Consider the following 288,358-nt stretch of genomic DNA (forward strand, 5'->3'; position numbering starts at 1 on the left):
AGGTTATGGACTTTTTTTCACTTTCAAAATAACTTCCTCAGGACACATTTTGACAAAAGAAGATTGACGACTATAAAACGTCAAAGGAAATATTCAGGTTTCTAAATGGGATTCGAGCAGAGGAAAGAGCCAATGGGTAGTTTATGCCACAGGCACCTCTGGCCCAGGACTTATAGCAACATTTTCCCAATAAGCTAGCCCAAGACCCTGTCACAGAGCCAGGAGCCCATCGATGATTTGTTCCTATCAACAACAAAAAAAATCCTGAGACCCATGCTATGGTTGCCAAACAGCAGCAGAGTTAAAAGATGGAAATGCAGAAGCACAGGGCAGAAGCTGTAATGATAAAAAAAAAAAAAAAAAAATCCCATTACCTGCACCTACAGGCACATATGCCTCATGGTTATTTTGCATCAGATGCAAACTATCCTGAAAAAGCCAAAAATGATGTTTAGAGCCTCAAAGATCATGGAAAATTTTAAATCCACAAATAACTATTAAGGGAAAAATGATTTCAATTGATATATTTATTCTAATCTCAGTAGAATGGCATGCAAGGAGTCATGGGCTTTCATTTTTTTCCCCAAATGTCCAAAGTCAGAGTATCGGTGGAAAGAAAAGGTCTTTTTAAATGACCCAGATTTAGAATGGCAGACAAAAGACCAGGAAGGTCTGTCTGTGAGCAGCAGGCAAGCACACCCTGGGATGGGGGTAGGGGGGTGCAGGGAGGAGGGCCCTATGGGCGAGGTCTGCCCTTCCTTCCCCTCCCCTCCTCCTCTTGTGATGCTTCTGTTCTTCCTCTCTGCCCTTCCCTTCTGACTTCCACTTTCTTTCTTCGCACTTACCCTCCACTGTATCAGCTACATTTATCATTTCTTCCACACTCATTCGTAGAATAACCTTCCATTCCTGTACCCAAATCCCTCTTCTGTCCACCCTTCAGACCTCTTGGGGAGCTCACTGAAGATGTGTAATGTGCCTCCATTAATGCTGGTTCAAAACTCCAAAGCACGGAGCACGTTACTGCAAGGACATTGGTAGACACGGTACAGATATGAACAAGACTGGGTCCTCCTGGCTTCCGACAACTTCCAGTCCAGAGAAGGAAGCAGACAAAAGCCCATAGAACTGAAATCCAGGCTGAGTGGGCTAAGGCCTAAAAGTGCTTCCTGGAGGAGGCAGTAACTGAGCAGAAGGGCAGGGGCCTGGCTTTCTTATCTCTGAAGTCTCCTGTGAGAATGCTCTATAGAGATGTCTTCATGGAGGAGGGAGAAAGGGTTGACTGACAGTCTCAGCACCCACTTGTTTGACTGCAGGAGCCCGAGCTCTGCACACGACCACACTCTCGACTCCATTCCAGCTCACACAGCCAGCCCTCGGCTCCTCAGGATTCTGTCCAGAGGTGCAGGGTTCTGAGGGAGATTACCAGAAGGGCATGGAGAAACGATCTTAAAGATCTTCCCCTCCTCGACCTGGAATGAAGAATCAGACGCACCCGAGGACCTCAGCTTCATGCTAACCCACCCCCCGGGGGCCCATCTGAGGAGAGATTCCAGCCTGCCCATCCTGCAGTTCTGACTCAGGACAACAGGGGAGCTGAAGAAGTGGAGGGGAAGGAGGAAAGCAGATGATTCTTTCAAGAATCTGCTCTTGAGCAAACCACTTCCCCCTCTCTGGGCCTCAGTTTCCTCATCTGTAAAATGAGAAGGCTGGGCCTTGCCAGCCCAGTCGTGACAGCTGTGTTGTTTCCTTCCTGCTGTCCTTGAGCATATCTTTCTCTTGCAGTAAGATAGGGCTGCTTCCCACTTCCGGAAGGCCATCTGCCCGTCACTCTCCGTAACAAAAGAGCTCTTTCTCCCTCTCCTCCCCCCACCCTGCTTGGGCTCTTTTTCTGCATCCCCTTCATTCATTCTTTCTCAAAACTGTGGCTTTTCTTTTCCCTGCCTGGGCTTTACTGGGGGAAGCAGTCCATGCTGCTGTTACTCTGGGGCCGGCTCTTCTCAGTTCCCCTTCCTTCCTTTTTTTTTTTTTTTTTTTTGTTTCTGTTTTAAGATTTTACTTATTTATTCATGAGAGACACACAGAGAGAGGCAGAGACACAGGCAGAGGGAGAAATAGGCTCCCTGCAGGGAGCCCAGTGCGGGACTCATTCCCAGGACCCAGGATCACAACCTGACCCAAAGGCAGATGCTCAACCACTGAGCCACCCAGGTGCCCCTCCTTCTTTCCTTCTGCCCACAGCTTTCAGTGGGGACCCCACCCCACCCCGCACCACACACACAGAGACACAGGAAGTAGGGATTTCAAACTGTGTGCTCAGGACTTGCAGGAGAGCCCTCAGATTTCTCAGTGGCTGCAAGAAAGAGCCATCAAGCCCAGTCTCACTCACAAAAGGGAATTTAGAATCTCTGAAAGGCCAGCAGAGCCAGATTGAGGAAACTGCCTTCTTCTAAAAAAGAAATAATAATAATCATGGTTTAGACTTCAAGAAAGAGAGAGTTAAGCATGCTTGTTGCAAGACAGAAGCAAGCAACCTCCAGACGGCAGCAAGTGACAGAGTCTGACACTGGTACACTATCAGCGCTGTGGATAAATGGGAGAATGAATGATCCTGCACAGGATACTCCCCCCTTTTAGCACCTTGTCAGAGAGATGGGCTTTCTAGGTACACTCCATACAGAAAGATAGGATAGCAGCCTTATGCAGGTAAGATACATCCCCCTTTGGATCTTTCTGCTGGAAACTTGCTCCTGCCTTCATTCTGCTGAAGGAGCTCCTGAAAGAACCCTGACGGAACACACTTGTTGGAAGGGCTTATAAAGCTGAGCAGGCTGCTAAGGTGACCCAGGCATGCAGCCGGCATAACCCTCCTCCATGTGGTCATTCGTCCATTCACTCCCACAATCCCACCTTTGTGTCCTCACCACCTCTCTGTCTCCCTGAGAATCCTGAATTGCAAGGCCGGCAGAACTTCCATCCCCACCCCAAAAGGCACGTCCCTCTATGCAAGGGGTGAGTCTTTATTTTATTTCAATTTTTATTTATTTAGTCACACACAGAGAGAGAGAGAGGCAGAGACATAGGCAGAGGAAGAAGCAGGCTCCATGCACTGGGAGCCTGACGTGGAATTCGATCCCAGTCTCCAGGATCGCGCCCTGGGCCAAAGGCAGGCGCCAAACCGCTGCACCACCCAGGGATCCCTGGGGTGAGTCTTTAAATGAATGTCATAAATGTATCCATTCTTATCACTTATCATGGTCTTGACCTTCCTTACATGAAACTCCTTAAGCATTTACGTTCTGTAGCACAAGCCCAGCATCCAATAGACTCTGCCCTTCATCACTTTAATCCCTTTTGAAGTACGTGCCCAGTCTCCCCAACCAAACTGCAAGTTGCTCTGAAACGTGGACTGCACCTTGTTCACCTCTGTAACTCTACTCTCTATTAATGTGTCCCATTCATAGTCGATGTGTCTTGTTTATTTTTTATTTTGGTTTATTACCCAAATAAAACATGCTCACCATAGAATTACATGTTTATTGGCAGAGTAAATCACCAGTGAATAAAGTGCACTGCCTCCAAAGCAATTAAAGAAATGCAAATTTTAAAAAATGGAAGATATTCTTATACGTGTATTAAATTAAGACAAATCAATAAAAATGAAAAAATGCTATGCAGGAGTGATTATGGAAAAGAGTGTCTTTACACGGCATTGGAGAGGGGCTTGTCATTTGGTTCAAGACTCTTGAACACTCCCTGCTGACATCTCAGAGGAAGTATGAAGAGCCCCATGCCTTTTAATCGAGGACGTGAGTGTCAGACCTGGCATCGGGGCATCCTAACACTTCTCCATTCTCCATTCTCCTTTCCTTGCTGCTTTTCTCTCTGTGTCTCTCTGTCTCTCTGTCTCCCCTTAAACTCTCTCATCTTCTCTCTGTGCATCTCCCCTGGCTGCAGACTTCCTTCTGCCACTCTGTCCTCAACTCCGTTACCAAGAGCCCATCCTCACTTTGCTCCAAAGTAGAAGGAGATTGCTCCCTGAGCTAGACTTTAACCATCTGCCCTCCAGGTGGCTTCTCCAGTATCAGGTAAATCCTGACACTTTGTTCATGTTCCCCCTATCAGAAACTTCACCAAGCCCTCCAGGGTGAAACCAGTCATTCCCTGGGAGGCATCACCAAACACCAGCACTCCGTGTGAGAACCAGGTAGCCATCCTCTCCTCCCTGGCAGGGAGCATGTGCAGCGAAACCCAAGAGCAGAGACTCAGAGGCTGTCCGTGGGGGACCCCCAGGCCAAGGCCAGCAGCGAGTGTGTGGATGACATCCCCCACACTGCTTCCTCCCCAGCTTGCTCCCAGGATCAGAGGGAAAGGGAGATGGGGGGGATGAGGGTGGGAAGGAAATCCTTGTGTTGTTTTCTTACTTGGCTGGTACTGTTTGCTACTCTCTCTGCTGTCCAGTGCCCGCTGTCACAGCATCACGCATCATCCAAATGCCACCTACTTTTCATGAGTCAGTTTTGGAGGTTCCACTGTGATCCCTCCATTGGGAACTTCCCACAAACACATGGCCTTGGTTCAAATATTGTAGCAGATGCTGGAGGTGCCACGGCTGGAGGCCAGAAGCCCACTGAACTCTTCTGGGTGGGATGGCAAGTTCATTCATTTCTTTTCTTTTTTAGTTGGAGCTTAGTTGACATACAATGTTATATTAGTTTCAGGTGTTCAATGTAGTGAATTGACAATTCCGTACAATACGTAATGCTCACCACCATGAATGTAGTTACTATCTGTCAACGTTATTACAATATTATTGACTAATTCTTTTCATCCCTGTGACTTATTGATTTGATAAGTGGAGTGTGTATCTCTTAATCCCCTTCATTTATTTCACTCCTCTCTCCTACCTCTCCCCTCTGGCCGCAAGTTCTTTCTTGTAGAGAGAATCTGGGGTACCTGCAAGGCTGCAGCAATCATCTACTTCTAGGGATCCAGGAATGGAGATTTCTTTGAGGAGCAATGTTAGCCTAAAGTTCTAACACATTTTCCCTTCTTCTCCTTCCCTGAGACAGGAACTGGGTGCTTTCCTCCCCAAATCAAGTGAGAAGTGAAAGGAGATTTAAGGAAGCAGTTAGAAGAAAGTGGGAAGCCTCCTCACACGCAGAAGGACCTGTGCCCGGTGCTGCAAGAGCCTGATTTGTGTCTCTTGAGTTTGGGAGGCACAGACCCTGGTGCCAGGAACATGGGATGAGGGCAATAGTCGGAGCAGCCTGGATTCCTGAAATTTGTGGACAGAAGATGCACAGGTCTCCTATTGCACAACAATGTGAGTATAGTTAACTCTACTGATCTGGACATTTAAAAGTTGTTAAGATGGTGAAGTTAAGATGCCTGCCATCAAGAAACCTAAGGAGACAGGCTAGAACTGTCCTGGTTCTGGGGACAGGGACCAAGCCAAGCGATGGAAGGTCACCTGGAGAAAGATCACCCACTTGGAGGGGTAGACATGCACAGACTTGCCAGCAGAGGGGTCACTGTGGAACACTAGGGCCTGCCTATTTTGCCCCATGTGGTACACCTCTAGTGGTTGGTTGCTGGTCCAGAGGTCCCCGCTGGATTGGCCAGCACTATCTCAGATTTCCATCATCGTCTGCGGTTTCTCTCTGTCCAACCCGGTTTCCTCCATCATATTTTACAGCTATTGGTCCCCAATAAACCCCTTGCACTCATAACTCCAGCTCTGTGTCTGCTCCCAAGAGGAACCAAACTCACAATTTGAGAATTTCGGAACTGGTTTCCTAAATAGTGGTAAATGACAGAAGGTTGAGCTAGCATTTCTCCCAGAATGTGTGAGCAATTTTCACCCTTTTCCCTCTGCTCTGGAACACCAACACCTAATATCCTATTACAGATTGTATAAATGAATAGATAACAGTGTAGTAACAAAACTTAAAACTAGATAACAGTGTAGTAACAAAACTTAAAATCTCTGTGGCTTACAACAGCAGTTTATTTATATTTTTTAAAGACTTTATTTCTAAGTAACCTCTACATATAGTACAGGGCTTGAACTCACAACCCCAAGATCAAGAGTCACATGCTCTGCTGACTGAGCCAGCTGGGCACCCCAATGAAGGTTTGTTTCTAACTCAGTATATATGTTACCAGTCTCCTCTAGATGTCCTCTCATAACAGAATCCAGGCTAAAGGAAGCCTCTATCCTGGTTGTATCTTTCTAAAGGCAAAGGGGAGAGAGTAAAAATGCTGGGGGAAACATGCAATGTGCTTCAGGCTTCTCCCACTCACATTTTACTAGCCAAAGCAAGGCCAATGGCCAAACCTGACAATGAGGCAGGGAACTATATCCCTGCCACAGTCCCAAGGCATCAAGCAGAATATATAATCCTCCTTTGGAAGAGCAAATATTTGAAAATATACAAAAATGCCAGGCCTGCGGTCTCTGCGAGTTCTTGGCCTTTCCTATGTTGTGCCAAGATGGCAGCTGCAGCTCCAGGAAACACAACCCTAATTCCACACAGGAAGGAAAAGAAAGGGGGAAAGGGGGGGAAAGATAAACAGGATGAATTGCTGGCTGAGTCTGTCTCCTTTTTTTTTTTTTTTTCCAAGATTTTTATTTTTAAGTGATCTCCACACCCAGCATGGGGCTCAAACTCACAACCCCAAGATCAAGAGTCTCATGCTCTACTGACTAAGCCAGCCAGGTACCACAAGTGTATCTCCTTAAAAAATTGTGTTGTTCTTTTCTTTTCTTTCCTTTTTTGGGGGACGGGCAGTCTCTCTTAATGATTTCCACTTACTTTTCATTGGCCACTTCTCTCTGCAAGGAAAGCTGGGGTATGTTATTCAGCCACCACTCCCAAGAATAGAGAGGTTTTGTTAGTAAGGAAGGTAATATGAGTATCAGGTGCTCAGCTAGCAGTTTCTGCCACTCCAACAAAAGAGAAACAGCTATAGGTTTTTGGAAGCTGCAAGACAGAATGAAGCAAGTTGACTGATGAAACTCAAAGAGAAACCACAATCTAGAATCTTCTGTGGTTGTTGCAGAGATGCTGGAAACTGATCTACCTAATAGAACACCCTGACATGTTTCTGGGCTCAGAGTCAGCAGCTGGGTTAGAGGGTGGAAGCAAGAAGTGAGCTAAAAAGAGAGAACACATGAACATATTATATGAACTACCCTTAACCCTATCTTACCCATCACCGCCCAGAGAGTCAGCCATCAGCATTTACTCCCATGCGAAACAAAACAAAACCTAAAGATACTGAACAAAATATTTAAGCCCTATTGTGGCCTTTATTTGGAGGCCCCTGCAGCCTGACAGCTGACTTCTTGCCCACCTTACCAGAGCTCTGAATCCAAATGCTATGCAGTAGAAATCTTTGCCTGAAAATAGACACCAGCTCTGGAAACCCACATCAGCTACACAGTCTCTCTGCCTTATATGTGCAAACTGTTTGGCTTACCAGGCAAATGAGGGGCTCCACTGCAGGATCGGGCACAATTGCAGATGATGTTCTTGCAGATGATGCCACACCCAGAGCTGAGCATTAAGTGAAAATCCTACAGGCTGAACCATAGGCCTCCTAAACTGTTGTAGCCATGCAACAAGAACAGGTTGCTATGAAAATGGAACATTCAGAGAACCACAAAAGAGTGTTTACACATTCAAAAATTCTGCCTGCCACAAATATAAATATTAATACTGGGAAGAGGGTGGTAGACTGGGACAGTGCACAGTAAAATCTTCATATTCAAGAGTTAAAAATATAATGTCAACGTCTTCTAAATAGGCAGAGGCTAAATAATAGAAGTAACAACATATATCTAGAGTTGTGAAGATAGCCACAAGAAAAACTTAGTAAAGAAACTGTTTTGTAGGAAAGAAGGAAGGAAAAGAAAGGGAAAGAAAACATTTCCCCTGAGTTGTGGATTCAAAGAGGGGAGGAAACTAGAAGACCATGACTTTCCACTGTAACCTGCTCTGTATTATTTGATCTGTTGCCATGCACATGGACTAAGCATACCTATGCTTTCTGCAACATTATATTTTTACACATTTTTACAACATTATGATTTATACACATCAGTAAATAAAGGACCAATCCATTATTGAAACTGCTATATAGTATTGCAGTATCTAAATATACTGAGTTTATTTATCTACCTTCCTTTAAGATGAGCATCTGAGTCATTTAAAATGTTTCAATGTTAGGAACAATATTGGATCAAAGAGTCCTGTATATGTCCTTGTATACCTATCTCTGGGAAGGAAACTGCACTGGAAGAAATGAGTCTCTTTAACACCAGGAAACTGCTGCACCAATTCTATCCATAATAGATGAAAGTTCTAGGGCTCCACATCCTCACCAACTGACTTTGTCAAGTTTCTTAAATTTTGCCAATCTAATGGGTGTGAAATGACATCTCATTATGATTCTGGTTCCCAGATTATTAGAAAACTTGAGCACCTTCTCATGAGCTTATTGGCAATATGGATTTTCTCTTCATTGATGGCCTGTTTTTCTGGTTTTTGTCTTCCACTAATTGGTAGGCATTTTTTATGAAATCGGATACTAAGGCTTTGTTGGATACATGTGTCGAAAATTCTTCTCTCAATGCCTTGGTGGCTCCGTGGTTGAGCATCTGTCTTTGCCTTGGGTCGTGATCCTGGGGTCCTGGGATCGAGTTCTGCATCAGGGTCTCTGCCTCTCTCGCTCTGTGTCTCTCATGAATAAACAAAAACAAAATCTTAAAAAAAAGAAAATTCTTCTGTCAGTCTATGATTCACTTATTAAATTTACTTTTTGCTTATTTATTCAATATAAGTTTTACCACATTTTAAATTTAATCAAATACATCAACCCTTTCATTTACATTTATACTTATTTTGTGTTTACAAAATTCCCTCTTACTATGTTATTGTTCTGTCTTCCTCGGGGCACAAAGTAATGCCTCAGTTAATATATAAATAAATATATGAATAAATAAAATTCTTTCCAGGTTATTGGTCTCCAGGACATTACACAAATCCAATTTTCATTTTGTACAAGCACCTTGCTCATATAGGCAAATTTGTATTGCAAAATCGGACTTAAAGACAAATGTTACCGGGGTTGCTGCCATTTATCATAATGAAACCAAGCTGAAGGATGCCTTGCTTTACACATATGAAAGTGTATAATCGGCAGAAATAACTAATTATTCTTCTTCACAAAAGATACACTTGAGAAAGGGAGTTTTAATATATAGCAATATTTAGATTAGAAATCAGAAAGACAATCTTGTTAGTAAGGGCTATAGCAATAGAACAGAGCATGGAGCCTGTTCCTCCAGGAACAGCCCATGGAGTCAAAAATTTTATTAAGCCTCAATGATGGCAGGCCTGTAAGGAGAGTTGTGGAACTTCTTTCTTAGTGACTTAAATGTTCATCAAACAAAAACAAAAACCAATAATGTAAGCAATCATTAGATGTGATGACACAATAAAATTCTCAATGCCAGAGTTATTGCCATGGGTAGCACCAAGTCAATAGCTCCAACACACGTGTTTATCAACGACATCCTATTGCTTCTCTTCTTAAGCCTTTGTCTTTCATCTCCTCTCCATTCCCCATGGCCCCATCCTAATGAGGCCTCTTGTCTTCACATCTGGTTTAGTTGAAACGGTCACCTAACTGTTCTTCCAGCCGCTCTCCCATCCTCCTGTGCTAGAGGAAGCTTCCCCCAAATTTGGCTGCTATCAAGTCTCCCTTCTCAAAATTTTCAGTGCATCTTCACTGCACATTATATAAATATGCCATAGAAATGTAGACATAGGGACACCTGGGTGGCTCAGTGGTTGAACATCTGCCTTTGGCTTGGGTCATGACCCCAGCGTCCTGGGATTGAGTTCTGCATCAAGCTCCCTGCAGGGAGCCTGCTTCCCCCTCTGCCTGTCTCTGCCTCTCAATCTGTGTCTCATGAATAGATGAATAAAATCTTTAAAAAAAAAAAAAAAAAAGAAAAGAAAAAGAAAAAGAAATGTAGACATGGTCCCTTTGATGAACATTTAAGTCACTAAAAATTGTCCAAATTGTGGACAGTACCGTTCATAATGTGAATTGTCTAGCCAGGTACTTGGTCACCCATTAGCTTATGTCCCATCATATCCTATGTAAATCCTCTGCTTCCTCTGGGCTGATGATCTGCCCTCTGCCTCTGTTCCTTGTCCTCCTCAACTAAAGGATCCTTCCAAGGACAGCCCAAGACTCACATCCTCCATAGGTTCTTTACTGACTGCTTAGTGATTATTCCCACCTGAAACACTTACCATCTGAGCCATGCAGTTAGCACTTACTGCCTCAAGATGTTTTTATAGATCTCCTGGTTCCCAAAGTAGATGAAAGTGATCTGTGGGCAGGGATGACGTGTCAGAGAGTCTTGGGCAGAAGGGTGGTCCCTGAGGCATCTAGCCCAGTTCCCAACGTATCTGCAGACTGCCATTTAGCCCACAATATATTAACTATCTCCTAGTATATTTATCAATGTCACAAAAAACTCTTAATATTCTCCTGTAGGTTGGGTTATATTTCCCAAATGAAAACAACTCATCATAAAGGAGTAAATAAAATTAATGCAAAGTGGTGTTTTTAGACATTCAGAAGAAATATAAGTCACCTAAAATCTCAGTCCCTCCCGTTCTTTTTTTTTTTTTAAAGATTTTACTTATTCATGAGAGACAAAGATTTTATTTATTCATGAGAGACACAGAGAGAGAGAGAGAGAGAGAGGCAGAGACACAGGCAGAGGGAGAAGCAGGCTCCACGTGGGACTCCACCCTGGGTCTCCAGGATCAGGCCTTGGGCTCAAGGCAGCGCTAAACCGCTGAGTCACCCGGGCTGTCTCCTTCCTGTTCTTTTTAAGTGAAAGCATATTCATCCCTGAAGAATCACACGTTGTAAAACTTCCCTACAGAAGTGATTTACCTGTTCCTCAGACACCCTTTCCTCAAGAGGATGAAGACTTGGAGAAGGGAGGCCAACGTAACAGTAACACGGTGCTTGGCAGAGACTCCTAAGTATGCAGACTGGACTGTCAGAGTCACCTGCTCACACTGCTCGGGTCCTAGCCCCAGAAGGTGGGGCTGAGAATAACTTTGCCCACCACCCTCTATCTATAATTTAGGGAAACTACCACTTGCCACCTTTCATCCACTGGCTCCTTAAAAGTACTGCTTGCTGTAAATGCTTAAGAAAAGAGTGAAAAGGGGTAAAGAAGAAAAGAAAACTCACCACCCAGGGATGACCACTAACACTGTTGTGGAGAACTTGCCGGATACTACGCACACACGGACGCGGGCACACCACCCTGCAGTGGGCGGCTGTGTGGGTCAAGGTTAGCAGCGTGGCCGCAAGGAGCCTGAGTCCAGGTCTGAAACCCAGCCCCACCACTCACTGGCTCGGCTCTGTAACCTGAACAAATTGCTCCCTGCACACATTCTCTCACCTGTAAAGTGAGAATCATAGTATCCATCTCACAGGGTGCCCATGGGCTTAAGTGAGGTGATAGTCATGCGGTGCTTCCACCAGCAAGACGAGTAGAAAGCTTCTTGGAAAATATTGTTTTTACAATTATATGTTTCTCTAGCCTACTTTTTACTTAACATTTTATCATGCTTGTATGTTTTTAATATTCTTTTAAAAATTATTTCTGATGTCTTTTATAACTAATACTCTTTTCTAAATATACTACAATCTACCATTTTCTCCTGTTGTGGGACATCCAGGTTATTTCCTATTTATCTCTATTATATATATAATATTGTGACAATATTCTTAAAACTTCAGTCACACAATCTCTGCTTTCTTACGGATGGAATTCTAACATAGAATTTCTAGAACGATAGGGTATAAACGTTGTTTAATGTTTACATTATCAAACTGCTATCCAAAAAAGACATTCCAAGTTTACTCCTGCCAGTCCTGTGTGTGTGGCCTCTATGTCTGTGATAGTGTTTTAGTGTTACCTCTTTTTTTCCTTTTTTTGCTATTCAGGAAAAAGAATATTTTTATTTAATTTAATCTTGATTCTCATTACTAATGTAGCCAAACTTCAATGATTATTATTGGACATGTGTATTTCTTCTTTTGGGAATATTCTATTCATGTCCCAATTTTCTGGTGTTATGTTTGGGTGTTTTTTTTTTTTTTTTTTTTTGGCTGAATTATAGAGGGTTTTTTCATATTAATTTTAAAGTGCTCTTTATATATTAAGAATTTAATTTTTCTGTCACATTTTATTTTTTTCCAGTTTACTTTATGGCTTATGGTTTTCATTTTCTCATTAACTCAGCACATGGTTACTGAGAGCCTGCTATGTGCCAGGCACTGTTGTCGGTGCTAGGGTTTCAGCAGGGAGCAAAGTCGACCAAAATCTCTGTCCTTGGAGAGCTTACATGTTAGTGGGGGCTTCTAGTTGAGAGTGTAATTGCAGTCAACAGAACCATCTAATTCCTGGAATGCCTGTCTTACAGTTTTATAAGTACCTATTTCTTAGACATAATTAGCCTATTAATGTCGCCTTCCTTTCAGAAAACCATTATACCCACATGAATACAGAGGAAGAGAGGACCCCCCGGCGCTTAGCCTGATAGAGAAAATTAGATAGTATTTTCAAACAAGTATGACTGAAATGGCACCCATGGACTTTCAAATGGGACTTGGGGCATCAACAGCACACCTGGTGGTTCTTTCTTTTTTTTTTCCTTTCGCACAGGTACCTCACTTGTACATTGCATAGTTGGGGGCAAGAGAAGCAGAGGAGCGTGAGTGAGGGGGATGAGAAGAGAGTAGTCTGGGGTCCTGAGATGGCTCAGGCTGTCATAACAAAAGTACCACAGACTGGGTAGCTTATACACAGTAATGACTTATTTCTCACAGTTCCAGAGGCTGGAGGTCTCAGATCAGGGTGCTAATATGATCAGGTTTGGGTGAGAGCCTTCTTCTGAATTGTAGACCACTGACCTCTTATATCTTCAGATGGTGGGAAAAGACTGAGCCAGCTCTCTGGCCTCTTCTTAAAAGGGCACTAATCTTATTATTCATAAGGGCTCATCCAAATGCCTCCCAAAGGCCTCCCCTCCAAACACCATCACACTGGAGATTAGATTTGAAACTGTGAATCTGTAGGGAACATGAACAAGTTCCATATGTAGAGGGCACTGTGCCAGGAATGCCTTTATAGATGTGCCACCACCGTTCAGAGATCCTCATCCCTTAACGGATGCACAGGAGAGCTATGGGACCTGCAATGGGAGCAAAATTGCCTCGTCAGCAATCTCTGTGCCCAGGTGACTCAAGGACCAGATGAATGACCACCCTCTGAAGTGTTAGCCCTTGGAAACACCTCCAGGAAAGCAGACAGACAAGACAGAGAGAATCCTGAATTAACTGAGATTATGGTTTTGGCAGCAGCAGAATAGGAATGAAAATAAGAACTGACTGGAATTATAGAAAGTTCTATTTCTTATACATCTTAAAGATCTCACTCTGTTTTTAAGAGGAATCACAAAAGAAGAGATCATTATTTAAACACTTAAATAAGAATTCCCACAGAAGAGATCATTATTTAAACACTTAAATAAGAATTCCCACAGTTCTTAAACTGAAAATGCAAATGGAAAATTCTGCTAAAGGACCATAATTTTAGTTTAATTTTTACAAATGCAGTTCCGGAAAAAAAAAAGAAAAAAGAAAAAAAAACGTTCCAAGATGTACAAGGTGAAGGTCATCAATTTCTTCCTCACTATTGGCCACGCACAAGGAACACATACATAAGTAGTCCTACAGAGTCAGGATAAACGTCATGGACGCGGAAAGTTGCCCAGCATAGGTGAATCTCCTGACAACAGCATCTCCAGATGGTCCTCCTCAGAAGATTCCTCCCTCACCTCACCTCCTTGCTCAGGCTCAGCCGCGGGCTCCCATTTGCCCCTTTTGGTGATGATACTCAGCTGTCCTCCTCCATGAAGCAGAGCTAGCTCTCGCTCGGAGGAAATAAGTAAAACATTGGTCATGGAACCCAGATTCGAAAGAAGGGTTCAGAAAAGATGTTCAATCATTCGGGAACTGCAAATCAAAACCACAAGGAGATACCACTTCACACCCCATGAGAATATTAAAAAACAAAAAAAGGAAGGAAGGTTGGTGAGGATGTGGAGAAATAGAAACCCTTGCTAGTGTGAGTGTAAAATGGGGCGGTTGTTGTGGAAAAAGGTATGGTGGCTCCTCAGAAAATTTTAAAACAGGATTATCTTAGTTATACTTCTGGGGATACACTCAAAAGAACCGAGGGTAAGGTCTCAAAGAGATATTTGCACATCCGTGATCACTGCGGCATTATTTACAACAACTGAAATGTGGAAGCCACCCAAGTGTCCACTGACACATGAATGGGTAAAGAAAATGTGGGGTAGTCGTACAATGGAATACGATTCAGCCTTAGAAAAGAATGCGATTCTGGGCAGCCCGGGTGGCCCAGCGGTTTAGCGCCACCTTCGGTCCAGGGCGTGACCCTGGAGACCGAGGATCGAGTCCCACGTCGGGCTCACTGTGTGGAGCCTGCTTCTCCCTCTGCTTGTGTCTCTGACTCTCTGCGTCTCAATAAATAAATAACAATCTTTGAGAAAAGAATGAGATTCTGACACGTGCTACAACACGGATGAGCTCCAAAGACATCATGCTGAGTGAAATAAGCCAGTCACAAAAGGACAAACGCCAAACGCCCGCCATCTGATTCCACTCCCATGAGATACCTGGAACAGTCCAATTCACAGAGCCAGGAAGCAGAAGGGTCTGGGGGAAGAGGGGACCATGGGCTTAGTGTTTGGTGGGTACAGAGCCTCCTTGTGGAAGACGACCGGGTTCTGCAGATGGAGGGTGGAGATGGCTGCACAGCAATTTAGAGGTCCTTAATGACAGGGAACTGCGCGCTTTTAAATAGGGGGTAAGAGGAAGAACTAGGAGGAGGGCTGGGTCCGGGGTCACATCCGACGACACACGGAACACAAGGCCGGGGTCTCCCACGTGGACAGCTAGAGCGAGTGTCCCATTCTCAGGGCGAGGAGGAGCGCGGCGACGGGGCTGTCCAGGAGAACACGTGAGGCCGGGACGTGTTTTCCCGGCCCCGTCTCCCCGGTGGGGTGACCCGGGGTGGCCCGGGGGTGTGGCAGCCGCTGCGGCCCCTGCCGCCTCCTGCTGGAGTACTGCGGCCACCGCACCCCGGACTCCAGGGGCTCAATTCACAAGTCGGGGCGGGGGGCCGCCTTCGGGGGCCAGATCGAACTCAAAGGCACGAAGCCCCTTCTGAGGCCCCCTAAACCCCGCGTTACCAACCGAGGCCACGTTCCCTCAGGGCGGGCGGAAGCTGGTTTCTTCGGAGGGGGCAGAATCTCACCTTTTTCTTTCAGGGCCAGGCACAAGTGCACGTTCGGCAATTCCGAGACACGGTAGGTCTGTGGAATTAAAATCTGGCAGTGAGGGGTTGAGGGCGGGGGACCCACACGAGCGTGGAGAAACAACCCCACCGTTTGGGCCCCGACGCGCGCTCCGAGCCCCACCCCCAAGCCGCCCGGCCCTCGGCTCGTGCTCCCAGGCCTGACCCGACCGCCTCCGGGGAGCCGGGCTGCCCGCCGGGGTCCGACGCGCGGCGGTGCCCCCACGCGGCCCGCGCACGCGCGCACGGTGCGCCCCCTCGGCGCCCCAAGGCCCGGCGCGGGAAGGCGACCGGCTCGCGCCCCAGCGTCCCCGCGACACGGCCCCGGCGCCCCGCGCGGCCGCGGACTCGGCCTGACCCCCGCGGGCCACGTCAAGGCGCTGGGCCCCTCCCGCCGCCGCGGCTGCCGCCGCCGCCCCCGCGCGCGCCCCCGCGCGCTCCTCCGCAGAGCCGGCGCGCGGCGCCCTGGGCGGCCGCGGAAATCTGTATACACCGCGCGGCAGGGCGAGCAGCCGGGTCTCTGTGGCGCAATCGGTTAGCGCGTTCGGCTGTTAACCGAAAGGTTGGTGGTTCGAGCCCACCCAGGGACGGCGGCCTCATTTTCCTGAGACGGATTCGTTTTAGAACAGCAACCGTGAGATTTTCCATGGGACTGCAACGCCGCTGTCCTTCTGGGACGGAGGCGACCGCGTCCTCTCGGTAGTTGTTGCTCAGCGGGAGTGGGGCGAAGAGCGACTCCGCTTCCGGGCCGGCCCGGGGGGGGGGGGGGGGGGGCCCTGGGGGGGGCCCTGGGACCTCGGCCCCACCGTGTGCCCCGGGAGTGCGCGCACCGTGGGGAGACAGGCCTGCCCAAAGCTCCTGCTTCAACAGCGCTAATTGTAATGGAAGGGGAAGAAACTGCCCCTTGACAAGTGAGTGACTAAGTGCCCCTGGTTTCTTCCCGGAGAATCTGACGCCGTCAGAAAGCCAGTGTCCCTCGATGTTGCCTCACCTACTACCCAAAGGAGCGGAGGAGCTGTTCCATGAGAATATGGAAGGGGAGTCACCTAAAAGCATGTGGAGGCAAAATCAGCCTGGGCAGCTGTCCGCTGAATGAAGCTCTGTTACGGCTCCTGGACAATGGACTTGAACCCAGACGAAGGTGTTCATGTTTGCTTTAGCCTCGCTGACAGAATTTTCCCTGAAATTAAACTCGGTTAGAAATTGTGTGGGTTCCTGTTAAAGGGGTTTTTGAATGTAGTTTCAACTCTAGTCTCACAGAAGACACAGATATTTTTCAAGCAGATGGTTCACATGAGACTTTCTATAAAGATAGAGAATCACGTGATATAACACGATAACGTGATGATAGAATTCCTTTCTGCCAAGATTGAGGTTAGGGGGTGCGTGCTTTGTCTCTGGGATGTACTTTTCATGGGTGGAATTTAGAGACCTGGAGGAGGGAATAGTGAAACTGCCTCACTCTGCTGTCCTTTAGGGAATGCCTTGGCAAATGCTGGCTGGTAAATATTCATCAAATAATTGTTGATAATAAAATGTCCTCTGTTGCCTAGTTAGGAGCCCTAAAAAAAAAAAAAAAAAAAAAGGAGAGAGAGACACAGTGTTGCAGTTGTAGAATTTTATTTTATTTTATTTTATTTTATTTATTTATTTATTTTTTTGCAGTTGTAGAATTTTAGACAGAGTAAAGGGTAGCCCAGGAAAATATCTTAGGTAGGGGCCTCTCTGATGCTGAAAATTCTAAACTTTCCACTCCTACTTAAGGATAGCTTACAGTGGAAACATGAAAATGAGAGAAAATTAGGTCACAAGATCATTTATAAACTGCTCAAATCTAGTCTAACATTTCAAGATGAAGAAGGCATAATATCTCTAGTACTTAAATTATGGGGACTTAGGAAGCACAACCCTCCACTTTAAGCTGAGCGTATTTATACTAGGTTGTAAGCTCCTTGAGGGAAGAGACCATTTTCTGTTATTAATGACCACTTTAGGTTCCAAACTATTTCCTTAAGATGCAGTTCAATTTTTCTTAAGCTTAGCACACAAGGCCTTTCCCCTACCATGTTCCTGCTTGAAACCTTCTAGTAAGTTATATACATTTACCAGGAGCTTTAATGGCCCATGCTGCCTTGTACCCCCAGATGTCTTTACCTTTGCCCACCTCCTCTGTACTTACCTGGTAACATCTGCTGAGGAGTTAACTTCTCAGGGAAGCCTCCCCTGACGCTGCCTCTGATGTAGGTGCCCCTTCTCTATGTATCCATTACAAGACCCTGAAACCAGGGAGTTACTTGTCACCTACACTTACTAGCTTACAAACCCCTGGAGTGTAGTGACTACGTCTTAATTACATTGTTTGCTCATATAGCACAGGCCTGTAACATAGCACATGCTCAGGACAGAAACATTCTCTGTCTTCTCGGAGTCTGTGATTAACAGATGGACAGTCAGATAAAGATGCATATGATGAAGTGTCAGTACAAGGGCCACACAATGTTTCCAGGTAGTAAAGGAAGAAGTCAACATAGGCTGGATTGTCTCTTCACGGAGGATCTGAAAGAACCTGGAAAGATCTGGATAGGCCAGAAGGCAGGGGAGGGCTATTTAAAGCTGGCAAAATTTGGAGGCAAAATGGGGGTGGGTAGATGAGCATAACCAGAATATAGAACAAATGTACTTAAATAGAGTGCACTGAAAATGTTCTTAGCTTGTGGAAGGGCCCTGAAGACCAAGGGATGAGGATAGACTTTACCCTATATAGCAAGGGAGTAATCGTTCAAGGTTTCTGTTTTAGGACATAAAGAAATTTATTTTAGATGGTTGGTCTGGCAACAGAATAGGAGAAATAAGAGATCAGAGAACAGATAAGAGGCAGTTATATTTCAAAGGAAATATCATCCTCCTAGAAAAGAAGGACATAATTCCATGGAAGATTGGGTAAGTTTTAGGGACTGAAACAGGAAGGAAGTAGGAAGGGTGATGCCTACATTTAGAGCCTGGGTACCCCCAGGAAATGGGGATAGTGGTGTTGCTTGATACTGCGAATTTGGAGGGGTCTTAAAGAAGTCTTGAAATTAGAGAAATTATCAATTGCCCATACTTTTAGCTTACCTTACTTGTGGCTGATTCTTCACCTTGGAGTTCATCTAAAATATAGTCCTAGACTCAACCTTCTTTTTTTTTTTTAAGTTTCATTTCATTTTAAGTTAAAGTTCATTTACTTAAGGTAAACTTCCTAAGAGACTACTTTAGGGGTCCACAGAGCCCTGTGGAAATCTGAATGGGAAACTAAGGATCCTCTCCCCCAGAATATTCGCAGAAGAAAGTTTATTTACAGTGTCCAAGAGTGTCACAGCATCTGAAAGAGATTTCTAGCCGCTCGATTTTGAAGGCCCGGCTTTGTATTGTATTTATTCGATTTGTATTCTAGTTACTGGTCAAGGTACTTTACCAGTACTTTACCAGTTACTGGCAAAGTATGTCAAATCCAGAGTGTTTGGTATGGAAAATTACTAACCTGAAGATTTTAAGGTAATACAAAGAACTAGAATAGTCTAATACTATTGACAAGCCACAAAAAAACCAAATTTTTTCTTTTTCTGAACAGTTAAGTAGATAGATATGTAAAATTAATAATAAACGACTTGAGACAACAAAAGCTGCTTTGGAATTTTAACACTTAATATCTCATTGTTATAATCTGGAATGACAGGATGCAAAGGGCTTTACTATATTGATCCATTCAGGGTCACTTCTGTAGGGATTTACAGCGGCAACAGTTTCTAATTTGTATTTCTTTCCTTGCAACTTACTTAATGACAACCAGAAAACTGCCATATTTCATTACCCCGTTCTAGGAATTGAGCCACTTTTCACTTTTTTTTTTTTTTTTTTTTTTTTTAGTAAAAACAGAAATTATTGTCTGTCATAGAGGACTCAAACTAGTTATTCCCAAAGATAAAGTGACAAAGTAAATCAAATACACACTTTAAGGAGATCTTCAACTACCTTAGTAATAAACTGAGAAGTAGACTCTTCTAGATAACCATATGGATGTGTGAGCATAATGGTAGTTTATTTAACAGAGCAACATATTCACGTGTACAAGATTATAGGGTAGTCTGATCATTGGAATTCACTCCTAATAAATACTACATAGGTGAAAATCTACACTGGATAGGACTCAACAAAGAACTGAAGTTTGAAATATAGAATTTCTCCACTAATTACCAAGCACGGAGATTCTTTGCATAGCCAGGGACATCAGTTTACAACTGCAAATGTTTTGACACCCTGCTGAATTGACCTGGTTTACATTGCCTTAGGCCTGGGAGAGCATGAAATATCTAGTGTATTGTAGAGACACTTGAACCTCCTCAGCATATTTAGATCATCTCTGTCCCCAAGCCCAAGAGAAAGGCTATCATAAAGACAAGACTGGCAAGAAGGGTGCTTTACCAAGCTATTACGTACCTGCAATAACCAAATAGAAAATGAATTTTCATTTTGAGATCTGAAGTATTTCATAGGAGCTCCTTTTCTCTTGATGACCTCTTGCTTCTGTGGTTGTAAACTCCTGATTACTGTATTTTAAACTTCTCCAGTACTAGATGTATTGTCACTTTAGCACTTGTGCTATGTTGCAGACATTGATAAGCCCCTTTTCATGGATCTGCTCTAAATAGAAGCATCCTCATGTGCCATTCAGCCCCCCTTGCCTCTTCTGTAGCTTCCTGAGGGAACACTGGTTGGGGGAAAAGGGGTACAGAGCTCCTGGTGCTCAAAAGCAGGAGAGTCAGGAAGATAGTCACAGAATAAGCTCGGTGAGGAGGCCTGTTTCAAAGCCAATCAACTATACTATGAGTGGTTCTTTACAGGTACCCACAGGAGGAATTGCCTCTGCAAACTGCTCAGAATGAAGTCACTAGTTTAACGTGACTTCTTTGGGATGCTTTCTCTAATCCACCAGATGGATCCCATCCTTCCTCCTCTTCCTCTTCTGCCATAACACATACTGATTTATGTTTTCTGGCCCCCAGCCTCTATTTTTAGAGAAGTCAGTTCATTTTGTGTTGCTTGCATTTGTGGTGCTCAGCAAAACTCTAAGTTAACTGAACTTGTTGCAGCTTTGCAGAGTGGCAGTATCGTAGCCAATGAGGTTCATCCAAGGCGTGATTATTGCTAACTGAAACTGAATTTGTTGCAGTAATCATTTCACCATATAAGTCAAACCATTATGCTGTCTGTATGCAGTGATGTATGTCAGTTATATATCCCAGTACAACTGGAAGCAAACAAAAATAGAACCAAACTCCTTTAAATCATATCTTCTACTTTTCATACAGTGTTTCTGATTTGTGGATTGTTATTGCGATAATGTTAACTCAAAGGAAAAACAGCTAAAATTTAGGAGACTTTCCTCCCAGTCTATTTTCTTCTGGAAATCTGGGATTTATACTCTTTAATTGGCATTCTGTAACTAAGCACCAATTTTTTTTTCCCACATAACCTCAACTTACTACAGGAATTAAACATTTGTTAAATTTAATAGGAAAGGTGAATGGTTTATTTTGTATGGTTAAAGAACAGTAAGGTTGATTCAGTAAATGGTGTTCAAACAAATTTACTGTCAGGGGAGAAAAAGAAACCTCAGTGTAACACACCACAATACATTCGAAAAGAATGAAAGATTCATGACCAAAAAAAGAAAAGAAACCTAGTTTCATCAGAAGATTATATGTATAGGGGGAATCCCTGGGTGGCTCAGCAGTTTGGTGTCTGCCTTTGGCCCCGGGCGTGATCCTGGAGTCCCGGGATCGAGTCCCGTGTCGGGCTCCCTGCATGGAGCCTGCTTCTCCCTCCTCCTGTGTCTCTGCCTCTCTCTTTCTCTATCTATCATGAATAAATAAATAAATAAATCTTAAAAAAGGAAGATAGATGTATATATTTATATATTTTGGGGGTGGAAATGACCTTCCTAAAACATGACACCAAAAGCAAAGGATTATAAAATAATGTAAAATTTGTTAAACCATTAAAAATGGTCAACTAGAAACCAAAATTGCCACACAGCAGAGAAAAGTTTAAACCCTTTAAAGAACAGATATGAATTATTAAGACTCCAATTCAACCACCAAAGGTTGGAAGGGAGGCCCACAGAGCTCTTCATACTCCTTCGCATACCTTTCTCCCAGTCTCCCTCTTCAAAAAACCCCCCTCTCAAGAGGGATGCTGCAATTAGAACTCATGGTCCTCCCAATCTCCCCTCCCAGAGAGATCTTATCATAACCTACACTCTGTTTATCTGTCACCCTGTGAACTCTAAGCCTCCCGGGACATTAAAGCTTTAGATCTCATCTCTCCCAACCTTCCACTCCTATCCAGCACTTTACCCACCCCCAGTGTCCTCTGGGATGCATGGTCTGTCACTGATAGGCCTTCCTGTGTCAACTTCCTAAATGCTTTTCTTCTCTGCCCTATGCTAATGAACTCTGAACATCTGCTGAAGAAACAGCTCCCCCAACAGCCCTGTCAAGTGGTGGCTGTCCTGTGTTCCTGGCTCCTCATGGCTTTTTCAACCACTGTTCCCCTATCTTCATTATAACCCTTCAGTGCCTTTGAAGCACAAACCATTTGACTAAACCACCCACACTGCTCCTTTTGCTATCATTGCCCATTTTCATGCCATTCTGTCTTTTCTTGAGGATTTTAGCTCCTGGCTTACTGCATATTTCTTTCTACCAGGACTCCTGCTGTCATTTAAATGAATTTGCCTTCCATAAAGACTATCTATAAACCACCCTGGCCTCTTGATTCTTTTATCTACTCACTTTTCATGGACTTCTCACCCAACCTTGGCCATCCACTTCCCTTGTTTATTTCAGGACTTGCATCACCAATAACTGCACTGTTCCCCAAAACTCAGTTTCAAGCACACTACTTTCTCACCAGCTTACTTGCTCCACTAATCTCACCCTGGCATTCTTTGAATCCACCTCCAATCCAGGGATCCGCCACCACTTTTTAAATGATCATCTGTCCTATGTCCTACATCCTTCCTTACCCATCACTATAATTATTTTCCTTTCGTAAAACCTTAATTCCTTTTCTCCTCTGTCCCATTTGCCTGGCAATACCTCTAACCTTGGATGAATCCAACTTCCCACCTACTCTAATTGGAGAAAAAAATAAACCATCTTGGCCCATCTCAGTTAAATTTATGGTCATAAACCTCTGGTGGGTTCTCAACACTGTCTAGCAAGCCTACTGCTATGTCCCTGTTCAATTAGCCCTCAAGACTAAAAATTCTAACCTCTTCTCCTCAATTTTCAACTTCTCCCCTCATACTCTCAGCTGGTAATTTTACTATGTCCCTGAGAAAATAAAAATGTGACCTTTCTCATCTCTAATCATCACATCTCCTAATATCTGTATCCATATACTTTGTCTTCCGTAGTATTAAAATGGATAAACTCTTCTAGTTCCTAGGAGATCACACCTCCTCTGACATCCTGGAGCTCAGCCCTGGGGAAATTTACTCCTGCAACTGTCCCTCCTCTCATCTACAACATCTATGGACGCTTTGGGTCCACACACACACATATTATGACATCCCCCACCTTAGAAACATTAACAAAAACCTAGATCCCACATTCTCTCACCAAGCACCAGGTGAATGTTTCAAAATGGTAGGTCTCTACCTGCACTTTCTTACCACCCCTTCTCTCTTGGGACCACTTACATTTCTTGTCCCAGCTTCACTGAACTGTCCTCGCCAAGTTACCAAGGACTTCCCAACTACCAAAGCCAATGATTAATTGGACACCACACTTATCTGGTCTTCCTCCCATGGCCCCTCTTGTTCCCCAGAGCTATTTTAAGTCCTTAAGTGACCCCATCCTTTATTGTGACATTAAATACGACTCATGCATTCACAGTTCCTGAGAATCTCTAGTGTCCACTTCTCCTGAGTCAGAGTTGCAGATCCATCTTCCTATTAAAATGTCTCCATGTGCAAGTCTAATATCCAAGATTGAATGCTTTCCTTTTTTTCCTGCCCAGTCTGTCCTGTCTCAGTAAACGGCATGACCCACCTGCTCAAGCAACAAAATCTAAGGTTCCTCTTTCTGCCCCATATCCAACCCATCAACACATCCTGTTGGTTCTACTTTTGAAATGCAACAGTAATCCAGCTGCTTTTAAACACCTCCACAGCTATCACCCTAAACTCTGGGGAGGCTGTTAACAGACTACTGCTTCAATTCCTACTGGTTGTAGTCATTGTCCACACTTCAGTGATCCTTTCAGAACTGATACTAGATCTCGTTATGCCCTTATTGAAACCTCTCAATGGCTTCCATTATTCTCATGCATAGACAAGGTCTTCACTATGGCCCACAAAACCATACAAAAGCTGGCTTCTGTCATCAGCCTTAATCTCATTTTTTCCCTTTCTTACTCTGCTCAACCATAATGGCCTTTTCCCTCTCCTCAATCATGCTAAGGACCCTCACTCCTCAGGACTTTTGTTATTCCTGGAATTCCCTCCCCCTACAGTCACATGTCCAACTCCCCAACTTCGTTAAAGTCCCTGCTCAAATGACACCCATCTCCAAGAAACTTTCCAAGTGCACTCAGTCTAAGGACTCTCTCATGCTCTCATTCGCCATTTTCCTCCATAGTATTTAGTACTGGTGTTATCTAGTCAAACCTCATTACTCAGATTCTGTATTTGATTTTGCCTACTTGCTAAGATTTATAACCTTAAAAATCAACACAGGGGCACCTGGGTGGCACAGTAGGTTGGACTTCTGACTCTGGGTTTTGGCCGAGGTCCTGACCTCAGGGTTGTGAGAGGAGGCCCTATGCTGGGCTTTATGCAAAGCATGGAGTCTGCTTGAGACTCACTCTGCCCCTCACCACCCCTGCTCTCTAACAATCTTTACAAAAAACAAAACAAAAACCAACACACAATGCTTTTGTGGTCATTATGGATACCCACAGTCGCCAACATGTGTGACCCCAGTTGAGGTCTAAAATCTTAACACCCTACCTTTTTGACTCCACTCTCATACTGCAAATACATGTTATTTTAATGTATATCTAGCACATCTTTTGCCTTTTATTTGCCTTTTATTTGCCTTTTGTTGGTGATTTCACTGTTTAAATGGCCCCCAACTGTAAAGTGCTGTCTGGTATTCCTAAACACAAGATAGGTGTGGCATGCCTTACAGAAGAAATTCATGTGTTAGATAAGCTTCATTCAGGCATGACTTATAGTGCCTGTATTGGTTTTGTATTCAATGGGAATAAACCAATTAACGTATACTACACAAGGTCTTTAAACAGAAGCACACAAAATACAAAGATATGTGTTGATCACCTGACAATAATGTTGTGACCAGAAGCTCACAGGAACCTTTTATTTCCCCCTAGGAATAATGGGTTCATCTTTCATGTTCATGGAATGCTCATGGAAACTTTATAGAACAGAACCACCACAAGTAAGAATCAACTGTATCTCCTATGACCACTTAACATTATATATTTATTTCCTTGTTTAGAAAGAAGGCAAGTTCCTCTACTAGGCAGGAATACATATTTTTTTGACTGCTTGATCTCTGAAGTTTACAATACTGCTTGGCATTTAGCAGAAATCTAGAAATAATTAATAACAAGGATGAACAAGCAATTCTTCAGAGAAACTCAACTGGCCAATAAAGCTATAGAAAAAGTTACTTCACCAGTAATCACGGAAATGTAAATAAAAGCAGCTAAGATTTTTTTCACCCTCAATGCTACTACTTGGTGGTCAAGGTTCAGGAAAGTCAGTCATGCAATCACTAATACTTTAAAATGCATATCCATTGACCCAGGGATTCCACTCCTAAAAAATAAGACCTGGGTCTGCACAAAAAGTTAACAAGAGTAACTGCTGTGGCACAATTAATAGCAAAATGGTACAAATCACCTCAAAATCTAAGGACTGGTGAAACAATAATTCATACAACATAATAATTCATACAACATTCATAGCTATCCAAAAGCTGTCAAAACCATAAGATGGAAAAGTGCTCATTAAACATTAAAAAGATCTTACAAATAGGTACGATATAATTTCTTTAAAGTCTATAAGCATAAAAATATGAAAATGCTTGTAAGTAGTTACCACTTAAATTAAAGTAGTGGTAAAGTAGCTAAAGTAGCTACCATTAAGATGGATGATCCAAAATCTCCATACTTCTATTTGCCCAGTTTCTCCTGACAATAAACATGCAGTACTTTTGTAATCAGAAAACAGGGAATGGAAGGGAGAACTGAGAATAAATTGGACAAATCAATCATGAAGTACGGAGTCCCTAACAGAGTAGTCTATTCCAAGACTGCTACCCTTAAAACTTTAGTAACGACTCCTACTAACTCAAATCACTATAGCAGGGTGTGAAGTACCCGAACTTTAAATGAAAACTGACCAGTGGAACACGTACTTCTAACCGCTATAGTAATCACACTCCTCAATCCCAGCTCTACAATCTACTAAGCTTTGTTCTGTTTATGTTAAATGCGATAAAAGTATCTCACTCAGAGAAATGTTGAGGTTTAAATGAATTAGTGTTTCATATAAAACAGAACCCAACTTATATAGCAAGTCTCATAATCATCTGATTACCTCCCTGAACTCTTGCTTGCAGAAATACATGTGCTGCGAGAAACATATTTATGATGTCAACTCTTTGCATATCAAAGAAAATCAGGAAAATAGGTTATTTTCCTGTTAGAGATCATTTACTGACCATGTAACATTACTTAAAAATTCTAGTAACAAGGTTTCCTGCCATCTTTTATAGGTAGAGAAGGAAAGTTGTATGGGGGGTAAGTTTACATTCCAAAGTACTCAACTGGTATAAGAAAACAGGTTTAGGGTCTTATATGATCACAGAATCATTACCAGTCACACATTCTGTATGCCATATACAAGGACTTAAGTTTGTACAAACTAGTGTTTTTCCTGAACCAGTGTAACCAAAATTTTTTTTTTTTAATTTTTATTTATTTATGATAGTCACAGAGAGAGAGAGAGAGAGAGGCAGAGACACAGGCAGAGGGAGAAGCAGGCTCCATGCACCGGGAGCCTGATGTGGGATTCGATCCCGGGTCTCCAGGATCGCGCCCTGGGCCAAAGGTAGGCGCCAAACCGCTGCGCCACCCAGGGATCCCCAGTGTAACCAAAATTAAAATGTAGAAATTTTATGTACCAGGTTGTCAGAAACTAGATACTACTTTTCATTTGTAACATTCTGAAATCCTCATTCTACCACAAGACAAAAATGAGGCAAACAAGGAAAACAAATTCTCGATCATTTTAATTTATAAAATAGATGACATGCTTTGTGAGTAGAACCAAAGGTAAAATCTTCAGTAGCTTATATTTTGTTCATGACAAGGCCAGTGTGTAAACACTACTTAATAACATAGTAAGTTTTCCCAAGAGCAGTAATAAATATTAAACTAAAAAGAGGTAACATGCACTCAACAACTCTCAAACAGATATTCATCAAAATGAGGTAAGTCTGTGTCATTTGCTAAAGAATTTAATGCTGAAGTGGAAAAAAACTCATCAAAAATATCAGTCTTCATGGAACTTTCCAAGTTCAATGCCCTAATGCAGACATTAGTTGTCAGTGAGTCTGGCTGAACTTCACACTGATTTTTCTTGGTGGGGCTACAGTAATTATGGTCCTGTTTCAGATGTGTGTTTTGGGGAATATTGTTTAATTCAGTAGACACTGGTGCTGGGACGTTGTCATCTCCCATTTCTAAGTATCTAAAGTCTGCCTCCCCATTTTCTGAGTGCTCTGTTGAGACAACAGTTGCAGGAGACAATAATTCTGCTAAAATTTCTTCATGACTTTGACTACTGTATGGAAATCTGGTGCACCCGGATTTATTGTCAGCAGTATCAATTTGATACTGTAGTTCTTTTAACAAGTCTTCTATTGATTCACAATTGTTTCGAGACCCACAATGGGACACATGTTCTAATTTTTCACTTGGAAGTGTTCCTTTTTTGGGGGAAGACATAAGAGCAGCTAATTTCTTCTTTTTTGCCTTAAGTTTTTTAAGAAGTTTTAGACGAAGTTTATGAATCTGACCCTCAACAGAGTCTTCATGGTTTGCTGAAGAAATACCATTTTCTTTTATATAAGAATCGTGACTGCGGTGAGCTCCGTATGAGGCATTTTCACATTTCTTCAAAACATCCGAATCAGCAATAACATTAGCAGTACATACATGAGAAGTCATGCTACCAGATGATGGACGGCTTGATAGAGAATTACTAACTGTAGGAGGTTTACTTGCACACCTATTAACTTTCCTAGAAGCCCGGTTAGCCTTTTGGTTTACGCCTTTTGTTTTAAAACCACCAAAATTACTTGCCCCCTTAACTGAAGGCTGCAAATCAGTTACAGTGTTTCTATTATGAGCTGAAACACAAGGTGGCATAAAAGAAGCACCCTTGCTTAATAAGCCTTTAACCCAACTTCCTACAAATGGTTTCTTCTGAGTTTCTTTCAGAGTTGGATTCTGTACTGGCTTCATTATCATGCTTTGAGAAAATGTTGCAGTTTCATTTTTCATCAAATTAGATACCTGAGTTGTAACAGGTTGTTCTGGTTTTAATTTCTCAGTTTTGGGTGAAAGAAATTGTTTTAATGGAGTGTCCTCTAGGGCAACCGTACCCTCAACTTCTATTGGCTTTATTCCATGTATAGGAGGATCAGTAGCATGAGTACTATTCACAGGTTTAGTAATTACGTCTTTTGTATTCATCTGTGCCAACTGCATGTTTGCATCTACAATTTGAGATGGAAAGCTTAAATCCATGACTTGGTCTTGAGTAAGCTTTTCAACACATGGAGCTGATAATAAAGAAGCCACTCGTGACTCTTGTGATTGCGAAGTATTTGTTTTGCAGACTCCTGCATTTTCTGCAACATGTTCATTTAGGAAATGTTCAGAGTTAATCTGTATTTCTTCAAGTGTCAAAGACAAAATATCACTGTCAACCAAATCTTCTGGACCTGAAAATAAATGATGTCCACAAGCTACAGCTTCACCCTGCGAGAGACTGCTAGGAGCAATTGCCACATCAGTGGGGAGAGTTCTTGAGGACGGCCCAGCAGTGGCAGTATCACCCACAGAACACGATGTTGGAGAGGCTGGTTTCTCATCACTGAAAGCAGGCTCATCATTACTCTTTTTAAGTGGAAGGCAGGCAGATGCTTTATCTGTCATTTGGGATGTTTTTCTTTCCCAAATAACAATATGTATCTCTGAACCAAGAACTTCAAATTTCTCACGTCTTTCAGAACGTAGGCCTTTTAGGTCATCACATTCAAGCCAACTTCCTAGGGGATGAGGAAGTAATAAGGTTAGACATTCAAAACTCACCAGCTTAGGTTCACTTTCTTCTGGCTTAGGTTCACTTTTCAGCTATATCCCTGAATATCCAGCAAAGGAGAACATTAGAGAACATGGTCTTATCCTTACGTCACCATTTTTCTCTGCCAAAGGCTAAAGTCTTATTTGGCTAATAAAAGTTACAGACTGGGACACCTGGGTGGCTCAACAGTTGAGTGTCTGCCTTTGGCTCAGGGAGGGATCGAGTCCCACATCTGGCTCCCTGCATGGAGCCTGCTTCTCCCTCTGCCTGTGTCTCTGCCTTTCTCTCTGTCTCTCTCATGAATAAATAAGGTCTTTAAAAAAAAAAATCACAGTATTATCACCCAATTTACCCAACAATATCAGAAAACTGATTAAGTTTTTCCTTTTACACGAATTTTCAAGATAAATGAAGCCTGTAACCTCAAGTACCAATATTTGCTTCAATTGTTAATTTAGTTCAATTCTTCTTTTCCTTTTTTTGGTTAGGAAAAAAACTAGAGGTTTTTACGTGTTTGCTTATATTATTTCTGAGCTTCTATTTTCTCATTTGTCAAGTGAAAAATGAAGTGATGGATGACAAGAGAAGAGGGGACCCTCCTTTACACACAAAAATCCCTCCAAGAAAACCATTCACTAAATTTTACGGATATATCACATGAACCTACTATTTTTAATTCTATACCCATTAAAGCTTTGAGACTTTTGTTTGCTTCCATCAGTGGTTTTCTACCACACATGCACATTAGAATTACTTGATTCATATTCAGGCTTAATCCCCAGAGATTGATCCAATGACACATAGGAGAGTCAGGACATTTTTAAAACGTAATCATGATTTTTACATGTTCTCACGGATGGAAACCATATAACCATCTAACCTACCTGAAGAGGATCTCAGATTCCCTAGAATGCAGCAAAAAACTAAAGTTGTTTTTTTTAGTTTTATTTACATTATTGAGAATTATTTCCCCCCTAATTCTGAAGTAGGGGAAAACTTTAGGTGACAGTATTTCTAAAGTGAGTTTTACTTTGCTAAGTGCCTTTATAACCCATTATTGTGTCATTCACCCAAAACATCCCTAAGAGGAAAACACAAAATATGAAAAGTGTCTAAACAATAGAAAAGAGAAAAAAAATATCAGAGACCCCTTACCAACAGCCTGATATAACACTTTATGGGGCTAGTGATCTTGTTTAAGACAAAATGAACACTTTGAGAAAAATAAACTCAATATTAAACCATATTAGATAAGTGGAAAGAAAAACTTAGCTGTACTTACGAGCTGTACTTTTAACTTTCTATTGAAAAATTTATTTAAATAAAGGCTTTATCGTGACTATAGCAAATTATGGATTTCAGATATTCTATTTTAGTGAGAGAAGACTACATAGTTTGTAATGTCTAATAGTCTTAGATATAGATGTTTACTTCACTTTAAAAAATTTTTTCTTTTTAAGTAGGCTCCATGCCCAATGTGGCACTGAGATCAAAAGTCACATGTTCTACGTAGTGAGCCAGCCAGGCACCCAATAGATGTTGATTTTTACTTATATTACTAACAACTGCAAACTAAGCAAAATTTGTTTTTGTTCTTTCTCAGTTAAAAACCTTCAGTATGATGTACTTTCTTTCTAAAAGAAGTACATGGTTACATATCTAAACAAATCAAAATTGCCACCATTCACTTTTCTATACTGAACATATATTACTCATGGAGTAAAAGCAAACATACTAAGTGGAAAAAAGTAAACTGTAAACCAACACTAGTCTGTGATCTTCTCCTCTGTCTAGAAAAGAAATATGCATATGCATGTTTATACCCATACATCTACAAAGCAAAGATAGGAGTGTTTCTAAACCAGTGACAGAGGAGACGGGGGGGGGGGGGGGGGGGGGGGGGGGGGGGAGGGCAGAAGAAAAGGCAAGGGCAAGAAGTGAGACGGGAAAAGTGTCAAGGCAAAGTTTGCCTTAAAAAAAAATCTGGAGTTTAGATTTCATGTATTATACAAGAAAGGAGGTGTTTTTTTTTTTTTTTTTTTTTTTTTTAGGATTTTATTTATTCATGAGACACAGAGAGAGAGAGGGGCAGAGACATAGGCAGAGGGAGAAGCACGCTCCCTGCGGGGAACCTGATGTGGGACTTGATCCCAGGACCCCAGGATCATGACCTGAGCCAAAAGCAGACACTAAACCACCGAGCCACCCAGGTGCCCCAAGAAAAAGGTTTAAATAAACACTTACCATCAGGATCTAAAACCCACGTTATAAAATGATTATTTGCTTGGTACTGAATTACAGAAGTTATTTGATAAAGACAGCCTTCAAAATGAAATGAATAGTGCTGCAAGTCATTACGTGGCAAGCCTTCCACAAAGTGCAACATGAATACAGGAGATACTCTGTGGGAGAGAAAGGCAAATGAAGTCAAACAAATGTAATGTCCTGTGCCTGTTATACAAAAGATGATCTGAAGCAAGGAAGTCACACATAATACTCCCAAGGCTAACTGCACTAATTTTTCTTGAGAACCTCCAGATGTGTGCCTTAATTAGAAATGGAGAACTCACTCTACAAAGTATGTAACAGTAAACCCTTCTCAGAATGGTATCAGTGACAGTTGGAAGCCATCATGCAATAAGGTTCTAACACAGACCATTAAACAAAAATTGCTCTGTAAGCTGCAATGCTGCTTTGGCTTAAAGAAGATCTCTCTGTAACATAACTACTCTATAAAATCACAGGGAAAAATCCAGACTTTTTAGACTTTTCTTGGACATCTAGTGCCCAAATGAATTACTTTTATTAGATAGATAATAGGTAATATGTGAAGCAAAGTAACAAACCTAAGACATTAAACATTTTAAAAACCTCAACATGCTAATAATTTGGCCTATTTCACTGTTATCTCAGGAAGCAGACAGGTCCATCAAAGTACAACTTTTACTTAGGAATTTTAATTTGTACCTAAATAGAGAAGAAAATACAACATACTAGTTGATTTACTAGAAACTTTAAGACATCCATCATTTCAAAAATACACTTTATGATTACAGTAACATGACAAACCAGAACATATAACCCAAAGATGTCCCTCAAATAACCAAATTTAACAAAGCTTTCAGGATTTAAGAAAGATGTCGAAAATATCTCTTTTCCTAATATTTAAACAACTATCAAACTTACTTAGCTTATCAAAGTTTATTCAGCTGAAATGAACTTCAATGTCCAAAATGCAGATTATTCAGTGACAAGGAATGAGTAAGTTATCTCTTGTCAATCATTCTGTTAGAGGAATAATCAAGTCTTCAAAATTTAAGTACCTATAAATAAAAAGTCCTGTAAAACTGTCTATAATGCTAACCCGTTTTTTTGTCATACCTATTTAATTGATCTAAGATACCACCAATTATAACATATACCACTAGCGAAGAAAACTGCCAACTAAACTCTATCATGCCATCAATTCTTAGATGTACTCCCATTTCAAATATGTTAACATGTAAAGAGTGTGCTTTTGAATCAATGACCCACAGTGAAATTAGAGATAGGTTCTCACAACTGGACATGCAGGCTTAGGCACCTGCCTGACTCTATAAGTACTAATACTTAGTTCTCTTGGTCTCATATGATACCTTTTCAAGATATCTTCTGAGGCCAGTTACTAAAACATTCTTTTGTTGATTCCTAGACTATGCAAACTCATAAATTTCCTGCCTTCTTTGTGTAAGTTAAACATGGAAAGTGTTAAATAGGCAACATTTCTTTCTTAATGGCATATTTTTAAAAAATGGAACTTATAAACGATGGCATCTTGGATTCAATAAAATAAAGCATATGCCCCCTCCTCATCTAGTTCATTTTTTTTCAGGGTCCCCTAGACTCTATCTAGTGTCCCTTAAAAGTCACAGGTTCCTCCTACCCATAATTCCAGCTGATCTCATTTCCAGCCACTCAGCTGAGAGTAGAACTTACTCCTACCTTAGCAATAGATATTGTTCTCAGGCTGCTGCTTACCCATAATGCCAGTCATGTCAAAGATGATGCTCAGAGCTGAGAGGATCAAGTTAGGTACTGACTCAACCATAAAAAAATTGGATGGGACAGGTTAACAGAACTGGAAAGAGAGTCACAAGAGATTTCAAGCTAAGATCCATTTGTATTCACCTCCCTACTTGAGATTAAACTCCTCTTATAAGGATCTACTCTCAGGAAAAGAGAAAACAGAAAATAGGGAAAGCAGCACACAGGAACTGTGCTAACTGCCCTGCTACCCACAGACAGCAGGGAAACACCAAGTCCCTGTCCCACAAAGAACAGCCACAGTCTCATGTGAATAGCCAAGAGGACTAGTGTTTTATTTTTATCCTAACAAATGCAATGTAGTAATTCATATTTTAGAAAATGCAATTTTAACGATGTGAATATATGTATTTCTGAACCATAAAAATATAGGCTTTAGGTAAAAAAAAATCTGCAAATGTAATTTTGAAATCTCCTTAAATTTTAGATCTAATTACATCACTGAATGATTTCATATTTCATACTGACAGAAAAATGAAAAATATGAGTAAAATCAGACATAATTAATTAGAATTGGTTCATATTAATTGTAAACAAAATACTTCTTCAGAAGTATTCAACTCTTCAACAAAGGTTTACAACTGTATTCTTTAGAAGTAAGTTCAAGGATCTCAGAAATAATATAGCATTTTTCTTGCCACACAATAAAGACAATAAAGACTTAAATTAAGAAACATAATTTTAATTATTTTATGTATAAGTACTCCATCCAAACTTTCATGACACTTTAATACGGTCTATAAACACAGAAAAGAAACATCTAATTTCTCTTCCTACCCTCTCCTACCCTTTACAGTCGTTAAAAAAATAAATAAAAATCACTGTTAAAAACGAAGTTTACATAAATAAGCTTTTCAAATGACAATCCAGCATAGTGTATGACAAGACTCCTAGAAGTGGTCATGGCAGTAGTGAGGTTCATTTTAAGAGTTTGTGAAGTAAAATTAAATCAGGTTCTAAGTTGGTGCTCCACAACACCATACTCTGAATATAATTCCTAAATAATTTACTTAAAGTAGAAGATGTGAACTTGTTAGATCTCATTCACCTGATTTATCAATGGACTCTTTCTAATGGGAACATATTAGAAGTGCAGATTACCTGAGACAAAGTGTTCAGGGAACTTATACTACTATTAATTTTTAGAATGCTATAAGGTTAAATTATGCATAATATCATGATGGACCTAATTACTTTTAAGTTATCCTTAAAAACGATATTAAATTTGTTTCTAAATTCTATTAGATATCAACAAATCAAGAATATGAATTTCAAAGTAAAAAACTACAGAGGACTTTATAAAGACCTTGTCATTTAATATTTAAATGAATTTTACATACTAGCTCAATTACTTTTGAATATAGTAAAAGTCCAAACTATAAATTCTGCTTATAAATTAGAACTCTAAACACATTTCACATCGAAACACTTACACCTAACAGATACATTGCCAGATCAGAGCATGAATCTTTAATGTTAAATAAAGCAACATATCTGTATAATGAAAAATTTTATCTTGCAATGCGATCAATTAACAGATAAAACAAAATAGTAGTATAATTTTATCTTCAATGCTGGGGCTTGAGAAAGAGCAGATATAGCTGTTAGATGAAATCACATACACCAGGAAGCTCCAAACAACCCAACGGTCCAGTATAGGATGGCAGATACCCACATCTTGTTGCCCTTTTACTACCTTTTCATCAAGGACAAGGCTTAAACAAAAAAAGGCTCCTGTAACACTTCAATCTAAAAGTTTGAAACCCCAGACAGCCACGAAAGACTATGGACCTCAGGTTAAAGGTTCTCCTTTTCTTTTCCACTCAAATGCTATCAAATGATAGTGAATGACCAAAAAAAGGAGGGTAATAAACCAAAAGAAGGAAAAGGAGACATAAGCAAACAAGGAAACAAGTATTCTGAAGGCAAACAGCAAGCAGGAAAGCGGTCACTTAGCAGACTGGATGAAGTGATGACATGAGTGCTATGGAGTGGGCACAATGATGAAAAGAGCATATGTATACCCCACAGATCCCTTGAAAGACTCAATACTGATAGGTGACAAATGAAGAATGTGGGGTTAAGGCCCGGATATAAAAACTGGGATTGTGACAGAATGAGTGTGTAAAGAGCACTCCCATGCACTAGGCACGGAGAAGAATCAGTATAACCTTGAACACTGAAGCAGCAGCATAAAAAGTGGCAGAAGAACGGTTTCTAGAAAAAAAGAGGTGGGTGGGTGGGGAAGAGGATTCAAAAACTGTGAAACGCTTAATTGTTTGGAAAATTTATTGATGGGTGTGTGAAGAATTTGGAAAAAATTCACAATGCATAAACAATGCAAATGAAAACACAAAGAAATTAGTAATTCCAGGAAAAATTAAAAGTTACAAAAGAAATGAAACATAACCATGTATACTGCTTGGATAGAGATGGAATATATGTATATTTATAATAATAAACAGTACTGATTTAACAAAAAATGTAATCCTATAGGAAAGAGGACAGGGAGGGGCTACAGAGATGGGGCCCAGGTGTTAGGTGTAAGGCCCCAGTCCTCCACTACTATAAAAGAAGACTATATAAAGGTGGAAGAAGACTGTATAAATGTGGAATGAGCACACTGTTCTGAATTGCCCAAGTAAATACTACCTTAAAGGTGTCAAGTGGATGCTTAAAGGAGAGGAGGTAGGAGACGCACTGCTCTTTTTTCCTTGAGTCTGGGCACTGTTTTAGTACAGACTGAAGGATTTCCTGTCACATCCTCCAAGAGCATCAGAAAAGGTAAGAAAAGGTTAATGTGCCTGGTTTTTCAGGACACCAAATTATACCTCCAAACATTTCTTTACTGCAGAGTCAGAGGTGAGGTGACTAAACATGAAGGTTACAAAGGATGTCTAAGTGTGTGTGAGTATATTAACAAAGAGAGACAGACAAACTGCCTATAATGGAACTGACCTCTGAGTTTAAAATATGGGGCTTCTGGTGGTAGTTTTGGAGCAAGTAATTCCAACCAGTGGTCCCACCAAGGACAAAAAGAAAAGCTGGCAAAATATAATAAAAACACATCTGCTCAAAGGCAGCAGAAAGCTTATAAGAAGATGAAGAATTAGCTTGGGTTCTGGGAGAAGATAGGAATTCAGACAGATGAGCCTGTGGTTCATCTTTGAGTCATCTTAGTTCTTGAAATTAGATTAAGGGAATCACAGAATTCTAGTGACTCCAGGCACTTGGCAGAGGAGAGAAAAACTGGAAGATTAATATCCTTAAAGGGAGAAAAAAGGTAAAGGAAAGAAAGGCACCAGTAGAACAGGGTCATACAATCACCCCAAGACAGGTCTTCATTGGTATTTTGTCTGGGACAGTTTGCTTAGTGGCCAGAATAACTATGTTATTTAACTCAAACTTCTGAAAAGTAGGTTATAGTCATTACTTTCAATTCTACACACTAAATCCACCTTCATTTTTGTTCTAAAAAGAGTAAGGCAATTTTAACTCACTTTTCCAATATCATTTTTCTTATCTGTGACTTATTGCTGCAATTGTTACATGGACCAAAATGGGCAGCATTAAGTGGGTGCCACTCAGGGATGACATTTGTAAAAGTGACCAGATTCTTCATATATCTGCCAAAAAAAGAGACAAACTTAAATTCATTTAAATTCATTTACATTAATTTAAATCAATGCCTAAATCTTGGTTTATAATATAATAAATATAATAAATTCATATGCCAATGTTCCTTCCAAACCATAGTAAAGCTCTCTGTGAAGACTCTTCACAATAATTATCTCTATTTTTTCAGCTGTAAGATAAAGAAAATGTTCAAAGCAGGGTTTCTCAAGAGCAATACCAATGACATTTTACACTGGGTAATTCTTTGCTGTGAGGCACTGGTCCTGTGCAGAGGATGTTTAGCATCATCCCTGGCCTCTACCTAGTAGATGCCATTAACTGCCTCCACCTAGTAGATGCCATTAACTGCCTCCAATTGTGGCGGTTAATGGCATTAGCTCCAAACACTACCAAATGTCTCCTGAGATACAAAATAGTCCCTAGTTGAGAGCTACTGTTTCCAAAATTATTAAGAGCTCATTCCTTCCTTTTAAGATTCACAATCTGGCTATCCATATTGACAACTAAAAAGGCATTTACAAATATATAATCAGGAATACATACAACTTAATTTTCTTAATCTTTAAAAAATTAGAATACCAGTTGTAATTGTTTCACTGGTTACAGAAGTTTTAAAATTGCATTTTAGCCTAAATACTTGACAGCAACAGGCACCTAGAAAGATGGTATTTAAAGACGTACACTACATCTCAACTGGATTCCCTTTAATAAAAATACCTTTAAAAGAGCAATTAATTACCAAAAAGACACTAGCTTTTTTTCTATATAATAACAAACACTGATCAATCATAAGTGACATAACCACAGACTGCTACAAATATACCAGTTCTCAGGGAAGCTAACATTTTAAAAGCAAAGGGGCATAATGTTATCACTAAAATGGAATGACTAATTTATACCAAATTCTTGGTTCTCAGAGACGATGACTGAGTAAAGGCTCCTATTTTTTGATCTATAAACAGGAATTTGTCTCAGCAAATAAATGTTAATTGCACCACATGACAGCGAACATTTTTGAGCACTTACTACGTGCAAAGCAGGGTACTGTGCTGTGCTAAGCACTCATCTCCCAAACAACCCTAAGTGGCAGGTACTATTCTCTCCATTTTATAGACAAGCAAAGTGAAATATAGAGCGTATATCATTTGATGACAAATGATAGACCTGAGATTTGAATATAGGGAATCTGACTCCAAACACGTTTTTAACTGCCTCCAAAATATACTTTGTAAATAAAGTAAAATCTTAAACTGGGCCTAAAAACAGCAGCATAAAACCATGAGTTTGCTGGATATTCTCCCATCAGATTTAGTGGAAACAGATTTAAACTATGATATACTAAGATGTATTTAATGAAATGCCACTTCATTTTAGCTTTTCCTCTTTAACTGTTTTTAGAATAGAAGAATTAACAAACAGCAGCAAACCCAATTGGCCAGTAGTTTCCTTCCCTTGAGCCCTCAGAGTTTTTTTTTATACACCTCCAAAATGCACTTAACATTTTGCATCTAAAAGATCAAAAATAATTACTAAGTCACTGACCTTCAATTACGTGTTTATCTGTTATCTCACTAACTTTGGCCAGGATACAGATTATTTTTCTGTTGAGTTCCTAGCACACAAAATATACTCAATGAAAAGCTGTCAAACAACTCAGATGTGGATTTTGAAAAAGCTGTAATTAAGCTGCTTTTAATCAACAAATTTGTTTATATTATTTAAAATCCAGGTGGTGATTAAGGAATATACAACAGTCAGCAGGAAAGTCTGAGGCCAGGAAACCTAAGCCTGAATTTTGTCACTTAGTAGTGTGTCACTTTGGGCCTTAGGTATATATTTAACCCCTTTTCAAGGTTCACATTTGTCTTTCCACATTTATCAGATGAGGAAAAGATCAATGATATGATATGAATCAGTGACACAAGACCAGGAAATACTCGTTCTTATACTCATAAAAAATTATTTAAGTCCTAGGTATGAGTGAAATGCTTATTCTTACTCTCTTCTAGTGATTTTGAGCTAAGTGGTAAAAAGTTTTCTGGTTCTGTTACCTGCATACCAAAAATAATCTCAATTTAGATAATATCTAAGCAATAGTTTCCACTTACATTTTTATGTAATAATTTTAAGAAGTTCTAAATTTTCTAATTTGCTAGTAGGTAAGAAAAGAGGAAAGGACTGAAATAATTATCTCTATTATAGTAATTTGAATAAATGACCAATAGAATCAGTTTGGTAATCTTTTTAACTGCCAGCCAGCAACTTTCTCTGTGCAATGAAAACTTTCTCTGACTCCTCTTCCAAAACATACTCTCCTTATTATATGGTCAGTGTATGGAAACAAAAGAAATCCACTGCCGCTTTCTTCTCACACGGTTCTTCCCAAGTCCCAATCTCAGAGCATTAATGACTGTGTGTCAATCACGATCCCTCTAATCCTCACCTAAAGGCATGAGAGAAGGAGAAAGTAGGCTGAGACAGCTCACATGCAAGAGGATTCTGCTGGTGGCTGGTCTCATGGAGGACTAGGAGAGCCAAAGTAACCTCTCAGGACTATTGCCAGATTCTGGAAGCCTAAAATCAGTTTCTACCATGATAAAAATGTAACCAAACAAAAACCCTAGTTGCTAACACAGAAATAAACAAAACCTATCATTTCAAAGAATTCTAAGAAGTATTCTAACTCAGCAGGGAATCTAGAGGGGGAGCTCTGAGAGGAATGTACTACTCTTCCCATTTGTCCCCCCTTCCACTGCAAAACTTAAGAAAAAACTCTTACTAATTAGTAATCTAGGCAAACCATGGTTTTTTTATTCTTCCAGTTTAAAGAAGCAAGTAAACTGTAGTTTCTGGGCATCAAATTTTTCCTTTTAATCTTAATGGTGAGGAGACTTCAAGATATGGAAGGAATTTTACGGAGCGCAGAAGGAACCACGGTGAGAGCAGTGCTATGAATGGAAGTGAGTTTTATTCAAATTTTATTACTTGGAACCATTTTTAATAAAATATGTCCATTTAAAAAAAGAGAGACTAACCTATTTTGATACTTGTGTCCACATTGTGAACAATCAAAATTCCATGAGAAAGAATACATGAAGAGCTTTTCAATGAGGGGTTCCATTTTTAAGAGCAGGGGAAGTGCAAACACGGGACTTTCCATATCACCTTTAAAAAGAAAGGGAAAATTATTGCTCATAATTAACTCAAAGAAGTAAAACAAAATTATTAACTTATCTTTTCTCACTATATTCACAGTACAAATATATGCAAAAATATATGACAGAGTAAGTTATGCACAGTTGGGCAAGGGGGAGTTTTTAAGAAAAAAAAGTTTTTTAAGAGAGAGCACAGGCACATGGAGGAGAAGGGCAGAGGGAAGAGAGAGAGAGAATCTCAAGTAGACTCCCACTGAGCATGGAGCCTGACGCAGGACTCAATCTCATGACCCTGAGGATGACATGAGCTGAAATCAAGAATCATACACTTAACTGACTGAGCCACTCAAGACAGAAAAGACCTAAAAAAATCTCCTCAGATCTATTTTAAAGTTTTTCTCCAGGAAAAAAAAAAAAAAAAAAAATCCTCACAGCTTGAACAGCCCTAGAGTATAAGACAAAATTGTAATATAGGATTATAAAAACAAAATAAAAATATACAAACAGTTCACCACAAATACTAAAAACAATATATCTATCCAGTTTAACACTGCAGAATAGTGTCAGAGTGGACAAAACCATTAAAAAACCATTTCTAGGGACGCCTGGGTAGCTCAGCAGTTGAACGTCTTTCAGCTCAGGGCGTGATCCTGGAGTTCCAGGATCGAATCCACATCGGGTTCCCTGCATGGAGCCTGCTTCTCCCTCTGCCTGTGTCTCTGCCCCCCTCTCTGTCTCTCATGAATAAATAAATAAAATCTTAAAAAAAAAAAAGCCATTTCTAGTCCAACTCTCTTGTTCTGCATGTGGAGAGAACATGATACACAGGGTTAAAGGGCCTGCTTCAAATCACCCCACTGCTCATCTACCACTCTTCCTAAAATCTTTTAGGCTCATCTTTTAATAATTGAAATTAGGGGCATCTGGTTGGTTCAGCTGGTTGAGCATCAGCTCTTGATTTTGACTGTTGTGATCTCAGGCTATGAGACAGAGCCTCATGTAGGGCACTCTGAGTCTGCTTGAGAGTCTCTTTCTCTGCCCCTCTCCCTGCTCTCTAATAAATAACTTTCTCTCTCTAAAAAAAAATAAATAAAGTTCAATGACTTTAAGACTAGAGAAGATCTGAATTCTGGTGTCATTAAAACAAAAACTGAACCGTGAATCAATCCAGTCTTCCAGTTTTGAGATCAACAGACATTTTTTTATTTTTTTAAAGATTTTATTTTTATTTATTCATGACAGACACGGGGGTAGGGGTGGTTGCAGACACAGGCAGAGGGAGAAGCAGGCTCCATGCAGGGAGCCCGACGTGGGACTCGATCTCGGATCTCCAGGATCACGCCCTGGGCCAAAGGCAGGTGCTCAACCGCTGAGCCACCCAGGGATCCCTCAACAGGCATTTTAAATAGGATTTACATTCTACTCTTGTTTTCCAATTTATTTCTCACCTTCCTGTCCCCAGGGGAGCTTAGCTGCCACTCTACTGATTCAACCCTAGAAAGAATCAGAGTCCTTCCCTCCGCTGCCTCCCCTGGGACACTATCACTTCCATGGTCCAGCTCTCCCCCTAGCCTGGAGTGACAGTAGCCTGGAACATGGCCAGGAGGAGTCACCTTGGCAGGACTCAACAACAGAGCAGGAGGTGTTACTGCCTAAGCATGCTCTATAAATACCAATAGTTATTTTAACAATCACCTTTGTAGCGACTCTTCCACCACTACTTTTGTACAAAAATAAAAATCAAAATATTTTTTATAAATAGAAATAAATACAAATCAGTCTCCTAAACAGGAACACACACAGTAACAGCACACGCAAACTATTAAAACAGCACTTAATATAGCAGGAGTTTGTAATAGTTACTAGCATTTAAATCTTACCCTAAATATGAATTGAAAAGTAAATAATCTACTTCATAATGACAACATAGAATCTTCAGGTCTAAAAATACATATAATTCTCAGTGAATCAAAATATGAAAGAAAAAATATAATAAAAGAGCTCAGAACAGTGTTAAGTTATATGCCTACAGATTTTAAGGAATTTATCTAGCTCCTAAATGGATCCTAATTATTTTTCCTTTGTTTACAAATTTTATGGGTATTAAGCATAAAGCATCCACTAGAGAACATATAATACCAATTAATTCCAATTTTTATAACCTCCTGCTGCAATTAGTTAAGTGGTTTCTTTGCCTACAGTATCTTCATCCCAATGCCTACCCAACTACTAGTTTGCATATTTCCCTAAAATACCATCATTTGCCATGATACAAATCTTTCAGTGACTCTCTGCTGTCAAGTTTTCCCTTCTGGTAATTGCTCACTAACGTTTTCTGGCCAATTTTCTATCAATTTTCTTTTTTTAAAGCAATGCACAGAATTCTTTACAAGATAGCCAGGATTTATCTCCTTGTTCTATCTTTACCCAAAGGTTTCAAACTTCAATGTGATCATATCTACCGCTATTTTATGTAACTTATTTAAGAAACGCTTCTCCACTAAGTGGTATAATATTCACCCATATTTTTTCCCTAAGTTCTATAATTCTGCTTTTCCATGTTTATGCCTTTAAATAGGCTGAAGTTTCTTCTGATTACAGTGTCAAGTAGGGATCTAATTTCCCCCTTGTCAGGAACCAACTGTCCCAGCACCATTTACTAGACAGCTTTTCCTTTCCCCACTTACCTGCATCACCACCTCTGTCACATGATATGAGGTAATAAGCAAAAGGAGAGGGTTTACATCTGTACTCTATTCTGTTCTACAGTCTGTATATCCCTACACTGGCATACATATCTCAAAAACTAAATTACTCTTTAAAATTACATAAATAAGCACAAATCACAACAGTATATTTTTCCTTTAAAAAAATTAGACATTAGAAAGAAAAAACTAAATTGAAGAGAGCAGTTGCCTTTGTGGGGAGGTAAGGAAGAACTGAATGGGAAAAAGTACAAAAGGGGCTTCACATGTATTTGTAATATTTTATTTCTTAAACTACAGGTAGGGGGAACAGAAAAGATGGTTTATAATATACTTTTTAAAAACAATAATCAAAATGATACAATGACAGATCTTAAAAATTTAACCAACACTCAATCAGTAGACTCCATTCCTCTTTGTTTAGAACTTGAAAGTACATGTTAACATTCAGAATGAGAACACATACAATATAGGTTTTTAAAATGTACTCCAAAGCAAAGATTACATTTCATTAGTAAGATCTTCTGCTCTAACACAGCACCTATTAACTACTGAATGAGTAGTATGAACACAAACAAGAGAGGAATTCTATTGTATTAGAAGAGCTGTATGCTTGCCCAATTGCTATGATTGGAAAAATAATAATTTAAAAATTCCTTCTCTGTTACATAGAAAACCAGGCCCAAAGCCGCAGTGGAGCAAGATGCAACCATGTCCCAAATAAAATTATAAGGGCTAAGAAGAGTGCTGATTCAGACCTGGGGAGAAATCACTGTTTAATTCAAATGGGAACTGGAGTAGGGTCCCTGAATAAAACATATCAGGTCACTCCAGGAGGGAAAGGATACCTGCAAAAGGCACCACGGGAGCCCTGGTCTATACTCTGGTAATCTTAGGGAAAAGACTCATTTTAAATGAATATACACCCAACAGATCAGTGGTTAGGGGTAAGAACAGAGGCTGAAGGAGCCTGAAGAAAACTTTTTTGGTAACAGAACTGTTCTCTATATTCTCTATTATTATTATTCATTTGAGAGAGAGAGACCAAGAGAGCACTATCAGAGGGAGAGGGAGAAGCAGAAACCCTGCTGAGCAGGGAGCCTGACATGGGGCTTGATCCCAGGACCTGGAGATCATGATTTATACTGAAGACAGACGCATAACCAGCTGAGCCACCCAAGAAACCACACAGATGCTCTCTCCCAATAATCTAATTACCCAAAGTAATAAAACAGTATTATATTTTCTTATAACGTAAGTACTTCTTTATGGTAGATGAGTAATACAGTAATAAATTTTACAAATTACTTACCTAAGGTGCATCTAAGCTGAGGCTGAAGCCTAATGAAAATTTCATCTCTGACTTCATTTAGACAGGCTTCTATCTTTGCAAATATTTCTGAAGTAAGTTTTTCACAATCTCCATCTAAAAATGAAGTACATATTATTAACTTATCAATCTATATCTTTCCACAGAAAATTAAAACATTACCAAGAATGTAAGTTCATCACAGTCAATAAATTTTGCAGAGACAAAATGGAAAACACAAAATTTCCTTAATTCTCATTCCTCTCTCTGCGCTATACCATATATTGCCTTAATATTCCCTCAGCCCAGTATCATTAGTACCAAATGCATGAGCCAGAATCAGGGCTTGAGTAAATCTCAGTGAAAGCCTTTCTCATCCAAATAGCCACAGGCCTAGTAAAAGAGCTACATATTCAGATATTCTGCCTATCCCTGAAATAAATGAAGCTATGTCTTTACATGTGATTATTACTCATTTTAGAGACAACATCTACCCATTTATTTCTTTGTATAACTTTTATTACCTCACATGAATTTGCGTCATTAAAAACTTTGTGGGTTAGTTATTACACTCCCAACTAAACCACAGTTTTTATTAACCCTTATCCTACTACTAGACATTTAGGTTGTTTCTTTTCTCACTATTATAAATATTACCATGATAAACATTTTCTAGGCACATATTTATCCATGTTTTTGTTCATTTCTTTAGGATTAAAGTCCTCAAAACAGAATTAATTGTTCCAGAAAACCAGCCCCCATATAAATCTGACTCTAATTATTCTTTTTTTTAAAAAGATACTATTTATTCATAAGAGAGACAGAGACAGAGAGGCAGAGACACAGGCAGAGGGAGAAGCAGGCCCCATGCAGGGAGCCCAATGTGGGACTCCTTCCCAGGTCTCCAGGACCACACCCCGGGCTGAAGGCGGTGCTAAACATCTGAGCCACCCAGGCTGCCCTAACTCTAATTATTCTTAAGCTACAAAAGATTTCACCAAAATCTATTACAAATAATTCATATAGCCTGATCATACTCTGTTGATCTGTTTTACTATGAAACTATCTGTATTCTCCTATAACAAGAAGTAAGCATTAACCAGAATTTTTATTTGACCATGTCAAAAAAGGAGAAAACTATAAGCTTCAAAAACAACTTAAACAAATGCAATTACAACCAAGTTACAAAACTACAATTATTCTGCAAAAAATTAATATAACTGAACATACAACATGGTGAAATAAAGAAAATTAAGAGCATACTCACTAGGGTAAAGAACTGCTGAATCATTTCATTGTCTTGGGTTTACCAAGACTAATACAACACTGTATGTTAATTATGGTTCAATAAAAAAAGAAACAAAAAATAAAGTGGCTATGCTTTATAAAAAAATATAATTAAAATTAATTCAATATTCAAGTCAAAATTTGAACAAGAAATATGCTCTTCTGTAATCATCGACTGAACTGTTACCTAATTCAGTAGAGGTTCCTGTAATTATAGAGAACAGGAATACACAGAAGAAAAGGCAAAAGCAAAAATTCTTGTGAAAAACTGAATTTTAAAACTTAAATTAAAAAATTTAATCTCAAACTCAAACAGAGCATTTCTTATCCAACAAAATTATAACTTTAAAAAGGTCTATATTCAAAGGTGATCTGAGTGCTCTGGGATGTTTTCTTCTACATATGAAAATGGAATTATATGTTGATACAACCCTTCTGGAAAGCCATTCAGAAAGACTTTTTATATTTAAATTTTATTATCTCTTGTAGGATATAACCAGCAATGGATCCAAAGGATATGAATTATTTGTCACAGTCTTTATTCATAATTGCAAAAATAATAAGTACCCAGAATGGTCAATAATGGGAAAACAACATACAGGATTTATATATAAATGCACAACCCAAATCATGTTGAATAAAGGTAAGGATTCTTGCCCTACTAGATAGCAAGACCTAAAAAGCCACAATTAAAATAGTGTGGCATCAGTGCAGGGACAGAAAAATGGTCAACAATGGGGAACCAATGTACAAGATTTACATAAAACACTGCACAACCAAAAACAAATTGAATAAAGGTGAGGATTCTTCTACTATCAGACAGCAAGACATCAATAACCCTGGTAATTAAAATAGTGTGGTACTGACACTAGGATAGATAAAGTAACCAAGAAAACACATGTTTAGAGTTAATGAACAGCTACACACATATATGGAAGGCTATGTAACAAATGTGGCTTGGCAGATCAGTTGAGGAAAAAAGTGGAGATGGAAAGACTGGCTAGGCAATGGGGGGGGAGTGGAAGGGATCATTATCACATACAAAAATTAACTTTAGGTGAATTAAAATTCAAGGTCAGCAACAAAACTTTATGACTTTCCAGTGCAAATAGAGCTGAATGGCTTTCTAATTTTGGAAAAGACTCCTTTTAAATGTCAGAAGTAGGGATCCCTGGGTGGCGCAGTGGTTTAGCGCCTGCCTTTGGCCCAGGGCGCGATCCAGGAGACCCGGGATCGGATCCCACGTCGGGCTCCCAGTGCATGGAGCCTGCTTCTCTCTCTGCCTGTATCTCTCTCTCTGTCTCTCTCTGTGTGACTATCATAAATAAATAAAAATTAAAAAAATAAATAAATGTCAGAAGTATTACTAGCTACAAAAAATTAACAATTTCTGTACATCAAAAGATATCTTTATAAAAATAAAAATGTAAGATACAAATTGGGAGATTTAGCAACACATATCTGACACAAAGATAGCAACAAAGACATAGAAGCTCAAGTACATGACAATGAAACAAGTCAGGATAAGACACAAACAGGCATTGCACAAGAGAGGAAACATTATCAATTCTACACTTGAAGAGCTATCCAACCTCTTTAAAATTTAAGCAAGGCGAGAGTTGGGGTGGGGGGTAAAGAGGTGAGGGAACTAAAGAGTACACCTGTGATGAGTACCAGGTGATGTATGAACTGCTGAAGCACTGCACTGTATACACCTGAAACTAATATAACATTATGTTAACTGGAATTAAAATAAACATGTAAATAAAATAAAATAAAATTTGGGAAAGGCAAATCAAGACCACAAACCATTCTGCATCATTCAAATAGCAAAATTCTCCAAGTGTGAAAATAACCAAGGGAGAATATATGGATCAGGAAGATCTCTTACACATTGCTAATGGGAGTATTGATTGGTACAACCAGTTTGGACAAAATTTGCCATTATCTTGTAAATCTGAACTTAAAGCCAATGATTTAAGATTTTATTTATTTATCTAAGAGAGAGCACACATGCACACACTAACATAAGCTGGGGGGAGAGGGAGAGAGAGAAAATCTAAAGCATATTCTGCTTGAGACCTCTGTCCAGGTCCATGGGGCTCAATTCCACAACCCTGAGACCAAAACCTGAGTTGAAATCAAGTCAGATGCTTAACTGAATGAGCCACCCAGATGCCCCAGAGCCTATGCTTTGATTCTATTACTGTGGTATACCCAAGAATAGTTCTGGAAGCACTATTTATAATGGCAAACAACTCAATGACAAGTGAATGAATAAATATACTGATTTATTACAAAATGGTTATCTATAGCAATGAAAAATAAGGAACTACCAATTCAAGCAGTTTCATAAATAAATATTTATAAAAAGGAAAAAAAGGGGGCACCTAAGTGGCTCAGTTGGTTAAGCATCTGCCTTCAGCTCAGGTCATGATCCTGGGGTCCTGGCATCAAGGCCTGCATTGGCTTGCTGAGCAGGGAGACTCCTTCTTCCTTCTCCCTCTGTTGTCCCTGTTTGTATACTCTCTCTCTCTGTCAAATAAATAAATAAATCTTAAAAGAAAAAAAAAAAGGTCCCAGGGACACCTATGTGGCTCAGTGGTTGAGCCTCTGGCTCAGGTCATGACTCCGGGGTCCTGGGATGGAGTCCTGCTGCCTTCTCCCTCTGCCTTTGTCTCTACCTCTCTCCCTTGTGTCTCTCATTAATAAATAAATACAATCTCAAAAAAAGAAAAAGGTCCCAGAAAACATACTGTACAACATTCTTATAAAATTAAAAACAAAGTAAAGCAGGCAATATGTTGTTTAGCAATACATATGGTAAAACAAAATATTTCAAAAAAGAAGAAATTATATAACACATTTCTGGTTAATAATTATCTTTGGAGGGGAGATGAGAATGGGATGGAGAAGACCACACAGGTAGATTAAGTTACTGGAAATATTTTAATTCTTTTGGGTTGGGAGGTGGGTTCATGGGAATCCTATTGAAAAAAATTATATATATCCTTTATTGTGAATAGAGATTCTTGGAGTTGTGGAATAGGGAGCGATTTGTAGCTGTATGTTCTCCAATTGTTATGAGACAAAACTGAACATTAACTTCTTTAAATATAAAAGATAAATTATTATTACTAACCTTTAATTCCATCCAATTGATTGGTGTGCAGAAGCTTATTAGCTTGATTATACTTCGTAAACAACTGCCAGAACACAGAGTCCTCATTAGGGCACAGGGCAGTCGCAGTGTTTTTTAACCCTTCCAAGTGTACCAAGGCTGACAGAATACAATCTAACCAACAGAGAGCATTAGCATTTTTCCATTGGACACATAAAGACTGGCAAAGTGATGTACATTTGCTCTCCAATGGCATTTCCAGTTCAGACATGCATCCTTCATTTTGAGGAGAAATCCCTCCAGTTCCAGAAACATCAACTGTAGAAGGATATCCTTCAGCAGCCAAATCAATAGTATCAGCCTCCAAAATCTCAGTCTGTTCCAAGGAATCAGCTGTCCTAACTGGATTCTGTGGACCAGTCTGTGGTAAATCAGGTAAGTGAGACGAGGTTTTATCATATGCTTCTCCATTATCTTTGCTGTTCAAAACTTGTTCACCAACAGTAACAATATGATTTTTAGTCTTTTTGGCATTTGCTAAAAGAGATGCATCTTTACACTTGGTTTCCAAGAACTTTCTTTTTTGAGGCTTATTTGGAGTGTGACAATCTTCCAAATCAGGAGAAATTAAGTTATTAAGTGATTTAGAGCCCAAAGGATAGATGCACTAGAAAGAAAAAATAAAATGATAAAAACTATAAATTCAAATAAGCTTACGTTTTATATTAGTATCTATGTCATAAAAAATAGAAAATTTTAGCATCAATACAATTTTACCAATCTAAAATTAAATGAACCAGGGAATAAACAAAATTTAATCAAAATTTTGGCTCCCTAAAGCATACTTTGCCCTAGTTAATTTGAACAATCAAGGGTTTAATCTGATCTACACTAAAGCAGCTAACAAAGAAAACATACGTACCTCTGGTTTAGTAAAAAACCTAACGTTGAGTGAACTTACAAATCTCAACAATTTAAGGAAACATTCTGTGATGGGTGCTATTCTTTTTGGGAAAGGTACACTGCATAACATTAAAAACTGGAAAAATATTTTCATTTTAGGGGGAAAATATTTCAAATAAAGAAATGTGCATTTGTAATTTCCATGTTTCTTAATTTAAAAATTGAATATTAATCTGAGAGCACATCTACATAACAATTTTTATATCTTTACTGGACTTAGAGGCAAACTGGCTGAATTTTAACAACTTCATCAAATCTCATTATCAACACGATTTCAGCCAAATATCAAAAGTATAGACAAATCACCAAAATAACCAATTTTCCCCAAATTGGAAACTAGGAAAATATTTTAAAAGACAAATTCAAGAAATCTACGTACTATGTGTCTTCATTTAAAATAATGCCTTCTTCTATACAAGCATGGTAATGGCAACTGCTACCCTGGTGGCCTCTAATGAACTGTAGAACTAACCCTCCTGCTATCCATGCCCTGGTAGAGTTAAGCCCCAACTGCATCACTTGGGGCTTAGCCATGTGACCAGCTCTGATGTGATGTTAGCAAGCATGATGCACATGGAAGCCTGATAAGCATGGACTCACTGGGCTTGTCCTTTTGGAGCCTTCCTTCGGGAACACTCCTTAAAGAAACTTATCCATCATACGGTGAGGAGCCCAATTAGCCTCATGGAGAGACTGTCATGGAAAAGAACTGAGATCCTGGCTGACTGCTAGGGCTGTGTTCCAAGTTGGTAGCTATGTGGACATTTTAGGTTTCCCAGCCAACAACAGGTGAAGTGTTAAGAACTACCTGGGCAACCCACAGAATAATGAAGAATAGTAAGTCAAGCCATTAAGTTTTTTTAGTTAGTATGTTTTGAGCAACCGATACTGAAATGTGCTAAATCCTTTTTTTTTTTTCCTAAATCCTTTCTTAAAGTAAAGCTTCTTCTATACAAGTGAACACTATATTCATAATATTGTACTTAGGAAATTCTTTAGTTTCACAGGATAAGTTCTGGATTCTTCTCACTGTTACCAACTAGTAGTACACTCACCATCAACTAACAACTTGACCCTCAACTTTATACCTTGAGATTATTTCCTAAATCCTACCATGTCAGAAAATAGAGAACATTTTAAAACAGCAATAATTTTGTACTCATAGTCACAGACAGGTATATATCCAAAACAAAAAACAAAAACAAACAAACAAAAAAACAAAACGAAAGCAGGACCTCAAAAAGGTATTTGCACACCCATACCCATTGCAGCATTATTCACAATAGCCTATAGGTAGAAGCTACCCAAATATCCATGAATGGACAAATGAATAAAAAAATGTGTATATACATACAACAAAATATAAGTCAGTCTTAAAAAGTAAGGAAATCTGGTCATAGGCTACAAAATGTATAAATATTGAGGACCTTATGCTAAGTAAAATAAGTCAGTCATAAAAAGACAGATATGGTATAATTCCACTTATATGAAGTACCTAGAGTAGTCAAATTCATAAAGACCAAATGCAGAATGGTAGTTTTCAAAGAATAGAAAAGGAAAGCTGTTATTCAATGGGTACAGAATTTGAGTTTTTCAAGACGAGAAAGTTCAAGAGATCTGCTGTATAATAACGTGAATACATCTAACACTCCTGAATTATACACTTTAAAAAATGATTAAGATGGCAAATTTCAGTTTCTTTTACAATTAAAATTTTTCTAAAAAACAAAAACAAAAAAAAAATCTTTATCTCAAGCAGAGTCAAGATCATAGTGTGCACATCTTATCAGTACCCCGAATTAAAAACAATAAACAATAAAAGGGCCGTTGGGGCTGCAAAATTTAGTGGCCTAGATGGTTTCCCCCTATATTATTTGAAAATGTCTTAACAGACTTTTCTATCTATAATTTGTGCTCCAGTCATAGGGACAATTTAAAATACAATTTGTCCTTGCCTTGATTTTCCCTTTTATAAATTAATGCTTTCAGATTTTTCTCTTTATACCTTGACTTTAGCTACTACTTTGTATTTATAATGAACATATGCCATTTTGGTAACTAGAAGTTGTTAGCCTGTCTTCGAAAAAAGTAAAGTCATAAAACGATAATTCATATAGCATTAATTTTTCCATCTAGCCCAACCATGCAAGAGCATTTAAAATCTAAGGCTGAAAAAATCTAATGCTGTCTCTTTCATGGTTTTTGAGCAGCTTAAATACATTCCCGTTTTTATTCCTATAAAACAGAAAAAGGAAAACATTGCACATTACCTTATATTTGGAAAATCAGCTATAAGGTATGACTAAAAACAAAGTATAAAAATATTTACAAAAAAATTAACTTACATTTATTTTACAAATGAAAACCAAGAAAATGAATGTTTTCTTTGATGACTTAACACTAACAACTTCAGAGCCTTATAAATTTCATGTTTTAAAAAAACTAAATATTCCAATAAAAGACTAAATAATGTAATAATAAAAAATGAGATAAAACTCCCTAGAGTTTTAAAAAACTTGAGTTTCGGGATCCCTGGGTGGCGCAGCGGTTTAGTGCTGCCTTTGGCCCAGGGCACGATCCTGGAGACCTGGGATCGAATCCCACGTCGGGCTCCCGGTGCATGGAGCCTGCTTCTCCCTCTGCCTGAGTCTCTGCCTCTCTCTCTCTCTGTGTGTGTGACTATCATAAATAAATTTTAAAAAATTAAAAAAAAAAAATTAAATAAATAAATAAATAAATAAAAAATAAAAAACTTGAGTTTCAATTTATTAATTTGGAAGCAGAATCTCAATCTTAGTGCTTTTTTCAAATCAAGAAACTTCTGATGAAGAGGAGTTTCCATTGTGGTTCTTTGCAATTTGGTAAGTGAAAGAATGTTCAATGAGCTTCAAATTTTATAACAAAACTCAAAAGAAATGAACAAATTGAGTCAAAGGTCTCATAGACCAAAGATCAGTAAACTCTACCTGTAAAAGACCAGATAAATATTTCGGGCTTTGTGAGCTAGTCAAGGTCTCCAGCATTACTACTTAAGTCTGCCATTATAATACAAAAGCATCCACAGACAATGCAAAAATGATTCCATATGGCTTTATTCCAAGAAAATATTTTTATGGACACTGAAATATGAAATTCATATAACCTTCATGTATTATAAAATAGTATTTTCATTCTTGCCTAATTATTTAAAAACATATTGTTTTTAGCTTGTGGGTATCATATAGAGTTTGCTGACTCCTGGTCTAAACCAACTACTTCATAAAATATACACAGGGCTCTTACTGATTAGAACACTTTCTAAAAATTAGAGCAATAATTACTTTAAATTTTTTTTTTTTTTTACATCTGTAAAGTATAAACTTAAAATCCTTGGTTATATTATTATTTTCCTCATCACTTAAAAAAAAAATATGCTCCAAAACTAAAAATGCAAGTAATACCTCTAACTTTAACAGCCAAAATCTATGGCCCAAGGACAGGGACTTCTTTATTACAGCAGTCCATAATTAAAGAACTCTACTGAAATATTATACATTGGAAGAGGGGAAAAAAGTAGTTTTCTTCTAGAAAGATTTCTCTCTTTCCCATATTTACCATTCTACAACTTTGTTCTGAGCTAGTTAATGAGTAAATTATGTAGTCTATTTGGATAAGCTGTCAAACCCCCTAAAATCAAGCCCTCTCGTTGTTCAACAGAGCCCACTGTCTGCTTCAGAGATAGCTCTCCAGAAATTCCGTGACACTTTCTATTTTTCCCTCTCCACTGGATACAACCAACAAACGTGTTATTTTTCCCAACTTAAAAATTTCCTCCTCCAGGTACCACCTCACATCTGTATTTCTCAGTTTCTCCTCTCCGGTTTTCTATCACTAACTCCAACCAAGTTTTTACCTAATACTTTACTGAAACTATTCTCCTCAAGGTTCTCAGTGATGCCCACAACACTCCAGCCAATGGTGAGTTGAATCGTCATTCTCCTTGAGTTGAAGGTAAATAATTTCCTCCTTAAATATTTTTTTCATTTTACTTCCAGGACAAAATACTCTCCTCTTTCTGGGTTTACTTCTACCTCACTGTCCACTTCTTCTCTCACTCCTTTCCTAGTTTCACTTCATCTCTTCAATTTCTTAATGTGGGAGTGTAACAGGGCTTAATCCCTGGATCACTATCAATATTTCTAGGTAAGCTCATCCACTCTCATGGTTCAATTATTTACATGCTGATGACTCCCAAACTCTCTAACCTCATTCTCAACCTAATACCAGACACATAGATCCGACCACTTCTTTCTTTCTTTTAAAAAAAAAAAAGATTTTATTTATTTATTCATGAGAGACAGAGAGAGAGAGAGAGAGAGAGAGAGAGAGAGAGAGAGAGAGGGAGAGAGAGGCAGAGATACAGGCAGAGGGAGAAGCAGGCTCCACACAGGGAGCCCGATGTGGGACTCGATTCTGGTCTCCAGGATCACACCCCCAGCTGAAAGCTACACTAAACCGCTGAGCCACCGGGCTGCCCCGACCACTTATTTCATATACCTTTGAGTATTAGATACCTATCTCAAGCTTGACTGGTCCTAGCCTGACCATCCCCCCACCAAAATCTTTCTCTTTCCAAAGTCTTTCTCATTTTAGTAACTGGCAACTCCACTCTTCCAATTATTCAAGCCAAAAATCTGGTCATCATCCTTGACTCCTCTCTCTTCTACAATGTATCCCAGTCTTTCAAGAAATCCTTTTTGCCTCTACTTTCAAAATAGATAGATAATCCAACCATGTCCCATCACTTAAGCCACTATTTGCTCCTCATGGAATACTCTAATTGCCTTCCAACTAGCCCCCCTAACATCAGGTTTTGCCCATTACATATACTTTCAACACAGGAGCCACAGTGATCCTTTTAACATGCAAATCAGATTATGTCACTCCCTCTCCATTTCAGTCATAGCAAAAGCCAGACTATTTTACAATGATCTCTAGGACTCTACTTGGTCCAGCCCCCTCCTCATTATTTTCCTGACCCATCTTCATTACTGTATCACTTACTCAGATCCAGCTCTGCTAATTTCCTTGCAGTATAACAAACACACACAGGCAACCTTTACTCTCTCAGGGCCTTGTACCTGCTACTCTCCCTGCATGGAATGCTCATCCATCCCACATCCACATGACTTGTTCTCTTAGGTTTTGCTCAAACGTCACTTTCTCAATGGAGAGTTCCCTCTACCTCTCTATCTAAAATTGCTAACTACCCACTCCCTAACACTCCAGTCCCCGGGCTTGACTTTTCCCCATAGTACTTTTCATCACTTCACACACAAAAAATATATTTTATTTATTGATTTTTTTTCCCATCTAGAATAGAACCACCTTCTTGAGGGTATATTTTTTTGCTTTATACATTGTATCCTATCCACTGAGTGCCAAAGTGGTGACACTCAAAAAAAAAAAAAAAAAAAGGTATTGAATAAATACAAAAAGAAATTTATTTCTATTTGTAAGAACGTCTGGGATTTTCTTCAAGTTATACCCAGCAAAAATATCTATCACAAACAGTATGATTTAGTTTAGAATTTTGCAAACTGATCGTTAGACTCATCTCTGCAAGTTAAAAACCTCTGTAATTCTGGGTCAACTCTACTAAATTTGGCATCTGGGGGTAAGACCCAGAAATTTTTAAAAAGTACTCTAGGTGATTCTGATAAACTGCTAGTTTACTTATAATAAAACATCTGAAATTAGAAGACTATACTCCAATTACAGTTCAGCCACCTTATGTTCCTAACCCTCTGTATCTGATTTCTTATTCATAAGATGGAAATATCTACCTTTCAAAGTTCCAAGAATTAAACATGTATATAAGAGTTTCATAGTGGCACCCGGGTGGCTCAGGGGTTGAGCATCTCTACTTTTGCCTTAGGTTGTGATCCTGGGGTCCTAGGACTGAGTCCTTCATCAGGCTCCCCGAAGGGAGCCTGCTTCTCCCTCTGCCTATGTCTCTGCCTCTCCCTTATGAATAAATACAATCTTAAAAAAAAAAAAGTTTCACAAATTGTCAACTATGATAAAATATAGATTATGCAATTTGATGAACTCCTCTAATAAAATTTGTACCACTAGGGGCACCTGGGTGGCTCAGCCAATTAAGTACCTGATTTCAGCTCAGGTCATGATCTTGGGGTCCTGGGATCTGAGTCTTGCATGGGGCTCCCCACTCAGCAGGGAGTCTGCTTATCCTTTTCTTTCTGCCTCCACCCCCACTTATACTCTCTCTCAAATAAAATCTTCAAATAAAAAAATTATATCATTGGATACAAATTCTATAGTTAATTCTAAAAGACATTTAAATCTTTAAGTATATAATATTTAGAGATTAATAACTTTTCTAATTAAGTTCCAAAGTTTATAAACCAGAGAGATTAAAGGATAACCCTATATACCAACAACTAACAAAGACTCCCACAAGGTTAAAAAAAAAAATCCATCTTGAAATTTTCTCCTCTCACAAGTCTAATGATAATAAAAACAAGTATCTTCATGCAGTAACTGAGGAAAAGTAACAGGAAATATTTAAAACTGTATACTAGACAGATGTAGAAACTCTGATTATCTATGTATTAAAAATATACAGTCTAAAATATACAAAACAAGTACAAATTTAAACACTGAAGGAATAAGAAAAAAGCTAAAACCTTAATACTATCTAAGATTAATACTTTACCTGCAGATCCTCACACAAAAAGATAGATTCTTGAAAACTAATTCGGTAAGTCTTTAAGGCTTTTAACTTTCCTTTCTCTCTACAAGCAGGGCAATACCCATCTGACGGGGCTTTAGCTGAATCATAATTCTAAAAAAGAAATAAAGTAAATTAAAATATAGACATTCCTAGATTGTAACAAATTACAAAAAGTTAAATGGAAAAGTAACCAAGAAAAAAAAATACAATTTTCACCTGAAAGTGTCCTGGCTACATATTTTAAACATGACAAATAAAAGAAATGCATACAGGCTTTAAATACAGCTTTTATTCCAAAAAGAATGTATCATAGTTTTAAATCTTAAATTTTAAGTGTTAAAAATAGCATCAGTTTTATTTGCAAGAAAAAAAAAAGTAATGTCAATTGTGAGGGAAAATATATGTACCATATTTTCAGAGAATAATAAACCACAAGGTCTATGTTTTATTTCTACTTTCACATATGAATAAAACACAGAGAGGTAAATACATTAATCTTTCGCCATTGCTGTAAGATTTCCGTGGAAGATACAACTTTTTAGAAGTTAATTGGTAAAATTAAAACCGAGTTTAAGTCTCAAAAAGAGGAGGGAAAAAACCAACTTTGCACTGAGGCAAAAAATAAGTTCACTAACTTTTCCCAAATACCCCACCATGTGGAGTGAAGAAATCCCTATATCAGTCCCTGGTCCAATCACTGGCAAACCATTTCCAATCTTCGGGAAATCCATCATTCCGAGTCATTGGCTAATTTATGTCACTTGAAACATGTCAATATCACTAAGGATTTTTTCAATGAACCCTGGAAAAAAAAAAGTCAATAGACAATTAAATAAAAATCCTATTTACTTTAAAAAAGAGCTATGCTATCTTATAAGATGTATATATACTAAATAAATTTGAAACTATACACCCCAAGATAAACATATTCTAAAATTGTAATCTTCAACTGAAAACCAATTACCTATATTTACTTATAAACCTAGTAAATTTGTTAGAAGATAGCAGACTAGCAATAAAGACAAAGTTTCAGACTCATTTCTATGCAAATTTATTAAAACTTATAATAAAGGCAAACTATTATTTAAATTAAAAATTATACTGATCAGAGTAAAAAAACCCAAGTTTTTAGAGTCTCTGCATAATCTAAAACAATTATGTCAGCATTATACTAAGAATGTATTTTAAAGACCCCATGTCTATTGTGCCATCGCTTGAAAGAGACAAAAGAACCCCTACTGCTTTCAACCACCAAAGTCACCAAGAAAATGCTATTTTTTTAAGTTTCCAACAATACACTAATTCATAATAAATGAACTGTACCAGACAAAAATATAGACATGTCAATAGTACAAATTATATGTTACAAGCTTGCTTTGAGTAATTTCATGGAATAGAATCACATTCAGTAAAGTCAAAATTATAAGACTGGAGCTCAGGATAAGGAAAAATTAATTATTAAGAGTAGTTTAGATACTGATTTAAAATACTGGGAAATCAGACACAAAAGACTTTAAAGCAGAGTGAATTGCCACTTAGTAGGTATGTTGTAAAATAATTTCAAGCAAGTCTTTCCCAAATCTAAGAATTTCTTTGACAACCACCTCCTGGGAAAATGTGGCTTTCGGATACACTTTAAAAACCAGTTACTCTATTCTGTTTCAGAAGTATAAATTTTACACATATTTCAAGCCAAGGAATAATTTCAAAAATAAAAATGCTTCTAAGAAAAGTGGAAGTGAATCTCAATTTCCCATTCCTGAAGAAATATTGCTAAAGGCAGGATTTCTCAACCACAGCACTGTAGACATTTTAGACAAGATAATTCTTTGCTGTGAGGGCTGTCTTGTACACCGTAGGATGTTTAGCAACATCACTGACTTCTACCTACTAGATAGTTAAGTGCCATTGGCACTCCTCAGTTGTGACAACCAAGAAAGTCTCCAGACGCTGCCAAATGACCCCTGGGAAGCAAAGCTGTCCCTCTGAGAACTCCTGCCAAAAACATAAAAATAAGTTTGGTACTAACTTCTACTTCTTCAGTTCCTCACAGACAACACCAACTTATTATTTTTGGTTGGCTCTATCTTTAATGTACTTTAAAAAGGGAACTATAAAGGAAAAGAGTCAAACTGCTTATGGTTCCAGAGTGGCTCAAAGCATGGGCTTTATAACTGTACATCTGGGTTCAGAAATTTGTAAAACTGCTTCGTACTAACAATTTAATACAACAAAATATGTAAAATGCTTAGTACCTGAACAGACAGTATATTTTAACTCTTTATTCTGTGCTAATTTTATATTTCAATGTATGTAGCAAACATGCTGTTATCTTATAATTCTGCAGGATTCTCAAAAGAAAAATCAGTACTTTATGTATTCTGAGTAAAATGTTTCTGATGAAAATCTCTATCTGCCTGAAGGAACTAGAGAACTTTTTTGGCCTGTTTTATCTCTCAATTATAAAAGTAAAACGTAAGCCTTCAGATCGGCTCTGATCCTGATCTCAGCAGCCAACATTTCAACGGGAAAAGCAGACAGGTAGTTGAAATTCTGAATATGCAAAACCCCACAAAAGAAAATTCATTTAAGAAAATATCAAGAGGTAAGCTGTCCAGGTCTTCCAAAAACAATTTCGTTTGTCTTTTTACAAAAACCCTGGAGTGGTTCTTACAGGTTAACTTGCCCTCAGTGATGGTCTTCATTGTTCTCCCTACCAAAGTAACCTGATCCTTTTTCTTGTATCCCACCTAGATTTTGCTATCTTCCTCTCCGTAAACACACAGACTAGAAAATAGAAAATTTGAGTGGTTGTCTAAACTTTCACTCCCCACTTGTTCATGCAGTAAGTCACCAAATTCTGTGGACAGTTCTTTGGAAGCCTCAAATCCCCCCTCTCCAAGCCATCCTCACTCTATCACTGCCAAAGTGACGCTTGTAATAAGTCCGAGGTCTGCCAACGGCTCGGCTTAAATTCATCTATTTACTCCAACATCCAATGGCTCGGCTTAAAGTCATCTATTTACTCCAACCTGATTATGGAAAATTCCAAACAGCTCAGTATGAACCTGAGGATCATACTATGCATATTGCCTACTACGCTCATTGCACTCGCGACCAACCTCGCTCTCCAATCTCACCATGCTCTACTCCACTTTACCCTCAGCACCTTTCTCCAGACGCCCTTTTTTCATTACTCCCGTAAGCCACGGATACTCCCGGACGCCGACAGTGCACTACTTAGCCTCATATGAACTCAGTTACAGCACAATGAAATGTGTAAAGCTGGCCCTGGGAATGACGAAAGCCATGCAATTAAGCTTGTTTCCCAGTCCCGTGCGCACAATGGGGAGACCCAGAGAACCAGCTGCTCCGAGAAGAGCCTTAAGCCCATTTGAGTTTGCACACACCCCTCCGTCTCCCCGCCAGCAGGCGGGCTCAGCACAGGAATTGGCTAAAAGGTAAAGCCACAGCAGACCCGAAGCCGAGGAAGGGGGTCGAGGGTCGGCTTTGGGCGCCCGGCCCGGCACCGAAACCCAGCCGTCCGGAATCCTAGACGCACAGGGCCAAGGCACGTTGGTTTCAAAACCCAACCTTAGAAACCCGAGGAGGCGCAGGGTTCGTTGACCCTCCCCACCTCCGCGCTCTTTGGGAGAGCGAAAAACAACACAACTCTGGTTTCTCTTCAGCATTTACCTCTCGGAGCCAAAACGAACCAGTAACTCTGTAACTGCATTAGCAGCCCTTCCCCGCGAGCCGCGTCCCAGCCCCTTCCCCCCCCCCCACCCCCGCCTAGCCCACCTTTTTGGCGCGCCGACTGCCCCACAGGCGGCCCTTCTTCCCCCGCTCCGTCCGCCTTCCCGACTTCGGGACCCGGCGGAAACTACTTCCTCTCCTCCCTCACCTGCCGCGCGCACTCCCCTTCTTGGCACCAGGTCGGTCCGCACTCCCGTTCCAGCCTGGGTCCACGACACCCTCCGCAACGTTCAACCCACGTTCCCCTCGGCCCGCTCCTCCCCCACCGGCCTCTCCGCTACAAAAGCGGCTTCCGGTCTGAGTCCGCCGCAAAAGAGTTCCCCTTCCTGCTGGGCGCGGGGCCCGAAAGGACGTCAGCGAGGCGGGGAAGACGAGAGCGGGAGCGCTTCCGGGCGGCCTCTGCAGAGGCGTGGCTGTCCGCCTAGCTGTCGCAGTCGCAGGTTTCCGCTGCGGCGACGGCTAGGGGCGGGGCCGGTGGCTGCCGAGCCCGGCATCTGTGAGTGGCTGGGTTTGGGGAGGCGACGGTTCTGGAAGCTGCTGGAAAGCGCTCGAGTGGCGGAGGTGACGCCAGCGGCCAGGGGGTGGGGCGTGATTAAAACTAGTGCGCGTCCGGCAGCGGAGGGATTACGCTGAGGAGAGAGTCCGGCGCGCGCCGCGTCGCGCCCTGGCCCGGGCGAGCCCGGGTTGGAAGCGGCCGCGGCGGAGAGTGACCTGGGTGGGTGGGCGGGCGAGGGACGGGCTCCCTGGCCTGCAGAGGTGGCGCGTGCCTGCCGCGCCGCGGCCTCGCCGGACGGGCGTGGGTCGCGCGCGGCCCCCGTACTCCGCTCTGCTAAAGCCTCGGTGCGAGCCGAGCAGCCACAGAGCGTGTGTTCACACAGGGTCACCACACACGGAGCTGCCCCTCCCTGTCTCCCCAAACCCCAGCCTCGAGGCCAGGGGCTTTTCTGCCAGGATTCTGGGGTGTTTCTCCTCCTTTCCTCCCTCCCAGATCTTCTAACGGTAAGGGGAGTAGCCAGAGCGCAGGGACGTTGCTCTCCACGACCCGTCCCGAGTGGTCAGCAGCCCGCCTGTCCCTGCTGCGCTCGTCTCAACTGCCCTGCCTTGTTCTCAGGAAGGGAGAATTCTCATTTAGTGGATAAGTGTGAGACTCTGCTTTCGCAGGAAGGTCATGTGGCTTAGGGGACATGGTGCCCGCGTGGGCTATTTCTGACCTGCGTTCTGCATCTTGGAGCAGCGTATTCGAGAAGTCCTTTTGGGCGATTGCTTTTGTGTCCTAGAGTGATACGTAGTTTCTGACCGTTTCTTCTTACAGAGTGACCACCGTTGGCATTTGGGACTGGGGGGGTATTTCTAGTGGTCTCAAAACTAAACTATATTCTGGAATAATGCTGGTAATTTTGATAGGACGGTATAGAGGACACAAGTCCTGTAACTAAGGAATTCCTCAGTAAAAAGGATTTTAGTTTTCGGTACTTAAACGACTGCATGTGGCCAAGAAATCCAATAGAGAGTTTGTTTTTCTCCAGACTGAAAAGCAGGCTGGTTAGGTTTTGTTTACCTTCTATCGTTGTACTTGATTATTAATATACTGGTATGTTTGTTGTAAGATATAGCTAGTTTTCTTTTTCAAATGAATTATGAAAATACGAGAATGTAGTATTTCCTTCTTGAAGTGATAGCCAAACTCAGAGTTTTTCCTGTTCACCGTTGCTGTTTCCATTTTTAGGATGGGAAACACTTTTTTTTTTTTTTTTTTTGTAATAAATGCTTGCTGAAGTGTTTGTCAGTTGAACAAAGATAATTCATTCGGTTAAAAATTGTAACTTAAATTTTAATATTGAGAAATCAACATCGCCAAACTGAATTTTGATATAACTTATAATTAAATTTGATATAATATAATGAAACGTTTGTAAAGTTGATTTATGTCTTTTAGTGCAAATTTGATTTTTTTTTTTTTCTTGCCAGGAAAAAGTATGTAATAGTAACAGAAACAAAATGGATGTGGGGTTTGGGATGTGGAAAGAAAACAGGATTTTAGCATATGCTGAGTTTTGACGCCAGAGCTTTTCCCCTCTTGTAAAAGATTTAAAAAGTTCTGAAAGACTTGATAAGGTAAAAAGAATGATGGCATCATAGGACAATCCGTTAGAAGACCTTGCCTAGAAAGGCTCCTTTCATTTAAAGTAGCAGGCCCAGGTTGAGAAAAATAAATACATTTATGTTTTTTCTTTACTAGTGTATTTGAATGCCCCTTCCTATGTACACTAGTCCCAGAAAAAGAATTAAAGCAATCTCCTTGTCAGCAGTGTGGGACAGAAGTTTTATTTACCTGTTTCCAATTAAAAACTAACAATCTAATTAAAGAGAGATTTTATTAAATTAATGAACAGCTACAATAGGAATATAATGTACAATTAAGGTTTTCTTTCCTTCTTTTTTTTTTTTTTTTTTTTTAATAAACTTCTCATAATGTCAGGTTTTGTCCCATCTGCTAGGTTGGATTCCTTAATCACAAGCCAAGTCTTCAGCCCAAACCTGAGATATAAAAGCAGCCTGCTGTGATTGGTTATTCTGATCTCCTCAAAAAGATGAGAGCTAAAGTGACTAACCATGGTTTTTAGCAGCACCTTTATGAGTACAGTCTATTTAATCTCTTATTTCATTCCAACATTCAGGAGGCTTTACAAACCAAGAACTTTTTAAACTTGGAGACAAAATTCATTTGGTAATAAAATATGACCTGAGTAAATGAGAAGTTTTTTATAGTTTTTATCCCATATGTTTTGCTGAAGAAATATTTTTATGTTTGCTTATGGGGTGCTACCCTTGGCCACTGGTATGGGAGGTGTAAGTTACATAATGATTTGTGTACCTTGTAACATTTTTATATTTCAAGGAATTATTATTTTTAAAACACATCCAGACTCTGGGTTTTGGTTAAGGAATGTGAACCCATATTCGTATTTTTGGCAGTACACATGTGTTGGTATTTGCATATTTAGAAAATTAAAACACTTTAGTTCTTGCCCTAAACTGAATTCAGTTGAGAGAGGATAGAAAAAAGTATACATGTCATACTGTAATATGCGCAGCCATGGAGATATGCACAGCCTATTTGTAAGTGTAGCCACATCAAGGTCACATGAGAAATTCATAGTCTGAGGATTTGAGGTTATTTCACACTTTAGACAAAACATGACAACCCATTATGTAGCCTAAACTTGTTTGCATTTTGTATGGACAAAATATTGAGAAAACAGTACGATTCTCAAGAGTCACAGAGTAGATACTGAAATATCTGATTTCTAATCCTCTTTTGCTGTGTGACCTTACATGAGTCACATAATTTTCGAGGCCTTGGTTTACAGATCTGTAAGTGAGAAGTTTAGAATAGATGGTCATTTATAGTTCCAATATTCTATCTGTAGATATTTATCCTTAGCACTATGCCTACTTTTTGTAAATGTTTTCCATTAAAAGCATGATCCTATTTTGTCTCAAACTGCGTTAGATGATCTAAATTTTGTATTTTTGGGGGGTTAGGTAATATTTCTCACTGTTCAAAATTCAAAATGAATATGCAGTGAAAACTTTTCCTTTCTGCTCCTGCCCCTAAGCCACCTAGTTCCTTGCCAACAAAGTAACCAATGTGAAGAGTATCTTGTGTATTTTTCCGAAAAAACGTGCATGTATATATAAGCAAATACTACATATTTTTTTGCATTTTTTATGTAAATGGTATTATACACAGTTTATGTACTTTATATTTTTTCGTTTATCTTGAAGTTCTGTGTCATATGAGGTGGCTTCTTACTCATTTTTATGGCAGCATAATATTCCATTGTATGATGTATCGCTTCATCAGTCCTCTCCTTTTGGGCATTTACATTTTTTTGCTTGGTTTTTATTAAAAGCATTATGTGGTGAATAACTTTGTACATTCATCATTTTCAATATATGTGAATGTCTTTTCCCTAAACAGTGGCACAGCTCTATTGGGATAGTGACATAGTTGATAAAATATGTTATTTAGTTACCAATAACAAAAAATTGATGGCTCAGGGTCTCAACAGTAATTACCAGGGTTCCATCAACTTTGACTTATGTTGCTGTCTCTGCCATTATAGTATAGTGGCATAGCTAGAGTAAACATATCAATAAATCACATCATCTGAATGGCTGTTTATTTGAGCCTTAGATGAAGCAAGTAGATTATATGTAGGGACCTTGTCCTAAACAATCAAATAAGAATATATGTAAGTATATGTAAATGTTTATGTAAATGTTTAAACACTAAAATCATGCAGCAGAGCAAGATTTTCAATGAGAGGCTTATAAGAATGAAGACTAATTGATGTAACAACATATTTCTGCTTTCCAGCTCATGTTTATTCCTGGGTGTATACTCATTGAGTACTATTTAAATTTATATTTTTCTTTTAAACTACTTTACCAAGCACATACATTTGACTTTATGTAAGATACAACTTTTATAGTATTCCCACTTTACCAATAAAAAAAACTAAACCTAGAAGTAAACAAATGACCCGGATTTGCATAGCAAAGTGGCAGGCAGACCTGGGACTCGAACCTGCATCCTCTAATTTCTAACAGAGGGCTTTTCCCAGTATATCACATGCTCTTATCATTTCACGTGTAGCTATAGCAGTAGATCTGAAAATGCCCAGTGGTTAGAGACTGCTTTAGGTACATCTCCTCTGCCTAAGCTCCAGAGCAACCTAGAGTACAGAAAGCAGCAGGGTGTTTTTCTGAAGACAAAAGAACATTTTATAAGTAATTATTGAAGTAATTACACAACATGTTGATTAGCAATCAGGAGGACTCCAAATCAAAAAATTAAAGCTGATCTAGAGAAACACTCTTCTTTCCTAATTGGGACACAGTCATCACTTGGAGATGAATTTATCAGTCATAAGGACTGGAGAGAAATTAGGATTATTTGGAAACAGTCTGACATTCATGCCAGAATTCATGCCATTTTTAAATTTAGCCAGGAAAATCTGAACCATCAGAAAAGGAGAATTGGTGAGTGAAAGAACTGCAAGAGACTTGGTAAATAGAAGGATGGAGAATGTGCTGTAGTAACTACATTCCCCTGAAGTTGGAATTGTAACATATGACCACCACCCCTGCTTTAGGGCCTTAATTCTGGCTGTTCCCCTTTTCCCTGCAAATTTGACTCTTACCCTTCAAGTGTCAGCCTCAGTTTCACTTGTCAAGCTGTCCACCCTATCTGAGTAGTAATCTGTCTGCCACCCCTATCCTAATACCTAATTACCACCTGCTCTTTGTTTTCTTAATTGTTTGTGTGTGTGTTGTCAGTCTCCACTAAGTTGTGTGTTCTGTGAGGGCAAGGACTACATCTGTTTTGTTCACTGTTATTCCATAGTTATAGTACATATTTGTTGATCAATGAACCATCTTCATGATTTCCAATTCATATGGCTGACAAAACCTACTCTTAAAATGGAATGTTTTCAACAGTATATTTCCCCACATTTTTATATTTGTTCAGCATTGTTTTAGAAGATGTGTATGTCATTTATGTGCTCATCTTCTTACTGAGAAAAATATTTGTCAACAAGCTTTTATCGTATATGCAAAGAACTATGCTAACTGCAGGGTGAATACAAAGGTGAATAATACATAATCCTTCTCCCTAAAGAAAAGTAGAAACATTTGTAAACATAGTTTTTATACAAAAGCAAAATGAATTAATACTAAATAGAGATGTGCAAAAAAAAAAATAGAGATGTGCAAGAAATATTCAGAAGCAACAATGAAGAAAATGGTTAATTTTAATTATAGGAAGTGCCTCACAGAGTTGAATTTTGACTTTGGTCTTAAGGATAGAAACAGTTGAGATGCTTATCGATATAGAGAATAGGGATAAATAAGTCTTTAGCTTTACTTGTTAGAAAGCCTTTAAAATAGTAATATTTAACACAAAGAAGTCTTATAAAATATTGTCATAAAGCGATCTTTATAAATGTCAGTAATAGGGATGCCTGGTGGCTCAGTGGTTGAGTGTCTGCCTTTGGCTCAGGTGGTGATCCTGGGGTCCTGGGATTGAGTCCTGCATCGGGCTCCCTATGGGAAGCCTGCTTCTCCCTCTTTCTATGTGTCTGCCTCTTTCCGTGTTTCTCATGAATGAATAAACTAAATCTTTTAAGAAATCTAAAATATGGGATCCCTGGGTGGCGCAGCGGTTTGGCGCCTGCCTTTGGCCCAGGGCGCGATCCTGGAGACCCGGGATCGAATCCCACGTCAGTCTCCCGGTGCATGGAGCCTGCTTCTCCCTCTGCCTGTGTCTCTGCCTCTCTCTCTCACTGTGTGCCTATCATAAATAAATAATAAAAAAAAAAAAAAAATTTAAAAAAAAAAAAAGAAATCTAAAATATATAATAAAAATTTCAGTAATAAAATTAATCTGGCCTTAAATATTATACTTCTGAATTGAGATTAACTTTAAAATAATTTGACTGTTTTGAGTAGGTTGATGCTTTCCAGCTAGTTGCTAAGTTATGGGTTCAATCTAAGAATTAGATTCTGATTGCTAATTGAAATTAGTAATTATTTAGTAAACTAATCAAGACAAACTGTTGAATGATTTTTTAAATTCTTTTTTTAAGTGATTTTCAAGCCATTGGTGATCTTTAACGTATGGTTCTCTGACCACACAAGTTAAAATGTGGACTATTTTTTGATGGTCTAATTTGGATTTCTTTTTTAAGTTTATAGTTGCTTTCCTACTCTTGTGTATTTTCCTAATATATAGATTCTCCCTCCTCTTACAAAAACAAAACAAAACAAAACAGGCTTTAGATTCACAGACCTGATTTCAACTTGTCCACTTATTAATCACAGTTCTGCTACTTTACAATTTTGTTTCTTCCAACAAAGTACTTAACTTCCCCGAGGCTTAAGTTTCATCCATATGATGAAAATATCTACAATCCCACTGTGTCATTTAACTATTTTTGTGACCTAAGGTAAATTATTTAATCTGTCTGAGCCTCAGTTTTCCCATGTATGAAATGAAATGATCTTAAATGAGGTGATACATGGAACAGTGCCTGGCAGTTAATAACCCTCAGCAAATGTTGGTTTCCCTCCATTATCTTCCATTTCATCTAAGCCCTGCATGTCTCTTAAAATTTGCTTGAAGTTCTGTTTGCTATAATCTTTCCTTTGATAACTCACAGCAGTCTCTTTTTTCCCCAAAGTCATTGCACTCACTGTGTATACCCTGGTTCTTAAATTGGTATGGATCAGTGTTATATCGGGAACTTACTAAAAATGCAATTGCTTGGGTCCTATTCCTGATTCTTTGGGTTTGGCGTGGGGTCTGGGCATCTGTGTTTTTTTGCCTCTCTCCAGATTTTCTGATGCTTACCAGTGATCATAATTTCTCACTTACTTGTTAGTTATATGCTTCTTATAGTTTATATTTGTTAGGCAATTATTATATTACTATTTAACCCTTCAGGTTGTCTTAGTTTACATACCAAATATACTGTACAGTTCATAAGAGCATGAAATACCCATGATAATGCTCTGTTTTTGGTTTAGAGGTTGATAGTAATGCCACCCGTTGCTGAAGTAGAGATCCAGTTAAGACATAAAATGCAGAGATCGCACAGATGAGGGGTCAAATACAAGTTTAATTCTGAAAAAGTTGTTTGGGAAATGTGGCTGAGTTTTGCAGCAACAATGAATTTCTAGTATTGCACTCCAAAATAAGGCTGATTTAAACCTCAAGTTTCTTCTGTCTGCAAGAATGGAGCTTGTCCTCCTATGTTTACTGTGTGATAGACAATAGCCCAGAATAAATGTCTGTCTTCTTAGACAAATTCCAAATGGAAAGGAAATAGAAAGTGGCTGAGCCTCAGAATTTTTTTCTTTCAAATTTATCAGACCAGTTATTCCCTTCTCTGCCAGGGAGGAGGTCAGCTATGAGTATTACTCGAAGAAAGTTTCATGTGGAGATGTGGAGTATGCCAGAGCTCTCATGTCCCCTGTGGTATTCAATAGGCATACTTGTCGATGGATTTTTTTTTAATACCTTGAATTGCATCAGGATACTGTGATTTTTAATATTTAAGTGGGACATTATAAAGCTACAATTTCAGTTAAATTAATTTATATCATTATATTTTACTATGCAAGAAAGTACCCCAAAATAGCTTAAACTACAAGTATTTATTTCACACCATTTCTGATGGGCAGGAATTTGGGAGTGGTTTAACTGAGTAGTTCCAATTCAGGATCTCATGTGGTTGTATTCATCTGAAGGCTGCATGAGTGTCTCTCAACATGATAGCTGGCTGTCCTCCAGAGCAGGTGATCTAAAAGAGAGGCAGAAACCAGTGTCTTATTTATAACCTACCTTTAGAAGTGATATGCCATCACTTTCTTGCTCAGACCCACTCTCATATACTGTGGGAGGGACCCACACAGGGTGTGAATACCAGGAGGCAGGGCTTGTTGGAGGCCAGCTTGGAGGCTGGCTGCACAATTACATAACATGTTAGTTTGAGGGACACCGGGATGGCTCAGCAGTTGAGCATCTGCTTTCGGCTCAGGACATGATCCTGGGGTCTGGGGATCTCGTCCCTCATTCAGCTCCCTGCATGGACCCTGCTTCTCCCTCTGCCTCTCTGTGTGTCTCTCATGTATGAAATGAAATAAATATAAAATTTTAAGATTTTATAAATAAAATCTTAAAAAAAATAAAAGTTTGATTTTGTTACCTCACATTGCTTCAACTGAGAGCAAGTAATTTAATAATGTTATAGTTTCCTAGCTGGAGATAAGAGGATGATTTTCTGCTACTGGCCTCTCCTTCCTGTCTAGCTCTGTCTAAATTAGAAATTTACAAAGTATGATCAAGAACTATCTGTGGTTTGTATGATCTTCCAGAGAGTCTGAAAGTTCAGGTGATCTATAGGCAGACTTATAATTACAGGTGATAATACCTATAATTTTTATTTTAATATGAATTAACTTATTTCTGGGAGGTGCGTCGTGAAGTACAATCCGTAGCTTCTGATTTATTCAAGCAAGGGTTTTCTTTTTGTAGCGGTAGTCTGAATGAGGTGGACTAAATGGCTAGTGAAGGTCATTTTCCTTACTAAAATAAACCACTGGCCCAAAGGGGTTAAAAAACACTTTAAGTAAGCATCAGTGGTGCCAAAGCACTAAAGAAGATCAAGTTAGTGAAATGAAATGGTATAAAATCATTCACCATTTGGGGGCACCTGGCTGTCTCAGTCAGTAGAGCTTGTGATTCTTAATCTTGGTATTGTGTTCAAACCCACATTGGGTGTAAAAATTACTTAAAAATAAAACTTTTGGGGAAAAAATCATTAACATTTTATTTTACTCATTTATTTCACCACGTGAGGTGAACTGTTTTATTTCATTATGAACTCATTTATCATAATTTATATTTCATATAATATTCTAAATGCAGGTTTTGTAAGATAGCAAGACATACATAGCAGTGTAAGTTTGGGGGATTTGAAATGTTTACTGAATTAAACAGTATAAAATTCATTTGTATAAAATCATTTATATAAAAAAATTCTTTTTTTAATGTTTTCCAACATCATGGAAAAGATAACTTGAAGATTGTGGCAGAAAATGTTTTGAGATATATTGATAATGCCTAAATGTTCTTTAAAATTCTAGGCATAAACTTTGTTCGGTCAGTTTTCATTTTAAGTTCCTTAAAGAACATCCATTAAGTTGTTTAAAGAATTTATACATGAATGACCAGTTATAGAAGCCTAGATAAAAGCATAATCAGATCTTCCACCTGTATTTAAGCTGTTTACTACATAGAAGCGTGTATAGAGTATACCTGCACCAGACCCAGTGCTCTCATTTGGCTCTTGTAATTTCCCATCAGGTAGGCATATTGGACAGCAACTTTCACCCTCAGTTATTAGGAGGCAGTATTTTGCTAGTCAGGGAAGAAATTTCTGAGAATTCATTTAACTTTCCAAATGTAGTTTGTTGTGCCTAATCCATAAAATGTTTAGTTTGGGTACTGATTAGCTTTGGGATGAGATCTCCCATGATTCTTACCATAAATGAGAGGTGGTAGTATATTTTTTCTGACTGTGGAATAGATAAACCCCCCTCAGTTGAGTCTTCAGAGCTTAGAGGTGACAGTTAAATGGGAAAAACAAACACAAACCCTAAAATAAGTTGAGAATTTTCTGAAAAAAAGGGCAGAGAAATACAGGAAAGTTGGGAGGTGTTAATCTTAGGATACTGTGCCAGCAATAATGAATATATTTACTACTTTCAGAAGCTCGTTTCCAAGACAGAAGAACAAGCTAAGTGGCTTCACCAAGAATCAGTCGGATCCATTCTGTAAGACCGGTCTTTTCAAAAACTCATTAAGAGACACCAAAGAAACATAATCAAATGCAATGCATGGACTTTGATTAAATCCTGGTTTGAGAAGAACTGCTGCAAAGCATGTTTGGGGGTAATTTTAATAAGCCTAGTTATAGAATATGTGAGTGTATTTTTTATTTTCCATATGTATTAATGGTAATAATTATGTATGTAGGAGAATTGTCCTTTTTTTAGGAGATGTATCTAAGTATTTAGAGGTGAAGTTATCTTCAATATTTAGAAGGGATGTGTGTGTGTGCATGTGTGTGTATATATATATGTACAAATAGAAAAACAAATGTGTGTTTGCTAATGTGTGTAGTGAATCTCTGTGATAGATAATGCGGGGGTGTTGTCATACTATAGTTTTCTACTTGCTTTACAAAGGACTCCTGAGAGTGTATCTTGTATAGCTACTGTCTCTACCTTCTTCTGTTAGCTCTTTGGCATCCAGGCCAGTTAGACTTTTCATTCCTAGTCCCCCACCACCACCACCCCCGCCACACACACACACACACACACACTATTCCTTTCCACATCATTGACATCCATGTTGCCAGATTTCAGGGTCATTTCTGAGTTGCCATTCTCCTTTTCCCTTTCCACAGCATTTGACATGGTTGTTGATTCCCTCTTACTCTCAGTACTCTTACTTCAAGTCGTCATCGTCTTCACCTTTTTAGTATTTTGTACTGGTTTCCCTCCTCTTTAAACATTGGAATGGCTCAGAATTCAGATATCTTCTCATTTTAATTCACTAATCTTGTCTTGTAGCTTTTAGTAGTATAAAGTAGTATATCTTCAGCCCCAACTTCTCCCCAGAATTTCAAGTTCACTTATCAATCAGCCTACCTGATATATTCACTTGACACCAAGTAGATAGATTTAAAATTTAGTATGTCTGATAAATGCTCGAGTCTCAACAGTCACTTCTACTCATCCACAAACAAAGCAGAGCACCTGTTTCTAACTACCACTCCCACATTCTTCCTCATCTCAGTGCTAGGCACGTCATTGATCTAGTTGGTCAGGTGAGAAAGCTTGGTATCATCTCTGACTCCTTTTTCCCCTTACAGTATACATTTAATCTAGCACATATGGTTAGCTCTACTTTTAAAATATATCTAGAATTCTGCACTTCTTCAACTCTCACCACTACCATCTTTTAAATCTTTTTTTTTTTTTTAAGATTTTATTTATTCATGAGAGACACGCAGAGAGAGGCAGAGATATAGGCAGAGAGAGAAGCAGGCTCCATGCAGGGAGCCTGATGTGGGACTCGATCCGGGACTACAGGATCACGCCACTGAGCCACTCGGGTATCCCTCACCACTACCATCTTAATCCAAGCCACCATTCTATGACAGATAATAGCAGAGTCTCTCAACTTAAGCACTACTGACATTTGAGGCCAATAGTTCTTTTTAGGGGGATGGGCTGTCCTGTGCATTGTAGGATGCTTAGCGTATCCTAGCTATTACCTGCTAGATACAAGTAGCAACTGCCTCTCCCATGGTTGTGATAATCAAAAATGTCACCAGACATAGCTAACATGTCCCTGAGTGTGGGGGGAGGATTGCCTTCAGTTGAGGACCATTGGATTATAGCAATAGCCTCCAGTTCTCCCTAATTCCTTGCCTCTCCACAGTTTATTCTCCACCTAGCAACCAGTGTATCATATAAACATATCAGTAAGATCATGTCATTCCTTTGCTCAAAATATTGCAGTGGCTTCCCATCTCAGGCTCAAATCTGTAAGTGTCTACAGATTCCTTCCCTACACGCACACACCTGTGGAAGAGCAGGTTATTCCCATTGTTCAAAACGTTCTCTCTTTATACAAATTGGAAAGGACACCCCTTTCACTAGGTAGATACAGCCCCTTACCCTACTTTATTTTTCTTTACTGCATCATTTACCAGTTTGCATCTTACATTTATTGAATGACTAGTAAAATTGGAATTGCAATAATATATACAAAGTCTATAGTTTTAGTAATGTGCACAGTTGTAATGATGTGCCAAGATAAGTGCTAAAATTTCAAGAAAGGCTTAGCGCCTAACCTAGCCCAGAGATTTTTTTTTTAAGATTTTATTTATTCTTGAGAGATACAGAGAGACACACAGAGGGAGAAGACATAGAGACATAGGCAGAGGGAGAACCAGGCTTCATGCAGGGAGCCCGATGTGGGACTTGATCCCGGGAATCCTGGATCATGCCCTGAGCCAAAGGCAGATGTTCAACTGCTGAGCCACCCACGTGTTTCTAGCTGAGCGATTCTTAAAAGATCTCTCAGAATAAATGTCTAAATAGGACTTAGTCTGGTAGTATAGAAGAAGAGAAAGGTATTAATAGAAGAATAGAAAGAGGGGAGCAAATGATTAGTTCAGTTTTGAACGGATTCCAGGATCCGTCCATGAAATTATTTCATCAGGTGGTAGAGAGGTATAAGTTTTGATCTCTCAAGAGACATCTGGGCTGTAGATACAGGTTTAAGAGTAATCAGTAAGTAGACAGAAATGAGAGAATGTTTACATGTCCTAATTGGAAGGATAGGCCTGAAATGTAGTCTCATAACCTAAGGAAATTCCCTAATCACATACCACAGGGGAAAATGTAGGGTGGTGGGGGGAGATAAAAGACTGCTGATGTGCTTCCCTAAGACAAGGGAAACGAATGAGATTGAGTTAGTTGGTCATTGTACTTTAGAACTCTTTCCCTTACTTCAGTCTGGTTTAAACTGAATAATTGTTCTTCCTCAGGGCTTATCAAAGTGTTGATTAGATCAGACCAATAGAGCCTGCTGGTTATGACTAGTAATAGATACCAAGACTCTAACTTCCATACCTTAGAAAAATCAGTTTTTCAAACTTGGAAATTTGGAGGTGGAAACTTTAAAGTATAGATTATGAAGTGTTTTTATTTCATTCTTACACTCTTAACTGGAGATAGTAAACTAGCATGTTTTAGTCTAACAGTGATCTGTTCAGCAAACTACAAAACCTTGTGGCTTTAAAAAAATGCTTATTTCTAATAATTCTGTAGGTCACTGTAAAGTTCTACTGGTCTCACCTGGGTCCTGTCATGCAAGCCGCAGTCAGTCGGCAATGTGGCCTGGGACTGAAGGGTCTCAGGATGGCTACACTGGCATATCTGAGGCCATGGTGCTCCCTGTCAGTTGGGCATCTCTCTCCCTCTCCAGGCAGTCTCCTCATTCATGATCTCCCTTGGGCTTTCCAACATGGCAACAGAAGTATTCCAAGAGGGCAAAGCCTACAAGGCTTCTTTAGGCCTAGTCTCAGAAGTTGCATAAGATCAATTCTCTTGCATTCTACCACACTATTATATATGCAGATTCTCAAACCTCACAACAATGCTGCAGAAAGTGGGTACCATTATTATTTTCATTTTTAAAGTGCAGAAACTAAAGCTCAGCACTAGTAGTTTGACCACAGACACCAAAAAGGCAAGTCACAAAACCAAACGTGGGTTTCAGATTCTCTTTACCAATTAGCTAACTTTGTGATGTTGATTGATCTGAGCCTGACTCCTCACCTATAAAACAGTAATACTACTATATAGAATTATTTTCAGGATTGAATGATTTGCCCTCTGAAGTACTTAGTAGAAGCAGTTCAAGGTCATAGCATAGGAAGATCCTAAACTCTTCTCCTCCCACAGACACACCAAATCTACAGCTATATATGGAACAGTTCCCTTTGGAAAAGACCTAAAAACTAACCAGAGGGTTCTTCTACAAAAATTCCTCTAAAAGGCTACGTAGAGACCAGTTGAAGAGGCAGAGATGTGGTCTCACTAAAAACCCCATCTCCAGCATTGCAACTCACAATTGGGTGAGGTCATACAAATAACAGCACTTCTCTGTGAGGAGCAGGAGATTCCTGCCTCATGTTGGTCACTCCAATTCTTGTGACCTGCATCAAAGAGACCCCCAAAACACCTGGCTTTGAGAATCAATGAGACTTACACATCCAGGAGAACCAAAAGGCTATAAAGGATTCCACTTTTAAAGGACTTGCATGCAGACTCACTCATCCCAGCACAAAAGCAGCAGTTTGCAAAGCACCTAGACTTTGTATGAAGAAGATTAATTTGTTAATCTTAAAGCATCTGCCAGAAGGTAGGGGCTGGTTTCAGTTTTCTTTGGGGAAAGAGGCACTGTTAGCACCAGCAGGCACATAACAGTCACAGCACTCTCCTGCTGCCCGGTTAAAGCTGGCAAGAACACCAATATACTTCCCCACCACATTGCTAAAGCTGGCAGGCATGTCCCAGCCCTGTGCTCTCCTGCTGCCTTGCTAAAGCTGTAGCTATATAATCCACATAGGGGATGCCCTTTGATTACTTGGCTCTGGAACAGACATTCAGGTCCAGGAAGCTCAGAGAGAATTCCAAATAAGATGACCCCAAAGAGAGACCTACTCCAAAATAAACTAATTAAGTGTCAAAGAGAATTTTAAAAGCAGCAAGAGAGAAACGACATTATATACAAGGGAACCCCCATGCAACTATCAGCAGATTTTTTAGCCAAAACTTTGCAGGCCAGAAAGGAGTGGCATGGTATATTCAAAGTGCTGAAAGAAAAAAAAAAACTTCCAGCCAAAAATATTCTACCCAGCAAGGTTATCACTCAGAATTAAGGGGAGATAAAGCATTTTCCAGACAAGGATAAACTGACGGAATTTATCACCACTAAACTGGCCTTATAAGAAATGTTAAAGAAACTTCTTTAAGCTGAAAAGAAAGGACACAGAAAACCTGTGAAAGCAAAAATCTTCCTGGTAAGGGTAAAAGTAGTGGATTAATCATTTAGAAACCTTAGTATGAAGGTTAAAAGACAAAAGCAGTAAAAGTAACTAAAACAATAATAATTAAGGAATACACAAAAGATATAAAATGTGACCTCAAAACATGGGCAGGGGTATAAAAATGTAGACTTTTAGGATATGTTCAAACTTAACTTGCTATCAACTCAGACTGTTAGATATAATATGTTTATGTTAAACATAAACCTCATGGTAACCATAGGACAGAAACTTAACATAAGTTACACAAAATATAATGAAAAAGGAATCTAAGCACAACACTACAAAAAATTATCAAACCACAAAGGAAGAGAGCAAGAATAGAATAAAGCAACAGGAGCTACAAAACAGAAAACAATGAACAAAATGGCAATAAATACATACCTATCAATAGTTACATGTAAATGGACTAAATCTCTAACCAAAAGGGACAGAGTAACAGAATGGATAAGAAAAACAAGGGATGCCTAGGTGGCTCAGTGGTTGACTGTCTGCCTTTGATTTAGGTCATGATCCTGGTGTCCTGGGATCGAGTCCCACATCAAGTTTCCTGTGAGAAACCTGCTTCTCTCTCTGCCTATGTCTCTGCCTCTCTGTCTCAATATCTCATGAATAGATAAATAAAATCTTTAAAAATAAAAGGAAAACAAGACTCATCTATATGCTGCCTACAAGAGACTTCAGGTGTAGGTTACATAGACTGTGAAAGGAGAGGGGTGGAAAAAGCCGTTTCATGCAAACGGAAACCAGAAGAAAGCTGGGAGAGTAATATTTCTATCAGACAAAGAAAAGCTATCTTATGATATCTCTTCAAAAAATAAACAAGATTGGGGCATCTGGGTGGCTCAGTTAAGTGTCTGCCTTTGTCTCAGATCATGATCCCAGGGTCCTGGGATTGAGCACCACATCAGGTTCCCTGATCAGCAGGAAGAATGCTTCTCCCTCTCTACTGCTTGTGCTCTTTTGTGCTTATGTGCGCTCTCTCTCTCTGAAATAAATAAAATCTTTTAAAATAAAACATTGACAGACTTTCAGACTAAGAAAAAAAAGGGGCTCAAATAAAATCTGAAGTGAAAAGGGAGAAATTACAAATGATATCAAAGAAATGCAAAAGATCCTAAGGGACTACTATGAATGATTATATGCCAACAAATTGGACAACCTAGAAGAAATGGACAAATTCCTAGAAGCATACAATTTTCTAAGACTGAATCATGAAGAAACAGAAAATCTGAATAGACCAGTTACTAGTAAGGAAAGTGAATCGGTAATCAAAAAATCTCCCAACAGGACACCTGGGTGGCTCAGTGGTTGAGCATCTGCCTTTGGCTTTGGTGGTGATCCTGGGGTTCTGGGATCATGTCCCACACCAGGCTCCCCACAGGAAGTCTGCTTCTCCTACCTACATCTCTGCCTCTTTCTGTGTCTCATGAAAAAATAAATAAAATCTTAAAAAAAGAAGAAAAAACTCTTCCAACAAACAAAAGTCCAGCACCAGACAGCTTCACTAGTGAATTCTACCATTCAAAGAAGATTTAATACCTATCCCTCTCAGATGCTTCCAAAAAATTGAAGAGGAGGGAACACTTACTCATGTACAAGGCCAACATTACCTTGATACCACAAGACACCACACACAAAAAATTACAGGCCAACAACCCTGATGAACATAAATGCAGAAATTCTCAACACAGTATTGGCAAACCAAAATTCAACATGTGTTAAAAGGATCACGTATCATAAGTGGGATTTATTCCAGTGATGCAAGGATGGTTGAACATCTGTAAATCAGTCAGCGTTCTACACCACAGTACAAAATGAAGAATTAAAAATCTGATCACCTCCATAGATGCAGATAAAGCATCTGACAAAACTTAACACCCATTTATGATAAAAAACTCCCAACAGGTTGGATGTGGAGGGGACATATATTAATATAATACAGGTCATGTGGTCACTTCATTTACAATAAAGGAGCCAAGAATATACAGTGGGGAAGGGACAGTTACTTCAATAAATGATGTTGAGAAAACTGGACAGTTATATGCAGAAGAATTAGTGTATTATCCATAAACAAAATTTATAAATAACACCATAAACAAAAACTAATTCAAAATAGTTGACAGACTTAAATGTAAGACCTGAAATATAAGACTTAATTAAGACCATAAACTCCTAGAAGAAAACATTAGGTGGTAAGCTCCTTGACATCAATCTCAACAATGATTTTTTGGATTTGACTCCCAAAGGCAAAGTCAGTGGCAACAAAAGCAAATATAAACAAGTTGGACATCAAACTAAAAAGCCAGCACAGGCACTTGGGTAGTTCAGTCAATTAAGCTTCTGCCTTCAGCTCAGGTCATGATCCCGCAGTCCTGGGATTGAGCCCTGTGTTGGGCTCCCTGCTCAGCGGGGGAGTCTGCTTCTGCTCACTCCACTGTACACACACCCTCACTTTCTCCCTCAAATCTTTAAAATTTAAGAAAATAAGCTGCTGCACAGCAAAGGAAACTATCAACAAAATGAAAAGGCAGCCTACTGAATAGGAAAAAAAATATTTGCAAATCATATGTCCAATAGGGGGTTAATATCCAAAAATACATAAAGAACTCATACTACTTAATAGCAGAAAAAGCAGCCCAATTAAAAAGTGGGCAGAGAAACTGAAGAGATATTTTTCCAAAGAAGACATACAGATGATCAACAGGTACCTGAAAAGATGCTCAACATCACTAGTCATCAAAGAAATGCAAATCAAAACCACAATGAAATATCACTCCACACCTGTTGGAGTGACTGTTACCAAAAAAAATGAGATAACAAGTGTTGGTGAGGATGTATGGAAAGGGAATCCATATGCACTGTTAGTGGGAATGTAAATTGGTGCAGCCACTGTGGAAAACAGTATAGAGGTTCCTCAGAAAATTAAAAATAGAGTTACCATATGATCCAATAATTCCACTTCTGGGTATTTATCTGAAGAATATGAAAACAGTAATTTGAAAAGATAGATACATCCCTATGCTCATTGTAGCATTATTTACAATAGCCAAGATACAGGAACAAGTGACCTACACACACAATGGAATACTACTTGTTTATAAAAAGAATGAAAACCTGCTATTTGTGACAACATGGATGGAACTTGAAGAAATTATGCTAAGGAAGATACGTCACGAATACGAATACCTTATGATTTCACTTAAATGTGGAATCTATAAAAACAAAACTCATAAATACAGAGACCAGATTGTGGGTTGCCAGGGAGGATGGGTTTTGAGGGGTGAGCAAAATGGGTGTGAAAGAGGTCAAGAGGTGCAAACTTCCAGTTACAAGTATATGATAGGATGTAATGTACAGTATGGTGACTATTGTCAATAATATGTTGCATATTTGAAAGTTGCTAAGAGGAAATCTCAAGTTTCACTAGAAAAAAAATGTTCTTATGTTGTACGGTGACAGAGGGTAACTAAACGTATTGTGGTGATCATTTCCTGGTGAATACAAATATTAAATCATTATGTTTTACACCTGAAACTCATAAGTGTTATATTGCCAATTATACCTCAGTTTAAAAAATAATGAGGGGCAGCCCGGGTGGCTCCAGCAGTTTAGCACTGCCTTCAGCCCAGGGCATGATCCTGGAGACCTGGGATCGAATCCCGCATCGGGCTCCCTGCATGGAGCCTGCTTCTCCCTCTCTCTCTGCCTGTGTCTGTGCCTCTCTTTCTCTGTGTCTCTCATGAATAAATAAAATCTTAAAAATAAATAAATAAAAATAATGAAAATTAAGCACTTAAAGTGCATGATACAGAGCAGGTACTCAAAAATGTTAATTTTACAACCTTTCTCATACTCTTCTCAAGTTCCTTTATTAAGAAATGCTTTTATACATGTTATTTGTCTCGTTATCTTTTAAAAAAATTTCAATGACCCAGACTAGAATTATTATCAAAGGAGACTGTCATTAACATTCTAATAGTAGAGCAATAATAAACTTCATCTGATGGAACTAGTTATTATAAAAATGCAGCCCTAGCTGTTCTACCCTAAGGTGTTAGTGGCTGATGATCACTTAATATATTACTCTTCCAGAAATTATTTACATTTTCAGAGGAAATAAAATGCCAATAAAGGAATAGAATAAAAGAATTTTAGGTTTTGTGGCAAGCCAATGAGGAAGCTATGATTAGGAAAGGGATCTTATGGTGGTACTCCTTGTGGTCTGCCTATGTCCATGGGCAGCCCTGGCAATTTATTAAGTCAGTCATATATACAATTCATAGATTTGGGTTTGTATAGAGAAAAAAAGATTCCTTTTAATGAATTCAGATTGTCATGTGATATGTGATATTTCATTTGCATATGTGACATTTAGGTAAATACAGATGCAGTCACTGTACTATAAATGCAAACTCCAGTGCTGACAAATTAAGGTTTGGGCCTTTTATGGGCTGAATTGTGTCCCCTTCCCAAATTCATATATTGAAGATTTAATTCCCCATTCCTCAGAATGTGACTATATTTAGAGATAAGGTCTTTAAAAGGGTGATTAAGTTAAAATGAAATCTTAAGGTTGAGCCTTAATCCGTTATGACTGGTGTTTTCATAAAGAAAGGAGATTAGGACACAGACCTGCACATATACAGAGGGAAGACCACATAAGGATACAGTGAGAGGATGACCATCTACAAACCAAGGAGAAAGGCCTCAGAGGAAACCCAACCTGCTGACACCTTGATCTTGGACTTCTAGCCTTCAGAAATAAATTTCTGGGCGTGCCGGCTGGCTAAGTGAGTGGGGCATATGATTCTTATCTCCAGGTCATGAGTTTGAGCCCCATGTTGAGTGTAGAGATTACTTAAAATCTTTTAAAAAATAGGGCAGCCTGGGTGGCTCAATGGTTTAGCGCCACTTCGGCCTAGGGCGTGATCCTAGAGACCTGGGAATCCCATGTCGGGCTCCCTGCATGGAGCCTGCTTCTCCCTCTGCCTGTGTCTCTGCCTCTCTCTCTCTCTCTCTCTCTCTCTCTCTGTCTCTCATGAATAAATAAATAAAACCTTTACAAAAATCTTTTAAAAAATAATAAATTTTTGTTATAAGGCACTCAATCTATGATATTTTGTTATGGCAGCCCTTGCAAACTAATACAGGGGCTAGGCCATTTTCTACACATACAACACGGTATGTAATGATTGGTATTTTTTCAAAGCCAAAAATATTTGTTAATCAGAAATCAGAAATGCATTATAGGAAACTTTTCTTACAAAGTAACCAAATTATGATGTAGCATTCGAAATAGAACAGATTAGAAATGTGTTTTTAGGGGATCCCTGGGTGGCGCAGCGGTTTAGCGCCTGCCTTTGGCCCAGGGTGTGATCCTGGAGACCCGGGATCGAATCCCACATCGGGCTCCTGGTGCATGGAGCCTGCTTCTCCCTCTGCCTATGTCTCTGCCTCTCTCTCTGTGTGACTATCATAAATAAATAAAAATTAAAAAAAAAAAGAAATGTGTTTTTATCCTTTATCTTACCACCATGGCTATAACTCTTTTACTTATATTTCTTTACCCTATCACCCTACCCTACACTGCCTTGTCCAACACACATGCACACCAGGTGGCTGGCTCTTTTGCCTTCAGTCCTTATATTTTCAGATCTACTCTCTTAACAAGCTTTAGTTATTTTTTTAAGCTACAAGAGAATTATCCATGTTGCTTTTCTGCCTTCACTCTCTAGAATAAACACATGAGTAGCCCAGTTGAAGGAGGAGAGAAAGCCTTAACATTTATGGAGCACCTGTTTTATGCTAGGTACTATGTTGTGCACTTTACATAAACCATCCACTTTAGTGAGAAAACAGCAGTGGCCCAATTTAGAAAAGGAGAAGGAAAAGCAACAGTAATAGACTTGTGACATCACTGGAACTTTGTGTCTCTGGCCAGTGCCCTACTTTCTATATACTCAGCCCTGCCATTATCAGATAGATCCACAATACCTGATGGTTCTGAAAAGTATCTTAACTATTGAAATTTCTAGATGTAAATTGTTTTATGAGATATGAAAGCTGCATGTCCTTGCAGAGTACCTTTGGGGAATGGCCCTAGAAATAGCATGGGGTGCTAGTGCTTCTGAGAGTATGTCACTGACGGTCATAAGGAATTTGCATATGCATATGCCTTTCTTAATGGAGAGTAACTGGAGGAAAAATGGAAAAAGTTGTTATCCTTTGAACTACTATGATAGTTATAATAGTTACAATAGTGAAGAAAAGACAGCTAGCTATAAGGACATGCCTGGTCTGGTATAAAATATCTTCCACCTAGCTATGAAAAAAATGTGAAATGGTTTCTTTGGGCTTGATATTCTGAAGAAAAGGATCCTAAGGGAAAAGAAGCTTGTTAGCCTTAAATTTTAGGGTTCAGCAAATTATGGCCAGTGGGTTTGATTTGGACTGAGGCCTGTTTTTGTGTGTCCCTTGGCTTAAGAATGAATTTTACATTTTTAAAGAGTTGCTTAAAAATATGATGGAGACCTTATATGGCCCACAAAACCTAAAATACTATCTGACTCTGCAGAAAGTTTGTCATCCCTTGCATATTATTAAAGAGGATCTGTTTTGTGTTTCCTGTTGAAAGACTGGTGGTGTACTATAAATACGAGAATTTTTTCTGAACACTTGTAGTATTTCATAGAATTATTCAATTTTATGGTGTCTGAGTGGCTCAGTTGATTAACATCCACCTTCAGCTCAGGTCATGACCCAAGGGTCCTGGGATCAAGCCCTGCATTGGGCTCCCTGCTCAGCGAGGAGTCTGCTGCTCCCTCTGCCTCTGCCTTCCGCTCCCCCTGCTTGTGCTCACTCTCTGTCACATAAGTAAATAAAATCTAAAAACACACACACACACACACACACACACACACAAAAACTCTTCAGTTTTAGAGCCTCTAGAAGGTTGGGAAATAACTTCTCCTATGGTAGTTTGCCAGGACTGTTGTAACAAAGTACCACAAACTGGGTGGCTTAAAATAACAGAAATATATTGTCCCATGGTTCTGGAGGCCAATGTCCAAAATCAGTGTGTCAGTATTGATGGTTCATTGGGAGGGCTGTTCCATGTCTCTTCCTAGCTTCTGGTGGTTTACTAGCATACTTTGGTGTTTCTTGGCTTGTAGACATGTCACCCTGATCTCTGTCTTCATGTGCACATGGTATTCTCCTTGTATTTCTTCTGTCTCTGTGTCCAAATTTCTCCTTGCATGGACTCTATCGTACTGGTGTAGGGCCCATCTTAGTGACCTCATCTTAACTTTATGCTCTGCTAAGACCCTCTTTCCATATAGGGTCATATTCACAGGTATTGAGGCTTAGGACCTCAGCATCTTTTTGGAGAACATGAATCAACCCATAACATTTTCTAAGCCTTTGTTGCGCAGATAAGAACACCAAAGCCAAGAAAGTGCAAAGAAGTCATTCAGGTCCTACAACTATTTAGGAGCAGAACTAGTTAAAATGTAGATCTTCTGACTGGTCCACTACTTGTTCACCTACATGCTTTAAACCATGATACACAATTGATAATAGACTAATGAGGTTCAAGTCAAGTGCAGTACTTGCTTGTACTAGTTACATTATTCCAGTCATCTTTTATGTGCCTTCTAATAATCACAGAAGAATAAATTATAGATGGATCAGAATTAATCCATCATTTCCATTACAGAAACAAGCACATCATGTACTAATTTGAGGTTAAAACCATTTTCATATAATGCTTAGTTTAAATAAGTCAGTCAGAGAAAGACAAATACTATATGATTTCATTCATGTGGAATTTAGGAAACAAAACAAATGAACAAGGAAAAAAAGAGACAAACCAGAAAACAGACTCTTAACAATAGAGAACAAACAGATGGTTACCAGAAGGGAGGTGGATGGGGGGGCTGGGTGAAAAAAGTGAAGGAGACTAAGAACACACTTACCATGATGAGCACTGAGTAATGTATAGAATTTTGAAGCTGTATATTTTACACCTGAAACTAATATAACAATGTATGTTAATTATACTGGAATTAAATTTTTTAAAAAATCTTCGTATATTTAGTTCAGAAAATTTCCTGAAGGTATGTTATCCCTAGAGAATAAGCATACATATACAATATAAGCTAGATAGTGGTTGCTGGAAATCTGTAGAGAGCATGCATTGGTCTGGAACTGTATTTTGCCTGTTTCGACAGCATCTGTGGCTATCTGTGGTAGGTGGCTCATCCAGAGGTTCTAGTCACAACACTGTTGCAGGTTCTAAGATTCAATATTCATTTTTTACCTGTGACAAAAATCACTTTAAGCCTTAATACCTATTTCTTTAAAAGAAGGGATGGGCTTTTCAGAAGTGCCTTGTGCATCTAGGATTATAAGATCCTAATTCTGTGAATATGATCAGCCCCTCTTGCATTTGGAATATCTGTTGACTGAGGACAATACATTTAATTTCATGCTACAGCATATTTGGTAAACCTCTATACAGATTAGGCTTTATCTAGGCAATCTGGAGTAGTACATATGAGTGTTAATTGTGGAGCCCCCAGTATTTAATTATAAAAACTGTCTGTAAATTTCTCTTCGGATACATTGCAGTGTATGCTAGATTATAAGCAGGAAGAATATTACTGCACTGTTGTATTTTCTGTTACAATTATGGGCCAGATTTCCAAGTAAAGAACTAACTTTAAAAGGCTGTACCCCAGGGGTGCCTGGCTGGCTCAGTTGGTTAAGTGTCCAACTCTTAGTTTCAGCTCAGGTCGTGACCTCATGGGTTGTGAGATCAAGCCCTGTGTGGGGCTCTGTGCTCAACAGGGACTTTTCTTAAAGATTCATTCCTTCTGCCCCTCCCTCATCTGCATGAGCGAATGTACATTCTTTCTCCCTCTCTCTCTAAAATAAATCTTAAAAAAATAATAATAATAAAAGGCTATACCCCAGAGATATACATAGTATGTCTTAACATTGCCATCCCAAGGAATGGAGTTTAATTGCACTTCCTTTGCCCTCTTGGTATTTTTTTTTTTTTTTTTTTTTACCTCTCCTACAACCTTTTGTGGTAGTTAACCTCCAAGATGGCCCACAGTGATTCTGCCCATGTGAGGTCCCCTCCTGTGCTAAATAGGACTTACCTGTGTAACCAGTAGGATGTTGCAGAAATGACAGTGTGTGACTTCTGAGGTTAGGTCATAAAAAGACATTTTAGCTTCCAGTTTGCTCTCTTGAATCACTAGTCTAGGAGGAGTTCAATGCCTTGTCAAAAGGAGAGGTGCAGCCCTGTGGAGAGGTCCCAGGGATGAGGAACTAAGGCCTCCTCCCAATAACCAGTGCTAACTTGCCTGGCGTGAGGAAGCTACCTGGGAAGTGGATCATGCAGCCCTCAGCAAGCCCCAGCCAACATCTTGTCTGCCACTGAGCCACATCCAGAGCTTGGATTCTTGGCTGCAGAAACATTAATAATAAATGTTTGTTGTTTTAAGAAACTAAGTTTGGGGCAAGTGTGTTATGCAAAAATAGGTAACAATACCACCTTTGTTTATTTTGCTCTTATTTTCAGATCATTGTTTATATCTTTATCTCCCAATAGATTTTTATCTACTGAAGAGCAGAGTTCATGTCTTAACTCACTTTTGTATGCCTTAACTGAGGTTATTACAGTTCTCTGGAAATAGGTTTAATTTAATGTGATTGATTTATATAAAGGCTAGAATACCTGGGTTGCACCTATTGCTTTTGTTGGAAAGATGTAAATTACCTTTACTATTTTAAAATTTAAATTCAATTATCATATAGTATGTTACTAGTTTCAGAGGTAGAGTTCAGTGATTCATCAGTTGTACATAACACCCAGCTCTCATTACATCAGGTGCCCTCCTTTATGCCTGTCACTCAGTTACCCCCTCCTCACCCCCACCTCCTCTCTAGCAGCCCTCTGTTTGTTTCCTACCTTTCCTATTTGGAAATAAATGTAGTATTTTAAATAGATTTAAATAGATCTAAAAATAAGAGTGTTTAAAAGATGTAAGTGAAACAAAAATAGTTATTTATATGGGTCTTAATATTTTAACAAGTATGTAAACAAATAGAAGAGACTCAGAACCAGAAAGAGCTGTTAAAGTTCATCACCTTTAAATGATTTACTGAGAATCTTTTAAAAGAGAATGTCCTTTTTTGCTTTTTAGTTCGTTTTTACCCTTTATTTGAAAATAATTTCAAATACAGGTAAGGTGAAAAAAACAACACAGAGAGCACCTGGACACCCTCTACCTAGATTCACCTAGTAAGATCTTGCCTCATTTGCTTTATCATTTATGTTTCTCTGTCATCTTGCTCTCACTGATGTGTCTATAGCTGTATATGTGTATATGTCTACATGTCTACATACACAATATTTTTTCTAAATCACTTCAGGGTAGCTCACGTATATCATACCCCTGTATCCCTAAATTCTTAAGTGTTTAGTTCCTAATAATTACAGTTAAACTTTGATTAAGTTAAACATTGGTACTTTAGTATTTGTACTCCGGCTTTGTCAGTTGATCCAATAATGTCCTTTTTGCCATTTTTCCCCTTCCATTACAGGACAGTGCAAGTATGGGGTCATGCATTTAGTGCATTTCTGCTCTCCTTTAATCTGTAACCTTCCCAAAGATTTTGTCTTTTATGGCATTGGTGTTTTGGAAGAACACATGTTCCACACACACACACTTTTTGGTAGAATGTTCCTCATTTGGGGCTTACCTGGTGTTTTCTTGTAATAGGATTCAGCATCCTCTTATGTGTTCTAAAGTGAGAAAACAGTATTCCATTCCAGGCATCAATATAAAGAAAAATTGAGGTCATGCTTAGTTTGAAAGAATTATTGGAAATTGAAATGGAAATCCAAAACCTGTTGTAGAATCAACTTCTTAGAAAGTATTTGGGATAAGAGCATTTTCAGTCTTTCATGTTACTGTAAATGGTATTGATTGGCCCAACAACTGGATTTTTTTTGAAGTCAAGAAATGTATTGGCATTGGGATGACCTTATTTAGCTATCCAAAAGCCAGTGGTATCTTTCTGTGGAAACAAAGGATGTTCCAACTAATACTGAATTTTCATGGGACATTGCAAAGTTCTCACCATCTGTCAGACATTGGAGTGGATCCTGGAGATAAAAAGAGGGATGTAACACATACCTCCTATGCCTCTTCTGTATGTTAGAAGACCACAAGAGAAGCTAGTCTGGCAGAGAGGACAGGAGCCTGTGCTTGGGGATAGTCTATAACTGTGCTGGATGCTCCTTTCTACCCAAAAGGAATTCCTGTTACTCCTAGAAGAGTCATATCCATCTGTAAAAAAAAAAAACTTAATCTTGCTGCTGCTTGACAGTTTTTACCTGTTCTGGTGCATTGTGATAATGACTAAATCACATTGGATAGTGTAGTGCAAGCAATCTCTTTAAAAGACTGCAGGATAAGATTGTTTCTTTTAGGGATCCCTGGGTGGCGCAGCGGTTTGGCGCCTGCCTTGGCCCAGGGCGCGATCCTGAAGACACAGGATCGGATCCCACGTCGGGCTTCTGGTGCATGGAGCCTGCTTCTCCCTCTGCCTTTGTCTCTGCTTCTCTCTCTCTCTCTGTGTGACTATCATAAATAAATAAATAAATAAATAAATAAATAAATAAATAAAAGATTGTTTCTTTTAATGCTTAAATTCTTTTTTTTTTAATGCTTAAATTCTTGAATTGTCAGTTGTACTATATAGAATGTCCAGGAATTCACTTTTTAAAAAATAGCATAAATTTTTAATTGTATTTCTATTATGCATCATTTCCAGCAATATCCCAGGTGAATGGTTCAACATTATTTTAAGGTGAAAATGATTTTTAAAAATTTTTTAGAATATTTTATTTTTTAAATAGAGCACAAGCCAGGTGAGAGGGAGAAGTAGAGTTCCCAGTGAGCAGGGAGCCTGATGTGTGGTTCAATCCCAGGACCCTGGGATCATGACCTGAGCAAAGGCAGATGCTTTACCAACTGAGCCACACAGGCGCCCCTGAAAATTATTTTTTAAGTCTGAGTATAAAACAGCTTTGTATCTTCTGATGCAGTGATCATAGTTATGGCTTTGTTTTTGACTCTTTACGTGGCAGTATCTTAGGCAATTACCTGGAAAGATTGATGTTTTCGTGGAATTCTCAATATAAAAATTAAGAAGGGGGCAGCCCCGGTGGCGCAGTGGTTTAGCGCCGCTTGCAGCTTGGGGTGTGATCCTGGAGACCCAGGATTGAGTCCCACATCGGGCTCCCTTCATGGAGCCTGCTTCTCCCTCTGCCTGTGTCTCTCCCTCTCTCTCTATTGCTCATGAATAAATTAAAAAAAAATTAAGAAGGGACACCTGGGTGGCTCAGAGGTTAAGCGTCTACCTTTGGCTGGGGGCGTGATTCCAGGGGTCCTGGGATCGAGTCCCACATCAAGCTCCCTGTGAGGAGCCTGCTTCTCCCTCTGCTTATGTCTCTGCCTCTCTCTCTGTCTCTCATGAATAAATAAATAAAATCTTTAAAATAAAAAAAGAATTAAAAATGTTATCTATTTAAGATTCTATGTTTCATTAATAATAGAGTAACTAAATACCAGGCTCAAGCAAAGGATCTGTGGGTTTTAATTTTTTTTGTTTTAAAGATTTTATTTATTTGAGAGAGCGTGAATACACACATGAGAAAGTATGAATGGAGAAGGGGGAGAAGCAGATGGAGAGGGAGAGGCAGATTCTTCACTGAGCAGGGAGCCTGATGCAAGACTTGACCCTGGGATCATGACCTGTGCCGAAAACAGGCACTTAACTGACTGAGCCATCCAGATGCCCCAGATCTGTGGTTTTATATTGTCAGAAAAATGACTTTAAAAGGCACCTAGAGAACAGAAAGGAATTCAAGAATCCATAAATCTAAGATTTGGAAAGATTTTTTTTTTTTAAGTAGCTGTATATTTGTCCTTTCTTCTATGTTGGTAAATACTGGCAAAGAGAAATATTTTATTGATAAACATATATCTTAGTCAAAATAATTCTCTGGTAAGACTCTCAACCTAATTTTGGCAATTTTCCTTTCATTAACATTGAAAGGAAAGGAGCACAGATATTTTTAAATCATGTAGTTTTCAGTGCAGTTAACTATAGTATATAAGTATAATTGATCTTTCAAACTACCTTAGTTGTTGGGCTTCCCACAGTAGGACAGTATTGTAAAGTGTAAGGTAAGCTCTGAATCTGATTATAAATGGAATGTAGATTACCTAGAAGTTATTTCTTATTTATATTGTTAATAGTAAGAAATGACTAGGTTATCTTAAATTTAAAAATTCCTACTGCTTTGCACAGAACTTAGCAGAATGTGTTTTAAATTCCATAGCACACATAGTGAGCTATTAAACTGCCAGGTGATTCTTTTTTAAATGAAAACTGGTTGAATATTGGAAATTTTATATGATTCAATCTTAAAATGGGTTTCCTTGTAACATCGCTTCTGCCTCCCTCTCTAGCCTCCTGTCCTGCTTCAGCCCACCTTAAACTTCTAGCAACTTGAAACAGCTGGTCATTTCCTTGCTCATGTCTAACTTCCGCAGTTTAGAGGTGCACTGTCCACTCTGATAGCCACTACCTGCATGTAGCTATTTAAATTTAAGTTTAAATGCATTAAAATTAAGTTAAAACCCCAGTTCCTGTTGTGCTAACCATGTGTGATGAACTAAAAGCCATACGTGACTAGCAGCTACCTTACTGGACAGTGCAGATAGCAGATATTTCCATCACCGCAGAAAGGCCTACAAGATGGTCCCTAGAGCTACAAGATGGTCCCTAGAGCCTTTTGTTCCGCACTCTCTGCCCACTACAACTTTCTCTTCCTTGTCTACTTAAAGCCTACTTTTCCTTCAAGATTTATATCTTGTGTCATTTAATGCAGGAAACATTTGTACCCAGTCCTGTTTATTCCCAATGTCTGGGCTAGATTTCTCCTTTATTTTAGCACTTTGCCTTCATTATTAAGGCACTCTACTGTTGAAAATTTAGGTTTATATCATGTATGTCTTCCCTTCTAGACTGTACTCATCAAATTTCACCTTTTAAATATTTCTTGAGTCCATCTACTTCACTTTAAATATAGTGGAAACAGCATAGTCTCAGGAATGAAACATCTCATTTTGAATCCTGGTTCCTCCACTTAACTACCTTAGTGACCTTCGCTTTAATCCTGTCCAGCCTTAGTTTTCTTATGTATAAAATAGAAATGGTAAACTTCAACTTTATGATTGAAGGTTGTTATGGACTGAGTGTTTGTGTCCCTCCGAAATTCCTGTGTTGAAATCCTAACACCAAGTATGGTTGTATTAGGAGGTGGGGCCTTTGGAAAGTAATTAGGTCAGCAGGGTGTAGCCCTCAGGAATGGGATTAGCTTCCTAATAAAAGAGACCTCAGAGAGCTCTCTTTCCACCATGGGAGGCTACAACAAGAAAACAGCAGTCTGCAACTGAAAGAGGGCTCTCACCAGAACCCAACCATGCACCCTAATCCTGAACTTCCAGCCTCCAGAACTCTGCGAAATGAATTTCTGTTGTTTATAAGGCCCTCCACCCCCACCCTCCGACAGTCTATGGTATTCTTCGTAGCAGCATGAGCTAAGACAGAGGTCATAAATGTATATAATTAGAAAAGAACAGGGGGCACCTGGGTAGCTCTAGTGGTTGGGCATCTGTCTTTGGCTCAGGTCTTGATCCTGGGATCAAGTCCCGCATCAGTCTCCCTGCAGGGAGCCTGCTTCTCCCTCTGCCTGTGTCTCTGCCTCTCTCTCTCTGTCTCTCATGAATAAATAAATAAAATCTTAAAAAAAAAAAGTAAATGCTATTTTTTTAAAAGAAGAATGCAGCACAGGAGGGGGAAGCACATAATTTTTAAAGTACTATGATCTATTTTTTTCTACTTTCTGATTTATCTTTAAATAACTCATTTTTATTAAATTAATTGTTTCTAAATAATTATACATCCAGCCTTCTCAGTTCTTTGAGTTTTATGGAAAGAGAGATTTTCTAATGAACTTTTGGGCCTACCATATATTTTTCCCAAACATGTATTTCATATTGATAGGACCAACCGTGTATCCAACATTTTCTTTTGAATGTCTATTGCCATCTTCTTTATCCAAGCCCTCCTAAGTACATAACCTTCTAACTTCCTAGATTCTAGGCCCTTCCTGTTTTAATCCATCCTTTATGCTAAATTTATTTAAATGTGTCATTTCAAATGAAGATTTTTATTTGAAAGAGGGTGGGGGAGGAGCAGAGGGAAAGGGGCAAGCAGACTCTGCTCTGAGTGCAGGGCCTGATGTGGGGCTCCATCTCAGGACCCTAAGATCATGACCTGAACTGAAACTAAGAGTTGGACACTCAGCTGACTCACCCACTCCAGTGCCCCACCTTGTCTTATTTTTTAACCTTCTATTTCCTATGTTATAGTTGTAGCTTTTTGCCTTAACAGTAAGACCTTTAGTATCCTCGCTCTACCTTTAGTATCCTCTAGTGTCAAGTCTTTTAATCATGTAACTTCCTATTATTCTTTTTTTACCACAGAGGCAGATTTTTTTTTCTGTCCCATTAATATGCCATGCTCAGTCCTGCCTCCTAGTTTTTAATTATGTTGTGTGTTGTATGGAACAGTATGGCATATATAATAGAAATATGGAAATTTGACATTAACTATATTCATTTAATATTACCTTTATAATCATTTCAAGTAGGAAGTAACAAGAGTTGTGTCTGGTGCCTTATCGATAAAGTGCCTGGGCTTTGGTCTAAAACTAAACTCTATTAACTCTTCTCTCATGAGAGCAGGGTGACCTTGGGCAAGTTCTTCAGTCTGAGCATTAGCTTCCTTTATTTGTAAAATGGGAAAAAAGATAACTGCTCTAAGGTTGTTGTTAGGCTTATACGATATACCTACGGAAAACACAACACAGTGGAACATGGATGTAGATATTGTGGCTAAATATTTAGAAATAGATTCAATTCTGGATGGCAGAAAACTCTAAATTACAATGGCTTAACAAGCTGGAAGTTTATTTCTTTCACCACGTAAGACTGCATAGGGATCTAAGACAGGTGTAACATTCTAAGATATAAAGGAACTAAACTTCTGGCTTGTTGCCATGCTATCTTTGGCTTCAAACTCATGGTTGAAGATGGTGGTATTTGCATTCTAGGTATCAGGATAAAGGTATGAAAATAAAGGAAAAACCATGCCTATGCCCTCTCTCTTTTGGGTAGGCATCCTGAAGATATCGCATGACATTTCCATTTACGCATCATTTGCTAGAACTTGTTCACACAGCTATATGCTTAGCTGCAAGGGAAGCTGAGAAATGCAGTGTTGTCAGCAGCAGTATTTTTTGATTGCCAGTATTCAAGCTAAAAATTTCATTGTAATATAAGATGGCAAAATATCTTGCTATATACTATGCTTATTAAAATTGTAAGATTATGAGTTCTTTGACACCAATATTGGTTTGGTTCATTGTTTTTACAGAGAAATACTAAATGGAACACAAGGAGAAAGCCTAGTTTTAACAAAGTAGAGAAGTTATATTACTTAACATTGATCTCTGTTTAAAAGAATAATTCTAGGGGTGCCTGTGTGGCTCCATCAGTTAAGCAACTGATTCTTGATCTCAGCTCAGGTCTTGATCTCAGGGTTCTGAGTCCAGGCCCTGTATTGGGCTCCACACTAGGTGTTGGAGCCTACTAAAATAATAATAATCCTATGTGTGAAGTTTTTAGAGTAAATGTAACATTTTAATCACAACAACTAGGGAGAAAAGAATTTTTTAGTAAACTTACAACAACATATACTTACAGAACAAGCATTTATTCAGTATATGAATACAGAATGGTAATGTTATTTATTGAAGGAGATAGGGACAGGTTTAGGAGAGAAAGTCAAGTTTGTTCATTTGTTGAACACTTTAAGTTTGAGTTGCCTATTAAAGATCCAAGTAGAGGGACACCTGAGTGACTCAGCGGTTGAGTGTCTGCCTTCGGCTCAGAGCGTGTGCCTGGAGTTCTGGAATCAAGTCCCGCATCGGGCTCCCTGCATGGAGCCTGCTTCTCCTTCTGCCTGTGTCTCTACCTCTCTCTATGTGTCTCTCATGAATAAATAAATAAAATCTTAAAAAAAAAAATCCCAAGTAGGGAGGGCCTGAATGACACAGTTGGTTGAAGCATCTGACTCTTGGTTTTGGCTGAGGTCATGTGATCTCAGGATCATGAAATCAAGATTCATGTTGGCTCTAGGCTCAGCGCAGAGTCTTCTTTAGGTCCTCTCTCCCTCTCCTTCTCCTTCTAAAAAAGTGTTTTTTTAAAAAAATCCCAAGTGGAAGTGTCAAGTAGATCAATTATTTTAAGAGAACCTAGGGAAAAAATTGGGATATAACAGTGTCTTTTCAGCCTATAGGTAGTATTTAAGGCATGAAACTGAATGAGATCACCCAGAAGAAACACAGGGAGGGAAAAGGAAATGGGTCCAGTCCTTGAGGTGTTCTTAATATTTAGAGGTCAGTGAAAGAGAAGCATACAAGAGTAGGAAGTAGTGGGAAAATAGTAGAGTTGGGTATTTTTAAAAGTCAAAAAGAGAGTGTTTTAAGGAGGGAATTATCAGCATGTCAAGTGCTTCTGTGACATTTGTAAATTGAGAGGAAATGTCCACTGGATTTGGCAACATAGACATTATTGATAGTGGCCTTCATAAAAAGCAGTTTTAGTGGAGGAATACTGAGAACTGATGTCATACTAGAGTGGGCTAAAGGTAAGTAAGTGGATCAAGAGGAAACACAATGATCTTGAGAAGTTTTGCTGTGTAAAAAAGAGAAATGAGTAGACAAGTCACAGGATAGTATTTTGGTGGGAATGAATTAGCAGTCAATTTTAAACCTGTACATATTGGAGCTTTGTGATTGTTGTTAAAAGAGATATTTACGCTTTAAAAGTCCCTGCAGAATGGGGCACCTGCCTGGCTTAGTCAGTGGAGCGTGCAACTCTTGATCTTAAGGTTGTGAGTTCAAGCCCTATGTTAGGTGTAGAGATTACTTTAAAATAAATAAAAATTGAAGATTTTTTTAAAAAGCCCCTGCAGAATTAATTGTATATGTTTTTTATATACATACTTTCCCCAATGTAGGGACTTAAAGTACCACATTGCATTGCTTTTTATAAATGAAAAAGAGTTTACTATATTCTGTCTAAACTTAAAAAAATTCAATGTATTCTGTCCAGTCATGAATACATGTTTCTAAAAAAAAAACTTGGCGTTAATGTAAACATTTTTAGAAGCTACCCAACTGCTAAAACCCTACAGTGTGGGGCAGCCCGATGGCTCAGCAGTTTAGTGCTGCCTTCAGCCCAGGGTGTGATCCTGGAGGCCTGGGATCGAGTCTCATGTCGGGCTCCCTGCATGGAGCCTGCTTCTCCCTCTGCCTGTGTCTGCCCCTCTCTCTCTCTCTGTGTCTCTCATGAATAAACAAATAAAATCTTAAAAAAACAACAACACTACAATGTAATGCGTGTAGTTGACCAAAATAATATTTTATTTTAAAAATTGGAAAATACCTGCAAAATACCAATATTTGTTTAATTACATTTCAGTGCATGTGTTTTGATGATAAAATGAAATTAAGTAGAATATTTCATAGCTAGTCAATGAACAAATTTATATCAGACTCTGCTATGTTCCAGGCACTGCTTTAGCTGCTGATAATACGGGAGTGGAAAGGTCTCTGCTTCCCAGAAATGCTTATATTTTAGAAGGTGGGAGCAAGACAATAAGAACATACTACTTAATATAGTACACAGTACTTGGTACTTAATATAACACTTCAGTACTAAACATAGTATTAGCAAGTACTATGAATAAACTAAGATGGAAAAATGTAGTAGAGTGATTTTGTTAAGTGATAAAAGCTTCTTTGAGGTGACCTTTGAATAATGACTAAACAATGGGTCAAGGAGGTTTGAGTGTAAATGTCTTTTTTAAGATTTTATTTATTTAGGGTAGACATAGAGAGAGGCAGAGGGAGAAGCAGGCTCCACACCGGGAGCTAGACGCAGGACTCGATCCTGGGATCTCAGGGCCGCGTGCCAAAGGCAGGCGCTAAACCACTGAGCCACCCAGGGATTCCCTTGAGTGTGAATGTCTTGATTCAGGATTGTATTTGGCTGGTAACAAGAAGATAAGACTAGTATGCCTGCAATATGGAATAATCTAGGAATAGAATGGTAGAAGTTCAGGGAGTTCATTGGGATCGAGTTTTGTTGTTTAGGACAAGGAACTTGGATTTGGGTCATGGTTTGTTTTGTTTTTTTGTTTTTGTTTAGAGACACAAGGTAGAGCAGGGAGGAGCAGCGGAAGAGAGAAAAAGAGACTCTTAAGCAAGCTCCACCCTCAGTGCTGGGCTTGATCTCATGACCCTGAGGTCATGACCTGAGCTTAAATCAAGAGTCTGACACTTAACTGATAGAGCCACTCAGGTGCCCCTGAGAGGTTTTAATCAGGGAAGGGACAGGATTGGATTTTTAAAGGTTTTGATTGCAAAAACAAAGAGATATTGTGCCAATTCCAATAGAGGCCATTGTTTTATCAACATTCCTACGTATATCTTCCTGTTCAAGTGTCCAGCTCCTAGCACCCTGAAATGAAACATACCACATAAAAGCTTCCACAGATAGTTCTAAACCACTCCACCTCTCTTACTCCTGTCTTGTTTTGCTCTCCCTCCTTGCTATTGTCTCTAGCTTTGATGCCCGTTTACTCTGGTATAAGATGATGATTCTGTTGAAAATGATAAAACACTCCTATCACTAAGTCCTGAGACCCTTTTTTTATTCCATCTTCCCCTACTTCCCAGAAAGTCTTGGAGCTTATTGAAGAAAGCAATCTCTGCTAAGGAGAACCATCCGTAGAAGCATAGTTAACAGATTAAATACAGCTGAGCACTTGTTCACATGTTAAAATGGACTCAAAACTTCTTCCTGCAGAAAATTCTGACTTTGCCTGCATGTGTCTCCCTCCTCACTAATAACCTGCTATCAAAGCAGGAGCCCTGATTAGGAACATCTATCTCCCTTACAGAGTATTAGCCTTATCACCTGCTTGTCTGGCCTCTGATACATGTAGGTGTGCTCTTAATCAGCAACATATAATACTTGCTCTCTCCAAGGGTCAGCAGACTCTCTGTAAAGAGTCTGTTATGGACTGAATGCTTGTGCACCCCCAAATTCATATGTTGAAACCCTGCAGTGTGATGGTATTAGGAAGCAGAGCCTTTGGGCAATAGTTAGCATTAGCTGAGGTTATGAGGGTCGAGCCCTTATGAATGGTATTAATGTCCTTATCACCTCATCTAATCCTAATCTTAGTCAAAAACTCACTTCCTTTCTCTGTCCTCCACTGTGAGGGTGAGGAAATAGCAAGGAGTTGGCAGTCGGCTACCTGGAAGAGGGCTCTCACCAGAGCCCTACTGTGCTGGCACCTCAATCTTAGACTTCTAGCCTCCAGAACAATGAGAAATAAATTTCTGTTGTTTGTGAGCCACCCAACTTATGATATTTTGTTACAGTAGCCCAGGCTGCCTAATGCAGGGTCAGATGATAAATATTTTTACAGCAGCCCAAGCTGTCTAATATAGGTGATAAATATGGCATCTGGCACAATTATCCAATTTTGCTGTTACAGCTTGGAAGCAGCCATTGACAATACAAAAATGAGTGAGCATACCTGTGTTCTAATAAAACTTTATTTACAAAAACCAGCAGCAGGAAGGATTTGGCCCACAAAGCATTGCTTACTGAACCCTTTTCTCTAGGCCTTTGTTAGACAAACTGGTACACTGTTCAGCTGTCCTCAAAATCTGGACTGTGCTATTTATGGAATACAATTAGAAGGAGCTATCATATATCCACTCCTGTAAGTCATCCAAATTATAAGATTCAGTTCTTGGGTTTGGTTCCCTCTTTTGTCCATTAAATTTTTTTTTTGGTATTAGGCAGGAGGCATACAGCTATAAGTCTGCATCATCTATGATAGAAATGTGGAAGAGGAGAAATGTCCTTATTCAGCTAGTAGTTTCCAGGGAAAGGATGTCTTAATTATAATGACCAATGATGATTAGCTATGTGGAAAACCAGAATAGACAAAGGCAACCTATGGTTGTCTTTAGTAAGACCACATCAAGAGCGAAATACGATAGAAATTCTCAAAAAGCCAACTTGACTCTTTCGTGACTCTTGGATGTTATTCTAGTTTCTAATTTTATTCAACTGATGGTTAAATGTCTGCTGTGTGCAAGACACAAAAATGTGTGCAAGGCATGGTGCTCAGCAATGTCTCCCGAGAATATTTTTTTACTAGGAAAAAGTGTTTATTGGTATTTGCTTTCCTGCGTATAGAGCTCATTCCCTGATATGTAGGGAAATGCTCAATAAATATTTGTGGCTGAATTAATATCTCCCATTACAAATCAATAAATTGATATTATTTGTGATAACAATAGATTTAATTAACATGAATCAGTGGATGAATTGATAAGTAAAACAAGCCAAAGCCAATATCCAACCATGAACCTGGGGTAAGTCCAAATACCTGTGATGTCTGTTTTAACAAGATTACTGAAATATCTCTTATACTGCACTGAAATATGTAAAGGGAAGTGATGAATTAAATATCTAGAAGAGACTTGTTTAGGAAAAGAAATAAGAGCTATTTTGGGTGTTAGAACCAGGTGGGTATCTGCTGGCAAATAAAGCAGAACTAATAGTTCTTTTTGAACACCTACTAAGTTCTGATTTCTGGTGTTGTACGAGTACTTTTTTTAAAATGAAAAACTCTGAAATTGTAGTTATATGTTTTTACTAATGAAAAACTGAATCCAAAAGAGATGAAGTCATTTATTTGAGGGAAGCCCTCTTTTCTTGCTATCTCTTTGTGTTGGAGATAAAGCCTTGGTCTAGGAGATTGATAATGTGATGTTTTCTTTCTTTTGTCATATGTAAGGTTCACATTCACTTGCATTATTTTCCTTTTTTCTCCAATTGAGTCATTGCACTGTCAAACCAGGTGAACCTGGCTTTGTTAATAAGTATTCAGTACTTTTTTTTTTAAGATTTTATTTATTTATTCACGAGAGACACAGAGAATGAGAGAAGCAGAGACACAAGCAGAAGGAGAAGCAGGCTTCATGCAGGGAGCCCGATGTGGGACTCGATCTAGGGTCTCCAGGATCACGCCCTGGGCTGAAGGTGGCGCTAAACCGCTGAGCCACCCGGGCTGCCCAGTATTCACTACTTTTATACAGTGGTTATTTTAATCAATTTACTTATTTTGGAGAGAGTAAGGAGGATTAGAAAGGAGAGGGAAAAAGAGAATCTCAAGCAAGCTCTCTGCCCAGCTCAGAGCCCAATGTGGGGCTCAATCTCGCAACCCTAAGATCATGACCTGAGCCAAAATCAAGAGTCAGACATTTAACCAACTGAACCCTCCTACAGTAGTCATTTTTTATTTTAATCTGCCTTTCTAAGATGTCAGCAGTAACCTCCTGCCTAATATAGTATCGGCAGTCTATTTAAGTTTATTTGATCAAGGGAGGAACTAACATTTCCTTTAATGTCTTATGTGCTGGGTACTATGCAATCATCATCATCACGATTGCTAAAGATTTACTGAGTAAAAAGCATGGTGATTGGTACTTGGAGGCTTTACATACAATTACATACAGTATCTCATTATCTCCACCCTGTGAGGAGGGAATACTATTATTGTCTTTTGGGTGATTTTGATAAGGAAACTGAAACCTGTGGGTAAGGCCAAAGGGGGAAATTTTGGAAGGTATCTCAGTTGAGCTATGATACAGACCCAGTCTTTCTCACAAGTTTTCACATCTCATTGAATGTTCCCAAAACTCTACATGGTGGACATTATGTTGTAGTTGGGGTTGTTACAAAAACTAATAAACTAGAAGTGACCATATGTTGTGTTTTCCAAGCTTTTTTTAAAAAAACACACCCCTTCATGGGAATTTACATTTCTACCCAGTGCGTGTACACATGCACACATAGGGAGCTGGAACAAAAATTGTGCAAACTCATGCCCAACTTTGCTGTATGTGATGCCCTCTGAGGTTTTCTACTATTCAAATTCTTTTTTATATTGGATCAGGACCTACAGTTTGAAATATAGTGATCTAATGTGCATCTACTCAGGATGTGTTCTTAGTATGACAGTTTGGTACTAAGTCTGAGTTTCTTCTTTTTTTAGCCATTCTGTTCATAAATTTATCTAAAAAGATGTTTATGCCTATGAAGTGCTTACTACACGTCAAATGAAGTTCTAGGTCTCAGGATATACAAAGGTGAGGATGATTCAGTCCTTGCCCTTGAACTTAAAAGGAAAAGACAGACAATAATTATAATAACTTTTAGTCCAGATGGCCCTTGAATAAGATGGGGCCTAGTGGCGCTGACCTCCTGTGCAATTGAAAATCTTCATATAACTTCTGATTCCCAAAAACTTAACTGCTAGTAGCCTACTGTTGACTGGAAGCCTTACCAATAACATAAATAGGTGATTAATACATATTTTGTATATGTATTATATATTATAATAAAATAAGCTAGAAAAAAGAAAATGTTATTAGGAAAATCATAAGATAGAGAAAAAGTACATTTATTTATTGAAAAAAATCCGTGTATAATCAAACCTGCATTGTTCCAAGGTCACCTGTATTGTATCAGTATGAACAATGTGCTATAGGAACAGAGGAGCAAGCAACTAACTCTCCCCAGCTGAAATCCAAGAAAGGCTTGGTGAGGGAGGTAACAACGAAAATAGGTCGTAGAGAATGAATGAGGATTTTCCAGCATGAGAGAGAATGGCGTTTGTGGCAAAGGGACCTGTGTATGCACGGGCAGGGAGATTTGAAAGGCTGGACGTGTTCCAGCAACAGTAAGAGGTTCAGTGTAGCAAGAAGGAGCATGAAGGGGAGTGAGACAGAGGGGTGGGTTGAAGGACCTGTGTGCCTTACGAAAGAAATTATTAAACTCTTATGCAGGGAGAAGCCCAGAGACCTTTCCAATCTAAGCTGTGTAAGATAAGATATTTGTGCCGTTAGGAAAACCATTCTGACAGCTGCTTAAAGAATAGTATGGAGAAGAGAGAGGTTAGAGGCAGGAGATTCCTCTGGAAGGTAGAAGTCCGAGATGAAGGTGCTGTCAAGACTGGGTTCTGGAACGACTCTCTTTCTAGCTTGTAGATGGTTGCCTTTTTGCTGTGTCCTCACATAGCCTTTCCTCTGTGTATGCAGGTAGCATAGGAGAGCAAGCTCTCCAAGTGTCTCTCATAAGGACACTAATCCTGTCAAATCAGGGTCCCACCCTTCCTGATCTCATTTAACCTTAATTACATCGTTAAAGGCTTTGCATCTCCAAATCAACGACATATGGAGTTAGGGCTTCAACATGAATGGGGGGCAGGGGACACAAACACTCGGTCTATGACAGCCACATTCCAGAAACCACTTAGAGGATAAAATCACAAGTTGGTGACTGATTTGGTGTGGAAAGCGAGGGAGAAGGAAGAGTTTTGGATGACTCGTATTTCTCACAAAGGACACAGAAAGAGGCACGTGAGGGGCTCAGTCTGGTTAAGTGTCTGACTCTAGATTTCAGCTCAAGTCATGACCTCAACCTCATGAGATGAAGCCCTTGCACATCGGTCTATTGTGTCTGTCTCTGTCTCTCTCTAATAAATAAATAAATCTTAAAAAAAAAAGTAAAAGGAGCAAATCTATGGGGTGGTAGTGGGGAGGAAAGGATAGCTCTGTTGTGGTTATAGAAAATCAGGAGAATCTGGAAGCATCCAGGAGCTAGCTGGCAGTGCTGATGCAAAGAGAGGCACCAGCGTGTGAATGGCAGTGGAAGCCACAGATTGGATCACATCATGGAGAGAAAACATGTAGGGTAAAAAGGAGGTAGTATTGCCAAGGATGGAAAACAATGTGCCAGGTACACAAGAGATCAACAAAGAGAGACTTAAGAAAAAAAGAGACCTTTATGGCTGAATCCAAAGCAAGAGAATTTCAAACAATAGGGAATCTAACACTCAGGTTCTGTAGCCTCTTGTGTGTCTGATTTGTATTCTTAGGTGAGGAAAGGAAACAGTCATAGAATCACAGCATTTCATTGCCTAATAGCACCAGAGAGATGATTTTACAGTCCTCTCACTCCATAAACAAGGAAGCTGAAGACTCGCAAAGCCTACTGATTTGTCTCTTTCATGGCCTGGGCAGAACTAGAATTTAGGTCTCCCAAGCCTCTTGATGTCAATCCAGTACTTTTAACAATATATCAAATGGAATCCATCACTGTGGGGTTTGAAAATTAGGTATAAGTTGTTTTTAAAAATTCCATTAAATAAAATAGAGAAAGAAACATCACATTGTTGCTATGCTATGCATTTGGGGAGAGGAAGAAGTAGTATATAAAACATATAAAACTTTGTTTAAGAGGAGAGATTAATAGTGTTGGCCTTGGATAATGATAAGAAAATTGACTTGTGGAAGAGGGCTTAGAGACCAGGATGTCCCTGTTACATTTAGAGTGGAAATGGCACATTGACAGGGGTGTCTGTTATGCTTTGGGCACACAGGGGCTTTTTTTGTTGTTGTTGTGTTGTGTTTGGCTTTTGGGGATAGATGTTTTTAGATGTGACTCATTTTGTGTTTTTTCCTATTACTAGCCCCATATTAGATATATAACAATACTGGTAATTAGAAAATTAATTTTAAGTCAGTACTTTCTTATAGCCTTGAAACTGATAGACTTCATTACTTATGGAGAAGAGTGGTTCTCTCTTCTACAGGATTTCAGAGTTGCCTTCAGCCGTATAGAACCGCCCCCCCCCCCAAGTGAAAACTTCTGTCAATAATAGTTTATCTTGTAATTCAGTTAGTGAAGTATTTTTGAGTATCTGTCATAAATAAAGCACTGTGTTAAGCACTTTGGGTTGTATTAATGAATTGAGTAGCGTCCCTCTGTAAGACTAGTAGAGCCTGTTGCAGGTAGGAACAATGTCCTGTGAACGTTTAGACTCACAAATATTTTAATGATGTCAAGAGTGTTACTATGTACTCTTCAGTACATATGATGGGAAATATGTGAGCTCACTTTGGTTTATATTTATCACTTCCAAATTTTAAAAAACAAAAACTAAAGCAGGTTGAGCCACCAACTTGCCTTATGTTTTACTTGCTTCTTGTTTCTTACCAAGTAAGCAAACATAAATTTGACTTAATAACACTACTTTTTCTATTTTAGAACTCTGTGTTTCATAAGTATATACAGATATTTAAAATATTAAGTATATACCATAAAGATACTCTTAGTCTGTACTTATATTTTTGGTAGATTTTAATATATTGATTAAGATAGAATTATATAGAGTAATAGCTGATTCACCGACAGACACAATGTTAGTACTAGGTCATTAACAGAATTTTTATGTGGTGCATGCATATTACAAAGAACACATTATATGGAAAATAAACTCGGTATGCATAAGCATTATATGAAAGAACTAGATAGCATGTAGTTAGCATCGTAAAAAGAGTTTTCATATGTGACATAGTAGAAGTTTCTGCATTAGGGAAGGCCCTCAACAAAATTATGAATTATGTAAAGCATAGTTTCAGAAAGTAGCAGAATCTTGGCATAACTGGTTATATGTTATATGGTTATTCCAAATATGAAATCTGAAGGCATTTCTTGAAAAACTTGACCTATAATGCTGCCCCAGTTGAAACTTTCAGTAGAAAGGGAAGCTTACCACAATTGTGTTATATTCCCATCCTAGAGCAGTCCATGGAAATGAGGTTTTCAGTAAATGTTTATTAAATGAATGTGTTCTGTTTATTAAGTAAAACATTAAGAAATTTTGACTGGGGATTGTATTAACATAGTGCTATTATCATAAGAAGATTTAATTAGCAACCATTTATTGGACATCATTTGTGTGTGAATGCTGTGCTGGCACTAGGAATAAGACAGGCCTTCCAGCAGTGAGATTGGGGAAGAGTAGATGGAAGAGGGGAAAAAAAACACTCGTAAGCAAATATGATGATTGGTGCTAGAGAAGAAATATGAAGACAACTATAAAATAACAATGCAATAATACAAAATATCTATAAACAAAATATAGTTATATCATGATCAAAATATGAAGAAAGTGCTATGTGAACCCAGAAGAAAAGTTAATTCCAATTGGTGGTAGGAGTATTTGACAAGATTTCACAGGGGAAGTGAGTTTTGATCTTGGGCATCTCAAATCCACTGTGTCCATTGGTATTGTTTTGCCCTTCCACGCATCTGTCCTAGATCTACATGTCTGATAGTCTTAAACATGATTACTGATTGACCCCTGGCCTGGATTCTTCCCTTTGGGAAGTGCAAGGATCAGTGGACTCCATCTTTTTCCCCTCCAATATTAACTTGGTCACTATGGTGACTAATTGACAGGCTTTTATAATAGATATACTTTGTGCATAATCAGAAGTTTATCAAAAATATGTGAGTATATAATGTATAATTACATATTTTAAATTTTGTTAAATTGTACAAAAGTCATATTTTCAAACAATTCCCTCTTTTTTCCACATTGAAAGAAATACAATTTTATCTAAAAAATATATAGAAAATTGTAAAGAGCTTATTATTACAGAAAAGCTATCCTGGTTAGCAGTCACAGAAGTGTTTTTATTTTAAATAATGCTATTCTTCTAGGAATATATATTTTTAAAATTTGTGCCTATCTCTACAAAACCATAAAATTTTAACACTACTGTAGAATTTCTAGAGAGTAGTACATTTCTGCTGCCATTTGGAGGAGCCTGCATCACAGAGTAATGAGGAGTTGAGTCTGACTTGCAAAGATGCCTCCATTTGAAATTCAGACACCTCCCCCCCCCAGAAGAATTGTAAGTCAGATTCCCATAATTAATGAATTGTGTCTTCCACATTTCTCTGGTACTAAATCTAATGCAAGTTACAATTATAATTAATAATTTTGTAAAGGCTCTGATGACGTTCTTACACTACTGAAACAATAGATATTCTGAAAGCTGAAAGTGAAACTGTCAGCCCTTGGCATCGAGAGTTAACTACTTAAGAGTTCTGTTGATAGATATCTAGGTAATTGTGAGATTAAACCAACAGTGTGGGAGGCCTCCGTGCTTCTCTAATGAAACCATTTAAGTTCTGTTAAAATTCATGAAGCATAATCATGGTCTCTTTTAATCCAAATTTTAAAATAGGAGCTATAAATACTTATTCTCTAGAGTAGTCTTAGGAGTTAGATGAAAGTAGAAGTATATGAGAATTTCATTCACTTTCTCCTTAAACCTGATTCAAGAGTTACAAAGAATTAGCAAAGTTCATCAAGATGAGATTTTACCCAACTGATAACTTGCTCTGGTGAAATACTAGAAAAATGTTTTGAAGAAGTCAAAGGCAGATGTGAGAGTTAAAGGAAAGTTCAGATAATGAACATTAAAATGTATCAAAATAATCTCACCATGACTGTGAAGTCTTGAATTCTAATTTTGCTTTTGCTAGTGTTAATGCTAATATATTTTACCTAATTTTAAAAATTCATAATAAATACACAGTTCAGTTTCTATCAATAAGATGGAGAGTTTGCATTTAGAAGGGCCTTCAAAATTAAATAAATTATTACGCCTTTACAAATGTAACTGAACGGTATCTACAAGGCCAAGATGAACACTTTATCTCTGGTGTGTTCTTGCAGTCTGTTGCTGATGCGTATGAGAGAAGAAGGTTAATTGGCACTTGGGTGGCTCAGTTGGTTAAGTGTCTGCCTTCAGCTCAGGTGGTGATCCCAGGGTCTTGGGATTGAGACCCACATCAGGACTCCCTGGTCATCAGGGAGTCTGCTTCTCCCTCTCCCTCTCCCGCTCCCCCTGCTTGTGCTCTCGTGCGCCCTCTCTCTCTCTCTCTCTCTCTCTGTCAAATAAAATCTTTTAAAAAGAGAGAGAGAAAGTTACTTCCTAATTGGAATATTCATTTGCACCGCTTACCCCCAATACTCTGAACAGTCCTGGAGTTCTTCTTATACCTGGTGACATCACACTCATCCTTAAACTTTTAACTCAGAGTCAGCTCTTTGAAGTCATGCTTACTCTTTTATCGTAAGCTCACAAAAATCTGCTTGAAGCTACTTTTATTTCCTCCTGACTAGCGCCTGCTATTCAGTTTGTATCAATACAGACACAGTCTCAGGTGTAGTTTCATGGTCCCTATAGCTAGACTAATGATACAGACTAAATTTACTGAGAGCAAATATAAGCAGTTTTCCATTAAGTTATTTTAAAACATACATATAATTCATGAGAAGTGTTCAAATGTAAATATTAGCTGTCAAAATCATGTTTTAAATAATATAAATACTTGCAAAATATACTAGAATGTATTAATTTTCTTACTATTCTTAAACTGTTTTCATTCTGTTTAGGCAACCTTAGTTTTCTCTAGACTTGAATAGATTTAAATGCTTTTTATTACCCTGTCTGTGGCTTCAAAACCACAAAATACTATGCCATCTATTATAAGGGGAGCTTTATTCTTGAGCTTAATTGTCCAAAACAGAACTTAGTCATTTTTTGTTAATCCCAGAAGAGTGCATTTCTACACTTCTTTTACCTCTATAAGTTGTCAGACTTCCTACATCATTTTTTGCCTGCCAATCAAAAATAAAGCAATAAAATGTCTGTCTCTGTCAAAAATTTCCTTATGACTGTGCATTTCTAGCAGAATATGATTTTTCTATCACATTCCAGCTATTCTTACTCTTTTAAGTTTGAATTTATGAGACTATAATTTATAACAAATACACACTTTTATTCATGAGACTGACTTTGAACATAACTATTTGTAAAGGGCCCATGATACTAAATTTTGAGAATTATATGAAAAATTGTACAAGGATATGAAAATGAAAATTGCCTTTACTTAGGAAGAGAGAATTACATGAAATCAGAACTCCCCCTGGAAAATATGGAATATATAATCATCTCTACAGAGCATGGGCCGTAGCTATTTGATGCATCATGGTAGAGTACCTAGCACAGTAGCAGGAAAAGATGGACATTTAATAAAAGCTTTTAAAAATTAGGAGATGAACTTCTTTTGATATAAAGAAATAACCAAAATTGTTTTTATTCGTACTGCCCCAAAAAGTGTAGGAAGCAGAGCATTTAATATAGTGCTTGAACAAGAAAGCACACAAAATCAGAAGTATACCATGTGGAGAGATGGAGATGTATGGGGGCCCAATTACATGAAGGATATGTAAGTGGAGTCCCATGTGTCAGTGTGTGCACACAAACTGATTAAGTTAGACACTTACTGAAATTACTATCTGAAAGCTAAGTGATCATAAAATGCAGAAGTTCAAAGTGAAAAAGTTATCTTGGACTTAAGAGTAAAATGAGAACCCAAAAATGCACTAAAGCAGTTCAACATGTAAAAGTTTTCACTGACATCTAGAAATTCACAAGTGATATTTTTAAAGAATGAGAATTTGAATCATTTGTTGCTTTCTTTATTAGTATACTTGTTTAAGCAGAAGAGTTGCTTCTGTGCAATGCCTCAGACTTCTTTTCCACTCCCACTCTCTGCTTGTGAGTCATGAAGACTAATGTGCTTTCGCATACAAAGAAAATGCTGTTGACCCATTGTCTTAGCTCAGGCTGCTGTAACAAATTACCATAGACGGGGTGGCTTAAATAACACACATTTATATCTCACAGTTCTGGAGGCTGGAAGTCTGAGATGAGTGCCAGCCTGATCAAGTTCTGGTGAAGGTCCTCTTCCTGATTTACAGGCTGTTGTCTTCTTACTCTGTATCCTCAGATCTCTGTATCTGTGTCTTTCTTTCCTTCTTTCCTTCTCTTTCTCTCTCTCTCTCTCTCCCTTTCCCCCCTCTTCTTGTAAGGGCACTAATCCCATTCATGAGGGCTCCACCCTCATGATCTAATTACCTCCCAAAGGCACAACCTCCAAGAACCATCACATTGGAGAATTGGGCTTCAGCCTGTGGATTGGGTTGAGGCAGGGTAGGGGTGGGGGGGAGGACACACAAACACTCATCATCAGGATCAGGGAATGCACTGATTTTGCAGTCATATTCTCTGCTTTATCCCATCTTCCTTCTAATCAAGTCCACATACTTAAAAACTTCATGGCAGGTTAGAGAACTGTGGGTAGCTAGACTCTCCCTAGATCCATCTTAGTTTTCTCCAGACATAAGTGAAGTTGAACAAACATACAGAGACGAAATGGATGGCCTTTGGCCTCATTAGCACAAGAACTGATTCAAGTTGTATATACATTTGGTTTTGGTGTCTTAAAGCCTTACTTTTTCATTTTCTTATCTTCTTTTTTCTCTTGTGACCATGCTTATGTTCTTCATCCATCAAACCACACTCTCTGAAAAGTAATATAGGAAAGGCATTATCATCATTAAGAATGGAGGTTTGGTGAATCAGACTCAGAGTAGTTTATGGCCTGGCTCTGCCACATAGTAAGTATATCCTCTCAAGCAAATCTTAATGACATTGCTTTCTCAGTTTTCTCATCTGTAAAGTAGGTATAATGCCTACCTCACAGAATCCTATAGAAGTTAAACAAGGTAGTACATCTAAAGTGCTTAGTGTACTGCCAAGTTATAGAAATGCATGCTAAATAACTAAAAACAAAAAGAACTAGACTTGTTTACAGTAAGACTCATACATTTAACTTATAATGTTTTGCCTCTGAAAAATTCACCTTTTAACAGGGTATAATGACATAATTTCTAAATATGAAATTAGGAATTCCACACAATTGGTAGAAAAGATTTTTGTTTTAAAAGAGCTTATCCCAGGGATGCCTGGGTGGCTTAGTGGTTAAGCGTCTCCCTTTAGCTCAGGGCATGATCCCAGAGTCCCAGGATCAAGTCCCACATCGGGCTCCCTGCATGGAGCCTGCTTTTTCCCTCTCCCTGTGTCTCTGCCTCTCTCTTTCTGTATCTCTCACTAATAAATAAATAAAATCTTAAAAAAAAAAAAAAAAAAGCTTATCCCAGTAACCCTATAGTAGAGGCACATGCCTGTTTTGCTGAATACAAAACTGAAGCCCTTAATTAACCTCTTTTTGCTACTTATAAATTGACTAGGTCCTAGGATGAGCCATTTTTACTTTTTTAATACCATGAATTGGTTTCCTAATGCTGCCATAACAAATTACCCACAAATTTGGTGGCTTTAAACAACATAAATTTATTCTGCAGAGTTCTAGGGTTCAGAAGTCCAAAATCAAGGTGTCAGCAGGGTTGATTCCTTCTAGAAGCTCTGAAGGAGAGATTATCCATGCATCTCTCCTAGCTTCTGTCTGTTGCTGGCATTCCTTGGCTTGTAGCTGCATCCCTCCAGTCTCTGCTTCTCTTTTCACATGGCCTTCCCTTTGATGCCCATCTCAGTTACAAAGAAACCTGCCATTAGATATAGGGCCCACTCTAAATCCAGGATGATCTCATTCAGGATCCTCAATTTCATTATATCTGCAAAGACAATTTTTCCAAGTAAAGTCACAAGTTCCAGTGTTAGGGCATGGACAGATCTTTTTGGAGGATTGCCATTCAACCACTATATAAGAGACCACTATGTAAGAAAAAGAATCACAGTCTGAGGTGAAGGAAAGAATGAACTGGTTATGGAAAACTATACTTCCTGAAGATTCCGCCCAGTGAGCATATTAGAGCTTCATTGTCAGTGTTGTCATGGAACCCCCTAAAGATTAATTTTCCAGGTACAGTTAAATCTCTGCCCATTGGGCAGGTCATCATCTTCAGCTGTGGGTGAACTTCTGTTTGGATTTGTCTAGTTTTCTAAGTATGTCAATACTATCTAGTTTCTGGAGCCTATTAACTATATTTGGGGAAAGAACAAAAAGTGGAGCCAGAAGCACATGCATGTGATTTGGGCTTGAGAGCCGTGACAGAATGTTCTAAGCATCAGCTAAAGAAGTTATCAGTAGCCATCAGTACTGTTTAGACCCTTCCATCACCTTACCACCACCTCCCTTTTTTAGTAAGAATTAACCTTAAGATGCCTGGGTGGCTCAGTGGTTGAGCATCTGCCTTCGGCTTAGGGTGTGATCCTGGGGTCTGGGATCAGGTCCCACATCGGGCTCCTCTCAAGGAGCTTGCTTCTCCCTCCTCCTGTGTCTCTGCCTCTCTCTGTCTGTGTCTATCATAAATAAATAAATAAATAAATAAATAAATAAATAAATAAATAAATCTTTAAAAAAAAGAATTTACCTTGCCTCAGGCATGCATAATTGGAAATTTGATTAACAAGAAAATAAGTGGAGGAGATGAATATTTTTGACATTTGGGGTTTTGCTCTGAATGGAGCCATGGAATTGACGATCAGTGCTGAATAAGGAAAGATAGGAAATCACTGAATTTCTTTCACCACAATAGTGTGACATGTGACTGAAAAAAGGGCAGTGCCAATATGAGGACCCTTTGCCTGGGACTTAGAATTTGAACACTTAGAACACTGGTGTATCTATCTAAAATGGTCTGGAGCAGTGGTTCAAGAAAACTCAGGTTATAGAGAGTTATAACTCTATTATGATAAAATTTTCCACCAATATGCATAGCAAGCTGCCCATAAAAACAGCATTGCACAAAATTTTAAAATCAAAACTCGCTTTATTGTCAGATCTCTTGACCAAGATATCCTCAGAGTTAATAACTGCCTTGTTCCGTTTGCATGTAGTTCTTATTTGGGAGATGTTTAACCAGCCAATTATTTACTATATTCCATCACTGCTCACCTTTTAAATTGCTATGATTGATTTCCATAAAGATCAAAATATTGAGAAAGTAAATGACATGATCTAAATGTTGGATTGAGTAAGTACAGATTCTTCATTTTTCAGAATAACTTCTGTTGAGTTGGTGTGAAGAAATAAATGCATGGTTTCAAGGAGAAAGTGTGTTGGCATAAATCAGATCAAGGTATTATTGCTTCAGAAAAAGTGTCAGCAAAGTATAGCCAGTGGGCCAAACTAAGGTCACTGCCTAATTTTGTATGACCTGCAGGCTAAAAGTGATTGTCACCTTTTTAAACAATTGGACAAAAATCAGAAGAAGAAAAATATTTTATGGCATGTGGAAAGTATATGAAATTCAGAAATTCCAGGTCCCACAGATAAAGTTTTATCAGAACAGAGCTCATTCATTTCTGTATTATCCGTGACTACCTTTGCCCTATAGTGACAAAGTTGAGTAGTTGTGGTGGAGACCATATGTGGCCCAGAAAGCCAAAAACATTTACTCTCTGACATTTTATAGAAGTCTGCCATACTGTCAACACCTTCTGTAGTGCTATCAGAATGCTGATTCTTGAACTTCAGAATATCAAGAACTTGAGTTTGTCCCTCAGTTTGTGGTTTGTCTTCAGAAAATAGGGATGCATTGTGTTACATAGCTGCCAGACTTCCCTCCTGTGGACTGAGGGGAGCGTACAGGCATTTGTAAGTTGGGCACAGACACTCCACAGTGTTCAGAAACTGGTCAGATACTGCTAGGCAGGTGAATCAAGGAATTGACATTGAACTCTGAATGCCACCCAGGCTGGGAATGATTTCTAAACTATCCTTGCATCTCCACAATATAGCCTTAAGGAGCATGGCCCTAGAAAGGAGGTTTCTGGTTGGCCTGACCTAGGCCACGTACCCATACCTTGTTGTCAGGGTATGGGAGAGTGAGGTACTTAATGATCCTAATTTGCTAATTCTCAATTCATCTCTCCCAGGATGATGCACAAAGAGATTTCCCCCAAATGGGAAGCCATGCTAGGCAGCTAGAGAATATAAATCAAACATCTTCTGTCTTTGCTACCCTAAGCAAAGACTAGCCGTATCACCAGGCCTCACCTGAGAGCCTGGTAGAAAGGCTGCCTCTCAGGCCCATCCCCAGACTTAACTGAATCAGATTCAAATTTTAACATGATCTCCAGGTGATTTGTATGTGCATTAAAAATTGAGATGAGGGACGCCTGGGTGGCTCAGCGGTTTGGCACCTGCCTTTGGCCCAGGCCTTGATCATGGAGACCCAGGATTGAGTCCTGCGTTGGGCTCCCTGCATGGAGCCTGCTTCTCTCTCTCTGCCTATCTCTCATGAATAAATAAAATCTTTTTTAAAAAAATTGAGATGAGACCCAAATAAAGTTCTAATTTGGCAGGATTTCTGGGAATATCATGAAGTGAAAGGACATAGACAATTTGGGGGCAAGTATTTTTGGTCCTGGGAGGTTACCCATAAACATGCCAGCTGTATCTGGGAACCTGCTCACGTAGGTGAGGCCTGCTTTTTGGTATCTTCCTTTATTAAACCCTCAGATTTAAAACCTCCAGAATTGGGGCATTTCCCATGGCAGTGCACCGGGAGTCCCATCAGTGAAAGTGGACAGTGAGGAGGAACAGGGGCTTTTTTGTAAGTGATGGCTTGCCTCTGTAGGTCACAAGGCCAAAGGTGAGTTATTGGCCTAATACAAATTCAAAAACACAAGTTTCCTATGATCCCAGTTGTAGTTGGAGTCAAGTCCCAGCTCAGTTGCTTATTTTGTGATTTTTTAATATTTATATAACTTTCCTGAGCCAAAATTTTCTCATATCTCAAATGGGGTTAATAATATGAGAGAGAATCTACGTGAAGGAGATACCACTATGTCCAGCAAGAACTATGTACTCCAGTAATTATGGCCATCATTATTTGTTTTAATTTGCAGTATCAGGAGACCATGATACTTTACGCTTTAGTTAACTAAAGTATTAGGGCTTACTAACTCATTTTGCAGTAGAATTGTTACAGTCCCTAACGTTGAGTAATTCATGATGAGTTTTCAGATTACAGATATTTAGACATTCAGTTTCTACTGTTGCCTCCAGTTTCTGTCAACATGAGGCATCATATAGTTGTTTATATCCTCAGGTCAATTTGATAAATTGCAATCATGAATATTAGTAAAATAAAAGTACATATTTGAAAAACTGCTGAGTGTACCAAGTGTATTCTTTAAATATGACTTCTGGAATATTGCCACAACTGACTATAATAGAAAAATCTCAGCAGAACCTTTCTGTTGGACAGAAATGATTACTCTTAGTTATCATAAACTGACTAAAATTTACTTCCAATGATCTTTAGAACTGAAGAACATATCTTTACAAGCATAGGACAGTGGTTAAGCATGTGTTGTCCTGATCATTTGTCTCCATTTCCTTTGAGAATCTATCACCTCAATAAAATCAGTCCTTTAAAAATGTGAATTGGATTTATTTCCACAACTAAAATGTTTTGGGCACAGGGCCCCTGAAGTTATTAAAATAAGGTTTTCATTGAAAAGCAAGATAGGTTTTCCAGTTACTATTTTAATTTTTATTGCCTTGTAAATTAAAGAAGAATGCAGTTATAGAGTAGAAAACCAGCTAATAAAGCTTAAAGAAGTTATTTATAAATGAACTGGATACATGAAATCCTCAAACCATATCCCAGCTGTGAGGTATCTTTATTCTCAATTGATTAATACATTTCTTCCATGCAGCAGTTGTATCCAAGACACCTCCAACATGAATGTCCTACCTTCCTTTTGGTTAGAATCTAAATGCAGGTTTGCAGAAAAATAACTCTACTAGCCTTTGAAGCACATTGCTTTAATGTACTAAATGACAGAAAATATTTTATTATTAATACCCAGGCAATATTATTAATACTGGGGAGACAGTGTAGGAGACACCCTGTCAGAAGTTAAATTTGTGGGGATTCCCCCCATTCTTTGACAAGAAAACTTCTAGATGCTTCTATAAATGCAGGAATCTATTATTGACCTTGAAGCAAATCTTTCCTAGTAAAATTTGCTTGAGAATTGGCCTTAGAATGTGGAGCTAGTAGGCTTCGTGCTATGACTACTACATGGGATCTTAAGTACTGTGCCCTGGAGGCTGACACCTTTATTTATAGCCTAAGCTGTAGAATATACATCCCAGTTCCAATCTGAATATGGTATAGTCATTAATTCTTAATCTACTCCCTTTTCTCTTCTGGAGCAAATCTTATGGTTTACCGATCTTATGCCTTCTGTAAACCATCTTAACCATTACCCTTTTGGAATCTGCTAGTCTAAAGCCGAAAACTTTCCTCTTGATTTGTTGCTTGCCACAGATGCCAAGCCCCTGCCATTGGATAGGAGTACCTCCTCCAGCCAACCTGGGGGCAGTTCCATCATCTTTAAATGTGTTAGCCAATCCTGTCCCCAATGTCTCCAAGAATGAGGTCTATCTTCAGGATCTGTGAATTCTATCCCACCCAACACTTAAACATGTTTAAGTCTCTTCTGTCTTACTAAAACTAAACAAAACAACAAAACAAAAAACCACCAATCTTTCTCAGCCACACGTTCCTTTCTAGCTGTTTCCCTTTCTTGCATAACTGTGCTTCTTAAATGCCTTAGGAGAGTGGTCCTGTTTCCATTCACATGCTTCTCACTCTCTTCTCACCCCTCACCCCAATGTCATCTGTCTGCTCTTCTGCCACTGACTTTGCTCTCAGCAGGGTCTTTGGAGATTTCCTCATCACCAGTTGGTCGACAGTTGACAGCAGTCTCACTGTTACTCATTTGTCCTCCCTTCTGGAAACATCTTCCCTCGTCTTCCCTGAGTCCACTGTCCTGCTAACAGCTGCTCCGCCTCCTTTGCAAGCCTCTCTCGTATTTCCACTACTGCCACACTTACTGTTCCTCAAGAACTTCTCCCGGTCCTTTCTCTTCACATTCAGCACACCCAGGCTGGGTAATCTGAGCTACCTCCGTGACTCTAATCCCATCAGTTAGAGTTGCCTTCTCCTTCCCAGCTCCAGACAAGGAAGTCATGGACATTCCCACCTTTGTGAAATACCCTCTTCTGTTGCCTTTCCTGATTCCAGAATACCTTGATTGCCTCCTATTTTCTTTGGCAAATATTCCTGTCTTAAATCTGTCACTTTCCTGCTTAAAACACTTCATTGATTTGAATTCAGTGTAAATTATCAGACTCTTCCTTACTTATCCAGCCCTCATACCAGAATTTTCTCAGTCACCTCCTTAATACTTAGAAATTTACCTCCATGGGAATCTTACCCATTCTTCCTTATTTCCTGACTTTTCAGGAATGTGTTCTAACTTCTTTGTTGATATTGGCTTTTGTCTCAAGTAGTTTTGTCCAATGTTAGACTCTAATGCTCCTTGGAAAAGAATAGTCGCTTGACTCCAGATTTCCTTCTAGCTGCTGACCTATCTTTGCTTCCCTTCAGAATCAAGAGTGACTTATAATTGGCTATCCCCACTCCTTTATGCCTGTTCTATTCCCCAACTCACTGCCATTAGCTTCTGTTCCCAAAACGCTGATGAAATGATTCTTGCTAACTTGCCAGTAAGCTTCATATTTGCCAAAACCATTGGGCAGGGGTTTTTTGTTTTGTTTTGTTTTGTTTTTTATCTTTACCTTACATTGTGTCTTTGTAATATTAGGCACTGCTGACCACCCCTCCGTGGAACTTTTTTCTCCTTTGATCTACATGATCCTACTTTTCTCTGGTACTTTTCCCATATTCCTAGCTTTTTCCTCTGCAGCCTCTATGAGGGTCCTTTTCATTTATTGATTTAGCAGATATTTATTGAGCTAGACCTTGGAGCTGCAATGATGAGTAGGTTTTAATCCCTGCCTTCATGGAGTTTCTAGGTACAAGAAATGAGAGACAGCTGAATAATCACACAAATAACCAGAAATCATCATGAATTGTGGTAAGTGCTGTGAGAGCATGTGTGAGGGGCCCGATCTAGTCTTCATGGACCTGAGAGTTGAAGCATAATAGGCATTATCCTTTATACTCTACTACTTTTCTTCCTTTTTCAGTATATTTTGGTGAATGAATGCATATTCATCTCAGTCATATCCTTAATTATTTAATAACTGTCAGTCACATACCCTTTCACAATCTGCTGTTTCCAAATGGAGATATTTTTAGCCTTTTTATGTACAGTCTTCTCAGCCTATTAGTAGTTATGTAGAGTTGGGCTTAGATACATTTTCATAAATTTTCTTTGATTCACTTACACTGTACTTGAGCAGCCACAGAATGCCACAGCATACCAGGTGCCCATCTATTTGAAACTGAATTCTATCCTCTGTCTTGAAAAGTGAATTTTCCACATGTAGCTTTCTGAATTTAGGTCTCACGAGTTAGAGTAGGCAGCCTACTACAAGTACATCTAGAAGTCTCCTTAAGAAGCCATATTGTTGAAGAGGTGTGGACAGAGTACACAGGTGGTTCGAGTCTGACCTCCATTGTTTAGCAATTTTGACAAACTATCTGAATTTGCTGCCTACAGAAGCACTGAAAATCAGCATTAAAATTCTGGCAATCTGATTGAGATTGGGAGTTTAACAGGTAAAATAGTCCATTGTTTTGTAAATAGTCATTGTCATGGCAAGAAAGCACTTCTCTCCTGGTGCGCTTCCCTATCCATTCTAAGAATAGAGAGAGGCAAGTACCTTCTCTATGCTGGTAAGTAGTGATCTAAAGCAATGGTTCTCAACAGGGGAGGCTTTTGCTACCCACTCCTGGGTATGTTTGGCAATGTGTGGGGACATTTTTGATTCTCCTGACTGGGTGGATGCTATTGGCATCTTGGTAGAGGTAGAGGCCAAGAGTGTTGCTAAACATCACACAATGCAGGAGACACACTCCCACAACGAAGAATTGATCCAGTCCCAAATATCAAAGCTGAGAAAAAATACCAAGTTTGAAAAATCCTAACTTCAAGAGTAATGGAAATGTAATAATTTAGTGTCTCTGTACCAAAAGTAGATGCAAGAAACAGATTTCACTTATTTCTGGTGAGGTACTCAAAACGTAGTTTTAATTTTAAAAAACATAGATTCAGAGTTTCTGGGGAAATGTGTAGGCCAGTCATTCACCTCTGAGCCATGTGTCAGAGTTTCAGCTCTCAATAAGCTTCAGTCCCTGCCCATAATCTAGTGTACAGTGGTAGTCCTTAAAGTGCAGCAGAATCTCCTAGAAGCTTGTTAAACTCCATCTCTGGGCCCCACCACCAGAGTTTCTGATTCAGTAAGTTGGTCTGGGGTGGGACCCAAGAATTTGCATTTTTCTAACAAGTTCCCAACTAGTGCCAATGAAGCTGGTCCAGAATAACACTTTGAGAACCATTGCACTGAGCTGTGCACACTGCTGTGGTTTTGTTATGAATTGCATGTTTGTGTCCTCCCCCTGCCCTCAAATTCATGGTTTGAAATCTTAACCCTCAATCTGATAGTATTAGAAGGCCTTTAGGAAGCCTTTGGGGAGGTGACAGAGGTCATGAAGGTGGAGTTAATGCCTTATGAGAAGAGACAGGGGGAGAGCGTCTTTTCTCTGTCTCTGCTCTTTGCCTGGTGAAGCTACGTAAGAAGATGGCCACCTGGAATCTAGGAAGTGGGCTGTTGCCAGAAATTTATCAGGCTGGCATCCTGATCTTGGACTTCCAGCCTCCAGAACGGTGAGAAATAAATGTTTGTTGTTTAAACCACCCAGTCTATGGCAATGCGTTATGGCAGCTGAGCTAAAACAGATTTTGAGGATTAACATTTGCAGTAATTATGGACACTTGAAAGATTTGATTGTATCTGTCAGAATGCTTTTGGAGGAAGGAAGACTTCATAGCCCGTGGCTGCTAAAGATAGACTTGGTGTTTGACTGAGAACTAGTATTATTGCTAAAAGCCCAGCTCTTTTAATTTATAGTTGTCTAAAGCCAACAAGGTTGAACACTTTTCATCCTAAAATGTTTATCTCTTTTTTATGTGAATTACGTGTTCATTTCAATTATCTTTTTATATATTTCTCCTGAGGTCTTGGTGAGCAAATGATTTTAAACTCCATAATTTTGGCTAACAATGAGATGCAAGATATAGTCACTAGTTCTTAAAATTCAGCACTGTTCAATTTTGCCAAGTGAACATAAACTAAATTGCATCAAATTACAGAGAACAAGTATCTAGAGTATTTTATTTGATCATTTTTACCTTTTCATTGAAAAATATAGTCAGGCAATCAAGGTAGCAAATCTCAAGTTAGCAAGGGTTAAGTTTCCAGATTGCCACAAGTCAGAATTGACAGGAAAAGCTTTTCATTCCATATCTGCTCCAAGGGAAAGGCAAGAAGCAGCAACTCAAATTCTTGTTCCCTTCATTATCCTTTTTTTAATAGCTTTTGCATAGGCTCGATTTTTTGGAAAGTTGTATGATGCTAATTTCGGTATATATGTCATTACAGTTTTAGCATGGATCCTTCTCCGGCATACACAAGATATGCCAGACATGTGAAAAGGGGAGGGAACAAGCACAGGAACCTCGGGGGCACTGGCATAACAATATTCCAAACTCAGAAGCCATTTCAACACCTACTGAATTGATAGACCTGTGGTTCAAGTTCATCTCTAAACATGGAGGGATAACCCTTCTTCCTGCCTCTCTCCCTGAGGTTCCCTGCTCTGTCCCTAATTGTATTCAGCATAATCCCTAAGGTGAGACCTAGAACCAATGGACAAAAAGACTAAAAAAAGGCAAAATCTGACTCCATTTGATGATTATGTAACAATTATCTCTGTTGTGGTTAATGAAATCGTTTGGACACAGAGGCATTCTTTCCTTTGATGTGTTTTTGCAGAAACTGGCTGTTCATAACTTAGGGTGGTAGTTAGACAATTGGGTTAGATGACCTCCAAAGGCCTTTTAACTATAGTTTAAGATATATCTATAACTCGAGGATTCTTTGGTCAGCATTCATTGGCGCACAGCCGTGGACAGAGCATTGTGCAGCCGTTGGGCATACACAAAAGACTTAAAACCTGTTCTTTGCCTTTAAGGGGCGTATACATATATACATACATAAAAATTGAGTAACAGTGCAAAGTAATATAGGCAAAGCATCATTTTTTTCACCCTGGAACGAAAAAAGGATGTGTAAAGGATCACAATGAATATGTTTGGACTTGAATTTTTAGAGATTACATTATTTAGACTTATGTGCAGCAACCAAGGAATTTTTTTGTTAACTACAATTGGGGAATTTATTTCCATTAGAACACTGCTTATATAAAAGTAAAGGTGGAAAAAAAAGTAAAGATGAGAAGCAGGGAGAAAGGTAACTCTAAAAGAATGTGGAATTCAGTGCAAATTTTATTAGCCTACCAAAACATATTATACAAGTATTATTCTTCCCCACTATACACATTTGAAATAGTTACCTAAAATAATAAAAAGCTATGATGTTAAAAAAAAAAACATTAGAATAAGAAATAATCTCTTTCATTTGTTGGGTAAGTAAATTAATTTTGGTGTCTGAAGAATTCAATAAATTGTTTTAATGAATTCTTTCTAAATACTTGCTGGTGTGTTCTGCTTATTGATGGCTATGGCAGCAGCTTGCAAAAGCTACTTTTTTTTCTGAGGCCTATGTGGCCTCCATTCTTCCATTGAGAAAATAGACTCTTTCTTTTGAATAATTCTCATTGCCCACTTCTTCCATTGAGAAAGTAGATTCTTTATTTTGAATAATTCTCATTGCCCACTAAGTGTATAAACAACCCAGAGTATTTTGTGAGGTCCATACAGATTAATATTTCAAGCACAATAATCCTTATACATTCTTGTTTGACTATAGAGATTATGGTAGTGAATATAAAGTTTTGAATTAAGACTACTTTTGAGGTCCCAAAGCTTCAGAAATCTCAGGTAGAGATTTGATGTCATACTAGTTTTCTTAAATTTCTCACCTACAGATTGAGAATTTCTTCCTGAAATTTAGATTTACTATATCATATATTGTGAAATGTGGTTTGCCTTTTCCTAAATGTAGGGATTAGTTTCTTTGTTTTTAGAGAGCATGCATGCAAGCCAATGGAAGGAAAGGTGGTGTGGAGAGGAGCAGAAGAAGGAGAGAGTGAGTCCCAAGTGCCAGCATGGGGTTCAAACTCATGACCCTGAGATCCTGACCTGAGCCAGAATCAAGAGTCAGATGCTTACCAGCTGAGCCATCCAAGTGCCCTTAGGATGATTATTTTTAAAAATAATTCTGGACGTTGATTATTGAGGTATTGGTGTATTCAGTGCATTAGAACTGAACTTTGGTTGCTAATAAAAGTGGCTGAAATTAGCCAGTGCAAAAAAAGGATGGAGGTAAAAGAATTCATTTAGGCCCCAGGAAGGGAATGGACCCTGGAACTACAAGCCATCAAAATTCCAGGAAGTTCTTTCTCACATCCTCTCTGTCTCTGGTCTCTGTGTCTTCATGAAGTATCATAATGAAGTACTATGCTTTGTATTTGCTTCTTTCTATAAATCAGATGTCTGTGCTCCTTCATCCACATGACAGTATGACTGGCCACTCCACAGATCCTGGATTTCATTTTATAGCTAAAGCCATATGAGAGGCTAACTGCCTCTTTCTTGATCTTAAATTCAATTTCTCAGATAAAAAATCTACTCCATAGTTTAATTAGCTATGGCTGGAGGAGGAGGATGACGAAGTCTCCTAGTAAAAATGTGGACACATGAGCCCACTTCCAGGGAACTGTGGGGAAGAATAGTAAGTTTTAAGAGAAATAGGAAAGGGGAAGATGTCTTCTAAGCTGGGCAGACATCCAGTGTGTTTTATTATAGTCAAGTATTATTCTAGGAATCTCTCTCTCTCTGTGTATTATATATGGGGGGAGGGAATTTCTAATTTCTGATTATCACAATCCTGCAAGGTATTATCTTCTTTTTAAACTGAGGCAAGTGAGGCTGAGAGATTAAATGAGCTGCCGAAGATCACAGGTGGTGAATGACTGAACTTAGATTCAAGTTCAAGTCCGCCTGACTCCCAAGACCGTGCTCTATTCACCCCACTACACTCTGTTAGTCTGGGCTCTGCTATAGGTATCTTATTTGAGAGTGTGATACTAGAGAACAGTCTATGAGAAACAGAGGGATGACTCCAAGAAGGAGGGAAAGCCAATCTCTCCTTTTTAAATTGGCAACCATTATGAATATCTGCTACTTGATCCTGTGGCAGCTTCTGAGGAACCTTGCAGAATGCATCTCAGAACTGGCCACCCTGGGGATCCAAAACTGGAGGAGGATTTTTTATGAGCTCTTGTCCCTCAGTGGTGGCCCTATAGACCCTGACTACCTGGTTTCCAGATTGTGCATATCTGAGGGCCTGGTGGTTCCTTGGGAATCCTTGCCACCATACCAGAAGAGTGCTGGGCTCAGAAACAAGAGTTCCCAGCACAGGCTCAAAGCATGATGCTGTCAGGCTGCATCTTAACAAAGCTGATAGAAGCCTGTGCAGGACTGGGCATCAGTGACAGCTTTTGAAATAAGAGATGAAACTGCGAAGACATGAGTGGCGGCCAGAAAGCTCTGAGATTCATTGACCGGCTAGAAAGAGAAAATAGAATGGAAATCTCGAATGTCACTATTTCTTTGTCCATTTAGTCAACAATCAGTGCCAAGTAGTATGTGAAGTGCAAGAGAACTTGAAGTGAATTTAGCTGAGTTTCAGATACTAACTAAAAAGGAAATCGACGATATGGTAGAGCATAGTATGTACTTCAGTAGAAGAATGCAAAAGGTAATAAACATATAGAAGAGAGACATCTAACATAGAGTGTGTGTGTGTGTGTGTGTGTGTGTGTGTGTTAGAATGTCATGTCATTTTACTTAAGCTTGGTCTTAAAACAAATAGTACCCAATTGGGGAATTGGGGGGGAGTTTAACTATTGACTGTGTGTTCCAATTAAATTTTAACATTTCAACATTACATTTCCCAAGTGAGATTGTTGTGTTGTGGTTATGTAAGAGAATGTCTTATTTTTAGGAGATACATGCTGAAGAATTTAAGAGTAAGGTGTCATAATGTCTGCAACTTACTCAAATGATTCAGCAAAAGCGAATACAGTGTATGGCAGTCAGGAGAGAGCAGATGAACACAATGTGGCAAAATGTTAACAACTGATAAATATAGGTGATGGGGTTAATGAGTGTTTATGTACTGATCTTATAACTTTTTGAAATTTTCCAATATAAAAAAGAGCGAGCTGAGTGAAGTAAGTCAATCGGAGAAGGACAAACATTATATGTTCTCATTCATTTGGGGAATATAAATAATAGTGAAAGGGAATATAAGGGAAGGGAGAAGAAATGTGTGGGAAATATCAGAAAGGGAGACAGAACGTAAAGACTGCTAACTCTGGGAAACGAACTAAGGGTGGTAGAAGGGGAGGAGGGCGGGGGGTGGGAGTGAATGGGTGACGGGCACTGGGGGTTATTCTGTATGTTGGTAAATTGAACACCAATAAAAAATAAATTAAAAAAAAAGAGTGAAACTGGATGAAAAAATTAATTGGGGACCATGGGGAGGGGTTGGGAGAAGGTGAGGAGGAGCAGTCTAGAATGAGAGGGTGAAAGGCACTGAAGCACGAGGAAGCTTGGGGATTTTCAGAAATGACAAGTGGTTGGGTATGACTAGAACAGAGACAGCTGATGGTGGGAGTGACAAAAGTGAGGTGAGAGAAAGCAGTGAGCTGCGCATGTCAGGGCTGCATTCTGAAGGTCTTGGGGTGACATTGAAGGATTCCACGTGTCTTTTGTGTTTTAGGTTGGTCATGTCAGCAGGAGTTTTAACAAGATTGGATTAGAAAGAGGTAAAATCATGGCAGAAGGATTAGTTCACAGGACATTACAATAGTTCCAGGGACAAATTCTGTAGGCCTAGAGGAGAATGTGCCAAAGATTAGGTGGAGAAGACACTTTTGAACTAGATAGGGCAGAAGAATGAACAGGACTTGGCCATCAAGTTCACTCGGAGGAGGAGAAGGCTGACATGATTCAGTTGGGTTGATGACTCTTTTAAACCCAAAGGAAAGGAAGAACTGTAGAGCTTCCCTAGCCATGACTGATAAATTAAGGAGATTGGTTTGTGCATCATAGATTTACTTCTCTTTTGTCTCCATATCTGGTATTGCTTGGCATATAGTAGGTATTCAATACATTTTTATAAAAATTATTTTTTAGAAATCACAATAGTGGATAGTAACATGCTTCTTTCTATTGCTGATACTCAGAGGAAATATGCTCTATATTTTCTTAATGTTTTCTCCCTGAGGGTTAGGCATTTGGTGAACATCTGTCTCCTAACACCTGTTGAACTGGTTTACGTGCAATTCACAATGAACACATGCCAGGGTAGGGCCACTTAAAGTACCTGCACTTTTTAAATCTATCGGATGTGTCTGGAATTCGTTTTGTCTTCGATCAGTTACTTTATTGCCTCAGGTTAGAAAGTACAGATATTCCTATGTCTTGGTAAACTCGGTATGTCAAATGTGCATCTACGGAATTTGCAAAGTAGGAAACACTTCTATTTCATGTAACACGAATTTTCAAATGTAAAAATTTCCTCCTAGTAGTGATTCCTGTACTTGAGTAGCAGTAACAGAACAGATATGGTATGAAGCCAAACTCACCCAGACATTGCAGATACCCTGGCAAAAGAGGTGGCCTGGGTATGTCATCAGATGAATCCTTGGGATGGGAGCAGTTCCTTCAGTGAGTGGCGAACTGCACAAAGAAGGCAAATAAATGGTAGATCGTTACAGAGAGAGACTCCCTAAGTCAAGGAAACACTGAAGATGTCAGACCTAAATTTAGATTTTCTGTCCTTGACATCTCTCCCCACCATGTTAGGGAGACCGCATGCGTCCGTCCCGCTCAGCCACAGATTTATCACACCTGTTATAATAGCTGGTAATTGCTTTCCTCTTTTGACTTTGCATAAGTGCTATGAAAGCCACCCACCTCTGTGTCTCTAGTATGTGATATGGTGCCTAGTGCAAGGTCAGTACTCCATAGTTTTTACATGTGTCAATGAACATATGGACAAGGGAACACACATGACTTTCTAAAAGGATCACAACTCCCAAGAGGCAAAACAGGAGCAACCATTTTCTTTGTAATGAGTTTCAATGTAGTGTTCTAAAGAAAATGAGTTTTTTTTTTTTTTTGGTAGTGCACACACACGCATACATTCCACTTAGAGTCCTTCTAGTAAATATGAATATTAACTTGTGAAGTCATCTAAGTCCATGTGCTTTAAAAATTAGTTATGTATTACTTAAAATGTTGTTTGAGGATCTGCCAAATACAGGGCTGCCACCCCAGGCCTTTCAGATGCTGAGAAGACCTTTTCTCTGATTCTTTTGATTCCAATAAAAATAAAATTTCAGGACACCAAGCAGCCAAAAGGAGCTCACACTGTCCCTTTATTTACTATCAGGGACACTGTTAATAGTGACTGCTCTCAGCTCTCTGCACAATGCCATCCAAGGCCAGAGCTTCCTATTGATCTTCGGGACAGACCCTGAGGAGTTAGTGCACAACTCATAACACAGCTTTGAGGTCAACTGCTTCCATGAAAGACATGCTCTGACTCTTTCACATGTCCCCGAGGGCAACAACTGCACGTCCCAAGTGACATCTTATCATAACTCAGTGGAAACACTGAGAAGCAAGCAAGCATAATTTTGGGCAAAGAAGAGCTTCTCATAAAATTTTTGCAAACAATAAAACATATTCTCTCATTTTGTTACAGTGGGTATAATTTATCTTTTGGGAAAGAAGCACACAGATCTTGATGTAATTCGTGTACCAGTCACTGCTTATTAATGAAATATCCTTCTTAGTTGAAGAGAAAAAAATATTATGATTCCAGAGTTTCCTATGATGGATGCTAATGTCCCTGTATTTAAAAACCTGAAATATAGCAGTGTTCTTATTGCAAGTTCTTACAGGAAAATACCATTAGAGAAAATGCAAAAAATAAATAAATAAATAAATAAATAAATAAATAAAAAGAGAAAGGGCTTTCCATTATAGAGAGAGAATTTTTATTTTATCCTAAATGTAGGTGACTGAGACCTTCATTTTATTATTTTTAATACTAGAGTCCTGTTGGTAAAGGCCCTCATCCCCTGTTATTAAACAGCTTTTGCAGCAATAATGCTGTGTAACAAATTACCCCAAACAAAGTGGTTTACATAAGCACGTATTTATTTTCATAGTCATGGGTCCTAAGGTTGATCAAGGGTGGCTTAAACAAGATAGGCTCAGCTGGGTTGCTCTGCTTCAGGCTGTTCATAAAGGATACTAGTATTTAGTCAAATGAAAATAACTTTGCCCTCTATGCTGTTCATTAGGTTTTGTTAGCATATGTAATTATTAAGTTTTCACTAAAAGTGTTTAACAACAGCATTTTATGAAAGGAAAGGATAAAGTAAGGAAAGTTATAATAGAGTAGTGCCTTGCCTGCAATAAGTTCTTAAATAATATTTGGGAAAAGATAAAGCAATGGAATATAAAAAATCAGAAAAAATAATTCTCTGAAAACTATAACACTTAAGAGCACACCTTGGGAAATTCTGCTTGACAAAGCTGAGCAGCAGACCACTTGGTACCCACTCAATTTGTTGTTAGTTATATTCAAAACCTTCTCAGGATGATTTAAGGTTTAACATGGCCGATTGAACATGTTTATCTCTACCCCCTGCCTAAAACACATTTAAAATGGTAGTAAATTAATAAAATAGGTGTAAATACATTTTGAAAGGTGGAAGATGGATGGACAAATGGTAACAGCAAAAAGCTGAAACCTACCTTCAAGAGTGTTTGCTTGAGTGGAGGGAAAGTGGTTAAGTCAAATTTCAAAAATGGAGGCCTTTCAGTTCCTGTGAAGTTTGGGGCATGGTTGAAAGCTAAAGAATTAATTTTAAAAATCATATAAAAAGTCATCAAGAGGTGCTTGGGTGGCTCAGTCAGCTAAGCATCTGCCTTGGGCTCAGGTCATGATTCCGGGGTCCTGGGATCAAGCCCCGCTTGAGGCTCCCTGCTCAGCCAAAAGCCTGCTTCTCTCTCTCTCTCTCTCTCTCCCCCCCCCTCGTGCTCTCTCTCTTGCTCACTGTCTCTCAAAAATATACATGCAATTTTAAAAAAAGGTCATCAAACTTTCAGATCCCCTTACCCAACAATACAGTTAAAAGAACTCCCAAAGCTTAAGATGTGATGTTCAGTCTCAAGCACTAACAGAACTTTCTGTGATGAGGGAAATGTTTTGTATCAGCATTGCCCATCATCACATGGTTCAATGGCCAGTGTGGCTGGTGTGACTGAGCAACTAAGTTTTTACTTTAATTTTAATTAATTTAAATTCAAATGGCCACATGTGGCTAGCAGCTACCCTGCCGAAGAGTAGAGCTCTAGACCAGGGATACCAGGCACTGACAAGAACAGGGATGGATTATCTTACTGAGTAATGGAAATTAAATAAAATTCTTCATAGTGAATAGTAAGATTTCTCAATCCTCTCTATTGTTTGGGGCCCAGATTGAAGGATTCTTTCCTGAGGAAATGGACCTGCCAGAGAGGAAAGATCTATAACCCTTACAGCATGTCTGGTACTCCGCCTCCTCATCCTGTGTATGGCAGGCATCCCCACACACATACCTGAACTCCAGGTCTGTTTTTTAAATGCCTCATTCTTAAATATGACAAGGCAACCAAGGATCACCACACATTTGAGAAAAGCAGGCCCAGCCAAAGAGAGACAAAGAAACAGAAAAAGGGAGCTGAAAGCAAGATATTAGAGTGTAAGAAAAAAAAAAATTTTAATTTTAAAAGATATTGCAACAATGAAACAAGATAAGGAGGCTGTTTTAAAAATCAGAAAAAGAATTTTAAATCTCTTGAAGTTGAAAAAATAAGACAACAATGCAGTAGAGAAATTGGAAGATAAAGTTGAGATGTTCTCTCAGAAAATAAACCAAAAAGAAAATATGAGAGGAAATTTATGAGTCTTAGAATTCCAGAAAGAAAGAAGAAATAGAAAAGAAAAATTCTTTTTTCTTTTACCGAAAGAAAATTTACCAAAAAAGCAGTTTCAGAAAATCTCTCGAAAATGAAAAAAGTAAATATTCAGATTAAAAAGGCTGAGTCCCTGGCCAAAAAAATGGGGGAAAGCCTCATGCCAGCCAACAGAAGTGCATATATCTCTTCAGCAAAGGCCATGTACAAAAATGTTTATAGCATCCCCATCTTTAATAGCCAGAAACTGAAAACAATCAAAAAGCCTATCAACATTAGTGTTGGGTAAGTTAATCACAGTATGTTCGTATAATGAACAAGAATGAATTAATTACCCCTACATGCAAGTCACATAGCTGACTCACAAACTTAATGGTGAATGGAAGAGACCTGTAGTAAAAAAAAGGGGGGGGGATCCCTGGGTGGCTCAGCGGTTTAGCGCCTGCCTTTGGCCAGGGCGTGATCCTGGAGCCCCTGGGATCGAGTCCCACGTCAGGCTCCCTGCATGGAGCCTGCTTCTCCCTCTGCCTGTGTCTCTGCCCCTCTCACTCTCTCTCTCTCTCTCTCTTTTTCTCTCTCTCTCTCATGAATAAATAAATAAAATCTTTTAAAAAAATAGTCTTTAAAAAAGGCATATTGTGTGACTTCATCTCTATTAAAACTCAAAAACAGGCAAACTCTATAATCTATGGTGTTAGAAATTAGGGTAGTGGTTCCCACCAGGGGCAGCTAGTGGCTGCAAGCAGCAGGCTCGGTAGTAGTCTCTTTCTTAATCTAGGTACTAGTTTCACAATATGTGTGAATTTTGTAAAAACTCATCAAGTTCTCAAGTTCATATTTATGATTCATGCCGTCTTCTGTAAGTACATTATTCCTCAATAAAAAGCTAACACTTCCGAAAGTTCCATACCCCAAACACATCATAGTGAAATTTACAACCAGAGATAAAAGCCTTGAGTGTGATGGGGGGAGTGTGGGGTGGAGCAATAAAAGGATGAAGACAGGAATGCCTGGTTGGCTCAGTGGTTGAGCATCTGCCTTCGGCTCAGGATGTGATCCCGGGGCCCTGGGATGGTGTCTCACATTGGGTTCCCTACAGGGAGCCTGCTTCTTCCTCTGCCTTTGTCTCTGCCTCTCTCTGTGTGTCTCTCATGAATAAATAAATAAAATCTTTACCAAGAAAAAGGATGAAGACCGAAAATAATTTAAGACTTCTTAACAGGGATAAAAGAAACTACAATACAGTGGAGGAGTGCCTGTAACATCCCAAGGGATTATTATTTTCAACCACCATGCAACAGGTTGACAGTGCGTCTTTGTGACTTATGGCAGGAGGACAAGAGGTCTAGAAGGAATACTGCTGAGATGTAGTCTGAGTTGTGGGAGGAGATGTACAGCTTTCTTGGAGAGCAGGTTGATCAATGGGGATGAGTGTGTAGAGACATAAGCAAATGAAAACAAAAGAGATAATTACTGACTATAGGAAAATGATGTATAGGAAAGGAAATGTCATGATGGCACATGGCAGTTAACAATATTTACATTTTATAATATAAGTGTTGAATCACGACTTAATTTTTTTAAACCTTCCTATTCTATTAGGAAATTAAGGGGGGGAAAAGTGCATTGTGTCATGAGGAAGAAGTGAGGAATACAGCCTTGAGTCCTAATAGACTATGCTAGAAGTCAATACTATGTGTGTGTTTAATACATTGATAATTAATTTTCAAAACACTGATCATCAGAAGAAAAATAATTGGTCCATCTGCAACACAAAGAAGAGTTGCTTCTTACAGTAACTTCCATTTATTTGGGGAAAATAAAGTTTTCCATTTTTTGGTCATGAAGTGCACTCTAGTGTTTTTGTCTAGTTCTGTAAATGTCAGAAAATCAAATCTAAGGCACAATGTTAGAAAATCAAATTTGAAACATGCTTCTGTTTTCTGAGTTAATGCTTTTTGCAGTAATTACAAAAGTGGACTTAACATTATTTGACTGCATTGCTTAGTTTTGCTTGTAGGGTATTCCTGTCACAACTGTGTAGAAGAAAGAAAAAAGGTGTGCATTAGTTCAAATAAGTGGAATAATAAAATTTAGTATGCACGGCACCTAACATCTTTGCAGTTTTCCTGCTGAAGCAGTTAATCCTAGAATTTTTTTTTCCAAAGTCCCAGGTGGTTAAAATAGGCCCAGAGGGAAAAAATGCTTCTCTTCTTCTCTTCTTAGGAGCATTACTCATCCTTCTGGCTTCAAGAAGGTAGCAACACACACACAGGCACATGCACACACCTTTTCATGAAGTCTTCAATTCCCCCAATTGGTGAATTTCGCAAAAAGCTCTCTTATCATTTTCATGAGAAGTAATTTATTTTTTTTCAACTCTTGACAATTATGAAACTTCAGAATGAACCGTGAAAGTTTGGAAGTTCCCCTTATCTTCTCTGTGGGCTGACAAAGCAGAGCTTCAGATGAACTCCCTCAGTCTGTACTGGAGGCTTGTCAAGACCGGGTTTGATGTTTGTGATCACTTTGTGAGAGGGCAGACAGAGAAAGCCCAAATGGGGAAAGTGTTAGAGAGGAGCCTTCTTATCCAAGTTGTCATGATCAGGGTCCCCACAGAAATACGAATAACGCGATACAGACTTGGGAAATCAGTGCTCAATCACATTCCTTCTCTCAACCTAGGTCAGCCACTGACCAGCCTCTCCACTGTTGTAAACAGGAGACAGTGCAAACCAAATTGATAGCGGAATGAAAATGCAGATCTTCAAAAAGATGGAAGATTCCATGGAGTCTATGAAAGTGTCATTTGAAAACCGCCTGAATCACAGGCAAGAGCTAGATTCACAGAAAAAGAATTGATAAGGATAATACCATGAGAGATGCCTCAAAAAAAATGATGTGAATTTTTAAAAATTTGAGGGAGGCCCTTGGAAAATTGATGAGCCCTTCCCTTAATATTTGTGGAAAAAAAATGACCATTTTAGTAATTAAACTATACAACTCAAACTTGAAGTGAAAGATATTACGTTGTGCAAGCATAAATTTTTGTCAGCTAAAATATCCTCTGAAGTCAGTAATTGACTCACTTTGTTCATTCTGAGAACTAGCATGATACTACTGCAATAGTATCTAAATTTTGATTAACATAAAATGAAGTCAACATTTTCATAATTTTCATCAATTCACTCTTTTTCCCCAAAAAGATTTTATTACATTTCGTTTTTACGTTTATTACACTATCTTTTTTAAGATTTCATTTATTTATTTGAGAGAGAGCAAGTGCAGGTGCACAAGCAGGGGTCTGGGGGAGAGACAGAGGTCAAGGGACAGGCTGACTCCTGCAAGCATGACGTGGGCCTCTATCCTAAGACTCCAAGATCGTGACCTGAGCCAAAGTCAGACAGTGAACCCAACTGAGCCACCCCGGCGCCCCCAAGTGAACTCGTTTATGTGGACTTCTCTTTTGTCATATTTTTGGTTATAAGGATCTCCTGGAGTACTTTTATCTTATTTTTTTAAGATTATATTTATTCATGAGAGAGGCAGAGACATAGGCAGAGGGAGAAGTGGGCTCCCTGAGGGGACCCCGATGTGGAACTCAGTCCCAGGACTTTGGATCATGATGTGAGCCAAAGGCAACCACTGAGCCATCCAGGCGCCCCTCCTAGAGTACTTTTTAAATGTATTCTTTTAGCGGTGTTTCTGTTATTTTTCACATGAATTAGTATGTATGTGTATGCTTAAAGAACATGTACCATGACTCAGTAGTGTAGCCTTATAGTATTTAACACCTTTCAACAGATTAAAGCACAGCTAACACTAAACATAGTCTTTTACTTGCTTAACATGAGACATACAGAGATATTTCATGAAGCTGTCTTCATACAGCTCACAGTCTAACAGGGAAAACAAAATGATACAAATAACCACTCTGCAAACACTTGGTAAAATGTACATAGATGGCACTGAAGAAGAGATTGTCTGAGGGGACAAAGGAAGTATTTTCTTTAGAAAAGAAGGGCTTCAGGGTGCCTGGGTGGCTGCCTTTGGCTCAGATTTTGATCTTGGGGTCCTGGGATCGAGCCCCGTGTCTGGCTCCTCACTCAGCGGGGAGTCTGCTTCTCCCTCTCCCTCTGTCCTTTCCCACCCCACTGCTTGCATGCTCTCTGTCTCAAATAAGTAAAATCTTTTTTTTAAAGAGGGGTTTCAAAATACAAATCTTTGAATATTATGTTGTCTTCACTGATTTGCATTTTGATGCTCTGCCCTTTAATGAAATGCTTTTATTAAAGGGCATTGTAATAAATATATATATAATGAAATTCATATATATAATGAAATTCTAACTGCATTTGCTGTAGGAAGGCAGTTTAGAACATTGTTTTCACCATCATTTTTGTGAAATCTACACCCCACCCCTCAACCCCTACCCCTTCCCCACACACCCAGATAAATAGGGCTCCAGATGTGGGCACCTTGCCCTGAGGTCCACTAAGTGGAAAGCCTGGGTTGAATGCAAGGGTGAATGTCATAGGCTCTATGACCAAGGGTGAAAGATACTACAAAGCCCAGGGGGCCCAAAGAAGAGTAAAAAGGTTTCACGAAAGCTTGGAGGCAGAAACTAGAGCCATTTCCTCAGCCAAGGAAGATACTGCACTTGTTTTTACTAAAGGCAGCTGTGGCCCAGGACTAGATGGGAGGGGAATATAGCTCACTGCTTGAGATTCTTTTAGAACATAGGCAGAACTCTAGATCCCTGGGGGGGTGTATGATTCTTCTCTAATCATAAAATTATGTCATTCTCTCCCCCTCTTGCCCTTTGTTTTAAATTGGGGTAAAACACACATAAAATTTATCATCTTAACCATTTTTAAATGTGTAATTTAGTAGTGTTTGGAGTGGTAGAGTATGGATTTTGAGAACTTTCTCATTTTGCAAAAATGAAACTCAGTAAACTCTGTGTAAACAAGAGCAGCCATTTCCCTCTACCCTCAGCGCCCGGCAACCATCATTCTACTTTCTGTTTCTATGAGTTTGACTAGTTTAGATACCTCACATAAGTGGACTCTTGCAGTATTTGTCTTTTTTTGACTGGCTTATTTCACCGATGATAATGTCTCCAAGGTTCATCCATGTTATAGCAAGTGACAGAATTTCCTTCCTTTTTAAGGCTGAATAATATTCTGTTGTGTAGATAGACTATGTTTTGCTTATGAACATTTGGGTTGCTTCCATCTTTTAACTATTGTGAAGAATTCTGTTATGAACATAGGTATAAAACTATCTCTTTGAGATACTGCTTTCAATTCTTTTGGGTACATCCAGAGTGGGATTGCTGGGTTCTTTTGTAACTTTTTTTTAATTTTTTGAGGAGCCACCATACTGTTTTCCATGTGGCTATCAACAATGCACAGGGGTACAATTTCTCCACATCCTTGCCAACATTTGTTATTTTCTAGGTTGTTTGTTTATGTATATAGTAGCCATCCTGATGGGTGTGAGTTGGCATCTAATTGTGGTTTTGATTTGCATTTTTGGGATGGTGAATGATTTTGAGCATCTTCTCACATGCTTTTGGCCATCTTTATATCATCTTTGGAGAAATATCTATTAAGTTTCTTGCCCATTATTAAGTCATGTTATTTGATTTTTGTTGTCTTGAGTTGTAGGAGTTCTCCACTTATCTGGATATTAACTCCTTATTAGATATGATTTGCAGATATTTTCACCCTTATGTGGATTGCTTTTTCACCCTGTTGATTGTATCCTTTGATGCACAGAAGTTGATATTTTTGATGTCCCATTTGTCTTTTGTGCTTTTTTGCCTGTGCTTTTTTTTTTTTTTTTATGGTGGCATATCTAAGAAATAATTGTCAAATCCAATGTAGCAGAGTTTCCTCCCCCCTGTTTTTTCTAGGATTTTTTGTGGTTTTAGGTCTTTAATGCATTTTGAGTTAATTTTTGTATGGTGTAAGGTAACTTCCATTTCATTCTTTTGCATGTGGATATCCAGTTTTCCCAACACCATTTGTTGAAAAGACTTGTCCTTTCCCCCAGTGAATGGTCTTGGCTCCCTTGTTGAAAACCATTTGACCATATATTTGAGGGTTTATTTCTGGGCTCTCTATTCTATTCCATTGGTCTATATCTCTATCTTTAATCCCCTTTACCTTTGATGGTCAGGAAGCTTCCCAGCTAAATTCAGAGCTCAACTATAACATTGATGTGGACCTTCATGATGTGAAAGTTGATGTTCTCTTTTCTTCTTGCCATGGCCTTGAACTTTTTCTCTTATTTAAGTTTTTCTTGGTCCAGATTCTTGATTCCTGTTTCTTTTTTATTAGTATGCCGTGGTCTGTGCTCTTAACATGAAGTACCCTATATCCTTTATGGACAGAATGAGGCAGCACATCACTCATATGATCCATCAATCACATACAGGCACTAGGATGCTCACGATCTCATTGAAGAGGCATGGCCTCACACGTGGAATAATGGAAGACAGAATCTGTGTCACCACATGCAGGTTCAGGTATTAAGCTCTGAGAGATAGAAAAGGAAGAGAACAACGTGGCACAGAATGTCCAGGGCAGGTTGTACTCGGGCTAGATGTCTAAGGAATGTTACTGTTTGGGTTGATAGTCACAGAGGGCAGATAAAACAGAGCTTTCCCTCAAAAGGGGGAGTCTTGTAAGGTTAAAATGACAAGGCAGGACTGACTCTGGCCTAAGCCAAAGGGTGCAACTTAACTGAGGATGTGTGAAATGGCTAAGAATGGGAACATGGGAGGGGACCAGCTCATGAAAGAACACCAGAATGAGGAATTTGGATGAACTTTAATCTTTTTTCATATGTCCACACCTACCTTCCAGGATATAGTGGAGAATTTTCAAACTAGAGATTTTGACCAGCATTGTTTTTTCATGAAAGAGAACATTTCACAATGCTCTGCAGATAGCAAGTAGAAGTATTGTCGCAGTTGCATGTGTGTGGACGTTGCTGGGTCACAGGGTGAACTGCAATCAAAAGTTTAAAAGACACTAGTGTGGAAGAAACTCTATGGTTCTGTTACAGATTTAAAATGGAAAGCCTGGGAACCCTGGGTGACGCAGCGGTTTAGCGCCTGCCTTTGGCCCAGGGCACGATCCTGGAGACCCGGGATCGAATCCCACGTTGGGCTCCCGGTGCATGGAGCCTGCTTCTCCCTCTGCCTATGTCTCTGCCTCTCTCTCTCTCTCTCTCTCTCTGTGTGACTATCATAAATAAATTAAAATTTTTTTAAAAATTAAAAAAAATAAAAGTAAAATGGAAAGCCCTACATTGAACCACATTAGAGCACACCACAGTACTGTAAAGTCTCGAGCTGTGGTGACACAGATGCCCCCCCACGTGTCCAATCCCAGCACCTCCCAACAGGGGACATGGCAAGGGATACTGGCTTCAGGACCCTTTCTTTACTAAGCCCCTCTCCTCGCTTTCAGCGAATCCTTCACTTGACCTTCCTGAACGTGAAGGCATGTAGTATGATACGTACTGGAAAGAGTGTCTGTTTTAGACTCAGCAGATCTGGGCTTGAAGCTAGTTCAGCCACTTACTAGCAAAGTTGTGAAGCCATGCAGAGGCCTGGTTGCCTCTTCTGTAAAAATGGGGAGAAATAATACCTATCTGATAGAGTCATAGTGAAGATTTAATGTCCCCTTAAATAAGCTATATGTATTCTACTTCCAGATGTGTATCTATGTAAGTACTCATGTACCAAGATACATATACATGGATGGTTGGCTGCAGTCTCATTTATAGAACCAAAACTTTAGAAGCACATAAATCCCTAATAGGGGATTGATTTTTTTTAGTTATGTTACATCAGTTGAATGGAATACCATGTAGCTACTAAGAATGCGGTAGACTAGATCTACTGATATGGAAAGATACTTACAACACTATTAAGTGGAAAAAAAAAAAACAAGTTGTAAAACCATGATCACATTTTTATTTATATATTTTTTTTATTTTAAGATTTTATTTACTTATTCATGATAGACACAGAGAGAGAGATAGAGAGGGAGAGGCAGAGACACAGGCAAAGGGAGAAGCAGGCTCCACGCAGGGAGCTCGATGTGGGACTCGATCTTGGACTCGATCCTGGAACTCCAGGATCACACCCTGAGCCGAAGGCATACGTTCAACCACTGAGCCACCCAGGCATCCCTATTTATATATTTTTAAAGATTTTATTTATTTGAGAGAGACATAGAGCATACATGAGTGGGAGGAGGGGCAGAGGGAGAGGGAGAAGCAGACTCCCCAATGAGCAGGGCCTCCATTCCAGAACCCTGAGATCATGACCTGAGCCGAACTGACTGAACCACCTAGGGGCCCCTCCATTTTAAAAAATACATAGTTTTTTTGTTTTTTTTTTTTGATATGCATAAAGAAATGCTACAGTAGCCTAAAAGCAGCTAGTAGTGATCTCTGGAAGCCAGAATAATGAGGAATTCTAAATTCCTGTTTTGTCAGTGTTTCTGTTTTTACAGTGGGCATATGTGAATTTTATATTCAGAAATAAATTAGCTGGATATATACATACATGCATGCACATGCTTGTGTTTCCTAGCACAGAAATTCCAGGCAAATAATTAGGCCCTCTTGGTAGTTAGTGGTTATTATATGTGTTCACTTTCAGCATGGGTGGTGTGTATCTTTAAATTGAATATTTCTGAAGCAGTGGAACCATTGTGCCTGGAGTTTCTGAATATTTCTGAAGCAGTGGAACCATTGTGCCTGGAGTTTCTATGTGAAGATATACCCATTTTTCCTTCCTGATGATTATAGTTGAGGCCTGTTCTTTTTCCCCTTTTAATCAGTGGGCTCAGGGCACCTTCACAGGATATGCCATCATTCATTTTAATTTTTCAAATTATAATAGCAATTTAAGCCCATCTTATATATTCAAACAATACTGAAGTTTATAAGGTAAAAACTGAAAGTCACCATTCTCACCCCTGCCTTTCAGTCCCACTATCCAAGAATGGAGATGGTTCAGTGTATAGTCTTCAAAATGTCTATGCGTGTGCAAATGTCTATGTGTGTAGTTTTGTTACATAAATAAGATCATATCATGTATACCAATAAGTACCTTCCCATATTATAGATTTAGATATAGTGTACCCTTTAGGGGATCCCTGGGTGGCGCTGCGGTTTAGCGCCTGCCTTTGGCCCAGGGCGTGATCCTGGAGACCCGGGATCGAATCCCACGTCGGGCTCCCGGCATGGAGCCTGCTTCTCCCTCTGCCTGTGTCTCTGCCTCTCTCTCTCTCTCTCTGTGTGACTATCATAAATAAATAAAAATTAAAAAAAAAATTTCTTAGTGTACCCTTTATAAGAACAACTTAATTGTCTGTTTTGTAGGTGTATCATAATTTATTTCACCATTTCCTCTATTATAATTCTTGCTATTGCCAGCAGTGCTCCAAAAATATTTTTACATATAGGATTGCCCATTTCAGTGAGAAGATCTGTAGGATAGATTCTTACAAGTGGAATTAGTATTATTCAAAAGATACCTATGTGAATAATAATTATCATGTTGCACTGATTTATACTTCTATCAGTAGTGACTATATCAGTTCTTTCCACCACACACCCCTCCACCTAGATTGTAAATCTTGTTCAGTTCTGATATATGAAAATGGATCTAATGGTTTAATTTGAATTTTCTTTGACTGAAGATGGACATGTCTTTGTCGCCACACCTGTTTGGAAATCCTACGCATGTCTGCAGATCCAGCAGACAGGATGGCCTGGAGTCCATCGTTTTGGTTAAATGGTGGTAGGGATATATTAATGTGCTTAGAAACGTAGTCCAGGATAGAGCATTAAGAAGAATAAACAGAGCAGATGGTACAATCTGGTATATTCATGGTTTCATATTTGGACATCCGTGGCAGGAATGAGGGACAGGTTAGACAATGGCATATTTCTGTGCACAGAAATCAGTAACTGTATGGCTGCTAAATCTGTTGTTCTTGAGTCTCTCACCTGACTAAACTGGGTCATTTATTCCAGTTCAACTTTTTCTGAAACTACAGAAATCTTGTCCATTTATTCTTTATGTACTTTTCCCCATAATATTGATTCAGCATCTGAAAGAGCCAATACCAGTTTATCAAGCCTGTATGCATCAGTTGGCGGTGCCTCATATGCCTAAGGGATTCCATGAAACTTCATTAGAATTACTGCTTGAAATGGTCATATTTTAAACCTCTGTAAAGAAACTGGTCAATGTGGCAAAATGTAGGCAGAGCTTTTGATGCAGAAAGTGTGTTCAGATATCTTTACAACCTGTTCTTTGGTGATAACTCGGTCACTTCTTATTTCCTGAGTTGTCAATGGTATATAGGGCATGCATTACCCAGCATATGTGAACTATTAAGTTTGTTGTCATACACATTACTTCCACCTTTCAGAGCTAGTAGCCTTGGTTCAAGTGAAAGGCTCTCTGAGCAGAGACATCACTAAAGGGGGAGATGAATAGAGAGACTGGCCTCTGGGCACATGGTGATGGGACCAGGCAAGGAACTCACAGCCACCACTGTACTGTTCACCAGTTAGGACATCCTTATTGGTTTCACTATCTTAGGATCCAGAGATACCTACTGACTACTCAAGACCTCCAAAAGCATTTCAACCTCAGGGCACCTGGGTAGCTCAGTTGTTTAAGTGTCCAACTCTTGTTTTCAGCTCAAGTCATGATCTCAGGGATGTGGGATTGAGCCTAGTGTCATGCTCTGCACTCAGTGTGGAGCCTGCTTGGGCTTCTCTCTCCCTCCCCCTCTGCCCCCACCCTCTCCCACTTTGCTCTCTCTCTTAAAAAAGGGGCGGGGGGCATTTCAATCTCATGCAGATCTGTTGAGAAATTTTCCCCTGTTTTTTGTTTTTGTTTTTTAGCTTCCACGGAGTAAGCCTAGTGGTTCTCATCTATTTTTATACCTGTCAGTTTTTCCCCTGTGGATTTCATGTCTTGAGATTTAGATTTCATGTCTTCCAAGCACACTATATTCACAACTAGTTCATTATTATTATTTTTTTTTAATCAAGCAGATATGTATACAACTGCACATAGGACTTCTGGTCAACCTGCGGCAACTAGTGTTACCTCACAAGTTCATGTAAACTCAGTCAAAAGCAGGGGAAGGTGCTATGTTAGTACTTTTGTGGGTAAACATGGTCTTACCCTCCCCCCACCACAGTAGTCACCTTCTTTGTTTTCCTAAAAAGGAAAACTTCTCATTCTGGCCTGAGAATGCCTTAAGTTATCCCTTTTAAATGGTATGAATTTCCTTTACCCTATCCCTCTGACTTTCCAGTTAGTTTGTGGTTGGCTAATCACCCGCTGCACCCCTGCACCCGAAAAAAGACAGTGCACATTTACATGTTGCTGGCAACAGAAAGCCCGAATGGAAAGTTTTACATAGAAAACAGCCTCAAAAGTGAGTGGCCTGGTCTCCCAGCACTGCAGCACACCGAGTTCCCTGTTTGGGATCAGGTTGTTAAGACCATGTGCAGAGGAGATGCTGTAAAAGTGTCTGCCTTTTCCAGTTCAGTTTTACTTGGGTACATAAATCCACTGACAGTTTTCTTTAAACCGTTTTTTCTCCACTTTAAATAAAACTTAAGAATAATTAACACCTGGTTTGCTTTTTAAACAGTTTGGTATCTGACGTAGGGCTGGGAAGGATATAGATTTGGGGGTTACAGAAGTCGCTATAAGCAAAGGACATGAGTTTTTCGTGCTAAGGCATATTTGACTTTAAACCATGGCTTTACCAAGTATTTGGCTATGTGACCTTGGCAAAGTTACTTCAAAGCCTTGATTTGCTTATCTGTGAGTGGGAATACAACTTGGTCACGGTCTCGCTGTGAACTATGAATAACAAGTATGGAAAGGCCCAGCGCCATGCCTGGTGTGGGTCCGGGCTCAGGGAGGCATAGCTTGCCTGTCTCCCTTCCCACGTCTTTGTATGTCACATGGGATTGGCAGAGCCTTCTATTTGTGTGTATTTAAGGGAGCCCTGGATGCTGCATGGTGATGCTGACTGAGAAGTGGTCAGTGAGGGGAGAAGGGGGTAGCAGATAGGCAGTGCTGTTTGACCCATAGGGGCAAGTTCCCTGAGCCACTGCAGACTAGGGGACCTCAGAGGAAGTTCAGAAGAGGCTCAGCAGTGGAAGCTTTCACCATATTCAGGCTGGACTCACCTGGGCATACCACCAGCTCAGGTGTGGCCCGGTCATCCTCTGTAGCGAAGGGGAAGCTGTGCCTGCTGGGATTAGCGGAAGGGCCAGGTGAGAGTAGGTTGAGAGTTCTGTCCATCTCCCTGCTCTGGCCAAAGCCTTCTCCCCCTGAAGTCTCTCTTAAAACTAAAGGTTCAATTCTGGCCAACAGGAGCCAATGGTCCTATATCCAGGTCCCAGCAACTGCCTCCCCAGACAGGGTCCTGAGATAAATATTCCTTTCAGCTTTCTCTCCTGCCTCCCTGGAGAGCCAGCCAGGAGGCTCAGCACCTGACCCACGGCCACTGCAGACTCTGCTCTGGTGAGGCTTCTTGAGCTGCCCGTGCCCCAGGCTGCTTGCTCCAAGTGCATGCTCTCAGTCTCTTCTTGACCTACCTGGCCCAGAAGCCTACATGGCTGTGGGAAAGACCATCAGCGGCAGGATGTGTTGAAAACATGGAGATAAGAAAGACCTCAGGCTGATTGTGATCTGAGAAGCTGAGACAAAACAGCGCTGAGTATTTCTAAGTCACTAGGACAATTGTGGAGAATAGCAAGAGAATGAAGATGTTCAATCCTTTAACGTGACTCTGCCACAGGAAGGCAGTGTGGTACAGTGGGGGAAAAGTAGACACTGTGGCATCAGCTAGACCAGGCCTCTTTCTGGCCTCTGTCCCCGGGGCAAGTGTCTTCACAGCGATAGTGGAGATGAATCTGCACTAGTTCTTGCTGTTCACAGTATTGAGGTCTTCCCCTGTGCCAAGCAGTGTTAGGTACTTTCTTGTCTGCAAAATGGGAATTAAATAAATGCGCCTCATAGAGTTGGAGAAATAATGAAGTTTCCATCAAGTCGGTGGTATACAAGAGCTGTTCGGTAAATATAAAACTTTCTTCTATGAGGACGGGTCCTAATGAAATAATAAAAAGGAGCAAAAGATCTTGTACAAGGACGTAGCCTGGAAGCCATCGTCTCTCTTTAGGTCTGTTAATATTTGCTTTACATATTTAGGTGCTCCTCTGTTGGGTGCATTAATATTTACAGGTTTTATATCCTCTTGTTGGATTGACCCCTTTGTCTTTATGTAATGCCCTTCTTTGTCTTTTATTATAGTCTTTGTCTTAAAGTCTGTTTTGTCTGATGTTAGTATAGGCTACTCCAGCTCTCTTTTGGTTTCCATTTCCATGGAATATCTTTTTCCTTTCCTTCACTTTCACTCTGTTTGTGTCCTTACATCCGAAGTGAGTCTCTTGTAGGCAGCAGATAGATGGGTCTTGTGGAAGCCACCTTCGTGTCCAAAAATAGGAAAGGGTTTAACAGATTATGACAGAATGTTACACAGCCACTAAAATATTTATGAGAAAAATAGAAAATGGAAAGTGTTTATGATATTATGTCAGATCAATAAAGCAAAATGCAAAATTACTGATGTACATCAATTACGACTATATAAATGAAAGCATAGACAAGGATTTGGAAACAAAATGTAATAATTAAAAGTTATTAGACATAGGTTCTTTGTTGTTGTCTACTGCCTTCCAATTTAAACAAAAACCAAAAAAGCCCAACAGAAACAAAAGCAGTGCCAGGTGCTGCAAGTAGCAGCTGCTGTCAGCACGATCAGGATCACCTTAGCAGGTGTCAGATATGAAAAGGATTCCAGTCCTTTAACCACATCAGCATATGCAGAGAGTGAGCCCTATCAATAACATCACATCGTTCTTATACTAAGAACAGAACACATCTCTGGAACAAATCCTGAAAAAAACATTTTTTTTTTTCGATACATATACTCCACATGCTAATCAACCTGTTGGACTCTGTTAACTCAGTATAATGTCATGGTTCAATGATGAGAAGTTGACTACTAGTGAGGTAAGGATGCTCTGTGTAAAGGCCTTTTGCCTCACCCAGCCAGGGTTTAGTAACATGCAGATTTTCTTTGACTAGAAAGACTGGAGCTATAGTGCTTAACCTCCAAGGAGATTATTTCATAAAATATTGATTTTTTTTTTGCACATAAAGGAGATAGTTCATGAATAGAAAATGTAAGCATAAGCAAAAATTCTTTCGTTCTCTCAGTTTATGAACACTAAATGTAATGAATCCAGCTCACCGACTGAGGCTGACATCTACTGTTCCTATTGCGGGGTGGGCAGAGCTGGAATATTATTCCTCTCTGATGTCATAATTCCAAGAAGAGATATGCCCAAAAGAGACTAACCTGGACTGTACAGCCTTTTACTACAAGCTGTGAAGACCACGTCATAGACTTCGTTGCAAGTTGTAGACTTGTTTGCCTCTGTACTTCCCAAGCTACAACTGGGCCTTTTCCCAAAATCAGACTCACGTTAGTGAGCTGTTGCTGGCCAATATGGTTTACTAGCTGTTGCTGTCTTGTGAAAGCCAGCAGCAACACCACAGCATCTCACGGCATGGCGCAGTACTGTGTCCTGCACCAACCCCAACCTCCCCGCCTTCCCCAGCTTACCTGTGATCTGTCATCACTCTTGCCCTTACTCAGTAGCAGGTAGCTAGTGGTTCCAACAGCCAGGTGTGGAGGAGGAGCAGTGGTCCCAGAATCTAGAAGCACTTTGGCTCACGTGCTGTCCCGAACTGAGCTATCTTGAGCAAGTTGGTGAATCAGTCCTAGTGTTTACTTCCGTGACTGCGGGTAAGGAATGGTGACAGATGTTCTGCAGATCAAATGAGAAAATGCAAGTGAAAATGCTTTTAAAAATAAATGCAGTGGCCACAATGAGCTACTCATTCACACCCACTAAGGACGGCAACAAGCAAAAAGACAAGATAATAACAAATGTTGACAAGGATGGGGGGGAAATTGGAACCCTCATATTTTGCCAGCTGGTGGATTGTAAAATGGTACAGCTGCTTTGGAAAAACAGTCTGGCAGTTCCTCAAACAGTTAAACATAGAGTCACCATAAGACCTAGCAATTCTACTCTTGGGGATGTGCCCAGGAGCGATGAAAACATACATCTACACAAAAACTTGCACGTGAATGTTTGTGGCAGCCTTGTTTATCACAGCCAATAAGTAGAAACAACCCAAATGTCCATCGGCTCGCAAGTGGATGAATCACATGTGGTATATCCATACAATTGAATGTTGTTTGACCAGCAAAGGGTAGGGAGAACTGACCTGCGCTCCAGTAGGGATGAATCTTGAAAGCATTATGCAAAGTGAAAGAAGCCAGTCACAAAAGGCCACATATTTTGTGATTCCATTTATGTAAAATATCCAGAATAGGCAAGTCCATAAAAATGAAAAGTAGATTAATTGTTGGAGGGCCAGGAGTTGGGGGGAAGAATTGGTAGCGGCTGCGAATGGGTCCAGGATTTCTCTTTGGGATGATAAGGTTGTTCTAAAATTGATGTGTTGGCATACACTGCGAATATACCAAAAACCATAGAATTTTGTGCTTTAAATGAGTAAACAGTATGGTTTGCGAATTTTATCTCAATAAAGCTGTTATGGAAAACAAATAAGTACAATGTGAAAGCCATTAAAAGTAATACTGTGTTTTCTGCAATTACCAAACAGAGCTGAACCTCAGCGAGGATCCGTTCAGGGCCTCATTGATTTATTACCAACATCTGTGAAATCAAGATGCATCTTATGATCGAAGATGCCTCCCAGTCCATTGGCCAGGCACAGTTGTCATTGCCTGCATGTCCAGGAACTTCAAATGCACCAGTGTCCAAACTTGGGAAATGGGTGTCCATTGCTTGCAGTAAATTCCCATAAGGAAGAGTGAAGCACTCTTTCAATCTCAAGAACCAAATGTTTATGAAAGAGGGAGTGGGGAAAATGAATCATCACATGCTTGGTAGTATTCTTTTTTTTTTTTTTTTAAGATTTTGTTTATTTATTCATGAGAGACATAGGTAGAGGGATAGGCTCCCTGTGGGGAGCCTGATACAAGACTCGATCCTAGGACCCCGGGATCACGGCCTAAGCCAAATGTAGACACTCAACCTCTGAGCCACCCAGACATCCTGCTTTGTAGTATTCTTGAAGCAGGAATCAAAAATAAGGAAGCAAAGAGTCCAGTCACAAGAGTTTTTCGTACTTTAGGATTCTCTTAAGTAATGCCGCCTCACCAGTGCCTCTGATAGTACCAAGGGTGACATTGAATAAGCAGTGACCCAGACTCTGAGTCAAACAAGTGATTCAGAGGACAGGAGCTCTGAATGTGAAGACAAAGTAGGAATATTTGAAATCAGCTTCTTTTGCCTATGCTTTCTTTTTTTTTTTTTAAAGAATTATTTATTTATTCATGAGAGACACAGAGAGAGAAAGAGGTAGAGACACAGGCAGAGGGAGAAGCAGGCTCCATGCAAGGAGCCCGATGTGGGACCCTATCCCGGGTCTCCAGGATCACACCGAGGGCTGAAGGCGGCGCTAAACTGCTGAGCCACTCGGGCTACCCCTATGCTTTCCTTTTTAAAAATCAAAGTCTGAAAGAGCAACTTCCTAAGGTACAAAATGAAAATTGTGAGAAGGAAGTGTCTTCTGATGGTTTAATTGACTTTTTTCTAAGCTCTACATAATATGATGCTGTGTCTTAGAATTGGAGGTTTTATATTTGATAATATCTGGTACTTATTAAAGATAGTTCATGAGAGTGGGGGAGCCTCTGAGTTCTTTCATTGAAAAATGTTATAGTGGTGGAAGGACCAGCCCTGCCCACCTGGGCATCCATCAAGAGGAGAAAACAAATAAGCAAATAAACATTTAGTATAATTCTAGCTTCCCAAGCATTAAATTGACACCTATTCTAGAACTTTTATTGCATTTTTATTAGTATAGTAGTAAGGGCTGTTTTCTGTTTATGACCTCTTAGTCTGCCAGACACTATATACATACTTTTCGTGTATTTTCTTATTGGTGCCTAATAACAATGAGATGTAGAAGATAGTACTATTTCCTATTTTATATAAAAGGAAGCTGAAGTTTAGGAAATATTAAATAACCCTCCCAGGGTCATTCAGCAATAAATGACAGAGTGAGGATTTGAATCCATCTGACCTAGAAGATCATGCTCTTGACTACTCTGCCAGAACACATTTATGATTGATTCTAAATTGAATCATAAAATCACAGGCAAGTAAACAAATGGGCATAGAAGTTATACGGTAGTTGCAGGCTTCTGGCCATTCCCTAATTACACTAATGATCAGCAAGGCCAACACTGCATTACCCATGTTCTAGAAGTTGGAGCAAGAGAAGTGAGAATCTATAGTTCAAGGCTCCAGCTTTCTCTTTCTGTCAATTCTGCTGATCAGCTGTTAAAACTAATTTAAGTTTCTGTCTTCTACCTTCATTCTCTGAACATTCTGGTTTTGCTTTGGTGTGCTGAAACACCCATAGAAGATTTGAGATGTAGAGCCAGAACAAGGGTATCTTACAACAAAATCCGCAAACACAGAGCTTTAGAGCTAAATGGAATCTCAGACACTGGCGCACATCAAAACCACCTATGCAGCTTTTTCTCAGACCTGTCAAATGAGAATCTCAAGGGAATTGGTATAAGAATTAGATTCTCCATGGCTATTGAAACGGGGTTACTGGACCAGCAGCTTCAGCATTACCTGGGAACTTGTTAGAAATACAGATTCTTGGGCCCCTCCCCAGAACTGTGGATCAGAGACTCTGGGGCTGTGGCCCAATGATCAGTGCTTTACCAAGTCTTCCAGTAGTTTCTGAAGCCTCCTAGAGTTTGCGAACCACTGACCTACAAGCAGAAATTTGGGTAGGAGCCTAAGTTATTCCTCCTTTTTGAAATAGATTGCAGCTCTATTTCAAATTCAATTTAAAAAATATTTGTTTTCAAGGGGCCTGGGTGGCTCAGTGGTTGAGCGTCTGCCTTTGGCTCAGGTCATGATATCCCAGGGTCCTGGGATCAAGTCCCACATTGGGCTTCCTGCGTGGAGCCTGCTTCTCCCTCTGCCTATGTTTCTGCCTCTCTCTCTGTCTCATGAATAAATAAATAAAATCTTTTTTAAAAAATTTGTTTACATACTTTATACATAAAATCTCTTTTAGAATTTGGAGTATTTAAAAGCACAAGAATCCTAGCCTAAAATTCTAATATTCTCCTCCTCTCCTCCTTGGGGCCTTACTCAACTTGACAATGCTGACTAAAGGATCTTTTCTTAAAAATTTGTTTAGTCTGATGTGTTTTCTGCATTCAATTATACAGTAGTAGATGACAGAAATCACCTTGTTCCACTTATATCTGAAACATACCCATTGGTGCATAAATGGGTGTATAGTATCACTAAGACTATTCTAGAGATGCATAAATAGGTATGATATCACTAAAACTATTCTAGAAAGTTCCTTGGGAATCCTTTGGCTATATAGGTATTTTCTTAATATAGCTGTGAAAAATCATTTTTCCCACTTACTGATAGTAGGAAGAAAAATAGTGAAAAGTTGATAAGTTGCTATAGCCAATAGAGAAAGAAGAGGGGACACTTTCCCGACTCCCAAATATCTTTAACCAATTCAGTTTCTGAAACATATCATTCCCTGCTAATATATTGATTTGATATTTGGTCTGGGGAAGCGAATTTGTTTAGGTCAGCATTTCCCGAATGGTGTTCCTACCAGATATCAAGTTGTGTCTCAAAGCAAAGATTTTGTGGTAAATACATCTGGGAAATCCTGTATTTAAAAAATAAAAAATTAAGTAGATTCACTTCATGACTGTTTTGAATTCTTAGTATGGTAATATGCAGTGTGACTCTCCAAAGGGGTATGTAGTACACAGCACTTGACAGATTTTTCAAATAAAAATTTTTGGAAACAAACCAACAAAGCATTGTTTCTAAGGATCTTCTGCACTGACATGGAAATAGAATTGTTACATGGAATCCTTTTTTGTAATGGTAATTTATGCAAAGAAATTTTACCTGTAAATTCCTTTGATGATTACCTTAGTTTGTAAAATATTTTGCTAGCTGACTTTTGGTGTCCTGAAACTTAAATATAGCCCTTGGGTATATGAAATGTGTATCTAGGTGCACATTTAAATAATCTTTAAATAATTCCTTTTTGTGTTTTATAAAAACATCAATTCTGGAATAATGTGTTTTAAGCAATTTAATAAATATAAACCGAGCATGACAGATATTGCTTAAAATAAAATCTTTGTTAAATCTTTTTTTAAATTTTTTAAATAATAGAGAAGACGTTGACATTCTGACATTACTGGTGATAAGGTAAAGTTATTTCAGCTATTAATGTTTCTCAATGAATATGTATCTACTGTACTGTTAAATAATGTGTTAATAATTAAGACATTAAAAAGTATTAGTCTTCTATTGCTACATATCAAAAATTGTCACAAATGGAGGCTTCAAACAACCCCCACGCATCAGCTTGCAGTTCTGCAGGTGTTAAATCCAGCTAGGCATAGCCAGGTTCTCTGCTCATGGTATCAAGAAGCTGAAATCAAGATGTTGGCCCAGCTGAGTCTGGAGGTTTGGGGAAAAAATCCATTTCCAGGCTTGTTAAGTTATTGTCCGAATCTGGCTCCTTGCCACTCTATAATTGAGGTCACCATTTTCTTGTTGATTGTCTTAGGGCATCGCTCCCTGGTCCTAAAGGCTGCTTTCAGGTTGTCTGCCTTCAGGCCTGCAAGGGCATGCCCAACTCCTTCCTGTGCTTTGAATCTCTGACTTCCTCTTCTGCCTTTAGCCAGAGAAAACTCTCTGCTTTTAGTGATATAATGTAATTAGATCATTAGTGATATAATGTAATCTCCCTTTCTTAAGTCAGCTGTGCTATCTAACATGACCTAATCGTGAGAATAATATCACATTCACAGATTCCACCAACATTAAAAGGGGAGGGGATTCTACAAGTAAGAGGGGTTATGTGGGGTCATCATAGAAGTCTGTCTACCCCAAAATATAAGACACACACCAGTTGTCCAGTGTCTAAAAATGCATCAGTGGGTGGATATACAAACATGAACATAATATACATTTTTAAATAAATAGTACAGGTAGTGTAGCAGTACTTTATAGAAGGGCAACATCATTGCAATCAGTTGGTTAGAAAGGTCACATAGAGTTTAAAAAGAAATTGCACTTGACCTTAAGGGATAATAGTAGTAATGGCTAACATTTATTGAGTTATGAGACCTGGGTACTGTGCTGTTTATGTGTATTATCTCATTTGATCTTTACAAAGTCCAACTATAATTATTCCTGTTTTAAATTCAAAGAAACAGAAGCTTAGAGAGCCAAAAGCACCAGCATGTGGTAGAGCTGGGAGCAGAGTAGTGCCAAGCCCATTGTGCTCCTTGTCACCATCAGTGTGAAGGACCTCTGCTAGGTCTTTGTCCTGTGCTAGGCAGTCTGCTAGGTGCCCTTAATACAAAAGTAAACTACAATTCTTGTCCTTGGGACTTCACAGTAAGAGAGAGGGTCAGGGGAACAAATCATCACCTTAGAGTACGTAAGGCACAAATGAGAGAGCATGTTTTAAGTAGAATGGCTTCACAAAACAAGGAGGAATCAACTCTTTAGTGAGTAACCAAGGGCTTCTCAGAGTGTGACACTAGAGCTACATCTGAAGAATGAATAGTTCTTCAGGAGAATGTGGAGCATTGGGATGGACAAGGAAAAACCTCAGATAGGAGCAAAGGCAAGAATGAAACCATGGGGTCCATTTAGGGAAATGCTGGTGTACCTGGTGGTTCTATATGGCCCAATCTCAGGGAACTGGGAAAGAAAGATGAGGCTGGAAAAAAGGCCAGGGATCTCGATCATAAAGGGACTTTTATGACATAATGACCAGTTTGGATTTATCCCATAGATAGGGAATCCATTGAGCTGTTTTACATAGGAGAATAACATGTACAGAGTTGTCCTCCAAAATGATAATTGAAGCATTCACATGGAGGATGTATTTGAGAAGAACAAAAGTAGAGCAAGGAGACTGTTTAAAGATGACCATCATAGTCTAGATGAGCATCAAGGGCCTGAGGTAAAAGGCAGAGCAGACAAATGTGAAGGGACAACGGTTAGATGAGATTTAGTGACTGATGAGATGTGGGACATGAACAAGAAAGGGAATTTAGGATGACTCCTGGGTCTGATTTAGCATGCTCTTTGGATGATTATACCATTAATTGGCATAAGGAGGGAAAAGTAAGTTCAGCATTTGCTCAAATAAGGCTAGGTTATCTGTATCACATCCAAGCAGAGATGTCCAAACACATGTGCAGGTGTCACAGTGTCATGGTGGGCACACGCACAGCATCCTAGAACATTCATGGGGAGTGACTCCCTAAAACAGCTGATTCCAGGGAGATAGGAGTAAAACCAGGAGGGAATAGTGGAAGGGATCTTCTGTAGAGCAAGTGAAAAGTGACTCGAGAGCCAAAAATTGGAGCAACTAGAAAGAAAATGGAATCCAGATTAAGGTAGTTCTGTGTTTATGGTGTGGTTTTACCATAGTGCACTCAGCATGGAGTGATGTATAGACTGTGCCTAGATAGTGAGCAGACTCTCCACTGTGAGGCCTTCCCTGAACACATTTACCTTGGTCAGTTCACTGTGGTCCTGGAGCTCTTCCTCAGGCTCAGAAATTTGGTTTATTTTATTTGTTGAATATCATTATTGTTGGAGTGGAAGTGGCTACTGCAGGGGGAACTATGATCAGCCATCTGCCTGACTGACAAGGACCCAGTCCATGGGAAGCCAGTCTGCCAGGATCTTGCTCTGGGACCATGGGCTAGTAAAGGCAATTGTTAGGTAACTCCTGTGCTCAATAGTGTCAGGGCCTGAGTTCTCACGTTCTCCCTCAACGGTGGGGGCAGACGTTCTGGTTGACTTAACAGATAGGTGTTACCTGCTTCTTGCTCCTTAGGTTTCCTTTGCTGGCCCTTCTAGTCACTCTTTTTCTCTTAACCAGGTTCATCATTTGCTTCTGCTTGCCAAATGACAGTTACCTTTTAGTCTAACTTCCATGGTATGACTCCCAAGTTTGGATTGGAGTTTGGCATTGTCCCCAGGTCTACAGTCACTCATTTCCGGAGCAGGTATTCTTTTGATTCAGTCCTGCCGGTGTTATGTCCATTGTGTAGAGCTTTACACAGGTAAATCATGATGACAACTCCCCAGGACTTAAGGGGCAGTCCACAGTCACTTCCCCTGTGAAGAAGAGTCAGAGAGCTTAGACCAGTAGTGTAGGCTAAGATTTAAAAGTTCTTGAATATCTGGCTTAGGAGTGTGTCCCTTGTCCTATGGAGCACAAAGGAGCCCCTGGAAATGTGGCTGGGATGGTGAGATGGTTTGATGAAATCCATGTTGTGAGGAGGTTGATCTGGGGCTGAGGGTAAACTGCACTCAAATCAGGTGAAACAAAAGCCGAGAGCCCAGCTAGGAAACTGAGATGACGCACTTAGATGAAATATTCAAGGCCAGGACTAAAATGGTGACAGGGCATGGAAAGGAGATGCCATGTTGAATTGTCATCCAAAAGACAGAAGCAACGAGTCTTGGTGACTGAAGAGCTAGAGAGAATAAAAAATTGGAAAACATTGGTATACTCTCTTTCTTGAGTCATATGATTGTTATCGGCAGTGTTTTGGATACTTAACTATTCTCATTTTAGGTGTGTGTTTATAGGCACTACGTAGGTAGTAAAACTGTGGTTTCTGTGTGATGAGCCGTTTGTCAGAGTCTGGCACTCTCACTTTGCTTTACTTAGGATAGTTAATAGAATGAGCAACTTCTTTTTTTAAAAGATTTATTTATTTATTTATTTATTTATTTATTTATTTATTTATTCATGAAAGACACAGAGAGAGGCAAAGGGAGAAGCAGGCTCCCCATAGGGAGCCCAATGCAAGACTCGATCCCAGGACGCCAGGATCACTACCTGCCAAAGGCATATTCTCAACCATTGAGCCATCCAGGTACCCCTGAATGAGCAACTTTAAAAACAATTCCAATCTGTAGGTTAATCTAGATTGTTTTCCTTTCTCAGATCTCTTAGGAGGAAATGTTCCTGATCATAAGCAGTAAGTTGCAAAGGATAAGGACTAGATTCAGAGAGAAACTCTAGGTACTGAAGAGTGAAGTGGGGGTGGGAGAAAGAGTCATTCAGTAAGCCTTTACTGGATGCCTGAGGTGGTGTGAGGTGTTGTGAAGGCCACAAAAGCTCTGTAACAGCTCCTTTTTGTAAGAGCTTAACGCCTTCTCCAGAGCCGGATCCTTCTATAAGAAATCACCAGAAGCCAGCAACATAAAAGAGTCTATCACTGAGCCGCTAAGCTAAGCCGTGCATAGAGATTAACAGTATTTACGTACAGACTGAGTGATGGGCCTTTGGAAGCCATAGCAGAGAAAACAACAAGGTTAGGAGGACAAAAAAATCATAGCTTGAAAGGAATAGGCAAACTAGGGCTGGTAAGTTTAGTAACAGATTCCAGAGGGATTTATCCTGTCTATCCCACCACCACCACCCCGGAGGTTTATTCTTTGCAGAACACTTTTATGTGTATTAATCTCATTTTAACCTCAACACAATCCAGCAAGGGAGGCAAGGTAAGGATTATAAAGGGGGGAAGGATTTGAGAGAGATTTATGCTGTAGAAACAGCAGGATTTTATATCCAATTAATCTGGTTGAGGGTGAAGGACGAATGGAGGATGATGTGCCCCCACCCATTCACTCATTCACTCATTAAATCACTCGTATGAGTACTTCTCGAGCGTCTGTTACTTATCTGCTCCACACTCCCATGCTGGGTTTCCAGATTCCTGGCTAGGCTACCAGGTGGATTATTGTGCCATTGCCTACCCCAGGTGACAGTGCAGGCAGATTGCCGGATCCTAGTGGGCCTTCAGATGTCAACCCTGTGAATTCAGGTCACCTGTGTGACACCCAGGTGAAATTGGGAGGTAGGTGATTTTACAGAAAAGTTTGGCTTTTGCAGGAAAGAGCTCTGGGATATGATATCCATTTGGAAATCATTAGCCTATAGGTGAGCATTAAAACCCAGAGTGAATTAGGTGACCTAGGGAGATCTTGGTTAAGATGTTTAACGAGGGATCCCTGGGTGGCGCAGCGGTTTGGCGCCTGCCTTTGGCCCAGGGCGCGATCCTGGAGACCCGGGATCGAATCCCACGTCGGGCTCCCGGTGCATGGAGCCTGCTTCTCCCTCTGCCTGTGTCTCTGCTTCTCTCTCTCTCTCTGTGCGACTACCATAAATAAAATAAAAATTAAAAAAAAAAAAAAAAGATGTTTAACGATTCTGAGTTTTCAGTTTCCTTCCCTGGGAGATGGAGATAATATCTACATCACAGGATCATCTTCAGTCAGATGAATGTGAATGGGCCTGGACAATAGCAAAGCGTTATAGAAACTGAAAATATCATCACTGACATCTCATTACTATAGTATCAGCACCTTCTCACCACCTTAGCAAATTCCTTAAAGAAGACCAAATTTTGCAGTAATATCCCTCTGTTATCTTATTATCATCACACTTCCAGGCAGAGGTCAAGAGCTGAATATGAACAGGTCTTGATATTTTGGCTTTGACTGGGAATTAAGAATACTAGACTAATTCATAAATATATTCTAGAGATGAGAGATGTGTCTGATCAGGAACCAAGGCAGGAAGATAACGCAAAGCAGAAGGTTGTACTTTTATTCAGCATGGTTTCTAAAAACACAACTAATGAATAATTAATAGGCAAGAAATATTTTCAGATATTCTGACTATCGAAGAGGGAGGGAAATTTAGAGAAATTTGAGCGAAAAATTCAAGTTATGATCAGGAAACTCCCTGACTGTCAAAGTGAAAGCCAGGGGGAAAGCCAGGATACCTTTAGAAAAATACTCAAATTTGAAGGAGACTAAATTCAAGAGTGCTGTTTTGATTGAATGCAAGGATGAAATAGATGATAAAGAGGTTTGTTTTGTTTTGTTTTTTTAAGATCTTTTTTTCCCCCCATTTTCAACTCCATAAGACTGTGGTTTAAAAACCACTTTATTAGATGAATCTTTTTTAAAAAAAGATTTGTATTTATTTATTCATAAGAGACACACAGAGGCAGAGACATAGGCTGAGGGAGAAGCAGGCTCCCTGTGGGGAGCCCGATTCAGGACTCAATCCCAGGACTCTATCCTGGGACTCTGGGATCACAACCTGAGCCAAAGGCAAATGCTCAACCACTGAGCCACCCAGGTGTCCCTCTTAGATGAATCTTTTATTTTTCAGATGATGTTACTGCAACTAACTTTATGGGTTAGAGCCTGACTGGGAATATTAAGGAACACATTTACACCCAACTTTTAATTGTTTATACAGTATGATACAAGAGCAGTGGCTTAGTGCTACGGCCAGTCAGTCTATTGAGTTTTCTGGATGAAACTCTCATTCTAATTAGTGACTGGGGGCATAGGTACATCTACTGTGCAAGTAGTACTCAGAAGTTCAACAGAGGAAGGAAGACAGGTAACCATATGCTGGAAATGTGCTTACTACCACCAAAACATAGTAGGTCATTTCCTGAAATTTTAATTTTTGAGACCTTAGATACTCAAAGTGCAATATTCATCTTCCCCAGACCACAGAAATTAGCATGAAGTGTCGGTTAATTTGTGTTTCTGCAGTGACAGAAAGTGAAGGAACCAGATACTTGATTTCCTCCTCCAACATAAACAGGTGTTTTTATGCCAGACATTGTGCTAATTGCTAGACACAGATGAATGAAGTCCTTGCTCTTAGGAACCTTCCAGGCTAGAGAAGAAGACAATGCCAGGATTAGGATCAGAGCACATTTCACACAAATAGTTACCACGAAATCTGAGTCCTCAAGGATCAGCAGGAAAGAAAAAAAAAAAAAAAGATCAGCAGGACATGGTCAGTGGGTTAGGGGTTCAAATCCTAGCCAAGGGAGAGAAGCTGCAACATGAGAGAATTCAGTACGGGGCTTGGAGAAGTTCACATTGTAGGGGGAGGTTGTATGCTTATTGACAGAAGGTTGAACTGGAGAGCTAGTTCAAGGCTAGGAGGACCTCACATGTCATTCTAAAATAATCTGGATTGTTACCTTGCATGTGATGGGAGGCCTCCTGAAGAACAGTTAGTAGGCAAACACTCTGATCTCCTTGCTTTGGGGGAGACTCTTCTCTGTAGACTGAATTACTTTGAGAGCAGAGGTGGTTTTGTTCACCTTTGTGTCCCCATTGTACCCCTCAAACGTTTAAGAGCCTTGTGAGCCAGTACCCTGAGAGCCAGGGATACAGGAGAAACCTGACTTAGTCCCTGCCACCAGGGCCTCAGCCCAGCTAGGAGAGAGAGATGCTAACATGCACCTGTGCATGGAGGGCCCGCAGGATGCTCGAGACTCAGATGTGGCAGGTGCCTGGAGATGCGCCCCCGCCCCCAACTCTCTTGAGAAAGGTGGTATGTCATGGGTTCCCTGAAGAGGGTGAGGCTTTGGAGAATAAGCAGTCCAGCAAGGGGAGAGAGGACAAGAGTGTGGTGTTCAGGTGTGTGGCGGAGCAAACGCAGCATGACAGCAGGAGCAGCGCCCTGGAGGAGGTGGGAGGACACCCGGAGAGCTGAAAGTAGACTTGCTGGCCAGGAAAGAAGAGGATCACATCCTCCTGTGAGATCGGAGGACAAGAAGTGAGGGTGGATGTGACTACGGATTGGTTTAAAGAAGGGATTGGTAATAAAGTTTCAATAAACATCTGCTTATTCAATCACATTTGGATATCCTTAGCATCACAGGAGCCAGAATGAGCGTCAGCAGGTCTTAGATGCTTCTCCCAAAAAGTTGCGCCTCCCCCTCCTCTGACCCTCCCAGGTTTGTGATCTCCTCCATTCAAAGGCCCCCCTCCCCTGTCAGAGGTCCCAGGTGCCCCCATGTGGCAAGGGGGTGAAGAAGCCTTTTAAGCCGTAGTTCCACCTCTCAGCCCCGGAGAAGCTCTGCTCTGCCTTTTCCTGGTTCTGTCCTGATTCAAAGGGCTTTGCCTGTCTCCCTTCCAGCCAGTTTGGTATTTCCATGGAGATCTTTTCTTCTTCCTCAAATCTGTCTCCTTGTTGTCCTCAGATTACCCCTCAAAAAGATGGGAGTGTGTGAAGGGAAAGAGGGAATCCAAAAAGGCTTGAGGTTCACTGAAGTCATTGAAGATGACACGGTGGCCTCAAAATAACCCAGTCAGTGACAGTATGGATGAAAACAGGACTGGTGTGTGCTGCTGAAGCTGGGCGATGGGTTCACAGGGCTGCATTACACTCTCATTTCTATTCCTTTGCAGCTTCCCATGATAAAAAGTAAAAAGTAAAATGGTACTTTAATTGTGAATTTACAATAATACCTCATTTTTGACAGTTAAAGTGAAAAAAAACCCATACATTATTTGCAATGTAAAAAAAAATGCAGGAAGTGTCTTATGAGAGCATTGCTGGGTTGGTCCTCTCCTTCCCTCTCACCTCTGGCTCCAGTCTTTGGTGGTATCATCTGGTATTTTTCTTTCTTGTTGGTTTTTTTTTTTTTTTTTAAGAATTGTATTTATTTATTCATGAGAGACACAGAGACATAGGCAGAGGAAGAAGCAGGCTCCCTGCGGGGAGCCTGATGTGGGACTTGATCCCAGGACCCCCAGAATCATGACCTGAGCCAAAGACAGATGGTCAACCCCTGAGCCACCCAGGCATCCCCCCTTCTTGGTTTTAATCAGAATCACCCTATAATTTCATCCCTTCTGTCTGAGCATGCTTGTGAAAGGAGCACCTTCCTGTATCTCTGTTCAAAATTGGAAAGGGTAACCCTATTGTAAGGAAGGTGCCATTTATACCTAACCCAAGCCTTCCCTGGTCTGGGCTCTTCTTTCCACTCCAGCTATGACTTTGATGCAATGAGGAGTTGCTGGTTGTCCTACTCATTTTTCAATCACCCCCCCTTTGGGCATCTCGAAATGAATCCTTTTTTTGTCCAGCTTTTTTTCACAGGTTTCTGATGTTTCAAAAAGCGGTGTCTAGAACTTCTCCAGCACTGAAAAAATGCTTCACGATATTAAGCATGCAAAGCAAATTTCAGATATAAAAGATTATTTTCAGTTGAGACCACATTGTAATTGAGAAACTTGAAGACAAGTAACTTTATGAGTCAAAAGATAAGGAACCGAGGAGCAAGAACAGCAGATGTTTTGGGTGGAGCCTGTCACACGCTGGGACGGAATAGTTCACATTCAGCCTTCTAACTGCCCTTTCCTCCAGGGCTACCCTCTTCCATTCCACCTTCTAAATGGCTCTACATTTTCTTCAGGATAAAACCCAAATGTGTCTTAAAGGGCATATCAAAGTCATTGAGACCTGTGTATGTCTCCACTTGCATCTCTAAGTTTCCTTCCTGGAAGCCTTCCTTGACGCCTTGAAACCATGCTGATTTCTCCATTGGTGCTTCCAAAGCTTTGATCTATTATACCACACCCTGACTAGTATTTTCCCTGCTACAAGTTTTCTGGGCTCAGGTTTAGTCTTGGTTATTTTTGTGGTATCTGTGTTTGGCACCTACCGGGTTCCCCCAAAAAGCCTAGTGGCATCAGCTACCCTACAGAATGGTAGCAGCCCCAAATGAAGACAGCTCATTAAACAAACTCTTAGGGTGGAAACAAATACTAGTTTTCTAATAGTATAAAGACATTCATCCTAATGTATATGACAATATAATTGTCTTGTTTGTTTATTCACCCTTACGGTGTGCTTACCATGAACCAGCCACTAAGCAAAACACTTCTGCCTACTTTTCCTCAAGTACTTTTGTCTTAAACTACTCCCTCTCTTTCACCCACCTGCACCTCTAGGTTCCATCAAATTAGAGTATGGGCTCTGAAGCCCAGTCAGCCTCTTTCTAGCTTATAACTTTAGTGGGCAAATTACCTTCTTGTGCCTTAATCTCCACATCTGTTAAATGGGTACCATAACAGTAAATACCTAAAATGGAATTGTCGTGAGAACTTTAACAGTTGTCAGAACTTACATATTGAGGTTTTAGAACAGTATCTTGGCCACAGTCAATGTTATATAACTGTTAGCTATTCGTATCACTATTTCAGGATACATACTCAAAATTGCTGTTTTGTGTGTTTTTTTTTTTTTAATTTATTCCCTGCCCTTTTTTTCCCCCTCCATTTTCCAGTTCATTTTTGGACTCAAGATTTTGTAAATCAACTGACGTCTCTGTCTATTGAAATCACAGGATCACCAAAAACAATCCTATCTAATTGCAGTCTCTGAGCATTCTTTTTCTAAGGAAACTGAGAAGATGGCCTCTCTTTTTAGAAAGTAATCACAAATCTTTCCATGTTGACATTGAGAAAACATCTTCAAGAAGGTTTAGCACTAAGTAGAAAATGAAAGTTAAATATCCATATATATCCATGTATCACTGTAATCTAAGTAACTGAGTTTTTAAATAAATTATATATACAATATTATATATATAAAATTTTAAAATTCACTTACCTAGATCATGATGATGGTTGTACAGACCTGAAGATTTACCAAAAATCATTGAATTGTACATTTGACACGAGTGAACTTTATATGTGTATATATACATATAGTATGTACATTACATCGCAATAAAGCTGATTTTAAAATTCTGTATAAGCTTCTGTGTAAAGAAAACATCTGGCAGAAAATACATTAAACTGGTAATAGTATTATCTATATAATTATAACAGTTACTATAAAGAGAAGAACTGAGATGGGGTGGGCCCTCAGGAGAACAACTTTGCTTTTTTATTCTATACACTTCTTTAGCTAAATGTTTTATAATGAGCCTATATTTATGTATTTTTATATATTTTTCATCTGTTCTATTCACTGCTGTTACTCTAGCACCTAGATCAGTGCCTCCATATAGCAGAGGATCAATAAATATTTGTCAAATTAATGGATAAATAAATTATATTGTAAATGTAAAAAAATAAATATTAGTGTGCACAATAACTTGATAGGTTTGTGTATGGCTGACTCAAACTTGATAATGTTTAAAATCCATTTTCAAGATAGATTTATGGAAGTGATGCTTTCCAGCAATTTGAGAACTATTCTTGGAATACTCTGAATGGATCCCGGTTTAAAAAATTCAGGCTCTGAATTTGATTTTTGGCTGCAAAACTTGACTATGAAAGGAGTTTTCACAGAATGTCTTTTAATCAATCTGTTATAAAGCATGCAAAATAATTTATTTTTCTTATTTGATACAGGAAGATGAAATGCCATAACTGAGGAAAATGTGATTATATTTATATTACCTTTGAATAACTTGATTAAAGTATTTCTTAGACATTAGACAATAGCAGAAGTACATCAGCCATTTTCAATCTAAGCTAAAATATGTATTTGACCTTCCCCTTCCCAGATAAATTTGTTTGATGTATATTAAAGGTAAATACTTGTGGGTAGGTACTGGCAATGCTGGAATAATACGTCAGTATTAGTGTTTAAACATGGTCACTGATCATGTTATGATTATAGTATCTGATGTGTTTCATCTTTTTGTTTGCAGAAATGGAAGTTTTTTTTGCTATTTTAATGCATTTGTAAGCATATAAAATGATATTTTGATTTCAATCTTCCCTTTTCTCTAAAACAAAAGTTCTTTTTCTTAAAGATTTTACTTATTCATGAGAGACACAGAGAGAGGCAGAGACAGGAAAAGCAGGCTACGGGATTCGATCCTGGGATTCCAAGATCACGCCCTGAGCCAAAGGTAGATGCTCAACCACTGAGCCACAGAGGCGTCCCTAAAACAAAAGTTCTTAAAACTTTTGAAGGCCATAAAGCCCTTAAGGATCTGCGAGAAGCAATGAACTTTTGCAGCAGAAAAATGTACACGTTTGAAGATGGTCCACACCCCAGGTTAATCACTTGTGTTCTAAATTATTAAAATGCATAGAGATATCCATAGATATCTTCACACCCATAGTTTTCCGTTTATACATTCACATGTACATTTAACTTAAAAGCATGCAATTTGACCTAGGCTCTTACTTAGCTTTTGTATAGATGGAGACTTTCATCTGTAACCTGTGGCTCTTCAAGCTAGCAAGTTCCTTGATGAGAATATCATAATCACTTCTCCAGAAGTGAGCTACTCAAATGACTCTAAGATGGTTGGCAGATGGACTTCATATTCACATTGACCAAACTCCAGCAGCTTAGGACAGATTTAATTTAATTTTGTTTAAGTGAATTCAACAGTTTTCTGAATTCTTCAGATAGTCATTACATAATTATTTAAAGTAATATAACTGAAGACTTGGCCTCACAAGATTCCTTTTTCGGTCGTATGATCCTAAGAAGTTTAAGACTAGCAACTCTTAAAAAAAAAAAAAAAAAAAAAAACTAACAACTCTGATGTTGAAAGACAAGAGAACCTGCGATTAATGAAGGGTTATTTCTCATGCTTTGTGCTCCTGTGAGAACAAGAGAAGAGTATTGTGGCTTTGAAAAGTGGTTCGGGGAATGCTATGATAATGGAAAGATCAGTGTTGGGACAGACCGCAAGGTCTGATGAAAGACAATGATAGAAACTCAGTTTAAAATAAGAAAAAAGAAAACCAAAGAAGACATTAGATTAAGGACCAAGGATAGGTCAGAATAGCAATTTGTGCACTGGTGATCCAGAGACATTCTGGTGAAGAGCCACCCAATCTAGAGATGAGAGATTCTGTGGGCCCATCACAGATTGATGCATGGCTCTCATTCAATTCTGTTAGTAAGGAATGGAAGGGGTTGGGTGATTACTGTTCCCGTGTTCAGAACAAAGAATTTGCTGATTTTCTACACTAAAAATATTCTAGTTTTGTGGTATTTGGGACAAAATGGATTGGAATCATATCCTGCTCCATAACTAGATACAGGGGGAGGGTACCTTAAGAAGGTAGAGTAATGATAATCTTCAGAGGATAACAAGCCCAGCAATCTCTCTCACCCCAGCAGCTATTCCTCCTCTCAAGTCTCTCCCACTTTGGCTGGACCCTAACAGGATAAGCAAAAGTATACGAGAAGATAAATTCCAAAAGACCATGGATTTGGTCCAACTAAAGGCCCTTATTGACCTTAGGAAATATATTTTTGTAGGTTAGTGAAAACGGAGTAAGTGGTGAATCTGAGGTAGCAATAAATGTTGGATAATCATTTGAAGTGCTCAGCAAGTGAGAAGAGAGAGATGAGTTGGTGCAGTGGTTTTTGCATTGAAATATGTCTTCCACATTGGAGAGTCCTGGTTATATTTAAAGGGGAGGAGGAAAGACCCAATGGAAAGTGCTAGGGGATAATTTTGGAAGAAGAGGTAACTAAGGACCTTATGGTCTCTCTCCAGGATTGAAGAGGAAAAAGGCTGAGAAGGGGAGGGGATAGCTTTCCTGTGTAGAGGAGTATTAGCACTAAGAGTAGAAGAGACATTATTACATGCAAGACTCTGGGAATGATGAATATATTGGTGGTGTGTGTTAGGAGGGTGCGGGTGGCTGATCTGATGAAAGGCATATCTACGTGGAGGAACAAATGACTATCAGCCTGAAGTTGACCATAGAGGGGAAAAGTGCCAAAACTTTGTTCCATTGTCTTTCCTCTTTAAACAACTCAAAAGTTTCAAGGAAAGTACCTGGAAAAGCAATCCTTCTTTTTGCCTGTCGAATATATTGTACTTTACTTTGGAAAATTCAACAAAAATAAACAATGCTCCTAAAGAATCTTCTCTCCTGATAGCTTAGCTTTTTAGCTTCACAGAGATAGCTTAGCTTTTTAGCTTCACAGAGAAAGCAAGCTAGAAGACTGGTTTATTGGTCCATTCCCCTGCACATTTTTGGGGAAAGCTTTTATTTAGTGCACAGAGTCTGAACTTCCAGGTATTTTGCATAAATGCACTTCCCGGTATATGTCTTTTATGACCATTGCCAACCAATTTCTGCTTCTAATCATCTGCCACAGTGCCCAATAGCTATCAGGGACAGCACTGATGGTGTGAGGAGGAGGCCCCTATGTCAGATTGTGCATCTTGGCAGATTGTTGAAAAAGCAGTTACTTAACTAAAGGCTAGAGTTTGGTGAGTAACAGATAGGAGGCCTGAAGGGAGGAGTGGGTGTGGTGGTGACCTGCATTTGTATCGGGAGCTGTGAACATTTAATAAATATGCAAAACTGGCAAGGACAGTTCTTTCCTATCTCAGCTCTCACTCTCTTCTTTCCTTTGGCCACTCCTTTCTTCAGGTGCCCAACAGCATTGTCAAAATTTATCTGGGGAAAAAAAATCCTTAATATTTGAATTTACTGCAGGTTAATATATCATCAACTTTGGAGATAAAAGATATTAATGGCCTGTTAGACTGCATTTCAGTAGTAGAGCAGAAGAAAAGAGACATCCCACTTTCTTGCTATAGGATTATATTTAGGCATCCCGTTTTCAAAGGGACACACACAGCCCAACTTGGATCACATCAGAGACTAGCTGGGGCCACCATGTTATCTGAAGAATGAGCAAAGGCTTAGATAAAGAAGGCCCGGTGGCTGTCTTCAGGAACTCATGGGTTGTCTGCCATGTAGAAGGGGGAAGTACTGTTATTCAGTGTTGCCCTGGAGGGCAGAACCAGGAGCAATGGGAGGAATTGATGAGGAAATACATATTGGATTAAAATAAGGAAAAAAAATGGTACTAATCAGAGTTATTCAAAAGTAGAGTGGGAAAAACAAATTTCAGAACAAAATGAGACATTTGATTCCATTTTAGTTTGAAATTCTACACAAAGGCCTTTTGAGTAATGGAGGCACAAAATCACTGCTTTAGCAAAAAGATGCTGCTGGCAGTAGGTAAGAAGATGCGTGAAAGAAGACAGGAGATCCAGTTAGTCGAGCAGTGAAATAATCCAGGTGAGCGATGATGTGACCTGAAGCTGGGGTAGTAGCAGTGGGCATTCACAGTTAGAGATGACCCACATGTCCATCAACGGATAAATGGACCAACAACCTATGGTGTGTACATGCAGTGGAATATTCCATGGCCTTCAAAAGGAAAGAAATTTTGACAACATGCTATATAACATGGATGGACAATGAAGTCATTATTCTAGGTCAAATAAAACCAGTTATGAAGGACAAATATTGCATGATTCCACTTAGAAAGGGACCCTGAGGGGCACCTGGGTGGCTCAGTGGTTGAGTGTCTGCCTTTGGCTTGGGTCATGATCCTCAGGTCCTGGGATTGTACCCTGTGTCTGGCTTCCTGCAGGGAGCTTGCTTCTCCCTCTGCCTGTGTCTCTACTTCTCTCTGTGTCTCTCATGAATAAATAAATAAAATCTTAAAAAAAAAGGGGGGGGGGACTTGAGTCAAATTCATAGAGACAGTGGAATGGAGGTTGCCAGAGACTGGGGAGGGAAGAGAATGCGGGGGTGGGGGGTTCACTTTAGGGAGATGAAGAGGCTCCCGATATGGGTGGTAGTGATGGCTGCATCACAATGTGAGTGTACTTAATGTCACCGAACTGTACATTTTTAAGTGGTTAAAATGGTCAATTTTATGTTATGCACAAGTTTAAAATACACTTTTCTGAATTTTTTTTAAAGGAGAGATAAATTTGAGAAAGGGAGTAAAGGTGTGGAGGAGGAGTGAATGTGGTTGCCAAGCTGTCTAGCTTAGCTGACTGGGTAGAAGGCAAGGCAATTAGTCAAGAAAGAGCATTAAACCAAAAAAAAGAAGAAGAAGAAGAAGAGAGAGAGAGAGAGAGAGAAGCAGGCTTGGAAGGGGCTTATGAGCTTGGTTTTAGAAATATGAAATTTGAGTAACCTAAAGAACATTCAATTGGAGATTTAAAAAATAATTTATGGAGTTGTACACAATGCAAATTGCATCTAAAGTATACAGTTCAAAGACTTTTGACCAATACGTGCTCTCATGTATCTATCACAGCCAAGATACCAAATATTTCTATCATCCCAAAGGTTTTCTGGTCCCCCTGACCCCCTTCCACTCCTGTCCCAGACAATGACTGATCTTTCTTCCACTTATAGATTAGTTTGCATTTTTTAGAATTTTATTTAAATGGAATCAATCATGCAACTTGTACTTTTTGTGTGTCTGACCTATTTCACTCAGCACAATTATTTTGACAATCATCGTGTTGTATCAGTACTTCGGTCTTTTTATTAATGACTGATAGTTTACTGTATGGATATGCACAACTGGTTTATCCGTGCATCTATCTGTCCTTGGGCATTTGGTTTGTTTCTAGTTTTTGACTATTACAAATAAAGCTACTATAAACGTTCCTGTAACGTGTTTGGGTGGACATCCCATTTCATTTCTCTCAAGGAAATACCTAGGAGTAAAATGACCAGGTTGAATGGTAGGTGTACCTTTCACTTTTTAAGAAACTGTTAGTCATCCAAAGTATTTGTACTATTTTATATTCTTAACAGCAGTTGTTCCATATCTTTGTCAGCACTTGATATTGTCAGCTCTTTAACTTTAGCCATTTTATTTAGGTGTGTGGTAGTATCTCATTGTGGTCCTAATTTGCATTTTCCCTATGACTAATGATGTTGACTACTTTTTCATGTGCTTATCACTTTGTAAAGTGGCTGTTCAAATCTTTACCCACTAAAAATATTGCATGGGTTGTCTCCCTCCTATTGAACTGTAATCTTTATATATTCTGGATACCAAATCTTTATTACATTTATGTACTGAAGATCTTTAGCCATTCTGTGCCTTATCTTTTCATTTCTTAAAAGTATCTTTTCAAAAGTGAATTTTAAAACTTCGGTAAAGCTCAGTTTATCAATTTTCTTGTTTACCAAGACATTTTTGTTTCCTTCAATATTAAATAGATTTTCTCCTTTGTTTAGCCCTAGGAGCCTTCTAGTTTCAGGTTTTACATTTAGGTCTATCATTAATTTTTATTTAGGGGCCTCTGGGTGGCTTAGTCAGTTAAGTATCTGAATTTGGCTTGGGTCATGATCTCAGGGTCCTGGGATTGACCCTACCCCACCCCGACTCGGGCTCCCAGCTCAGCAGAAGTCTGCTTCTCTCTCCCTTCCCCCCATCCCTTGTGCTCTCTGTCTCTCTCTTGAATAAATAAATAAAATATTTTAAATTTTTTTTGAAATTTTTCTATAGAGGGTGAAGTAAGGGTCAGTGTTCATCCTCCTCCCGCCCCAATAGGACTATGTAGTTGCCTATCAGAATTTATTGAAAAGATTTTCCTTTTCCCCATTAAATTGTCGTACCACCTTTATTGAAAATCAGTTGACCATTTATGTGTGGGTGTATTTCTGGAGTCTCTATTCTATTCCACATGGAGGTTATCTAGTGAGATGATTCAAGTAGGGAATTGAAGTAGGGAATACTTTTTTGGTGAATATTAGCCTTGTATCTCTGCCTGGCCCCTGGAGAAAAGCATCTTTCCTTACCTCTGTTAGGTTTGCTTGTCAATTCTTAAATTCTTGAGTGAAATACATATTTCTTATGAGTTAACATTAGAGGCAAGACCTACACCAATGAGGCAAAGGAAAATATGAAAACTTGGGTGTAGACTTGGTCAAATGCACCATGTCACAAAGTATTTTGGGGACCTAATTGTTTACAATACTAAATTTATTCATATATTATTTCTGTGAGCAAATTTACAGGTTAAAGGACTCAAAGTGCCTGAAGACAACTTAAGGATCTGGGAACTTTCTCTGCAAAGACAATCAGGAATCTGGACATTGGCAATCTACCCAGCCTTTTCTTATTCCAGTTCATCCACAAAAAGTCATCTTTCAGGGAACCAGGATCACGGGCTGTGTTTTCCTGGCACTGGTGTAGATGTGTGGGCCTTTCTATCTCTAGAGCCCAAGAGAAGCAAGTGCTTGGCAGAAATGGATTCAACCACCTCTAAGAATAGTGCCCGACCCATGTCATAGGGGTTCAAGAAATACTTTTTGTTCCCATAAAGGGTCTCCTTATTTCCCTACATTTATCTGGGTATAATGGCCTGAGGAAAGAAGAAACTAGTCCAATTTATTATAAACAAGAGTTTAAAATAAGTATGAGAGCAGTTTTGAGGACATAAGAGTGGAAGAGACTAAATATGAAGTTCAATTTTAGTGGATAATTTAAAAGGATAGAGAATATGTTGAAGAATGTGTATTTAGAAGCATGGGGCCTGGGGACAGAGAGTCTAAGTTTGTACTCCAACTTGGGCAAACATCTCTTAATGAGAACTGCACATGCTATTAGGAGCAGGACATAATGACTGCTTCACTATGCTTATTTAATGACAAGTAAATTTAGAAATATATTCTAGACAAATCCTTTTCCACTTACACATGCAGTGGGTTTTTTTTGTTGCTTTTTGGTTTTTGCTTTCACACTTTAGATTTTGACCCTCTTTCCATGAGTACAATTACATCTTCTTGGTAGAAAACGTCAACTCAGGAATTGATTTTATAGCCTTCAACAAGAGTCTTCGGAAGTTAAAGTTACAGGGTTTGAAACTGTTAATGATCTTCTGAAGAGTGTCACATCCACTACTTGCTAAGCCTATGCCCTTGAAGGTCCTCAAAAATGTAGTAAAACTCCCAGGCCGTAAGATGAAAGGAAAAAAATTTTTTCCAACATTTGTGTTTTTGAATACTGGCTGTGGTAAATATTTACACTAAATGTTCACGTTTAACCTTTTGTCTAATTATTTGAATTCAGGTCCTCTTAGGCTATTGTAGTGTGTGTGTGTGTGTGTGTGTGTGTGTGTGTGTGTGTGTGATGGTAGGTGTGTGGAGGATGGCATAAGATACCTTAAGTTTCTATAATTGCAAAAGTTGTTAGTTGCCTTGAATCATGGTGAGCCAATGGATTTTTTTTAGTAATAAATATTTATTGATATTTGCCTAATTTGGACCTTATTGAAATGATTGCTTTTAGCTTGGCTTCAGTCATCACCCAACAGACAAATGCGTGGATTAATTACTAAAGTAAATCACCTTCACCAAGTTCTATTTATCTCCTCCATAACCAGAGGTATTTTCAAAGACTCAACTATAAATTTTTATTTAAATTCAGCCAACATACAGTACATCATCAATTTCAGATGTGGTGTTCAATAATCAGTCAGTGGATACTTTTTAAGCATTGTCTATTCATGACAAGTTCTTGATTTCCTACTTTGAATATTTTGAATCTGGAACTTTTTGTAGTTTATCTCCATAGCAATTCTGATCCATTTCTTCATGATGTTGCAATTTCTGTCTTAGCATCCAAATTAGAAAATAAAACTAATTGCTGGTAGTAGTTTGTTTTTGTTTTGTTTCAAATGAGGGTTTCCAATTGTGTTTTTATTATTTAAAGTTTGCCAGTAGTAGGATATAATTACTTCCATTTTGGACATCATTTATGTATAAACATCAAGTTTATAGACCACGTCATGTATTTGGTGGGGTCCAAAGGTTACACAACAATTCTGTAACTCTTGAAACTTTGGCCACGTGGTTTTTTTTCCCCCTCAATCTTAAGTCATTATTTTGTAAGGAAATTTAATTAGAAAAAAAATGTTTTTTTTAAGTGCAGGTCCCTCCATTGAGCCAATAAAGAATTTGTTTGAAAATAATTCCCAGCTTTTAGAACTACTAAGAGTATAAATTTTTCCCCTTTAATTAGTATCTTAGATTTTTTTTTTAACTGATGCCAAATGCAATGTGAGCTCAAGTTTTTTAGTTCAGTTCTAAACTTAGAACCCGTGATTTTCAAGTGGGTTCTAAATTTGGCAAAATGTCTTCTCCCAGCCATAGTAGCTGGTGTTTTCCCATTCTTAAGGGTTCATACATCTTATTTTCTAAGCAAACAGTACTGTTTTTCTGCACTTTTTAATAATTTTTTCCCATTTCCCTTTTAGGGAATACCAAATGTGATGCAACCTTTTTTAGACTGTAAAATCAACTAGATATGGCAGCTTTTTGAAAGAGAAGGGAGAGTGGTAAGGGATAGAGGGTAGTCATTTAGCTTCTTCCTTACAACGAAAAGATAAATATCATATGTCTTAGATATCAGAGTTGTATGAAGTTTATGTACAGTTTGGTCGAAATCTCCCCATCAGAGTTCAATTTAAATACTTATCTTTTCTGCAAATTTCTGCATATAGATAGACCAATGAGTCCCAGCCCCATCCTGAGAAAAACGTGTGAAAGAGCGTCACGTTTGGTCACCACTTCAAGAAGTGTGTCCTACAAAGCCATAAAAGCCATCTCCTGCAGTCTGCTCTGTGCTAAACTTAATCCCACTCCTTGCAGATAAGGACCCCAGGCCAAGTGCTCAATGCAGACCTGTTGGGGGCAGAACGTAGGCCCTGGCCACCGCGGAGTCCCGGCTGTTGGTGGATAGGTGTTGTTAACAGTTGTAGACACTTCCTTATTCTGCAAGGTGTCACAGAGAAGGACACCAACACCTCTCCCCCAAACAGGCACAGGCACACGCACACATCCCCCACTCACCTGCACTTATTTCTGCCCTCCAGCTCCAGGCTCAGATCTCTCACTATCCTAGTCCACATATCTCTTTTTCCTCCCAGTACCACCATATTTTCATGAAAATAAACCGAATCAGAGGAAAGAAGACCAGCACGAAGAGAAAGGTGAAACTGGACTCTTTCTCTGCAGGGGCCAGACTTGGGGATTTGATCTCTAGCTGCACACCTCTGTAGCGGCGTGCATCTGTCTGAGCAGCCTCCTTTTCTACCTGGGATTACGTTGTCTGGAAGCATTTGTGTCCGCCACCCCAGCACAGAATGCGAAGCAGAAGCATGATCAGAGAGTGTTTCCCAGCACCTGCTTGGAGATCTTGGCAAATAGCATCCCATGCACTCAGGTCTCTCCAGCCCAGGCTCACTTCTCTGTTCCTCTTCTTTCCGGGCCTCTTCTAGCCGATGGCAGCCTCCAACAACAAGAGAGTGACCTCAACGGTCTTGTCCAACAGGTTCCTCTGCTTTATTCTCTCTCTTGCTCCTGCAGTGCCAAGAGGGGAGGACTGGAATACTTAAGATATTTCCCACTCCCAGTCTGCCTGGGTACTAAGCGTCTTGACTACCATACTCCCCACGGAGGCAGCAGCAGAATTTTCTGGGATGGATGGCCCTCCCATCCTCCATCCACTGCCACTGGCAGCTGTCTCCCCTCCCCACCCTGCAAGTGTTGGTAGAATTCCATTGACCTCAACATTCCTAGAGTGGCTGCAGTTGGCTTGGACATCCAACCTTGAAGGGAATGCAGCCATGTGAGTGAACCAGCCTATGCTCTGCCCCAGTGCAGATCATTGGAGTCCAAGGAATAGGTGCTCCGAGAGAGAAACGCCAATCAGTTTATGGATCTGCATGTCACCCAGGCTAGTCTTTTGCCTCTGACAAGTAGTTCAAATGGCTATTTTGGGAGAAAACAGTGTTGCTCTCTCCCATGTCAGCCGCACACTTTGAGGGTTACTGCACACGACATGCTGGCTTTCCTTCACAATATATTATTTATCTGGCCCTTCCTCCCAACTTTTCTATTTTGGGGCTCTATCGTCTGTCACAGTGTTTTTTATAGGAAATAATCTAAAGAAAATAGCATTAACTAGGCTAGGCGTAAGAAGTCTTGGGTTTAATATGTAGCTCTGCCATAAGGTGATGTATGAGCTCCAACAAGGCCTACTTCTGAGTTCCCTGGGCCTACTTCCTTCATCTAAAATGCGGGAGCAGCTGCATTGATTATAACCATGTTCTAAAATTTCTTCCATGAACTGAGGCACCTGGATGGCTCAGTCAGTTGGGCATCTGCCCTCAGCTCAGGTCATGATCCCAGGATCCTGGGATCGAGTCCCACATCAGGCTCCCTGCTCAGTGGGGAGTCTGCTTCTCTCTCTCTCTCTGCCTGCACTCCCCCTGCTTGTGCTCTGTCAAATGAATAAATAAAATATTTAAAAAATAAAAATAAAATAATAAAATTCCATGAAGCTTCTTTAAACTGCTACTGAATAGTATGGTAAATGGACTATGCTATTTAAAACACCACCGTGAGAGTGTACTTCCCCCACAATGGTCCCTAAATTACTTTGGTCACACTTTAAGAAGCAGTGCTATTTCTGGTCTTCCAGGTTCACCTGCCATTCAGTTTATTACTGAATTAACTTCCTCATACTCCCTCTTTTTCTTCAGCTTTACTGATTGCAGATCTACTGTCTTTTTTTCTCTTTGTTAATCTACTTTTATTTAGAAAGTCTCAAAATGCTCGATTGTCTTTGCTACCCATCTCTAGGGACACCCCAGCTCTGAAGGAAGCAGTATGTACTGAAGGCAGGATTATGGTGCTTTCCGTTTGTTTCTTCATGATACTCCAGTCTGGTGGCATTGTGATGGCAGCCAGCACCCTGAGGTGGTGCCTTTTGCGGCTACCCACAATGTAGCCCCAAGATGCCTTTCCTATATTATAAATAGGAGCTCACAGTCCATCATCTTCTAAGTACATCTGAAAATTTTTTGCTCGAATACTTTACTCTTGGCCACAGGAATACCTGTCTTCCACTTTTTGCCTATTCACAGAGCTTTGAGAGATCTTTTGGTGCTTTATGCCGTTGGCCCTTCATCACCTTGAAGAGGAATCACCTACAGAATTAAAGATTGCCCTGTGTATTGCCACTTGCATGTCATTTTTTTTTTTTTAATTCTGAAAAACTGTCAGGGCACCTAGGTGGCTCAGGCAGTTAAGCCCCCAACTTTTGATTTCGGCTCAGGTCATGATCCTGACCATGACTGTGACCATGATCTTGAGATTGAGCTCCACATCACGCTCTGTGTGCAGTGCAGTCTGCTTGTCCCTTGCTCCTCCTCTGCTCCTTCCCTTGCATGCTGTCTCTCAAACAAATAAAACTTTATTGTTATTTATTTATTTATTTATTTATTTATTTTACAAATAAAACTTTAAAAAGATTTGGGGCTCCTGGGTGGCTCAGTCAGTCAAGAGTCTGTCTGCCTGCCTTCAGCGCAGGCCATGATCCCTGCATCAGGCTCCCTGCTTAGTGAGGAATCTGCTTCTCCCTCTCCCTCTGCCCCTCCCCCACCTTGTGCTTTCTCTGTCTCTCTCTCAAATAAATAGTCTTTAAAAAGGGGGGGGAGGGTTTCTCTCCCTCTGCCTTTGCCCCTCTCTCCTCTAAAAAATAAAATAAATAAACTCTCATACTCATCCTGATTCCTGGGAGTGGGTAGCAGTCAGTGGGGGATAGTGAGTGAGGAACAAGGTGAAGATCCTTTTTAAAGGAGGGGAAAACAGCACTTCATTTTACCATGGATTTCTAGGAGCAGGTTATACAGAAGTTAGTGGCAAAGTCATGATTAGACTCACATCTCTTAATTACTTTCTCCACTTGGTTATATGTAAGCATTTATTCATGAATTGAGTAGCTCCTATAAGCCAGGCTTTAGGCTAAACACTGAGGAAAATGGTGAATAAAGCACACCCTGCCCCAGAAGGACTTATAGAGTTGAAGTGTGGATGGTTGCAGGCCTGGGTGAGAGCATGCCGAGATCAGAAGAGTGGAGTAGGAGCTTTGCAGGGAATGCCACACCCAGGCTTGGGCACAGATCAGGGTAGTAAAGAAAGGCTTCTGGAAGCAGTGACATCTATGATGAAAGACAAGCTGAAGTTGCTTCATTGGAAGATTATCATAACCGAAGGAATTGCAAGTGACTGAGGAAGCATATACATCTCAGGACCTTCCAATGGTTCAAGATGATGAGACCATAGACCATGGGGCTGGAGAAAGGGGCAGATGCTGGCCATGAAAGGCCTAGGATGTTCTGCTAAGGAGTTTGAATGTTCTGCAGACAATGGGAAGTTCTGGAGGGATTTTTTAAAGTAGGGATATATTGTGATCATATCATATTTACTTCAGAAGAAAAGCCACCTGGAGTTTTCTAAAGCCAAGACCCAGGGACATTAGATGGTTAGAAATTGTTTAAGTAGACCAAGCTTCAGCTAAAACCGTGGCCTTTGAAATGGACAGAAGTGAGTAAATCAGACGCATAAATGAAAGAGGCAGGATCCACAGAACTTGATGGTTTGTTGATGGTTGGGAGTTAGGGAAAGAGAGGAATCAGTGATGAAATAAGTGGGCTTGGGGGCCAGGATAATTGAGTGGTAAAGCACCATGAGAGGGTGTCCATGGTGAGTGCAGAGGTGAATGAAGTCTCGACTCTTCATGGCTACCCGAAAGTATCACCAAGTTTCTAAGTCATGGTGTACCCAGAACCATAAGGGACTATCTGAATAATGAAATGGATTTTCTGTGTCTCCTTGGCCCACTTACCTTTTTGGCAAAGTGTACTGGGCACTAGCCCTTGGCTAAATTCTCTGACCTATCATCTGTTCCATTAGGATTTCTCCTCACTAAGTTGTAAAGAACATTGGCTTCTTCATTTCCTTTGGAATGTCTCTCATTGTGATTGATGTGTTAGGGTGCCAAAGCAGAGAGTATAAGGAGACATCCATACAAGGTGTCATGGCTTTGGAGCCAGAGAGACCAACTGGGTAAGCCCTAAGCAACCTTAATTCCCTCCTCTGTAAAACAAGGAAAGCATCAACTCCAAGGACTTGCCACAAGAATTATAATGAAATAAAGCATGTCTGGTGTCCAACAGGTGGTAGATGCACAATAAACGTTAATTTCTGCCCCCACAAGCCCCATCCATGGGTACTTAAACAGTCGAAACAATACAGCCTTCCCCTCTAATAAATGCTGCTCTTACCTTTACCATCTTGCTGATAACTGGTTTGCTCCTGTTGCTACTTTTAATTTCTTAGACAATGGAGAGAAAAAGGAGAAAAGGGGAAGGAATCCAAATCCAATTTAGCAACTTTTCTGAGTGGAAGTTTTGCCTGAAAGAGTTCCTTCAAATGCCTTGATATCTGTTAACCTGCAGCTTGTGACAATCATGTGTGTCTATGGTAGCACATTTAAAAAGACTAAGAATACTTGAATGGAGCTGGAATGGCCAGCCAATGGGTAGGACGATAGCTTCTTTTTCTTCATAGGCTGACTTTGCCCCACCACTCTTTGTCCTTGAATCTTACAGTTTGAATATATGATGCGATTGGCATCTCACTTTCAAAAAATGCAGGTTCTTCTGCCTTGAGTCCTCTCCAAATGTTTCAGCTTTTGGAGATATGGATGTAAATTCTTTCTTATTATTCTTCCTGGATATAGATAGCATCTAACTCTTGCATTTATGGCTCACAAACTCCCTCAGGCCACCTTTCTTAGATGTTGGATGGATTTAGGGAACATTTTTGAGTGGAACAGTCTTTGGCGCTGGCTTCCACTTCTACAGCCTCCCCTACCCCTTCTTGGCATTCTTTCTTCTGTTGTCCTAGTAGTTCCTTTTCTAGGCTCATTTGTATTATTTTGCCCCATTAAAAAAAAAAAAAGAAAAGAAAAAAAAAGCACCCTCTGAGAAAGATGAAGTTCACTTTCAGCCACTTGGTTGCTTTGCTTTTTACTGGGATTTTAATAGCTACATAAAATGTTCTTTAAATCTTCTGTCATTAATAAACATAGCTTAGGAAGACAACTTGCCACCATATACTACTTAGGTCAGGATACCATTTCTACCTACCCTACCCACATTTCTGTAGGTAAGGTAAGAAGACACAAAAGGAAAAAGATTGAAGAGACTAATATTCTACCTCTTCTAAAAGAGAGGCTGGAAACCATAAAGGTAGCCTCTCAAAAATCTATTCTTCTGTGTGGGATGAGATTATTAATTTCCTTAGTTACTATTTTTCCCTGAAGTGTTGAAATAAGTGCCTTTTGATGCTTAGGCTTGAGAAAAGCTTGTTCCCCCAAAGCCACTTGGCAAATATAAATCCCAGGAACTCGGTGTTTTAAGCACTGTTTGTGAAGCTGCAACCATTGTTGGGAGAGGAGGGTGGGAAAAGCGTAGAGAGGGTGAGGGAGGGTGGCAGGGCTGGGTGGGGAGGTGGTGGTGACAGTAAAAGGAACTAACAATGGGTGGGAATGACCAAAACACAAGAGAGTAGGTCCTTACAGGGACCTTGCTGGTGGAGCTTGTTTGGCTTTCCTCTTTCTACCACCACCCGGTTCACCTAGGGTACCTACTGGTCCACTTAAATCCTGGAGTACTTTCATGCAAATCTAAACTGGTTTGTTGTTGTTGTTATCGTTCCAAATCTAAAAGCTACATGGAATTCCTTGAATTCAGTAAACACACACTTTGGTGTCAAAGTAGATTTTCTACGCAAGAACAATGCTAACATTTTAGGGGAGTTTATGAGCTTCTGTGATATCTGACAATATGGAGAAAAAAATGTGTGTGAAACTCCAAAAGCAGCTTTGTTGCCACACAAATGCAACCATTTACTATTTTGATTTTAAAGATTTTTAGTAAAATACATGAATTAAAATATGAATATATTTACGAGCTTATGAACTATCACAACCCCTCACCAAGTAAAAAGCTAAAAAGAAAATCTGTTAAGACACAGTTCATAAAAACATTGCCCCAAATAAATGATCAAGATAGGGGCCAACCTAAACAGAATTGAACATGAAGTTGCCAATATCAATTGATTTTGACCAGAAAAATGACAACAAAATACATTTTGCTCCATGTCCCTAAAGTCAACATACTAGAATGTAATTTAATCTGTGAATTTATTAGCAAGGGAATTTTAGATATCATCTCTTAAAATTGAATATCAACAACATGATACGTGTAGACAGAAAGTTGAACCTCATCTTTACGTTCAGTCAATATTGAGTGCCTATGATGGACAAAGTGCTGGAGAAACACGAGGAAGAGAACATAATATGTGATATGTTTATATAGGTTACAAATAGTATAATGTTAAATAGATTGTTGTCCTATGCACGACACTATAGGACCATTGGAAACTCAGAGTTCCAAAATTAAGGAAAGCTCACCAAGTTGAGAATTATAAAAGATTGGGAAGGGGGGGATTCCCTGGGTGGCTCAGCGGTTTGGCGCCTGCCTTCGGCCCAGGGCACGATCCTGGAGACCCAGGATCGAGTCCCACGTCAGGCTTCCTGCATGGAGCCTGCTTCTCCCTCCTCCTGTCTCTGCCTCTCTCTCTCTCTCTCTCTCTCTCTCTCTCTCTCTCTCTATCACAAATAAAATAAATAAATCTAAAAAAAAAAAAAAAAGGTTGGGAAGGTTTTAAAGGACAGGTTGGATTTCAGCAGAGGTGGGGGTAGGACTCCCAGCAAAAGAAACAACGTGACTAGAAGCTCGAAAGAAGGAGAGTACAAGGTCCAGGTTGATTGGAAAATAGGCAAGCAGTGAAGGGAAAGCAGAGAGAAATGTGCTTTGATAGGGAGGGCCCTGAAGGCCAGGTGAGGATCATGTAGTTAATTTAGATGAAAATGTTGTAATTAAATGGAAAGTTTTTAAGCAGTGGTTTTTATGCATTAGGAAAATATTAAAAATACCAGTTTTTCAAGTAATCAAAAATAGACAGCCAACATCTGTTGATCATCTACAGCATTCTAAGCAATTTACATACTAGGCTCAGCTCTTTATGTATATGAGCTAATTTAAACTCAGCTAATTTAATATTCCCTTTTCAAAGGGGAGTATTATCCATTTTACAGGAGCACTTGAGGCTCAGAGAGGTTAATTCACCTGGCTCAAAGTGACACAGCTAGTTAGTGCCACAGCCAGGATTTTTAAACTATGGGGTCTGGTTCCAAACTCTCTTTTCTGAACCACAAAATAACAAACGTCAGAACTAGAGTTAGGACCAATAAAAATGGGGAAAAAAGGGAAATGATTCAAAGTATTGTGACAAAGATGTTAAAGAACTTAATGCGAGGAAAGAACTGGAAGGGGGAATCGCAGACTCCCGGGAAAGCTGGAGTAAGTGGGGAAATCAGAAAGAGGCGTGCTCTAGAGAGTAGGCAGGTGAGCTTGAGAAACTGGTAGGTGGGGGATCCCTGGGTGGCTCAGTGGTTTAGCACTGCCTTCAGCCCAGGGTGTGATCCGGGGGTCTCAGGTCCTGGGGTCTCAGGATCGAGTCCCACATCAGACTCCCTGCATGAAGCCTGCCTCTCTCTCTCATTAATAAATAAATAAATAAAATATTTTTCTTAAAAAAAGAAACTGGTAAGTGGTGGGAGTCCAGGAGAGAGCCTAAGGGTGAAAGGGGAGTTTAGGGTCATTTACCTAGAGATGGGGGTTAAGCCTCAACATGAGGTCACCTAGGTCTCTAAGAGAGAAGAGAAGCAGAAAGCTGACTGGGGACTGAATTATGGGGGGAGAAGGACTATCCCCTGAGGAAGACACATCAATAGATTCGAGAGGTAAAAGTTATTTCAAGTAGACTCTGATACTTTTCCTTCCAAGATACCTAATTCTGATTTGTGTTATCAGGGTGGTCACCTTTTGATAACAATGGGGATGCCTTTACTGCAACGCTATGATAAATATGCATGATTTTTATATATATATATATATAGTACAGCTACTATATTTATGTGTACACATTGCATATATATATGTGTGTGTGTATTTCTCTTATAGGGAAGAGTTTCTAGAGTAATGAAGTCTGAATTTTTCAAAATGATCTGAATCTTTGAGTCTTTTATTAGCAAATTTCTTATTTAAAAAAATTGATTTTATTTGCTAGTTACAGAAGATATATAAATTGTAGAAAACTGAGGAGTTTAGGGAGAAAACGAAGATAACTTTTTTTTTTTAGATTTTTAAAATGTATTTACTCATGAGAGACACCGATATAGGCAGAGGGAGAAGCAGGCTTCCTGAGGGGAGCCTGATGCAGGACTCAATCCCCTAGGACCCCAGGATCACGACCTGAGCTGAAGGCAGATGCTTAACCACTGAGCCACCCAGACACCCCAACAAAGATAACTTTGCACAAGAAAATAAATACTAATAAATAAATAAATCCACCTGGGGCGGTCAGTGGGTAAGGTATCTGCCTTCAGCTCAGGTCATGATCCCAGAGTCCTGGGATCCAGCCCCACCCCCATCAACGCCCTCCCCACCCCATGGAGCCCCCACATCAGACTCCCTGCTCATCAGGAAGCCTGCTTCTCCCTCTGCACCACCCCCAATACACGTGCTCTCTTGCTTGCTCGCTCTACACACTCTCTCTCAAATAAAATCGTTTTAAAAAAAGAAAACACTATTAACATTTTTTAGTATATTCTTCCATTCTTTTTTGGATTTACATACACACTTTTTTTTCAAACCAGGGATCCTTCATAAGATATTATTAGTATTTCTCCATGGCATTAAATTTTATATTCATAACAATTAGATGGTAGCATCCTCGTAATTGTCATCATAATGGTGGACCAGAATTTATTTCACCAAGCCCCTGTCATTGGGTATGTAGGTTGTTTCCACGTTATAGATAATGCTGCAGTTAATATTCTTAATCAAACTTTTGCGTTTTTTTACTACTTTCTTATTTTCTAAATACTTCCTAGAAGCAAAATCACTGGTCAAATACCATGAATGCTTCCAAATCAGTTCCACTTCTGAGTGTAGTATCAATTTGCTGGTAGTACTTATGTTAGAATCTACTAAATCGGTTTATCGCCTTCCTACTTCCTCATTCCCATCATTGCAAGTCAAAAGAAAACCTTAGAACAAAGATCAACAGCAACCTTTCAGAAAAAGCATACACTTTTTTTGTTGTTGATTTTTTTAATTAACATCTTCATGAGCAACAGGTATGGGGCAGCAATCACCTTCTCTTTAGCCCCACAAGCCATTCTAAGAGCTCAGTGGTTTTTGTTTATTTATTTGACAGCTTACAGAGGAGAGGGAGATGCAGGCTCCTTGCTGAGCAGGGAGCCAGATGTGGGACTCATCCCAAGACCCTGAGATCAGGACTTGAGATCAGGACCTGAGCTGAAGGCAGACACTTAACTGAGCCACCCAGGCACCTTGCGCTCAGTGTTTTTTAAACAAAATGCCTGGTCCCTCGGGACATGAGGCCACCTTCCCAAGCAGTCCAGCTCCTGATTGGCAGAGGGACTCCTGTGCTTCTGGCCTCTCACTTTCATTAGAGGCCAATCCAAGGTAGGGAATATCATCCCAGGTGAGGATGATATTTATCAGGGCTGCAAGGATGGCTCTCCTGGGCCTGGGTGATTTGCGGGCATCTTCTTTGCATTTCCCAGAGGCCTCTGTCCTGGAGCACTAGTTTCTGTCTTGGGTCTCCCTAGCAGAGCAAAGCCCTCCCTTTTCCTGTCTCCAGAGTCTTTCTCTGGGTTTGGGACAGCCCCACAATCTTGGTGCCAAACTGGTTTGCTGTACTGGGAGGCTGTGGCTGCAGGTGGTGGATGCTAGGCCTGTCTCCCAGCCCTCCCTCCCTCCCTCTTCAGTCCTGTTTGTTCAGTCAGCCAGCAGCACCTGCTCTTGTCATCTAAGGCTGATGGCACCCTTGATGGGAAATGGGGCTTATTGACCATAGCTCTAATGCATGTTTTGCAAACTGTGGGGCCCACTGGTGGGCTGGGAAGTAAATTTAGGATTTTAAGGAAAAAAAGTCAGACTGTATCACAACAGTGGTAGATATTTTTTTAAGAAACTTTTTCTCAAACGTTGTCTCTACAAACTGTCTTGGTCCCATCCCAAACCCTTGAAAGCCAAAGCTGTAAACTCAAGTCAGGATTCCCATGAGGATGTGGTGGCTACTTAGGTGGGAAAATGTGACCTTATTAAAAATTTTATTAGCTAAGCTAATAACTGGAAGGTCATGTGGCTTAGTGGAGAAAACTTTAGCTTTGGGGTCAGAACTGGGTCAATATTGTTGCTTTCTCGCAACAATAAAGAGATAAATAATAATATCAATTTGCTGGTAGTATTTATATTAGAATATATTAAATTTCTCTTGAGCCTCCTTGTCATTTTTAAAAAATAAAACACAATGAAAAATAAATAATTAAAAAAAAAAAAAGCAATAAGCATCCTGACCTGTAGGCTCACTGTGGAGGATTAAATGAAATCTATGTGTAGTGCTCAGTACATAGGAGACACATGATAAATAAAGCTTATTTTTTCTAGTCTTTTGTCTAGGCCATAAGACATCCTCTGCAGCATAGCCAGACTCCTCCTTCATTCCTCATCAAGAATATGTGCTACCTATGATATCACCCAAGATGGTTCCATTTCTCACCCGAGGAACCCCTCTGCTTCAGTTTCCTACTCCCTGTGTTCTCTGTGATAACAAGTGTTTCCTATGAAAGGAATCCCTAATCAAGAAAATTGCAGAATCACAAGTCAGAGCCATAATTTAATAAGGACCCAACTCAGGACATGCAGGCTCAAGTGTCTACCCCTGTAGACAGGCCAGGCAGGTAGCATGAGTGGATAAAAAGTCAAGTAGAAAGCTTAGGTAGTGGTGGGGATTGTGGCTAACTACAGGACATATGCCCCCATTAAGGAGGCAGCCACTATTCATGCTGCAAGATTGTCACTCTATCGAAATGTGGATGCAAGCTTTTCAGATCTCTTATTTTTCAAAAGAAGCCAAATATCTGGATTTCTTTAACGTGGAAAAAATCCAACTTTTAAAAACACTGTGTTAGCCAAATGAAACATCCGTGCATCAGATAAGGCCAGAGGCCTGCCAGTTTGCACTCTGACCTAACCTTTATGGCTCACCTGCTTTATTGCAGTCACCCCAGGCTCTAAAGAAAAACCTCCCAAGGTACCTTTGGGAAGTGCTCTTAATATTATTTTATACCAAAAATGCACTGTATGCACATAATATATAATTCCAATAATAGATGAGATTTCCACCTACTGAAGAGGAAGGCCACCATTGTCACAAGGTGTTCAACATGAGGGGCAACAGCAGGATAGGACTGGACAAAATTAGCTAGTAGGTAGAGTTCTGTTATCCCCTTCTATGTTCATTTGGTTAGCCAAAACCACTCAGAAAACGTTTATTCCTTTTTATAAAAGATAGCTATAAGTCACATACAATTCAGTGATTTTTGGTATAGGCACAGGGTTATACAACCATTACTATAATCTGATTTTAGAACATTTTTGTCCTCCTAAAAACAGCCCCATAACCAGTAGCATCACTCCCCTTCTTCCAACTCACTTTCAACTCCTCGCTACCACTAATCTACTTTCCATCTTTATAAATTTCTGTATTCTGGACATTTCATGTGAATGGAATCCAATGTGGCCTTTGGCCCCTGGCTTTTTTCACTTAGCCTAATGTTCCCAAGGTTCATCCATGCTGTAGCATGAATGAGTCCTTCACTTCCCCCATTGCCAATAATATCCAGCCACATAGATGTACCACATTTCATTTATCCACTCATCAGTTGATGGGCATTTGGGTTGTTTCCACTTTTTGACTATTACAAATAAGGCTGCTGTGAACATTTATGGCAAGTTTTTGTGTGGACATGTTTTTGTTTCTCTTGGATATATACCTAGGAGTGGGAATTGCTGGGTTATATGGTAATTCTGGATTTAACCTTTGTTTTCCAAAACAGCTGCAGCATTTTACATGCTCACCAGCCGTGTATGACATTTCCAGTTTCCCCACATCCTCACCCACACTTGCTGTCATCTTTTTCCTTATAGCCATCCTCGTAGGTGTGTTAAAACATTTATTCTTAAGGTTTATGACACTTTCAATACAGCAGCTGAATTTGGTCTGTTGATGTGCATCTTGAGATCAAGACCTAAAATAGTGATCTTTTTTTAATTGAGATCATCATTTTATAAAAGTTTTACTAATAAAGTTTCCCCTCTGCATGTATACCATTCTTTTAGTAGCCATAGAAAAGGTATCTTTTTAAGAAAAGGTATGATATCTCTTTCTTATCAGTGAAATATTCCAATTCTAGAGAGATTATTGGTATACATTAGCTTCAGGACTGTTTTCTCTGCCTCGGCCATCAGTGCAACCCACCGATGAAGCCATTGCATTCCCCACCTGCAAGTCACATTCAGACAAAACTCAGGCTGGAGCAGAAGTATTTAAGCAATTCCAGACCAGGTTCTCCTGATTCCACACACTGACAAATATACCACCACTTCTCTGCCCTCCACCTCAAGTCTTGTTTTGTGCCTATCCTGCAACATCCTTTCAAGTTAGATAAGGTATCAGTCCTAAGTAAGAGTTGGGGAAATGGAGCACAGAGCTTAGGGGGCTACCCAGAAGTCCCTACGTGGTGGATTGGGAGGCTTGGAAATCAGTGGCCTAGCTTGTAGTCCAGACTTCACAAACATGTCTCTTTCTGAATTCCTCTTTTCTTTATTTTCAGCACCCCCCAAAAAATTGTTTTTTTCATGAAAAAAAAAATTTTAAGTATGTATGATCTGTAATATGGTTGACCTCATCAGACATTTTGGTTTATTGCTCTTACTCCTTTTCAGAACCTGGCCCTTTTCAGGAAGGAGAGAAAATAAGAGAACTCACCTAGCTTGACTTTAGCACTGGGGAAAAATCAGTATCCTTCAGTCAAAGACTTAACAGCCCCATCTGCATTTTATGTTTTTTTTTTTTACATTAGAATTAAGTTTTAAATACCTGTTAGAAGCAACCTTTGGGCAGACATTCTTGCAGTTTTCTGTGATAAATTCTTATTTGGCTTGCCATAGTTCACTATATCCAAGAAGGAGTAACCTTGGCCTATTTGGAAACTGCTAAATGCTGAAAATGTATGTGTTTATCTAAATTCAAGATCCGCTCCAGCCCAACCCCATGTCCCCCTTTTTAAATTATAAGAATGAGGTGCAATTGGCATCTGCCTCAAACTTAGTATCCTAACATTTACTTACTACTTATTATTCTATTTTCCTGCCTTCTGATTTAGAGAGACCCAAATGCTTATCTCCAAAGATGGAAGAGGAAGATTAAAACAATAATTTGCAGTAAGTACTCTTTCAGCTGTTAATTCATTTATTCAGCAGACTTTATTTAGTGCTTATAGATGCCAGGCACCCTGCTAGGTGCTAGGGTCCCTGCCTTCAAAGACTGCAGTGCAATAGGACAAACAGGCATATAACTGGATAAGTGCACTTGTGAACACAGTAATTAATGTGCAGAATATTATGGGATTGCAGAAGAGAGGGGTTTCACCTGTCCTAGAGGAGATTGAGGTGGCTTCAGGAAGGATATAAACTATATTAATGAAGATCTGTAATTCAGTCAGCTAAATCAGGTAGGGAGAGTCAGTCTTTTTGAATTAGCTATCTTTGTAATTTAGGACAAAACACCCACTAACTCTAAAGTAAAATATATGCCAATTCCTGGTGGACTCGTGTTAAAGAAGGAAGGGGTTTAACATCATGAATAAGTGAACATCAAGGTTGCGGAATTAGAGCTAGAAGTTTAGGATTTACTTAAAAATTTCTTTCCCGGGATCCCTGGGTGGCGCAGTGGTTTAGCGCCTGCCTTTGGCCCAGGGCACGATCCTGGAGACCCAGAATCGAATCCCACGTCGGGCTCCCGGTGCATGGAGCCTGCTTCTCCCTCTGCCTATGTCTCTGCCTCTCTCTCTCTCTGTGACTATCATAAATTTAAAAAAAAAAATTTCCTTCCCTGCCTAAATCATGGAAAAAACAAATATGAGAAATTCTGTGCCTATAAGTGGAACTTTTTATATTCTTCTCTCTGACGTGGCTTCTGTTACACTTAGGAATATGTAAAGGCATCATCACTAGAATGAATGAAAATTAGTATTGAGACTAGGATTTAAAAAAAAAAAAAAGCTTAATTAGATTTGCAACCACTGCCCTCATATAAAATTAAAATAATCGAGAAAAAAATCAAGTTTAATTGCACTTGATGTTTTCTAAGTCATGGGTTTGAAGGGATCAGCATGACATAATCTGAAACCTTTGAACAAAAAGTTTAATCTTTACAACCCTGTGATCACCTCCATTTGCTAGCTGAGAGAATTGAAGCACAAAGTGATTTAAAAAAAAACTTGCCTACAATTATACAGCTAAGTAGCACAGCTGGGATTTGAACCCAGTTCTAGTTGAACCCAGTGTCTATCCCTCACCATATCATTCTGCTTAAATAGAAACCTGTGTGGGCTCATTGCTTTCCTGTGGTTCTGTGATCGTGAACTTAGCCTGGGAAGCAAGCTATTAGAGAAAACTGGTAAAAGTGTGTGGTTGGGACAAAGCAAATCCAACATTGCTCCTGCAAAATATTGGTGGTAACGTCTTCAAATAATAGTCAAATTTTAGTATCATGGATGCCATTTAAAACGTCAACAATTTTTATGAATATTTTGTAATATAGGCCCTGAGAATGTGAAGCAGAATTGAAGTAAATGTCTAGATTTGAATAGAGCGCAAAATTTGATTCATAGGGAAAGTAGACAAGAGTAAATACATGTGAAGATAATAATATAAAAGCTACCTTGAGATGTTTACTTTTTAAATAGCGCTCATACGTTATACTAGTTTATATATCCTTTAATATTATACTCATTTTCATATGCATGTGCCATGTATTGTCCACTCAGTGAGACTATAATCCCTGAGACCAGTCATGTATTTTTTTTAAAAAAAAGGAGTAAGCATTAAAACCATAGGTCACGAAAGGTTATCTAAGCCTATTCTCAAACAGTTTAATAAATGGGAGCAAATACATTAGGTTATGGATGCTTTGAGTAGATACAAGAAATGAATTAACATAATAAAATGATTTGTTTTTAACTTTGATCTATTACATTGGGAGGAATTGGCTGGTGGATTTAGAAGTATTATAAACACACCATTAGAGAGTGAAAAAGGGGAAGTCTGTTATAACTGAACAGGGGTGTGGTCTGCTTAGGCTAAGGAGGAATAGATAATCGTTTCATAAAAGACCAATAGAACTATAGTCTTCAGAACTGACCATTATAGCTAGTACATTTTCTTTACAGACATAGTAAGTATGTCTATTAATACCAGCCAGCTTGGCGAGTTAGAGAAACCACAGCCTGTGGATTTGGGCATATGCACTCTCTGCCTGCATCTAATCCTCCGGGTAACAATATACGTACAACTGCTGTAATCCTAGAGCAGTTACATGGATGCACTAAGTGGTGTGATGGGAGAGAAAGATAGCATCACAAGGATTCGTTTGATTATAACAGTAATCCACACCAAGTCAAATAAAATAGCCAAACAGGCAAAAATGTGGTCTCTAATGAATTTGCTAATTCTAGCAGGCCCTCACAAACATTTCCTGCTAGAGTACCCCATATCAAAACGAAGTAGCTGTGCTTTAATTACATGGGATAATTATTTGATTTCCAGGAAGTTAAGACAGTGCTTTGTATTTAAATAAAAAGTTCTAGACATGCTGTGAAACTCGATCAAACCAAGAAAAAGAGTGAAACTGAATGCCTGTTCAGTGAGTCAAGATTTCAGCTGCTCAGCAAGCTTGACGTTACGGCTTATGAGCCCAGAAATGGGGTATTTTAAAACCGGCTGACTGGATCATGTCACTTTGCTGCAGGAAAAGCCCTACCTTTCCAGAGATCTCAAGTGTAATGCAACCATATGCTGTTGAGGGGCTCGAATCTTGGCTGCCTTTGCCCCTCTGCACTAGCCGATACCCCAATTTTCAGGGGACGTGATCTCAAACTGTCGCACTCACTTTTGAAGGTCTGTTAAAATTCTGGGGCCTCTTATTTCAATGGCTTTGGAAGTGAGTTTGGGGTAAGAAGGGGGGGGGAGGCCTGTGAGTGTCTCTTTTGCCTGAGGAGTTGGGGACACTTGTGGAAAAGTCAGGCACTTTTCGCTCCGGCGGCCGCTCCGGTGTGGGGCTGGCTTGGGTTAGACACATGCACACATACACCATAGAGCTCTGCTTTCCCGTAGCAGCTGCTGCCTCTGCCTCTGCCTCTCCCGCCTCAGCCTCTTTGCCCGGCATACACACACATTCAGATTTGCGCGCTGTTTCAATCCTTGATGACGTGTCCCCGGAGACAGCCAATAGCAAACGGGCTCTGGTCAGGACAATGGGAGGTATCGGGCCAATGAGCGAGCCCCGTGAGTTGGCGGTAGCCAATAGGAGCCGCGCTGGCTGGAGAGTAATGTTACAGAGCGGAGAGAGTGAGGAGGCTGCGTCTGGCTCCCGCTCTCACAGCCATTGCAGTACATTGAGCTCCATAGAGACAGCGCCGGGGCAAGTGAGAGCCAGACGGGCACTGGGCGACTCTGTGCCTCGCTGAGGGTGAGTCTGGGGCAGCGCCGCGGCGGGGAGAGCGCCTCCGGCAGCTCCCCACCCCGCGCGGTGGCCGGATCCCCGCGGCCGGGAGCCGGCGGGTCAGGATCCACACAAAGGCAAATGAGGGGGGACCGTGGGGGGAACTGCGCACGGAGCGAGCCTCTTCTCGGGCGCCGGGAGCCCTGCCCCGCGCCGGAACCCCGGCCCACAGGCTGCCTGAGGCGCTGCGAACCCCGAGCCCCGCGAGTTTCCACCCCCGGCGGCGTCCGCGCTGACTGGCGCAAAAAAAATTTTTTTTAATTAAAAAAAATTTTTTCAACGTGTTTTGGGCCCCCGGGCCGAGTGTTCGAGCGGCCGGCGTGCGCGGGGGGCGGCGGGCGGCGGGGCCGGCGGCGGGAGGGCAGGCGGGCGGGCGGACAGGCGGACAGGCGGGCAGGCGGCGGCGCTTCCACGGGCTGCATTGGCCGCCGCAGAGAGCCGGGCGCCGGCGGCGAGCGCGGGCGGGCGGGCGGGCGCTGCGGGCGAGGCGGCGCGGTGGGCCGGGGGCGGCGGCGCGGGGCCGAGCCCGCCGGCCTGTGCCCGGGCGCGGCGGCGGTGGCGGCGGCGGCGGCGGCGGCGGCTCGGCGGCGGGGGGAGCGGCGCCGCTGCGCTCGCTGGAACATGGCTGACTCGGCCCGGCGCTGCTGGCTGGAGAGAAAACAAGGCGGGCGGGAGCGGGCGGGGGACCTGGGCGCAGCAGTTCCGAGGCAACTTTTTTTTCCTCTCTAACCAGCCCCGCGTTCTCCGTGCGGGGGCGGCCGGGGCGCGCGGGCCCACGCCGAGGGGGCCGGGGAGCGGCGGGCCGGTGGGCGCCTCCCGGGGCGGCCCCCTCCCCCGCGGGCCGGGAGGGGGAGGGTCCGGGCCCGCGCGCCCCCCGCCCCTCCCCCCCGGCTGTAATGGCCGAGTGTGTGCGCCAGAGCGCGGCGCGCACCCCGCCCGCCTGCGCTCACACTCACACACTCGCTCACACACACACACACACACACACACACACACAAAGGGAAGGAGCCATATTCTCGCTCGCGCTCGCCCTCGCGGCGGCGGCGGCGGCGGCGGCGCAGGCGGGGAAGACGCGCAGCGGCCATTCCGTGCGCGGCGGCCCCGGCGGCCGCGGGCGGAGCCAGCCCCCATTTCGAGCGGGGCTTCTCCCTCCGCCGAGCTGACAAAATGGGGGAGGCCTGCGGGGCCTGCGCCGGCGGGCAGACGGGCGGGCGCACGTGGCGGGGCCGGCGCGGGCGGCCCGAGGCCTGGAGGCTGGGCCGCGGCCCCGCGGCGGCTCGGCCGCGCCGCCGCCACCGAAGTTCGGGGGGTGGGGGCCGAGTGGCGGGAAGGTGTGCGGCGCCCGCCTCGAGCGGCGCCCCGACTTCCACAGATTATTAAAAAAATACTCCCCTGGTGGCTGGGGGGGGCAGGCAGAGCAGCGAGCAGGAGTGGCTTTTGTCCCTCATCCTTGTTTACTCGAAGAAACTTCAGACCGGACGTGTTTAGTCAGAACTGAAATACATCTCGGGGCCAAACCGATAGGAAACGAGGCTGCCTCGCGGTGGCAGCCGCACAAATACCGCCGCCACCCCCCGGCCTGGGTCCGAGCCGGAGCTTCCTACGCCTCCCTCCTCCCAGCAAAGTTTTGTGCGGAGAGTATTTTTAAAAGTCCCTATTGGGAAAACTTCAGGTAGACGGTGACTTAGGCCCATGATTTGGAAAAAGTCTACCCACAGAGCTCCTGTCCATGTGTATTCCTTCTGTGATGCAGATCCTCGAGCCGGCAGCGTTAGTTTTGTGGTCTTTGGTTTTGGGGATTAAACATGGTTTTGTACGTTTAAAAAGTTTCTAAGTGACCGGTTAGGTGTTCATTTGGAGCAGATACAGGCAGATGAGTAACGAATACTGTATGAGGATGCCCTTGTGTCTACACTTTTTTGAGCTCACACTGAAGGACTGGTTTTTTTGTCGTCGTTGTTGTTGTTGTTGTTTTGTTTTGCTTGGCATAGCCTCTTCTAGGAATTGGCCATCACTGCCATTTTCTTGTTTAGGATTGTTTAGGAGGCTAATGTCACTGCTATGTTAAATAATCAATACTTTGGTTTTCATTCACTCCCCCACGAAGTTGAAGTGCTCTTAAAGTGCCATAATTTCATTGCTAACGTCAAACATTACTTTATCTCTTTTTAGAAAATAATTAAACATGGGCAAAGGAGATCCTAAGAAGCCGAGAGGCAAAATGTCATCATACGCATTCTTTGTGCAAACTTGCCGAGAGGAGCACAAGAAGAAGCACCCAGATGCTTCAGTCAACTTCTCAGAGTTTTCTAAGAAGTGCTCAGAAAGGTGGAAGGTAAGGGGGCTTGAAAAATATTAAGGAGGTGATTTTTTTAAATGTTAAATCCAAATTAAGATTTTTTAAAAGCGTGGGTGCCATTTGCATAACATGAGTAGTGATGTTTAGAACAGGCTGCAGGATAACCAGCAAAGAGAGTAGTTTTAGTCTTTATACTTCAATACTTTGAGGACAATTTAAGATTTCATTATCTACTTAAGTTTACAAATAATTCTTTTGTAGACCATGTCTGCTAAAGAGAAAGGAAAATTTGAAGACATGGCTAAGGCGGACAAGGCCCGTTATGAAAGAGAAATGAAAACTTATATCCCCCCTAAAGGGGAAACAAAAAAGAAGTTCAAGGATCCCAATGCACCCAAGAGGCCTCCGTAAGTATCTTGCCAAGGAGGGTTTTTTTTTTTTTTTTTTTTTTTTCTCCAAGGAGGGTTTTGCATTGGAATAAGATAGAAATTTTAGCAAGCCACCTTGTGGGTTTAGAGTGTAAAATCAAAGTTTCTTACCTGGTAAGTGTCTCACATTGGTATATTTGAATATTGCAAGTAAAATTCCTGTCGAATGGGAGTTTTTAGCCGGAGCGTTTGGATTAGACACTTGCCTCCTTCACTTAATATATCTTCTAAATGTAACATTCTTTTGTTTAGAAATATCTATCTGAAATACTTAGTGATTTGCAGAGCTGTTTCTGGAGCTTTAACATTTATCAATAGTACACATTCAAGTAGTAATAGCTAGTTGATAAGTTAAATAGCTGCAAATTAAACTTTGGTTATGAAGGACATTAGGCATACAATATCCACACCCTGTTGGGTACCTGGTAGAAATTAGAAGCGGCTTTTATAGAACAGTACAATTAGATAGTAAACTTAAAATCCTAAAATTAAATTTCTTTTTAGCTCGGCCTTTTTCTTGTTTTGTTCTGAGTATCGCCCAAAAATCAAAGGAGAGCATCCCGGCCTATCCATTGGTGATGTTGCAAAGAAACTGGGAGAGATGTGGAATAACACTGCTGCAGATGACAAGCAGCCTTATGAAAAGAAGGCTGCTAAGCTGAAGGAAAAATATGAAAAGGTAAGAAGTATGGATTTGTTCGGTGCAGTGATGAAAAGGTATGTCAGATGTAGATTGTTCTTGGTAGCTCATTTCAATTTCTCATTTTCTTGTGGAATTCTAAGTAAGTTTGGGGTGTAATGCAGTTTTTAGATTAACAACTACATTCAGTATGCTAGTGACTGTAGTCTTAATTCTTTTCCATCTTTCAAAGAGTACAAAAGATCAAATTGTTACTTTTTTTTTTTTTAATTGGGTTCAAAGGCATACACTTGAGCTGGTTGTTTGCGTTCTCTAGTACTTCCAAATTTGTGAAAATTTTGGTGGTCACTTTGAGTCAGATGATTACCTACGTTAAATTATAAGACATGCATCATAAATATATTCTGGGCAAAGTAATACAGACTGTATCCTTCGTAAACCTACCCTAAAACACTTACTTTACTTAAATAACAAAAATCCCAATTTAATTAAAAAGAAAAGTTAAAAGTCTGTTGATCTATGTACTAAGTTGATAAAGAGAAAGCTATGGCTCCTATACTTTGAGTTGGAATATTAAGTTGCATTTTAGCTTATTTAGTTATCTGGGAAAATGTTGATTTGTAGATGTTTCTGAACATGACTGCATGCTTACTGGCAAATTACCTTTTTTTTTTTTTTTTTTAAGACAAAATTTTCTATTGTGAATTAGGGTCTGATATAAACCTGTAGAATGCTGTTTTGCATTCAGAAGGTGGCAGTGTCTACCCTTTAATCAAAGTCTACATTCTAGTTTTAATAAAGTTAGGATGTGATACATAATTGTACTTCAGTGAGGCATAACACTGCAAAAACTAGAGCGTGTCATTCCATGAGTTATAGATCATTAATTGCAACTATCTCCTAGTATTTTTATTTGCTTTCCTCAGTCCTACTTACATACGGAATTGGGGTGAGTGTATAGATACATGGTATTTTTGTGTAATTGAGATCTTGATGTTTTCCTTGAGTTTTCCTCAAATTCAGTGTTACTTTTCTTTCTCCCCTTACTTAACTGTTTTGTCTTTTCTTCCACTTTCTCCTGCCTTTATCTTGGAAGGATATTGCTGCGTACCGAGCTAAAGGAAAGCCTGATGCGGCAAAAAAGGGAGTTGTCAAGGCTGAAAAGAGCAAGAAAAAGAAGGAAGAGGAGGAAGACGAGGAGGATGAAGAGGATGAGGAGGAGGAAGAAGATGAAGAAGATGAAGATGAAGAAGAAGATGATGATGATGAATAAGTTGGTTCTAGCGCAGTTTTTTTTTCTTGTCTATAAAGCATTTAACCCCCCTGTACACAACTCACTCCTTTTAAAGAAAAAAATTGAAATGTAAGGCTGTGTAAGATTTGTTTTTAAACTGTACAGTGTCTTTTTTTGTATAGTTAACACACTACCGAATGTGTCTTTAGATAGCCCTGTCCTGGTGGTATTTTCAATAGCCACTAACCTTGCCTGGTACAGTATGGGGGTTGTAAATTGGCATGGAAATTTAAAGCAGGTTCTTGTTGGTGCACAGCACAAATTAGTTATATATGGGGATGGTAGTTTTTTCATCTTCAGTTGTCTCTGATGCAGCTTCTACGAAATAATTGTTGTTCTGTTAACTGAATACCACTCTGTAATTGCAAAAAAAAAAAAAGTTGCAGCTGTTTTGTTGACATTCTGAATGCTTCTAAGTAAATACAATTTTTTTTATTAGTATTGTTGTCCTTTTCATAGGTCTGAAATTTTTCTTCTTGAGGGGAAGCTAGTCTTGCTTTTGCCCATTTTGGATCACATGGATTATTACAGTGTTTATCTTTTCATATAGTTAGCTGATAGAAAGCTTTTGTCTGCACCCTGCATACTCATGATGAGGGTAATAAAAGTCGAATTGAGACAGTTTTCATCCATAACTGAAACTCAAATCTTGATCAATTGATACCAGATCTCACATAGCCCGGTCACATTTATAAAGTGAAGAGTAACCAGTCTATTCACAGCATGGGATTAGTAGAATCAATCATTTTGAAAGTCTGTCCTTGAAGGACTAAGAAAAGTATGTTCTAATCTTTACATGAGGACTCTACATTCTTTAACTCCCATTACCATGTAATGGCAGTTATATTTGCAGTTCCCACATTAAAGAAGACCTGAGAATGTATCCCCAAAAGCGTGAGCTTAAAATACAAGACTGCCATATTAAATGTTTTGTTGACATTAGTCCCAGCAAAGGCTCTGGAAAACAGAAAAAAAAAAAAAAAGTGCTGGCTGTAAATGTCTTCTATTTATCTAAATGTGGATTTCTAAGGAAACTTGACTCTCCATTAAAGGTATTTTTAATTAATTGGGCCAACTTCTAAAATGTATGCCACATTTAAAATCAGGTATATTTTCCTATATTAGAGTTTGCTCCTTTAAGTCAAATAGACGTAAAGGAAGAAGACCCTTAAAACTTGGTATTTCAGTATGATTTATCTGATTTGAATTTGATTTTTCTTACAAAACCCAAACTCATTCATTAGAGTCATGTTTATCTACTTAGCAGTTTAGGGAACAATTTGGCAATTTTGTGGTTTTTTGAGATTATCGTTCTCTTAAAGTGCCAGTGTTTTAAAATAGCGTTCTTGTAATTTTACACGCTTTTGTGATGGAGTGCTGTTTTGTTATATAATTTTGACTTGGATTCTTTCCATTTGCATTTGTTTATGTAATTTCAGGAAGAATACTGAACATCTGAGTCCTGGATGATACTAATAAACTAATAATTGCAGAGGTTTTAAATATTAGTTAAATGGCTTTCGCTTAAGATTTTAAGATTTTGTTATATACATATTTTCATATTTTCAGTAGTATCTCTTAGCAACACCATTTAAGCAAGTATAAGGTCTGGCAAAGTTTTTCCCTGTAAAAATACTTGGTTTATAAATAGGTTAATGATAACAATTTTTGTCAAACTGTTCTCAGGGGATTTTATATATATATATATATATATTTATATGTATATATATAGATAGATGCAGAAAAATTAAATTTACTTTCAGAATGCTGGGTTAAACAAGATAGTTTTTCAAAACAAGGCATGTGCAATTAAAAAATGTGATGATAAGTCTATCAGTTTTCTAAATCCATGGAGGACCTCCATAGAAAGGCCATGATTGTGTAAAAATTAAGCAAGTTTTTAGTCCAGAGGAGCAAGTCCCTATCCTTACATGGATGTTTCTGCTTCTAGCTATAGCACAACTGTCAACATCTGTTGCTAGTAAGTGATCCAATTAAAAGTGAATTCTGCCTCAAGGAAACTTGTAACTTTAGTGTGTCATGACAACTACCAGTTTCTTAAGATGTTGAGAATGGGAATGGAGTTTTTTTGTGTTAACTGGCTTCAGATCTTGACAGAAAAAAAAACCACCTCTTCAATCTGGAAACTAATACAGTTCTCTGTATTAGTTCTCGCAGTATCCCTAGGGCTTGAAATTTTAGGTAGTTTAGTGTAAAGCCTTGGGATGATTTGTTAAAGTTAATGTATAGCAACTATCTTAATGTTCAGAAATAGTTACAGTACTCTGGGGATAAAGGTTTTCTAAATCAAACCAGTATAAATTTTAGTATTAAGTTTTGGGCAGTTAAACCAATATGGTTTAAAACCTAACTAAATCTCAATTCCCTAACTTTCCTTTGTAGAGGTTGGGCACTATGGCAGATTGGTCGCTGTAATCTTCCATCAAGGTGTTGATATTTGCTATAGTTACTCATTTTCTTAGAGTGAAATCTTAAAAAAAAAGTTTTTTTGTGCCCTGTGCACCACAGGGATGAAAAATACTTGGGTAGCAGTGGCCATTTGACAAATATTTCCCTCACTGCTTAGAGAATTTTAAGTATTGCTCAGATGTTAGGGTAGCAGCTAGCTTTATTGGAAACTACACTGGAGCGACAAAATAGTAATTTTTTTTTTTTTTTTAATGAAATACATGGCCAACTCCCTTGTTTGGCATCACAATCTATGATGAGAGTTTGGATACAGGTCAGATCCGTACAACATACCCTCTGAAAGGGCCTGAAATAGCTCTTTTTCACTACGGGCCAGGCACTTTTTGCATATGATGGTATCACTACAAATATGCATAAATCAAATACAGCCTATATCTTGGCATTACCTTTCAGCTGTGAACCATCGGCTAGTTATGAGGCTATTTTGTTAATAAGAGTGGTAAGTCCAAGCTTTTTTTCATATTGGTGTCTTTTCATTTGTCAAATGACCTGAAGTGCCTTTTAAAACTACATAAAAGCCAGCAAATGGTTTGGATACCTATGCAACAAAAGATGCAGGCTGGTTCATTCTCTCACCCTCTTCTAATAGCAAAGACTGAACAGTAGTGCTAACATTTGCCACAACTTGGGAAATTCCCTGGGTCTGAGCCAGGTTGCTCCCTGGAGTTAAAAGGCAAAGATGTGGTTCAGTTCTAGAAATGCTGCTGTTTAGCCATGCACCGTGATACAGAAATACCACACAACACCGGATAACAAGCATAATTTCCTATGCCACACCAAACATTGAATTCCCATATCTCAGTCTGAAGTAGGTCATGTCAACCAGGAGGAAGTGTAATCACTCAGGCCTTTAGATATGTCCACTGGTTTGGACCTTCTCTGTAAGTTGAATTTATTGGTCACTCACTGAAAATGAGGAATTCCTAATAGAGATCTGGAAGTGGCCGCAAGGGGAATGGTAGGCAGGGGCCCAGTATGGAGGCTGAATGCCAGTAACGGCCAGAGAATCTGTGAAGGGAGGTAAAGAGATCCTTGTAGATTTTTATGATGTACTTAGTTTTATTTTTCTCCTTAGTCACACAATTCAGACATAAGTGACATTGAATAGTATGATGCCCCATAATCTATTTGATCATTACTGATGGTCATTCATGGTTCCTAGTTTTTGGTGTTTCTAATTACTGCTGTGAGCATCTGTACATTCCTCTTGGGCATAAGTAAGTCTGTAGACATCTCTAAGTAGAATTGCTAACTTGAAAGATAAGTATGTTTAAAATTTTTGGCAGGTACTGACAAATTACCCCCCTCCCAAAAGGTTACACTTAACCATGAAACATTTTAACAATTTTTATGATAGATTAAGATTTTTACCAGTTATTCTTTGGGTTCATGAAATACTATCCATCTTTTAAAGATGAGAAATTCAAATACTGAAATACTGTTGTTTGTTCAGAGCCACCCAAATACAAGAAGGCAGAAACAGAACTGAAAGCCTCTTGGATTGGCTATTGATTATTAAACTACTGAACAGAGTCTTAAAAGTTACTGCAAAAGTAAATATTTAAGTTCTCTACTGGTTAGAGATGAGAAGCTTCCTTCCCATTTTGGCACCCTTCATCCTAAATGGAAGTATCTGGTAGTTTTATCAGGGGGCTTTTTTTTTGCTTTTTTTTTTTAAGCAAAGATGGTGTGTCGATCTTTATAGTCGCTGCAGTTTTGGGAAGGGAGGGGTCTGCTACAAAATTGTAGTCAAGAATCCTGTGGGCCAGATCCTGGGCATTAGAAGGATGACATGTTATTTTGAAAAGTGAAATGGATATTTAGGATCTGCCTGAAATGGAATAAACTTGATCACTGCTTCACCTCCTTGCTGGAGAGGGTACTTTAGGAAGAGGGTCATACTCCAAATGTATTTATAAATGCAATTGTATTAAGAGGCTTTAAAGTGGAATTAAACTTACTCTCTTAGAGTTACATAGACTCTCTCATTACAGGCTTTCCTTATTTTTGTTCATTGGGTTTCAGTTAGAAATCATAAAGTGTTCTGAACAAAACCAGGTAAGAGAATGAAAGTCCTAAAACAAAATAACTTGAATGTGAGAGAATACTCCTACTAAAGGTAAAGAAAAACAGCGGGATGTATGGGTGGCTCAGTTGGTTGGGTGTCCGCAGTCAGCTCAGGTCATGGTCCCAGGGTCCTGGCATCAAGCCTTGAATTGGGCTCCCTGCTAGTGGGAAGCCTGCTTCTCCCTCTCCCTTTGTCTGCCACTTCTCCTGCTTGTGCTCGCTATCTCTCTCTCTCTCCCTAAAATAAATAAAATCTTAAAAAAAAGAAAGAAAGAAAGAAAGAAGAAAGAAAGAAAGAAAGAAAGAAAGAAAGAAAGAAAGAAAGAAAGAAAAAGAAAGAAGAAAGAAAGAAAGAAAGAAAGAAAGAAAGAAAGAAAGAAAGAAAGAAAGAAAGAAAGAAAGAAAAAAGAAAGAAAGAAAGAAAGAGAAAAGAAAGAAAGAAAAAGAAAGAAAGAAAGAAAGAAAGAAAGAAAGAAAGAAAGAAAGAGAAAAGAAAGAAAGAAAGAAAAGGAAAACAGCTTAATTACTACAGGCCTTCAGGTGTCAGTGTAATGCCCAGGAAGGTGTGAAGAGTTAAGATTAAAGGTTACTCAGAGCCAGGACATCCAGTGCCCACCCCACTCCCAACCCGAACTTCAGGGAGACTCAGGCCTTGCCCTGCCATCTGGAGTAGGCCTTCCTGGGATTTGGGCATAGTGAAAGGCTAGGCACACCCAGGCTGAGAAGCAGGGAGGCAGACCAGAGAAGATAGCCCTTTTTTTACAAGAGGACCAAAAGATGCCATTGCTTTGGGGGCCTTCAATAGAATAAAGTATAGCACCAGTGCAGGCTCATAGCACATGAGTGGTAAAAGGCTCCAAGGGCTCTTGCAGTCCCTGTGCATTTTGGCAAACAAGTGGCAAAGAAGTCCATAGAGATTCCGAGGCTTGCTGGAGGACCAAAAGCAACATCAAAACAATCTTGCAGGGCAGCCTGGGTGGCTCAGCAGTTTAGCACCGTCTTCAGACCAGGGCCTGATCCTGGAGACCTGGGATCGAGTCCTGCCTGCTTCTCCCTCTTCCTGTGTCTCTGCTTCTCTCTGTCTCTGTCTCTCATGAATAAATAAAATCTTTAAAAAAAATCTTGCAGCGCCAGGTTCACAGTAGGTGCAAAGTGTGAGTTCCTTCCCTTTTCCTTTAGGACCATGAGAAGGAGTTGGAAGACTTCCTCTTTACTCCTTCCTTTCATGCCTGGGTTCTCCTGCAATGGCTACAGTTGATATGCAAGCATAGCCAGCACATTCTATCAGTGTGATTCTTCTCAGGCCCTTCACCTTCTATTTTCTTGGACTTAACACTTCCAAACAAAACAAAAATATTGCCAATCACAGGAACGTATAAGCTACCTGATTCTAAAGAGCTGGGAAGGATTAGAAGAATGTGTGCTGCTAATGTGTCCTTAGAATCGCAGCATGAACTTAAACACAGACAGAAGGAAGGATTGCAATACACTACATACTATGGTAACTTCTGAAAGACTGTTTACCCTTATTATGAATGAAATTATCTTTCACTGAAAGATAACATGAAAATAAAAATCTCCTATTAGACTAGTACTGTGTGCCCTTGTAGCTTTTTATATATGATATAGGTAGTTTTAATTTAATATCTATTATATATAATTTTACAAATTGAGGGGAGATTTACATCACATAATATTAGCCATTTTGAAATGAACAATTCAGTGACAGTAGATTCACAATATTGTGCGACCACCCCCTCAGTCTAGTTCCAAACATCATCACCCCGAAAGGAGGTTTCATACCTATTAATTTGCTCCTCCCCTAGAGCCTTTGGCAGAAACTGATCTGCATCATCTCTACGGATTTACCTATTCTTGATATTTCTTATTAATTCAATCATACATGGCCTTTTGTGTCTGGCTTTTGTCACTTAGCATAATGTTTTCAATGTTTGTCCACGTTGTAATATGTATCAGTATTCCATTCCAGCTGGATAATATTCCCTGATTTATATGTATCACAATTCATTTATTCACTCATCCAGTGATGGACAACTTGGCCTGTTGTCCCCTTTTAGTTATCGTGACTAGTGCTACTATGAACATACATACATGGACACACATTTGTTTGAATCCCTATTTTCAGTTCTTTAGGGCATATAGCTAGGAGTGGACTTGCTAGCTCATATGGTAATTCTATGTTTAACTTAAGAGGGATCACCAAACTCTTCCACAGCAGCCGAACCATTTTACATTCCCTAGAGTAATGTATTAGTGTTCCAATTTCTCCACAACCTCATCAACACTTCTGTGTTTGGCTACTGAGCTGGTTTGGTTGATTAGTTTGTTCTTTCTTTCCTTCTTTCTTAATAACAGCCATCCTACTAGGTGTGAAGTGATACCATTGTGGTTTTGGTTCTCATTTCCCTAATTATTAATGATGCTGAGCATCTCTTCATTGCTTGTTGGCCATTTGTATACCTTCTTTGGGAAACTAATTCAAGTCCCTTGCCCATTTTTAAATTGGGTTATTTTTTGGTAAATTGTATATATTTTGTTTTACAAAAATGGCAATATGTTTGTAAACATTCTATTTATACACTTTTTCTGCTTAATAGTCTCTCTTTAAAAAAAGTTTATGTCATTGTATATTCTTATTTTGCACTGCATTATTTTTAATAGCTGCACGGTATCCCACTGAATGGATGTAAAATACCATAAATGACCAGTACATCCCATATTCTGACATTTGTGTCATTTCTGATTTTTTACCATCATGAATAAGGCTAAGATGACGTTATACCCATACCTTTGTGCCCATGATTATTTTGTGGGATATGAATATATTCCTCAACATGAAACTGCTGAATCAAAGCATGAGCCAAATTTAGGGGATTTAACCAAGCTGCCTTTGGAAAGTTTTCACCCAAATGTAATAACTTCTTAAAAAGGCTATTCAGACAATTTTTACATATAAGGGATACAGAGTAGGGTCATGGCTTCTAAGGTTTTATAAAGGTTCGAGCCTACAGCAATGGGGGAAATTGTGAAAGGGGTAAACCTTCAAAAGCCAGCAGATGAAAAGCTTGAAAAGCCTGAAGAGCCATTGGGTTGAAATGTCCATTCCCCTTTATACTTCTGTTATTTTACTACTTTTCAGGTTGAAGATTAACAGAAAGGGCTTTTATATTCAAGTAATTGCAGGACTGCAAAAAGAGAATGTGTAGATCAATTGGAATGCGTGAAAAAACTGAAAATTTTACAAAAGCACTAGAGCTTTCTTGCTTTTCATTTCATAGTATTCATTGTATGTTCCTACACATAATTGACATAATTTCCAAAACTTATTAATTAATCCTTTGTATCAGAATTCTTTTCCTTAAATAAGGCAAACTGTATTTTCACATTTCATTTAAGACCAAGACATAGATCAACAGTTTTTCTGGAGAGTACGTGTCTTACTGAATGGTGACCAACAAGTCAACACAAAATTGGATTAATTATAGAAAGCTCATTTTCTAGTCAATCCCATAGGAATCCATTTCGTACATTGATGAGGATTGGACTTTACTATACAGACCAAATCTGAAAAGTAAAGTATAATTTTTGTGTTTCTTTTAAGAACCTAAACTTTAGAGATCAACATTCCAAAACTTTATGTCATGAATTTTTATGCACTGAGCTTCTATGGATAATTAAAATGGACCATTAGAAATAAAATTGATTTTATTTTTTAAAATTAGACATATGTTATTGTACCATAGCTCTATTATAAGTATAATACTTAAAGTTTTTTTTTTAATTAAACATTAAGGTCCTGAGGGTTTTTAAAGAATTACAGTTAAGATCAACTAACTAGAAAAAAAGAGAGATACAATTTGTTTACTGTTATTTTTTTGTTGTGTCTTCATTGTTAAGCCAAATCTAATTTTTTCTCACCTTTAAGACCAGGCAGTCTTAGTAGGTTGTTAATAATAATACTGTTTAAAACCTCACTAAAGGGGTGCCTGGGTGGCTTGAGCACCTCAACCTAGTGGTTGAGCATCTATCTGCCTTTGGCTCAGGAGTTCCAGGATTGAGTCCCTCATCGGGCTTCCCACAGGGAGCCTGCTTCTCCCTCTGCCTGTGTTTCTGCCTCTCTTCTCTGTGTCTCTCATGAAAAAATAAAATCTTTAAAAAAATTTTTTAAAAATAAAACCTCACTAAAATCATAAGAACATTTCTGTTTTGTGTTATTATAAATATCTCTTCTTTTAATGGGAAAAAGTATTAAGAAACTTCTGGTACAAAGACAAATCTCAAAATATATCTTTACTAGCTCTCATGCCTCCACCATCAAATAGGATGAAAAGATGAAAAAAAAGAATGCATAAACGCTCATGTGAGAGTTTAATATGTGACTTTTCTTCTTTTCATTTAAACCCGTAAACAAGAGTAAAGCAAGTGATAACTACATGGACTTGCCCAGGAGCCTGTGATATGATGTAGGAGTTTGGTGATGGTCTAGTCATGCTTTGGCAGGCTAGGGGACAGCACACGGGAGGGATGATGACAGATGCAGGGTAACTTCCTCAGCTCCAACAGGACCTCCCATGTAACTGGGTCTGGAGGACCTGTTCCAGGGAACGTTTTCTACAACTGTTAGCATTTCCTTGATGAACAAGACTTACTGAGCACCCAGGCAAAGCATTTCCTTTGTGATGGAACAGCCCCTTTGGAGCCATGTTCCAGGGAAAGAAAATCTGGAATCATGTTCTCTAGAGGTAGGCAACCTGCTGCTAGGTGCAGCATGTTGGGATTTCACTGGAGTAGACTTCCAGGAGTAGCTTCTACCGGTTTTCAGAAGTACAAAGAAATTCCTAAAACTGTTATTTTTCCTCTTGAGGGCTCAGAAATGTGGATTTCTATTATAAAGTTTCTGGTCTCTTAATTCCAGGGAGGAAGGCAGGCAGGTAAGTAACATAAATTGTCAGATGACCATCATCATCATCTACTCTAGATTCTTTTCCAGGACCCAATTTTAGCTAGACATGTAAAATAATACCCTTCCGGCACCACTCGAGAGTTAAGAGAAAGCCTGAAGAAGATTTTTTTTTAAGAAGATTTTTAAGAGAGAAATTAGCAAAATACACTCATAATAAAGCTGATCAAAATTACAGTTGCAATCTAAGCTCACACCCAGTACAAATAAGTCTTCCAATTTTTTATAAAAGGATTTAAAAATTCTATTCACCAAAATTAGGGCTGCTTTAAGTACATGATGTTGTACCATCAATGTATGCATGATTTTACTCTGTAGAGGTGTCCCCTTGCTAACTTGAACTGATCTAGTATGACTTCTAACAAAAAATGATCAAAACAGGGCAAACACTCAAATATCTTTTCCTTGAGAAAGTCCATGGTGTGAAAGAATGTCCCCTGACCTGTAAATTCTGTGATGAGACTGAACCCTGTCTCTCCTTTCCACTCAGTTTGGTTCTGCTGATCCATCCAGATCCTTACTCTCCTGACACACATCTCCAAAGAAACAGGTGCTCATGGGCAATGAGGGAGCTGATGAGAACCTCGGACAACTCTATGACCCACAGACTTCTCCAGTGGGGTCAATAGATGTGGTAGCCATATTCCCCTCACCCCACCCCCACTCCAAATTCTGGACTCCCAAAATCCAGAGGTGTTGGATCACTATCTATAGGCAAATCCTTGTGCACTAGATTTCTATTTTCCAGTTTTATTTTAAAAGCAGGGTAAGGGATGCCTGGGAGGCTCAGCAACTGATCATCTGCCTTTGGCTCAGGTTGTGATCCCGGGGTCCCAGGATGGAGTTGCACCTCTGGTTCCCCGCATGGAGCCTGCTTCTCCCTCTGCCTATGTCTCTGACTCTCTCTCTCTCTCTGCGTCTCTCATGAATACATAAATAAAATCTTTAAAAAATAAAAATAAAAAGCAGGGAGGGAGTCAAAATGCAATTCAAATTACTTAGTTGATTGAGACGTTGTTCAGATGGTGTGGTAACATTTTGAAGTAGGGCTGTCAGTTCCAGGAGGGCTGGCACAGTTCCTGTCTTGTTGGCTGCTGGCTCAGCTGGGTAGGTGCTCGTAAAGAAGAGCATCTACATGAATATATTCTGCTTTCTACTCTAGCAAACTACAAACTTTTAACATGTTGGTTCTATTACTGAACAAGACACAAGTCACTTCTAGAAGCAAGGTGACATGCTCTACCGTGTAGTTGCCTGGAAGGGTTTGGGAAGAGGCTAGCAAAAACTGGGGACGATTCATTATAATTACAGAGGAATAGGTAGTGAACTCCGAGATCTTGGAAAGAACAGACCCTATTACGTCCAACATATATAATTTTCACAGTATCTCCAAATTGCAGACATCATCATCAGATATAACTGTCACTTTTGACAAGCCTTCTCTTTTCAGTGGATTTTCTCATTGAGTGTAAAATATTTAAGTTTAGAGAACATTTGCTTTTAGTGTTAAGACTCCTTCTTTTCCATTAATGAATAAAGGTAATTTTATGAATGTCATTAAATCTTCCTTCATGGGCTGAATTCTTATTAAATACAACAGACTATGTCGGATCTGTCACTAAGTCAAATTCGCTGAATTGAATTGAATTGAGTCTTTCTCAAATTTATTTTCATCAATTTTTAGGAGAAAGTCTTCCTCTCAATGATTATGTACATGCCAAAAAAGTACATATGGGACTTTCTACCGCCTGTGGGTTGCCAGGGGTTCTGAGGGGTGCAGCCCTCTCCTTATGGCTCCAATTTTCTAAATACATCAATAAAGCATCTGTTTACAGACTCTAAAAAAAAGTTTTGATATATTATTGTCACTTTCTAGTTTCCCTAGAATTTAACCTTTTTAAAATGATGTGAGATTATATTAAATAGTAACAAGTGGCACACATCACATAAAGAAACTGTAAAGATCACTAATATTGGGACGTCTGGGTGGCTCAGTGGCTGAGCATCTGTCTTCAGCTCAGGTCATGATCCCGGGTCAGGGGATCGAGTCCTGTATCAGGCTCCCCAGAGGGAGCCTGCTTCTGTTTCTGCCTCTCTCTGTGCGTCTCTCATGAATAAATAAATAAAATCTTTAAAAAAAAAAAAAAAAAGGTCACTGTAATGCCTGGGTGGCTCAGTGGTTGAACATCTGCCTTCAGCTCAGGGCGTGACACCCCAGCGTTCCAGGATCGAGTCCCACATCAGGCTCCCTGCATGGAGGCTGCTTCTCCCTCTTCCCTCTGCCTGTGTCTCTCCCTTCTCTCTGTGTCTCTCATGAATAAATAAATAAAATCTTAAAAAAAAAAGATCACTCATATTTAGTCAGATCCCATTGTGTGGGTTGGAAAATATATAAGCCCCTAAAGAATGAATTTTTTTTATGGCCAAATAAATCTAGTTGCTCTCCATAGGTTTCTGACAGCACCTCCTTACAATATGAAATTGAGAAATCCAACTCCTTGGTGGATTAGGAGGCAGCTGGCTCCTTGGGTCCCGTTCATTCATTTACAAAGGAGCCAGGCACTGTGTTTGGCACGAAAGAAACAGACCAGGTGCCTCCGTCACCACCGTCTATGAGCTTCCAGTTCCGTGGACAAGACAGACGATGAACAAGCAAACAGATAAGAAAGAGAAGTTCTGGGGATCCCTGGATGGTTCAGCGGTTTGGCGCCTGCCTCTGGCCCCGGGCGATCCTGGAGTCCCCGGATCGAATCCCGCGTCGGGCTCCTGGTGTGGAGCCTGCTTCTCCGTCCTCCTGTGTCTCTGCCTCTCTCTTTCTCTCTCTACATCTATCATGGATAAATAAGTAAATACATCTAAAAAAAGAAAGAAAGAAAGAGAAGTTCTGATGCCGCTAAGGGCATCTGAAAATAATAAAACAGGGTAAGGGGGCTCCGGGTGAATGATAGCGCGGGCTGCCTGGAGTCTGGAAAGGGCTCTCGGGAGACCACAGCAGGGGGTCAGGTCAGTTCACTCATTTTCAGACTCCGCTAGTAGTTCTCGGGTCGGCGCGGTGAGGACCCCGGGGGTGCGGGGTCGGGGCCCGGTTCCCAGCTGCCCCAGGCCCTTCCCCGGTCCGGGAAGGCCCGGCCCACCTTCGCAGCCCCCTCCCCGCCGCCCCCTCACTGCGCGCGCCGGTCACTCACGCCCTCTGGGAGGGGCCTCCGCGGCCGGCGCTCGGGAGCCGGGGGCAGGCGGCAGGGCCGCGGCGCGGGAGGAGGCCGCCCCGAGGGGAGCCAGCGCCGCCGCCGCCGCCGCCGCCGCCGCCGCGCAGCCCCGCCGAGCCCTGCGGCAGCCGGGCCGCCCGCCCGCGCACACCGCGCCTTTGCTTTTCTCATTGGGGCGCGCGTGATGATGGAAGGCCGGCCAAGAAGAGAAGAAACGTGCGCCCCGAGACGTCTCCTGTTTCTCTTCAACACACACTCAGGGGTCGCTCAGCACAGATGATTCAGGCTTTTGTACCAGGCGAAGGACGCGACTGAGGAGAAGGGACCGGGGGTCAAGCCGCACCCTCTGTTCTCGCGCCGGGGCCTTGCCTCAGGACGCGGCCAGTCTTTTTCCATTATCACCTTAAAAGATTTCCCGCCAGTTTCAAGATCCACATTCTCCTCAGGCCATCTTCCTAAACTCAAAGATCCAAGTATTATTTATAAGGCACCATGAGAAATCTTTTTTATTTTTTTAGATTGTATTTATTTATTCCTGAGAGGCACTGGAAGAGAGGCAGGCTTCGGGACTGGAGCCCGGTGTGGGACTCGATTCCAGGACCCTGGGTCATGACCTGACCCAGAGGCAGCCGCCCGACGACCGAACCACCCGGGTGCCCCAGGAACTACCTCTGTCTTTAAGGAAGGAAGCGTGAAAGGAGTTGAAAGCAGACCCCTCGGCCTGCCCCACACAGCAGAGACGGGCCCAGTCCTGCAGCCCCGCCAGCCTGCCCGGGGGAAAGTGGGTGAGGAGGCCTCCAGGGACCGGAGCGTAGTTGGTTCCCAGGGCCTTGACCCATCTCCAAGGTTGGTGCGCATCGGCTCGGGTGTGTGCGTCTGCCCGAAGCTGGAGGCCACGCCGGCCATCACTGAGCTGGGAGGCGGATGCTCGCCCCTCGCGGGACCTCCCCTTCCATGAGGATGTGGACCGCTGCTTCCCGGGGCCCTTGTGAGGCCCAGGTGCCTTGGCAGGTAGCAGGAGCCCCCGGGGAGGTGGGGGTGCTGTGCACCCAGCCTCGTGGGGGCAGGGCCCTCCCTCCCTCCGCCCGGATGCCGGCTGTGCTGGGTGTGCCCGAGCAAAAATCCTGCTCTCCTGAGGTAAGTGGGTTGAAGAAAAAACACAACCGCCGAGATTGGCCCAGATTCTGCTCTGACGGTCGGCCTTGGTCCTGGGGGAGCTTCTCAGGGCAGTTTTAGCTCCTCTCAGCCTTTATATGAAAAGGAGAAAGAAGACAGAATTCAGAAATTCGTGTACAGCCTCGTAATTGTCACAGGAAACTGCTGCTGCAAATGACCGTGACATTATATTGTATTCTCATATCTCTTTCTTCCTTTTGTTTTTTCATTATGCAACAAAAAACAGTGATGTTTATCATCTAAATATTAAGCTTTTAGATGCTGGTATTTAATACATGTTACTTAGGGCAACTACCTCAAAAAATAAAAAAAATAAACTCCAAATAACTTTTTAAACAAACCATGCAGGTTGACAAGTTGCCACAGAAGATTTTATGAAATAACAAGATTTGCTGTGAATGGGAAGTACTCTTTTTCAATTAAATTTTAAACACACTTAGCAAATATGCCTGTTTCCTCCAGGTGGGAGGTTTGTTTCAGGTTTCCACATGCTGCCTAAGAGTGCTTTAAGTATGCCCAAAACTCCCCTGAGAGAGCAGGAGATCGTAATGTGGAATATTAACTCTTCTGCCTGTTATAACCATAAAGCCAGGCCTACCTCTCTCCCAGGGGCATCAGAAATTGCTTTTGTGTGCTGCTCGGAAAGGCCTTGGAATCCAGAAACGAAGAAAAGTGAAACAACCCAATGCCCTGCCAAAGAGATAAGATAGTGAGTCCAAAGACCTAAAGAAACAGAGTTTTAAGTGACTGGTTTTTAAAAAACAATTCAGGGATCCCTGGGTGGCGCAGCGGTTTAGCGCCTGCCTTTGGCCCAGGGCGTGATCCTGGAGACCTGGGATCGAGTCCCACGTCGGGCTCCCAGTGCATGGAGCCTGCTTCTCCCTCTGCCTGTGTCTCTGCCTCTCTCTCTCACTGTGTGCCTATCATAAATAAATAAAATAAAAAAAATTTAAAAAAAATAAAAAACAATTCAAGTACAGCCACACACTGCTTTGCACCAGCCCTCACGTGGCCACGTGCTAGTTAGGTATCCTTGGACAACTATTTGACCTCTTCTTCCTCAATTTCCCTACTTGTAAAATGGGCATAATAATTGTAATGATTTCATAAGCTTTCACTGGCATGTGTGAGAATTTAGCAAAAAAACCCACATAAAAAAAAATCCACATAAAATCCTTGGCGTGGCGCTTGGTGCTTGTTTAGAACTCAACAAATAGTTAGCTATTACTTTTTAAAATAATAACAACTAATGATATAATAAATTATTAACTTATAGTAAATACTCTTATATTACAGCCTAGTCCCATTCTTTTCTCCTTCTCCAACTTAGGCTTCACCTTGAGGCCAAACATATTGTAGTGGCTTCATTCCTATTTATTTGAACCTGATGTCAGGCCTTCCCAATCACCTAGGTTGCTTATAAAGGCCCAATGCCTGTGTCTCATCTCCAAGATTCTGACTTAATTGATCTTGGTGTGGCCTGGGCTTTAGAAGGTTTGGAAGCTCCTGCAGGTGACTCTAATGTACAGCCAACTTTGGAAACCAGCACTTTTCGGTGTTGTCCTGCTCAAAGAGGCACACAGATGTGTATAGTTTAAATCAAATTAAAATGGCATGTCTTCTGAGCTAATAATGTGACTCATTTTGCTGCATTAGCCATTCAAATCAGCCAATCAATCTGACTTATTTTTTCACTGAATTCATAGGTTTTGACTGATTTGACCAATTAATTCAGTAAAAAGTTTGATTCATTATAATTATATGGTCATAGCCTCAAGTAAATTGAATTTTCTGGAAACCAGCTATGATTGAGTGGATGTTTGGAACCTTTTAGATGATACATTACCATAGAAGTTCACATTATTTAATTTCATTCTATACATTGATAAGAAACTGGATATTAAATAAAAATGCTGATAGCTCTGGATTGATTTAACCAATTCATTTAATAAAAATTTGATTTTTCAAACTCTCGTAGCCATAGCCTAAAGAAAATTGGATTTGTTGGGGATGACCTAGGATTTTAAGTGTAATTTAGAATATAAATCACTACAGGAGTACACATTATTTAATTCCATCCTGCACATTTGCTAACCAACTGGATGTTAAATCAAAATGCTGATAGTTGGAATAAGATTAATGTTGTCTCATCCCTTTGATCTCGTCCTGGGGGCTTTTGAAGGCTTCTAGGTTGCTATTGGATTTGCACACTGCTGCCTATTATTAACCTCTTTAAAAAATTAATGAGCGTGTTGATCCACTTAGCGCTTTGGTCATACTGATCCATCAGATGAATCATGAGTGAGGTAGCATTCACAGCTTCTATCAACATCCTGTCAACATTTTCCGTTACAGGCACCAAATGCTACATTCGAAAAAGTCCCTGAACCTAGAAGTTTTACATCTGGCTGTGAACCTGTGGCATCATGATCTCTGGAACTAGCTGGGCAGACCAAACCGCTCTGGGATATACCCACAGTTGGACAAAACCAAATTCAACAACCACTTGTCTCTAAGCATTTATATTGAAAATAGAAAACAATGGAGTTAAAAATCAGGCAATGTGTTGTATATGGACTACTTCTCCCACAGTGGAACAAGTTATTTGTCTGTGAGAGCATTTATTTGTAGGATGCACAGGAATGATGTCACTAGAAATTGGAGGACATAAGAAAAGTCTTTTAAAATTTCCCTTCCAGGGATCCCTGGGTGGTGCAGCGGTTTGGCGCCTGCCTTTGGCCCAGGGCGCAATCCTGGAGACCCGGGATCGAATCCCACATCGGGCTCCCAGTGCATGGAGCCTGCTTCTCCCTCTGCCTGTGTCTCTACCTCTCTCTCTCTCTCTCTCTCTCTCTCTCTGTGACTATCATAATTAAAAAAAAAATAAAATAAAATTTCCCTTCTGATAGTTTTATGAAAAAGAGAATTTTGGCTAAAGAGTGAATAAAAAAAATTCATAGTGGTCAAAGGGGTAGGAACGGTATGAATATTTAGTAAGTGCTTATTATGTGCTGGACTCTTTCTGTACATAATCTCCTTTAACCTTTATAACAACTCCTCAGATTGTATCAGTCCCAATTCATGGATAGGGTTATTGAAGTTCAGAGAGATTAGTTAACTTGCTCAAAACTGCACAGCGTGAAGTCACAAAAATACATTTGAACCAAGTCTGTCTGTTCCAGACCCCACCCTGTATGTCAGGGTGACTGATGCTCCTGGTTTACCCAGGACTGATTTCCCAGAACATGGAACTCAGTTTTAAAGTCATGATAGTCCCTGGAAAACCAGAACAAGTTGGCTACTATACTTGGTGACCAGAGGTTACTACTCCCTTAGCCAGCCAGCCAGCCAGATTTTAGGCCCTACATCTGCCCCTCGGGGGGAAGCACACATGGGAGGCCTAGCTCAGCTCACTCCCTCATTTCAGAAAATATATATCCAACCATATTACATTTCTAAACTTTTTTAAAGATTTATTTATTTATTTATTTATTTATTTATTTATTTATTTATTTATTCATGAGCGATACAGAGGGAGAGGCAGAGCACAGGCAGAGGGAGAAGCAGGCTCCCCATGGGAAGCCCGATGCTGGACTTGATCCCAGGACCCCAGGATCACAATCTGAGCCAAAGGCAGATAATCCACCACTGAGCCTCCCAGGTGCCCCTACATTTCCAAGTTAATGGCACTTCTAGACAAATTACTGTATCCTTAGATCGTGTAGGTGAAGGATCAGCAAATGTTCCCCCTAAAAAGCCTTTTTTTAATTTTGTGGGTCACAGAATCTCCGTCACAACCACTCAACTCTGCCATGGTAATGGAAAGCATCCACAGACAATACAAAAACGAACAGATAGGGCTGTGTTCCAAGAAAATACTAGTTACCAAAACCAGAGCTGGGCTGGATCTGGCCCGTGGCTAAATTATCAAACCCTGACATAGATTATTTGTAAAGAATCCTCTGTGTAGATAATGCAGTTTTGAAGAATCATTTCTGGAAGTTACTTTAATTGGGGTAGGGCCAGCAGGCTGTTGGGAGCTGTCTTTGGATCAACCTATTGGAGTTAGCTGTGCTTGTTTGGGGGCTATCAAATTTGACTTTTCTGATCCTTCCCCCAAAGCACTTAGTGTGTGTCTGTGTGAAGAAGCAGCATGGTATCTCCCATCGCAAATGTATATCCCTTCCTTGTCACATTCATTTTTCTCTTGCCTTTTCAGATTTTATTTCCAAACACCATTTAAAAAGTCATTCCTGGGGCACCTGCGTGGCTCAGTCGGTTAAGCATCTGCCTTTGGCTCAGGTCAGGATCCCAGGGTCCTGGGATGAAGCCCCGCATTGGGTTTCCCGGTTACCAGGGAGTCTGCTTCTCCCTCTCCCTCTGTGCATGTGCTCTCTCTCTCTCTCTCTCTCTCTTAAATAAACAAACAAACAAATAATAAATCTTTTTAAAAAATAAAGTCATTTCTATTAGCACTCTATGTAAACTTCAGATATACTCATTTGCTTCAATATAGCATTTTCTTTTTTAATGTGTGCAGGGAAAATACTGAAGTTGTTCTATACTGAAAAGCAAATACCACTTTAGCACCAGAGCAGCCTCTACCAACCCAACATTCATTGTTGTGTGCCTTCCTCTGCTCACAGGGTCCTCACAGAGCAGTCAGTCGCCTGCACAGTGTGAAGTCACAAAAACAGGATTTGAGGGGCCCCTCAAGACCTCATGCCCTAAACACAGATCTGGCCCAAAGAGGAGAAGTGTATAACCAACATATTCTCAAATGTGAAAGGAATAGCAGGCATGGCTTGAAGACGCAGGTGGGGTGGGGAGGAGGTGTAAATCTGGGGGGCAAATAGCAACAGGTAAAGTTTGGGCTCGGGATTAGCCAGGCAGAGAGGCGGCTGATACATAGATTAGCTCAGGAAGAGAAGAAGCAGGTGCTCAGCCTTTGGAGACAGTGACGGGTCATTAGGAGGATGTAATTGTTAAAGCAAGCAGAGGCCCACTGTGCATTCTCAAGCAGGAGGGGATCCACGGACAGTGATAAGGTGGACACCACGGGCAGGGGGTCCTACTGGTGTTGAAGTTAGGAGACTGGGGCAGAGTGTGGCAGCTGAAATGGACGGTAAGGGACGGGGTCCAAAAAACTTCCCCAGAATCTGGAGGATGGTGGTAGTGTAGCTAATTCCAGAAAAATTGGGAAGAGGTGATGCTCATTTATGAAAATGACTTCAAGCTTTAGCTTGAAAACCTGTGATATTTCCATGCCCCTTGAAAACAACTGTTCTCTGGGCAAGCAGGTAGGAGATCAGAGCTTCATGCAGATTTTTTTTTTAAGTAAGCTCTAAAAAACATGGAACGCATTACAAATTTGCATATCATCCTTGTGCAGGGCCGTGCTAATCTTCCGTGTATCATTCCGATTTTAGTATATGTGCTGCCAAAGTGAGCCCTCTGTGCAGATTTTACGTAGAACTCCACAGATCATAACTGAGCCAGGCAAGGAGTTCCTATGCTTTTTTTGGCCATTTATTTCCCTAATGACCCCTGCCTAAACTCTTCCGTGTTTGGTTGAAGAGCAACACATCAGGATTATTGTCTCTTTTGATTTGCTCTGGCTGCCCCATGCATAAACTTGCAGACAACATCCCCATCAAACACTTCTCTACTAACTCTAGGATCTCCAGATCATGGTTCCTGAGTTAACCCATAAACCGACTGAATCATCAGCTCTGGCAAGGGTGGGTTCTGACAACTGGTTTCTTTTGTTTTTTTTAATTTATGATAGTCACACAGGGGGAGAGAGAGAGGCAGAGACACAGGCAGAGGGAGAAGCAGGCTCCATGCACCGGGAGCCCGACGTGGGATTCGATCCTGGGTCTCCAGGATCGCGCCCTGGGCCAAAGGCAGGCACTAAACCGCTGCGCCACCCAGGGACCCCCGACAACTGGTTTCTTAATCCTGGCCACACTAGCCGCTGAATTGGTATCGGTAAGTTTGCACTTGACTTAGGAAACTGAATTGAGCTGCTTATGACCTTCAAAGAGAATCAGTTAAAGAAGGTATCATGGGGCACCCAGGTGGTTCAGTGGTTGAGCATTTACCTTCAGCTGAGGTCATGATCCTGGGGTCCTGGGATCTAGTCTGGCATCAGGTTCCCCAAAGGGAGCCTGCTTCTCTCTCTGCCTATGTCTCTGCCTCTCTCTGTGTCTCTCATGAATACATACATAAAAATCTTAAAAAACGGTATCACAACAGTTAAGAATATATAAACATATATTAGGTAGATATTTAGATAATGCACGCATTAAGCAAAGCACTATTTCTATTTAATGACAAAAGCAGAATCAACTATGCACCTGAAAACACTTCATAATTGTTTAGTTTATCAATTTAACCCACTGACTTCAATTTTCCAACCTTACACTTGTAAGGAAGGCATTAATATTGAAGATTATAGTGATATCCAGTAGAGAATACAGTAATAAATAATTTAGCTTCTTTATGCTTTAGTTGCTTTCCTAAATTACTTATGAAACAGCAACAAATACTACTGGTGCTATTGGGAAAGCTGACATTATCCATTTCTTATTTAACAATGGAGTCATAAAAAAAGAGAGAGAGAAGGGAGGCTGGGAGCGAGAAACTCATTATTGTATTAAATACAGATCCTGGTATCTTGAGAAGCAGCATGTTTGATTTGGCTAAAGAATATCAAAAGCCACAAAGCAAGAAAAGGACATTTGTTGTAGCCAAAGTAAACAGTTTTTATTTGTTTTCCATATGCAAGCACATGAGTAGAACCCAGCATATTTTATATTTGTACATTTTGGGGAAACATGTAGAATTTTAGTCATCATAACATAAACCATGTCCCTTCTGCTACTTTATGTTTATCAACCGGGAGTGTTACATGAGCAAAGCATGTGGAAATCAGTGATCCTATGACATTTCAGGACACCATATGGAATTTGTCAAGGCCCAGACTGAAAGAAGTATACCTGAATTGTCTCGGTTGTGTGAAAATGTATTCTATAACTGTTTCCAGAATATGCGATTCAAATATCATAGTGACTTATCAAATATAATCCTTGTTGCCAGGGAATATTTCCTTGAGCCTTATTGACTTATTAATTTTTTTTTTTATCTCACTAGAGATGGCCGTGTCTCCCATCTTCCAGAAACTCTAAGATTTTCCCTCTCTCTCCAAAACAGGAGAGTTTTTGGAGACAAAACCCCTGCCCCTCAATATGAACATGATCAAATGCATGCATTTCTAAAGAGGGCTTTAACCAAAGATCAGAAAAATTGAGGGTGCTTTTTTTGAAATATTATTTCCCACATTCTAACAGTTATGCCTGCCAGACAAGATGTCTACAGTAAACTTTATAAACCTCCATATTTTGAGAAATCAATTGTGGATGTTAAGATGGAAGTAGAAGAAATTCATTTTAAAAAGTTACTGATAATGTAAATAAAGCCTTTAACAGTGCTTGGCACATAATATGTGCTCAATAAACACAATGTTAGCTATTGTAATTTTATTATTTGGGATATTCACAATTAATGACAAATGGTAACATGTATGTACATATGTATAAATGTACACACAGATTTATGTATATAACAGGTATGTATAAACAGAGAAGTGCCTAACTTTTGTAATTGCCAAAAATAATCTTTGCTTGTGAATTAATTCATTGCCATTCGCTATTTGTTTTCCTGTTGCAAGTTGGAAAGGAGAACACCAGCAGAGGTGTGAAATGGCTCATTTATTTCAGTGAATTATTAACCCAGAAGACTTGCCACAATTATTCTAATCAGAGCAGTGAAGCAACTCTGGCCATTGAGGAAACACCAAATCAATGAATTTAAATCGTGAAACAGGCTGCCCAGTGCCACCTTAATCACAGAATAATAAAACATTAGGATCAGAAGGGCCTTCAGAAACAAATAATGAGGGATGCCTGCGTAGCTTAGCGGTACAGCATCTGCCTTTGCCCTGGGACGTGATCCTGGAGTCCTGGAATTGAGGCCCACATCAGGCTCCCTGCATGGAGCCTGCTTCTCCCTCTGCCTGTGTCTCTGCCTCTCTCTCTGTGTCTTTCATGAATAAATAAATAAAATCTTAAAAAAATAACAACAACAACAACAAAAAAAAATCATGAGAGACCCAAAACTATAGAGCACAAACTGAGGGTAGATGGAGACAGGTGGGTGGAGGATGAGCTGGAGGGGGGATGGGCATTAAAGAGGGCACTTGTTAGGAAGAGCACCGGGTATTATATGTAAATGACAAGCCACTGAACTCTACTCCTGAAACCAATGTTGAACTTTATGTCATCTAAACAAAAATTAATTAAAAAAGAAAAAAAAGAAGAAGAGCCATCAGATGTCATCCAACATAATGTCTTCATCTTACAAGTGAGGAATCTGGGGCCCAAAGAGGTAGGGTGACTTGCTGGAGCACATAGTTGGTACCAGAAGAGTCATTCCAACATTGGGCTTTTGTCTCCACATCCGGGCTCTGCTCAGTCTCATCTGTATGGTATTTCTCTCCCTCTAAAAAAATAAGTCTATCTAATTGCACTGAGTCTGTGTGAAGCCATTACAGCTGGATTTGCCTCGTTGGCCTCTTGTGGGTGACAGCCTTGTTAGCTTCTCAAATATTGAGAAGATGGATTATGATTTAAGATCATTGAACCAAAGGGGCCCCAACAAGTATCCCTTTAACCTCACCTTTTCTGATCTCCTATTGTCGATATCCAGGATATATGGGTGCACATCACTTCACTTTAGAATTAAAACGTCCACTATTTGGCTTTTGTTTTCCAAGTGTATTTTTAAATGAAGCCTTTGAAACAGATCACAGGAATCTCTTTCTTATATCTAGATAGGCTCCACATCCAGCATGGAGCCCTATGTGGGGCCTAGACTTATGACCCTGAGATCAAGACCTGAGCTAAAAAAAAAAAAGGGCCTGAGCTGAGCTAAGAGTTGGATGCTTAACTGACTTAGCTACCCAGGCACCCCTAGACATGGCCTTTTTAGTGAGAATTATTGATTAGTTGGAGAAATCACTTGTCCCTGATTCCAGTGTTCAGGATACGTGATCCAGATGGCGAAATTAGCTTAAATCCACACAGGCAGAACCCACAGTGGAGTGGGGCTGGAGGTTCCTGAACACAGGATTTGGTCTCCTTTACATTTGTATCTCCTGCACGAAGCACAGTGCTTGCTTGGTACATTGTAGGTACTCAATACAGTTAGTTGGACAAATTAATGAAAGAATAAGCAAATTAAATTTCTGGTTCTCCAAACTTTCCATAGGAAGAGAAGAGTAGCTTCACCTGAAGACAGGCATTTATGCTCTGAAGTTGGGTTTCCCAAACTTGATGGGCTGGTGGCTACTTTGGAGAGACCAAGAAACCAACCAGCCAGACAACCAGAAAAACAAACATTTTTTCAAGACTTTTCCGTCCACTTTTGGTAGCCACTACAAAGCACATTTCCATGCCTAAAGGGACATCCTTGAACTTCAGTGGATGACTTCAGAATGCATCCCTGCACCCCTCAACTTCCTTCAGAATGCTATGCTATTCTGAGATGCTGGCCTCTGTCTTTTGTTCATTATAGAGGCCAGTTGACCAGCTGCTTGTAGCATCTTACCTTTTTCAGACCTAACTATGGGAAAGCCCACATCCAAGTTTCTCACCTTAGCAGGTTTTTGCGTAGTCTGGTGTTCCCATGAAGAAAAAAATGAACACTTGTTTCCTTTTAAACAATTCTTTGGGGTGCCAGTGGCTCAGTCAGTTAAGGCACCCAACTTTTACTTTCAGCTCAGGTCTTGATCTCCGTGTCCTGGGATAGAGCCCTGAGTTGGGCTCTGTGCTTGGTGCAGAGTCTGCTTGGGACTCTCTCTCTCTCTCTAAATAAATAAACAAATCTAAAAAAAAAGAATTAAACAGGGCTGCCTGGGTGGCTCAGTTGGCGTATGCCTTTGGCTCAGGTCATGATCCCAAGGTCCTGGGATTGACTCCCACATCAGACTCCTCCCCCCTGAGGGTGAGAGTCTGTTTCTCCCTCTGCCTGCGGCTCTCCCTACTTGTGCTCTCGTTCTCTCTGTCAAATAGATAAATAAAATCTTTTTAAAAAAGAAATTAAAAAAAAAGAATTAAACAATTCCTCTTTAATAAAGCCTTTGCCTCTCTGTCATTGGAATCCCAGCCAGCCTGACTTCTGATTAAATTTCTCCATTAAGTGGTGGAAGATGGTTCAGAGTGTATACTGCTTGAAAGATGGCCATTCAGACAGCCATGTGTTGTAAAACTATTTTGTGCATGTGGCCCACTCATAGGGAAAGGCATTCCAGCACAGAGTATGTGTGTGTCAGCGCTGGCAAGAGACCACGCTGGGGCATGAATATGTATGTTTTAAGGAAGGAGCAACAGTTGAGAATGGACGAAAGACATAGCCTGGGCACCCTCCCAATGCCTATAATTACACCACTAACCCTCCCCTAGGGAAAGCTCGGTTCTGCTCATTTTCAGAGAGGTGAAATTGGCATCTGAAGACATGTTTTTGAGATTTGAACACTGAGGTCTCTTTATGTAAGCATCAGCAATAAAACATCTTTATGTTGACCACATTTTCTTTCCCAGAGACACGAGAAAAGAACAGGATTTGCCTCGTAGGCCTAAAAAGAACACTCTGCTTCCTTTCTTAAAATCTTCCATGGTGTTTTTCTACCTTTGGTTTTGAGTTATAGAGAGATGGATATTTTTGTTCCTGAGCCAAGAAGCCTGTGTGCCATGTGTCTTTCACACAGCAGCTACATTTCACAAAAAAAGAAGTGTTTTTTTACCTGATTTTTCCTGTGGCATTTAAAAAATCTGCACTGAACTTTGCCACATTCATTTTTTCCGACCCAAAGGCACCAGTGTGAGTTGGTGGGAGGAAAAACATTAACTTCACTTAAGCCTGGAGAGAGGTCAGTGGACATGTCCAGAATCACACAGTGACTCAGAATACCTGCCTAGGCACTTTCTTAATCAGTCTGAAAGGCTGGCCATTTAAACAACAGGAGAGATTTACTCATTTTGGAAGTCTCTTAGGCTGTGTTTCTAAATGGTCAACATCTAGTTTCAGGCGGGCAAATGAAGTGTCATTTTTACTCATTATTCCAAGTCAACAAAGTGAAAATAAAAATATATCCAAAAAGTTTGTAAAAAGCTTCTCTCATGATAAATCTATAGTTGGTTTTGATTAAGTTGGAAAAGTCTATTTGAAAGATGTCTTGGGACGCCTGGATGGCTCAGCGGTTGAGTGTCTGCCTTTGGCCCAGGACAGGATCCTGCAGTCCCGGGATCGAGTCCTGCATCGGACTCCCTGCACGGAGCTTGCTTCTCCCTCTGCCTGTGTCTCTGCCTCTCTCTGTGTGTGTCTCTCATGAATAAATAAATAAAATCTTTTAAAAAAAGAAAAAGAAAGATGTCTCAAGCTTTAGAAGTTGATTTCATGGAGTAGCTCTCCACTCTCATGACTTACCCCATCCCCATCCCAACAGTCAACTGTGAGCAAAGCACCCCAAATGGCAAGACTCACATCTGAGCCCACTTGACATTTTACAATTTTTTTTAATGTCTGGGCGAAAGCTGACTTTCCAGGTATCTGGTAGCCACTTTTTTGGTATTTACCTAGATGCTTATACTACAGACAAAAGAATAGAGAACACAAAAGGCAATTTAACACCTTTCCTCCACACTCCAGCAGTTTGGGATACCACCCTTAGGTCAGTTTATGTCAAGAAATCAACTCATAGCAATGCTTGGTTCTAAATTTAAAGTTTCTCCCTTTATGTTCAGCTGTGGTTAAAATTCGTGTTTTCTCTGAATTTGCACTTCTAGTGGGACACAGTTCTCTTACCCCTACTTTACCCTTTGCATGCTAAACAATTCCAGTTCCTTCAACCATCCAATCTTTGTCTAGCTCCCTCTCCAGCCTGCTGTAGTACTCCTCTCTGGGACTGCTATGAGTTTCCCAATTAGGTTCTCTTGGGTAGTCTGGAAATCTACCCACACCAGTGGACCTCGCCCCCCAAAACAAAAACAAAGCAACTCACACACATTCCCCCAAACCAACAGGAGGAGCAGCTCACCTTTCCCAGTTGGCATGTGTCATTTATTTCATATGTATTAGTATATGTAGTCATCTGTGGGTTTCTTTGGCCATCTTATTGAGCAAATTAAATTCTAAGACAGTCAAAAGTTTAGTAATGTAACCAGAAAACTCTTAGCCACTGAATATGGCAATGACATGACATGTCTTTCAAGAAGAAATTGGCTATGACAATGACCAAAGAAGAAAATCCCTAGAGTCCCTGGCAACGTGGCAACTTAACGTTGCTTACTGAGAGGTATGGGTTTCTTCTAGCTTATGATAATCACAAGAGCTGGTTCTACTGGATGTAAAAAGGAGGAGCTTGAAGGAAAAGTTTCTTTACAAGTTGAAAGTAAACTAAGCTAGGCTGATGATCATTTCCATAGATTTTAGATATAAAAAATTATAGAAACTGGTTTCAGTTATTAAAAAGCATGAGCATAAGCCTTTTGATCCCTTAATTAAAGTTCTTGTTCAAAAACTGTGTTCAAACAAAACCTTTAACAGCTCAATTTCTAAAATAATATCATAAAAGCAGGAGAGGGAACAGATCTGTATGTATCTGTACTATACGAGAAATCTTATCGCCAATTTCTAAAGGGAAAGGCAGGAGTCCCAGGGTGCCTGTTAAAGATTTTACTGGAGAGGTACTGGGCGGGGAAGGGGGGCATGAAATGTCATTAAGGAGAATGAAAGCCTAGGTATGCTAAAAAATACAGCCTTGCAGAGCCGCCTAGCAAAACCTGGAGCGAGAGACACTACTTTTTTTGGTCTGTGAGGTTTGCATTTGTTCCCTTTACCAAAGCCATCTGAGCCCCTTGCACCCCATCTCCTGTTGTCTCCATCTTTGGCCTTAAACAAAGACATCCAGGTCACGGTGTGCATTTCAGGTCTTCTAATCACTAAGTGTCAGTTCAGTGAGGGGAAATATCAGTTAATACAAAAGTGGATTTCTCACAGTGGTGGCTGGTACAGATCCAGGTTCAGATTTTTCACCTTTACTCCACATCACCTCTCAACCCTTCATGCCCAGGGGATTTAAAAAAAAAAAAAAAAGGAATAGAAAGGCATGGAGCACATAATTTCTTTTCTTTCAGGTTCTCTAAGTAAACCCCGGGTTCTGGTTGGACCGTGTGTCGATATCATGATGTCTGAATTCTCATCGTTATCAGAGTAGCCAGAGCTTACTGTTTTTAAAACTCCAATTGCTCTGATGGGTAGTTCCATCTACCAAAGGCAACTCTCAATGGTGCATGTGCACAGACTCTCAAATTAAGTTCAAATTAGCAGTTTGAACTTGGGCTCAGCACAGCAACCTGCAAGCTTTTTAGAGTGACCATCTGTGATTCATCCTATCTTAACATTACCTGCATAGTCACCAGTTGACTGAAGACTAATGCTTCGTCCAAATTAAATCGCTTATCTTGTATTGTACTTCAAAGCCAAAAGTGAAATCCTTGGTGAATTTGTTCCTCAAAGAATTTCCATTAACCCAGTTTGTATTTCTCAACAGGAAATCATATAGACTTGGAAAATGATAAAAGTCATGTAACTGAGAGCCGAAGATGAGAACAGACAGGTCAAATATACAAATATACCCATGCAAAGAGATAGGAAGAAGATATTTGGGGGCATTGTCACAAAAAGGTTGCCTCTTTATTTATTTTTTTATATTTTATTTATTTACATGAGAGAGAGAGAGCACAGAGGGAGAGGGAGAAGCAGACTCTCCACTGAGCAGGGGCAACTTTTAGAACATCTGGGTGGCTCAGTCGGTTAAGCATCTGCCTTCGGCTCAGGTCGTGATCCTGGGGTCCTGAGATCAAGTCCCTCATCGGGCTCCCTGCAGGGAGCCTGCTTCTCCCTCTTTCAATGTCTCTGCCTCTCTCTCCGTGTCTCTCATGAATAAATAAATAAAATCTTAAAAAAAAAAAAGTTGCCCCTTCAGAGAAGAAATTAAAATTACACTCCTTATCTGAATTTTCAGATGTAGCACACTTCATAGAGTATTTGGAAAACTGAAATCCCCTCTCATTTTTGTGATGAAATTAGACTTGTATTTCTCTAAAACAAGTATTAGACCCAGAGAAACACAAAGTGCAAGAGGAATGCAGCAAAACATATGTCCCCCCCAAATCACATATTTAAAGGTAAGATTATCTTTTACTGATAAATTATGAAAAGTACTACTCAAAATAAGTTACAGAATATGCATGCAAAGTGAAGTCATTTTTATTTTTGGTGTAATAGCTAAGAAACTTAAAAAGAAAGCAATATTGCAACAGAACAAAATAAATGAGAGACTGTGGAGTCACTTAGCTTCTGTCACGACTTTCCTTAATATTCTGTGAAGAGAGAACATACAAGCTGCATTAGCTGCATTTAAAAAAAAAATAGCCTGTTGTGGAAGCTTCTGGTGTTTGGAAATGAATGGTCGATCTTGGTTAAAGCCTAGAGGAGATGCAGACACTTTGATTCAAAATGCAATAGGATATCTGAAAGCTCTCCAGCCACAGGGCAAGGCTTGTGTAGAGCAGAGTTGGGCAAGAAGTCCATCTGGCAAGGAACTAAGGTAGGAGTCAAAACAAACAAGATTGCAGCAAATTTCAGGCTACAGACAGCAATCAAATACACAAGAAGTCAAAACAGGTTGTTTATATGGCCTCTCTTCCCCAACTGGAAGACAAGTTCCATGTGCACAGGAATTTTTGATTTTTGTTTACAATCGCATCCCCAGCTTCTAGAACAATTCCTCGCTCAAATATCTGATGACTGAATGAACATCTAAGTTCCAGAAGATAGACTTGTCAAAGGAAATGAAATTCCACAAATATCTAGTGATCACCTAAGCAGCGCCATGTTAAGCGTCCACATACAGTAACATATATAGCACTGCAATGTGACATGAAAATGCATAATGCAAGGTGAGGGGAGGACAGGCCAGTGATGGTATAAAGGACTGTCGTTGTTAAGAATGGCATGGGTCGGAAAGGCTGAAATCTGTGCCAGGCCCCCAGCTTGGTATTCAGTTCCCTGAGATCCCTGCACAGAAACCACTTCATCTACTGTATACCTAAGTGTACTTCATCATATACCTAAGTGTACTTCTAGTAGGTGCTCAGTAAATGTCTGGGAATTAATGAGAAGGCAATAAGGGACCCAAAGAGAACATGCGATTTAGCTTCAGGGTTAGAATATTGGCCAGGACCAGCCAGAGAATCGGCCCAGGGTTCCCTCCTTGTTCCCTCCTTCTCCTTCAATGGAATGACCGTAGCCAGTCCAGATCTCAGACTGTCAGAGTGAAGTCTGAGACCTCCAGGCCTAGAATTAAATACCAAAATGTGAAACCCCAGGGCTCTATTTAAGACTTCCCAAATCAGTGGTGCCTGAATGGCTCAGCTAGTTAAGCATCTGCCTTCTGCTCAAGTCATAATCCGTAGGTCCTGCTATCAAGCCCTGGGTGGGGCTCCCTGCTCAGTGTGGAACCTGCTTCTCCCTCTCCCTCTGCTGTTCCCTGCTCCCTCCCCCCATATAAATAAATAAAATCTTTTTAAATTTTTGAAAAAAAAAAAAAAAAAGACTTCTTGAATCAAAATCCTGGATGGGGGACCCAGAAACTAACATCTTATGCAAGTACCCAGGTAAATCTTCTGCATGACAAAGTTTGGATTCGACTAAAGTAGGATTTTGTAGACAAGTAAAAAGATCTAATAAGGATTCTCTCAGGTCCCTATATTAGTAACTGAAATCCCAAGGGCAAGGAAAACTAATATTTTGGGTGGTTACTGTAGACCAGGTACTATTCAAGATGCTGTCACATATAATAATTTAATATTCAAAAATCCAAGGTGGTAGTTTCATTACATCTATTTTTAAAGAAACAAGCTTAAGAACAATAAATAACTTGCCTGACATTGCACAAGTCCTTAGTGGGATTCCAAATCATGTTTAATTTCTGAGATCACATGCTCCCCTACGTCTTGCTGCAACTTTTGGAAAGGCAAAATTGAGTGAACTGGGACATTCTGTAGTGCCTGTCTTTAAGAAATGTACATAGAATCTGTTACTGATTGGATGAATCCGCCAAGATAAATTTCTAGAAATGAAGATTTGAGTCATATATTGCTGGGCTCCAGCCAACCAGCCCTCTCCAGTGGCCAGGTCTCATATTTTAAAGAAACGCCAAAAGTCCAGCTTTGCATGTGAAATATCCTGATTTTTAAATATAGATAACTAATTCAAAAGTTTAAAACATAGGGATCCCTGGGTGGCTCAGTGGTTTAGTGCCTGTTCCTCCCAGGGCAAGATCCTGGGGTCCAGGGATCAAGTCCTGGGATCGAGTCCCACATCCGACTCCCTGCATGGAGCCTGCTTCTCCCTTTGCCTGTGTCTCTGCCTCTCTCTATGTGTCTCTCACGAATAAATAAAATCTTAAAAAAAAAAAGTTTAAAATACATCTCAAAAGTCAAACAGGTCTGGAAAACAAAATCTCTACTTTGGAGTATACAAATCCCAGGGAATTAAGGTGCATAAAACAACTGGGATACTATTTAGTGTAAAATGCTTTAGAACAGAGACATGTGTCCATGCATTCTGCTTACAAGAAGCTATATCCTATCACTACTTCTGGTTTAATTTGATAAAACCTGCATTGCATCATCTTTTGATTTTATACAGATGTCTCAGATATGGCCCAAAGGCCAAATTTTTGTAAATTGAACTGGACCTATTAACTTACCATCCTGGAGGTGAAAACCTTACTATTCCGGTTTGGGAGTGACCATCGATTAGCATTGACCAATTTTAAATTTGTGATCCCCTGCTTTTCCAATACGTCTTAAAGGAAAATGGAGTAAACTCTGGGGGAAGAACTTTCCGTTTAGTAAGCACTCCATACTGCATCTGCTTTCTAATAATTGCATTTGTGGATTTCTCAAGTGGAACTTCTCGGTACCAAAGTGAGCCCTGTTTCAGAGCAGAAATTCTCTCCCACACCCAAAGACCTAATAACGAGTGATTTACTACGTAGGATATATGTTCTAAAACAGCAAGTTTGCAATAACTGAGTTTTCATCCCTATTATTATTTAATGATTCCATAGTGCTAACTTACGAATGACAATAAACAAGCCAACGAGCTTTTGTTGTTTCTAACATATCCATGGTCTAAATAATACTCCACTCTTCCGATATTGGGGATTTTTTTTCTTAATCTATTTTACCGCAGGGTTAAAAAGATACCTCTCCTTCGGTGTCTTCAGGTTTGCAACGTGTAGACATTTATTTCAGGTTATCAAGTGAGGCGACGTTAACGGACCCAGGCAGAAACCATCACTAAGTTAATACAGCGTCACAACGTCACCAGTCAAAGGATGTTAAACGCAGTACAGAGGCGCGAGCATCAGTGTGGACAGATGAGAAAGGCACTTCCAGGGATGACCCGCAGAGATTCCTAGTCTCAAGACCCCACAGAAAGCCTCCAGGGAGTGAAGTCGGCAGGTTCTAATTTCACTCATTTTCATGGCTATGTTTGGGGGGTTTTTTGTTCTTTTTTGTTTCTGTTTTTGTTTTTTCAATTATTATTGTAGTTTTCCACTGCAAAAGCAAAGCGCATCAGAGGAGTCGGGCGGATTTCTGAGCAGAAAAGCCTCGTCTCTCCCGGAAGCGTGACGGCGCCGAGTTCCCGGAGCCGCGCGGGCCCGGCCACAGGGCAGCGCCCCGCCCGCCCCGCCGCCCCCCTACCACCGGCGGGGCTGCACCGGGCGGGGCTGCACCGGGCGGGGCTGCACCGGGCGGGCGGGGCGGGGCTCCGGCTGCTGCCCGAGGGCTCCGCGGCGCTCCCCGGCCCGCGGCCGCCGGCGTTGGAGAAACTAGGGGACTTGCTCGGCGCGCCCGGGTTCCCGATGCGCCTCGCTGCCGGCAGCAGGGCTCGCGCCGGGCGCCGGGCCTCCAGCCCCCGCCGGCTCTGCGCCCTCGGCCCGCGCGCGCTCCTCCTCCCTCCACCCCCGCCCCGCCCCCCCGCTCTTACTCACCCCTTCTTCCCCCGCCCCCGGCTCCCACCGCCGCCCACCCGCGACCTCCCCTCCGCGTCTCCCCCTTCTCCTCACTTCTCCCTCCCGCCTCCTCCTACCCGCTTCCTCCGCCTCCGCCCCTCCCCCGCCGCTCACCTCCGTCCTTCACTTCTTCCCTCTGCCACCTCCTCCTGCACCCCTTCCTTCCCACGTCCTCTTACCTCCACTTCATCCTCCCCACCCTCTTCTTACTCACCCCTTCTTCCTGTCTCCTGCCCTTTCTTCCTCCCCCATACCTCCTTCCCCTCACTTCTTCCCTCCCCTACCTCCTCCCCCTTCTCCCTTCCTCTTCCCTCTCCAGCCCCTCCTCCCCTTCTCACTTACCCTGCCTCCCATCTCCTCCCACCCCCCTTCCTCCACCTTTGCCCCCACTTCCTGCCACCTTCCTCCCCCTCCCACTTTCTCTCTCCCACTTCTCCCACTTCCTTCTTCCCTCTCCCACCTCCTCCAACCCTTCCTTCCTCCACGTCGGTTCAACCCCTCTTCTGATGCATCCATTCTTCCTACCCCCCTCCCCTCCTTCCAAACCCCCGGACTCCCACCCCTCTCCTTCTCCTTCTCCTCCTCCCCTCCCCTCCCCCACGCGTCTGCTCCTGCCCTGCGCCCCTCCCCCTCTCACCTCCCACCTCATTGCCCCCACCTCCTGCCCCTCCCTCTCCTCCCTTCTCCCCTGGGGGCCGCCTCCCTCATTTCGGGAAACCCAGATCTGGGCAGAATGTGGTTTCAGGGCTCAGTCACGAAATCCGAGGAGAAGGTTTACAGGCAGCTCCACCGCGGGGTGGCCTGGAGCCCCAGGCAGCCTTGGCGTTTGCGCCCGCAAAACTCTGAGCTTCTGTGGGGCGGGGGTCCCAGCCCCAAGGGCAGCGCCCGGCTCTTCTCAGTTGAACGACGGTTCTGCTCTGGAAGTTTCGCACGGATCAAAGCGCAGCAGTACTTTTGGTTTTAGAGAGAAATGAGGACCCAGGAGAGGACTGAGAGAGAGAGGCCCGGGGAGGCAAGAGAACAGGGGGAGCAAGATGGTCCTGGTGTGCTCTAGACCGGATCCTTTAGAGCGGAATTTCATATTTGGACACCTGGGGGGGGGGGGGTAGGTAGATGTAAAGATAAGGTGGCCTGGACAGCAGAATCCCACAGAAGGACAGTGTGGCATTTCCGCCACCAGAAATGGTGGCCACAGGGTCTTGTTTCCCCCAGCCTCCCATCCCCATCCAGTTCAGTGGGTCGCGTAGGTCTCTTTGATCTTCCGTTTAGCACATCAGGACACTGAGGCCAGGGTAGGCTAAGAGATTTGGCCATGACCACACAGGTCTTAGCGGCAGACCCAAGACTCAAATCTATATCTGACTCCCAGACTCAAAACCTGACTTAGTATAAGCTGGTGTTCGGCTTGAACACAGTTTGAACTGACGCCTGGTTTGGAGGACAGTCAGGTAGCTCTGCAGGTAGGTACCTGCTCACAGTTCTTCCAGACTTGTGTTTCACAACGGACATAATGAGGGCATCTTTTCCCCCCAAGGGATGTTCCTGAGGCCTTTCATTAGCAGGAATCTCTGAATTCCTAGCCTCTCTCCAGAGCTCTATAAGGGTACTTATAGAGCTATTATCTCTAGTTAACCCAAATCTCCTTAGGGCTCATTAGGGAAATTCCTTGGGCCCTAGGCTGGCATCCCAAAGCAAAAGTACTGGACTATCCCATAGTTTTTTTTTTTTGCTCTCCCCCAAATAACCATTCTGCTACAAAGGAAATAAATAGTAGTGAGGAGGGGTAGACCAACAAGACAAGTGAAACTGAGGTTTAATGGGGCCCTTGCAGTACATCCAGAATCTCCACTGGACTGTGAAGAACACCTCGGGGAAAACTGGGATTCTCTGTTCCTATTCCTATGGTATGCAACGGGGTGACTTACTCTGGAGACCAGGGAGACCTGAGTGGTGAGGGTGATGGGATATTTGTGGTTCAGAACGTATGTGTGTTCCTTTCCTGTTTAAATATAAAACACACTTGTTTCTGTTAGGCTCCTCTGATGATTTTGTGTTTTGTTTTGTTTTGTTTTGTTTTCAGAATGTTTCAAGATACCATGCAGGATGTTTTATGCTTCAGATATATTTTCATTACTAGTTGACATCTATATACTCATATGTCACCAGAACACACCCTAATCCTCACCCAAAAATGAGATAAAGTCTCAGTGGGTTAAGCATCTGCCTTTGGCTCAGGTCATGATCTCAGGGTCCTAGGATGGAGTCCTGAGTCAGGCTCCCTGCTCAGGGAGGAGTCTACTTGTCTCTCTGCCTGTCCCTCCTCCCCTCGCTTGTGTTGTCTCTCTCTGTTTCTCAAATAAATACATAAATAAAATCTTTTAAAGAAAATGAGATATGTGGCTCAGCAGTTGGGCATCTGCCTTCGGCTCAGGGGTGTAATCCTGGACTCCCAGGATTGAGTCCCACAGCGGGCTCCCTGAATGGAGGCTGCTTCTCCCTCTGCCTATGTCTCTGCCTCTCTCTCTCTCTGTCTCTCATGAATAAATCAAATCTTTAAAAAGAAAAAAAGGAAATAAGATAAAGTTTTGACAAGCCCAGCCTTCTAAGAAAGTCAGTGGGAAAAAAAAAAAAAAAAAGTCAGTGGGAAGACTGGCTGTTAAATATAATGTTCTACACATGTTCTAATGGAGTGCAGAGGGAATTTGTGTTTAAAATGCTGTGTCGTGGAATACCTCAGGGTGCCATCTGATGGTTCATTTATTTCTAAACTTCGTACAGCTACCATATTGATAAATAAATCCCCCACAGGAGTGCTAGGAAGTTCTCCTGGTTACCCTTTCTCCATTTTTATAGGTTAAGAATCAAAGCCACCAGAAAGAGGTCGACAACATACAACCTGATACCCAAGCCTTGTTTTTGGTGGTGGGTAGTGAGGCTGTAGGCCTGAGGTTCCTTAGGCGAACAATGGAGTGAAGAAAGTAAATGGTTCTGCCTGCCATCTCTAAGAGTAGTCACGAATCCCCGCTATGGATGGAAGGGCCTTCTGGTCCCAGCAGCTGCTCCACAACAGAATCAGGCCATTTTCTCCAAGGTGGCCAACTATCCCTAATCTTTTTGTCATGTCAGACTCCATGGTAGAAGATGCAACTGAGGGGGCTGCCTCTAAGGACCTTCTCCTCCTACAGGGGCCTAATGTCCTGCTTTCTGGTACTGAGGAGGGAGCCATGGAAACTGGTCAGAGAACCTCCTCCTTCCTGCAGGAAGAGAAAGAGAATCAGGCAAATCAAAATGAAGCAAGGCCTAGGGCAGTGCCCAAAGCTGACAGGCCACCACCCAATGCAAATACAGTTGACTAAGACTCAAGTTGTTCATCTGGCCCTTGGCCACCCTGCAGACTCTGCCGGTGAGGCCTGTCAGCCACTGGGATGCCCTGGGCCCCAGACCTCTCCTGGCAGTTGTACCTCTGCTGGATACCATTCCTGGTATCATTCCTAGGGAATCTGGAGGCAAGTCCAGGCTTATGTGCTCAGTGAGAAACAGTGGGCATGTGTTTGCCATTTGACTGAGACCATCAACAAACAAGGCTTGGATCCCAGGTCTGGCTCTGAGGCCCGGGAGCTTCAGGCCTTTGCAGTGGCAGAACAGTGAGGGAGGTACTCCGGGCTTTCAGCACCTCTTAAATCATGCCAGAGAGAGAGCCACTTACTTCCACACGCACAGGCTGCCGCTGGCTCTGTCACAAGAAGATGAACTACAAGTAATAAAATCAAGATGAAGTTCTGTGTAAATCTTTCTAGCTCACAAAGACTGTAGAAAGTTGAAGATGAAAGGCATATTAAAGACCATCGAGTTCTATCTTCTCATCCCGCATCTGCAAACCTTCGGCCCTGAGAAGTGAGTGGACCACCCCACCATCACGCAGCCCCTCCAAGGCGGCAGTGGCGCTGACTTTCCGTGGATGTCACACCACATCCTGCCGGCCTGCTAGTCACACGTTATCTCACGACTTCAGAAAACAGGTAAGGAGAAATCAGTCCTCCAGGATCTTTATCTCTCCCTTCGTTGTTTCCAGCTGCTAAAAACTGGCACGGTTAAAAGTGGGTCGCCCTGCCAGTCACGGAGGGTCAGTGCTTTGGGAACAACAGGCAGGTGCTCAGAAGCGTAATTGCCAGTCTTCTCCCTGGCACCTGGGGATTTCTGTCACTCAAGTCCCTGGGTATGTGCCCTCAGCAAAAACTACCCCACGAAGTCAATTGCCAGCTCCAATCATCTGTACATTTACCCTCTGGGGATGGAAAGCCAGAGGAAATGCGATTTCCTAATCTAATTGGCCTCGGACACAACAGAGGTTTTTGCCTGATAAAAGCCCTCAGAGAGTCCATGCATATTTAGGACCTACAATGCTCTCCAGGATCCTTCATGGGACCAGGCTGTACAGAGAAAAACACCTCACAGATGGCTCTGGCTCTCTCTTGGCCTCAGTTAAGACCTTGGTTGAGACAAGTTTGAGACCTTGGTTGCCAGTGATCAGCTCAGCTGGGTTAGGCAGCAAGGGAAATGAAATCTTTAAAATAAAAATAAAATCTTTAAATAAAATCTTTAAAAAAAAAAGTGCGACTATCCTAGACTTCAAATTAGTTATTGATATAGAAGAAGTGACTGGTGCAGGTGCAGGTGGGAGTTTTGAGGCACAATTCAGACACTAGAGCCTTATTTACTTATTTATTTCCTTTTTTTTTTTTAAGATTTTATTTATTCATTCATGAGAGACACAGAGAGAGAGAGAGGCAGAGACACAGGCAGAGGGAGAAGCAGGCTCCACACAGGGAGCCCAACGTGGGACTTGATCTTGGGTCTCCAGGATCAGGCCCTGGACTGAAGGCAGCACTAAACCGCTGAGCCACCCTGGCTGCCCTGGAGCCTAATTTCTTGAGGGATAAATTGTCTATCATAGAGCTGAAGCCATTTAGATAGCAGTTTCCTGGAGATTCCACTCCTATCCTCTGGGCTCTATTAAGAAAGCCCGTCAAACAAACATCTTGATCTTTTATGTGACTATCATATATATTTTCTTCCTGTTGATGTGTGCTAGTTAGCTAGTGTAATTTTAAACTTCTGTGTGTCAAAAAATAAAATAAAATAAAATAAACTTCTGTGTGTCAAGATATGTAAATGCACATATACATGTGCTTAAAAACCCAAACCTATTTCCAAGAAGGATTAGAAGCAACTAATAAAAACACAGAAGAAGGGGCACCTGGGTGGCTCAGTCAGTTGGATGTCTGCCTTTGGCTCAGGTCATGACCTCGAGGTCCTGGGATCAAGCCTTCCCCATAGGACTCTCTGCTCAGCAGGGAGCCTGCTTCTCCCTCTCACTCTGCCTAGTGCTCCCCCTGCTTGTGCTCTCTATCTCTCTCTCTCTGTCAAATAAATAAATAAAATCTTTAACAACAACAAAATGACCAAAAGCCATTAACACTAAAAAAGAAGTAAAAACTATGTAGCAAACAGCTTGTGATTGAACAGAGTGATAAAAGACGGCAGGCTATAATTCCTGACCTGAACTGATTAGTAAACCTAGTTATGAACTTTATAACATTCAAGGCGAAGAAGAAAATGTTATGAATTAAATCATTCTTATTATTTAAACAGTGTGAACCTCTAAAATAGTTCTTAAAATATAGTGCAGGAAACATTGTGGTCCTCAAAACGCTTTCTGGGGGCCCACAGATCAAAACTATTTTCTTTTTTTTTTTTAATAAAATAATTTTTATTGGTGTTCAATTTACCAACATACAGAATAACACCCAGTGCTCATCCCATCAAGTGTCCCCCTCAGTGCCCATCACCCACTCACCCCCACCCCCCGCCCTCCTCCCCTTCCACCACCCCTAGTATTTTCATAATACTAAGGCATTGCTTGCCCCTTTCTCTCTCATTCTGTCATGAGTGTCCAGTGAATTTTGTGGAGGCTACATGTCATGTAATATTACCACAGACAGAATGCAAAAGCACATATACAAATCCAACTGTCTTCTACTGAACCAGATATTCAAGAGATTGGCAAAAATTTAAAACAGTGTCACTCTTTTCACTATTTTTGTTTTGAAAACTTATTTTCATAAAACATACTTTTGTTGGTGTATTTTGGGCTTATTGCAATTATTTTAAATGAATTAGAAAATATTTAATTTTTAAAAAAATTCTAATATGGTAAGCCTTGTAGATATATTCTAGATAAGAAAAAAACTCTTTGAGATTCTCAATGATTTTTGTAAGAGTGTATAGGGATTCTGAGACCACATGTTTAAGAATTGCTAATCAAGAGTTTTACTATTATTTATGCATCAGACGTGATTTTTGAAGTTTCTTTCTAGAACGCAGTGGTCATGGCCACATTTGATCCCAAGCAAAATTAAAATCATTTTATGAACAGATGAAGTATCATTTTTTACACATATTCATTTATTCCTCATTTTATCTGTTCCAGAAATATCAACTGAGCACCAGTACATAGGTTCTGTGTATTGTGCCTTATTCTGTGAAGACAGTGAAGGGTAAAACAAATACGATCCCTGTCCTCACAGAGATCTGTGATCTGGTTTGCAAAGGAGAAACAATGATGATGTGAAAATTCAAGATCAATGTAAAACTAGATGAAACTGCTTTTGTTTATATTCACATAAACTACCAATTTAAAAGAATACTGTTTATTTTACAGAGTCTGAAGACTTGAGGTTGAAGAGTTTCCTGTCAGGAGGACATCATTTGATAGGTATTAGATTTACTGGTGATTCAAGTTACAGCAGCCCTAGTCTGTTATCATTGTGTTTAAAAGTATGATATGTTTTGAGGAAATTCACTGTAGGTAAACAAATCTACATTAGAAAGCACTGTACTTGCATTACGAAAAGGTTTTTCATTTTAGAAATACTATACTGGTCTTACAGAGGGAGTGATCAATAACCTTATTGACTGAATGAACAGCTCATTGTACACCTAAAATTTGATTCATATTATCACAATTGATTCACAACCTTTCAGTTATGTGTATAATACATTTAAGAAGATGAAATTGTATTGTGCAGTTACAGTAAAAAGGAGAAAGCAAGCTTCCAGTTGTGACCAATGACTGATGTTAGTTGAGCCTTAGGCCAGGAAGAAAAGCCTAGAATTGGTAAAAGAGAGGTGCCAAAGAAAATGGGAACTGTGAGGTGTAAGTAGAACTTCATTCATTTGTTTGACAGCATGGTTGGGCTGGAGGGTCAAAGCAATGCATGTACATTTCAGTATGGCATTAGTCAAAAATCTTTTAGAGTGTCCTTGTCAATTCATGGAGAGATATAGGGTAGAAGTAGGGCAAATTAGATTGATTTGTAGCTGGTTGAACAGTCACTTCCCAAAAGTCTTGAAATGGATCCATTTCAATTTTGATGGAGGTCCCTAGTGACTTGCCACAGAAATCTACCTTCAGCCTCACTCAGTACAATATTGTTATAAATGATATCCTGAAGAAGTCTGTTGGTGACAAATATGGGGAAAAAAGTTTATATGTGAAGAGACTAGAAGCCAGGGTCCAAAAATGTTTTTAAAGGGAACAATGTGGGCAGCCCCAGTGGCTCAGCGGTTTAGTGCTACCTTCGGCCCAGGGTCTGATCCTGGAGACCCGGGATGAGTCCCACATCGGGCTCCCGGCATGGAGCCTGCTTCTCCCTCTGCCTGTGTCTCTGCCTCTCTCTCTCTCTCTCTCTCTGTGTGTCTTTCATGAATAAATAAATAAAATCTTAAAAAAAATAAAATAAAATACAGAGAACAATGTGTCAAATCTAATAAGAATTTAATAGAGAAGTATCCCACAGTTATGCACCTAAAAGTTATTCAAACAGGTTCAGGGTGTTTGGAACCTGGAATGTTTAAGTGAAACAAGGATAAAGCAAATGTAAAAATGTACCTGTAAAGATTTTGTTAGGAGTCGGCCACCAGTTGGTGCTTAGGATGTTTCCCAAAGCTCCACTATAACAGTAGATGTTAGTCTAGAGAACAGGAAGATGAGGGTGGAGAAGAGACTCGGGTAGGGAGTGTGGTTTAAGAGTCCAATATGCAAAAGAAAAAATAAATGACTTCTTAAAATACTACATGAGAAGCCTTGGATTGTATTAATAGAAATATTATGTCCAGGGACGCCTGGGTGGCTCAGTGGTTAGGCTCTGGGATCAAGTCCCACATCGGGCTCCTGTGAAGAGCCTGCTTCTCCTTCTGCCTATGTCTCTCCCTCTCTCCATGTCTCCCATGAATAAATAAATAAATCTTAAAAAAAAAAAAGAAATATTATGTCCAGAATAAAGGAGGGTATGGTCTTGCTCTACTCTGCATGTTAGGCCTCTCCTGGATACTGAAGGCAATTCTGGGTGACTATATTTTATGGTGGCTTTGATCAGCTAGACTATGTAGAGAAGACAGCAAACTAATATGGAGTCTTTTTTTTTTTTTCATTGGAGTTCAATTTGCCAACATATAGCATAATACCCAGTGGTCATCCCACCAAGTGCCCCCCTCAGTGCCCATCACCCAGTCACCCAACCCCCCGCCCACCGCCCCTTCCACTACCCCTTGTTCGTTTCCCAAAGTTAGGAGTCTCTCATGTTTTGTCACCCTCACTGATATTTTCACTCATTTTCTCTCCTTTTCCCTTCATTCCCTTTCACTAATTTTTATATTCCCCAAATGAATGAGACCATATAATGTTTGTCCTTCTCCGATTGACTTATTTCACTCAGCATAATACCCTCCAGTTCCATCGACGTTGAAGAAAATGGTGGGTATTTGTCATTTCTAATGGCTGAGGAATATTCCATTGTATACCTAGACCACATCTTCTTTATCCATTCATCTTTCGATGGGCACCGAGGCTCCTTCCACAGTTTGGCTATTGTGGCCATTGCTGCTAGAAACATCGGGGTGCAGGTGTCCCAGCGTTTCACTGCATCTGTATCTTTGGGGTAAATCCCCGGCAGTGCAATTGCTGGGTCATAGGGCAGGTCTATTTTTAACTCTTTGAGGAACCTCCACACAGTTTTCCAGAGTGGCTGCACCAGGTCACATTCCCACCAACAGTGCAGGAGGGTTCCCCTTTCTCCACATCCTCTCCAACATTTGTGGTTTCCTGCCTTGTTAATTTTCCCCATTCTCACTGGTGTGAGGTGGTATCTCATTGTGGTTTTGATTTGTATTTCCCTGATGGCCAGTGATGCGGAGCATTTTCTCATGTGCTTGTTGGCCATGTGTATGTCTCCTTTGGTGAAACTTCTGTTCATGTCTTCTGCCCATTTCATGATTGGATTGTTTGTTTCTTTGCTGTTGAGTTTAATAAGTTCTTTATAGATCTTGGATACTAGCTAATATGGAAAGAGTCTTGAAGTTATGTTGTGTCCCTGCTCTCAAGACAGCAAAGTGTGGCCCTAGACCTTCAAGGCCACATGACTACTGGCTACCCTTCTGATTTCTCTCTTTTTCTCCATTTCAGTGTGGCTGGCCTCCTTGATACTTCTCAAACATCAAGCATTTATCTTTGTAGGGTCTTTGCTCTTCCCCTCACATGTCACATGGTTCATCCCCTCCATTCAGTCAGGTCTTTGCTCAAAAGTCACCTCCTCATTTAGACCTCCTTTAGACCTCCTTTACCTCCCAATCTAAAGAAACACTACTATTTCCCAGTCTCTTTACCTTGCTTGTCCTTTAGTATATTAATCAGTATCTAACATTATGTTATAAATATACTTAACTGTTTATTGTCTGTCTTCACAATAGAATGTAAGATCCAGGAGGGCTGGGGCTTTGTTTGCTTCCCTGATCCATCGCTTGTTCCTGATATACCTTAGGTTCCCAATGAGCACATTTTGATAAACTCAAAGGCCATACTGCAAACTCACAAAACAGCCTCTGAGAGCTGTCAAACATTGGAAGAGCTGCTTGGTGGAAGGGGCCTCTCCCACCCACATGGCCAGGTTAGAATGATGAGTAGGCACTCAAGGCAAGGAACTTTGGGACTCTCAGGTTCTATATAAATAAATATTTCTAAGCATTGGAAGGAGTGGGCCACTTGGAGCCTCCCTGCCATAGGGCACGTTTCCTCAGGTGTGAGAAAGTCACTTGTCAGAGGCATTGTTTGGGACTTGAATTCAATGAGACCTATTCCAAATTTTATGAGATTGTCCCAGGCCACCTCCTTCTTGTTGAAACATTTCTGAATGTGGTCTACTGAAATAGTTTTCCTGTGTGAACACATTTTCAATGTTTTGAATGGGATAATGGGATTCAATTTGTAGAAACGATGCCTATTTTCTGAAGCGTGCTTAGGAATATGTGAGATTTAGAGGAGAAAGACTGATCTTATGTGAATTGTGTGTCATTCTCTGTTCTCTGACAGCATCTCAAGAATGATCAAAATGTACCTAATTTTTCTTATTCACATGCCCAATGTGCTCACCAGCCTTATAAATAATCACAAATGTTGCTTTCTCAGTATCTTTCTAGATAAGACATGGCATCTGTCCCAAGGAGAATGATTTTAGCACTCAGCAGCTGAGAAAGGAAATGAATTATCCCATTGTGACTACTAGAGCAATTTAGGTAGTCAGGAATTATCCTGGTATGGACAGATAGACAAAGAGTCAACAAGATGTTGGTATGCTTTTTCAATGAGGCAAACGTTTTCTTTTGGAAAATAGCACTAAATGTATAACACAGAGCTCAGAGAATATTGAACATAGAGATCTATGTGTTTTTATAAATTAAAACAAAACAGAACAAAAAACCATAAAGGGGCTTGCAGAGGACTGCGTTTCTCACTTGGGGAAAAGGGGACAAAATATCAGTGTGGAGGGATTCCAGGCGCCTTACAGTTAATATCTCCAGCAATGACTTACTCCCACAGTCCTGAAGCAGGCCAAGAACAGAGATAGAGCTTGAAAGTGTGTCATGGGAATTTGTGACTGTTTCTCTGGCTGCGTGATGAGAATTTTGCTGTCTGTAAATGGCTGAGGTTGGAACCCCACGGCTCGTGTTCTGTTAACCTAAAAGTCTTTCCTGAAACTCTAAATTTGTAAAATTTATTTTAAAAAGCAAACAAGCCCAAACATAATTTCAGCACATTAAAACAGCAACTCCTGAGCCATATAAAGGCAGACATGCGAGTGAACCTTCTTTTTCTCCCAACATCAGCTTGATTCTAGAACAAAGTTTCATGAGAAGGAAAGGGTATATGGATGTGTGACACTAATTCTTAGGAACTTTCCAGGAAATGAATTTGTACAGCAATGGGTTAATGAAGCCAGAACAGACCCAAGATGAGAAATTGGGATGCTTCTATTACTTGGTCCTGAAGTATGAAACAATGGTTGTTCTTCCCTGGGCATCACCTTTTCATGCTGGCTTTCCTGTGGGACTCTGTATTGTTTGGGCTGGCTTTTGGGCCTACCCAGTGCTGGTGGCTAGGCCTCTCTTTCCTGGGTCCTCTTGTGCCTTACTGACTAAATTAGTGGAATCAAGACAGCTAGCCAGGGTGGCACCAGGGTCAGATCGAAATTGTCCTTTATGCTTTACTGGTCTACTGCACACAGGGTTGATCGTTTCTTAAGGACAGGGGTGCAGCGTGTTACCATTATATCCCCAGCACCTAGCACAACCCCAGCCCCAAATTCAGTCCTCAGTAAAGGTTGTTTGTTTGTTTGTTACTATTAAATGACCTGAGAAGTTCCAAAGGAATGCATGCCTGCATTAACCTTTTTCTAACCAATGGCACAGATTGCATATTTTGGTATGAGGGTGGTTTTTTTCTTCCATATTGTTTTGGATTCTCAAATAATGGACACCACATACATCTTGTGACCTGAAAACCCATTTCTTCTTCTTCTTCTTCTTTTTTTTTTAAGATTTTATTTATGTATTTATGAGACACAGACAAAAAGAGAGGCAGAGACATAGGCAAAGGGAGAAGTAGGCTCCCTGCGGAGAACCTGATACAGGACTGGATCCCAGAATCCTGGGACTACCACCTGAGGGGAGGGCTCAACCACTAACACACCCAGGGTCCCTGAGAACTCATTTCCTTGGTGGTCTGGATAATGAGGGAAGGATCTAAGTCCTTGCTCATTGCTCACCACTGAATCTCCCATACTGTGCCCAGGACCCCATCCACAATCAATAAACATTTGTTAAATAAATAAAAACATAAAAACTTTAAAAACTAAGAAGAATAATAAGGTACAACTGGCCCCACTTGCACCTACCCAGCTGCTGACATTGCCCAATAAATGGGCCTCTTTCAAAACAGGACATGTTAGGAAACTGAATATCCCTAAAGGGAAAAGATGTTAGGACAGCAGGCCCTCCTTCCTACCGGTTTTGGGAAGGTGAGCGGAAATATGGGACAGAACGGCCCAGGGTACCGGTCCTGCACTGACTGACGGGCTTGCAGCGGTCACCGGGCGCCCGGCCGCGCTCCGCAGCCCGCAGGAGCCCGAGGGGGCAGGGCCCGCAGGTCCGCAGGCCGGGGAGGCTGGTCGAGTCCGCCGCCGCCCGCGGCTAGTGGCTGCTCGGCTCCCGCCCACTCCCGCGCCGCCACCAAGCGTTTCAAAGGTGACGCTGGGGGCGGGGGGGGGGCGGGATGCGGCGGGGACAGAGGGCGGCCCGGCGGGGCGCGGGGCCCGCGCTGCCCCCGCCTCCCGGAGCCTCCATTTGGGGAGTTCACGGCGGGCCCCGGAGCCAGGAGAGAGACACCTGCCGGTGGCACGCGGCAGTGCAGGTCCCCGCCCCCCCCCCACCCCCGCCGGCGGGGAGGGGCCGCTCGGCGCGGAACCCGGAACCCGCTCCTCTGCCAGACACTTCTGGATTCCGTTTCCAAGGACCCAACACGATCTTTTCTTTGGACCTTCTTCGAAAAGATTTTTTTTTTAATTCCATCTTTTTGTTCATTAGAGACACACAGAGGCAGAGACACAGGCAGAGGTTCTCGAGAAGCAGGCTCCCTGGTAGCCCGACGGGGACTCGATCCCAGGACCCCGCGACCCCAGGATCACGCCCTGAGCCAAAGGCGGATGCTCAACCGCTGGGACACCCAGGTGCCCTTCGAAAAGATTTTTTTAAATGGACTCATGTTCACGTACAGGGGAGCCCAAATGCCCCCCTGCCGTGGCCCTCCTGGACATCCTCAGCCAGCCAGCCCACACCTGTTCCTGGCGCAGCGCGGCCAAGTCAGCACAAGGACCCGCCTCCGCAATCAGCCGGTCCTTGAAAGAGAGGGCAAAGTCTCACTAGTCTCACTCCTTTTTTTTTTCTTTAAGTGATTTTTTTTTAATAGTAATCTCTACACCCAACTTGGGGCTCAAACTCACGATCAGAGATCAAGAGTCACATGCTCTTCCAACTGACCAGCCAGGCGCTCCTCACTAGGTTTGTTTTAAGCTCACCTACCGAGGTTAGCCAGGTGACTCTCTGGGAAACATTGACCTGGGCTCTGTCGGCTTCAGGCCGAGCCCCAAACCAGTGCTTGCCCCCGTGTGTGTGTGTGTGTGTGTGTGTGTGTGTGTGTGTGTGTGGTGCGTTTCAGCACGGGTATAGGAAAGCGTGTAAGGTGAAAGGTGGATGTGCTAGAAGTCACAATGAAAGAAGGGAACAAAGTGCACTGAGAACAAATAAGAACAACTCGCTATGAACCAGTCTAGGACCCTGGGAGCACCCTCTGGTGAGAAAGGAAGGAAACCTGGCAATTCTAATCATCAACTTTCATTACCCACCAAGTACCAGAAGAAAGAACTCCATGAAGGCTGAAGAAGTAAAAAGTGTTTTGGGGTTGCTGGTCTGGAGATAATCCCTGCACAATGGGGGAGATTTGAGTCCTTGCAAGGAGATGGGACAAACAGGGCTTTCCATTTCCCGAGAGTGGGGGGTGGGTGGGGGGTGGGTAGGGTAACAGGCTTAAGGTGCCGCTGACTAGGTAGGGAGTGTGGATATTCCCCCGTGACCCACAGGGAGCCACTGCTGGTTCTCCACAGTCCAGGAAGCACATGGTACCTCTGAAATTCATCTATGAACGCATCCAGTCTCAAAGCAGTTTGAGCCTCACCTGGGAACTTGTTAGACATGCAAAATTGAGGTGCCCCCCCCCTCTTGACCTACTGGATCAGAGTCTCTGGGGGTGGGTCCTAGGGATCTGTCTTTAACAAGCCCTATGGGTGATTCTGGTGTTTTCTAAAATTTGGGAACCACTGGATTGGGAAATAGAGAAGAAAGGAGCTGACTGGATGACATTCCAGGTGTAGGGCAGCAAGCTCCCCGCGTATAAATAAGGGGGAAGACAGGTATACCAGTGACAGGTACAGGAGGGGAAGGGGATTCAGTTTGTGAGGGGAAGAGCATGAAGTAAAGGTCCTTTTGGTCCTGTAGAGTTTAGCATGAAAGCAAGGTACCCACCTCAAAATTCCTTGAGGCAGCTGGAAGTCAAGGCCTTACATGGCCAGGAGAGCAAGGATGAGGTCACCTATATGCAGGGGAAAAAAAGAGGGGGTCAGCTCAGTGTGATCAGACAGACAGGGGAGAACAGAGAGTCCAAGAACCTACAAGAAAGAGCTGGTCAGAGAGGAAGCAAAAACAAACAAACAAAACCAACAATCTGCATGGTGTCACTGAGGCAGAGAAAGGAAAGAGAGTCCAGAAAGAACCGGTCAGAGGAAGAAGATTCCAGTGTCAGCTGGCCAGGGCGGTGTTTTCTCACCCATTAGAGGACTGTGAAACAATATGGCTATAAAACCAGCATGTAAAATAATAACAGAAAATGTCAGAGTGTATCTCACATAGCAAGGATACAGTTTCATGAAATTTCTGTGTAAGATATATTTTTGTGTCAACTGCACTTCAATCTCAAAAAGATATATTTGGGGGGGCTGCATTATTTCTGTGGCATTCTTGCTAAAAATGTCTGTCTTCAGTGCAATTTTGAAAAAATATCAGACAAACTGCAGTGGAGGGACATTTGACAACATAACTGATCAACACTCTCTAAGTGTCGAGGTCATAAAAGTCAACAAAAGACTGATGAACTCACATAGATTCAGGAGACCAAGGAGAAATGACAAAATGCAATATGAGACACTGAAGGGGTCCTGGTACAGGAAAGGGACATTAGTGGGAAATTGGGGTCTCTGGTCTGGTTAATAGTCCAGCTCCAACGTTAGTTTCCTGGTTTTGATCATTGTACTAGAGGAAGCGGGATGAGAATGGCTTCGTCTATTCCAGCTGCTATAATAAAATGCCAAAGATTGGGTGGCATATAAACAGCAGTTTATTTCTAACAGATCTGTTGGTTGGAAGTCCAAGGTCCTGGTGCTGGCAGATTCCATATCTGGTGAGGACCCACTTCCTTGTTCATAGATGGTGCCTTCTTGCTGTGTCCTCAGTGGGTGGAAGGGCCCAGGGAGCTCTCTGGAGCTCCCCTTTGTAAGGGCACTAATCTCATTCTTGTAGGCTCCTTCCTCATGGCCTACTCACCTCCCAAGGCCATACCCTTTAATACCATCGCTTTGTGCATAAAATTCCAACGTAGGAATTCTGGGGTGATACAAGCATCTGGACCATAGCAAAGTATATATGGAAGTTGTCTGCAGGATTTTTGCAACTTTTCTGCAAGTCCAAAATAAATTCAGATCACGGCTTAAAAACACAATGTATTTTTGTATATGAGAACTGGCGGGGGGAGGGGACATAATGGAAAATACGGTAAGCCATGGTGAAAAAAGTTTGAAAGCCACACCATCTGGGGTATGCACCAGGCAGGGAGGGTAAGCTCCTGCAGCTGAGGTCCTGGCAGGCTGTGTGCCTGGGTGCATGTTGTCGGGGAGGATGAGGAGTTGCAGGTAATGGGCCTTGGTCAGAGAGGGAACTGGCGTTATCACAGTGCGTGCAGGTGGCTAGGTGCAGGCCTCAGTTCTGCTGTTTGACAGATGCTGTGGATTCCAGAAGAGAGAAATTCTGACCCCAGGAAGTCTGAGAGGTGGGTAGGCAATGTGGATGTTAAAGCTGTCACAGCCACATACTGTTACAATCAACCACAGCCACGTGGAGGGGGAGTTATATGCCAGAAACAGATCCCCTGCCACCCAGGGGAGGGTCACATTTGATAGTCTAGGGGATATGTTATTTCTTTGATTTTTGTTTTTCCTGGGTGAGGGAGGGGGATCTAATTTCATAATCTAAGTTTCATAGTCAAAGTTAGGATCGAAGTTCACCTGTTTTATAATAGAAGACTCTCTGAAATCCTAAAAGCCCTAGGCCAATAATTGTCCCTCCTTCATGAGGAATCTTTCAAGCAACTTGGAGGAATGAAAGATTCTGGTAGTGCAGTAGTTTCTAACGTGCTTCGCAAATGTTTTCATTTAGAGCCACGGTTCTCCACTAAGGGCGATTTTGCCTCCCTTCCCCCCTCATTTGGCACTGTCTGGAGACATTTTCAATCGTCACAACTGGGTGTGCGCACGCCTGCACTAATGGTATTTCGGGGAGGCCCAGGATGGTGCTAAACACCTGTGGTGCACAAAACAGCCCGTCTACCCCACAGCAGAAAATTATCCAGCCCAGAATGTCAATAATGCCAAAGTTGAGAAACCCTGAATTAGAGGAGATGAAAATCTGAGGTCTGTTTATGGTTAGGAACGTTGCCTGGGTGCTTCTCACAAAAGAAGGGTATTAAACTTCATTTCTTGGCTTCATTTCAAGTGGATAATTATAACCTGCCTACCTAAAATTTACACTTTAATTTTCAATGGGTATCTTTCTTCAGTTCATGCTTAAACAGGCTTGGGGTGGCTGTATTCTTGACAACTGGGCAATATTCTGTGCCTGAGCCAGTTATAGGTCAATGGTGGGTGAGACAATTGGTCTTGAAGTGATTCGAAATCTTTGGGCGATAGGCACTAAAAGAAGAAACATAGGACATTATCATCATTATTAATTCTTAGTACTATCACAGCGCTCATTCAGCCACTCTCAGGATTCCCACAGGATTGCCATTAGTACTAAGGTCAAAAGCAGATTCGTGACCTTTGGTCTCACCAGACACCACCCAGAATTAATATATTAGCCGTTAAAAGCCGGGAGCTCTCACTCTGCAGCGCCTTGCTGCCTGCTCCCAGCCTTCGGGAAAGGTTCTACATTGGCAACATTGAGCTTCAAAGCAAATCTTCAATCTTCTATTTGTACTGGCTGTTCCCATATTTAGAACAGAGCAGCACATACTTGTCTATTGCTTCAAGGCAAGAGCAAATTCTGAAGGTATTAAGTAGAGACTCACTTCAAGCAAACAAGAGAGCCCAGAACAAGTTAAGGGCAAGACTTTCCCTCTCTCTTTCCTTACATTTTAAAGCTTTATGATAATTTGGATAGCAAAACTTAAAATCCCAAGTCAGGCTGCCAACTAATTGACAAACCAAATGCTTGCTTTTTGTGAGCCACGCTGATCAGTTTGTGAAAATTGATTTGGCTTTTTTTTTTTTTTTAATAATATTTTAAAGTCAAACAAGCCGGGGTGGCTACATGCAATATAAGAAAAGCAGGTTGGGGGGCAGCCCCGGTGGCTCAGCGGTTTAAGCGCCACCTTCAGTCCAGGGCGTGATCCTGCAGACCCGGGATCTGGATCGAGTCCCGCGTCGGGCTCCCTGCGTGGAGCCTGCTTCTCCCTCTGCCTGTGTCTCTGCCTCTCTCTCTCTGTGTCTCTCATGAATAAATAAATAAAATCTTAAAAATAAAATAAAATAAAAGCAGTCTGGGTTTTCCTCTACAGGTCTAAGAGCAGGTTGGGTTTTCTTTCTGTCATTTGTCAAGTTGTGGTTTTTTGTTTTGTTTTGTTTTCACTTTGAAGTTTTGTTTGCTTTCCCTAGGATTTCTGTCTTTGAAAGATTGTATCAAGATCATCCTTAGTTACCTGGAACTTTGGTAAAATATGACTCTGGGGATCATAAATAGTGATATATGGTGCTTCTCTGCTTGATGCGTCTTTATTGAAATAGGTTTGGAGTGGAGACTCTCCTGGCACAATTCTTCCCTAAAAGTCCAGATTATTTCACAGTTGAAGTGCTGCCTTTCACAAATGGATAAGATGTCACTGACTTTAATCTGATTTTTTATGAGCCGCCCGCTCCACATCCGCTGGCCCAGGTCCTCAAAAACATGCATTTTGAAGGTGTTAGCTGAGGGGAGAAGCAGATATTTTATTCAGGGGACAGAGTCTGTCTTTGCAAAACAACTGACTGGAGTATCCTGGACAGAGCCTGAGATCCAGGGTTCCTGGTGGGAACAATCTAAACCATAATAAGTGTTGATATTCCCTGGCTATTTAGTATGAGGCAAGCCGACCCCCAAGTTTATCTGTGGAATGATTCATTTCAGCTTTGTCACAACTCCCTGACCAAGGAGTTACTTGGAGCTTCTACTTCATGGTTGAGGATCCTGAGGCTCAGACAGGTCAGGTACTTTACCCAAGGTCATGGAGCAGAAAGACTTGCTAGAATTTGCAACAAGCCATCTGTGTCTAGGGGCCTTGCTCTTGACTTTTCCCAGCAAATGTGATCTTAAAAACCTGAAAAAGATTAGCAGGGAATAATGATATGTTTTGTTTTTTAAATGTTGCAAGCTATTTTCACATTCATTCCCTCTTTTGCTCAGGAGGCATGATGGTAACTAGAATCCGGGAAGGTGTCTTTTCATAAAGGTTGGATTTAAAGACGGCTAGACATGAGCACACGCACTCCCTTTCCTAATACAACTTGAATGGGAGGCCTGCTTGAGAAAATTGGGTGCCCCAAGAAATCACTCCAGTTTATTTTCTTTCTCCCAAAGATGAATTTAGGTGGCGGGATGTTTGAGTTTGCCTTTCAGTAATGCCTTTCTTTTTCTACACTTTTCTTGAAGGTGATGCAATTAATACCCTTTTGAAGTTTAATTATACCTCTGGCATTGCATTGCATGAAGCATTTACTCACGGCTGTGTTTTTGGAAGCTAAGTGTATGGCAGGAACGACATATTTATCTTGGAATTGAGACTTGAGAAGCGAGTTCCTCCCTTGAACGTGGCCTAAGATGTATCACCTCCCCATCTGGGATTCCAGCCTCAGGTACATAAGGAAGCCAACAGTAAGGTTGAAGAGTAAAAAGAGCAAGAAGACATCTTCCATGAATGGAGCTAAAAGCTGATGAGGGAAAGTACAGCCATCCAACATTTTTGCAGTTTAGTACTGGTATGTCCACCCCATCCTGCGCCCTCCCATTCACCATCCTCCACTTATCCTAAAGATAAGAATGGTTGCCAAATCACCACTTTCAACAATGTCTATTCCAGCTTAAATATGGCCCTGGTGCCTCAAGTTGAGTATAGAACAAGTTGATAACATACGGACAATTCTATGCTCATGAGACATGTAGCAACCTGTCGGTATCACCTACGAGGCCCTCTGAAATAAGTCCCCATCCTGTGTGGCTGGCTGAGTTAGTAGAGCATTTGACTCTTGATCTTCAGGGTCATGAGTTCAAGCCCCATGTTGGGCAGAGAGTTTAATTAAAAAATAAATAAATAAATAAATAAATAAATAAATAAATAAATAAAGAGGGGCACTTGGGTGACTCAGTGTCTGCCTTTGGCTCAGGCTGTGATCCTGGGGTCCTGGGATTGAGTCCTTACATCAGGCTCCCTGTAGGAGGGTGGAGGCTCTCCCTCTGCCTGTGTCTCCGCCTCTCTCTCTCTCTGTCTCTCATGAATAAATAAAATCTTTAAAATAAATAAATTAAATTAAATTTAAAAAAATGGAATTAGTCCCCAAACCTTCCTTTCTAGATCTAGCACCTCCCTACCCTGCAGCTATACTTAGATGGCCTGCACCATTTTGCTCCAAGTGGGGTAAAAGGTCAGTTGCGGCCACGTTTCAGAATTCCACGGATTGATTTTCTACCTTCTCTAGGCTGCACTTTTGAGACTTAGAAACAAGACTAGGATGGGTGATGTGGGCCCAAGATAACCAACTCGGGCAGCCCAAACTCACAGACACAGGGAGTTCAATATCTTAATTTCATGCCTCCACACATCAATTTAATTCATGTAGATCTCTCATCCTGGGATGCCTTCCTTCACTTTGTCTCTAGAATTATACTTTTCCTTCAGTATCCAATCATTTTCCAGTGACCCAACCCTCTGAGATGCCCCTCCATGCTGCCATAACACTCCGGGCTTCCCTGCGTTATAGCACGCACCACATGGAGGCCTCTTGCTATTGCTTTTTCTACCTTCTCACTAAATTTCTATTAATTCATTTTGGCTAATAGTAGGAGATCAATATAGTTGTTGAATAAATGAATGAATCTTTCTTTCTGATAGAGCCTATTTGGGAAATTCAAGTCAGAAGATTAATTAGTGAATATAGAAGGCCTGGGATGAGCTGAGCCAGAAATGCCCCAAATCCATGTCTGAGACCAGCAGCCCTGTCCCATAGCATTGCTACTCTGCCAGGTTGTTCCAGATTCTTCAAACTCTCCATTTTTTGATGCTGTGATTACCTCTGTCAGCTCTGGTCCTATCAAATGGACTCCCAAGTAGGTCCTAATATCTTTGGTTTTAAACTTGGCCGGGATTGCAGAAAAGAAGAAAACCCAAGAAGGCTCTAGTCGCCTATGTTGAAGAAGTTATGTTACTTTTCACAACTTGGGATCATGAGTTGAGCTGGACCAGCTTTGTGGGGTGTTCCACCTGCAGGTTCCCCCACATCTGCCTTTGGGCCCCAAAGACCTTGTTTTTCAAAGGGGTATAGGAATGCTCCTGGGCTAGTGGCTACATAGGACACAGCTATGAGGAAGAGAATTCTCCGCTCAGAGGCAGCCCTGCATGAAAGCAAAGGAGATGGCCTCCATCAGCCCATCGCCAAATCCAAAGTCTAAGAGAGGGCAGCCCGGGTGGCTCAGCAGTTTAGCACTGCCTTTGGCCCAGACTGTGATCCTGGAGTCCTGGGATCGAGTCCCACGTCGGGCTCCCTGCACGGAGCCTGCTTCTCCCTCTGCCTGTGTCTCTGCCCTCTCTGTGTATCTTTCATGAATAAATAAATAAAATTTTTAAAATAAATTAAATAAAATTAAATTTAAAAAAAAGTCTAAGAGAGGGGGCTTTTGGAAGTAGGAGTCTATTAATCTCTGCTAACACATTAGCGCTAATCTGTTGTTCAAGGACAGGAAGGCTCCTATAGGAGCCTTTTGATCATTTTGACCATGTAGAAGGCTCCTGAAATATCTGTAAGTGCAAGGAAAATAGAGACTTCTGGGTAGCATGAGAATCTGAGCTTGGATCATGGGCATTCTCTTGGTCATGTTGGAGGGCTCGGCCAGGTTCTCCCTCTGTAATTTTTGTCCTGTAGTTTTGCATGGAAATTATTCTGTACCTCCTGGGGATCTAATCAAATGTAAATACCTTAAAATGCCATCAAAAGCCTTAGAGGCACTGGTCAGGTATTATCAGTGACTAAGAGTGAATCTGAATTACAAGATTTCAAGTAGTATTCCATTGTGTAGATGTAGCACATCTTCTTTATCCGTTCATCTCTCAAAAAATTGCCATTCACAACAACATGGATGGAACTATAGGGCATTATGCTAAGTGAAGTAAGTCAGAGAGAGAAAGACAAATATTTTGTGATCTCTCTTATATTTAGAATCTAGGAAACAAAACAAATGAACCAACACACAAACAACAACAACAACAAAAATAACAGATTCATAAATGTGGACAGTAAACTGGCGGTTGCCAGAGGGGAGGGGTAGGGGGTGACTGAAGAGGCCAAATAGGTGAAGGGGCTTAAGAGGTAACAAAATTCCAATTATGAAATAAATAAGTCACAGGTGTGGGAAGGACAGCATAGAGAATATAGTCAATAATATTGTAATAACTTTTCAATGGAGATAGATGATAACTATACCTATCACAGTGAGCATTTCATAATGTATATCATTGTTGAATCATATATTGTACATCTGAAACTTGTATCGTATGTCCATTATACTTCAACTAAAAATATTTTTAAAAATAGTGAATCTGAGCTCCTCTGAATCTCTGATGCTCAGCACAAGGGCAGCCCTTCCCATACCCTCCTGTCCCTGAGCTTCTGGAAGGTCTGGGCCATCTCTTTTTTGTTTTTTTTTTTTTTTATTCCCCATGGCACTCAACTCAGTATTTTACGTTTAGGTGCTCAAAGGGTGTTTGTGAATGGAATTGAATGCAACAAGGATTTGCATTTGGTTGAACTACCACCTTTGTAGATCCCCAAAAATATGGGAACTTGGGCAGATTTCATAGTTTAACTGGAGTGGTCTGTCAATGGAGAGCCCATGAGACTGGCTACACAGAGCCTGGACTTTTCTAGATAGCCTTGGTTTGAAATAATCTATCTTGCTGTCTACCTAAGTATACTGTACAAATCTTATACTAGAAGTTCTTAATTTGGGACTTGAAAAACGTGATTGCTCTATGTGTGGGACATCCAGAATAACAACAATAACAATAATAATGCCACCCAATAAAGAAAACATTTGTTAAGTGCCAAGCGTGGAGCTAAGAAGCACTCTTCCATGTAGGATGATCACCGAGGGACCAGGTCAGTGAGAGGTTAGGCAATATCTTTATTTATGGCTCTCATCCATACATTTTTCCTAAAGAGTTTTCCGCCTACTTGAGGTTCTTCATCACAGGCTCAGTATAGGTCTGACTTGATGAAGGAGGATGCAGAGATCAGGTCTGCTGGAAAGCTACCACAGACATCCCCCAGATCGGACCTGTTTTCGTGTTTATGGATTACTCATGGCTACTGTCAGCGATTAATATAGAGAACAATTTGAGGCCATCCTAACCACCAACTTACTTTTTCCAAGGAGGTCTGGGGCTTTCCCAAATGAGGATTATTCTTCTTTTCTAAAAATTCAATTGTTGCTAACTTAGAATTCTGAGGTACAAGCTTTTTTTTTTTTTTTTTTTCAAGATTTTGTTTACTTATTTGACAGAGCGAGAGAGAGCATAAGCAGGGGGAGTGGGAGAGGGACAAGCAGGCTCCCCACCAAGCAGGGAGCTGGGTCCCAGGACCCTGAGATAATGACCTGAGCCAAAGGCAGATGGTTAATGGATTGAGCCACTCAGGTGCCCCAAGTTTTATATAAGAGTAGAATATTTGGGATGGCTGGGTGGTTCAGCAGTTTAGTGCCTGCCTCTGGCCCGGGGCATGATCCTGGAGACCCACTATCGAGTCCCACTCAGGGCTCCCTGCATGGAGGCTGCTTCTCCCTCTGCCTGTATCTCTACCTCTCTCTCTCTCTCTGTGTCTCTCATGAATAAAAAGAAATAAAGTAATTAATTTTTAAAAAAATAAAAAAAGAATATTCTATTCTTTTGTTTTGTTTTGTTTTGTTTCAAGAATAGAATAGTCTTTATAGTTTCCGGTAACATGCACTATATTATTGTATGTTAAGTCAGAAAGCCAGGGCAGAGGACATTTAAAACTCAATGTCTATAATCTTTCCTCTCATGCTTTCTGGGATCTTCTTCCTTCATATCCCTTGAAGCCCAACTGTTTTGCTAACACTCCATCAAATATTTCCTATGACCTGCAAAATCTGTCTATTAATAGGTGAGAAAAAAACTCACTAGTGCAGGCAACAAATTTTATCCCAAATCTTGAACATTTTCTACTGGAGGCAGTGAAAACTGGTTGGGCAGCAGAGTTGAATCCTTCCTTAATCTTTCTCCTTCTATGCCACCGATTCTCTTTCTAGCAAATCAGATCAATGGGCCGGGTGAGGGTGACGATGGTCTGATGAAGGTAAGGCCCTCACCTCTCTGAGCTGTTGGCATCACAGAACCCAGGTGAAAGGACAAGAGAGATGGTACAACAATCAACATAATTTCATCTCCTTGGACATCAGAAGGGATAGGATCGATGGGTAACTCCTAGGGATCCTGCTGATACACCGAGTACGATACACAGGGCAAAATTTTTTTGAGATTACCTGAAGCTCTAAAAATGTGCAAGTGATACTCGGACACCCTTTGAAGCTTCTTATTTGGGTAAAATATACACTGCATCATTAGAACACTTTAAAGCATACACTTCCACGGCACTAAGTACATTTCCGTGTTGTGAATCACCATTTCATCTTCCCAAACTGAAGCTCTGTCCTGCTCAAATACTAACTCACCATTCTCCCCTCAACCCATGCCCTGACAACCACCGTTCTATTTTCTGTTTCTATGAATTCAACTCCTTTAGGTACCTCATGTAAATGGAATTATACAGTATTTGTCTTATTGTGATGGGTTTATTTCACTTAGCATCATGTCCTCAAGGTCACCCATGTTGTAGTACTCATCAGAATTTCCTCCCTTTTGAAAGCTGAATAATATTCACTTGTATGTGGACAGCACATTTGTTTATCCCTTCATCCATGGACACTTGGGCTGTTTCCACCTTTTGGCCAGTATGAATAATGCCTCTATGAACATAGGTGTACAAGCATCTGTTTGAGTCCCTGCTCTCCATTCTTGTGGACATATGCCCAGAAGTGGAACTGTTGGATCGTATGGCAATTCCATGTATAACTTTTTGAAGAACTGTCATATTGTTTTCTGTAGAGGCTGCACCATTCTGATTCTCTTGCTGGTGCTCATCTTTACAAGAGGTGAGCCTGGAGAAGACATAAATTTTATCTTTGATTTTCTACCACTGGGGCTGTTACCATGCTTCTATCTTAGGTTCCCCACCTGCAGAAGGAAGATAGCAGTTAACTGTTTCTCTTGGGAAACCAAGGGACCATGGGAAATATTATTGAGATTGGCTAGGAGAAGACATTCGGTTCAAAATACCTTGAGTTCCAAGGCCAGAACCTGTGCCTGTCTGCCTCCTTTCTCCAGCTTGAGCTGCCTCTCCTTCCACTGCACAGGTCAGGGTGGGGGTGGCTGGAGGCTACGTCTGGGGTCCGATATCCATCCTGCTTATCATACATGATATCAAGGACCTTCTCCGGGACGCCAGTGTGGCTCAGTTGGTTAAGCATCTGCCTTTGGCTCAGGTCATGTTCCCAGGGTCCTGGATTGAGCCCCTCATTGGTCTCCCTGCTCAGTGGGGAACCTGTTTCTCCCTCCCCCTTTGCCTCTTCCCCTGCTTCTACTCTCTATGTCAGATAAATAAAATCTTAAAAAAAAAAAAAAAAAAAAGGACCTTCTCCGAGACCTTGGTATAAAGGACCATCCTCAGCCACCAGACCATTGTGCCTGCATTTCTAACTTTTGTTTAAAGTTGCTGTATTCCCTTTCCTTTGGTGTGGTATGTGGTTCCATAGAGTAGTGTCCACTGAAGGATCAGTTCATCGAAGTCCAATCGAGATTTCATCAAGAACTCGGGAGCTCCATTCTTTCCCTCTGTCTTGCCCTTCCTGTGACCTGGTAATTTCTTATTCAGCATGTCAAAAGCTCTGCCATTTTCAGAACACAATTTCCCTCTCTCATCCACATCGGGGCTTGTCAAAAGAGGGAAGGGCCCATACTACCATTGAGCTGCCATTGAGGAATAGAAGCAGGATTGGCATCCTGTCCTTGGGAGGGCAAGGACCTCACCCCTCTGGCACTGTGGACAGGCTGGCCTTTTGGGTAGCTCCTGCCAGAGTTGCTGGGGTGTCCTTGGATGGGGGACTGCGGAGAAACAGGGAAGCAGAAGGAAGGCATTGATGCTTCAGCTGGAACTCTGGCAGTGAGTTGGTCGCAGCTCAAGGAGGGATCACTCCCAAACAGCTCTGCTGTATTTTTGGCCATGCTGCTGGCAGCAGTGAGACATCTACACAATACACAAAGACTCTTGTCCATGTAGGATCAGAAATGGAGAGCAAGGACTCCTCAGGGCTGGCTGGAAGATGTCTAAGAAACAAGATCACACCTGTATCTGCCAGCAAAGATTGACTTCTATTTCCAAATCATCAGCTGGCAAATTAATTAACCTTTAGTGGCCCCATCATTTGAGCAATGGCTGTAATGCAGAAGGGACTTTCACATGCTGTGCCCCCCCTGCCCCCCCCACCCCCCAGCCCTGCCTCCTGGCCAGCCTCGCTTTCCAAGGAGGCCTGGGCTTGGGCTTTTGGAGGTAACCCTGTCACTGGAGTGAGGCCCCACCTCGGCATGGATCCGGCTCCCTTGTTCACAGCTGCTTCCTCAGCACCTGGAAGAATGCCAGGCAGGGGAGGCACTCAGTCAGTATTTGCAGAATGAATGAATCCACAGCTGAAATCTGGCCTGGGCTGGTAAACGGACCCGCCTCCTGTTCTAGAGGACAGACGCTGCTGGAGAAGTGACTGCTATGGAGAAACGCTTTGCAGTTCCATTCAGAGAAGACCTTGGACTAGAGATAACCAATGTTATCTCCTCCGTGGTCCTCCTCCTGTAACTGAGGCATCACTGAAGACTACCCTTAGAGACAGGGCAAAGCAAAATATTGCAGGCCTTCTACGGCCTTGGGGGAGGGGAGTGGGAGAGTTTTACAACGTGCCTAGAAGGATGTCACCTTCTGGGTATTGGAGGGGGCCCCTTTTGAGGCAAATCTGCATATATTTGCATACCGGTGTCCACAGACACTAACCTGCAAAGAGACAGCCAACTCTTCCCACCTATAAACAGACTAATCCTTCTGCTGTCTCCTTAGGGGATGTGCTGAATCAAAATTTAACTGCCAATGTTCTAGAAATCTTAGGGGAAACAAAAAAACACAAAATGAACACACCATTAAAATTTTAAATTTAAAAATATCGTTTTCAGTTTACATTTTTTCTAAGTAGAAAAGGGTATATATTTTGAAGACTCCAGAGAGGGAAATAATCAAAGGTCAAAACAATCCCGAATCTTCTGTTGCAAAAAGGATTGGATCTCCTGGTTTTTTCCTTTATTCGTGTGCGTGCAATAGGGCTCCTAACCTTAACCTAAGAAGAAAGCTCGGAGAAATTGGGTCTCTTCCTTTTTCAAGATCATCAGACGTTTTCCAAGGGGAAAATGGACTCTCACTTTGGAAAACATAAAACCCTATTTGTTTTAAGTCTCTCAGAAAACAGCTCCTTGCGCCGGGCGGAGGCCGGCTGGGCGCTGGAAGCCGGAGCTCGGGGCTGCAGCGCGTTGTGTAACCCGCCTGGGAATCACGTTGCACTGACGAGATCCGCAGGCTTTTAGTGCAATAATAAGCTTGATCTTTTTTATTCAAATACAAGGAACAACCACAGCCGGCTCCAAGTCACGTGCCCCGGTCACATGGTGCCGAGACACAGAAACCGGCTGGCAATCATTAACTAATGCTTACTCCCAGGGCGAAAATGCGGGTTTTAAAGACCCGAGCTCTGTTTTTGTAAAACAAGCAGCCCTGCAAGAGAAGGTACACACGGGGGTGGGGCGTCTAGAGCTCGCCAAGCGCTTTCCAAGGAAAGGGAACGAGCCCGCGGACCGTCCCGGGGGCTGCTCCGCTCCCACCCGCGGGACCTGCTCGGGGCCACCCCCTTCCCCGGGCCCGGAGGGGCGGCGGGGCCGAGCATCCGAGGGAGGGGCCGCCGACCTGGCGCGGGGCCCGAGCGTTTGCGAAACCGAGGACAGAGCTCCGAAATTAGCCGGGGAGCTGCGTCGGCCCGGCCTTGTGAAATTCACGCTTCTGGGGGGCGGCGGCGGCGTTCGGGCGGGGGCGGGGGCGGGGGCGGGGGCGGGGGCGGGCCGGGCCGGGCCTTCGCAGTAAAAGGACAAGCAGCCTCCGCAGTGTGGTTTCTCCAAGTCTTCCGGTGGCGAGAAGCAGACCTGCGAGGGCTCTGCCGACCTGAATGTTTCCTTGTTCGGGCGTTTGAATTTAGAAAATTCTTTCACTTTCTCCGACTCGTGGAGCGTTACTCTGTGCTTTCAAAAGCTAATTATCCGGCCGAGTTTGTTTGATTTGGGTGTAGACGCGACAATGGGAAGCGGGGAATGGAGTTTAGAGTGTCTGCTGGAGGGAGGGGATAGATAAAGCACAGATAAAAGACTAGCAGAAACTGACTTAAAAAAATTTTTTTTAAAAGCTAGGTGTGTTTTATTTCACATTATAAAAAAGTACTTTCCCCCCAAACACTGTGTGGTATGGGCTCAGCCTGGTGAGAAAATCCACCAGGATAAGGTGGAGCCTTATATTCTTATTTCATTTAAATCTTTTCAGAAAGAACAGATACTCAAGGAATTTCCAGTTTTGTAGGTTCCCTGTCTTGACTGACATAGAAATATTTCAGGAAATTTACTTAGGGAGTTCAGTTTTCTCTATTCTCACCTTCCCCTCAACTCTACCCTCCTTTTTTTTTTTTTTTTTTTTTTAAGATTTTATTTATTTATTCATGAGACACAGAGAGAGGCAGAGGGAGAAGCAGGCTCCGTGTAGGGAGCCTGATGTGGGACTTGATCCCAAGACCCTGGGATCATGCCCTGAGCCGAAGGCAGATGCTCAACTGCTGAGCCACCGAGGCATCCCACCACTCTACCCTGTTGAAAGAGATAAAAGTCCATGCTTTTAAGGGATGGACCTAGGTTTTACTGTAGGGCCTGAAGCTTATACAATCCGAGAAGCCCTTTTGAAGAGGGTGTAACATTATATATACAAAATTAGGTATTAAAGTATCCCCAAATTCAGAAAAATACTTGTGGTATTTGCTTACCACATCTCTAACATTTTTTTTTTGGTCCTGGAGTGGGGGGGTGGGGGTGGGGGTGGGGAGCATGTTTCTTAGGAGGTCTGAGGTTCATTGTGACCAGTTATCAATTTTAAGTGTGCCTACAGTTGCACAGGTTTGATGGTTGGAAAAATTTCCCCCAGGCCAGCTTCTGATTAGTCTGTTCTGGCTCTGTCTATTCCACATCTTGATTTCCCTGCCCAGGCCCACACTACCTCTCGTGCCAGACACCACAGGACACACTCATATTGAGATATGACCTCTGGATCTGAGCCTTCCCATCTCCATACCGGGTGGGTGGGCCCAGTGGGCCAGAGGAATATTGCTGGAAACCTTCCCTGCTTGAGAACAGCCAGCAGTGACTGAAGTATAAATATAGTTTATAAATTTGTAAATACCTCTTAACCCAAAGTAAAGGTATCTCTGACTCCATTTCCTCTTACCCAGAACCCAAATATGCCCACGGCCCTTCCAAAGTCACCTAAAAGCTGGGGAAACATGGCCAAAGGGAAGTCAGAGTAGAAAGAGGCAGCGATCTTAAGCGATCAAAGCAATCAAGGTCAGGGTATCTTGCCACCGCCAAGTTTACAAAGGCAAATGGCCTGAGTGTGTTGCTGGGGCTCCTGCGTGGGTGAGAGGCTTGGAGCTTCATGTTCCTCAGCTTCAAGGTAAATCTGTTTCAGGTGACCCTGGGTGCATAACGAGCCTATCTCAGGGAGTCATTTCCTGGGTCCTAGGATCAAAGAGCCTAGTGTGAGGCAGGCTTGCTTATCTGGGCCTCTCGTGGGAATGATCTGTCAAAGTCAATTCCATTAATAAAAAGCCTCTGCTGGGCTGTGACTCAGCCCCTCGCCCGGCGCCTTCACCCAGGCGGGCTGGCAGGGAAGCCCCGTCTCCGTGTCCGCACGTGCGAGGGAGGGGAGGCGGCCAGGAGCGGCCGCGCGTTCGCTCCGCGTGTTTCCTGTGCCCCGCGCCACCCAGAAGTTCTTTTGTCCCACACAGCACACCCTGTCGCCAGGACGACCGCGCCGAGCGGCTGTTGCGAGGCGCCCGGTGCCGCGGGGGGCCGCGGGGGGCCACGGAGGCGCGGGGAGATGCTGTTCTGCCCGCGGGCACAGGCGACAGCTTTGCCAGCAGGAGCTCGGAGCCGTCGGTGACGCCCAGGCTGGCTCCCGGGTGCGCGCGGCGTCGAGGCCACACGCGTGTGGCTTTGGTTTCCATAGGGGGGCGGTATCCGGCGAGAGCTCCCCTCCCCGGGGCGCGGCCGTCCCTGCGGAGCGTGATCCCGCCGCCTGTGAAAATAATTAGGCCCTGGACCAATGAGATTCCTCGCCTGGCTTTAAAGTGCCTCTCCTCCCCCTGACGCCCATGCGCTTCCCCCGCTTTACCTGTGCCCCCCCCCCCCCGCCACCCTGTGGAGCGCCCCTAGAATCCGCCACCCGCCTCCACCTGGCACAGCAGACAGTCACCTTGTCGAATCACTTGCTTCGCTTGTCAGGACAGTATTTTGAATCTGGAGTGGCTCGCCGGCGTGCGCCTCATGGGGGAGAGGAGGCTGTCAGTTCAGACAATCCGCAAGGGTACTAATTAGTTGGATGGAAAAAGCCCAAGCGCAGGCGGTAGCATCTCCCCTGCAGAGGAGATAACCCATCTGATCCAGTTTCCTGACTGCGGTAGCAGTGATTTTTTTTCTTTTTTTTCCCAGGCCAGGCTGGGGACCAGGGCTCCTGAGCCTTCTAAGCCACTGACATCTGGGGCTGGATTGGAGCTGAGGGTGTGGGGCAGCTGGCTCATGCCTTGTAGGATGTTTAGTAGGATCCCTGGCTACCATTTAATACTTCCTCCGCCCCCCCACCCCACCCCCCAACTGGGGTAATCAATAATATCTTCCCACGTTGCCAAATGTCCCTGGGGTGGGGGTGGGGGTGGGCAAAATTGCCCCTGGTTGAGAACCGCTTCCTGAGCCCTGTCAACACAAGGCCACCAATAGCTTCCAATTGTGTTGATTCCTAAGATGTGGGGGCAAGAGACCGAGTGGCTTTGGCTCTCATAGAGAGGTGACTCACAGTGGGAATGTTCTCAGGTAGACACAAGGCTCCTGGTGGCAGCCCTCCTGCGTGAGAGTATTGTAAAGAAAAAGGTGAAGCCTTTGAGCACAGAAGCACATTCGTTTCTCCAGTCATTTAACCTGAGGTGAGGTGATTACCTGAAAAGGTTCAGTGGTTAAGAGTTATGTGGTCAGAGGCTCCGGTTTGAATCCCAGCTTTGCTCTTAATTAGCAGTGTGTCTTTGGATAAGTTACTTTACCTACCTGTGCCTTGGTTTCCTTACTTGGAATATGGGAATGAGAATATAGCATAGTTGTTCAAAGAATTCAAGGAGATAATGCATGTGCTTGATGCATAGTAAGTATTTAACCAATGTAACCTAGTTTTTTGAAAATTTCTGGACCAATCTTTGATGATGATGATTGTTTTTTTTGTTGTTGTTGTTGTTTGTTTTTTAGTATGGATAAGAAGATTTCTGCCCAGATTCTCCAGATAATTGTGTCAACCTCCTGCTTGGTTGATTCTGGAAACAGTGTACCAAGTAGCAACTTCAGAGTCTCCTCTTGCTCTTTTTTTTTTTTTTTTTTTTTTTAAGTTTTATGTTTTAAGTAGGATCCACTCACAACCCCAGGATCATCCTTCTGGCTCTTTTTGGGAAGTACAGACACCCTTTCCTTGAGCTCTTCCATGGTTATCAACAAATCTCTACTGTCTGGAGAAAGTTCTGCTCACCACCAATGCCCATTCAGGATTCTTGGCTATAAGCCCCTTGGTCTACAGTGTGTTTGCTCTGATCATGCTAATCCTGAGGTGTTTTGCAAACATTTTAACCCCGTCATGTCCATGTAAGGGTTTACAATATATTCAATTTAAACAAGAGAGATAATTTTTAAAAACTGGAAGCCAGTGAAAAATAATGAACGTTGCCCTTCTGTATGGATTGAGTCATTAGAGAAGTTCAAAAGGACAAAGGGTAATTATGTAATATAGAGAAGCTGCCTTGCTTCTTTGGTCAATAATCCACAAGAGATAGGACAAGCAGTAGACAGAAACGAAAGGGTTCAGTGTCATGGCTCAGAGGCTTGCATCAAGAAAGAGCCTACCAGCCTCTGTCAGGACCATGGCAGGAGTTTGAAGACACAGAGGCCAGAGCAATGGCATGCCTGCTCCAGGCCATGGATGTTTCCTCTGCACAAGGCCCCCTTTGAATGTGCCTGACTTCAAAGTGTGGCAGGCTGGTGGATACGAAGTTAAGGAGATTCTTAACAATATTTGCAGATACTCTCTCTTTCAATGTGTTTTCAATGCAGAAAAAAAAAAAAAAAAAACCTCCCACAAAATTGTTGGGGGAAATACACCCGAGAGAACATATATCAGTGAAGAGAAGGAGCATGTACTTGACTTTAAAACACTCTTATTTGATGGACATCAATCAGAAGGCTGCCAGCGGAAACCCCTCCTAGGCAACTGGGATGACAGTGCGCTTAAGAAAACCTTTCAGGACCTGACCTGCTTCTATGTGGAGGAGCTTCTGAACATGAAGAGTCTTGCAACTGCCTGGCAGCTGCTTTGTTATTGGCCTACAAATGTGACATGTAAGCTCAGATCTGTAAACATAGGGATTGCTTTTAAAATTCTGAGGGCATAAACAAATGGCATGGTTAGAACCAAGACCTCTATCCGTCTGCGATATTTTGGACACAAGAAGAGAGTGGCTTCCTTGGAAGTTGGAGCTGTGCAGAGCCGGAGCTCAAAGCAGCTTAGAAGTGCACAGGGAAAGGGTGCTTGGGTGGCTCAGCCGATTTAACGTCTGACTTTTGATTTTGGCTCAGGTCATGATCTGAGAATCCTGGGATCGAGCCCCATGTTGGGCTCCGGCGGGAGGCTGCTTATCTCCCTCTGCCTCTGGCCCTCCCCCTGCTTGCACTTGCTTTTTCTCTCTCTCAAACAAATAAATAAATCTTAAAATTAAAAACTAAAAAAAGAGGCGCACAAGAAAACAGGTTCCATCTTAAGGGCTGTTTGCTTTCCTTTCCTATAACTTTTTCTAGTCCAGCAAAAGTCCAAGACCTTTTAGCCAAACCTGTTGGCTGATGTAGAAAAATGTTCAATGAGAATGACCAGGCAGCTGGCCCAGGCACCAACTCTGAATTCACTAGAATTGACTATTGCTATAACTTACATCCATACGTCCACATCATTACTAAATAAACCTTAGAAGCTAGCTGTGATACATCAGCTGAGGATGGAAAATGACATTTTAACATAGGATATATTTCTTTAAAGTTTTTCATTTTTATTTATTTTGGGGGGCAGATGGGCAGAGGAAGAGGGTGAGAGAGATACTTAAGCAAGTTCCACGTCCAGTGCAGAGTCCAACGTGGGGCTCAATCTCACGATCCTGAGATCATGACCCGAGCCCAAATCAAGAGTCAGATGCTTAACTGACTGAGCCACCCAGGGGCTCCGAAAGTTCTTTATTTATTTAAGTACTCTCTACACCCCACATGGCGCTCGAACTCATGACCCCGAGATTAAGAGTGGCATGGTCTGACTGAGCAGCCAGCTGCCCCATAGTATGTACTTTAAAAAAACAAAACAAAACAAAAAAACAAAAAAAAAACTTTTATTTTGCAATAATTTTAGACTTACAGAAAAGTAAAAATAGTGCAGAGGATTTTCATATATCCCTCACCCACCTTCCCCTAATGTTTACATCTCATAAAATTATAGTACAATGATCAAAACCAAGAAATTAATGCTATTAACTAAACTATGGGTTTATGTGGAGTTTGCCAGTTTTTTCACTAATACCCCATTCTCAGGATCCACATCGCATTTAACTATTTCTCCTTCTTTTCCTCCAATCTGTCCAAGTCTTTGGTCTTTCCTTGTTGTTCGTGATTTTGTGACTATTAAAAAAAATACCAGTGAGTTATTTTGTAGAATGTCCCTCTATTTGGGTTTGCCTGTTGATTTCTCATGACTCTTTAGCAAGGACACCACGGAAGTAATGTGCATCTCCCAGTGCCTCAGACTAACAGATTCATGACATTGATAATTCTTATAAGTAGGGATGTTTACCTTGATTGCTTGACTAAGGGGCAGGGTTTCTCTGCTGTAAAGTTCTTCTTTTTCCTTTTTTAGTTAATAAATATCTTGAGGGAGATACTGGTAGGTTGTACAAGTATCCTGTTTCTTCTCAAATTTCTGCCCACTCATTGTGGCATCCACTGGAGAATCTTGCCTGCAACAATGACTTCTGTGGTGTTGTAATGGTGGTTCTGTCTTTTCCTCATTTCTTCTACAATTGTTAATTGGAATTCTTCTGTAAGGAAGAGCTATCCTCTTCGCCTGCCTTCCTTCCTTCCTTCCTTCCTTCCTTCCTTCCTTCCTTCCTTCCTTCCTTCATGTGTTTATATTGGTATGAACTAATATATTTATTTTAGTCTATGGGCTATAATCTAATTATATTATATTTATATTGTACCTCAGATTGTTCCAGCTTTGGCCATTGGAAGTGCTTTCAGGTTTGTTCCTGTGTTCTTTGTTTTAAGATTTTATTTATTTATTCATGAGAGACATACACACAGAGAGGCAGAAATACAGGCAGAGGGAGAAGCAGGCTCCCTGCAGGGAGCCTGATGTGGGACTTGATCTCAGGACCCTGGGATCATGACCTGAGCCGAAGGCAGACACTCAACCACTGAGCTACCCAGGTGCCCCTCCTGTGTTCTTTGAATCTTGTGCCTTCATCCTTCCTTGGGCACTTTCTTACCTTCTAGCACCACAAGATACTCCCGACTTATCTCATGTCTCCACTCTCCAAACTGCATCAGCCACTTCTCAAAGAGCCTTGGTTCCCTTGAATGGATCATAGTCCAAAGACCAACATCTAGGCACTAGGTGGGCTCACTGTTTTTGGGATGTCATGTCTTCTAGGCCTTCTTAGCACACAGAGCTAGGAAATATATGTATGTATATTTATAAGCCAAGTATATATACATATTTGCTTGTTTCTTTATCTGTTGAACTGTATACATATTTAAAAACGATGAGAGTTCATACCAATACCTCTAATTCCAGCCCAGCACCACAGGGTTTATCCCAGCCTTTCCCCTTTCCCTATCTATAGCTTCTTTCTCTGACAGTGAGAAACCTGGCTCTTATGACCAACACTGTATTTATCATTCTGTTCAACCATAGTAAACACATAAAGTAATTTTTTTAAAAATATATTTATTTATGTATTCATGAGAGGCACAGAGGGAGAGAGGCAGAGACACAGGCAGAGGGAGAAGCAGGCTCCCTGCAGGGGGCCAGATGCAGGGTTCTATCCCAGATCCTGGGATCATGCCCTGAGCCAAAGGCAGACGCTCAACTGCTGAGCCACCCAGGTGTCCCCACAGAAAGTAATTTGAGAGCTGCTAACCTGTCGGCTTCTGAGAAACACATTTACTGACTAGACGCAGTATTTGCATACAGTTCTTTCTGTCTTAAGCCTTATAGTATCATGTTAAAATACTGCTTTCAGAGTTCCAAACATCCTTTGCAGTGGTTATGGTATTCATTTATCATACACTTAGATTAATTTGTGATGGGGAACATTCCTTTTGGGTTCCCTCCCAGAGTCTGATTCATTTGGTTTTAAATCTACTTACAACAAACTTCACACTCTGTGGTGTCCAGGTCTGTGGGTTTTGACAAATGCACTGAGTTGTGTATCCACCACCACAGTCATGACACAGAATAATTCTACCACAAAATTTCCCTCACGCTGCCGCCTTTCCAGCCAACCCCTCCCTGAACTTCATCCCCTGGCAATCACTGATCTGCTTTCTGTCCCTGTAGTGTGGCCTTTTCCAGAAAGTGAAATGAATGGAATTCTGTAATAGTCTTTTGCATCTAGCTTATGTCACTAAGCAAAATGCATCTCAGAGTCAGCCATTCGATTGCATGAATCAATAATTTGTTCCTTTTTATTGCTGAATAATATTCCACTTATTAGGTATGTCAGGCTGCTCTTGCCATTGCTGTCACACTGACTTGATCACAACTGGGTCCTCCAGAAGAAAAAATGATACTCACACTGCTGGTTGGGTGCTACCCTGGACTCTGGTCTCCTTTCTCAACTGCCTGCTGCTGTTTACTTTTTGGATTCCCCAAACAGATGTTATATCGTTCTGTCCAGGTTTTATGAAGACCACCCATGGGAGAGTCCAGGCAGAGGGTGTATTCACCATCGTACCCAGAGCCAGGCCTTCTGTCTTTTGTCTTTTTGCTTTTAGAAGTCTGAAGTCAATGTGTTTCCTGATCCTTATAATTGATCTATTTCATTTTTGTGGAAACCCATAGGATCGTTTTTGTTCCCAGTGGGTTTCCAGTGGTTAGAAATTGCCTAATGATGTTCCCTGAACAATTTTCATCCATTGTATTGGGTACTTGGTAGAGTTTTTCATTCTAGAATGATATGTCCTGTTCCAGGAAAACTACTTGAATAATTTTGTCGATGATTTTCCTCCTATATCTCTTTTCACTCTTTCTGAGATTTCTTCTGTTATTTAAATGTCAGACTTCCTGGACTCACCCTCTACTTTCCTCTTCTCCTTCATTTTTTATCGCGTTGTCTTTTTGCAATGTTTCTGGGATACTTACCATCAACTTTGTTTTCCGGTCTATTTAATTTGTCATCTATGCAGTCATGTTTTTAGTTCCCAAGAGCCTTTTGGCTGTTCTCTAGATTTCTTTTCTTTCTTTTCTTTCTTTCTTTTTTTTTTTTTTAGAGAGAGAGAGAGAGAGAGAGGGAGTGGGGGTGGGGGGCAGAGGGCCAGGGGGAATCCTCAAGCAGATTCCCTGCTGAGCAGAGAGCCTGAGGTAGGGGCTCGATCTTCACTTGAGGTCAAGAGTCAGGCACTTAACTGACTAAGCCACCCAGTGGCCTCTCTCCTTCTCCTTTTTTATAGCATTCTGTTTTTTTGCTTAGATCTTCTGTCATTTCTCTGAGAAGATCAATGATTTTGGGGAAAGCTTTCCTCTCCCTCCATAGACTCCTGTTGCCTTTTTCTTTTGTTTGTGGTATAGCTATGTCCACCATAGAGTTGAGAACCAACAAGCTAACTCTGAGCTCAAGGCAGGGGTTTGCTGACTGTGAGCCTCACTGTGGGGTGAGCTGGCTCGGTGGACTATGGGTTGAGCATTCCCTAATTTCAGTATCTTTGGCTGGTTTCTCTTGGGCTGGTCAGATTCTCCAGAGCAGAACTTTAATCTTCTGCTTGGAAGTTTAACATCTGGCTGCCAAAGCTCTGGGAGCTAAGTTGGAGAAAGAGAGCTGGAGGTCTCAGCAGCTGGCACTCATCGTGTATACTGTCATTTGTTTTGTTTTAAAGATTTTATTTATTTATTCATGAGAGACACAGAGAGGGCAGAGACACAGGCAAAGGGAGAAGCAGGCTACTCGCACGGAGCCCGATTCAGGACTCGATCCCCAGACAGTCATGCCCTGAGCTGAAGGCAGATGCTCAACCACTGAGCCACCCAGGCATCCCTGTCATTTGGTTTTAACATGGTGGATCCAGGCAACATGGTACATCCAGGGGCTCCCAGGTGGCTCCAGGGTTCGAGGTCCACATTAGGCTCCTTGCATGGAGCCTGCTTCTCCCTCTGCCTGTATCTCTGCCTCTCTCTCTCTCTCTCTCTCTCTCTCTCTCGTGAATAAATAAATAAATAAAATATATTTTTTAAAACAACCTATGGTGCATCCAAGTTCCTAGTCCACAGACATCTATGGTATACTCTTAGGAGGGGAAAATCTCTAAATTATGGTTAAATGGTGGTAAAAGCAGTCTCCTGGTGTACAGGGTGGGGGCAGGTAGCTAGAGATCTGTGTCTCTGGGGGCTTTCATTCAATCCTTATTCTAGTCACCCTTTTTATACCTCCATTTCCAAAGGTACCTGGTGCTGTTGGTTTCTGAGTTTTTTGAAGATTTTCTAATGTGAAATAAGTTCATCCTTACCTTTATCTACTGCAAATTCAAGGTCGGGTAAATCTTAGATCATATGCTCACCTACTTCCTAGTTTCTCTAATTTTTTTCTTTTCTTTTCTTTTCTTTTTTTTTATTATTGGTGTTCAATTTACCAACATACAGAATAACCCCCAGTGCCCGTCACCCAATCACTCCCACCCCCCGCCCTCCTCCCCTTCTACCACCCCTAGTTCGTTTCCCAGAGTTAGCAGTTCTGTCTCCCTATCTGATATTTCCCACACATTTCTTCTCCCTTCCCTTATATTCCCTTTCACTATTATTTATATTCCCCACATGAATGAGAACATATAATGTTTGTCCTTCTCCGACTGACTTACTTCACTCAGCTAGTTTCTCTAATTTTGTTGCTGTTTTTGCCTCCCCTATGCTGCCTATCTTTGTGGGGGTGTGTCTTCAAACAATCTCTTTACTGTATTATTAGTGTATTTTGGGAGGAAGCAAGTTAGATGAGATATTCACTCTGGCATTTTAAAAAGGAAGTCTAGAATGCATTTTTTTAAATATAAGAAATCATAACTCTTTACGCTACAATGGGACTTGGATACCACTTTTGCTGGGCCTCAGTTGGGCAGGTGACTTGTACAAATCCACACATAGCTAGTTAAGGAAGAGCAGCTTTTGAACCTGGGGACTGACTTGCCTAATTCTGTTTGTACTATACCAACAGAGTGCCCCTTATGATCATTTTGAAATAACATAAAAAAAAACTTTTATTTTGAATTAGTTTAAGACTCCTGAAAAGTTCCAAAAAATAATAGAGAGTTCCCATGTGCCCTTTACTCAGCCTCCCCCAACAACAGTCTTATATGACAACAGTATATTGTCAAAACCAGGAGCTTGACGTTGCAACAATACTCTGATGAAGATCAAGTACAGACCTTCAAGTAACATTTTGAATGTATTAAATTTGTGTATTCTGGGCAGCCTGGGTGGCTCAGTGGTTTAGTGCCACCTTCGGCCCAGGGCGTGATACTGGAGACCCAGGATCGAGTCCCACGTCCAGCTCCCTGCATGGAGCCTGCTTCTCCCTCTGTGTCTTTGCCTCTCTCTCTCCCTGTGTCTCTCATGAATAAATAAATAAATAAAATCTTTAAAATAAAATAAAATTAAATTTTAAAAAAATTGTGTATTCTGCTAAAGAAGAGCCAGAAGAAGACTCAATCTTCTCATATTAAGGAGGCTACAGTCTAAATAGACATATAAAGAGAACTCACCAAATAACACTAAAATACAGTCCAAAAATATATTTTAGGGTTCTCTTCCAGAAAAGTAACAGGTGGTCAAAAGAGGATGGGCTTTGAAATCTGACAAATCTAAGTCCGAATTCTTCTTCACTGCTTAAGATTTATGTGTCCCTGGGCAAGGAATTTCCCTGAGCCTCATTTTCTTAATGTAAAATGGTGAATATTATACGGATTTCTTAACATGGTGAGAATGAAATCATATATATTACAGTCTAGAACAGTGCCTGGTACATAGTAGATGTTCAATAAATGGTCACCATAATAGTTATTAGTAGAATAATAATCCTTAACAATCATAATCCTCTAGTTGTTCACTTGACCTCGTGTCCAGCTCAAACACCAGGTAGGTTTCTACCTCCTAATTTACTCTGTTGGATTTAGATAGAAATCAAAGAACAATTTCTTGTGAAGAGAGGCCTCAGAGAGCAGTATGACTGCCCCAAATTAGGGGCACAGGTGTGTCCTCTGAGCCTACTAATCTTCCCATCAGTGTTTCAGGAAAGTATGGAAGAAGGTCAAACATTTAACTAAAGGCAAGTAATTTATTTACCTTTTCTTTTAAAGTAAACTTTGGAAAATGACTAGGATTCTTTTAGTTGTAATAGAAAGTAAGGGTGCGTACCTAATGGCCAAGAGAATGCTGTTTATCTCTTGCCCACATTATCACTTTACAAGCAGTTCAGTTCAAGCCCAGATAAAGACACTTGCTCCTTTCCCAGTACTCCTCCGACTGCTCCCCCACCCCCTACTGTTACACATGCAAGTCCAAGGGTCTCAGCCCATAGAGGAAGTGGGCTTCACAGGCACAGCAAGAATGCTTTGGAATTAGAAACCCATGGAAATTCTAAATTGAGCTTTGTTTGATTATCTGAACAAAAGCACTTGCAAGTCAGTGTGTGAACTAGCAACTGGAGGCTTTTCAAAGGCCCACACTTGGGCCCCACTCAGCAGGTGGTTGTCCGAGGAGCATCCTGCTTTACATCACACCTGATCCCCCCACCTGCCTACCTCGGGCTTGAATTTCCTGCCCTTGTCATCAACAGAAAGAGGGTTTTGTCAAGGTGGCAGCTTCCAGCTTGTCCCGACAGCGAGGAAGGAGCTCTGCTGGCAAACTTGGCCATTTGTTTAAATTGTAAAGTCAGGCTTTTCCTTTGGGGGTCAGGGTGATCCTGCAGTCCATTTGGGTCCACCCAAGCAGGCTGATGGACAGGATCTGAGGATAAAGAAAAAGCTACTTTGTGATCCTGTCTCTTTTCCTGTTCCTATTGCCTGTCATTTGAAGGAATAACTTCCAGGCCTTCTTTTATGTCTCCAACGTGTTCCTCCCCTACCATCTCACAAAAGATTACATTTCCTTCTGCCGGTTTATCTCATCATCTATCGGTTTTTTAGGGATTCAGGTACAGCTTTTGATAGGTTAGCAGAACTGCTAATTCAAGAAAATCTCTCTCCTATTCATCACGCAACTCACATAACCAGAATGTTCTCAAAGAAATTAGGCTACCTCTACATTAACGGTGTGGTAAGTGCTGTAATATAAATGGAAAACATGGGATGTCTGGGTGGCTCAGTGGTTAAGCATCTGCCTTTGGCTCAGTTTGTAACCCCAGGGTCCTGGGATCAAATCCTACCCAGGACCTGCTTCTCCCTCTGCCTGTGTCTCTGCCTCTCTCTCTCTCTTTCTCTCTCTCTGTCTCTCATGAATAAATAAATGAAATCTTAAAAAAAAGAAAGAAAGAAAAGAAAGAAAGAAAGAAAGGAAGGAAGGAGGGAAGGAAGGGAGGAAGGAAGAAAGAAAGAAAGAAAACAGTGTGTATCACGGCCTGAATTGTGCCATCTCCCCCCTCTCCCACGCTATGTTGAAATCCCAACCCCCAGTACCTCAGAATATGACTACATATTTGGAGACAGGGATTTTAAAGAGATGATTAAGTTAAAAGGGAGCCTTTAGGGTGGGATCTAATCCTATATGACTCGAAGGAAAGGATATTGAGACGCAGGAGAGTGCACAGAGGGAAGACCATATGGGTGGGATTGACAAGTCAAGGAGACAGGTCTCAGAAGAACCCAACCCTGTTGACACCTTGATCTTGGCCTTGTAGCCTCCAGAACTGTAAGGCAATAAATCTCTGTTACTTAAGCCGCCCAGTCTGCGGTTCTTTCTCACGGCAGTCCTAGCAGCCCTGAACATGTCTTAATCATAATTGTACTGTGATTTCATCAATCAACTCACAAAAGTTAATGGACACCTATTTTTTTTTTAAATCACCATGTAAATTGAGTGTACTTGTTTTATTTTGTTTTCTTTTTAACAGCTTAACTAAGGGATAACTCACACCCAATAAACTGTATGCACTTTAAGGGTACAATCTGATAAATGTTGACATCTCTTTACACTCATAAAACCATCACCACAATTAAGATAATGAACATATCTGTCATCTTCAAGAGTTTCCCTGAGCTCCTTTCTACTTTCTCTGTTCTCTTCTTCTCCTTCCCCATTTTTCCGGCCACCATTGAATCTGCTTTTTGTCACTAGAGATTAATTTGCCACTTCTAGAGTTTTATATAAATGGAATCATATAGCATGCATTTTTTTTTTTTGTCTAATTGCTTTCACTTTATTTAATTATTTGGAGATTCATCCAGGTGGTTGTGTATGTCAATAGTAGTATTCCATGGTATGCGTTCACAGAATGGACAGTCCATTTACATGCGAAATGTAAATGTTTAGGGCCTGTTTTGTTTTCTTTCTAATAAAGAAGTTTTCATTCCTTAATAATATAAAGTGATTAGGTACCACATTGTCTTTATTTACTGTCTTATCCGTGTTATTTTATTTTAAGAATATGAAAAGAATTGTAATAGTGTTTCTGATGATAGCAAGGAGTCCCTATTGTTTTCCAATAGGGGTTTCATTTCTTAATTATTGCAATGCCCTAGAATAGGGATTTCAAGAACATGACCTGGATTTTAGTTGATTCTTAGTTATTATCTTTTACCATAATGGTTTTTTTTTCCCTTTTTCACCCGATTTAATCAATTGTTCAGTTTACAATTGTTTGAGATTCAGATAGAGCTGCTGTAAACTTACATGCACAAGTCTTTCTGTAGGCATATGCTTTCTTTTCGTTTGGGAAAATACAAAGAAGTGAAATGGTTGGATCCTATGCAAGGTGTGTTTAACTTTTTAAAAATTGCCAAACTTTTCCCAAAATGACTCTCCCATTTTGTACTATTACCAGTAGTATATGAGAGTTCCAGTTCCTCTCCATCTTTGCCAATACTTGGAAAAATTTTTTTTTTAATTTTAGCCATTCTAGTAGGAATGTAGTGACATATCGTTTTTTGATGTTAATTTGCATATTCCTAATGATGTTGAGTAGCATCGCCATCCATATATATTTTTTTTAGATGACATGTCTGCTTAGATCTTTTGCCTATTTTTAAACTGGGCTGTTTTCTTACAATTGAATTTTGAGAGTTAATTATTCCGGATGCAGGTCTTTTATCAGATACAGACTTTGCATATATTTTTTCTAGCCTGTGACTTGTATTTTCATTCTCTTAATAGTGTCTTTCAAACAGCAGAATTTTTAATTTTGATGAAATCCAATTTATCACCTTTTCCTTTTATAGATTGTGCTTGTGGTGTCACATCTAAGAAATCTTTGCCTAAACTTGTCACCAACATTTTCTTCTGTTTTCTTCAAAAAGTGTCAGGCTTTTAGGTCTCATACTTGGGAATATAGCCCATTTTGAGTTAATGTTTATATAAGATATGAGGTATGAATCAAAATTCTTTTATTTTTATTTTTTGCATGTGGGTGTTGGACTGTGTCAGTACCATTTGTTACAAAGACTGTTCTTCCTCTGGTGTATTGCCTTTTGATCATTGTAAATCGGTTGTCCTTATATGTATGGGTTTCTTTTTTAGACATTTTATTTTATTTAAAGATTTTATTTATTTATTCTTGAGAGACACAGAGAGAGAGAGAGAGAGGCAGAGACACAGGCAGAGGGAGAAACAGGCTCCCACGCAGGGAGCCCGATGTGGGACTCGATCCTGGGTCTCCAGGATCAGGCCCTGGGCGGAAGGCGGTGCTAAACCGCTGAGCCACCCGGGCTGCCCATTTTATTTTATTTTTAAATATTTTATTTATTTATTTATTTATTTGAGAGAGAGAGAGAGAGGGAGAGAGAGAGTGAGCACATGCAAGTTGCAGAGGGAGAGGGAGAAGCAGACTTTACGCTGAATTGGGAGCCTGATGCGAGCTCCATCCCAGGACCCTGGAATCATGACCTGAGCTGAAGGCAGACACTTAACTGACTGAGCCACCCAGGTGCCATCTTTTTGGACATTTTATTCCATTCTATTGATATTTTTGTCTGTCTTTATTTCAACAGTATACCGTCTTGATTGCTATAGCTTTATAGTAACTCTTGAAATTAGAAGTGTTAGCTCTCCAACGTTGTTCTTCTGAATGTCCTTAGTAAATAGTCTAATCATTAACTCCTCCTTTATTTACACTCAGAGATCCTTTTGGGTGGGCTTCATTAATTTTCTCTCTGAATCTCCAAGGGGGCACTTATAGATTGGTGTGCTTCTGCTAACGCCCCTACCCTGCCTCTGTTTCTCTCACTCACTCTTAGTTCTGGACTTTGCCCCCAGCCTGGCCCAAAAGTAGAGGCCATCAGCTGAGAGCTTCCTGAACTGTTACACTTCCCCCAACTATATGGTTTTCTACATTTGCCCTAATCCATACCTGCTTCCTTCCTAGTTCAGAGAACAATACCAATTATAATAACGATCAGATAATTACAGTTACAAAAACTGAGTTCTTTCAATAGGCCAAACGCTTTATGCACTTTATGCCATTTCTCATTTCATCTGCAGATCTCTATCCGATAGAAATACTGTCCTTGACCTCATATTACAAAGGACATTCAGAAAAACAAAGTTCTAAAAATGAAGGTAAAAATTCTACTTCACAATGTTGTCTTCTGAGCTAAATGACTGTTTTAGTTGCTCAATAATAATTACCACTATTCTCATTATTGTCGTCATTGTCGCCATCATCATCTCCTATTTTCCCTCTTTTTTTTTTAAGGATTTTATTTATTTATTCACGAGAGACACAGAGAAAGAGAGAGAATGAGAGAGAGAGAGAGGCAGAGACACAGGCAGAGGGAGAAGCAGGCTCCATGCAGGTAGCCCTACGTGGGACTTAATCCTTTCCCCAGGATCAGGCCCCGGGCCAAAGGTGGCGCCAAACCCCTGAGCCACCTTGGCTGCCCTCCCTCTTTCTTTCCAGTCACTCTTACCTATTTACCTACTATGTTCCACAAACATATCCTGCAGCATCATTTCCATTTCTTTGATTTTGCTATTCTCTAGAAAGTCTTCCTACATTCTAGACCAATGATTGCAAAGTGCCACCCATGGGACATTAGAACTTCTCTTTATGTTCATTTTTAAAAATCTCATCTATTAAGGTTTAATTTTTACGTGTTTTATGTATTAACAGAGTATACATATAGTTTAGAAATAAGTATTATAACTATTGACGATACATGTTTAAAATTTTTTGAGAAGGATATACAATAAAAATAGTTGGGAGTTCACCATTCTTAACTGAGTAAAGTGACCCTGTCTTGTTCTTGTCCAGAACATCATGCCATTTTGTAATAACTGGGTGTCTTCTGCATGGACTGTGATCCAGTTAGGCTTAAGTTGCACGCAACAGTCAATCAGAGAAAGACAATTATCATATGGTTTCACTCCTATGTGGAATATAAGAAATAGTGCTAGGGACCATAAGGGAAAGAGGGGAAACTGAGTAGGAAAAAATCAGAGAGGAAGACAAACCATGAGAGACCCTTAACTCTGGGAAACAAACTGAGGGTGGGGGATAGGGTAACTGGGTGATGGGGATTAAGGAGGACACACGATATGATGAGCAGCGGGTGTTATACATAGCTAATGAATTACTGAACACTACATCTAAGCTAAAAATGTACTGTATGTTGGCAAATTGAATTTAAATTAAATAAAAAGTTGCACACAACAGGTTCTACTCCCATTAGTTTTAGCAGGAATGGATTTATTATAGGTTGTTGCCTTGTAGCGAAGTTCTTAAACTTTAGCATGCAGAAAGGTTTGTTAAAACCAAGATTACTGGGCCCCACCCCAAAGTTTCTGATTCAGTGGACCTGGTGTGTGGGGTCTGAGAATCTGTGTTTCTAACAAGTTCACAGGTACTGCTGATACTGCTGGGCCAGAGGCCACCCTTGGGGAACTGTTGGGTTACAGAATGGTGACAAGGGCTCAAGACAGAAGCTCCAGATTGGGCATCTGGACACAACTCCCAGAGTCACACTGCAAAACTGGCTTGGCCAGGTAGTGGCTGCACCTACTGCTTTCACTGTTAACCCCCAAATCGCACTGCCTCTGCGGTAGGTGTGAAAGCTGCAGAACCAGGAAGCTGTGCGGACACTGCTCCGTACCCAGGTGGTTAGAGACTTGACTAGACGTTACCGCCTTTTTGCCCTTGCTGGAGAAGGTCCAAAGCACCTTCTGTCTCACCTGTGTGAGACCGGGCAACCAAAGGGACCTCAGGAAAAACTGCTTTTTTTGCTCCTTTTCCTGCTTCTGTTCTTGCCACGACCTGCGCTTCTACCTTACACATGCCTTAGAGAACAGACCATGTGTGTTCTCCTTGTAAAGGTCAAGGAGTTGATTTCTTTGGAGTCTTTCAGCACAATGGATAAGATCTATAGAGTGTCAGGGCAGGTCAACATAAAGGTTTTCCAAGACCACAGATTCACCACGACCCCTGGCTCCGGGGCATAAGCGACTTATGGAGGACACCTAAATACTCCTTTTTGCTCCCAGATGCCTGGGAAGACATGTGCTCTGGACCACAATTCTCAGTAAATCCTCAGACCCCAGGCAAAGACCAGACTCTCTCTCCCTTCCTTTCTGAGTCTCCCAGACGTTGCTGTTTCTGTTCTCTCTGTATCTTCACTGAGCTCTGTTCTCACTTTCTGCTGGTTTGTGTCTGATTTCCATCCTGCAGGCCACCAAGGACCCTCTGGGTTGGCCCTGCGGGACCCCCTCTGGGTCCTCGGATGCAGCCTGCCTGCACCATCTGTATCCAGAGGGGCAGCGTGGTGGCCACTGACAGTGCTCACACTGCACCATGCGCCAGAGCATCTGCCCAGGGGCTGTGGCTTTCATCTTGCTGTCTGGTAGGGCAGCTGACCCCCAGGACCTGGCACAGAGCGGGCCCTCAGTGTACCCTTCTCTCTTTCCTAGCTTCAGCCCCCCGCCTGTACCCACCAGCATGCTGATGGGTCTTGCTTGAGACTTTGCCCTGCTGATACAATCTGCCAGGCTCCTATCCAGAGTCTTCCCTCTGCTTCTTTCCAGTCACATGGGCTCCCTGAACCTGCCAGTTATACTGGGGGGAGCAGAATTTTGCAGTGACGGGTCCACCTCAGACTCTTCCATTGGGAGAGTTTGTGACCCTCGGCTCACCTGGGATCTAGGTCACTGTGTCCGTGTGTCTCCCCCGCCCCCCTCCCGCCCAGGGTGATCTCTCCCCAGCTCCCTCCCTCCCCATGCTCATCTGCAGAGACAGGAGCCCAGGCGTGTGTAGGCTCTGAGACTGAGGCTGATCCTGGAAGAAAGATGTGAAACCCTTCCACGAAGGAGCTGTAAAGCGGCTTGGAGTGAACCCTCTCTCCCCAGGGCTTGCAGCTCTCACAGTGGTTTCCAGCCGACCTGGGACCTCGGCAGGCTACAGATGCAGACGCTCAAGTTGCCAGTTCACTAGCACAGTTCGGGGCAAGGTGTCGAGGTCAAGGTCAGACAGCTGGGGAGGCTCGCTCAGCCCACCTGCCTGCCAGCGCCCGGGGGCGGGGGTGGGGGGGGCGAGGACCCTCGTGCTCAGAGTTCAGGCGGTACTTCCTCCTGCCCGAAGTTCCAGCCTCTGCCTCTAAAGCCACGCTGGGTGCCACCCACAGCCCTTGCCGACCATGAATGACATAAGCTCGCTGTTTGAAAACGCTGGCAGTGCTCACCGAGTCAGAAGCCAAGCTTTAAACCGAGAGGCGTCATGACACAGCGGAGGGAGCGGAGGGCCGGGAAGTAGAAGGTCTCCCGGCTCCACTCGTTCCTCTCTGTTGACACGTTGTGGGACTCTGGACACATTTGTTTTTCTCTTTTTTCTTTCTTCTTTCTTTCTTTCTTTCTTTCTTTCTTTCTTTCTTTCTTTCTTTCTTTTCTTTCTTTCTTTCTTTCTTTCTTTCTTTCTTTCTTTTTCTTTCTTCTTTCTTTCTTTCTTTCTTCTTTCTTTCTTTCTTTCTTTCTTTCTTTCTTTCTTTCTTTCTTTCTTTCTTTCTTTCTTTCTTTCTTTCTTCCTTTCTTAGTATTTATTTATTTATTTATTTATTTATTTATTTATTTATTTATTTAAATGAAAGAGAGAGGGTATGAGCCCAGGGAGGGGCAGAGGGAGAGGGAGAAGCAGACTTCCCAGCAATCACACATCCCCATGCTGGGCTGGATGGAGGACCCCAAGATCATGACCTGAGCCGAAGTCAGACTCACTTAATTGACTGAGCCAGTCAGGTGCCCCTCTCTGCAAATTTCTTAACCTTTCCTTGCCTTAGCGTCTTCACCTGTTAAAAAGAGAAAACTGCCTTTGAGACTCATGAGGATGTAATATTAAGTTTTTTGTTTTTTAAACATTTTATTTATTTATTCATGAGACACACAGAGAGGCAGAGACACAGGGAGAGGGAGAAGCAGGCTCCCGGTGGGGAGCCCGATGCAGGACTCAATCCCAGGACCCCAGAATCATGACTGGAGTCAAAGGAGACACTCAACCACTGAGCCACCCAGGTTCCCCTAATATTAAGTTTTTAATACATGTTGTCACAGGGCAGCAATTAGTAATATTTACAGTGAGGAGGCCTGTATGGTCAGAGGCTAGTAGCTTATGTGCTTATGCTCATGAACACGTGCACCATCTCAGTATATGGCCAGTCTTAGCGGGACAGACTGCATTTGTAAATTCTACTCATCTGCTGTCTCAAATCCCATCTAGAATGAGGCAAGGTATAACAATTATTTTTTATATTGTACATTCACTTAGTAGGTGAGCACTTCCCCCATTTGGTGCTAGAGATATAGATTTGAGAGAGATAGTGCCTGCCCTCAAGGACCTCCCGGTCAAGGGGGCAAGGCCATCTTGCACATGTAATAGCAGACAGTGAGATGCATTCAGTCCCAGGGATGCACCAGCAGTGCTAAGAGCCCAGAAAAAGGGTGGCAAGCACCAAGGGCAGGCCTTTGTGTGCCGGGCCAAGGAGCTGGGACTCTTCTGTAGGCCGTGGGAGCCCCACTAGGAGAGAGAGCTGGTTGGGTTTGCATTTGGAGCTTTCACTGCTGCAGCTGGAGCTGGAGGAAAGGAGAATGCAGGACTGCAAGCACAGGCACCTCAGTCCAGGCGAGCAGTGGCAAGAGAGTGAAGACCATGGGTGGATTCCAGGGCTGGTGAGAGGGCCACTCAACAAGTTGAGGTGGCTGACTGGATGCAGGGACAAAGCCAAGAGGCAAGGACATGGGTGATTTCAGGGTTTCTGGCTTATGTGACTGGGTGGATGGTTGTGCTTTGGGCCACATTGGTCTTTGAACACAACAACAAAAATCATGGCATATTCTTAGTAATTCTGACTTCCTGTGGATTATTTTTGGTGCCAGAGTTTATTTAGTTGTCCCTCTTTGCTAAGAAAATCTTTTCTTTTTTTTAACACTTTTATTTATTTGAGATAGAGAGTGGGTGCGCATGAGAGCACAAGAGGTAGAGAGGGAGTAGCAGACTCCCCACTGAGCAGGGAGCCCAATGTGGGGCTCCATCCCAGAACCCCGGGATTAACCTGAGCTGAAGGCAGATGCTCAACTGACTGAGCCACCCAGGTGCCCCATTTCTAAGGAAATCCTATCTGATAACTAGTAGAGATTGTAAATAAGAGCGGAAATAAGGGCAGGACTCTTTACACACAACCCCCACCCCCCAAGGGAAGGAGTATTTATTTGCTGTTAACTTATGCGGCCTACTAGGGTGGAGAGGGGAGTGAGAGCGATGGCTTGGGAAGTACTGCACAGTTGCCCAGCAAGTGCTCAAAACAGCTCTGGTTTAGTCACTTTGCCAGGTCCCAACCCCAAAGGTTATAAAATATTTAATACTGTATTTTCATGGGAGAAATGCAACAAAGAAAAAGAAATGTGTTGTAAAGGTGGTCTGACCAGATATTGCTCAACTGGCTGGCTTAAAGGACAGCAATTAAAGAAGAAATATAAAAACAAAAACAGGGATGCCTGGGTGGCTCAGCGGTTGAGCATCTGCCTTTGGTCAGGTTGTGACCTGGGGTCCTGGGATCGAGTCCCACATCGGGCTCCCTGCATGGAGCCTGCTTCTCCCTCTGCCTGTGTCTCTGCCTCTCTCTCCCTCTGTGTCCTCTCATGAATAAATAAATAACATCTTAAAAGAAAAGAAAAGAAAAAAAAATCAAATGGCATTTTTTTCAGAGTTGAGTGAAAGTGAGGGAAAGATATATTTTCTGTTTGAGACAGACTTTTTTCCCCCTAATTAAGATGTATGTAAAGTCTAATTACAAAGACCCCAGGTAAACTAAAAATCTACTGTTGTGAATTTTAAAAGGTAGAAGGATTCATGTCAGAAGATGTTGGCTCTCACTGAGTTTCGGAGGACTCAAGTGCCTTTCGCATTATTAAGGACTGAGATTTTGGGACGCCTGGGTGGCTCAGCAGTTGAGCGTCTGCCTTTGGCTCAGGGCGTGATCTCGGAGTCTCGGGATCGAGTCCCACGTCGGGCTTCCTGCATTGAGCCTACTTCTCCCTCTGCCTATGTCTCTGCCTCTCTGTGTGTCTCTCATGAATAAATAAATAAATAAAATCTTTAAGAAAAAAAAAGGACTGAGATTTTAAGCTGCAGAGCATATATGCTTACCATTGGGGTGTGTGTGAATGCTGTGTGTGTGTTTATCTCACACCAAAGACTGAAATCTCACAGAAACCTCAGGTAGCAGGTGTCATGATTATCCCATAAACACAGCAGCACACTGTGGATTGCTGCCACGTAGTTATTTTCTTTAAACATATCTTTGTGGTATAATGTTCTCTTTCTGGAAGCAAACGCTTCCAATGCTGGATTCCTGAGTGTATCATTAAGCCTCCCCAAACACAAGTACATCTACCACGTTTTAAAAGTAATGGCCCGCATAGCTACTTAGCTCTGTGACTGGTGATACATGCAAAAAAACGGGATCTAAGAAGTGTTAATGAAGTAACCATCCCTGGCGTGTCTGGTGGCTCAGCGGTTGAGTGTCTGCCTTTGGCTCAGGGTGTGACCCCGGGATCCTGGGATCAAATCCCACATCGGGCTCCCCACAGGGAACCTGCTTCTCCCTCTGCATGTGTCTCTGCCTCTCTCTGTGTGTCTCTCATGAATAAATAAATAAATTCTTAAGAAAAAAAAAAGTAACCATCCCTGAGCACTGAACAGTCAGAACTAAGCCCTCAAATTGACACAGGAGCAGGCAGGTAGGGGAAGGAGGCTCTGAGGGCGAGTCCTAGCTGAGCGGCCTGGTAACCTGCAGCCATGCAGAGCGGCTGGGCAAAGGGGTGTCCCGATGCCCCATGCTCGGTCGTGTGCTTGGAACTCCACAGCTGGCAGATTGAAAGTTGTTTGCTCACCCTGTTCAAAACAAGAGGCGTAAAAGGACAACAACTGAAAGCCGAGTCACAATTTGTAACTGACTGGCTATGCTTGACGAGCCCCGTGTATTTATAATCTCTCAAAGCCAAATGCAAAGGTCCCCGTGCCTCATTAGTCATCCAGCCGCAGCAGTCTTGTTTATCGTGCTGTTTGTCACCACCAGACCTGAGCTAGAGTAAACTTTTCCTTCCCAAGCTTTCCTTGCATCAGAGCTGCTGCTTTAGCCTTTCTAAGTGATAGCAACCCATGTCTGGTTCAGGCTGGTCCCTGGGGGCTGTAATTGCAGAAGTACAACCTGGCAGTTAGATCACAAGGTCCCAGAAACCGCCAGGGCACCAACGTGCTTCCTGCCAGGCGACCTTCTGCAGCTGAAGACACGGGTGCCCCATCTGCAGCCCCTGGCTGCATGTGCTATTCCCAGGGCATAATGGAGGTGTCTGCTGAAAACGCCGAGTCAAAACCTGGAACCCTGGGCTCTTGCCCTGCCACCATATCAGCTTCCTGTTCGTGGAATGGCTTTGCTCAGGTGTTAATTGGCAAGGATGTTTGTTTGCTTTTGCTTTTTATAAAAAGAAAGGCATTTTAGTATGAGGCATTTCCTACTTTTGAATTAGCTTAGCACATGTTTCCTACTAAAAAGATAAGCATTATCTGTACAAGGATGCAGAATATCTTGCTCAGTTTAGCCCTTGGGAAAGGAGGCCTAGCGTCATAGCTGAGGGGATTCAGGCAGGGCACAGCCTTTGTGCTTGAGGATGTGGATGTTGGCCATGCTTGGCCCTGGCCTGGTTCATATCTCAGGCTCAATATCTTCGTCTGTAAAATAAGGTAGTTGTGAGGAGTCCACGAGCTAATGCATATGAATGATAGCCACACACAACGAATGACAGCCTTCATGACGTCCACACGCCGTTCCTTCACTAAAGGAAGGTTTATCACTCAGAGCAGATCTGTGGTGGAGATACTATTTCTATCACCCCCATTTTGCAGATGGGAGGTTGAGGCACAGAAGGTCACAGATAATAAGTTGCCCAAGGTCACACAGTTATTAAGGGGGCACACCTGGGATTTGAAACCAAGTTTGATTATAGAGCCCATGTTCTTACTTATGAAAATAAACTGCCTTTTGTAAGCTAGTTGGTGGGTGCTGTGTACTTGGTGATTATCCAGTATATACCAGCAGGGAGGGCACAGCCGATTTCTCATACCACAAGCCGTGTTTCTCCTCTTTGGATGTTATGCTAAGATTCATGGGTGACCCTTTAAAGTCCTAATAGCACCACTTACTTCTCAAAGGGTGAGTCCTTCTCTATGGCCTCAGAAAGTTGGAGCAAACAGAAGTGTGGTAAAGTGTCAAGGCAACAGTTAGTGTAGGGATGGTAAGATGCCACCATGTTGCTGCCAAATTAGGCCTAGCCAGTGGTGGGATGCTTTAGGTCATGGTGCGGGGTTCTTGATGGGGATTGCTGTGACAAGGAGACATTTGACCTGTGTGCTTGTGTCTAGGGAGGTGATGGAGAACTTCAGGTGACTTCCAGTCCTGGGAAGGAGATCTTAGGACAGAGTACTGGGTCCTATGAGTATTTCAGGTGCTTTTGCAGTTGGAGACTAAGAAGGATGATCAGGGCTGATTGAGAGAAGGCAGTGTGAGTTCTCCCACAGGTCTTTGTCTTAGAGACTCTGGAAGATTTTTTTTTTTTTTTTGGAAGATGTTTTAATAGTAAAGAGATGCCCATAGGATGAGACAGGATAGCTGTGACTCTGGCATTTGCTCGTGGAAGGCTAGAAATGCGAACACTCTTATGCTGGAACTTGCTTTAGATTTTTACCCTCCGTGTAATTCTGCTCCATGGCTGGTCAAGCACTATTTTAGGGGTTGGCAATTCAAAGATAGTAGAAAACACGGGCCCTGCCCTCAAGCAACAAATGTTCGTTGGAAGAGACAGACACATAAACGGAAAATATAAATCAACAGGGTAACCCAGAGGCAAGCATGAGGGATCATGGGAACTTCAGGAAGGAAATCTAACTCTGGGAGGGAGGTGGTGGGATCAGAGACGGCTGGTGATATCTGCCAAATGTCAGCCTCCAAAGCAGAAGGAGGTGGAAGGTAGCATGGAGGCAAGAGACAATCAGTTTTGTCTTGATGGGTCTTGAAATATTTGGTAAGGCAAGGCAGGGAATAAAGGTGGGGAGACAGGGCCATGTGTAATATTGGAAGGAGCTCAGGCTTCATTGGCTCTCTGGCAACGATGGTATCACTAGATATGTGAGTTGCTTTGTAAATAGATCCCTCTGACAGCAGTATGGAGGATGGAATTCATGGGAGAAGAGGCTGAGCCAGTGAGACCTGTTGCAGTGAATTCAGACAGGACGATAAGGGCTTGAGCCAGACTATGCCTATAGGAAAGCCGGGTAAATAAACTGAGCGGCACTGATGTTGGATTGGTTATGGGTAGAAGGTTGGAAGAAAGAAAATTTGGTGATGGTTCCCGGGTTTCTAGCTTGGGTGGCTGGGAAGATGGTGGCGCTACCACTGAGTTGGAAGTTACAGGAGAAGAGTTAGATTAGAATAGGAGATTATCAGGTCAGTCTTAAAAACATTGTGTTGGAACTGCCTGGTGGATATTTATATGGAGGCTTGGAGGCGGTTCCAGAGGCCAGTGTCGATGTCATCATCATCTAGTGCATTGTTGAAACCTTGGAGGAGAAATGGGCTCAGCTGCGAGCAGACCAAGGCTCTGAGAAAGGCCTGTGGCCCTGCTGGCAGCCTGAGCCTGGGGTGGCACCAGCTCAAGGCATCAGTTGCTGTGAAGCTCAAGGGCTCTGAACAAGAGTGGACTCCAGTGGGCAGAGATGCTGCAGCCTGCACTGGCTTTGCAGGAGAACTGGGGACAGTTGGCCTGTTTCTGGGCTCAGGACATTGGGTCCCAAAGCTGGTTCTGATGCAGGGCTGGGGAGAAGGGTGGGATGGGGGAGGAGATGGGATGGCAGTCCCCTGCTGGCTAAGAGGACTCTTTGAAATGGAAACCTTTAAAGTATTCGTGAAGCACCACGAACTATTCCAGTCTTTGGCGTCTAGGCAGAGGTCCTTGGGCAGGTGAAGGGAGGAAATCACTGGTCAAATTATGGATGCCCTCCTCCTCACACTAGCTCTGAGATTTTCACAGGTCATAGGCTTGTGACAGGCTTGGGCGCTGTCCTCAGGGGAGCGGACAGGGTGGGTCCATTCTGAAAAAAAACTCTGGGGTGGTTCCTCCCAGGTGGAGAAGCCCTGCTGTAGGGTACATGGGACTAAGTGGAAAGAAGTCTTGGGACCCTCAGACTTTGTCCCTCGAAGCTGAACTGTTTTCCACCAGCACTTCAAAGACATCCTCTAGCCCGACAGTGGTACAATCCCCCCCATTTAGAAATTTGTACACTTTTGCTCACACTGCAGTAAAATAATTACGGAATCATCACTCAATCACCCGGCATTATCAGGAAGGCTAGGGGAAGCACCCGAAGCCACAGTGCTCTTTGTAGAACACCACAAAATAGTGACATATTTATGTCTATTAAATGATTTCAGACAATTTCACAGGCAGAAAGTATGACTCTATAATATATGTATGCAATCTAAAATTACCACCAACTGTCCATGAAAAGAAAATCAAGCTGTCACACCAAGCCTAATTGGTGATTTCTGTGTCTTTCTGCTAATTTCTGTTAGCTATGCTCATTTATTTGTTTTGTCATAGAAGCATTCACTGGCAGACAAGTGGTAGCAGTTGCCAAAGTCTTAAGAAAAATTTGGGTAACAAATTTCAATGAGTATATTGAGGTTGTGGTGCCTTTGGGACAAGAGTGCAATTCCATCACCCCTGAAAACAGGCAATAACTGCAATCATTGAATTTAACTTGTAGAACCCTTGCGTCCCACTTATGGAATAAATCTTTGAGAACCACCGACTTAAATGATGACACGTATTTCTACTTTAACTGTCAGACGGCAACTGTGTTGATATAGATATCCTTGACCCAAGCAATGAGAGAGCTTTAAGGCATCTGAGAACCCTACTCAAACTGAAAGGCAGCCCCCGTGTGTTCTAGTCCAGAGACTTGGTCCTTGGTCCGTTCTACCTTGAACACGTTCTCCCCTCACTCTGTACCAGCAAGAAGCCTTGCTTCTAGGCTCAGCTCACAGGCCATTTGCTAAAATCATTGTACCAAGGGCTGAAGGTCTCAGAGAGAGAGACAGAGACAGAGAGAGAGAGAGAAGCCTCTTCCAGCTGCAGGTACTAGCCCACCACACTGCAGGGAGCTCCAACTTCTGCTTGAGTACCTTCAGGGCTGGGGAGCTCACTATTTCACAAAGAAAAGGTTTTCATTAAACACCTTTGATTCCCATCTGCAACTTCTAAAATCACCCGACCCTGAAATTCTGCCTTGTTTTTGCCATTGACACTTTCTCCCTTATATTATTTTGATTTGGGTACTTACTCTGTCGCTCTGTGGTAAGAGGCTCAGGTTTTGGAGTCATCTGGGCTGGAACCTTAAAATCAGAATTACCTTCACCATTTACTAGCTGTGTGACCTTGGCGAGTTACTCAACCTCTCTGAGCCTCAGTTATCACATATGTAAAATGAGTCATATTACTGTCTATTTCAAGGATTATCGTGAGGCCTAAGGTAAAGGGAAGGAAACTGCCTGACAGACAGGCATCAGTGTAGCTCAGATATTCTTATTCCCTCTCCCAGATTACAAAGTCACCGAGGGCTGGGACATCTTTGAATCTCTGCCTACCAGTCAGCAAAGGGCCTGTATGAGGAATCTAGAGGAATCTAATGACCTTACGGCATGAAAGAGACTGACCAAGACAGACAGGAATTGGGTATTTATTTGAAATGTCTAAAGTCATCAGAAGGTTTAAAAAATGTAAGGCCAACCCTCCCACAAAAGAAATGTGCAGAGCAGAAAACAAAACCCTGAGCAGAAAGCAGAGAGCAAGGGCAAGCTGGGACAGGCTATGAAGAAGAAATTGGGAAAGGTCGTGCAGAATCAGGTCAAGTTCTGGGGGAAGAAAGAGCAGGGACGCATGATGTGGTGAGTGCTAATTAACGTGGCTAAAGAGAACAGTGCCAGTGCGCAGCAGCAGCAAATGCCACAGAGCAAGGAGCCCCGCGCCAGGGCTGACCCGACGGAAAAAAGAAAAGCAATCTCTCCACCACACAACCTGTTTATGAGCCTGCAAATTTCCATGCATCCTTTCTCCTGCCGTTGCGGCTTTCTGGACGAGGAATGTGATGGCGGAGTGGCGGGCCTTCCCAAGATGTATTAACCCTGGAATTGGCTCCTGGCTCCTGTATAGGCTGCAGCCTCTTCCTGACTTCCTTTTCCTCTGTGCACGGCAGTATATGCTCATCCGGGAGCAGGAAATGATTGCATGCTTGTGCTTTTCTGCAGTTAGTTCTAAAGAGAGAAACTAAACGGGGCAAGAAAGCAAGCTGGATGTTTGGAGAGATTCTAGAAGCTTTTAAAGACTAGCTGGGAACCAAGGCAAGAAAGGAAAAGTGGAGGCTGGCCATTCAGGGTCCCCGGGAGTGGGGACCTGTGGGAATTCATCTCAGGCTGGCTTATGTGTATTCTGCACTGCAAGGTGACTTTACAGGTCTATTTGGAGATTCCAACCCAGGCGAGAAAGGAACACCCTGCAAGCTCTCGGACTGTACGATACATTGAAAAGAGAACAGGGCTCCGGGAGAATTTGGGAGAGCAGGTGGAGGGGCAGCGCCAGCTGCGAATCACTCACCCTCCAGAGCAAATCATGGCCTTTTTTTTTTTCCTCCTGGAGAATCAGCTGTTAAACATTTACCAGCACGCTGCTGTGTATAAACAAGACCCAAGAGGAACCAGTTAACCTACTAGAGTGAACAAAGAGTTTGGCACAAAACTGGGGGCAGATAAGCAGATAAGGTTAATTGTATTTAGTATCCCTTCATTAATGAAAACCTGGTAGGAATGCTACCTAATGTGACTCAGCAATCAGTGCCATTTACCGTACATCCTTGGAAGCAATAGTATTGGCTTTTAGTATTTCTTCTCTTTTGCTTTTCTTGCCCCTAAATTGGAGGCCTCCTGTTGCAAAACTCCCCAGTTTACAGGTTATTCATGCCTGATGGGCATGAAAAGTCGTGTGAAAAGTCTGATGTAAGAATTCAGGGAGTTGCGGGCAAGCTGGCGGCTGCAGATACTGAGGTGGAGTTCAAGGTTGAGGGGGGAGGGCCTAGAAGTGTGGGCTGGAGTCTGGTGTTTTTATCTCAAAACTGGATTCCAATCCCTCTCTTTTAAGCCTTAGAACAATTTTTCCGTAGTAATCCCAAGTACCAGAAGTGCTGTTGCCGCCCGAAGGTGGTGAGTGCAATTTTACCGTGTACTTGAGAAATGGGGTGTTAATGGAGTTTGGGCATCGTGCTCCCTCCATCCATTCCAGAAACCGCAAGCCTTGAGGTCCACCCCACCAGTCGACCAGCTTTCTCAACTGAGAGACTATGGTCTGGCTTCCCAAAGTCCTGTGTCTGTGAAATCCAGCCAGATGCGACCTTTCATTTCAAAGGTGTGACATGGTGACATGGAAAAGATGGGATGTGGAGTTCGGGGTCAAAAGACTAGGTTCAGGCAAACTAATCTCTGGAGAGAAATCAGAAAGTGGTTGAGGGTTTTCTGGGAGAGGGCCTGAGGGGATTTTCTGGGTGATAGCAATGTTTGATTTGGTTTTGAAGTAGGCACCATACTAGGTGCAGAGCCCAGCGTGGGGCCTGAACTCAGGACCCTGAGATAAAACCTGGACTGAAATCAAGAGTCTGGACGCTTAACCGTCTGAGCCACCCAGGCACCCCTAGAAATGTTCTGTATCCTTTCCGGGGGGTGGGGGAGTAACATACGCATATACATTTGTCAGAATTCAGCAAACGGCACTGATGATCTGCGCGTTTTATTGAATGTAAATGAGACAGCAGGTTTTAAAAGAGCAGGTTCAAGTGCGGGCCCTCCCTTCCAGTTCAGATGCGTCCTTCATCTCTGAGCCTCGGTTCCCTCTCTGAAAACTGGAAGGACCACTTACACCTGCGCCATGGGTGACCGCGTCTATTATCAAACGAGACCACGCGCGCGTCCCAAGTGCTTTGTGAACGAGAAGCAGCCCAGGCCGCGGCGACTCCGGCTGTTCTGCTCTTCACCCAGCTGCCTTCTGCAGCAGTTTCTTGAGCGGGCACGGATCTGTGGGCTCTGCCCTGCAACTTCCCTTGGAGAGGAGTGTTTATCTATTTTAAGGAGACTCTGGAGGTATCAAAATGCTGCAGAAAAGCAAATGGAGTATGATTTCCCGGGGAGAGGAGGGCGGCAAAGGGAACAGCTGGGGAGAAAGCATGTATCCAGCTGGGCAGCAGGGCCAGCCGGTGCCCGTGCCAGGGAGTCGCTGAATGCCTGTGAGAGAGTCGTGACCAGGAAAAGCAGTGTGAGTAAAAAAATAAAACATAAAAAATTCACATCTTGCCAAACAAACTGGGTCACATTCGTGATGGAGTTAGTCACTGAGCAGAGCCGGAAAAGCGTTTTCAGGGGGAAAAAGCATGGTTGGGGGGACCCTGGTGACTCAGCTGAAGCGGCAAAGGCCACTTGGGCCTCCTGGCCTGGGGTGGTAGTCAAGCGAGAGCGTCTCTGTGGCTCCTGCAGCGTGTCTTGCAGTATTTGGAGTTTGAACTTGATCTTTGCTCCCAAAGACAATCACAAACAAACCTTTACGTTGGAATCAAGAATATAGCACACGTTTTAAAATGGAAAAGTCTTAGTGAGAAGCCAAGTTAAACTGAGACCGGAAGAGTGGGAAGGCCATTGCGGAGTTCACCCCCGGAATTCGAGTGGGAGGTGACAACTGCCCGAGTACAACCGAGCTCTGAGTGATGACACTGGCAAAGGTTTCAATTTAGCAACTTGAAAGTCAGAGCAAAGAGCAAATGCCCTTTGGCAACGAAAACCTAGAAGATGATTGAACAATGCCGGAATCAAATTTAAAATCGTTGGCCACTAAAGCAAAGTTAAAATAGGGAAAGATGTAGCAGGAAGAAACAATCTAGAAGACAAATCTGATGTGTGAAATTTTGATTTTATCCTCATTATAAAAATTTTGGTGCTTTCTGCTAGATGGCTCTGCCAAGAAATGTGATATGTTGAAAAAGAAGAGGAAATGTTCTCTAGATGCTGAGGCTATAAAAGGCTGTTTAAAGTGATAGGAATCAGTCGAGGTTCTCCCCATGACCGAGGTTATAAAATTAGGATCTTAAAACTACCAAATCTGGGTTGAGAAAAAAAAAAAAAAAGCTCCAGTAAAAGCCATACCTAAATTTATCTTAATATAACTTACATTTTCCCACAATGTCTGTCTTTTCTCTGGGCATGTCGGATTCCCAGGGCTGTTAATTCCCTCCCGGAAGAGCTGTCTGTTGGAGCAAGGTGGGGAGCTGGGGTGAGGAGGCACAGTGAGAAAGCAGGGGTGTCTTTCCTATAACCTCTGAATGGGGACGGAGGGGGCCATGAGACGTGGACGCTGGCACGTGGGGCGGGGAGGATCAGGGGGCTCAGGATGCTGAGGGAAGCCTAGCTGGGTGCAGCCTTTCCCACCCAGGTCTTTGTCCCACCAGTAATCTGATGCCTTAAATGTCTGCCTCTCCTCCCAGGTCTTCGGGAACAGTTGGACACACGACTCCTCTCCACAAGTCACTTGTGGGCTATGAATTGTACGGAAATCTCTCATTTCTCCCTGGCTTCGGAGGGAGATTTGGGTTTGAACCTCAGGACCATTGCGTAGGGGCCATCTGGGAAACCTCTGTGAATGCTAAGTTTCTTGAGAGGTGGCAGAGAGTGAGTAGCCAGTATGCATGGGCTGTTTAACACTTTGCCAAATACTGGGATAGACCTTGATGGTGAAATAGCCAAATCAACATGCAATCGGTTATCCTTTTTTTTTTTTTTTTTTTTTTTAATTTTTAGAATTTATTCATGATAGACACAGAGACACACAGAGAGGGAGAAGCAAGCTCCCTGTGGAGAGCCTGGTGCAGGACTTGATTCCAGGACCCTGGGATCACGACCTGAGCCCAAGGCAGATGCTCAACCACTGAGCCACCCAGACTTCCTGGCACAAGATTTTCTTAAACCCTTAGAATTTCCAGGAATGATAGGAGAGGAGCTTCTTTTGTTATTCAGAACAAGCCCCTTTCAGCCACACCTGAGTTTATGCTAATGAAGTGACTTCATTGCTTCAGGATGGGATCTGTTTGCTAGAGGAACCAACTCTGTGATAAGACAGTTGGAAATTTCAGTTCTAACCCCTGACCTGGGAGGGGAGAGGGACTAGAGATCGAAGTAACCACCAATGGCCAATGATTTAATCGATCGTATTTGGGTAATTTTACAACCTCCATAAACAATGAAGTTTAGAGAGCTTCCAGGTCAATGACCACATCAAGGTGTGGAAAGGTGGCACACCAAGAGAGGATGCGGAAACTCTACTACCCTGCCCTCCCTCCACCCAATACCCTGCTCCATGCATCTCTTCCATTTGACCGTTCATTTGTTTCCCTTTAAAAAATTTTTTTTTTTAAGATTTTATTTATTTATTCATGAGAGACACAGAGAGAGGCAGAGACACAGGCAGAGGGAGAAGCAGGCTCCCTGAGGGGAGGCCGATGTAGGACTTGATCTCAGGACCCTGGGATCACGCCCTGAGCCAAAGACAGATGCTCAACCACTGACCCACCCAGGTGTCCCTCATTTGTATCCTTTATAATGCCCTTTACAATAAACCATTTCCCTGAGTTCTGTGAGCCGTAATAGAAAATTCTGGAATCTGAGGTGGGCGTTGTGGGACCCCCTAAACTTTGCAGCCTTTGGGAGGCCCCCAGGATGTGCTATTGGCACCTGAAGTGGGGGCAGCTTTATGGGGCTGAACGTGAAGCTGTGGACTCTGTACTAATTCTGGAGAAATAATGTCAGAATTAAATCACAGAACACCTCCCTGGTGTCCAGAGAGTTGGAGAACTGTTTGACTTGGTACAAAAACCGCACTAATTTGGTGCCAGGGTGTCATGAATAGAAACAGCCTAAGGAACAGGTTTAGGAGCATGGCCCACGGTGACCCCTCACTGGGGCTGGGGCAGGACATTCTGATGGTATCAGAGTTCTTGGGTGGCAAGCAATTGAAAGAGGTTGTGATGAACTTACTGGAAAAGGACTTTGCTGGAAAGATATGGAGTAGTTGCTTGCTGGATGCTAAAGAGCCAGGCCTCAGGAAGAAGGAAGGCTGTTAGCAGGAAGGAATGGGCAGATTCTATGTTCCCCCATCAGAACGTCTAAGCCGCAGTGTTTTCTGTTATTCTCTCAGAGGCTCCAAAGCCTAGGAACCAGTCTGGATGGCCTAGATGGGGTTCTGTGCGCCAGTTCCATCCTCCCAGTAGGAGGGGCCCAGGGAAAATCTTTGGCACTCAAGACTTCTCAGAATGGGAGAAGGGTTAATTCACTAATGGGAAATCAGGGTGCTTTTACCCCCCAAAGTGGAAAGGCATGTATGACAGGCCAAAGCAAAGATCCTTGGCATGCTGATTTTAGGCTCCACTGTTAAAAGAAAGTGTAGAAAAACAAGAAAATGATTTCATTGTACCCTTCCCTGGCCAGGATCAGGCCCAGTTCTGGGAAGCACACTGTCGGAGGCCTTTGACTGCTTGGGAGGTGTTCAGAAAGAGCAATTTAAGACAGTGAACATCTGGAAAACATGACACATAAGAAATGGTTGGAAGACGAGGGGAAGAAATCCAAAGAAGAGAAGACGGAGTGCGCCTCTACTGGCTGTTCTCAGATATCTTGAAGATCTGGAATGTAGAAGAAGAAAAATTTTCTATCTGGTGGCTCCAAAAGGAAGAACTAAAAAAATCAACTGCTGGAAATTAAATGAGCTGATGTAAGGTAGGGAACTTTCCATCCCCGAGAAACCTTGGTTCTTTAATTAGCAAGAGCAATAAGTACACTCCTTGCATTGTACTATAACACACCAGTGTGTCACAGCCCTGTTTTTGGGGACCCCAACCTAATGGCTGTCAGTGAAACAGCACTCCCTGTTTGGCCACCTTTGCTAAAGAGCACTTTTCCATATGTAGAGTCCTGGATGTGCACAACGTGAGTGATGATGGATGGAAAGGACAAGAAGGAGTTCCTCCAGATACCTTTCAACCTACATGCCCAGAGCCACATGGTACAAACATAGCATGGGGAGTCCTTAATTTAGAGCATTGCTTTACTCAAGGACCTCTCTTGCCAAGTGTTGCATTAATGTGCATCCTTCATGCACCTCTCAGTGCAAATCAAGCCAACATCTTGCTTTACCATTGAACAGTATTCAATGAAGTTATGTCAAGTCTCTTGGGCTAATTCCTAGACTAGAAAGCTATCATATCAGTGTTGGAAGAAATTTTGTGGTCAACAAGTTTATAATGCTTGAATATATACAATGGCATTCTTGACAAGTTGATTTGTAACCTGGTCTTGATTTTTTTCAGACACTCACAACCTCCTAAAGTAGTGCACAGCACTTTGGGAAGTTTTGGTTGACAAAATCCCTTCAAACTTTGGGGTAAACTCTACGCTCTATGGGGCTATATCTATCAAAATGTAAAATATACAGAGCCTTTGACCAGCAATCCCACTCTTAACAATCCATCCTACAGATACAGTCCCCATGGGCTCAAAGATATCCAATGAATATCTATTCATTACAGCAAAGGGCTGGAAATCATTTAAATGTTTAACCAGGGGACTGATTAAAAAAATTATGGAGTATCTGATCTGTGGAATATCAGGCAGCTGTTAACAAATTCAACTATTTTCAAGTACTGATAGGGAAGTCTTTACATTGGTTCTTTTGTCCCTGGCGCTGTTGATTTGTGAAAAAAGGAAAGCGTCTCAATAATATGTGTCACATTTATGTAATCAAAAAGAAGGATACACACAAATATATGTTAAGGTTTTATCTGGAAAGATATTGGCAACTGTACTTGCCTCTGGGAAAGAAAACGATGAGATGGGGTATCTGGTAGACAGGAGAATTTTATGTGCATATGTATATGAATATATATCTAGGTATGTTTATATGTATATGTACATATCTTTCGCTGTCTCTCTCTACCCAGCCCCCTTTCACTTTTGAAGTTTGTTTACCCTGTAAATATATCACTTAAAAAACTTCTTTAGAAATATGTCTTCTTAGGCAACAAAACCAAAAATAGACAAATGAGACTATATCAAGCTTAAAAACTTCTATGCATCAAAAGGAATAATCAATAGAGTGAAAAAGCAGCCTACAGAATGGGAGAAAATACTGGCAAATCAAATATGTGTTAAGAACTTAATAACCAGAACATATAAGGAACTTCTATAAATCAACAACAAAATTCCTGAGTAACCCAATTAAAAAATGGGCAAAGGGCCTGAATAGGCTATTCTCCAAAGAAGATATTCAGGAGAAGATGAACATATAAAAAAATGCTTGATGTCACTAATCATCAGAAATATGTGAATAAAAATTACCATGACATGTCATCTCACACCCATTAGGTTGACCACTATCAGAAGAAAAGAATGTAACAATTGTCAGCAAGGATGCAGAAAAATTGGAACCCTTGGGCACTGTTGGTATGAATGTAAAATGGTACAGCCATATGGAAAACAGTATGGAAGTTCCCAAAAAAATTAAAAATGAAATTACCATATGATCTAGCAATCCCATTTCTGGGTATGTATCTAAAAGAATTCAAAGCAGGATTTCAGAGAGATAGTTGTACATCTATGTTCACTAAACTGTCATTCACAATAACCAATAGGTGGAAATGACCCAAATGTCAATAAGTAAATGAAATGTGGCATATACACACAGTGAAATATTATGCAGCCTTAAAAAAGAAGGTAATCCTGCCTCAGGCTACAACATGAATGGATGTGAAGCCCATCATGCTAAGTATAATAAGTCAGTCACAAAAGGACAGATACGATGTGATTCCACTCACGTGAAGTGTCTAAAATAGTCAAAATGATAGAAAGTCGAAAGGTGTTTGCCAAAGGCTGGGGGGGGGGGCAGGAGAAATTCGTGTTTAATGGGTATAGAGTTTCGGTTTTGCAAGACGAGAAAGTTCTAGAGATCTGTCATATAGTAATGTGAATATATTTAATTGTATTGAATTGTACACTTAAAAATGGTTAAGATGGCTTAAAACTGACCTCTAGGGGCACCTGGGTGGTTGAGCATCTGCCTTTGGCTCAGGTTGTGATCTTGGGGTCCTGGGATCGAGTCCCGTGTCACGATCCCCGCAGGGAGCCTGCTTCTCCCTCTGCCTGTGTCTCTGCCTCTGTTTCTCATGGAAAAAAAAAAAATCATTAGGAAAAAAAATCTGACCTCTTAAATCCTGGTACAGAGCCCACCTGGTTCTACCTCTTAAAGCTGTACAAAATACTTTAATCTTTTTTCTAATACAGAAGGGCCTTTAAGACTTCTCCCGAGGCCCTTAAACTGGCTTCCTCTTCTCTAGGCCGAACAAGTGCTTCTTTACATGGGTTCTGCCCCTGGTCATCTGGTCTTACCCGCCTCCTCTGGCAGACCCAGAACTTCCAGCTGAGCTACAACAGGATGGTGGGGTCCTTGATGCAATGAAGCCCCTCTGCTTGGGAAAGCGGCCTCACAGACACCCACCTCTACCCAGGGAGACCCTGTCCTGAATACCCAGTGGGAGCATGGTGGCTAGCTGGTGAGGATATCTCATAGTGGGGTATCCGGGGAGGGAAGGACCTCCCATGGGGTGTGGACCAGAAGGGAACCGAGGCTGGGTGTGCAGAGGCAAGCTTTGCTAATTGTGTGATGCCCTGACTTTACTGCACAAGTGTTCCCCACACATAGTCATGAATTTGCTGGAATAAAAGAGAAAACCAGTATCACTTAAATTCATATGGCTACTTTATACTTCTTAAGGCATTTTGCAATTGGATTAAATTTGCTACTCATGACAACTCTTTGAGGTAGGCAGTCTGCAAATATTTTTCTCATTTCAAGAAAAGATGACAGCCAGCGGATGAAGGACTTATTCTGTGTCCTTACTGTGCTGACCCTTTCCACTCTGCAGTCTGCCTTTGATTTTATGTAAAAACAAGCAAAACAAGCAAAACAGAAACAAAAGCCAAAAAGGCCATTTCCTCCATTGTCCCAAGTCTTCACAATTTTGAAAAATGAGAATGTTTTCTGCAGAGATAGATGCAACAGACCGAACTGTTTCCAGATCATGATGCGCCGGGATGAGTGCCAAAGGCCCTCACTGAGCCTGCAGAGCGGGGGCCTCTTCTTTGACTGCATCGGTGACACCTGAACCCGCCAAAGGGCAAGGGACCAGTTAAACTTCCCACTCTGGGGAAACAGCAGTCCTCTGCCCATGGCTCTGTAAGAGGAGCCAAAATATCATTAGGACCAGGGGTCTGTGATCCCCCTCCTGCAGGGACAGGAACCCCCCAGAATGGTGGGCGGGAAGAGGGCCTCTGGCAGCCAGCATTTAAGAATGTGAGTACCAAGAGGCCTCCAGTAAGCCGGGGCTCTGCACATCATCCGGGCCCTGGCTGTTTCTCCCCAGCTGCACCTGGCCCTGGCGCTGCACTCTGCCCCTAGTAACCTTATTTTCCCCTTTTAGGACGCTCTCCCTGGCCATTTTCACCTAATTTCGTCAGGATCAACAAGTTAGGGAAGTAAAAGGAAGAGGCACAGAAGAAAATGTCCTTGCAGTCTGGAGCACCAGGGTCCCCCAGGGAATGAGGTAAGGGCTTCTCTTCTGGCAGACGGTGGTGGTTGGGGGTGGGGTGGGGGTGGCATTTTGCGGTAAAAGATACTCCCCGGTGTTCTAAACGGGCCAAGTCTGGGCTAGGGAGAAAAGGAGGCCCGGCGAGGGGGTGCAGGGGTGTCTGCAGGAAGTCGGCTTCCTGGCCTCTCCCGGATAGATCTGGTTGCTCGGCGTGATATTTAAAATGCTGAACCAGCGGGCCTGACCAATCAGAGCCGAGCCCGGGAGCGGCTCCTGCAGGCCCTCTGCTGGGCCGCGTGTTCCAATCCGGCCGCAGGACTGCGGGTCTGGCTGTCTACCTGCCCGGCGCGGAGCTGGCCCCCTGGCGCTCGTGGCGCGGCCGTGGCGGCGGGGCGGGGTGCGAGAGGCGTCCTGAGGGGCTCCCGAAGGGCTCCCGAAGGGCTCATGCCCACCCCCGGCAGCCCCGGGGCCTCTTCCCGCTCCGCCCTCCCCCCAGGGGGCAGGTGCTGCCGGGGGCCCGGGGTGCCGCGGAGCCCCAGTGCCCGACCCGCGTCCGAAGCGCCAGGCGATCTCGCCTCCCGGGAGGCACGTCCCTCCCCGGCTTTACCACCCGCTCCTCCCCGGGGGCAGCCGGGACGGGCGCCTCGTCTCCTGCTCCAGGGCTCTAACCCCGGGGGGGGGGGGGGCTGGGCTTCCAGAACCGCGGGCTGTGGGAAAGGGCTTCGCACCTGCCAAACCGCCGGCTTCCCTTTTCATTCTCGAGGGCTCGGGGGTAACACGAGCGTTTGAAAATGTGTCCTTTGCGCCGCGGCTTCCATTCCCCACCCCACCCCCCCCCAGGCCAGCGAGCTCATCTCCCGAGAGTGAAAAATCAGGCGGCTGGGGGTCCCGATGCGCGTCCCCTGAGCCCCACCTCTGCAGCCGGCCGGCACCGGAGGGGAGGGTCGGACCCCTTGTCCTGAAAGGGGAGATCAGAAAGATCCCTTTTGATCGTCACAGCCTGAAAACTTCGGCTCCGGAGAGGCTTGAAATGGAGAGCTTCGTTGTACTACTTTTATTTCTATACATATTATTTATTTCCAATACATATATGTGTGTGCATGTATATACATTATATATATATATAGTTTAAAAATTCATATGTTTACAAGACATAAATCACAGGGACACCTGGGTGGCTCAGCAGTTGAACCTCTCTCTGCCTTTGGCTCAGATCATGATCCCAGCGTCCTGGGATCCAGTCCCCCATCAGGCTCCCTGTGAGAAACCTGCTTCTCCCTCTGCCTATGTCTCTGTCACTCTCTCTGTTGTCTCTCATGAATAAATAAATAAAATCTAAAAACAAAACAGTCACAACACAATAGCCTCCTGGCCCATTCTTACTTCCATTTAGTGATTCCCAGAGCCACCAGCAGTCTGGGATTTTAGTTGTACTTGCAGCATTTCAGGTAATATGCTTATAAGGCTGTATCCTTGTGAGTTTTAGAAATCATTTACTGACATTACTGTGGAAGATAAGGGTTTAGCTTTTTCCTCCTTCCCCAGACACAGGTACTCACACTCCTTCACTTCCCACAGCAGTCCTGTATTTCTTTCCCATCTTAGATGTCATCTATTCTACAGTATAGCATTCTTTATGAGTCACTACCAAAGAGCAGAATTGCTTTCAATTAACCATGATCCAATACTTTCTTATCACTTTGGCTACAAGATTCAGTTTGACTTTCAAGGTGTGAAAATGTGAAAAATATGTGCATTGTAGAATATCATGAAGTAGGGGACATCACAATATCTGATTAAATCACTGGTCAGTATTTGCATTACTTTAACTGTGAATATTGTTTACAGTGTGCTATAATTACATGTCTGCTCTTGTGCATCTTTGCCCCCTTGGAGTCAATGATTGCCTTGTCTATTTAACTGTAATTTTGGGGGTATTTATGAGTAATTCACCCCCAAGCTCTCCCCAGTGTGGTGAGCATGTTGGTAATCTCTCTGTTATGACTCCTTCCCCATGAGAACATCCTCCTGGAGCTGTCTTCCTCCTCCAAACTCAGTGCTGGTTCCTCCTGGGCCCACTGTACTTACCAATTTGAGAGCCTCGCTTCAGCATCATCCTAGGATTTCTCCTTCCTTCTTTTCTATGTTGGATCCCCTGTTCTCTGGAGCTCCTGTCTTCTATCTTGGTCAATCCTTGGAGCATATCTTCCAATAGCTTCCTGAAAAGGGCCTGTGGCAGGTAAAGGTTTGGAGACCTTATAAATGTCTTTATTCTGTTCTTGCACTTGAAAACTTGTCTGGTTATATTACTTGACCTTGGAAGGAATTTTTCTTCATGTTTGAGGCTTCCCCCCAATGTCAGGCGATTTACTGCTGGCACTAAAAGGATGTGTGCATGGGTGAAGTTTGTTGACCAGTGGGCTCCCTGTCAGTGCTTATGCAGGAATTTTGGATGTCTGGGGTGGGGTGGGGTGGGGTGGGGGGAATCCTACTGGGTCAGTCTCTGTAAGTCTTCTCTGTTGGAATGGTCGGCTTCTCTAGAGCTGAATCATCTGTTCTTCGCCTGTGGGGTGTAAGCCTCATGACCAATATTCTGGGAGCCAAGAGTGAAGGGGACCGTGGGATCTTGCAAACCAAAATGCAGACTCATTTAATCCTGTCTCAGTACTGTGTCACGTGCTAGCTGTCAGCTGTTGTCACTGTCCAGATGATCTCAGATTTAACCTATTCTCCCAGGACTGGGTGGGGGTAGTGGCCTGGCTGCACAGGTGCAGGAAGAAACGTGGGGAGTCTCACTGCCCCTTGCACAAATTTCAGCACACCTGCACCCACGTTCTGCACAGAGGGAACCAATTTCAGTTTCTAAGGTTTTGTGGTGTAGCTTGTTTGCTTCTTATAGGCTTCCTTTTCTGTGGGCTAGGTTTTGGCTTTATCTTCTCTGCTAAATTATTTAGCTCTTATTCATCTGCTTCTTTAGTTTCGAGAATATTGTTGATGTTTTTTGTTTGCTGTTGTTTTTGTTCCTGTCTTCTCTTTGTCCTTATGGGTCTAGACAGGGTGTACTAGTAAATGTTTGGCAACTGGCTTTTGGGGGAAGCGGGAGCCCTGATTTGTAGCAGTCCAGTTTCTGTGGTATAAATAACTCCTAATGTGGCTAATTGCAAGCTACCAAAAGGACGTCACTGAACATGCAGATGGGAAGAAATGCAAAGTAGTGCATTCTTATATAATACAGATCTTTCTTGACTTATAATTGGGTTACAGCCTGATAAACCCATTGTAAGTTGAAAATATTGTAAGTTGAAAATGCATTTAATACACCTAACCTGGGCAGCCCCGGTGGCTTAACGGTTTAGCACCGCCTTCGGCCCGGGGTGTGATCCTGGAGACCCGGGATCTTGTCCCATGTCGGGCTCCCAGCATGGAGCCTGCTTCTCCCTCTGCCTCTCTCTCTCTCTCTCTCTGTCTCAAATAAATAAATAAATAAATAAATATCTAAAAAAAAAAAAATACACCTAACCTACTGATCCTCATAGCTTAGCCTAGCCTATCTTAAATGTGCTCAGAACTCTTACTTTAGCCTACAGTGGACAAAATCATTTAACACAGAGCCGATTTTACAATAAAGTGTTGAATATCTCATGTAATTTGTTAAATACTGTACTGAAAGTGAAAATCAGAATGCTTGAATGGGACAGAATGGTTGTCGGTTGTGCAGGTTGTTGCCCCTCTTGATCACGTGATTGGCTGCGATCGTCAGCTGCTGCCCAGCATCACAGACAGAATCACAATGTATGCATATCACTCCCTGGGAAAAGATCAAAATTCAAAATTTGAAGTCTCACTTCTATTAAATGAGAATTGCTTTCACACCATCATAGAGCCAGAAAATCTTAAATCGAAACATCCTCACTTGGGAACTACATTTCTACCATACAGATACAATAGCCATAAACAGTAGATATAAATGACCTCAAGAGAGTACATAATTGTAAAATTGCTATAAATGATAAGTTTTGAGAATTCATTAGCTTTGTTTTTAATATAATTTTAAAAATTTTAGGTGCATACAAGTTAA

The 288,358-nt window shown here is 41.3% G+C and overlaps 2 protein-coding genes, 7 long non-coding RNA genes, 2 other non-coding genes and 1 pseudogene across 20 annotated transcripts; 8 read left to right on the forward strand and 4 right to left on the reverse strand.

The window, feature by feature from the left end:
- Positions 1-6,577: 6,577 nt before the first annotated feature.
- Positions 6,578-15,704, reverse strand: LOC144295755 (uncharacterized). Its single transcript, XR_013362848.1, has 3 exons — positions 15,455-15,704; positions 10,332-10,411; positions 6,578-8,744 (listed from the first exon to the last, which is right to left on the reverse strand). It is a non-coding gene; the product is annotated as an uncharacterized LOC144295755 (long non-coding RNA).
- A 203-nt stretch (positions 15,705-15,907) lies between these two features.
- On the forward strand, positions 15,908-16,700 carry LOC144296436 (uncharacterized). The gene is made up of 2 exons (XR_013363556.1): positions 15,908-16,192; positions 16,440-16,700. It is a non-coding gene; the product is annotated as an uncharacterized LOC144296436 (long non-coding RNA).
- Positions 16,010-16,083, forward strand: TRNAN-GUU (transfer RNA asparagine (anticodon GUU)). The gene has a single exon. It is a non-coding gene; the product is annotated as a tRNA-Asn (tRNA).
- A 3,920-nt stretch (positions 16,701-20,620) lies between the features above and the next one.
- Positions 20,621-20,695, forward strand: LOC144296648 (U4 spliceosomal RNA; annotated as a pseudogene).
- A 6,147-nt stretch (positions 20,696-26,842) lies between these two features.
- On the reverse strand, positions 26,843-60,183 carry USPL1 (ubiquitin specific peptidase like 1). Of its 5 annotated transcripts, none has more exons than XM_077868210.1 (9): positions 59,840-60,183; positions 56,589-56,737; positions 55,918-56,046; positions 48,258-48,903; positions 43,832-43,945; positions 39,695-39,824; positions 36,524-36,649; positions 31,185-31,342; positions 26,843-28,905 (listed from the first exon to the last, which is right to left on the reverse strand). In XM_077868210.1, the coding sequence occupies exons 2-9, from the start codon at positions 56,667-56,669 to the stop codon at positions 27,026-27,028; spliced, it is 3,264 nt and encodes a 1,087-aa protein (XP_077724336.1). In that variant the 5' UTR covers positions 56,670-56,737; positions 59,840-60,183; the 3' UTR covers positions 26,843-27,025. The 5 variants fall into 5 exon arrangements, with proteins under 5 accessions (XP_077724336.1, XP_077724332.1, XP_077724333.1 ...); XM_077868206.1 differs by having other exon boundaries at positions 56,571-56,737; positions 59,840-60,182; XM_077868207.1 differs by lacking the exon at positions 59,840-60,183 and adding an exon at positions 59,737-59,831 and having other exon boundaries at positions 56,571-56,737.
- A 340-nt stretch (positions 60,184-60,523) lies between these two features.
- Positions 60,524-186,806, forward strand: HMGB1 (high mobility group box 1). Of its 4 annotated transcripts, XM_077868213.1 has the most exons (6): positions 60,524-60,690; positions 178,310-178,367; positions 183,880-184,042; positions 184,268-184,413; positions 184,939-185,113; positions 186,171-186,806. In XM_077868213.1, exons 3-6 carry the CDS (start codon positions 183,893-183,895, stop codon positions 186,345-186,347), a joined length of 648 nt encoding a protein of 215 aa, XP_077724339.1. In that variant the 5' UTR covers positions 60,524-60,690; positions 178,310-178,367; positions 183,880-183,892; the 3' UTR covers positions 186,348-186,806. The 4 variants fall into 4 exon arrangements, with proteins under 4 accessions (XP_077724339.1, XP_077724340.1, XP_077724338.1 ...); XM_077868214.1 differs by lacking the exon at positions 178,310-178,367; XM_077868212.1 differs by lacking the exons at positions 60,524-60,690; positions 178,310-178,367 and adding an exon at positions 181,516-181,674.
- A 12,344-nt stretch (positions 186,807-199,150) lies between these two features.
- Positions 199,151-202,845, forward strand: LOC144295756 (uncharacterized). The gene is made up of 2 exons (XR_013362849.1): positions 199,151-200,249; positions 202,644-202,845. It is a non-coding gene; the product is annotated as an uncharacterized LOC144295756 (long non-coding RNA).
- Positions 202,846-203,170: 325 nt separating this feature from the next.
- LOC144295758 (uncharacterized) lies at positions 203,171-208,696 on the forward strand. The gene is made up of 2 exons (XR_013362851.1): positions 203,171-206,279; positions 208,021-208,696. It is a non-coding gene; the product is annotated as an uncharacterized LOC144295758 (long non-coding RNA).
- Positions 205,636-205,741, reverse strand: LOC144296657 (U6 spliceosomal RNA). The gene has a single exon (XR_013363671.1). It is a non-coding gene; the product is annotated as a U6 spliceosomal RNA (small nuclear RNA).
- Positions 208,697-217,781: 9,085 nt separating the features above from the next.
- LOC144295757 (uncharacterized) lies at positions 217,782-240,227 on the forward strand. The gene is made up of 5 exons (XR_013362850.1): positions 217,782-217,945; positions 222,297-222,518; positions 225,221-225,274; positions 237,457-237,782; positions 238,913-240,227. It is a non-coding gene; the product is annotated as an uncharacterized LOC144295757 (long non-coding RNA).
- Positions 240,228-245,854: 5,627 nt separating this feature from the next.
- On the forward strand, positions 245,855-252,257 carry LOC144295759 (uncharacterized). 3 transcript variants are annotated; one of them, XR_013362854.1, is made up of 3 exons: positions 248,299-248,451; positions 249,359-249,468; positions 249,782-252,257. It is a non-coding gene; the product is annotated as an uncharacterized LOC144295759 (long non-coding RNA). The 3 variants fall into 3 exon arrangements; XR_013362853.1 differs by lacking the exon at positions 248,299-248,451 and adding an exon at positions 248,502-248,948; XR_013362852.1 differs by lacking the exons at positions 248,299-248,451; positions 249,359-249,468 and adding an exon at positions 245,855-245,969.
- A 26,790-nt stretch (positions 252,258-279,047) lies between these two features.
- Positions 279,048-287,645, reverse strand: LOC144295762 (uncharacterized). Its single transcript, XR_013362858.1, has 3 exons — positions 286,369-287,645; positions 282,722-282,849; positions 279,048-280,323 (listed from the first exon to the last, which is right to left on the reverse strand). It is a non-coding gene; the product is annotated as an uncharacterized LOC144295762 (long non-coding RNA).
- Between the last annotated feature and the right edge of the window lie 713 nt (positions 287,646-288,358).

The sequence above is a fragment of the Canis aureus genome, chromosome 24, assembly GCF_053574225.1.
Source record: "Canis aureus isolate CA01 chromosome 24, VMU_Caureus_v.1.0, whole genome shotgun sequence".
NCBI lineage: Eukaryota > Metazoa > Chordata > Mammalia > Carnivora > Canidae > Canis > Canis aureus.

Bases quoted from the DNA above. Each gene is read 5' to 3' on its own strand.
- HMGB1 (XM_077868213.1), top strand. From the start codon at position 183,893: ATGGGCAAAGGAGATCCTAAGAAGCCGAGAGGCAAAATGTCATCATAC. The intron at 184,414-184,938 runs GTAAGTATCTTG...ATTTCTTTTTAG, and splicing joins AATGCACCCAAGAGGCCTCC to CTCGGCCTTTTTCTTGTTTT. The intron at 185,114-186,170 runs GTAAGAAGTATG...TTATCTTGGAAG, and splicing joins TGAAGGAAAAATATGAAAAG to GATATTGCTGCGTACCGAGC.
- USPL1 (XM_077868206.1), bottom strand. From the start codon at position 56,669: ATGATGGATTTCCCGAAGATTGGAAATGGTTTGCCAGTGATTGGACCA. The intron at 56,047-56,570 runs GTTAGTGAACTT...TTTCTTTTTTAG, and splicing joins TGGTGGGGTATTTGGGAAAA to AATTATGATTCAGCTAAAGC. The intron at 28,906-31,184 runs GTAAGTGTTTAT...CTCATCCCCTAG, and splicing joins GTGGGTTTTAGATCCTGATG to GAAGTTGGCTTGAATGTGAT.